The sequence below is a fragment of the Oryx dammah genome, unplaced genomic scaffold, assembly GCF_014754425.2.
Source record: "Oryx dammah isolate SB20612 unplaced genomic scaffold, SCBI_Odam_1.1 HiC_scaffold_26, whole genome shotgun sequence".
Taxonomy (NCBI): Eukaryota; Metazoa; Chordata; class Mammalia; order Artiodactyla; family Bovidae; genus Oryx; species Oryx dammah.
Window position 1 is genome coordinate 47,906,609 of NW_024070210.1, and position 288,358 is coordinate 48,194,966.

General features: G+C 38.8%; 2 protein-coding genes across 5 annotated transcripts in view; both read right to left on the reverse strand.

Annotated features, from left to right (window-relative positions):
• Nucleotides 1-655: 655 nt before the first annotated feature.
• On the reverse strand, nt 656-147,130 carry PRTG (protogenin; the record flags this gene model as incomplete). Its single annotated transcript, XM_040226582.1, has 19 exons — nt 656-8,565; nt 9,050-9,154; nt 11,278-11,443; nt 12,712-12,832; nt 13,903-14,085; nt 20,984-21,154; nt 26,200-26,327; nt 26,976-27,162; nt 27,812-27,907; nt 63,374-63,562; nt 65,701-66,006; nt 69,749-69,913; nt 72,087-72,334; nt 73,131-73,290; nt 73,876-74,034; nt 74,292-74,429; nt 75,922-76,061; nt 77,298-77,442; nt 146,815-147,130. Coding segments are annotated over 19 exons (3,528 nt in total), but the record flags the coding sequence as incomplete, so codon positions are not given.
• Nucleotides 147,131-224,242: 77,112 nt separating this feature from the next.
• Nucleotides 224,243-288,358, reverse strand: part of NEDD4 (NEDD4 E3 ubiquitin protein ligase) — a 145,948-nt gene continuing 81,832 nt past the window's right edge. For 3 of the 4 annotated variants that reach the window (XM_040226588.1, XM_040226587.1, XM_040226584.1), the window contains 24 exons: nt 275,790-275,840; nt 274,125-274,186; nt 271,284-271,386; nt 266,244-266,410; nt 263,902-264,019; nt 263,648-263,815; nt 258,948-259,013; nt 255,774-255,893; nt 254,363-254,566; nt 252,833-252,913; nt 252,552-252,606; nt 252,394-252,452; nt 251,299-251,364; nt 245,694-245,923; nt 244,864-244,985; nt 236,366-236,436; nt 234,787-234,882; nt 234,358-234,431; nt 234,020-234,080; nt 230,349-230,408; nt 230,156-230,263; nt 229,344-229,440; nt 226,457-226,529; nt 224,243-225,898 (listed from right to left, as the gene is read on the reverse strand). In XM_040226588.1, the coding sequence (XP_040082522.1) occupies nt 225,796-225,898; nt 226,457-226,529; nt 229,344-229,440; nt 230,156-230,263; nt 230,349-230,408; nt 234,020-234,080; nt 234,358-234,431; nt 234,787-234,882; nt 236,366-236,436; nt 244,864-244,985; nt 245,694-245,923; nt 251,299-251,364; nt 252,394-252,452; nt 252,552-252,606; nt 252,833-252,913; nt 254,363-254,566; nt 255,774-255,893; nt 258,948-259,013; nt 263,648-263,815; nt 263,902-264,019; nt 266,244-266,410; nt 271,284-271,386; nt 274,125-274,186; nt 275,790-275,840 (2,415 nt within the window). In that variant the 3' untranslated portion in view covers nt 224,243-225,795. Of the gene's footprint in view, nt 225,899-226,456; nt 226,530-229,343; nt 229,441-230,155; nt 230,264-230,348; nt 230,409-234,019; nt 234,081-234,357; nt 234,432-234,786; nt 234,883-236,365; nt 236,437-244,863; nt 244,986-245,369; nt 245,924-251,298; nt 251,365-252,393; nt 252,453-252,551; nt 252,607-252,832; nt 252,914-254,362; nt 254,567-255,773; nt 255,894-258,947; nt 259,014-263,647; nt 263,816-263,901; nt 264,020-266,243; nt 266,411-271,283; nt 271,387-274,124; nt 274,187-275,789; nt 275,841-288,358 lie in introns of those variants that run through there. The other variant, XM_040226586.1, reaches the window with a different exon arrangement.

The window sequence follows — 288,358 nt, forward strand, 5'->3', positions numbered from 1 at the left end:
TTATTCATTTTTGGCATGACCTGTAGGATAGTATATAAACTATCCTGAGGATGGGAAAAGTAGTAGGCAATATTTACTATGATGCTAGAAAAAGAAAACAAACCCACATTATTAAGCAAAATATGTTTTAAAAAAAGACATTAAAAAGGTACATTCAAAATCAAGGCAAACATTTGCTTTCTTCATGCAATGGAGTTCACAGAGCTGATCCCCTGAGTCAAGTATAAAATTAAAACAGCTCAGCTCTAGAGTCCATTAGCTAGTCTGCAAATGCTGCCCTTACAAGAAAATGGTATACAGAGTGAAAGGATCCAGAACACCCATGATATGAAACAATATACAACTGGCTCCCACACTTTCATTTAATTCACATCTTTGAAGAAAATAGAAAAAAAATCACACATACACAGACATAAAATATTGTCCAACAACAACAACAGACAGACAAACTTAATATATGTCCTCTAGTCTACTGATAGGCTAAGGCAATGTGTGTGAATTAAGGCTTTGCAAATTTCTTTAACAGGCTCATGTTAAATCACTGGTAATCATTTTCATTTGCAAACAGAATAAAGAATGTGGTAAAAGGGAGAAAAATGTTTCAGATAAAAATTTTTAAGTATTTTTTGCTGTTATTTTTAAAGATAGTTCTGCAGAAAAACAAACTTCTGTAACATAAATTTCAAAGATAAAATCTGTAAATTAAAACTGTGTCTATGTAACATGAACTACTTACAAGATACAAATAGTAAATCAAGAAAGGTGTTCAGAATCTCATGGATTACACGAAGAGTGATATTTGCTGGTTCAAGAAAGTTAGGGAAAATGTTTCCTTTCTCTAAAAAAAGATAATCATGTAATTCTTGTCAATAAGCCTTAAAGGTTGACCTGAATAAACTAGAATTAGATGCCAGTATGTCTTACCCTAAAATTTATTCCAAACAGTTTAAAGAAATTTGGAAATGCCCCATAATCTTGAAAAAGTAGATCTGTTAAAGAATCCTAAAAATGCACTCTGTCCTTACCCATCTACCCCTCTGGGGATATTTGACTCTCTCCCTAAATCTTTAAAAGCCAAGATATCAAAAAATAAAAGATTTAAATTAGGGTAAGATGATTTCATGTTTAGTACTTTCAAAAGCACTGTAAACCCCCTTGTTCAGCATATAGATTTACCTACATTAAAGATGAGTGTTTAAATCCCTGTCTACATCTTTTATCCCCCTTTCTTCTGGTAGTTTTTTTTTTTTTGGTGAGTATATAGAAAATGAAAGAATTTTTCATTTTAGCACAGGCAAATGTAATTGGAAAGGCTGCCAGGTAAAGAAAGAAAAAGCTATTAAGATATGTTTCACAGCTGAATAGAAATGACTTTAGAATTCTAATTATTTATACTTTTAAGTTTTCAAAGTACCACTGCTTCATTCTGCACAACAAAGTATGGAATAAAAGGAACAAAAAATGAGTTAAGGATTTTTTTCCTACCAATTTTCAAAATGGTCAAGGACTAGAATTTAGGTGTGCCAAAGACTAACGTTATGCTTGTTCTACTATGTGATTCTCCTTCAACTTTTCTCCCTCCTATATTAATTAGGTTGAATTCAAATAACACCTATGCTCTTCAGATCTAGCAAAACAGGGATGACTGGTTACAGGCCTGGCTGTTTCCAGTTAATAACTTTCTAGTTAGATTTGGGGACAACAGGAAAATTACAAAAAATAAAAATTAAATTCTGAACACCTAGTCTAATAAAGAAGTGCTTGAATAGTTAAGGGCTCCAAAAAACCATATCTCCCTTATTTAATGCAACTGTAGGCACAAGCATCAGCTTTCACACTCAGTTCTGACTAAGAGAAATTAAAGGTTTCAAGGAGAAAAGAAGGGTGGTTAGGAGATGACAAAGAGCGAGTTACAGCCCCTCTAAACTCCTCCTGTGAATAAATGGATGTAAGACAGACTTCTCTCTGCTGGTTGGCTATGACTATGTGGATAGGTTGTGTTGACAGAGTGGAAGGTACCATGAGCCTAGGTAATTAAATATCATGTCTTAGCTGAGATGATGTATCACAGTAGAGATACTGTAAATGACGCAGTTGGACCAGCTTGGGTTTGTGTCTTGGCTAAGCACCATACTAGCTGTGATCTTTGGCAAGTTAGACATTTTAAACCTACTTTCTGATCTCTAAAATGGGGATACTATTTTACTCTGTAGAATATAGCAACATGCATGGCTGAAGCATGTTTATGGCACATTACATATGCTCAGTAAATGGCACATCCTTTCTAAGGAACAGAATCAAAAGTGGCTGAAAAATGACCAGCACTCCTAACCTTACTCATAATATCATCACGGGCTCTACCTCCTAAAGGAGAAAGCTTTATCTTGTTCACTGAAGAAATGCTAAAACTTAGGGGAGAACTATAAACTATCCTTTATATCTGAAAGAAGGCTTGATTGACATGATCTAGGAATCAGAACAAACTACAGCAGTAGAATCTAAAGCTTTCTAGGAAAAGGAACAATTGACATCAAAGAAGAATTACAAGAAAGATAAAATTTCCCAGGAGTTGTACATGCTGATAAGGTTAAGTGGAGGCTCTAGCTGAGGCTCATGGAAAATCAAGAAGCTATATCAAATTGAAAACCAAACAGTGGCTTGTGAAGCTGAAGAAATAAGCCTGACTTAAAAGTCAGAAGGCGTGCATGTTGCAAAATGCTTTTAAAAGGAAATGAAGAATGAACTTGAGCATAGTTCTGTTCATCTACTCTGAATTCCTATGCTTCAGGTGTTTCCCTCCACTCTACCCTAACAATCACTCAAGAGAAAAGAACAAAGCTCAACTATAACAAGAACAGGTTTCAAAAATTTCTGATGAAATTCCGTAAAGTTAGAGCCAAATATTAGGAAACTTTCCTGTTAAACAGATGGAACTGAGATGTTAATTCACAAAGTAAGTATTCAAAAGTTTAAAGTTGAATTGTCTTTGCAAGTGATTTAGAGAGAAAGCTTAATGTGTACATTTGATAGGCAATAAGCCAAGGTTTTCATACCTTTGAAATTTTGAAGATCCCCAAGGGACACATGACTTCACACTTCCAATCTCTGTAATGCAATAGACATTTTATGGGGATCAGAGTTCTACAGAAATAATGTACCTGTTGTAAGCAAAATAATGGCCACCCACAAAAGTCCACACTTAAATCCCAGGACGTTGAGTATGTTACCATACAGGGCAAAAAAGGACACTAAGGATGTGATTAAGTTAAGAATTTTCAGATGGAGAGAGTACCCTGGTTTGTCCAAATGGGCCCCATCTTATCAAGTGAGTCCTTAACATTCGAGAGCCTTTCCTGGTTAGGGTCAGAAAAAGAGATATGTTAATGGAAGTGGGTCAAGAGAGCTGCTATGTAGCTGACTTTGAAGACAGAGGGTGGGATCTACAACTTCTAAAAGCCAGAAAAGACAAGGAAATGAACTTTGTTTTATCCCATTGAGACCTGTGTCAGACTTCAGACCTACAGAACTGTAAGATAATAAATCTGTGTTGCTGTAAGGCCTTCTTTGTCGTAATTTATTATAGCGGTAGCAAGAAAATAATACAGTATCTGTCTGGTAAAAATGCAAGACTGTCATATGAATCTTAAACATCTTCAAAAGCTTACCAGGAGAAATCGCCTGAGAAGATTAAAGCCTGCAAACATACACATTGCATTAGCCTGCAATCTTACGTCCTGAGCATAAATCAGCTTCACACAATTCTATGTATGTGTCCTTCTAAACATCAATAAAATTCACAATTAGACAACTGATTGTGTATGGTGATCTCCAGAACCCTCTATTCTGTGCTCACAGAAATTATGACCATTAAACCAAAGCAGTTTTATCAGAGACCCACGTGGCAAACTGTCAGAAACAAAATCTACAAACTACATGTTTAGTCTTAAATTATGACTCTTTCAATATTCTTGAACTATTTTTTACATTCACTTAAAATTTTACATTCAATGAAATATAAACGTATATGTGAATCATGACAGCCACTGCTGAGGTAGAACCACATCTGGATATTCTAGCATTAAAAAAAACAAACCTTTCAAATCCATCTTTTTTGTGAGACTCAATTGTCTCCAAAGGTGTCTTCATGGACCTGAACAATGACCCTGAGTCATCAACATGGGCAAGCACAACGTCCTTAACAAAGCCAAGACAAACCAATGCAAATCACTATCACTGTTCCCAAGATTGGCACCACTCTTGTTTGAAGCTAAGGCAAATAAAAAGCACTTCCCCGAGGATCTAATTTCCCTGATGTGCCAAGGCTAATTTTTTAAAGCCACTTAGTGGATAAAGTTGTGTCCTTACTTTTAAGCTAATCAAAATATAAAACTCTGTATTTCATGAACAAGATATTTGTTTTACCCATGGTTTCACTGAAGTTTGAAATAGCAAGCTCCCTTGCTGCAATTAAAATATGTCAATTTACAAACAACTTCAAAGAGCACATCTATCAAAGAACAGCCACTTGAAAATTGATATGATTCATTTCCTTGTTACATCCCATTGCTCCCCAGACATGAGAACATCCTTGTTATTAAGTGACTGCCTCAAGCCTTCAGTAAACCAGGTAATGCTTTAAGCAGGAGGAAGGCTGCAAAGGCTGATTCAGGGGTTGCCACAATGCCCCGCAATGGAAGAGCTTGCTGATATTTCTGTTGACATCCCACACTCAAGGTGCTTAGGAAAGTATCACATCATTTGGCAAAAACATCCTGTGGTTGAATCAGCAGATTCAATGGAAAGTCCCTTTGTAAGCTGTTTGTATACAGACTGAGTTCTGGAGAGACAAGTTTGGCTGACATAGAAACAAGAAACAACAGTTTAATGTACAACTAAATCTGCCTATATGTGGAGGAAACCTTAAATTTATCTTTGGTTTTTTAAAAACTTGCTGATAAAAAGCACATGAATTAAAATACTGATAAATACCAATATAACTGTATTGCTTTTAATTATGTAAACTTAGCCCTTTGATACCCTTTGCTACTAAAGCTAGAGTCTCTATCAGCCTCTAAATAAATTTATTTCAAATCTGCTCATCTTTACTTACTTACAGGCTAATCTATATACTTAAATGGTCTTTGGTATGAAAATACTGATGAGCAGTACCTTGTAATATTTGGCATAAAAATGACATGCATGTATTAGTACTTATAGCAAATAAGTCTTTGGAAAAGAAAATAGTTACTATTTGCATATTAGCCCCTTCAGAGTGAAACACCATGAAGTAACACCACTGTGAAAGATGAATGAGAACCTTCAAATTTCAGTTACAATTTCATACTTAAGACTTCAAAGAAGCTAGCTTTGGCCAAGTAAAAAGAAGTCTTTGGTGTATACTAAATATCTTATTCAATGATACTAAAATATTTGTCTTTGGTGAAAAGATTTTTTTTCCTCTCCAACAAGTAGTTTCAACAATTTCAAAATACTATAATACTGTATAGCTGAAGATTTACTTGCTGAAGAAAAAAAATTACACTTGAAATTCTTTGGAACTATCTGCTGGTGAAGAACTTTTAAATGCTCTGGTAACAATAAGGTAGTTAAAATTACTAGTCTAAGTAACTATATCAATATATCCCCTATTATTCTGGGTTAGTAACTACTTGTATAAGCTTCATACCTATAGATGTTTCTAGTTAATTCAATTTGGAGAGAAATCATAGTTGAATTTTCACTCTCTACTGAAACTTCTTTGGTAACAAGATTATTATGAAAAAATCTTATACAAGAACAAAATGAAAAGGTGAAAGAGTAAAAACATACTGGTAAATAATTAGCAAATAGTTACAGCCTAAAGATCTACAATAACTATGGGCCTATTCATCAAAAACAAAACAAAATACTTTCCTTAAGGACTTCAAATTATCAATTTTCGGCTTTAAAAATGATTCAAATGAATAGCCTCCTAGACAGGATGGATGATGTTTCAACTTTATAGATTTTGTTTGCCTTTTAATGAAAGTTTTAAAAAAATAAAATGAACTCATTGTACTCCTTCCTTTTAGATACTGATAAAAGTTGGCCCCACATACTTTCTACTTACAAGCCCACAAAGATATACCCTGTCAATTTGCCCATGCTTCCATGAGGCAGCTCAAAAGTAACAAAATGTTCCCTGAGTACAGGAAAAAAAAAATAACACTAGAACAACTTTAAAAGGAGGTAGTATAAACAGGAGCTATAAAGGCAGGAGCAGCATTTTTCCTTGCCTCAGATTGTTCACCTAAAGCTCTGCTTTTTTGTTTCACCATGAAGCCCATACTTGGATAACTAAATGGAGGACTGTGAATTTAGTTTAGAACTGCATTAACTGGCACTTAATGATGGTCTGCTTCTGAGCACATCCAGTTTGGCACAAAACTACAGATTGAAAACAACCAAAAAATGTTGTATCACCAGATACTGGAAAAGAAGATGACAGAGATGGGACTATTATCCAATAATATTTTTTTGTCTTTAGAACACCGTTTAACATGACCTCATCCCCAGTCTATAAACAAAGGTTTCAAGGGGGATAAAGATTCCTTTTAAAAAGAGGCTCAAAAGTCATTTCCAGATAATTTGAAGAAATATTTTTTAAAGGATAAGAGGATCCCCTCTCTACACCATGGGTTTAATTCTTTATCATCTCCCACTGCTGGGCACCTAATAGGTAACTGTCTTAAAATTCAGAGAAGGACTAGTCTGTGTGGCTAAGTAAACAGTTTACGGATTTCAAACCAGCAAGAGGATTAACTCACTACTGGCGTTAGCATTCCTCATTCACAGCATCAACACGGAAAGAAGATTAAACAGAGTACCAGATTCTCTTAAGAATTCAAGAATTTTCAACAAACAAGTTAGTAGAGCTCAGAATACTTATCCCTAAACAAAACCTGTATGAAAACAAACCCAAATGCTTTGATAAAACATTGTACATTAAAACAGGTATTGATGAAATCCAAGAAGCTCTTAAGGCAACTTTTGGTACTCTTATCCTGAGCAACTTCATGAATATTAAAAAAGTATAAGGCAAAGAAATTCATAATATATAACGGAAGGCACTGTTGCCATGATAACCTCAAGCTCATTTTACTGTCTACTGTTGCATTTATCCTCATTATTAATATTGAATGAAACTTTTTTTTTTCGTACCCCTTTTGGGCTTCCCTGGTGGCTCAGATGGTAAAGAATCCGCCTGCAATGCAGGAGACCTGGGTCACCAAGCTGGGATTTATAAAAAAGAAAACTGCAAACTCTAACTTATTTTCTTTAAAAATCTGTTTTCTGCAAGGCGTTTTGCAACTAATTCTGGAAAGGTTGAGGATGCTTTGCAAACTAAGACGGTGCAGACTTTGGCCAACCATCAGGCAAAGGAACAGGTTGAAAAGGCAAGGCTTCCAGGCAGGCTGGGGTGTGGGACACAGCAGATAAAGCGCTCGGACTCTGCCCACAACACAGAAGCCCTTGATACAAGAGGGTTCCCTGTATGCTACTGAACAGTTCCATTCTCAGAAGAGATAAGACTTTTTTTGTGCTGGTCATTCAATAAAGTCAACAGCCCACTTTTCTCTTCTCAGTGGTTTCAGTCCTCACAGCTAGAGGTGTTAAATGATCCAAACCATGAAGAGGTCACAGTTTGTTGTTATTGTTGTTTTAACTCAGAGCTTCAGATAAACATTCTTACTCACCTACCTATATGACTCCTTGGATCACACACGACACATACAGCAACTGAAAACAAAACGCTACTAGGAAGTATCATCGTTTATGTAGCTGAGATCAACTATCACAACGAATGAGGTAACAAAGTTGTCTTCTGAGTTTGCCCTCTGGCAAACTGAGGTAGGTAGTCAGCAAAGGGGCTTTCAAAAGTCTTCCCTTTGCTCCAGTGATATATTTTATAATCCAGTCAAACACCTTGACTGACTTTTCACATTGCTGACAATGAAACATTCAAAATACGTGAGCTTAAAGATTAAAAAAAAAAAACATTCAAAAAAGGTGAGATACCCAATAAGATACCAAGATACCAAGAGTTTCACAAAAGGCTTTGGCTCTCTGTTCATTGTCCTTCGAACAGACTTAAAGGTGAGAATACCTGGATGTGGCTGTCTAGATTGGAAAATCCTTTTTCTCAAAGCAAAGCCTGGCAGGCGCTGGCTGAGAAACCGAAGAGGAAGCTTGCTCAGCACCCGAGCGCACCGCAGTCTCTTCACACTTTCTCACCGAGGGGTCCCCACCCAAATCGCTGCCGGTGAAGGAACTGGGGGTTAGGGGTGTGGTACTTATAACTGAGGACAGGTGTATTTCATCATTGGATTCATGGGAGAACCTTCCAGAATCCCCAGTTTCGTGGCTGCCTTCACTGTTGGCTGAATGCTCAGTATCAGCTGCAACACCAAAGGGTCTTGGGAAGCTGGCTGTCTGACCTGGGGAGCTGGGGGAGTCTTCATCGCTGATTAGTATGGTAGTGCCTGGCTGGTAAAGGCAGACCGCTTGAGTAAATCTTCTTTGAGGCTAGGTAAAAATACATAAAACACCATCAGTGATAACAGAGTGCTCTGAAAAATAATAAATCTGGTTTTACATATTTCATATATTCTGAGATAGCAAATCAATGGGGTATGTGGGTGAAAAGTTCATCATCACGAAGGAACTGCCAATGGTTCTCCGAGCAGTGGGAACACATCAGAATTCCTGGGGCAAATGAAGTGTCAGAAGGCTTCTTCAGTGGTTTTGATGCAGGCTCCTGCCTCAACCCTTTCTCCATTATCCCCCAGCCCCCACTGAAAACCACAGCTCTGATTACAATTCCAACTGTCACGGCAATCATCAATCCCCAGGTCTTTCCATACAGTCATGCCCCAAATTAATAAAATCATATCCAGAAAGAATACCGAAGTTAAAAAAAAAAAAACACTCATTTACATTTTCCTCTTTTTAAAATTATCATCTCACACACCATGAGTATTGAAAGAGTTTTCCCATTTAGGGGAGTTACCTGCTCAGCTTTTATCTTCTTAGAATCTTGGAAAAAGAGCCATTTTTTCTTAGGGGTGTTTTTAACTATAGGACCATAGCTATTAATTATCAGGTCAGTTCCTCCCTGTAGATATAAAAGAAGAAAATTTCAGTGTATTACAAGTACACAAAATTTTTAAATATTGAAAGAAAAATATGATCACAGACACTATTATTTCTTCTTTTACACAGTGGCACACAACAAATATGGGGTATTTGTTAGTGATAAAAAAGATATAATAAGTTTATTCCTAAGAGACAAATGCTGAAGTATTTGGATTGAAGTGTAATAATCCTAAAATTTATTTTCAAATGACAGGCCGAACAAAAATATATAGCAAGAGATACAGAACTATGAAAAGATACTGACAATTATTTGTGCATTTATTATTTTTCAAATTTTCCACATGACTGAAAAATTTAAAAAGGATTTAGGCAGATAAAAATAAACTCACAGGGCTTCCTTAGTGGTCCAGTGGCTAAGAATCTGCCTGCCAGTGCAGGGGACACAGGTTTGATCCCTGGTCTGGGAAGATCCCACATGCTGCAGAACAACTACTGAGCCTGTGCTCTAGAGCCTGCGAGCCACAACTCCTGAAGCCTGTGAGCCTTGAGCCTATGCCCTGCAACAAGAAAAGCTACCACAATGCGAAGCCCACACATGACAACCAGAGAGCAGCCCCTGCTTGCTACAATTAGAGGAAGCCCACATGCAGCAATGCAGACCCAGAGCAGTCAAAAGCAATCCATTTTTTAAATGCTATAAAAATTTTTTAAAAATGAACCTGCATACCCTCAACAAAATGATGATAGACAGGGGATCAACTCTTGGCCTAATAATCCAAGGGAAGTCAGAGACCTGGCCTCTAAATTGCCCTCTGCTTCACTCAGGCCCCCAACTGTGCTCTGCCTCCTTCACTTTAGATTCTCTCTCTTTCCCATGTCTTCTTCCCTTTTCACTTCTCAATCCCTTCTCATGTCTAGTTACAAGTTAATAATAACAGAACAATAATGTATTTTAGTAGTTTTGTGCTTATTTAAAAGTTTTAGGTTCTGATTTTCTAGATTAGTTTGAAATAAGTTAAATGTCTTATGTATCAGAATATAAAAGCTAAATTAAGTTATAACAAAACAGAAAACAGGAATAGCAAAAATCAATTCACTATTATTTACCCATTGTATGTATCATATATAGCACCATGATAGCTAGATACATGTAAACTGCATTTGTTAAATTTAATTGTATAAAATTAAATATTGAAACTTCCCAAAATTCTGTTATATTTTTGATATTCTAGATTTGGGGGAAGGGTTGGATAAGAAGAATGTATAACAGGATTTGGCAAACATTTTCCATGAAAGGGCAGATAGTAAATGTCTTAGGTTTTGCAGAACACATACGGCCTCTGCTTCATTTTCTCTTTCTCCTTTTTTGTCATCCCCAAACTATCCTTTAAAAATGTAGAAATTATACTTAGCTCAGGATGGCCATACAAAAACAGGCCACGAACTGGCTTGAGCTGGGTTACAGTCTGCAGATACTTTATTTATAACATGCTGGTTATGAGAACTATTTAATAATGCACAATATCTAATGCTGCAATGTGACTAAAAATAATTTTCAGTTGGTGTTCATAATGCTTATCACTGTACCACTACTACCCGCAGTGGAAAGGACAGGAAATGACATCCTCCAATGACATTTCTTTACTGTATCCAACTTCCTAAGGCCATGAAGAGAAGGATCTTGAAACACCTATTCAGATACTTCATATTTTTTTAAAATGTAATTTACATCTAGAATATTCTGATGCTCCATTTAGTTCTAAAATCAAATAAACTAAATTTAGAATGGATTAATAAAAAATGTTCCATCCAGTATATCCAGAACAATCCAGATTATAGTAAATATGGACTGATAACCTTGGTGCCCTTATTTACAATATCTCAGCTCGATATGATCCAAACTAAATGAATTTAGGCTACTTGCTCATTTTTTATTTATCTTTTTCATCTTTTATTCTTTTATCTACCCTATCTTCTTCTCCCCAAATTTGAAGAATCTGAGTGAAATGGTTTCACATTTCATTATGTGGACTATGGGCATCATACATTTAATATATAATTTTGGGGTAAGATTTTACACATAAAGAGAAGATGAATGGTGGGAAAGATTATGCAGCACAACAGCCCGTCAGCTCAGAGTACCTTGGCATCAATGAAGCTATTTGGCATGATCATTGGCATCAAGGACTCTTCATTTTCTATGGCTCCTTCCAGGTTCTTCCCTACTTCATTTCCACTGGCTCGGGAGGCACTGATACGAGGTAACTGCTGAGTTCCATTCTGGCCTGTCTTGGAGACAGTTGATTTCCTGAAATATTGAATGAAAAGGAAATCTTCTAAGGCAACAAGAAGAGAAAGGCAAATGTACCAAACTTGGTGAAATCTGGGACATTCACAACTTTGCAAACAATGGACTTCCTTAATGCTTGTTTATCAAATATCCTTAGAAATGATTAGATTTTAACTCCAACTCACTGATGCAAACTTTTATGATGGAAGAAAGCTTCTTATTGTTTTTTGGCCCCAATGTCTGTTTATATAAAATTACTTTTTACAAATACTTAGTAAAAACCTTAATATTTATTTACAAAGTACTATTAAGTATTGTTGCTTATTTATCATTTATGTAGAAATTATAATTTTTAAAATCTACATGTTCTCCTTCAGGTCTGCAGATTTTCACACTAACAAAACAATTAATGATGACAAATTTATAGCAGCACTTCTGCAAGATCTGGGCATCACTAAAACAATATACAGAAAGATTTCATTAAAAAGTTCTTGGGAAACAAGAAAACTGAATAATAAAATGAAACACACTTGTGCGTAGTGTGTTTCTATGCATAAGTACCAAAAACATATAGAATAAACTCTGAAAAACCTCTAACAATAGAGAGTCTAGTGATGGAGATTACCTAAAAATGATGTGTATTTGACTTCAGTTTTTTAATTTAATAGAGAACTTTAAGAAAATAAATGAAGGCAAAAGTCAAAATATAAAAGTTTAGAAACAGACAAATTCCCTGAATGCTGAGAATTTAGCTGAAGTCAAAATCACAGATAAAACTGCCCGACAAAGAGTTTATAGAGAACTAATCCCCAGCTATTACATTTCTTTTAATCCATGTCTGGAGAATCCCAACCATGTGTTCTGTGGTGGTGAGGGTAGAGCTCTCAAGTGACTCAGACATTTCAGGCTACTTAAATATGAAAATAGTCCAGGCAGTAAGGAATTCTCCAATCAGGAGATACATCAGATTAAGCATGTCATTAAAAAAAAAAGCCAAAAGACAAAAAAGCCAAAGGATATACTTTGTGTTTCTCAAAATACCAAGAAAATGAGGACACTAGGTCTTCATTTAAGAATATTTTGTTGGCACAGCAATTTTTTTTCAAATGGTGAGAGAATAATCTTCCAGAGTAAGCACATCTCTCTAGCTGCAAGAACTCAAGTAATAAAACATTCATTTATAAGTGGGAAAATCTCAGTTCCTCTAAAAGGCACTTGATTTTGTTTCTGTGGTTACTGTAATTTAAATGTTAATCACCTCAACAGCTCTAGCAATGGAAACACACCTGGCTTTACTTCGGTATATCAAGATGAGACCACAGATGAGGATGCAGGTCAAGGCTATGCCAACACCTACAGCAATGCCGGTCATTGATTTTTGGTCCAGATGGTAATAGCCTGAATAAACTAGAAGGGGAAGTACATGTATCAGAATCAATCAAAAAATAAATGACCCCATATATCATAATTCTTAGATATTAGCTTTTCAATAATTTGTCTTCCTCTCATAGGAAAACTTTTGACAGTATCCGTGTCTAAGCAAAAAAGATGTATTACTCTTTTATCAGGGAACTTAAAATTGGCTTATCTTCTCATATTGAAGATTCTAAATATGAGTTCTAGATATTATATCAAATATGAACATCAGTTCAAAATTTATAATGCTAAAAGGCACAAAACAAAGATGTTCATTGATGGGCCAAAGATACCTTTCATGTCATATTACCTTAAAAGGAGACGTGTATATTGAAGATAAGTTTTCATTATGTATTTTCATATAACAGTGCTTCTTAAACTTTAATGTGCTTAACAGTCACTAAAGGATATGTTAAAGGCAGATTCTGATTCACGAGGTCCAGGGTAAAGCCCATATGCAATTCTGCATGTCTGACAAGTTGCTGGGAGATAGTCACACTGCTGGTCCCTGGACACTTTGACTAGCAAGGTATCTGAGAAGCACATATGAGCTTTGCCCTCGACTTTCCCTGATGATAGAGCAGCTACTATGGCTACCTCCTTCCTGAGCTTAAACCTGACTGCCCTGCCTTTCTCTGTCTCTCTCTCTCTCTTCCCCTGTGTTCCCCTTAAGACATACACAGTACTGAATGGCTATCCTCCGAAGAACTAAGTGCCCTTAATCCTGCCCAGTTCAGTTGGCATTTCCTCCATTAAAGCTGTCCCTGCCACACCCCGAATCACCACACAGGCACACCTCCTCAGGGAGGAAGAAAAGGAAGCATCTAGTCCTGCGTCCCAGAACTGGGAGATTCTGAGCTAACTGTGTCTCCACGTGGGAGTGCAGACAGAGCCATGCAGCTTCCCATCATGTGAGCCCCACAAGCAACAATTCAAGGGGCTGAGTGTGGGCTCAGGGATACGGCCAAGGTAGGAGCAGAAATAAAGCACAGGGGAGCTAGAAAAAAGCACGGGTGTTTTCTTTTCCTTAGGAAAATCAGTGATTATGGCAGCATACAGACCTTTGGCATCAGCAGAATCTAAACGCTTGGGCCTCTGATTTGACTCAGGAGTTTCCTTTGGAAGAACTGCCAGCTCCACAGAATTTGAAAAGGGTCCTTCTCCTACCTCATTGGATGCAGATATCTTGACAATATATATATTTCCTGCCACCAGGTTTTCCAGCAGAGCCATGGTTATTGCTCCTATAAATACATCAATTACAAATTAAATAAAGTTTATCTTTTATTCACTCTTTGACACATTCATGATCCTTTATTTTTAAAGTATTTTTCCGATTATAAAAGCATCACATTTATTGTGGAACACCTGTAAAATAAAAATACATATAAATAAAATAACAATCTCCCATTGTTAACATTTTGGTGTATTTGTGTGTGTGTGTGTGTGTGTATGTACCATACATGTGTAAGTACATATCCACTACACATATTTTTATATCCTAGAGTTTTCATTTAACACTGTGCCCATATATAATCCTTCTCTGTAATTTTAAGAGTAGCTTGTAAAAACAGCATATGTTTTTGTTTGTAATTTTAAAAGCAGCACTTTTTTTTACTAAAAAATATAAATAAACACATATATGTATAATGTTTTACTCTCTACACAAGTATGGATACAAATAGCATTTAAAACGTTTTAAAATGGAATATTTCAAACATGGGTAAAGAGAAAATGACACAAAAAACTCAGATTCCACAATTATAATTAGATTTTTAAAATCCAATGTGAGGGACTTCCTTGGTGGTCCAGTGGTTAAGAATCTGCCTTGCAATGGAGGGGATGTGGGTTCCATCTCTGTTGGGGAACTAAGATCCCCACATGCCACAGAGCAACTGAGCCACCACAACTACTGAAGCCTGTCCGCTCCGGAGACTGAGTTTCACAGCTAGAAGAGTCCAAGCAGTGCAGTGGAAGATGCTGCGTGATGCCACAAAGATCCCGCGTGCTGCAACTAACGCGCGGCACAGCCAAAAATATAAACATCCACTTAAAAAAAAATCCAATGTGAGGCTTTTGGGTTTTTTCTTTTTTGGCCACACCTATGGCTTGCTGGATCTTAATTCCATGACTACTGATTGATCCTGGGCCACGGCAGTGAAAGCACTGAGAACTAACCACTGGACTGCCAGGGAAATGGATGAGAGCTGTCTTTTTCTTACCTTTATGAAATGTTTAAACCACTTACAGCAACTGTGATAGATGATTTTGATCTTATTTCTTAAATTAGAAACACAATTATTTCTGAAAGTATGAATATGCTTTTCATCTTCCTCATTATTTTCTCAGATTTCTTGAATATAAACAGCTCAGAAAATGCCAAAGCTATGTAGGAACCTCAGAGGGTTGAAGATCTAGATTAACTAGATTAACCCCAGATTAACTATCAAAATTACCAGTAGCAACATGGCTAGCATCTACTTTTCTCCAGAAGTAGTTATCATTTGAATTTATATATAATATTTGGTATTGAAGGGTATCTTCTCTGACGGCATGACTGCCACGGATTCCTATCTGGGCACTCCTGTTTCTTGAGGGGTCTTTCTGCTCTTGTCCTGCCATGGCATTTAAGTATTTTCTTACAAAGGGGCTCTCACCTTAGGAACTAGCCCTAATGTTAAGAAAGCAGATATAAGAGAAATTCAGCCAGGAAGCTATTCCTGCACTGCATTGGTGGGTGGATATTCACAGGGAAACCTAACTTCCTTATGGGGCTTTCTTCTCATTTTTTGTGACACAGGGCACCCTTAAAATAGTTTCAGAGAGCTTACAACTGCTGGTAGTCCTCACTCACCACCAGCTCAGAGCTGGCTCCTCTAGTGCACTTGCTACAGTAGTATATTTCATTATGCAAGTGAAATGCGGGTGATCTTAGAGCTGAGGTCATGATTCAGAGGCTGCCTCTGCAGGTCACATGGAGGGAGGCAGCTGTACAAAGTGGAAATTCGAGGAGCTAAAGGTGGTTTGTTTTCCTGTGCTCTGGTTTCAACTTGGCCTGGAGAGAGTGTGAGCTACTTGAGCACACAACTGTTGAATAAACAAACCAACCTCTATTTAGAATCAGGAAGAGTCTTTCCACTGTTATGTATTCTTAGCCAGGTGAATTAAAAAGCAACAATGTTTGGGACATGTTACAATTAGCTAGAAGGAAAAAATTTCAATTTCTTCACAGATAGACATATAAGTAAGTTACTTCCAATTTATCATATCATACATTTAATTTTAGAGAGTGCTTGGCAAAACCAATCACTACCTAAAATTAAAATTCACTTAAACATTGCAAGCGGATGAGCTGTGTGTATATGTGTGTGTATGGATGTGTGTATGTGTGTACACATGTTCCCCTTTCTTCCACAGAAAGTCTTCATTATGAGCACAGTCAAGCCCAAGTACTGAAGTAATCTGATTGTCCCTGTATTCTTTCAGCAAACCGTCTCAATTCTAGTTGGCATGATTATTTCAATCTCTAGCCTTTTATATGCATCTGAATCTTTAACTCGACGAGGAGCTTCACAAACCAGACAGTGTAACGGGCTCAGTGTTGGATCAATGTTGATCAAATCCTGGCATGTTACCAGTAAGTAATTTGCAACTTGGGACATGTCACTGAAGTATACTTTCCTCATGGGGGCAATAATTCCCACCTCATATAATTACTATAAGGATTAAATAAACTACCATGGACCAGCATGTGACACAAGTGTATATGATCAATGAAAGTAAGTCTTTTTCCTCACCTCTGATATTCCCTCTTTCCTTTCTGGAGAACAGAAAATTTTTTCACATTTGCACAACTGAAGGTGGCTAGCATGATGCTCTGTACACGATAATTCTCAGTAAATACCAATTGAACTTATATTAGAATATGAGCCATTTGTTATTAAAGGAATGTTCATTTAAAATATAAAAGCAAAGGGTAAGATTTTGTGGATGAAGAAAAGCCTCAGAATGCAATCTCATACCTTTCTCTCTTCTGTCAACACTAAGTGATTTTTTTCAATTCCAGAGTCTTAACACCATCTCCATACTGATGACTTCTAAGTTATATCCCTAGTCCATACCTCTCCTATGCACTTAACCCTCCCTGCTTACCCAACCTCTCTTACATCTAACAGGCATCTCCAACGTACTATGCTCAAAACTAAACTGGTGATTTCCTCCATCAATTTTGTTTCTCTTTGTTTTACTTACACACCACATCAACCTGTGGCAAACTGAGGAGACCATTCTTTTAAATTACGTTCTAATAGCTTCTTACTATCTTCCTTCTTATCACTGTAAACTTGCCTGATGATGCAGGAGACATAAAAGACGTGGGTTCAATCCCTGGGTTGAGAAGATCCCCTGGAGGCAGACATGGCAACCTACTTCAGTATTCTTGCCTGGAGAATCCCATGGAGAGAGGAGCCTGGCAGGCTACAGTCCATAGCGTTGCAAAGAGTCAGACACAACTAAAGCAACTTAGCACGCAAACCCTCACTAACTCTTACATGGACACCTGAGTATTAAATGGTCTCCCAATTTCTACGCTTACCTCCCTAGAGTCAGTTTTTCAGGTGGGCTGTTAGGAGGCTGACAAAGAAATCCTTTCAAAATGTCAACGATATCAATGTCTTCCATCCCTCTTAGAAAAAGTCTATGGTCCAAAAAGCCTGCCTACAAGATCTTCTCTTGGCTACCTCCCCATCTCATTTCCCACTTCCTATGCTTCCCTTCATTCTAGCCTCCCTGGCCTCCTTGTTGTTCCTCTAAAATGTCAAGCACACTTCTATCTCAGGGTTTCTGCACTTCCCCCAGATATCCATATGGCTGTGCTCAGATGCCATTTCTTTCAAAAGAACTTACTCACCAACTCCACTGCTTTGTTCTTTCCCCTACTGTAGCTTTCTTCATAGCACTTATGACACTACCTGAACATATCTGTTTGTTATCTGACATGCATGCTCTAATAAGAAAGGGACATTGTTCTGTTCATTGTGGTACCGCCAATGCCTAGAAGAGACCCTGACACACAGCAATCCCTCAATATGTAACAATTCAATAGGTTCTTAATATAAGTAGTCCAATTTATTCAGTAAATATTAAGTTAGATGAACTCCTTTATTGAAGGAAAGGAATTCTTCTTAATAGGAAATAGTGCATAATGTTTCTCAAACTTATTTAGTTATGGAACTTTTTTTTGGGAAGCAAGGTATCTTTATCATCTTGGGAAACTAACCTATGAAGAAACTGCTGTAGTAGATAGTAGAGAATTATTTCTCACAGTGCCTTGTAGATTTTAAAATAATTGAGTACTTTGTGCTAATCTACCGCATATCAGGAAGGTAAAGGCTATCATTTTTGACCCACTTTAAATTACACACAACATATTTTCACACTGCATTTTTCTAAACCATTTTACCATGTCCCATTTTAGCCACAAATATATTGTCACCAGGAACATTTTTTAAATGTTTGACTAATGAAAAAAACTTGTTCTATTTGGTAATAAATATGTGAATTACACATAAATGTATAAAAACATAATATGTATAAGATAATTAATAGGTATATATGAAAGAGATACTGATATTCTTCCCTTCCCCCCTACCCCGTATTTTTCTACACCATTACCTTTTCCCAAAGTTGCCATAATTAGGTACTACAGACTACTTTACTTTCTTTTTCTGTAAATGCCATGTTATATTGTTTGCTTTTTGTTTAGAAGTGGGCAACTCAAACTCTTTTGTGTTTTTCTCTTTGGAAAAAAAAAAACTCAATTACATTTTACTTATATTGTTTTTTTGTTCACTACAAATTACTACCATTAGCTATGAAAAAGGTTCCCTACATGTAACAAAAAAGGTTTTCACTGATAACGTTTCTTAAAATTACAGAAGCAGCATAATGGCAGAAATGGATTCTCTCCTCTCCATGCACTATTATATAGTTAGAAGAAGTAAAAACCTCCAATTACAATCCATTGATGGTTATTGGGCCATCAGTGAGGCAAAAATAATGCTTTCTGAGCCTTGTCTGAAACTGACAAATGAATGCAATAAAAAGTATCAAAACAAAATACTGTTTCTTTTCAGGTAGGTACACACAAAAAGGTAAAGGAAGTATGTGCTCATGAGATTAAAATTCTTCTATTAGTACTTACAAATAACACTCATTACATCAAGTTAGTCACTTGGACAAATGTTGTGTCAAGAGATCATTTTGGAATTAATTTATGAAAACTGAATTATGTATTTTAAGAATATGGTAGCCAGCTGTAGGATGAAGAGTCCTGCACAAATTATGCCTCTATCTCTCCATACCTGTGGGTAGGCTCTACCCACACTAAGCTAAGTATGGGCTTGCCTGCCAGTGGGATGTTAGCAAATGTGAATCAGGCAGAGGTCTGATTCTTTGTACATGGAGCGTCCTACCCCCTCACTCCCTGATCTTGGAAATCTCTTCATGTTTTTTATGCTACCTGCACAATATTGAAACTCTGAGATGGCTAGAACCTCATGAGTGACCTCAGGAGAGACCAACACAAGAACTGCCCAGCTGATCCCAGGCTTAACTGCTGACTCCCAGAGTGTGAGAAAATCAAATGATCAAATGGCTGAATTTTAGAGTGGTGTGCTATTTAGCAATAGATAATGGATAAAATACAAAACTGTATTGCTAGCAGGTACTTATTACTTTCCAGGCTGTTCAGTAACTAGGAAATCACTACTTATTGGGGCACGTACTTAGTGAAAAATATGAATATACAACTACTAGCTACAGTTACCATTTATATGTTTTATAGTTACAAAAAGTGTTATATATTAATTAATCCACATAAGTGATCTTAAAGTATATTCTCTTAATTGGGTAAATATTCCCCTTAAAAGGTAAAATGTATGTGGAAGTACTTGGCACTGTAGTGTTAGATGGCCAACAAATTTCCTTCTCAAAATCCTTCTTAGGCTTCTAATTGCTTGGAAAACTGTTCTTTTCCTAGCATGCATATCTGAATTAAGAAAATATCAAAATCAACTATGAGTGAGTGAAAGTCCAACTCTTTGCAACTCCATGGATACACAGTCCATGGGATTCTCCCGGCCAGGATACTGGAGTGGGTAGCTGTTCCCTTCTCCAAGGGATCTTCCCAAGTCTCCCACATTACAAGCAGATTCTTTACCAGCTGAGCTATATTTTAATTTTAAAAAATTTAAGTATCAAAATAATGAAACTATAATATTTATGTGATGATCCGTCCAAAAACTTGTGGGACTTGTCCAAATGAAAAATCTAAAAAGGACATACTATAACAGCATGAAATAAGAATACTGAGTTCTAGAATTCATTTTTTTCTCAGGCAAAATACAGTTAGTATTAAAAAAATTTAAATTCAATGTTCCTAAGCCTTAATCAACTTTTCCCTGTACTTAAGACACTGTCTACTTAAGTACATATGATATTCATATGGGTCAATTCATTTGCATATGGACCATTTAAATAGTTGTTCAAAGGTCTTCTCCATTAAACAAGGTCTTCTACCATTGTTTGCTACTCTAGTGCAAGACACACAACCACAGGAAATACAGTAGTTATCTGTAACAATTCCTTCTTTCTTACCTTCTCTCTCCCTCTTTAGCTACCAAGCCCTGTTAATCTTACCTCCTCAGTGTCTTTCAACCTCTCTCTCTCTTACCTTCTCTCTCCCTCTTTAGCTACCAAGCCCTGTTAATCTTACCCCCTCAGTGTCTTCCAACCTCTCTCTCCTTTCCATCTCAATCCTCACCACCTAGTCAAGGCTTCTCTCTTTGCTGGACCACAACAGTCATCTTCTAGTCTGCCTGCATTACTCTTACCCCTACTTCTCCTCTACCGAACCTCTTCTATTCACAATATTCAGCGTGAGCTTCCTGAAGCATGAATTATGCTCATGCTTAAAGTATGTCGATGGCTTCCCAATGTCCCTGGAATAAAACCAAATCCTTAGTCATTTGTTACTTCATAAATATAAATTCAAAATGAACTCGAGATCCCTCTTTCCCTTTGTTTCCTTATCATTAATAGTCTTACTTCTCGTGCCCTTTGGTAAATTCTGGTCATACTTACCTTCTCGATGGAGGACCTGCCACTCCCCTGCAATCCAGGCCTTCCTGGATGCGTACAATATAGTATAGCGCGTCACAACTGTCTCTGGTCCATCAGGAGGTCTCCATGAAACCAGAGCAGTGTCGTCCTCTATCAACGTCACTTTCACTCCAACTGGTGGGCCTGCTGGTGCTGTGTGCACATGCAGAAAATATTGTATTATTAGGAGAAAATAGTCACTAAGTTACTCAAATACCTGGATAGGTACAAATGAGAGTTAGAAACACTAGCAGCTGCTATAGCAACTGCTATAAATGAATGGTCTGTCAGCTTGCACAGACCATTAGTGATATACCAAAATATGTTTCTCTTCTTTACCACAAGCCTAATCTTATTTTTATTATGTTTAAAGCATTAAAAAGAATATAAAGGAGATGGTAGATTCCTAGATAAAGAACTGCTGAGTCAAAAGTTGTCAGCATTTTTAGGGCTCTTCATACTGTTTTGCCACACTGACAACTAGAAAGGTTTACAGCTCCACCACTGTACCACATAACTCATCCTTTTAGGTATTGAATCTAAACTACACCTACTACTAAAATGCATATGATGTATACTTAACCTGATCTAGGAAGCCACTCAAGAAAATACTTTTGAGACTGAAATATTCAGTTATTCTCCAAACGCTGTGAATCAGTGAGTTTATAGAACAGACTTTAGACTAACACCTTATATCTACAAAAGGTAGGGAAGTCTTGGGATTTCAGCTGATCCCATGTTCACTATGAGCTAAAGGTGTTAAGAGCTGGATTTGAGCACCATGTCATATATGGAATATTGTCAAAACCATAGCAAAATAGCCCAATGCTCACCTAAATAAATATCTGTTGTTTTCTCTAAACATCGTTAAAAAAAGAGCTGTAATGGTTCTTAGAAATCATCTACACATTCACCCTCATTCTAGAGAAAAGTAAAAGCATGGAGAGAGACACTGTGTTCTTCAATTGGAAGAATCAATATTGTGAAAACGATAATAGTACCGAAAGCAATCTACAGATTCAATATAATCCAAATTAAATTACCAATGGCATTTCTCAAAGAATTAGAACAAAAATTTTTACAATTTGTATGGAAACAAAAGATTCCAAACAGCCAAAGCAATCTTGAGAAAGAATAACAGAACTGGAGGAATCAGGCTCCCTGACTTCAGACTATACCACAAAGCTACAGTAATCAAGACAGTATGGTACTAGCACAAAGACAGAAATACAGATCAGTGGAACAGGATAGAAAACCTGGAAATAAATTCATGCACCAATGGTCAATTAATTTATGACAAAAGAGGCAAGACTGCAAATTCTTGGAAAGATAGTCTCTTCAATGAATGGTGCTGGGAAAACTGGACAGCTACATGTAAAAAATGAATTAGATAATTCTTTAACACCATACACAAACATATGCTCAAAATTAATTAAAGACAGAAATGTGAGACCAGATGCTGTAAAACTCTTAGAGGAAAACATAGGCAGAACAGTCTCTGACATAAATCACAGCAGTATGTTTTTCAATCTGTCTCCCAGAATAATGGAAATAAATACAAAAATAAACAAATGGGACCTACTTAAACTCAAAAGTTTTTCCATAGCAAAGGAAACAATAAATAAACCAAAACACAGCCCACAGACTGGGAGAAAATATTTGCAAATAATGTGACTGACAAGGGTTTAGTTTCCAAAGTTTATAAACATCTCATGATGCTTAACATCATCAAAACAAACAACCCAATTAATGAATAGGCAAAAGACTTAAATAAACATCTCTCCAAAGAAGACATACAGGTGGCCAAGCAGCACATGAAAAGATGTTCAACAGTGCTAATTATTAGAGAAATGCAAATCGAAACTACAATGAGATATCATCTCACACCAGTCAGAACGGCTATTATAAAAAAATCCACAGACAATAAATGCTGGGAGAGGATATGGAGAGAAGGGAACATTCCTACACTGTTGTTGGGAATGTAAATTGGTACAGCCACTATGTAGAACAGTATGGAGGTTCCTTAAAAAACTAGAAACAGAGCTAGCATATGACCCTGCAATCCCACTACTGGGCATATGCCCAGAGGAAAACATGATCTGAAAGGATACATGCACCCCAATGGCCACTGCAGGACTGTTCACAATAGTCAAGACATGGAAGCCACCTAAATGTGCACTGACAGAGGAATGGATAAAGAAGATGTGGTACACAGAATATTACTCAGCCACTAAAAAGAATGAAATAATGCCATCTGCAGCAACATGGATGGACCTCGAGACTGTCATACAGAGTGAAGTCAGACAGAGAAAGGGAAATATCGTATGATATCCCTTACGTGTGGAATCGAAAAAGAAATGATACAAATGAACTTACTTACAGAACAGAGAGAGAGTCACAGGGTTAGAGAATGACCTTGTGGTTGCTGTGGGGGAAGGATGGGAAAATTAGGGAGTTGGGTTATTTACACTGCTATAGTTAAAATGGATAACCAACAAGGACCTACTGTATAGCACATGGAACTCTGTTCAACATTATGTGGCAGCCTAGATGGGAGGGGAGTTTAGAGGGGAATGGATATATGTATATGTGTGGTTGAACCCCTTTGCTCTTTACCTGAAACTATCACAACATTGTTTGCTAATCAGCTATACCCCAATACAAACTAAAAAGTTAAAATTTTTGAAAAAGAGTATGGTACTAGCACAAAAATAGAAATACAAATCAATGGTACAGGATAGAAAGTCGAGAGATAAACCCATGCACCTATGGTTACCTAGTCTATGACAAAGGAGGCAAATATGTACAATGGAGAAAAGGCAGTCTCTTCAATAAGTGGTGCTGGGAAAACTGAACAGGTACTACATGTAAAAGAATGAAATTAGAACACTCTCTAACACCATACACAAAAATAAATTGAAAATGGACTAAAGACCTAAATGTATGGCCAGACACTATAAAACTCTTAGGAGAAATCATAGACAGAGACTTCCCTGGTGGTTCAGTGACTAAGACTCTATGCTCCCAACGCAGGGGGCCTGGGTTCGATCCCCAGTGGGGTAAACTGGATCCCGCATGCCACAACTAAGACCCCAGCACAGCCAAATAAATAAATAAAAATAATAGTAAGAAAACATAGGCAAAACACTGACATAAATCACAGCAAGATCTCTTTTGACCCGCTTCTTAGAGTAACAAAAATAAAAACAAAAATAAACAAATGGGACCTAATTAAACTTAAAAGCTTTTCCACAGCAAAGGAAATCATAAGATGAAAAGACAACTCAGAATGAGAGAAAATACTTGCTAATGTAGGAACTGACAAGAGATTAATCTCCAAAATATATGAACAGCTCATGCAACTCAATATCAAAACAGACAACCCAATCAAAAAATGAGCAAAGACCTAAACAGACATTTCTCCAAAGAAGATATACAGATGGCCAGCAAACACATGAAAAGATGCTCCACATTACTGGTTATTAGAGAAATGCAACTCAAAACGACAACAAGGTATCACTTTACACCAGTCAGAATGGCCATGATCAAAAACCCTAACAAGCAATAAATGCTGGAGAGGGTTTGGAGAAAAGGGAACCCTCTTACACTATTGGTGGTAAATGTAAGTGATACAGCCACTGTGGAGAACAGTACGGAGGTTCCTTAAAAAAACTAAAAACATAACTACTATATAACCCAGTAATCTCACCTTTGGGCTTATACTCAGAGAAAATCATAATTCAAAAAAATACATGCACCCCAATGTTCACTGTAACACTACTTACATAGCGAGGACATGGAAGCAGTCTAAATGTCCACTGACAGAAGAATGGTACATATATACAATGTGGTTCATATATACAATGTGGTTCATATATACAATGGAATATTACTCAGAGATAAAGAGGAATGAAATTGTGCTATTTGCAGTCATACAGTGTGAAGTAAATCAGAAAAACAAATATCATGTAACACTGCTTATATGTGAAATCTAGAAAAAGAATACAGATAAACTTGTTTGCAAAGCAGAAATAAAAACAAAGATGTAGAGAACAAATATATGGATACCAAGCAGCAAGAGGAGGTAGGATGAATTGGGAGACTGGGACTGACATACATACACTAACTATGTATAAAATAGATAATTAATAAGATTCTACTGTGTAGCACAGGGAACTCTACCCAATGCTCTGTGGCGACCTAAATGGGAAGAAAATCCAAAGAAGAGGGGATATATGTATATGTAGAGCCGGTTCATTTTGCTGTACAATAGGAACTAACACAACATTGTAAAGCAACTATATCCCAATAAAAGTTAATTAAAAAAAAAAAAAAAAAGGAAATGCTGGGACTTCCTTGGTGGTCCAGTGGTTAAGAATCCACTCTGCAATGCAGGAGATGTGGTTAGATTCCTGGCCAGGGAACTAAGATCCCACATGCAGCAGAGCAACTAAGCCCATATGCCACAACTAGACAGCCTGAGAGTTCTGGAGCCCACACCACAGCTAGAGAGCCATGCACTGGAATGAAAGAGCCTGCATGCTGCAACTAAGACTCAATGCAGCCAAATAAATAAATACTAATTTAAAAAAAAATTTTTTTTCAGAAAAAGGAAATGCAGGTTTAGAGACATGAAATATTTTAGCAAGAGCTATAGATAAGTTACAGAATTGGTGCTCAATCAGGTATCAGGTATACTGTACTATGCACAGCATCAAGCTACTACTCACATTAGGTTCTAATGTGGCCTCCTAATATCATTCAATTGAAGAAGCAAATGGCAACCCACTTCAATATTCTTGCCTGGGAAATCCCATGGACAGAGGAGCCTGGCAGGCTACAGTCCATGGGTTCGCAAGAGTTGGACATGACTTAGCAACTAAACAACATCATTAAATACATTATTTACTTACTTCCATTTTAAATTGCCTGGGTGCAGCCTTATACAGTATACTTCTTCTTAGAAAATGGAGCACCCTCTAAAATGACCCTAAGTTTAAGTTCACTTGCTTGTGCAACACACTGAGAGGAAAAATGTTTTTACTATAATAAAGGAAAAGAAACTTCAAAAGTTAAGAAGCAACACAAATATATACAGGTAGACTGGTAGGTGCCAACCAGGGTAGACTCTTCTTCAAAGTGAACACACACACACATCAAATATGTAGGTAAAACCCACAAGGAGTTGCTTTCTTTACCTTCCGGAAGTGTAGAGTGGTAGACAACGGGGCTCCAGGGACTGGAAAGTTGATCCACATGCAGTCGAACAGCAAATTCATATTTGGTGTTTGGTTCTAGACCTTGAACCAACATGTGAGTTTCTGATCTATAATAAGTAGTAATAAAATTGTTAGTACGTTGTTTCTAAAAGATTGTATTTCCAATCAATATAGGTTATTGTTAATATTTATTACCTCTTTATTTTCTTTAAAACAAATTAGGAATCTAATTTGACTATTAAAATGCTATATTTGATATTATAGAAATAAGCCTAAAAGCGGCCTCTCCAAGAGGAAACTAGGAAATTAAGAGTATAAATATGTCCCAAATCAAAGGGATTTCTTCTGAAATATTTGAAGTCAAATCATCCCTTTAAAGCATTTTATGGCCTTCTAACTATAACCTAGCAAACAGAATAACTAGGTTTATTTTTTGATGTAATCTGAAAATTGTCTTGTTTCTTTCTTTAAAAATGCTAAGTTTAGCTGATTGAAGGTCATTAATATTGATAGTTTCTTGTCTCATTTTGCTGTGTGAGTCTAGGGAAACAAAAAAAATCATTTTTGAAAATTCAATTTCAAAAAATGTGGTTCTCAGAATTGAATACGTAAAGATGAAATCTCCCACCACTGTATACACAAAATAGGTCCTGGGACAAATGCTTACAGCTGAAGCTCATGCTGGCCCAAGATGATAAAGGAATTGTGAGTGGGGAGGAGAGCAAAGAAAACAACCATTAATAGAAGTTACATACGTTTGAAGGTACAGAACCAAAGAAGCATTCTGCAGGCCAACAGGGTTACAGCGGATGGTGTAGTTAATCATCTGTGCAGTGGTGAATGCAGGCCTCCTCCAATGCAGAAAGATGGAAGATGAGGTGTTAGCCTTCGCATAGAGATGGTGGGGGGGCGGTGGAGGAGGAACCATGCGATCACGAACAGCTATTGAAAAAGACAATGTTACTTTGCCACATGGTGTAATATTTAATACAGAAAGTTGTAAAATGGTAAAATCGTAACACCCCACCCTTTAGGTCTTTATTCCATCAAAGGTTCACAGTGGTCTAGAGATACATCGTTCAAACCTGAGTGACTCTTCCATGAGTTAGATAAGGAATCAAATATTATCAATACTTAAAAAGCAAAACAGAAGCACAGAGGAGTCAAGCTACCAGCCAAAAATATTCAGAAAGCCAGCAGTAGACTTAAAAACTAGACTGACATCCTCTTTAGTAGCAATAAAACCAAACAGCTTTCAGTAGCAATAAAACTGAACAGCAACTGGAAGGAAACAATTAGTCTCAAGGTTAAAGGACATAAAAGAAAATATATGTAGGGTTATTTTCCCAGTTTAATTTCTAATGATCTCTTGCATGCAAAACTAAAACAGGTTCTTATGATTAAACAAGTCTCAAATAGTTACTGAGTATGTACTTGGTTCAAAATACTATGTTGAATATCCTGGAAGATACAAAAGTAATAAAACCATCAAGGTATCCAAGTAGTGAAGAGACTTAAATTTAAAGAAAGAGGAGAAAAAAAAGAGTATGAGTCTTACATAGTGAAACAAGCTACTGTAGCTCTTACTTACAGACGCATCCCGGTGTACTAACTGTCTGATCCGCCTGGTAGCCATCTTCTATGTTGTTGTAAGCCAGCAGTCTCACATGATACTTTCTTCTCGGGTCTATGAAGAAACCAACAGGTAATAATTAGATCCAGCTTTCTAGATGGGAACAAGGGTGCTATAGATTTTCTAGATTTTGGTTTTAAAATCTTCTGAATGAGTTAAAGCTCTAAGTAAAATGAAAATTTTCTCTCTCCTTGTCCTACACAATGACTCAGCAATTCACCTTTGCTACTGTGACTAGACAATCACAATAATACCAATTAATAAAATTTTACTTTATTTAACCTTACTTCAAACGAAAACATTACCACCACTGTTTTCTCCCTTCCTCAACTGACCAGACATAGATTCTTGATTTTAAAAGCCTTGGGCTGACTGATGGATTCCTTACAAGTTGGGGTAGTTAACTTAAAAGCATGGAAATCAAACTGAGATTGTTTTCCCCCTAAGAATTACAGCTGTCATTCTTTAGTACTTTTGAAAATGTTTATATCCATGTGTTAACTTTATTTCATCCTATGCCCTTTCCTCACATTTCAGTTGAGAGCTATATTTATCAAGAAAGATGAGTTGGAGCTCCCTCTACTGGAGATCATTAATTATACAGAAACTAAAAGTCTCCTCCATACAATATTAAAACAAATTTTTTTTCAGGTTTTTGAGGAATTAAGTGGTTACAAATTTTAAAAAATATACTTTAGGAGATATTTATGAAGCTTAATGATATAAATACATTTAAATGTTAGTATTTATGATAACACCTATAGAATAATACTTGCTTAAGGCAAAAATAAATATTATTCAGAAACAATGTAATTCTTTCTTCCCATTTTCATTGAGGTATAGTTGTTTAATATACAAATAAAACTTGTATATTATATTTAAAGTATATAACCTTGATGTTTGATATGGGTATACACTGTGAAACGATCACTATAATCAAGTGAATTAACAGATAGACCCATTACTTCACTATTTAACCATTTGTGTGTATGTATATATATGGTAAAAACATTTAAGATTTATACTCTCAGTAAATTTCAAGTATACAATACATCATTGAGAACTATAATCACCATGCTGTACATCAGACCTCCAAAACTTACTCATCCTGCATAACTGAAACTCTAGCCATCTCCCCATTTTCCCCACCCATGGTAACCACCATTCCACTTTCTGCTTCTGAGAGTTTAAGTATTTTAGATTCCATATATAAATGAGATCATGTGATATTTGTCTTTCCGGCTTATTTCATTTAGCATAATGTCCTCTATTTCATTCAAGTCATGAAAATGGTAAGATCTCTTTCTTTTTAAAAGCTGAATAACATTCCAGTGTGTGTGTGTGTGTGTCTGTGTGTGTGTGTGTGTGTGTGCGCGCGCCCCATTTTCTTTTTCTATTTACCTGCTAACAGGCATTCAGGTTGTTTTCACAGCTTGTCTACTGTGACTAATGCTGCAAAGAACATGAGGATGTAGATAACTCTTTGAGGTACTGACTTCATTTCCTTTTGATATATACCCAGAAGAGGGACCGCTGGGTCACATGAGAAGTCTATTTCTAATGTATTTCTACATTGTAATTCTCTAAATAATAATAATACCTATAAATAAATCTATAGGAATTTCACAAAGGAAAATAATCATCCTTAGTAGATATATCAAATGCGAAAAAAACCTTAGAATAATGTAATAAAAATAATTCTATACTGAATTCAAACATTTAAAATCCAAAAACAAGATGTTAAGTTTACTAAATTTTCCAATGTAATTTAAGACTTTGTATAAATATTTTTGAAATGGATGCATTGTAATATTTAATATTAAATGCATTAAAAGGATATCCTAAAATATAAAATTTTTATTCCTATTCTGACAAAATTACACAAGAAAAATTTATACACCTTAGAACATTTCTGTACTTTCTAGATAGAAGGGTAAAAAGACTAACAACATTTCACCATCCTATAGAAAATATCTTTTAAACAAAACACTGTAAGACATGTTATTCCCATTTTATAAACCGTCATACAAAAGCATTAAGAAACATGTACAATGTCACACAAAGCTGAACCAAGAACTTGCAGATATTTTTATGACAAAAATACAGGGCATTTAAATGTACACAAATTCAAGTGCCTTTGTCACAGTAAGTATGTCTTCAGATAATGCATTTTAAAACAGAAATTTTCAAATCTTTTAAGATAATTATCAGAAAACATAAACACATTTGAGTTTCATCAGTGAAATGATCTCTAATATTCAGCACTGACATTCTAGGATTCAAAGGCCTCTGTTCAGATCAGTGGCTACTTATTTTGAATCTGTTTTCTTCTTTCTTTCTTCCTATTGCTGTATTCATTAGTCAACTGAATCCAGAGCTCCACATTACAAATTCTCCCTGTGAATGGGTACAAATGCAACTCAATCGACTCTCTGCAGAAGTTTTTCAAACATATTGCTTTATCCTCTCTATTCAATCAGAAGAGTACCTTTAGGACAGCCTCCTGAGTGTGATGTGCCAGGAGTTACAAGACATAGAAAAGGAAGGATGAATCAGCATTTGACGAACGCAGCTCGTGTTCTCCCGGAACCAGACACAGATACAGCTAACTCGCCTAGAAGGCTGATTTTTGTGGAGGGTTATGAGTAGAGGTAGAGAGATTAAACTTTTTCCACTGTGCAAACAGTCAACCAACACTTCATAAACACCTCTCCGGAATGGTTACTTATTTTTAGCCCTAAAATTGATTCTTCATTTTCCTCTTTTAAAAAAGTGAGCTGCTTACCCCAAGTTTTAAACCCAGAATTAACCTTTTTTGTTGTTGCTGATCAGACAGAAGCAGCTTAAATTTCCTAGCAAGATGAGAGAACACAGTTGGTTCCTCAACATGCCCCACACCTGGCTATTACCCACTCAGCACAGACACCAGCAAGCCCTACACCAGGAGAGGCAGCTCTTCTGAGGCCCCCTGGAAACCATCCACATGGCCAGAGTAACCATCTCCACCGCTGGGCTCCTTCCCCTTCAAGTCCATGTGAGGTCAGGTAAAGGTAAACCACAGACAGGCAAATAAGTATTCAATACACTGAGTACACGAAATTCCTTTCTAGCCACATAAAAAAGACAAAACATGAACCAGGATAATTTTGGAAATTATTTTTCAGATATACTGGGTGTGTTAGTCATTCAGTCGTGCCCAACTCTCTGCAATCCCATGGACTGTAGCTCACCAGACTCCTCTGTCCATGGAATTCTCCAGGCAAGAATACTGGAGTCAGTTGCCATTCCCTTTTCCAGGGGAAATTCCCAACCCAGGGACTGAACCCGGGTTTCCCTGCATTGCTGGCTGATTCTTTACTGTCTGAGCCACTAGGACATACTAGGTAGGAAAAATAATGTAAAGGAAAGGGAAAATCCATTCACATTTGTTCACATGTGATCTACTCTTCATGCTCTATAAAGAATCTTACTTTAAAAAATAAAAAGTTCCAGGCTGGGGACCAAGCTGAGCTGTGGGCCACTTGCATTTGCCATGTATTCCTCTCTCTTAGGCTGTAAAAATATGACTCCAATTTTAAAATCTAGTCACTGTATTATTTTGGTTTGTGAATCCAGAGACCCCAGGAAAAACCTGGCTCATTCTTGTTTGTCAATTTGCTAGAAATTTCATTTCATCTACTTTTGTAAATTTAAGAGGGGACCCAAGGAGCAGAAGACCTCAAATAACATTAAGATGAGCACTGTTGGTGTTTAGCCATTAAGTCATGTCCAACTCTTTGCAACTCCATGGACTATAGCCCACCAGGTTCCTCTGTTCATGGGATTTCCCAGGCAAGAATACTGGAGTGGGTTGCCATTTCCTTCTCCAAGGGATCTTCCCAACCCAGGGATCGAATCCACGTCTCCTGCTTGGCAGGCAAATTCTTTATCATTAAACACCAGGGAAGCCCATAAGATGACCATAACCAGGCAACAAGTTACCAGCTAAGAAAGAAAACAGAGAATGGTTACACTATTAACAAAATTAAAGATACAGAATAAAAAAATAAAGTTTAGGACCAACATGTTAAGTACAGTTAAGTGCACACATAATGAACCTCAGCAAAGCAGCACAAGTCATAAAACTCTGCAGTTCTGCAAAGACCCTGTGATGATACAAAAGGGACAAAGCAGAGACTCAGGATCAACGTGAAATGCCCCAGGGAGCGAGTTTCCAGGGCCTGTTAGAAGCTTCTTGAGTCAAGCACTGCCACGTATGTGGTGCTTGGTTACACAAGACTCAGCAGACTTAAACTCTGTGGTTTCAGGGCAAACCAGCAGAGTCAGGAAGAGCAGCCACAAAGAACAGCACAGGCCTCCTCAAAACCCAGTGAGGAGAGAGCTGGTCCCAGTTCCTTCAAAACTCAATACAAGGGGCATAGAAATCACTCCTCAACAGGGCTAATTTCTTAATTGATCCCAGTGGTGATAGGTAGCATATGGATTTATGGTTAAACTTGTCTAAAGCTTTAGCAATATATAAAGATGAAGGGTCAGGAAAGGAAGCCCAAATTAATTTAACACATGTCTGACTAAACATTTTGATATGTAACTCTGGAGTATCAGTTTAAGTTAATGTGCTCAAGATTTCAGCCAAATTAAACTGTCTTTATTAGGGAGTCAACCTGTGGCCAAAATTGAAGCTCTCCCTAAAACACGACTACGGTTCTACCTTTTATTTTTTCTCCACTGTTCCAAGGACCCACCTCTCTTTCTTCCCTTTGTTTCATTCTCACTATCAGTTCTTCTACATGAGTTTGTTTCACATAAAGGACAATCAGAACCAGAAGTCTAGCTGGCCAAGAAAGAGTTCACAGGTATCAAATACACATTTATCAAGTGTCTACTAAAAGTCAGGCACTTTACAGAAGACTCAAGGATTAGAAAACTCTTAATTTCAACCTGCCAACAGGAATAGACCATGAAATGAATATGTGTACTGTTTACCAAATGTATAACCTTGAATAAGTTTCTTAGTTTTCTAAGCTTTAATTTCATTTGGAAAATAGGGATACAATCACTTATAGGATTTTGACAGTATTAAATGAAATCATGCCTATTAAGGGCTTTGTACAGTTCCTATAATTAGTAAACACAACATTACTGCTGTCATTATGTGAGTAAAGTTGCTTGGGATAACAGAAAAGGCACTACCAAACGTAGGGTGCACTTTAATTTGGGAATCATCTTGCTGAAGGCAAATGAACATGAAGGCTATTCATTCATACAAGCAAGGTTCAGAATCCAGAATATCAGCACATCAGCAATTAGCAGACAATGAAGCTGAGCTCTAACTACCCTCTGTCCTCATTAACATTCCCAGGTTCACAGAGCTGGCAAAAGCTCTCAAATGTGTATCAGAGTTGTACACATATTGAAGGAGCTGTGTTTTGTATTTATGGCCACTAAGAATGCTTGCTGTTCTGGCAACCACGTCACATGGTGTATAGTCCTCTTAGTGTCAAATCCACCTTCACCTATGTCTTCCATATTAATTGAATACATTATCATCTGCTAATAAACAAACAACCTGATGAAGATAAACGCTTAGGAAAGCAACTTAATAGATTTCTTCCCTAATGGAAGAACAGTAGATTGTTTCATATAAATGAAGTATGGGAAAATCTGAGGACTAGCATTAGATACATCAAGCAGATGGACACAACAAATTGATTTATTGTTAATTATATCCAGTCTTAACAGTTAGGTGTTTATTACCTTTCAGGGACAACAACTTGGAGCAAAAGAAAAAACAAAGATCAGTACAATGAGACTCCTTGTAATGCCCAGGTCTTTTAAAGATGCACAAAGATTAAAACAGAACCTGCTTTAATTCTATGATTTAACAACCATGCATTAATAATTGTATCTTGACACAAAATCTTAAGTAACCTACTAAAAGTGTTGGTATAATATTACCCATTTTTCACTGCAACAGGTTTTCAAAGACCAGAAAACAACAACAAAAAACCCCTGCTTTCTTCCAGGGTTTTACTTAAATAACTTGCATTTCTCTTCTCTATCACTAGATGGCATCTGTGTGCCTGTAAGGAGAAGGATGACTCATCTAGCTATTAAGGTGGGAGATATTCTGATACCCACTGAGACATGAAAGAGCAACTCAAGTGCCGGAAATGCGCAACTGCTTTGACTGTGCATGCTAAGTTGCCCAATCGTGTCCGACTCTTTGCGACCCGACAGACTGTAGCCTGCCAGGCTCCTCTGTCCATGCGATTATCCCAGCAAGAATACTGGAGTGGGTTGCCATTTCCTCCTCCAGGGTGACTGCTTTAGTTTCTCCATATTATAAAGAATTGATGAAATGCAAAGCTGTAGAAAGGGGAAAGGGCTGCCCTGGATCAGTTTTTGTCATACTCAGAAGTATTTCACATGAACGTTAAAAACCCTGTGAATGAGATGCTGCTTTTGTCACGTGTCCTCTACAGGACAAACAGAAGACAACTTATCTAATGGCTCAGCACTGCGAGGAAGCTAAGAGATGGTCTGACGAAAGGGTTAAGGGCTGAGATGTCAGACCCAGACAGCCTGGATTCCAATTTACCTTGGTCATTACTGTGTAACTTGGAAAGTTTATTTTCTCTCTCTTTACCTTTGTTAAAGTAATCTATACAATGGATGTGATAATGATAAAACATCTTTCTCTTGAGGTGGTGGGAAGAGGACAGAAACTAATTCACTTGAAGTACTTAAAGTAGTGACAGTGTATAATAACATCAACAATAATAATAATAAACTACAAATAAAAATGATATACAGATAAAAATACCGATAGTAATAAACCAATTATTAGAAACAACAGCACTGACTATTCACTGGAAGGACTAACACTGAAGCTGAAGCTCCAACACTTTGGCCTGAAGCAAAGAGCTGACTCACTGTAAAAGACCCTGATGTTGGAAAAGACTGAGGGCAGGAGGAGAAGGGTGGAACAGAAAGATGAGATGGTTGGATGGCATCACCAACTCAATGGACATGAAGCTGAGCCAACTCCAGGAGATAGTAAAGGACAGGGAGGCCTGTCATGCTCCAGTCCATGGGGTTGAAAAGAGTCGGACACAACTTAGTGACTGCATGACAACAACGAGAAGCAACTTATGACACCTAATCCCTCTTCCCTCTCATGTAGAAGGGCAGAATGGTATAACGGTGAAAAGACAGACCCTGGGAGCAGATAAGACTACTTGGGTTCCGATTGAGTTTCCTCTTCTATAAATTGAGGATTAAACGAGTTTATATACACAAAATGCTTTGGAAAATGTCTGGCACTGAGTAGGTACTTTTTAGTTCTAAATAAATAAATGCAGAGGAGGGGGCTGGTTTGAGAATTGGGGGATTTGGATTTTAATCTTGGATTTAGTAGCTGTGTGGCTGCAAAGGTAGTCTCCTGGAATTCAGTTTCCTTGTCTTTAAGATTAGGAAACTGAAATAGTTCAGTTGCTCTCAAATTTGTTTAGGTAATAGTGTACTAGGGGAGCTAAGACAAAGATACAAATAAGCACCATGCAAGATAGGAGTAACTGCTGCAAAGAGATTTGTTGGAACTCTAAAGGAATTAAAAAAGAGGGAAAGCTTACTAGTAGTTTGGGGCATGGAGAGGACACCACAGAAGTGCACCTGAGCAGAATTTGACCTTTTAGTAGGCATGGGGAAAAAAGGGATGGAGGCAAAAGAAACAGTATAAACAAAGGTTTGGGGACAGGAACACAAGGATCAGGGATGAGCGATGAAGAAGTACCCAGTATACGGTGCATGAGTGAGTGTCACAAAGAAAAGTGGAGCTGGGGGTGAGATCTCAGAGGACTTTGAGAGCCAGGCTAGACGTTGCAGATTTTATTACATATACTTGGGAAATAGCTGACTAAATGAGACTGTTGAGAGAAAGGATGAATGAGAAGGAGTAAGAAAGTTCCCAGTTTCCAGTCTGGGTTGACCGACAGAAATAGAAGAGGATATGCTTGGTGGAGCCAGTGACATGCCAAATCCGAGATGCCAGAGAAGGGAGTGGAGCTGACCAGCAGGTGACTGAAAGTGTGGACTGGAGCCAACAGTTAGGATGAAGGACCACATTCAGCAGTCATTCACACAGAAGAAGGGGTGTTACAGAACAGAAAAGACAGCAAGGACTAGAAACGGAGGGTAGGAAGGGACGTGGACCTGAAGACTCATGAGGAAAGTAAAATACCATGGAAACTAAGAGAAGGTTGGTTGACAATATCCAAAGCTGCAGAGACAGCATCAAGGGTAAGAACGACATTTGGTTATCTAGGTCCTTTAACAAAATAAATTCATCAGAAAGGGGTGAGGTTAGAGGTAGCAGGAAACATGGAGTTAAGGAGCAAGGAAGTGGTGGGACATCTGAGGCAGAGTTATGAAGGGAATGAAAACGCATTTTTATTATGATGTGTAACAAAATGTTAATAGTGGTATCTGGCTCTATAGGGCAAAATTTTAGTTACTTTGCTTCCTATAACCGTTCTACAATAAATATAAACTGCTGTAATGATAATATTAAAGAATTGTTGGGAAAACGTATTACCTTTTATATGCCAACAAACTACTATATGTTTATTTGCATTTATCTTAAATAATCCTTACAACAACCCTATAAAATAAGAATTATTATCTTTATTTTATAAATATACTTCTATATAAGTAAACTGACTTCCCTCAAAAAATTAACCCAGAAGGATGGGATGGGTGGGAGGTGAGAGGGGGGGTTCAGGATGGGGAACACATGTACAGCCATGGCAGATTCATGTCAATGTATGGCAAAACCAATACGATATTGTAAAGTAAAATAAATAAATAAATAAAACTGGAAAAAAAATTAACCATTTTTTTCTATATAAAATACCCTCCAATCTGTTTCAAACCTCTTTGATTCTTTAGTATGCTAAAAATAAGCTGGGCTTACTGTAAGTTCACTTAGTATATCTACAGCAGTTGGGCTTTTTAAAACTTGCTTTTAATGTCCTTCAGCTTCAATACTGTGCTTATGGGATATGTGATAAAATCAGGGGTCCATGGTTTTATAATCACAGATGTTTAAGAAATCAGCCAGCAAAATGTGAGAACAAGTTTAAAATTAAGAGAACACATTCTACAGAATGTCATCCTCTCTACTGAGTGGCTTTATGACTTCAACCCTTTTTCTGGCTTGATTCCGGGTTTAGGTTATCTCTAAAGTAGGCTCTGAATGGCGGTCATATTAATATACATTCAAAGTAATCAAATACAAAATTAGAAAAAAAAAAAACAAATAATCATACATTTAACCAGTAAGGAATAAAATTTACTTTGAAGAGGATAAAGAGTTTCAGTTCTTCTGGATTTTGATCACTATTCCACCTTTGGGGCTTCCCAGATGGTGCCAGTGATAAAGAACCTGCCTGCCAACGCAGGGGACGTAAGAGACACAGGTTCGAAGGTAAAAACCAGAAGGCTCGCTTTGTAGGAAGCTCTTACACCAATACTTTCCCCCAAATGCTATAAAGACCAAGTGCTCTCTGACTGGTGATAAAGACAGATGGTAAAACTAATGGACACTATTTATGGATTCTTTGCGATGATACTGACACTTCTAGAAGTTTGGCTTCCTGGACAATGCATACTAGAAGACAATTATTTACACAGTATTTAGCTGTGGACAAATAATAAGAGATAACATCAGGGTCATGAAAACCAAACCTCTGTTTCTTCTGGCTGGGGCTTGCTGGTGAGGCTCCAGAAGCCTTGACAAGAGCCAGGCCTATGTGGACAGATCAGAAGTAGATAAAATTAAGAGAAAACCTGAGATCAGGACCATGAGAAAACTCATACTCCACAGCAGTGAGTCCATCTCTGACATTTCTAACATTCAAACTTCATGAAGACAATGAGTTTTATTACCCATCCTTCAGTGGAAACTTCTCAGGTGGTGGGAAAAATAATCCTCCTAGGGCCAGAGGAAGGTAAAGCAATCACATCTCCTCTGGACAGCCCCCTGCCACTTGTTCAATTTACAGACAGCTTAATAAAACGTCTTAAGAGGACAAAAAGCGTTACCTTAAAAATCACTATGTATTACTTTAAAATACTTACTTAAACCACTGCGAAAGAAAGCTTTGCTTATACTAACAACAGTGTCACAAGATATTCTCAAAGGATTAAAAACAATCAAATAAACAGAATATACATGCAAAGGTAATCTGAAAGTAGCAATCTGAAAATCTGCTGCTAGAAGGTCAATATATGAACACCTTTAAGTAGGAAATGCTCAGAATAAGTGAAAAAGGTGACATTTTCAGGGATGAAACAATTGTCTGGCCAAATGTCCATTTTTAATTTAATCTTTTGTGCTACAAGGTTTTGTGTGAGCCTTTTCAGGCCCATTGTTCCCCTGTGGTTCAACTGGAGAGCTCCTTGGTCTGGATAGCCAGGGTGACTGCACTGCCCCCAAGCCTGTCCTTCTAACACAATACCCCCATATAATTATTCAGAGAAGAGGCCAGCAGTACGGACCACTGTGACACCTGGGTCATGGCCTCTGACACAGAATCTGGGGCCAGACCAAGTCTAGTTCAACAGCAGAGGAGCAAAAAAAATGCTAAGGGGGATGGGTGGGAACGGAAAGCAGAGTGAAATAACTCTAAAATGCCATGTTTAAGCAAAGTAACAAAAACACAAATCACATTTGAATGATGTGATTTGCCTTCAAGTTATCTAAACGGTGAAAGACTAGTATTTCTCTTCTCTCTAAACCATGTTGCAAATTAGGAGAGCAAGTCTCTTCTAAGAGGGGTTTCTTTGTCTTGTATCATCAGATTTATGTTAAGCATGGAAAAAGCTAGTTCACGAAGGGTGAAATAATGCCTTACATAAACGTGCTAAAAAAAAAAAAAGAAACTAAAAAAAAATAAACGTGCTAGTGTTCTGATAAAAGCAAATGATTTTTAGCTAAAACAATGCAAATTTTAAACCCATATTAAAAGTTCATTCTTTTGTTGAATTGAATTTCTGTAAGGGATTGTTAATCACAAATATAATTCACTTCATTTGAATTTAAATTTAAAGAAAGGTTTTTTTTTTTGTATGATCACCATGGCAAAAATGTTAAAATCTGTTCTGTGATAATACAGAATATTTATTTGAGTATGAAATGGATAGAATGGCAGATGGAGTGGGCAATCCCCCACTCTCCCGACTTTCCTTAAGTGTTCTGCAGAACAGCTCTCTACGGAAGCTGATGGTTGAGTATTTGTCTAAACCTGAAATGACTCAGTTCCTTTTGTTCTGTACCTCCCCCCTCCAAGGGCCTGAAGACAAATAACTCCTCTCACTCCCAGTAAAAACATCCCCTCTCCTACTGCGTTTAGGATAATTTGGAAGAAAGTTCTTTGTATGTGACGTGTGAGAATTAGTTTCCTACCAAAGTAAGTATACCCTATTGTTCACCTCTATTTTAAAAACCTTCCCCAAAAGACTGGGATTGTTTGGCAAAATCCAGAAGTAAAAGGCTTTCCAATTATATTGTGATACTGATATTTCTTTCTTAATTATGTGATTTCATTTTTATATACCTATTAGACTTTCAAGACTTTAAAAATCTATTTTTCATTTTTGATAAATGTATTACTTGGGGCTCTATGGATAAGAAATATTTGGGGTTGAAGATTTCTACTTCAATACTGCCATGGATGAATCTGATTTACATCCAAACACTGAGAAAACAAATCTGAAAATGATACTGGAGACTCCATCAAACACAGTTTTTGATCTTTTATCTTCTTTTTGTATGACATTCCTTTCCCTTTGGGAATTTCTGTGGAAGAAAATCACCTCAACTGTCTAATTTTGACCGCCACTGAACCTCTCTTACCAAATCATCAATTCATGGAATTATGCCCATGGTTGATAATTCCTAAAGGCTGGGAGGCGAAAAAGAAAGGCTCCAAAAGAGCAGGGGCCTACCTGCTCTGTCAGTCTCAAAATTGATAACATCCTTGTAGGAGGAGTGTTAATAAGGCTGGCCCAACATATATGTTCCTGAATAATTTAAAATGAATAAGTGAATGAATAAAACAGAGCAATTGTCAATGACAAGAATTTCAAACACCAGAAAAGTGTCAGAATTGGGAGGGGGCATTTTAAGAGGTTATAAAATTTTCAAAGGAAGTTTACTTAAAGTTGTTGCAGAAAATGAAGTAAATTGCTTTATGTTGACATTTCTATCAAGAGCAATCCTTACCCTTAAAAACATCCAAAGTACTTGACTTATGCTACTATACTTGGCTTAGCATTTGTTTAAGTAGCTGCTCTGTCTGCCAACACACAGACACTGTCTGTCTGACATACATCATTGCCTTACAAACAATATTTTTATAGACTGACAGAGAGCGCCTATTCATGACAACCACATTTCCCCTGAAGCCATGAAATAAATTTCCTTCCAGGACTAACATTTCTCCCTTTCACTGTCATGGGCTCACCATGCCATTTTGACCTTTTTGTGAGGCAACATGAAAATACAATCTATCATCTCCTGAACCACGGTGACTTGGTTGGAGGTGCACAGTTTCATGACAAAAACATCTGTGGTTTGATAACCATTCCTCTAAATCTCAGCCCTCGGCAGTTAAAAGCATGTTTACAGGATGGGAGAGAAGCAGGTAGACAGCTTGAAACCAGTCTAAAATTTCTTCTCAAGTATGAAATGCAAGCTGGTGAAATATAAGCTTCATCAGTGATAGTGATAAAACATTATTGTGTTATTTATTTATACCTCCTTTAGAACTCACAAAAAGCACTGTTACAGCAATTTATTTCATCTTTGCTGAATTTATCACTTTGAAATTGATTTTGATGTTAACAGATAAGAGAATTCTGAGAGTTCTTTGATACAAGCAGGTGCAGGTCATTACCAGGTTACTTGGTTACTTGGCTCTGGGTTCAATCCCTGGGTTGGGGAAGATAGCCTGGAGAAGAGAACAGCTACCCACACCAGTATTCTGGCCTGGAGAATTCCACAGACTGTAGAGTCCATGGGGTCGCAAATTTTATATAAATTAATCTTAAGTCTTTCAGGTAGTGAAAGACACTGAAAATGTTTGAGAGTGCTTGGTAGTTATTCAATAAATCTTTAAATAGTTTTCAACACATATGATAGAGAATCAGAAACAATTTGAGCATATGGAATTAAACTAAAAATATTTTCTGGTAAATAAAATATTCAACAGAAGACCTAAGGTTTCTTACATTCAACCTGAACTATATTATTATAAGGAATTCCTTGGCAGTCCAGTGGTAGGACGCAGCGCTTTCACTGCTGTGGCTTGGGTTCAATTCCCAAGCCATGTGGTGGACCACCCCCACCACACACACACGAGATACATTATTATAAATATCATTTTATAAATATTCCATGGATAGAAGAAACATTTAGTTGTTTAAAGAAATAATTTGTTTTTAGTTCCTCAAATAAGCTTTAACTGGAGGGGCTACTCCGCAGGATGAGAAAGAATCTGATTTTCTGAACTTTATTTCTCAGTAGGTAAAATTACATTACAATGTATACCACTTGACGTAGCTTTTAAATATCCTACACATCACTAGAAAACTGTTTTATATAATCAGTTATTTCATAAGTGCTTTTGTTTTAACCATGTGCATACTCATTGTATAACCACTCTCAATTTGAAGGAACTGATCAACCACACAGCCCAGGGCATTTTTGTAAAGAATCTGCCTGCAATGCAGGAGACACGGGTTCAATCTCTGGGTCAGGAAGAGCCCCTGGAAGAGGGCATGGCAACCCACTCCAGTATTCTTGCTTAGAGAATCCCATGGACAGAGGAGCCTGGCGGGTTACAGTCCATAGGGTCACAAAGAGCTGGACACAAGTGAAGCAACTGAACACACACTGTGCTTTTTTAACCTTTTAAATGATTTTTTAAAACACTGTGATGTATTCTCCTTATTTATTCTCTTATTTGTATGTGCTTATGTACAAGTATACATATACACACACAGTTTTTCTTTTGTAATCAGTATACTTTACACCTAAATACTTGAACGTGATTCCCCTGAAAACAAGGACATCCTCTTCTATATAACCACAACACCATTATTACATCCAGTAGATGTAACAAAAACACGATTTTATCTGATATATAGTTTGTTTTTAAATTTCCTACTGATAATACCCTTTACATCCCTCATCCGCAATTCCTAAACCCAACTGAGGATCACTGATTCTTCATCTAGAACTGTTCCCTGTCCTTTTTCTATCTTTCGTGACAATGACATTCTTTGAAGAATCCTGTCCAGATGTTTTACAGACTATCTAACATTTGGATTTATCTATAATGATTGTTTCTTCATTGTCAGATTCAGACTAAACGTTTTTGGAAAGACTATTATACAGGTCAGACTATGACTTTAACATAGGGTTTTGGTTTTACTAAGGGAAATAAATCTTAAAATCCATATTTTTTGTAACTGCAAATTTGTTAGATTTCATAGTTTCACATAGGGCTTTCATAGTTTCAAATTTCATAGGGCTTTCCTCGTGGCTCAGCTGGTAAAGAATCCGCCTGCAATGCAGGAGATCTGGGTTCAATCCCTGGGTTGGGGAAGATAGCCTGGAGAAGAGAACAGCTACCCACACCAGTATTCTGGCCTGGAGAATTCCACAGACTGTAGAGTCCATGGGGTCGCAAAGAGTCAGACACAACTAAGCGACTTTCACACACTCACATAGTTTCAAAAGCTTTCCTAACTCCAGAACAGTGTAATTTTCTTAGTGGGCAATTTTATCTCTATTATCTATTTATCTACATTTATCTATATGAATGTTTGTACTGAACTCTAGCCTGTTAAGACAATGCAAAGTACCAATACAGTTTTAGGTTCTTAAAAGATTTCTAGAAATATCTGAGATTCTGTGTATAAGTAATGCAAATACAGATTCTTTCTTTAACTCTCAACGACTCACAATGCAATGCCAATTTGTAATACACACAGCTTGAGAATAGGGTAAACTAAGAAATCACGGCCATAAAGTGTGCAATTCAGTCAACATGGGAAAGAGAATTAATATGATTGAAACAATCACTGTAATTTCTCAGAGTGGATATGTGCATAGAAAAATGGGCCTTTTAAAAAGAGTGTTCCAAAAGAGTTTCTATAGTTTTGTAGGGTCAGAATTAAGGCCCATCTGCCATGATTTTTCTTCTGAGACAAAAGGCCATTTTTATGAAAAGAGTGGGAGTGTATTCAAGAAAGGGAAACCATACTAAAAATCATCAAATTAGTCATCCAGATAAAGTACTGTTTTTTCTCATTATGATAAAACATGTCTATTACAGAAAATTTATATAACTCAGATAAGCCAAAAGAAGAAATAAAAATATTCTTAAAACTAGCACCTAGAGATAAGCACTGTGAACACTAGTGTGTCATGTTTTTCCTTCCATTTCCTATCCATATGCACTCATATTCAGTATATTTTGTACTTTATAATCTTTTTCAGTTAATATACTATGGATTATTCATATTATTAAACATTATCCTAAAACATTCTTTCTAGTGTCTACGTTTATTCAAATTGTATGGATGTACCATAGCTTATTTTATTAAACCTCTATAGTGCTTTCCAGGTGGCTCAGCAGTATAGAATCTGCCTGCCAAGCAGGAGACACTTATTCGGTCCCTGAATTGGGAAGATTCCCTGGAGGAGGAAATGGCAACCTACTCCAGGATTCTTGCCAGGGAAATTCCAAGGACAGAGGAGCCAGGAGGGTTACAGTCTATGGGGTCGCAAAGAGTCACAATTTAGCAACTAAACAACAAAAAACTATTTCAGTTTTCTCTAGATTTTCAGTTATAAATGACCCCATATACTACAGCGAGCATATCTGTGGTTAAATGTTTGTGCATGTTTCAGTTCAGTTCAGTTCAGTCGCTCAGTCGTGTCCGACTCTTTGCGACCCCATGAATCGCAGCACGCCAGGCTTCTCTGTCCATCACCATCTCCCGGAGTTCACTCAGACTCATGCCCATCGAGTCCGTGATGCCATCCAGCCATCTCATCCTGGGTCGTCCCCTTCTCCTCCTGCCCCCAATCCCTTCCAGCATCAGAGTCTTTTCTAATGAGTCAACTCTTCGCATGAGGTGGCCAAAGTACTGGAGCTTCAGCTTTAGCATCATTCCTTCCAAAGAAATCCCAGGGTTGATCTCCTTCAGAATGGACTGGTTGGATCTCCTTGCAGTCCAAGGGACTCTCAAGAGTCTTCTCCAACACCACTGTTCAAAAGCATCAATTGTTTGGCACCTATTTAATTTTGTTGAATTTTGTTTCTATATTGAGTTACTTCAAATCTTCCTTGGAAGTTAGGGGGTACATAAATTTTCAATAATGTCAAGCTAGATATATTTACATATTCTACCAGGAAAGATGTATCAACTGTGATAAACAGGCAAAATGTGATGCCTACTGTCTGCACAGATTTCCTAAGTTATTGTTAACGTCTGGCATGCTGAGAAAGCTAAGATGCCATTTTCACCTTCAGCTGAAGCATCCACTCTAGTTTCTATAAATAAGGTAAGTGTCAATAGAGTTATGCTATCTTGGCCAACTTAAGAAGCCTCTGCTTATATAGGGCAGCCTACATTCTGAGATGTTGTGCAAAATCTTTCAAGAGTTCAAACATCTCAAAATGGAAAAGTACAATATCAATAAACTCTGTCAGGATTATGATATCACAGCAGCCTGTCCAAACCAAATGATAAATCAAGTTGTTTAAATAGGAAAATATACCAGTATTTAGCCTGTTTTGATTCTCAGTCTATGACAATGGTTTATGCCATGCCTCCTTTAAATCTTTCATTATCCCATCAGGGTCTTTCACCTAGTTAACTTCTGTTATCCTTCAGATCTTAATTCATTATCAATTTCTCAGGGAAACTTAACCAGATCCTTACTAGCAAACTATATAGTGTTCCCTATAACTTACAACTCTGTATACTTTTCTACCACAGCACCTACAAAAGCTTACAATTATTAATATAATTTATATGGTGATTTGATTATAATGTCTATTTCCTCTTTTCGTTGTAAAGCTTCATAATTTGGGTAGTTACTTAGAAATAACCAATTCTCTATTTTAGAATAGTGGTCTCCACATTTTTTTTCATTTTACCCATTAATAATTTTTTCTAGCAAGCATACTCATATACACTCTTTATAATATATACATATGCGACTGTCCTATTATGTACATTATGAAACATACAAAAATACTTTTAAAGCAAGATATAAAAATATTTTCCTACAGCAATGCCTGTTTTATAGCTCCCCTCTACCTCACGGTGTGTGTAACTGGTACAAAGCTTAACATTTCATTTGCACTAAGTTTTTTTAAGAACAAGCTTAAAACAAAAACAAAACAAAACCCTCAAGTATAATTACTGCTATGCAGCAAATGTTTTTTTCTATCCACTCTGAAGTTTCTTTCATGTGCTAATGTGGTATTTAAAAAACCTTCTCTCCTTCAACTTGATTTTTAAGGACCTCACACATCTAAAGACTCTTTACACTGACCAGAAACTTCCAGAGTGGTCTGAAGGTTGACAATTAATGGATAGCACTGATTTAATTTCCTACAACAAGAGTTTTCCCTTCTGTAAGGAAAACTGTTTGCAATTCACATAAAGCATTTTACCATGCTTTACAGATTTTTAAAAATAAGAAGGAAAGACTTACTGAAGTTTTTCCTTCATTCATAAAACTACCACTGGGAATGTTCTGCTCTATAAAACAGTCAAGAGCTGATCAATAACTATGAGTGTCTTCCTAATACCAAGGAAACATGGCTTTCATTTGTTACCATTTTAATGAGGTTTTATTAGCACACGTAGAAGGGAAGCAGAAAAGGTAACAGAAGATAAATTTAACAGCCTTCAAAATATAAATACAAAGGGTTATAGAGATTACTAGAATATTTTAGGAGAGAGATACACAAAGATTCAATGTAAAGGAGTTAAATAATTATTAAATAGATGTGAACATCATTAGATAGTAAAAATTTCTTCAAAGATCTTAATTTGTGTCATTCGGAATGAAGTTAAAAATTCTTTTTCTGTGGGGAGGGATAGATTGGGAATTTGGGATTAGCAGACACAAACTATTATATACAGGATGGATAAACAACAAGGTCCTAACTGTATAGCACAGGGAACTATATTCAGTACCCTGTGATAAACCATAATGAAAAAGAATATTTTAAAAAAGAATGTGTGTCCACACATATATATAAAACTGAATCACTTCGCCATTCAGCAGAAATTAACACAACACTGTAAATCAACTATACTTGAATAAATTAAAATTTTAAGAATACTTTTTTGGGAGACAAACCATGGAACTAATTTTGTTCTCATACACTTTTTATATTTGGTATCTGAAATAAAACTTGACCACTTAACATACAGAGAAAGAAACAACTGGCAATTCCCATTCTCATCTGTATTTCAATAGCACATTTTTTTAAAGCTTTCTGTTGTTTTGCTTTCCCTAAAGAAGAGATATTGCCCTAAAGAAATTTCAGGTGGAAATTTACTTTGAGGAAGGCAGCAGGAAGGGATATTTGCTGAGAATGAAGGAAACAGAGAAGGACATTTTGCTTCCTGCATCCCCAACTCTTTACCGTAACATCAGACCTCATACTTAAGTGACATAAGACTCAAAACTGGAAACACATCACAATTGGTATTTCACTTCATAAACTGGTTAAAAAAAAAACAGAGCTACTTGAAATAATGGAACTTCCTTACCCTGCTTATTTTCTCCATCTCCACAGGGGCCTTACTTTATTTAGGATTCTTTTCAGTCAGGCATGAGAAGTGAGGCTCCACAAGTAGTGTAAATCTTTACCCAGTGCCAAAGGTCAAAGGGTTATCTGTGCTATGCAGTTTTAGGGTAGATGATTTTCTTTATTCTTTTCTTTCTCTCCCCAATTTTTTTAAGAAAACAAAACATAGGCATATGAAACACAGCAAGCTAATTTAGGTACTGAAACTCTTTCTCAAGAAAACTACTAAATATCAACTTTGCAGGCATTTTACAAAGAGAAACAAGATGCAACTGAGTCCCCCCTTCCCACCACTATTGTCTGCTAGAAAACTTACCACACAGCTGCTAAAGCAGTAAAACAACTTCAAACCTACAAAAGTGATGACTATTTAGGCAAATGCACCAATTTTGTTCTTGGGAAAAAAACAACTTTGCTTTATCTTTAAAAAAAAAAAAGGAGTAAGGTTTTTGTTCACAAATTACACCTCATTTAATAACAAGACAGATGTTTTCCACAGAGTTTTTCATGTTTTAGAGTATTTCGAAAGGTAATGACTATTCGAGACTAAGCATATAAAAGTCCAGGAAAAACCATCAAAATTCTTTTCCCAATTATTTTTTTTGGTTTTGATACGGAAAGTTGAACCTTAATTTTTAAACAGGAGAAGAATATTTAAGAAAATATAGGCATTTATTGCTGCCTTCCTTTTCTCTCACCAAAATGATTTTTTCTAAAAGTGGGAAATAAAATTGAGTGTAACATCCCATAAGGTGTCACTGATACAATTTTGAGACAACACAATATACAGCACAAGAGTAAAAGGCATTTATTCTTTCATGGGGCACTGTGATTCTAACACTCTCTGCAGTCCTCTGAATTTAAGAGGCAGAAATACAAATTATAACAGTACTGCTATTGCATTCAACTGAGTTACCAAAAAAATGACAAAATGGCTTTCAAACACTGAAGAGTACGAAATATCCTCTGTGATCTGCTACAATTCGAAATACACTTTGGAATTTGCTAGCTATATTTCTCCCATAATATAACAGCAATGATTTGCCTGATCCCTTTTGCTCCCTTCTTAATCAGAATTCCTCTATCTTTTGCAGCAAGTAAAAAAACTGATAAATGTTTAGAATTACACCAAATTAAGAATATAAATATGATCTCATCTGAAATTTCAATGAGATTTGTTGAATGTGCCCCACTTTCCAGAAAATGACTTTTCGGGAAAGATATTTCCTGAAAATGTCTTTCATTTTACAATTATGCTGACAAATGGTTTCTTCCGCTCAAATCTTTGTAGCTCAGACAAAAAGATGTTGGGTTCCTTGGAGCAGGACAGCATCAGTGTGTAGGCTTAACTCCAAACTGTACAGCAGTGATTCACTATCTCAGATCTTCTGAAATCAAAACCATATATCAAGCTCCTAGATACATCTCCACCAGAATACCAAACTTTCCAACCCAATACAATCAAAATTGAACTAAATAATCTCCCACTTTTCCAAACCTGGTCTTTCTTACTCCTGAAGCTCTACTCCAGTGAAGTATCATCCATTCAAGACTCTTGAGAATCAGTCCAACTTCCTCTTCACCTAATCAGATTTATAAGCAGCTAACAGCCACTAAGCACTTACTATGTACAAGAGCACTGTGTTGAGGGTTCAGCATGTTCTAGCACACTTAATCTTCAATATCCTGGACACTGTGCAAATTGAGGTTTATGGAGGTACAGTAACTTAACCAAGATCACACCAAGTGTGAGGACAGCTAGAATTCAAACCCTGGCCATCTGATCTCAAGACTCTCATTCTTCTATTTTAAATTTGAAAACTGACCTTTTGGTGGTGTATGGTTCTATCTAACACATGCACAGGTTTATGCAACCACCACCACAATCAGAAAACAGAACAATTTTATAGTATTAAGAAATGGCCAGTGCTGTCTCTTTGTAGTTAATCCTGCTCCCACCCCTAATTTATGGCAATCACTGATCTGTTCTCCATCCCTATAGTTTTGACTTCTCAAGAATGTCACATAATTGGAATAATACAGAGCATATTTTGAGAATGGATTATTTCACTCAGCATGATGCCAGTAATATCCATCAACAAACTATTGCAAGTAGCCATATAGTTCATTGCTTTCCACTGCTGAGGAGTAACTCAATTATATGGCTATATCACAGTTTATTTACTCACCCAGTGAAGGACAACTGCTGTTTCCAGTTTGTGGAAACAGTAAATTGAACTATACATTTTGTGTACAGGTTCTTGTGTGAACATCCATATTCATTTTTCTAGGGAAAACATGTAGGATGGGACTGCCGAGTCACACGGCACAGGCATATTTAACTTCGTAAGACAGCACTGAACTGTCTTCCAGAGTGGCTGTACCACTTTGCATTCCTACAATAATGCCTAAGAGTTCCAGGTCTTCTGTATCCCTGTCAGCATTTGTTATTGGCAGTTTTGACATTTACACATGTTTTAGTCATTCTAATATGTATGCAGTGGTATTCTACTCCAGTTTAAGGTTTTTACTTTGCATTTCTGTAATGGCTAATGATGTTGCACATCTTTTCATAGATCCTTTAGGCATAATAGCTATACATGAAGGTCTCTCATCAGGCCCACATGTAATGAGTCAAGTTCTAAGCCCCAAAATTTCACACCTGCCTTGTCTCCAATGAACGGTTTTAGTTTATCTTATTATTTTAGATTATTTCAACAACCATTTCATTGATTTCCTGTCTTTGGTAGCCCTCTCCTGGGCCCATGCTCACTGATTCTCTAAATCTATCCTTTACAGTATCATTACCAGTCATCTGTCTAAACAAAGCATGTCATTTTCTCACTTCAAAATTTGATGACTCTTCATTATTTACTATACAATATAAGACAAAGACTAAATAACTTTTTATGGTATGCAGGGTCCTTAAAACACCAGCCCTAGTTAATTCTATGGTTTTAATCTAGTCTCCACAGCCCCCACCCATGCAACCCATGATCTAGCCATAACAAACCAATGAAGCTACCTCTTTTAATCTTTTTGTACATTTTGAACTCCCATGATTGGAATGATTTTCCTCCATTTTTCAACTGGGCAAGTTTTCGTCATTTATCCTTCATGCTTACAGAATACTCTGATCACATCTCAATTTTATCAGCACATTTTCCTATAAATGCTGATAGGGCCTCCAAGCTGAAGTTAAACACTTTGGAGGCAGACATGCCATCTTACATTCAGGTTCCTTATGTCCAATCCAGGGCCTGGTGAGTATGTGCATTAGATTAATATATCCTAATTTTTTAATTTTAAAAGTAATGGGGAATAACAGAGAATACACACAGAAACTTCTGAGAAAAATGTGTATTGTATTAACCTTAACATCAGAAATTTTGCATTTCTAACTGGCACCATCTTCCAGGCAATGTCTTCATGAGGAGTTATAAGAACTCACACAAGTCAAAACTGAATGTTGTGGGGCTGGTTCCAATTTTGCAACTGATTTGCTGGTAATTAATTTACACTAATTTAATGGTAACTGCAGCTCATTATCAGTAATTTCTAAATGGAGTTCAACTGATTTGCAAAGCCAAAAAGCTTCTGTGTTATAAGCCTCCTAGTAGGGCCCAAGAGACCAGCCCCAAGAAAGCACAGGAGCCTCTTTATCTGAGACCTATTAAGTTCCATAAAACCCTGTACTCACTGTACTCACACAGTGCTAAAATAAATGCTTTACATACAGTACTGCAACTCTCAGGGCCCATAATAAAGCTCAATGATAGCAGCTGAGTGAGTTAAAAAATATTCTCCATTTGAGTGACTACTAAATGCTCCTGGCTTCATGCTATGGATTCAAAGAACAGTTTGTGTTATGGGTTTATGGAATCCATGGTTGAATTTCCTTTATTTCTCTGATCATTTTAAAACACAAAATTTAATTAACTTGGCACTGTAACAGTTACTGACCAAATCAAGACTAACTAGGCTTTCTCAGGGGACAGAATATGTCATTAGATTTATGACAAGATGCCTCCTGAGAGTTTCCTCAATCAAAACGAAGGATAAATTAGAACACTTTAACACAGTTATAGAACTGACTTAAAGACAGGCATGAGCCAAAGGTTCAAATACCTTACCCTTTGTATGTTAAAATAGTTTTTCAGATATGGGATCAATATTACCTAATATTTTATAAATGATTTTTGAAGAGGGTCTGCACAGTAAAAATTTCCAAATTTGCTGATCTGGTGAATATTAGATTCTTACAATTGTTGCTTCTTGTTGTTACAGTTGTTGCTTGTTGTTTAGTCACTAAGTAGTGTCTGACTCTTTTATGATCCCATGGACTATAGCTCTCCAGGCTCCTCTGTTCATGGGATTTCCCAGCCAAGAATATTGGAGTGGGTTGTCATTTCTTTCTCCAGGGGATCTTCCTGACCCAGAGATCAAACCCGAGTCTCCTGCATTAGCAGGCGGATTCTTTACCACTGAACCTTGAGTAAAGTGATTTAAAGCAACAGAATAAGCTGTTTTCTAAAGGAATTTTAATTTACTGTTTGTGTCCATGAAAATTGCCATGTATAGTAGGGTCTAGAGCAAACTTGGGAGTACAGATGTTTATAACATTCACAAAATTTCCTCTTTAAGGGAAGAAGGAAGTTCTGGGCTGATTAGTGTCTCATTTCTCTATATTATATTCTACACACTGCAACAGAAGGTATTTCTAAATATGCATCTAATCAGGCCACGTGCTTACTTGAAATCGTTTCATGGCTTCACACTGCCCTGAGGATAAAGCCGGAATCCCCTCCCATGGCTCAACAGGCGCTTTCCTCTCCCATTTCACTCTGGTCATAGTAACACTTTAGTTCCTCCAGAATACAGTCTCCCTCACCTCCTGGCCATCCCACAGAAACTCCAGCATTCCTTGAGTACTTCCTGGTTCTGCTATCCCCTCTGTGCAGAGGTAACTTTACCCAGAAGCTATGAAGCTGGAGTTTCAGAACTCTTTGTTTGCATGGGACTTCCTTGGTGGCTCAGATGGTAAAGCGTCTGTCTACAATGTGGTAGACCTGGGTTTGATCCCTGGGTCGGGAAGATTCCCTGGAGAAGGTAATGGCAACCCACTCCAGTACTCTTGCCTAGAAAATCCCATGGACGGAGAAGCCTGGTGTCCATGGGGTTGCAAGAGGTCTATTAAAGACCCTGTATCTATAGTATATTTTTATATTGCTTTAACCTATTTTATATTATTTTATCAGACCCCCACAGCCTGTATCTGCCCCAGCACCTTTGCCTGGCTGAGATCTTCCTTTAGATCACAACACAAATGTTCTCTTATTGAAAGCCATCCCCATTTTAGCCCTCAAGTAGGTCAGAGGTTCCTGCCAAATGCCATAGCAGCAATCTGACCTCCACTATCAAGGAGTTCATCACACCTTAATTGCTTATGTAATTATTATTCTTCCTCCTAAGTTCCCCAAATGCATGCTCTGTCTGCATTAAATATGGTTGTGTTCTAAAGCAGGGACCACCACATGGTGAACTTGGTAAATATTTGAGAATCAGAAAATGAATCTGTGAAGAAGTACTCAGTGGCAAACAAAATATAGGAATATAGGGCTCAAACTATAAGATTATACCTGAGAGCCTGTGACTCTTCCACTCCTTGGATGTTTGGGAAGAAATGTACTGACTGAATGATGATAACCATGAAGGTCACATTTTCCTTATTATATAAAGGAAATCAACCCTGAATATTCATTGGGAGGACTGATGCTGAAGCTGAAGCTCCAATACTTTGGCCACTTGATGCAAAGAGCTGACTCACTGGAAAAGACCCTGATGCTGGGGAAAACTGAGGGTAGGAGAAGAAGGGGCAACAGCAGATGAGATGGTTAGATGACATTCCTGACTCAATGGACATGAGTTTGAGCAAACTCCGGGAGATAGTGAAGGACAGGGAAGCCTGGAGAGCTCAGTTCATGAGCTGCAGTTGGAGAGCTGCTGTTGTGACCCGCAAACAGTTGGAAATAACTCAGCAACTGAACAACATCAACAAGCTGAGAAGTATGGGGAAATGTGACTAGAAACAAGATAAACAATAAAAAGCACAATAAACACGGACTAAACAGAGGTTCAGCAGTAACAAAATTAAAAACTATCATTGCCCTGACAATTATAGGCATCTAGAAGGCACAAAAACAAATTTATGAAAGATTTCCAACAAGAATAACAAACTAGAACTAAGCGTTATTAAGTTATAAAAAATTAACATGGCTATTTAGGAAAAATATTACTGTACTAGGTCATCTAGACCAGTGTTTCCACTTTTATGTACATACTAGTCACCTAGTAATTGTGTTAAAATGGAGACTCTGATTCAGTAGATCTGGGGAAGGGATGGGGGAACTTGAAATTCAACATTTAAATAAAATTTCAGATTATGCTGCTGATCCTGGGATCACATTTTGAAGAGCAAAGACTATCAAGTCTACACCTGGAATTGCCAAACCATAGCAATATGGCCTACTGCCTCTGGGTAACCTGCCAGCTAAAAAGTGGTTTTCACATTTTTGAGTGGTCAAGAAAAAAATTTAAACAATACTTTATGACACATCAAAAATTACATGAAACGTGAATTTCAGTCTCCAGGGACTTCCTTGGTGGTCCAGTGGCTAAGATGCCATGCTCCCAATGCAGGGGGCCCAGGTTTGATCCTTAGTTGGGGAATTAGATTCCACGTATCCCAACTAAGAGTTCACATGCCACAATTAAGAGTTCAAATGCAGCAACTAGAAAGTCTGCATGCTGCAATGAAGACCAAAGATCCCAGGTGCCACAGCTAAGACCCACTACAGCCAGATAAATATTTTTTTAAATTTCAGTTTCCATAAATAAACCTTTACTGGACCATAACCAACACCCATACATTTATGAATTTTCTATGCTGCTTTGTGCTACAGTGCCAGAGTCAGGTATTTGCGGAAGAGACCATACAGCCCACTGTATTCATCTGCATAGGCTGCCATGACAAAATGCCATGGACTGGATAACAATAGAAATTACATTCTCAAGGTTCTGGAGACTGGGAAGTCCAAGATCAAGGTGTGGCAGGAGTCTATTTCTGATAAGAACTCTCTTCCTGGCTTGTAGACCGTTACTTTCTCACTGTCTCATGGTGGAGAGAGTCCTCTGGTATTTCTTCCTCTTCTTATAAGGGCACCAGCCCTATTAGATTAGGGCCCCACACTCATGACCTCATTCAACATTTATCACACTTTCAAAGTCTATGTCCTCAAATACAGTCACATTAGGGATTAGAGTTTCACCATATGAATTTGGCGGGAACGTAAAACATTCAGCTCATAACACCCACAAAGCCTAAAATATTTACTATCTGGCTCATTACAGACAAAATCTACCTAGTCCTGGTCTAGACCCTTGCTTCTCAAAATGGGCAGAAATACAAAAATTTCAGGCTTCACCCAGACATAGTAAATTTTAACAAGGCTCCTGGGTAAATTCATACACATATTAAAGCTCAGGAAGTAGTGGTTTCCATATCTAATGATCATGGAAAGAAACATAGGAAAAAAAATTTTTTTAATCCAGATTTCCAGACTCCATCCTGAGAGAACCATTTTTTTTTCTCTTTTTTAAAAATTTATTATTTTTTTAATTTATTTATTTTAATTGGAGGCTAATTACTTTACAATATTGTATTGGTTTTGCCATACATCAACATGAATCCTCCACGGGTGTACACACGTTCCCCATCCTGAACCCTGTTCCCACCTCCCTCCCCATACCATCCCTCTGGGTCATCCCAGTGCACCAGCCCCAAGCATCCTGTATCCTGCATTGAACCTAGACTGGCGATTCGTTTCTTATATGATATTATACATGTTTCAATGCCATTCTCACCTATCATCCCACCCTCTCCCTCTCCCTCTCCCACTGAGTCCAAAAGACTGTTCTATACATCTGTGTCTCTTTTGCTGTTTCACATACAGGGTTATCATTACCGTCTTTCTAAATTCCATATATATGCGTTAGTATACTGTATTGGTGTTTTTCTTTCTGGCTTACTTCACTCTGTATAACAGGCTCCAGTTTTATCCACCTCATTAGAACTGATTCAAATGTATTCTTTTTAATGGCTGAGTAATACTCCATTGTGTATGTGTACCACAGCTTTCTTATCCATTCATCTGCTGATGGACATCTAGGTTGCTTCCATGTCCTGGCTATTATAAACAGTGCTGTGATGAACATTGGGATACACGTGTCTCTTTCAACTTTGGTTTCCTTGGTGTGTATGTCCAGCAGTGGGATTGCTGGGTCATAAGGCAGTTCTATTTCCAGTTTTTTAAGGAATCTCCACACTGTTCTCCATAGTGGCTGTACTAGTTTGCATTTCCACCAACAGTGTAAGAGCGTTCCCTTTTCTCCACACCCTCTCCAGCATTTATTGCTTGCAGACTTTTGGATCATAGCCATTCTGACTGACATGAAATGGTACCTCATTGTGGTTTTGCTTTGCATTTCTCTGATGATGAGTGATGTTGAGCATCTTTTCATGTGTTTGTTAGCCATCTGTATGTCTTCTCTGGAGAAATGTAGATCAATGGAACAAAATAGAAAGCCCAGAGATAAACCCACGCACCTATGGGCACCTTATCTTTGACAAAGGAGGCAAGAATATACAATGGAGAAAAGACAATCTCTTTAACAAGTGGTGCTGGGAAAACTGGTCAACCACTTGTAAAAGAACGAAACTAGAACACTTTCTAACACCATACACAAAAGTAAACTCAAAATGGATTAAAGATCTAAATGTAAGACCAGAAACTATAAAACTCTTAGAGGAGAACATAGGCAAAACACTCTCCGACATACATCACTGCAGGATCCTCTATGACCCACCTCCCAGAATATTGGAAATAAAAGCAAAAATAAACAAATGGGACCTAATTAAAATTAAAAGCTTCTGCACAACAAAATCGCTCAGTCGTGTCCGACTCTTTGCAGCCCCGTGGACTGTAGCCCATCAGATTCCTCCGTCTATGGGATTCTCCAGGCAAGAATACTGGAGTGGGTTGCCATTTCCTTCTCCAGGGGAATCTTCCCGACCCAGTGATTGAACCCAGGTCTCCTGCATTGCAGGCAGACTCTTTAACCTCTGAGCCACCAGGGAAGCAAGAAACTATAAGCAAGGTGAAAAGAGAGCCTTCAGAATGGGAGAAAATAACAGCAAATGAAGCAACTGACAAACAACTAATCTCAAAAATATACAAGCAACTCCTGCAGCTCAATTAAAGAAAAAGAAATGACCCAATCAAAAAATGGGCCAAAGAACTAAATAGACATTTCTCCAAAGAAGACATACAGAGAAGAACCATTTTAAAAATAGTTACGACAGCTAACATTTGTTGAGGACTTACAATGCAATGTTAACTCTTATGTGTATTGTTATTTAATCTTCCTAACATTCTAAAATAACTATTATTATTATCTCTATTGAGGCAAACCACCAGGATTTGTTAATGAACTGTGGAAACTGTAGGTTAAATTGAGGCAGTAGCCGTGAAAGTTAGTCGGCTGATGCTTCTCCCCCATCAGTGCCGAGTGCCTCTGTCCCGGGGTATTGTACATGACGTGCTACTGGAAAGCCTCATTCCGTTTGGGGTCACAAAAATACTCCCAGGAGAGTTCAGACTTAAAGCTGGGCAAGAGTTTTTCCAAACAGAAAGTATAGGGCTCTAATTTTGTCCAGAGAGTATCAAAAATATTTTAAAATGGAAGATTACCTTTCATCCAAGAAAAAGAATTTAAGAAAAGATAAACAGATGATTAACTGTAACTTTTGTTTAGTTTTTACAGTTTCATTAACCTACAAACATTCTGTCTTTAATTAAAGGTAGTTGCAAATTGTCAAACAAAAATCATTTTTATTGTCTTATTGAAACAGTATTTTTTTAGTAATGGGATGTTTTAGACATGGAAGCTCCATTTCTTTTGAGAAACAGGTTTTTTTAAGTATTTTTTTTTAAATTTAAGTATTAAGGTTCTAAAATGTGATCTGAATATCAATCATACGTGGCATTGTTGGACAGTACAGAGAAGGAAATTTTTAAGATTTTCACTCTCAGTAAATTAGGAAAAACTATTTCACTATTCCCTAAAGTCTCTAACTGTCAACATGTTTTGTCTTGATGACAGATTAAACACAAAATTAAAAAATGACAACTTAAGAGATACTTAACAATGAAGGAAGTGAAATGCAATACTTTTTAAATGTTCTCTTTAATTTGTACTCATAATCAATTTTATGGCCTACATAGTAGGTGGTTTCCAAAGATCATTCCTTTAAGAAGTCTACTGACTTCAGTTAAATGAACTTATTTTGTAATTATTTGAAAAGAAAGAATAAAAGAATGTAACCAGATACTGTTAGAGCAACTTTTTCTACTAAGAGTAAAAACTGTCTGTGGTAAAGCACAAGAAGAACTGAAGAGAGACAAAAACTGTGAGGCTATGTTCTCAAAGATCCTGCCTGTGGTAAATGATAGCAATAATGTTAATGGAATGTTTACACCAACCCTAAAATGGTCTGTAAACAAATAAAAGCAAAATGATCTCATAGAAAAGAGTGCTGCATTACGAACTCAAAGCTAATCTGGACAGAATAGTTAATGATATTTATGTTGTTGTTGATACATTACTTCAGCAGTTAAAGTCTCCTGACATCAGTAATGGTATTTGGGCTGGTAGTCAGCATCAAAGCACCATATTATCTGAAATGAATTTATACACTAAAAGTCAGTACAGAATTATACAACTGAAATTATTCACCATTAGGAAGATTTTGTTATACAATGCCATGTCGTTTTTTACTTCATCTTAAGTGATGCACTCAGAGGCTTGCAGACCAACCACATCATACGGATTTTCACCTGCAGTATGCTTTCAAAGATTTTCTGAGTGTTATCTAAGCCTTCCTTGGCTGAGATGGGTGAGGGAATACAGTCTCTGAAAAGACTTAGGCTTGCTTTAAAAATGTGACTTCCATATTTCATAAACTGAATGATTCTAATTCTCCTGAAAACAAAATCTCTGTTATAGTAAGGTTCACAATGAACTGTCTCTAATCATCATGCCACAAAATCTTGTTCTGCCTTGACAAAAGGAAGATTACAACTTCCTCTGGTTAGATCAATTTGGCTCACTAGTGCTAGTTCTGTCTTCTTTCATGAGATATGTAGCCATACAACCAAACCCAGTTCTATCACTACTATAGGGAAAGATAACACCCAGAAATCTCACTTAATTTTATCATGCTTCTACATAAACTGGCTAATGGACTTTATTTTTTTTCTTTATTTTTTTTATACTCTATTTTACTTTATAATACTGTATTGGTTTTGCCATACACTGACATGAATCTGCCATGGGTGTACATGAGTTCCCAATCCTGAACGGCCCTCCCACATCCCACCCCGTACTTTAAAATTACATTTGTGTTGCTGTATGGTAGAAACCATCACAACACTGTACAGCAAATTTCCTCCAATTAAAAAAATTACATCATTAACCAGGGACTGTTTCTTCAGATGCCTACTCCTAGAGGTGGGAGTTGTAACTTTCAGTTCAGTTCAGTCGCTCAGTTGCGTCCGACTCTTTGTGACCCCATGAACTGCAGCACGCCAAGCCTCGCTGTCCATCACCAACTCCCAGAGTTCACTCAAACTCACATCCATCGAGTCGGTGATGCCATCCAGCCGTCTCATCTTCTGTCGTTCCCTTCTCCTCCTGCCCCCAATCCCTCCCAGCATCAGAGTCTTTTCCAATGAATCAACTCTTCACATGAGGTGGCCAAAGTATTGGGAGTTTTAGCTTTAGCATCAGCCCTTCCAAAGAACACCCAGGACCAATCTTCTTTAGAATGGACTGGTTGGATCTCCTTGCAGTCCAAGGGACTCTCAGGAGTCTTCTCCAACACCACAGTTCAAAAGCATCAATTCTTCGGCACTCAGCTTTCTTCACAGTCCAACTCTCACATCCATACATGACTACTGGAAAAACCATAGCCTTGACTAGACGCACCTTTGTTGGCAAAGTAATGTCTCTGCTTTTGAATACGCTATCTAGGTTGGTCATAACTTTCCTTCCAGTAAGCATCTTTTAATTTCATGGCTGCAGTCACCATCTGCAGTGATTTTGGAGCCCCCAAAAATAAAGTCTGACCCTGTTTCCACTGTTTCCCCATCTATTTCCCATGAAGTGATTTTCCATTGAAACATGTATAATATCATATAAGAAACAAATCGCCCGTCTAGGTTCGATGCAGGATACAGGATGCTTGGGGCTGGTGCACTGGGATGACCCAGAGAGATGGTATGGGGCGGGAGGTGGGAGGGGGGTTCAGGATTGGGAACACGTGTACACCCATGGCGGATTCATGTTGATGTATGGCAAAAAAATTCCAACAGCAAGTAGAAAAAAAAAAAAGTTCTAACTTTAGATTTCTCAAAAAGAGATCTCTAAGTTTTGAAGGTGTGATTTTAAATATTTTAGATCTTTACAATTGGTGCTAAATAGCCTACTCACTAATCATGCTTGCTGTGCAATATTTAATAGCACAAATTCTTTGACAAAATAGAAGCTAAAGATGATCTAGTATCAGTGTCCTAAATGCTAAACTAAAATAGCACTATATAAGTAATCCTCCCCTTTTCACTTTCTTCTACATAGACAAAACAATTAAGAACAGTTTCTGACAATCAGCTTATGAAAACAGTCCTCTTGTGATTAGAAACTCTAACTTCAGAATTTGAAGCCAATTTCTGAAACAGACAATAAAAGAGGAACAAATTATTCCAATCAGCCTATTATCAGGGACCACAACTGTGCTATTAATTTTGCTTTAGTTTATTGTATGATGAATGAAACAAACACTTTAAAATCCTATTTAAAACTGAACTAAACACTGAAAGTGCCAAGGGGGTAAAAAACCTAAGTGAAAATAATCACTACAGAGATACAATATCTTGAAAAAACCACAAACCACAATTTAGAACAAATCACATAAACCTTAAATCACAACCCCAGTGCTTTTTATCCAACTCCCCCAAAGTAAACCACTTCCAATAAAATCAAACTGTGTATCTTAAAACCCTTAAACCAGAACAAACTAGCAACATTAAAATACTTCCACTGCTCTGACAATATTTATATTACACTAACAAATACACAAGAATCTTTTTAGCCACTTTAAAAAACAAAACATTCTACATCTCAGGGAATGGAGCTTTGAGGGTTTAGAGTAAAATGTTCTAAAATAATTTTCAATATTCAGTACAATTAAATTTAGTTAATCAGATATGGGAGAAAGTTTGGGAGAAAATCAGACAAGTAAGTCAACTGAATCTTGGTATAATCCTTCTTGTTTTAAGCAGTGGTCACATTCATTACATATTTTTTAATCTATTGCTATAATGCCTTACATAAAAAAGAATTTTAAATGACTGTTACAGGAACTGAAATATGTGAACTCCTTCACCTATTTCTTTTTTTCAGAAACAAAGAACTATATATATTACTAAGGAGAATATGTCCCAGTAACATACTTTTTAATGAAAACTTAATTATCAGAAATTGAACAAAAAGGGCATCAGAAAGGGGATTAGTATGAAAATGAAATTTTGAGACCTCAGTTTGCTATTCAAACTGACACTGAATCAGCAAACAAAAGCATTTAAATTTCATTTCCCAGCCCACTTAGTAAATCTAGTTTCAGTTAGAGTATCTTTAATGTGCAGAAGCTCAGTAAAAGCAAGTATTTGCCATGTAAGACACAGATAGTGTTCCCTTAACCTACTGCCCTTTAGACATATCACTCTCTGTTAAACAAGCAGCTACTGCCAGATGCTCTCGCTAAAAATGATCACAGATGGTCAGCTGTCCAGTTAACAGAAGATACTGCCCACCCCCAACAGCCAAAAGTAAGAAAGAAAGGAATGAGAGCTGTTAACACTTGGTTGCTTAGTGGGATAGACCCATTTGCTTGCTATAAGCTGGGCTAGGCCCCACAGTGACTTTTAAGAAAAGGAAAATGGGATCCCAGGACTCTAAAAATTAGAAGGCATCTTAAAGGTGATTTAGTTAACAGCTGTACAATGCGTCAATCTGTACAACTGCATCCCTGCCAGTCAACCATTCCAGCTCTGTCCCTGAAACTCCAGGGATATGGAACATGCCTCTAACAAGAAAGCCCTAAAGCCATGACAAAGTCCTCTGCCACCCTGCCCTGCAATTACTCTAGCCACTCAGTCTAACTCCAGTCAGGAAACATGGGGCTATTTTAATAGATGGGGTATATAGACTATAACAGAATCATTTCCTATTTTTATACACTATAAAATGATTTTAAACTGAGTTACCCCAAATGGCATATTCAAAGGATCATACCATAAAAAAACTCAGGCAGTAAACATATGCAATTTATTTTTAAAACACAGGAAGAAATAAAGGTTTATAGAATGAAAGCTATTATATAGAGATTATAAAAGATTTTAACAAAAATCAATGAATCTTATATATATATATAAATGTATGCTATCTGCAGAAAAAAATTAAATTTTAAAGAACTGTTTTTAATTGGCAAAGTTTTAATAAAATGTTTCTCTAAACTTTTCACAAGCAGAGCATTACTTTTTTTTCCAATAAATTACTCATCTGTTTAGAATAAGCTACTAATATGTTCAAAAAGATTGCTCTAAGAATCTCCTGTTTTGTATCTTCAGTGTATTTATATTTCTAAACTATCAGTGAAGAAATTGGAGGTATTAAGCTTGATGTATGATTTTTCATCAACAATTGTCTCAAAGCCTGTTTCTTACTTGATACTGACTAAAATTTTCCAGATGAAATGACATGCCTATGGAAAGGGAAGGCACCCTGAGAAAGCATGGCTAGAGATAAATGCTGCTAAGTGCTTGACAGTAGGTTGGGCTAATGTCATCTGAGCATCAATGGCTTAAGGAAGATCACCCTGGAACATATGTAATTTCTCATCCTTTATAAAGCTGCATGACAGGGATCAACTGTGAAACTTATTTAACCTAATACAGATTCAATTAAAATCCAAAACAACAAGATTACAAGCAAAATGCCATCTGGAAAACTACTGCCAAGAACTGGAGGGTGGGGTTCTGTGTCCTTGGGTCTGAAAAGAGATTTGCACCGCTGCTTCTTACTCACAGGGACTCTGGTCTAATGCTCCAAGGCCAGGGAAATGAAGCCTTCCTGGATGGGACCACTGTGCCTCTTTCCTGCCTGCACACCAAAGGGTGGTCTGTGACAGGGAAAGCCAGAGTGCTTGTAAATGTCTAGTATGTGCAGAAGGGGCTGTAACAATCCAGTAGGAATTCAGCTGATGATCATAAACTTGCTGCTTTGTGCTTAAGGGTAAAAATCTACTCATGAGCAACAAACAGCTAAGTGTGCAGTCTATACCTTGAGTATCTGTTTATACTCATGCATTTACCGTAGTTGTAAGTGTCTTTATTACACCTTCTAGTAAACATGTTTACATAACAAAACCCTTTCACTGTGCAAAGATAGGATGAATAGCGGATAAAACAGTGTCTTTCAGGACTCTGATGAACCCAAACATAAAATTAAGTGCTTTTTTCTTGAGTGTTTCTGTGTTAGAAGTACATACAATAAATATTTACAGTTACATGGTTCATATGTAACAGCATTATTTTGTACATAATTTACATGTTTTTTACACATGCAAAATAATATACCTATACAGAACTCTCAGGCAATTTCTTTTTTTTTAAGTTTGGTTATTTATTTGTTAATACAATTTTTAATCTTACAGTCCATTTACAATTATTACAGAATATTGGCTATATTCCCCATGTTGTACCATAATTCTAGAGCCTGTCTTACACCCAATAATTTGTATACCCTTCTCTCCCCAACTCCATAGTGCCTCTCCCCTCCGCACTGGTAACCATTAATTTGCTCTTTATGTCTCTCAGGCAATTTCTAAATTAATCTGATCATCTGGTATAACAATATTGTTATTTTCACATGTCTATTCTACATCTACCATACAGTCACAATAGATCGGTATCTCACTCCACCAGAAGTGAACTTCAGAAAGAAAGTCACGGGGGGGAGAAGATAGAAAGATACATTGGCTCAGATGGTGAAGAATCTGTCTGCAATGCAGAAGACCCAGGTTTGATCCCCTGGGTTGAGAGGATCCCCTGGAGGGGGAAATGGCAACCCACTCCAGTATTCTTGCCTGGAGAACCCCGTGGACAGAGGAGCCTGACGGGCTGCAGTCCATGGGGCTGCAAAGAGTCAGACGTGAGTGAGCGACTCTGCACTTGTGACACTGTGCCCAGCCGCCAGTCTGGCGAGTCAAGGCCCACTGAATGACTCATGCCGCAGAACACACAGAGTCAGGTAATCAAGTCACTTCTTTTCCTTTTCTCACTAAGGCAGTGATTCTGCCTTATATCCAATAACTTTTTCTCCCAAATGGTCAGAGAGGAAGGAAAAAAAAGGAAAAGCACTGTACAGGTTCACTCACCTAAACCACTGAGAGTGTAGAGAAGGCCACTGGTATCTAAGAAAATAGGTCCGTGCTCCTGCTGCCCCTCCTCTTTGTAGTACAGCTTGTAGCCTTGAATGGTTGCTGTATCCTCAGCATCTTGCTGCCACTTCACAGAAATGGTGGTACAGTTCAGAGGTTCCAAATGTAACTCTGGAGATTTAGGGGCTAGAAAAATTCACCAGATGTGTATGTGTAAGAAAACTCCTAATTCACATGAAAACACAGGAAGAGTGGAGAGCTCTCCATTCTAAATCAACAACTGCATAAAAGTTCAATTCCAATAATTGTACTTGCTTTTCATATTAAAAATTATACAATGATATTAAATTTTGAGACAGAATTAAAAGTATAAGAAGAAGTGAAGAGGAAGTGAAGAAGAAGTGAAGTCACTCAGTTGTGTCCAACTCTTCGCGACCCCATGGACTGTAGCCTATCAGGCTCCTCCGTCCATGGGATTTTCCAGGCAAGAGTGCTGGAGTGGATTGCCATTTCCTTCTCCAAAAGTACAAGATACTACGAAAAAAACTAAGGTATTGGGTTGGTCAAAAAGTTTGGGTTTTTCCATAACAGTGTATGAAAACCCAAATGAACTTTTTGGCCAATCCAATATATAAATAAGAACAAAATTATATTTGTGGATTTTAAGTTTTTTCAAAGAAGCAATATGTATATTGTAATTTTATAAAATTTATTTATTTGAAGGATAATTACTTTACAGAATTTTGTTGTTTTGCCAAATATCAAAATGAATCAGTCATATGTATTTCTAAATTTTGACCATCTAATTGTGATTAATCAATTAACAACAAAAAGCCCAGTCACATTACACTCCACATTAGTAAAAGAGGAGGAGGGTCTGGGACTTCCTAGTATTATGATCTTTCTATTAAACTGATGATTTGTTTAAAAATATATGGTAGTGATACTGATTCAGTTCAGTTCAGTCACTCAGTCATGTCCGACTTTTTGAGACCCCATGAACCACAGCACGCCAGGCCTCCCTGTCCATCACCAACTCCCAGAGTCCACCCAAACCCATGTCCATCGAGTTGGTGATACCATCCAGCCATCTCATCCTCTGTCGTCCCCTTCTCCTCCTGCCCCTAATCCCTCCCAGCATTAGAGTCTTTTCCAATGAGTCAACTCTTCACATGAGGTGGCCAAAGTATTGGAATTTCAGCCTTAGCATCAGTCCTTCCAATGAACACCCAAGACTGATCTCCTTTAGAATGGACTGGTTGGATCTCCTTGCAGTCCAAGGGACTCTCAAGAGTCTTCTCCAACACCACAGTTCAAAAGCATCAATTCTTCAGCGCTCAGCTTTCTTCACAGTCCAACTCTCACATCCATACATGACCACTGGAAAAACCATAGCCTTGACTAGACAGACCTTTGTTGACAAAGTGATGTCTCTGCTTTTTAATATGCTGTCTAGGTTGATCATAACTTTCCTTCCAAGGAGTATCTTTTAATTTCATGGCTGCAGTCACCATCTGCAGTGATTCTGGAGCCCAGAAAAACTGAGTGTTCTATTTCTTTGCATTGAGTGTGGTGGCTGTGCCAGCGCAGGAGTTAATTATGTCTCTATTAATAAATAACTTGGTAATTCAATTTGGTTTAGACCCACGTATCTTTTTTTAATTAATTTATTTTTTAATTGAAGGTAATTGCTTTACAGAATTTTGCTGCTTTCTGTCAAATCTCAACATGAATCAGACATAGGTATACATATATTCCCCCTCTCTTACCTCTCTCCCATCTCACTCCCCATCCCACCCCTCTAGGCTGATACAGAGCTCCTGTTTCAAGTTACCTGAGACACATAGCAAATTGCTGGTGGTTATCTATTTTACATATGGTAATGTAAGTTTCCATGTTACTCTCTCCATACATCTCACCTCTCCTCCCCTTTCGCCACATCCATAAGTCTGTTCTCTATGTTTGTTTGTTTTTTTCTTTCTGTCTTTCTTTCTTTATTTATTTTATTTCTATGTTTGTTTCTCTACTGCCGCCCTGCAAATAAATTCTTCGGTACCATCTTTCTGGATTCCATATATATGTGTTAGTATAAGATATTTATTTATCTCTTCCTGACTTACTTCACTCTGTATAATATGGACCCATGTATCTTTGAAGGATGTGCAAATTAAACAGAGTAACCAAAAGTTTAAATTGTTTTCAATTAAACCCATGATCTATGGAATACTTTAATTTTTAAGACAAAATTTAAAAATATAAGCCTAAGTTAGATAAGACAAAAAAGAAAGATACTGTGTTATTCTTCCTTAATAGTCCACATTTACCTTTCACACTTGTAGCTTTGGGTGTCCTGTGTGAGGTCCACACTGAAGACTCTCCCAGCCCCACTCTGGTGGCAGCAGTAATCCTCACCAGGTAGACACTATCAGGTTTCAGGCCTTCCAAGAGGTGCTCATGACTGGTCCCTGGGAGCTCCAGAACTTGGATGGAGTTGTCAGTGCTCAGGCGGAAGGAGAGGCGGTAGAGGACCACCTGGCCCCGCCGGTACTTGGCTGGGATGGGCAGCCAGGAGACGAGGATATCAGTGGGACTTCGACTTGTCAAACTAATTTCAGGAGGTCTCAGGGGAACTAGTCATAAAAGAAGGCAGATTGCTTATCAATATTTAGAATCAAAATGATCAACTAGCACACTAGTATTTACTGAAGTATATTAGCAGCAGCACATCACATATACAATAAAGGAGAGGTACTTTCAACCCTGGCTGAGGCTTCCAGTCAAGCAGAGTACAAACCAGAAAAGGGAAGGAAAAAATACTGAAGGGAGGATCCAGTGAGAGAACCGAAGAAAGCAAGATTTTCATCAATGTTGCTGTGATTGTTTTGATATTGTCTGGGATGACTATGAGCTTACTTAATACTCATTAAAAACATGAGAATATTTCTCAATAATTTCACCAAGATGCCTTAAAACATAGAAAAGAGAATTACACAAGAATGGAGAAGCTGAGGACAGCAGGGTTAAAACCTGACAAATAATTTGAAGTGTTTAACAGTTGTATCTTAAAAATTAGTATGACTTTTTTTATCCCCAACTATAATATATCTCCATGCTGCTTAACATGAACACAATGATTTTCCTGTAAATAATCTGAATATAACTGGCACTCCAGGAAAATGGGTCAAGAATACTGGGAAGCAGTCTAATATTAAAAGTTAAGAAGAGTTCTGGACTTAGCCTCTGTATAACTGAGTCCTTGTTATATCAATTTCTACTGTGTGTGATCTTGGCCAAATTAATTTCTCTGCGTCTAGTTTTCTTCATTACAAAATGGGGATGAAAACAATATTTTCTTCTACAGGCTTTCCTACCTCAAGTGATGGAAACTGTCTGTCCAGCTGAAAAAGATGAAAACCCCGGTGTCATCCTGGACTCCTCCACATACTCCCCACATTCAATCCTGTGGCTCGATGACTCACACGGCCACCCCTTGGTCCCTGCACCATCACCCTCAGCCTGTACTGTCGCAATAGCCTCCTAACAGATCTCCCTGCCTCTGTCCTCATCTCTACCATTTAGTCTCAACATGTTTGCTATTAAATTCCAGGTCAGATCTTATCATTATTCTCCTCAAAATAGCACCCATTTTACTCACAGATAAAGCTAAAGTCCTCATTGAAGCTTCATGCAAAACCCTATCCATTGATACTTGTATGGCTGGCTCCTCATTCTATGCCTCATCTCCTACTACGTTCTGCTTGTTCCCTCCACTGTAGCCATGCTTGTGCTTCAGGCCCTTAGCAATTTCTGTTTCCTCTCCTAGAAGGCACGTCTTCCAGTCATTTGCTTAGCCAGTCATTTCCTTTGTGTGTGTGTTAGTCGCTCAGTCGTTTCCGACTCTTTGCAACCCCATGAACTGTAGTCCATCAGGCTCCTCTGTTCTTGGACTTCTCCAGGCAAGGATACTGGAGTGGGTAGCCACTCCCTTCTTCAGGGGACCAAACCCAGTCCTCCTGCATTGCAGGTAGATTCTTTACCATTTGAGCCACCAGGGAAGCCCCTTCATTTCCTTTAGGTCCTCAAATGTAACCATGACAAGAGGTATCTCTGTCTGAAGCCTTACTCCCCTTCCCTGCTTTTTTCCTTCTTCTCAACACTTATTACTATCTAATCTAGTACGTATCACTGGGTGTTTATCTTATTTATTGTTCCTCTCCCTCTTCTCCCACAGTAGAAAGTAAGCTCTACAAGTTATGGGCCAATTTTTCATCTCTTTCATTCACTACTAAATACTGAATAACACATAGCAGGTACTCAATAAATATGTGTTGAATTAATGAAATAATAGGTAGAAAAGGGAAAACTAAGCATTTCTGAGTCCTTTACATGAACACATGAATTCTCACAAAAACCCAGTGAAGATTGTGTCATTATTATTTCTACTTTATAGCTAAGGAAACTGAGGTAGAGAGGTGAAATTACTTACCCAAGGTCACACAGCTTGGAAGTAAGGAAGTAGATCTAGAGCCTGCATTCTCAAGCCTACACTTTACTACTCTTATGTAACAATGGTTCTTCTATCATAGGGCTAGGTCGGGATTAAACGAGCCACTGGAAGAAAGGTTTTTAGAACAGGCAGTGGTAAACATTTCACAAATATTAGCTGTGTCTGCTGTGTACCCTAGGAGACCCACACAGAGTAGAATGGCAACCCACTCCAGTATCTTGCCTGAAGCCTGACAAGCACAGGCTGAGGAAATGGGGGGAGGATACTGATGTGGAAACTGAAAAAGCAGTGTCAGAAGTCTGTATGTTATCCAGAAAACAAAATGAAATTTAATTAAACAAAAAAGTTGCAAAATAAGGAAAGTTTAGAGGAGAAAACTTTGAGATCATAACTGAACCGGAACTGGCAAGTTTAACCAGTGGCTCGCTATGCTTTAGACACATTTTCTTCTATGGGGCAATACCTCATAAACCCAAAGCAACAATAACAGCAAACACCAGCCTGTGTTTCACTATAGTTATGCATGTCAGAGGTTGTTAAACATAATGAGATAACTAGAGAGGTCATGGTTCACCCTAAAACAGAATAAACTCAAATGTGGAATTCAGCATCCAGATCAGTGATAATTTTTCCCTTTAGTAAAAGTCTGAATTTATAAATAAATAGTTACACAAGTGGCATTATAGAAATATAAGAGCTGTAGGACTAAATGGATGAAGAAAAAGATTTGAGAATTATTTATATTAAAATGCTTTGAAAACTAAAGGAGGACCATTTCTTGAGGATGGATGAGAAAACATTTGTAAAGGGGGAACAGTGTAATTAAATATATTTTAAATAATCCCCCTTTCACACTGTAGAGTACCAAAATGGGTTGTAGAGAAGACCTGGAGAGCAAGATGAAGAGTCAGAGGAAGAAATCAGTTCTATCAGGACTATTTTAACAGACAGAATTTCCCACCATTATAAGAATATATGGGCTTCCCCTGTGGTTCAGATGGTAAAGAACCACCCTGTAATTCAGGAGACCTGGGTTCGATACCTGAGTCGGGAAGATCCTCTGGAGAAGGAAATGGCAACCCACTCCAGTATTCCTGCCTGGAGAATTTCAGGGACAGAGGACCCTGGCGGGCTACATACAGTCCATAGGGTCACAAAGAGTTGGACATGACTGAACGATTAACATTTTCACTTTCATAAGAGTACATGGAGGCCCGCTCTCAAACTCACAGCAATTCAACTTCCAACTGGAGATAACTAACTGAACAAGTAATACTTTCCTCCTTAAGCAGAATAAACACAAACTTTTCTAAAAATAAGCTATCTGATTTTATAAGAATTTTTTAATTGATAGTACTAAATTTTATAAACTTTCAGTTTCAGAAATTCAATTCCTCTGGCCTCCAGTCTTTACAGACACTCAATGTAATTGTCATTACATTTATTCCTGCCTAGAGAATCTCACATTTTGTTTCACTCAGTAAAGAAAATAAAAAACTCTGCAATGCATTTACAATTTAGGAACTTGAAGAAATATGACAATTTTGTTATTAAAATTTGCATTATGTGTCTGAATTTGTTCAAATAAATATTTATAGCTCATGAAATTTAAAATTATTACTAAATCAGATGACCAATTAAAAAACTGAATTATAAACAAAAGTGCTCTTTATCCTTATCATATCCTGTTACTGTCAAAAATTGAGAGTAAGATCTAAAACAGTAAATTAGCCTGCTAGTTATCACATCTGTTTTTTTTTTTTAACCAAAACCAGGATATTTTCTCTTAAAACACATATTGCTTTAAAGTTATAATAAACATATTAATGTTCATGCTTAGATATCTTAGAATCACATTTTCTTACCATCCTCTAAAGTGTTCTGTATCACATGGTCGGACATCTGACTGGCCCCCATTGGCATATATGCCACAATGTAGAAAGTATAATTGCTGGCAGGTTCCAAGTCATCAATAATATAATGAGTGGTGTCGTTTCCAATGACTACTTGATACTCTTCATTATTTAAACCTAGATTAAATAATCGGTGTTTAAAAATTATGAATATTCAAAATTAAATTAACAAGATCATTACCATTTAACAAGACTATGAAACACTGATCCTTGGATCTCTCTGTTATTTTTGTGACTCTTTGAAAAATGTGAATAGGAAGGTTTTTATTTTCTAAAAGTAACCATGTTTTGCTATAAGTTTTTAGCTTGAATTTTTCCTGAAGAAATCAAACTGAAAACAATTAATCTTCTCTAAAGTTCATTTAACGTCTAGTCAAAACCCACAGCAGAGACAATGTACAGCAGTAACACAACAGAGTTTAACACTACAGAACACTGTAGTTCATAACAGTGTAAATCTTACTTGCTTAAACATACGGTTTCTTTTTTCTCTTAAACATAAATGGAGAGACAGTAGGGAACGTAATGGCTCGACTCTTTATAAAAATAAACCAAACCAAAAGTTGTCCTGCAAAAGGTCTCATTTTGCCCCTAGAGATTCTATTCAATGTGACTGACACAAGTTGTTCTTTTATTTATACTAAAAGCAAAAGAACTGGGAGACACAGAATGTGCTTCAAAACATTTTGTTCCACTACGAGGTACGCACCCCCCCACGCCCAAAGAGGAAAAATACTCTCAGCAATTCTTAATAAAATATGCATGGCAAGATATAGAAGAGGATTTGTCTTTGTGGGATTTAATTCCTACAGAGCAAACCTGTAAAGTGGAATAAGAGCGCTGGCAGCTACTGTGCTTTGTGAACAATTCACAGTAAATGCATGTCAACTTAAAACTCTCTAAGGATGGAGCCCCTTCTCTCCACACTGGATTTATAAACAAAACAGAAGGCAAATTCCACTATTAAGTTTTCCCACATTTCTGAATTAACTTGATAGCATTTTAATTAGACAAGATTACAGGCATTTCACAACAGACTAGCTAATGGCTCGTTAATTAGGAACTGCATAGTACGATTTCTGACCTACCAAACAAGGTCCTTGAGTTCAAATTAAAAAGCCTTGTGCTGCCTATGAATAGACCACTGAGCTGCATGTGGAGGCTCTAATGAAACAGCCACAACAGCAAACAAGAGAGGTCTCCACCAAAGCCAGCACCCCTTTTACCTTCTTAAATCACTAAGAAGGGTATTACCATGCTCTAACATGCTTAGTTATCAGATTTTCATTCTTCTTGCTACCATGACCTCTTATTTAAATTCAAAATACTACTTCAAAATACAAAAAACAAACAACAACAAACCACCTGTTTCTACAGACAATTTTATTAGAGCACTATTCTTTGAAATTTGTTTGGAATGTCTATTGCATAAAAAGCAGACTGTTTGCGTAAACAACTAAAATCTGTAAACCTCTCCTATGGTTTCCATGAAAAATCAATAGTGAAATCTCTAGGATTTATAACTAGTTTTTCCATTTCCTTTACATTTTTTGCTAAAAGAAAATATGAGGATAAAAAAGATTCCAGATATGGAACTGAATAAAAATTTTAAGACAGATTTGATTTCTACTTTTATATAATAAATGAGATATCAATAAAGAGTGTCCTGCTCAATTTTTAAAGAGTTCTATGAGATTTCAGAAAACATTCAAAATATACAAAATCATATTATGGGGAACTTGAAAATGTTTACTTTCCCCCTTGAAAATAACATGCTATAGTGACTAGAGTTCACCTTATTGTTACACCATTGTTCCTATGTGATTGCGTACTTAAATTGGTATACTAAGTCTTAAGGAACTGATACCTTGGCTGAAATGAAATTCGTAAAGTACACCACTCTAACTTTTGAGCAGGCAAAGATGGTACTTATTTCTAAACAGAAAAATCTTAAACTATACTTAAAGACATAAAGAATCCACTCCAATATTCTTGCCTGGAGAATCCCATGAACAGAGAAGCCTGGCAGGCTATACAGTCCAGAGGGTTGCCAAGAGTCAAACGGGACTAAAGAGACTGAGCGGGCATGCATACATATAAAGTATACAACAATACAAAATTTAGCAAAAAAACTGATTCACAGATCATACAGTAATTATTTTTATTAAAAGAGGTAAATGCCGCAGAACTTCAAAAATATTTTGTGGATTATGTAAAACATCATTTATATTGAAAACAAAGCCGTGACAGTAAGTAGCACTTAAAAATAAACACTTCTCAAATTGCTTACCTTCTGCTTTCATGTAGTGTACAGAATAAGCGATGACTTTGTCTGAATTGTAAAGTGGCCTCTCCCAAGCTAAAAGGATGGCTGAACTCGACATGGTTTCAGCATGCACATTATAAGGAGCACTGGGTCTGTCTTCTGACATTACTACAGTCAGTCTGGCTCTAGATAAAATTGATCCTTGGCTGTTCTCAGCCATGCACTGATAAATAGCATCATCTTCAGGAATAATCTGGTTAATTACCAATTTACTGAAGGAATAAAAAAATTATTTCAATGAAACGTCTAAGGACGACATAAAAATAAAGTTATGCTAAGTGCATTTGAAACTTTAAATAACAAGTTACCAAGAGCAACCTGTGTAACCAGCCCTACTAAGGAAAAACGTACATGAATTGTTTACAATTACTCTTATTTTTTGAGTCTATATAAATAAGTATGTGTGATATCCAAATCCTTCTGGCTTGAGGCGACAGCTTGATCTCTTTTTTTAATTTGGCTTTTATTAAGGAAGTATATTAAGTATATTAACATTAATCATTAATAGCATCTAATTTCTATAATGTTGCAATGTTACATAAAATTCAGGTCAATAAAAATGTTCAGAAGCTTTGTTCAACATATGAGAATGGTACAAGAAGATTCCTATTTACACTAATAAAAATGAATTCTTAAAATCACTAAGTTTGAACTGTGGAGGAATGCTTAGAGACTTAATTATTTCCTTCTCAATTCTTCACTTTATGAAGCAAGGAACTGAGACTCCAAAGGGTTTACATGCTGCTAAAAACTTAGCTGGTGGCTTACCAGGACCAGAAGCCAGGTCTGGAGAATCATTCCAACTTTTATTATAATCCACCATGATCCACATATAAAATACAAAAGGATTCTGGCATGCTGATATTATAGCTTTAAGTTACTTTCTTATTGTTACTTCAGTTTAAAATACCAGTTTAGGTATTTGATGTTATAATTATAACCATTTCACATAAGAATTACTAAATCATTATGTTTTATCTAAAATAGTAGCAAAGTGACTTAGCCCACCTGTTGTACATTTTAATTCTACCATTTGAATGTATCTTCCTCCCATTTTTCAACCATGACATTTTGGGTGAGGGTATTCCTTCTGCCTGACATACAAATCGAGCAGTACCAGCTCGAGGCCTCGTTAAACTTTCTGGCCATTCGACAAATGAAGGAGGAGCTATTAAAAAAAAAAGAAAGAAAATATTTTTGTGGTACAAACACAAATCAGACAGTCAAGGAAGAGAACAGCAAATGCTACAAGTCCCATCCCTGAAAATATCTGACATTCTAAGCTTCTTGCCTGCACTCTACATCTATTAAAATCTCTCTCTGGATGCCTTTCCTCTGCATTGGTCAGTTAGATGTCCACTTCCCACAGGCTTTCCCCATTGACACCAAACATACAAACACACTAAAAATATGTGTGCCATGATCCTAATGTGCACATAGACAATAGATTAAAATTGTAGACTGGTCAATGTGTATATGAATTTGTAGATGGATGAGGAGATAAAAGGGAAGCTTAACTAAGAAGGACCATGGTGTTATAAAAGCAAATATGATGAACACTTCAGAGTGATTCTAGTCATATTTTAACACAAGGCTTTGATTTCCTCCTAAAATTCATTACTGGATTATAATATTTTAATCAACTTTCACATAAATGCTACAGAATTAAAGAAAAGTGGAAGTAAGCTATGAGGTAAAACAGCAAATGTTAAAATGTAAGATTCTCCTAATTGTAGAAAGAAAGGAAACATACCCAATACAGTTAAAGTTGCCATGGCAATTGTAAAGTTGCGTGTGCCTGGGGTAGTGGCCCGACAAACATACACTCCAGCATGTTGCAGTCTGATGTCAGATATCATGAGGTTACCATTTCCAAGTACCCGAGTATTAAAGACATCAATGGACTTGTGATCTATTTCAAAGAGAATACTTGAGTTAAAACAATGTAATATATGATCTAAAATTTGACAGAAGATCACTATCCAAACAATCATTATCACAAAAGGTCTAAAATTTTCTATACTAAAACCTTTCATCTACACTCTGTAATGCCAGAAAGTTAAAAGCCATGTAACTGCCAAACATGTGTGTTGTATATAAACATGTTATCAATTTCACTAGTATGAACAAAGTTGAAGGAAAAGATTTTTTTTTCCTCAGAAGACTTACCAAGACGGCTCCAAGAAATGACTGGTTTGGGATTTCCCGTGGCCACACATTCTAAAACAACAGTCTGATGAAGGGATGTTGTTATGTTTTGTGGACCTGCTACAATGGCTGGTGTGTGGAAGGACTTAGACTCCTTACCTTTAAGAGGGAAAAGGCAGGAGAGGCGAAATATTATGAATAAGATATAACAAATGAATTAAAGTATCTATTCTGAAGTCACTTTTTTCCTTTTCTAAAACAACTTAATTGAGATGTAACTCACCCATCTGAAGTACAATTCAACTGCGTTTAGTACTTTCGGAGTTGTACAATTATTACCATAACGAATTTTAAAGTATTTTCATTATCCCAAAACCAAATTCCATTCTATCAGCAGTCACTCTCAAAGCTCCCCATAGGCTAACAATCACTGATCTACTTTCCGTCTCTGGGTTTGCCTATTCCAGATATTTAATAAAAAAGGAATCACATCTTATATGGTCTTTCAGAACTGGCTTCTTTTCATTTAAACATTAGTTTAAGGTTCATTTAAGTTGTACCATGTACCACTACTTCATTTCTTTTTATTGAATGATAATAACAGATTAAATAATTAATCAAATGGATAAGATACATCTTATTTATTCATTCATTGGTTGATGGACACTTAGGTTGTTTCCGTATTAACCACTTTTAATTGAGGTTCAAACACCAATTTAATACTTTCACTAAACTTGTTAGGAATTAATGTGACAGTGGGGAGAATAAAGAAGTGAGAGAGTGCTTTTGTCTTTATGCTTCATACCAAGAAGCTAATAGATACCACCTAAAATTAAAATATGGCATTAAAAATTTAAGTTTTGATGTTTTTTAAATATTTTTTTAATCTTAAAGGATCTTTTAGGAAGTAATACCTCTTGTGAAAAATAAACATTCATGTGAAGTTCGACAGTGTCTTTAGGACAGGTTTTTTTCCCACAACATTCAAGTAAATTTAATTATTTAAAAATAAAAATCTAGCATCTGTGTATAATTCCATTTTAATAAAACACATTTCTTCATATTCACCTCTCTAGCTAGTTTCCCTTCTAACTATATTCATGTATGGCAAAATACATGAAATTATATACACTTAGTGTTACAATGATCACCTCTGGATATGGGCTAGGGACATTTTAAAACATATCTTTGTACTTTTCACATTGTTTAATGTAAAAAAAAGTATTTTACTTTCATAGACATTACTCTTTATAATAGAGCATGCAACATTTCTACAAATGATAATTTTTCCTATAACAACAGACAGAAAAACCCAAACTGGAAACAAATACATTTTTATTGACAATGGAAAATTCTGGTAAGAACTAGATGATTATTATTCTTTTTTGAGCCTTTTTGCATTTTATATTTTAAAAACAAAAGTATTTATAAAATAAAAATTCAGTCTTTCTTAAAGATGTTGATATTAACGTATAAAACAAGTTAGAGGAAGAAGGTTGCTTAAATATAGAAAAATGATCATTTTCCAACTAGATTACAATAAAATTTAAATGAAATTAAAGTACTACTTTAGAGCATACTATTATAACTAGAGAAGGAAAATTAATACCTGGGCCAATTAAAATTTGAAAAATAAACTTCTATGTGGTACCTGGAATCACTGTGAGAGAGGCCTCCATACTTTTACGCCTGTGGGCTATAGTAGCAGCAACACAACGGTAATTTCCAGCATCCCTTTGGTCAACATCATATATCTGCAGTACTCCTGTTGGCAGGGCAGTTATCCTGTCACTAGAAGAAACATGATTAAACTCTTTGTAGTAGAGATTTTATATTCTATTTTAACATTTATCCTATGGTAAGAATTAATACACTCAATCTTTTAAAAATGCCAGATGCAATACTTTCAAGACTAAAATATCAGCTTGATTCAGTTGTTTTCATTTGGGCTATAACTCTGTAAAATGCAAGTAATTATGCTGTATTTGACTTATGAAATCTATTGGTGTAATTTTACACAGAATCTCACTTGACATGATAACTTACATTTAGAGCTTAGTATGATTAGTACTTTTAGTACTTAGTACATTTAGAACTTACAATCTAGAGCTTAGTATGATTTTTTTCCAAATTCCCGACTTTTTGTCTGTTAGTATCTAGGTATTCGTTAAGATTTATCTGAATGTAAATTTTTTTAAAGCTCTTCCTTGAGTCCATCTTAGTGCTCTTTACCATTTCAGCAAGCAATTTGAGCCTGCTAAGGAATATTGCTACTCATTAGGACAGGAACCAAACTTTTGAAGTTGCTGCCAAGTTCCTGACCCCTAAACTCTGACCACCTCAGAGCACTAGGTATGTGCATGCATGCACGTGACTTTGTGTGTGTGTGTGTGTGTGTGTGTGTGTGTGTGTGGTGTGTAGTGTAGAGGGGGATGCTAAGCAATTGGCAAAGATGGAAGTGGGCAACCATTATTGTATATATGGGAAACCCTTAAACCTTTAAAATAGCATTGCTATTCTCCGTAGTCAAAGTGTAATTTAGTTTCCTAAATTCTTGGGCTGCAATCCAGGTGCCCAGGGGGTCCCATGGTTGGAAAAGATGTTTGAGGAAAAGAACAAAGCACTAAGAGAATCTGAATTCTGATCTGAACCAAGATGCCAGGAACTATGTCCCATGTACCAGAGACTGATAATCTAATTCTTTGCCTAAGTTTGAGATGTCTTAAAGCATCTCCCTACAATGTGGGAGACCTGGGTTCGATCCCTAGGTTGGGAAGATCCCCTGGAGAAGGAAATGGCAACCCACTCCAGTACTCTTGCCTGGAGAATCCCAAGGACAGAGGAGCCTGGTAGGCTAGAGTCCATGGGGTTGCAAAGAGTCAGACACGACTGAGACTTCACTTTAAGAAATTAGTTATGGCTATCATAAACAAAAATGAGTTTCACCGTGATATTTCTCCATATACGGTTTTATGATGAAATCTTTGGTCCTTCTGTATCATCTTCAAAGACAAAGGCTGCATTTACCTGTCCATAGTTACAGATAGAGTTGTCCGATTTAATTCCCATGTTATGGCCGCAGGAGGGTTTGATGAAATCTTGCACGCAAATCTAGCAACTCCACCTTCTTGGACTTCAATAGAAATTGGCTGAACTTCAAATGCAGAAATAGCTATAAGATAAAGTTTTTCACATTCAGAATAAGTACATGCACTATTATATAATGCTTGGAAAATAAAATTATGCTAGATATTACTTATCAAACTTGAACTTCTGCTCAGACATAAGGCCAACTGAATGTAACAAGCACAAAGAGAAATTAAAAGATAATTTTAGAAAAACCACGGGGCAGTTACCCTGCTAAAGGAGTTTAGTCTTTCCCAAAATGAAATTCTCAAGAATCTTAGATTTCAGAAAAAAATGAACATAACTGAAACAAAAAACAGCAATTATTAATGGTAGATAATGATATATTAAGGTGTGCAGTACAAATCTCAAATACTCAGAGGACAGGGAAATAAGTAAAGACAGACTAGTCAGGTAAAAATCTTTCACAAGGATTTTTTAAAATTAATTATTATTATTGTTATTATTTTGGCTGTATTGGGTCTTGGTTGCTTTTGTGCAGGCTTTTCTCTAGTTGTGGCAAGTGGGGACTACTCTTAGCTGCAGTGCGTAGGCTTCTCATTGCGATGGCTTCTCTAGTTGCAGAGTACAGGCTCTAGGGTGCGTGGGCTTCAGTAATTAATTGCAGCAGATGGGCTCAGTAGTTGCAGCTTTTGGGCTCTGGAGCACAGGCTCAACAGCTGCAATGCATGGGCTTAGTTGACCTGTGGCATGTGGGATATTCCCTGACCAGGGATCAAACCTGTGTCTCCAACATGGCAGAAGGATTATTATTCACTGTTCCATCACAGAAGTTGCAACAAGGGCTGGTTTTAAACTGAGTTTTGAAGAACCCATTGGGTTTAGATGGAAGGAGAAAAACAAGACATTACAGATGAAAGGAGTAACATGAAGGCAAGAACAGAAGTAAGAAATGTACAGCCTGTGTTCACAGGATTGTGAGGCAACAGCCAGGATTAACTATTGTAGAATAAATCAGATTAAAGGTTCATGGCAGAGTGGAAGGAGAGTAGAGATAAAACAGGTTTGTACCATGGTACAAAATAAGGCATCACTGAAAAGCTTCCAGCAAAGGAGTATCATGGTAACAGTAGTGTGTGGGAAAATTAATCAGGTACTATTAGGATGGATTGAAGAAAAAGAGCCTTAAGTTAAAAGACCAACAGGCTGTTTAAATAAAAATGACAGAACCGGGTGGCGGCAGTGAGAACAGAGAGATTCTGCAGATACTGTAATGAAAACAGACTTGGTTTTTATTGGACAAAGATATGTCATTCCATGTTTGGAATAAAATGAGGTTGGTATTGATGGAGCAGAATGAGAGTGGAAAAGTGAAGACAAATGATGTGTCTGAAAAATAAACGCACACAGATTCAAGAGACTATTTTTAGACTTAAGTCTTGAAATGTTGATATTTTCTAGAGATAATTCTTCTTTACTCTTGTAGACAAGCCTCCAAGTTTTACATTTTGATGGAGCCCAGACTCCAGGTAATAGTGTAGCTTGCCTTTCCTCTACTAAGTCTTCCAGGATATAAAGAAAGGGCCACAATAGCAGTCTCACTCTCCATCCTCAAACCCCAGTTCAAAACATAAATATGCATATATACAATTTCCAAGAAAATGAGAAATTATGAAGAAATATAGAAGTAATAAGGGCTGGATGACTTATGCCTCATTGCACTGGGAAGTGTAAGAGGTTACAGAAGACTAACAAATTCTGCCTTGGACGTGACTTCATTAATCTGTAAATGGATCATGGGCCTTTACAGGTCTAGAACAAAGTCAGTGAGTAATAATGAAAATGCTCTTAGGAATATCTTCTTCGAAAAAGGATGGAGTGGGAGTAAATTAATATGTTGTATATGTAACAAAAAATTCTTACTACTTCAAAACAGCAGTTTCAAACTGCTGTTGTCAGTAGACTCAGAAGGTTAAAAGCATTTTTATGATAATCATCCTTTGCCTTTTTCACCTTCATTTCTCTTGAGTATACAGTGCTCCCAGAAGCTACATGATGGGTGATAAAAAGCAACACAGCGAATTCACTGTGAGAATCCAACTGTCTTCTACTAAGCTTATTTAAGAGACTTGGACAAATGTAAAACAGTGTCATTCATCTTACTAAAATTTTTTGGAAAACAGTTATTTTTCATTAAATGTGCTATCTTAATATGTAATTCATCAGTGTTTTCAAAATTAATATTTTTAAATTTTCTCAGTTTTAATTTCTAATAATAAAGTATTATTAAATATAACCTGGAAAAGGTCAGTTTTCATTCCAATTCCAAAAAAAAGGCAATGCCAAAGAATGCTCAAACTACCACACAATTGCACTCATCTCACATGCTAGTAAAATAATGCTCAAAATTCTCCAAGCCTGGCTTCAGCAATACATGAACTGTGAACTCCCTGATGTTCAAGCTGCTTTTAGAAAAGGCAGAGGAACCAGAGATCAAATTGCCAACATCCGCTGGATCATCGAAAAAGCAAGAGAGTTCCAGAAAAAACATCTATTTCTGCTTTATTGACTATGCCAAAGCCTTTGACTGTGTGAATCACAATAAACTGTGGAAAATTCTTCAAGAGATGGGAATACCAGACCACCTGACCTGCCTCTTGAGAAACCTATATGCAGGTCAGGAAGCAACAGTTAGAACTGGACACGGAACAACAGACTGGTTCCAAATAGGAGAAGGAGTCCATCAAGGCTGTATATTGTCACCCTGCTTATTTAACTTCTATGCAGAGTACATCATGAGAAATGCTGGACTGGAAGAAACACAAGCTAGAATCAAGATTGCCGGGAGAAATATCAATAACCTCAGATATGCAGATGACACCACCCTTATGGCAGAAAGTGAAGAGGAACTCAAAAGCCTCTTGATGAAAGTGAAAGAGGAGAGTGAAAAAGTTGGCTTAAAGCTCAACATCCAGAAAACGAAGATCATGGCATCTGGTCCCATCACTTTATGGGAAATAGATGGGGAAACAGTGGAAACAGTGTCAGACTTTATTTTGGGGGGCTCTAAAATCACTGCAGATGGTGACTGCAGCCATGAAATTAAAAGACGTCTACTCCTTGGAAGAAAAGTTATGACCAATCTAGATAGTATATTCAAAAGCAGAGATATTACTTTACCGACTAAGGTCCGTCTAGTGAAGGCTATGGTTTTTCCAGTGGTCATGTACGGATGTGAGAGTTGGACTGTGAAGGCTGAGCGCCGAAGAATTGATGCTTTTGAACTGTGGTGTTGGAGAAGACTCTTGAGAGTCCCTTGGACTGCAAGGAGATCCAACCAGTCCATTCTGAAGGAGATCAACCCTGGGATTTCTTTGGAAGGAATGATGCTAAAGCTGAAGCTCCAGTACTTTGGCCACCTCATGCGAAGAATTGACTCATTGGAAAAGACTCTGATGCTGGGAGAGATTGGGGGCAGGAGAAGAAGGGGACGACCCAGGATGAGATGGCTGGATGGCATCACGGACTCAATGGACATGAGTCTGAGTGAACTCCAGGAGATGGTGATGGACAGGGAGGCCTGGCATGCTGTGATTCATGGGGTCGCAAAGAGTCGGACACGACTGAGCGACTGAACTGAACTGAACTGAAATATAACCTACCTAAACAAAAGCTCTTTGGAGTCCTCAAGATTTAAGCATATAAAGAGTGAAACTAAAATGTTTAAGGATCACTATTCAAGAACACTGGACTCTCTCTGTAATTCAGGTCCTTATCACCAACTGCCCGGAAGTCTTGAAGGAGTGTCTTTAGGTGAGATCTGTCCTGATATCAGAGTTACCTTCGAGAGTGATGGTCATAAAAAACAAATTTGATTTGTGTTACTGATGAATTATTTACTCCCTATAAAACTCTAACACTTTGCATTCAACCACTTGAAATTATGTCTCACAGACACTGAACTATTTATGATTCTCTGAATAAACTGTATTTCACATCTCTGAACAACATATAAGCTTTCCTTCTCTTTCAAATATTGTAGATCCCTTTGTCTACATGATGAAATCCTATTATCATTTAAAACTTAGTTATCTTGTCTCACCCTTTGGGAAGCTGTTCCTGACTCTTTTCTTCTATAAAACTCCTGCAGAATGAAGACCTTTATTGCTACTTTTATCCCACAGTATTATTGTCACATATTCACAAGACTGTCTCCCATTCCACATTCTGAGCTCAATAAGGACAAGTAGTGGGTCATAACTTTGCAGGATCCCTTAAGTCAATGAATGGTACAGACTTGGCACTAAAACAATACCTGTTGGATTAAACTGAACATTTTAAAATGTTCTCTAATTCTACCCCAAGACAGATGGGTCATGGTGGAGAGTTCTGACAAAATGTGGTCCACTGGAGAAGGGAATGGCAAACCACTTCACTATTGTTGCCTTGAGAACCCCATGAACAGTATAGAAAGGCCAAAAGATATGACACTGAAAGATGAACTCCACTCAGTAAGTGCCCAATAGGCTACTGGAGAAGAGTGGAGAAATAACTCCAGAAAGAATGAAGAGATGGAGCCAAAGCAAAAACAACACCCAGCTGTGGATGTGATGGGTGATGGAAGTAAAGTCCGATGCTGTAAAGAACAGTATTGCGTAGGAACCTGGAATGTTCGGTACATGAATCAAGGTAAATTGGAAGTGGTCAAACAAGAGGTGGCAAGAGTGAACGTCGACATTCTAGGAAATCAGTGAACTAAAATGGACTGGAATGGGTGAATGTAACTCAGATGACCATTATATGTACTACTGTGGGCAAGTACCCCTTAGAAAAAATGGACTAGCCATCATAGTCAACAAAGAGTCTGAAATGCAATACTTGGGTGCAACCTCAAAAATGACATAATGATCTCGGTTTATTTCCAAGGCAAACCATTCAATATCGTAGTAATCCAAGTCTATACCAAACCACTAAGGCCAAAGAAGCTGAAGTTAAATGGTTCTATGATGACCTAGAAAATCTTCTAGAACTGACACCAAAAAAAGATGTCCTTTCCATCATAGGGGACTGGAATGCAAAAGTAGGAAGTCAAGAGATACCTGGAGTAACAGGTAAGTTTGGCCTTAAGAGTACAAAATAAAGTAGGCCAAAGGCTAACAGTTTTACAAGAGAAAGCACTGGTCATACCAAACACTCTCTTCCAGCAACACAAGCAATGACTCTACACATGGCCAATAGTGATGTCAGACTGATTATATTCTTTGCAGCTGAAGATGGAGAAGCTCTATACCATCAGCAAAAACAAGACTGGGAGCTGACTGTGGCTCAGATCATGAACTCCTTATTGCAAAATTTAGATTAAATTGAACAAAGTAGGAAAAACCACCAGACCATCCAAGCATGACCTAATCAAATCCCTTATGATTATACAGTGGAAGTGACAAATAGATTCAAGGGATTAGATCTGATGGAGAGAGTGCCTGAAGAACTATAGACAGAGGTTCATAACACTGTACAGGAGGCAGTGATCAAGATCATCCCCAAGAAAAACAAAGGCAAAATGGTTGTGTGAGGAAGCCTTACAAGTAGCTGAGAGAGAGGCTAAAGGCAAAGGAGAAAAGGAAAAATATACCCGTCTGAAGGCAGAGTTCCAAAAACCAGCAAGGAGAGAGAAAGCCTTCATCAGCGATCACTGCAAAAAAAGAAAAAAGAAAAAAAACAGAATGGGAAAGACTAAAGATCTCCTCAAGAAACTATAGATACCAAGGGAACATTCCATGCAAAGATGTGCACAATAAACAACAGAAACAGTATGGACCTAACAGAAGCAGAAGATATTAACAAAAGGTGGGAAGAATACACGGAAGAATTATACAAAAAAGCTCTTAAGACCCAGATAACCACAATGGTACGAATACTCACCTAGAGCCATATATCCTGGAATGTGAAGACAAGTAGGCCTTACGAAGCATCACTACAAACAAAGCTAGTGAACGTGATGGAATTCCAGTTGAGATATTTCAAATCCTAAAAGATGATGCTATGAAAGTGCTGCATTCAATACGCCAGCAAATCTGGAAAACTCAGCAGTGGCCACAGGCCTGGAAAAGGGCAGTTTTCATTCCAATACCAGAGAACAGTAATGCCAAAGAATGCTCAAACTACAGCACAATTGCACTCATCTCACACGCTAGCAAAGTAATGCTCAAAATTATCCAAGCCAGGCTTCAACAGTACATTAACCAAGAACTTCCAGATGTTCAAGCTGGATTAAGAAAAGGCAGGGGAACCAGAGATCAAATTGCCAACATCCGCTGGATCATCGAAACAGCAAAACAGTTCCAGGAAAAACATCTACTTCTGCTTTATTGACTATGCCAAAGCCTTTGACTGTGTGGATCACAACAAACGTTGGAAAATTCTTTAAGAGATGGGAATACCAGACGACCTTACTTGACTCCTGAGAAATTGGTATGCAGGTCAAGAAGCAACAGTTAGAACCAGACATGGAACAACAGATTGGTTCCAAATAGGAAAAGGAGTACATCATGGCTGTGTACTGTCAGCCTGCTTATTTAACTTATATGCAGAGTACATCATGAGAAACACTGGGCTGGATGAAGCACAAGCTGGAATCAAGATTGCTGGGAGAAATATCAATAACCCCAGATATGCAGAGGACACCACCCTTAGGGCAGAAAGTGAAGAGGAGCTAGAAGCCTCTTGATGAAAGTGAAAGAGGAGAGTGAAAAAGTTGGCTTAAAGCTCAACATTCAAAAAACTAAGATCATGGCATCTGGACCCATCATTTCATGGCAAATGATGGGTAAACAATGGAAACAGTAAGAGACTTTATTTTCTTTGGATCCAAAATCACTGCAGATGGTGATTGCAGCCATGAAATTAAAAGACGCTTGATCCTTGGAAGAAAAGCTATGACCAACCTAGACAGCATATTAAATAGCAGAGACAATACTTTAACAACAAAGGTCCATCTAGTCAAACCTATGGTTTTCTCAGTAGTCATGTATGGATGTGAGAGTTGGACTATAAAGAAAGCTGAGTGCCGAAGAATTGACGCTTTTGAACTGTGGTGTCGGAGAAGACTCTTGAGAGTCCCTTGGACTGCAAGGAGATCCAACCAGTCTATCCTAAAGGAAATCAGTTCTGAATAGTCATTGGACGGACTGATGGTAAAGCTGAAACTCCAATACTTTGGCCACCTCGTGCAAAGAGTTGACTCACTGGAAAAGACTCCGATACTGGGAGGGATTGGGGGCAGGAGAAGGGGACGACAAAAGATGAGATGGCTGGATGCCATCACCGACTCGAGGACATGAGTTTGAGTGAACTCCAGGAGTTGGTGATGGACAGGGAGGCCTGCCATGCTGTGATTCATGGGGTCACAAAGAATTGTACACGACTGAGCGACTGAACTGAACTCAACTGAACTCTGCTTATTATTTTGTGTGCTCTAATTCTAAACAATCGCTGATACTTTAGTGGTATCATTTTTTGGAGACAAAAATTTATACTTCCTCTATTAAAGGATTTTTATAAAAATTAAATAAGTCAATATAGTAGGGCTATCTATAAAACTTTTTATCGGTGTTGTGATTACTAAGAATAAAAATAGTCACTCTGTTGCTCTGAGTAATTTCCCTCCAGCCACTTAGGCAACTAAGTGTTTTTTATCTGAATCCCATCTAACCAATCAAACAATATGGGCCTCCAAACCACCCTTTCTTTGAACAATTCCCTTTCTTTCCCAGATATATGTCTATGAAATCCCTATGCTTTTTTTTACTATAAAAACCAAAGTAACTTTGACTTTAGGTCAAATGGGCTAGAATTTTGGAGTTTCAGAAGTGTGAGAACTAAAAGTTAAATGGATGTATCCTGTAACACAGCAAGGGTATTTGTTTATTTTTGGCAGTGTATGTCGGGGGGGGGACAGGTTTACTGAGCTATAATTCAAACCGTATGTGATTTATACCCATTTAAAGTGTAAAATTCAATTTAAATTCACCTATTTAAAGTATACAATTCAATGGGTTTTAGTGTATTCACAAAGTCCATGACCATCCCCAAAATCAATTTTAGAATATTTTCCTCACTTCAAAATTTTATATCCTTCAGTTATAAATCCCTAATCTTCCCATCCCCTAGCCCTAGGCAATCTTTAAGGTAGTTTTTTTTCCCCTCCTACCCCCAGCTTTATTGAGATACAATTGATGAATAGCATTGCATAAGTTTAAGGTATACAACACTGTGTAAGCTGGAGGTCTGATACATTGGAAATGATTACCATAATAAGGTTAGTTAATACATCCATCAAGTAACAGCATTTCTTGATCTCACTCTGGTTTGCAACAAGTTACAAAACAAGTACTGAATAAAGGCTTTATTTTTTAATCCTCAAAAACACCTTTATACTTAACATGTCTAACTTCTTGGTCTCTCTTGAACCAACTTGCTGGCAAAATAGATTTTGCCTAGAGAAAACCAAGCCAGATATTCCCTGGGACTTTCATCAGTACCTCTCAGACTGAGGAGAAAGAGGCAAATGTGACTCAACCATAAAAATAAGTTCCCCTTTTCTCTCTGCAACTCCTCCATCTGGGCACCGTACAATCAGAGATATGCTTTTCCCAGTAGTCATGTACAGATCCAAGAGTTGGACCATAAAGAAGGTTGAGTGCCAAAGAATTGATGATTTTGAACTGTCGTGTTGGAAAAGACTCTTGAGAGTCCCTTGGACTGCAAGGAAATCAAACCAGTCCATCTAAAGGAAATCAACCCTGAATGAAGCTCCAATACTTGGCCACCTATTCGAAGAGCTGACTCATTAGAAAAGACCTTGATGCCATGAAAGACTGAAGGCAGGAGGAGAAGGGGATGACAGAGGATGACATGGTTGGATGGCATCACCGACTCAACAGACGTGAGCTTGAGCAAGCTCCAGGAGATGGCGAACAGGGAAGCCCTCCATGGGGTCTCAAAGAGTTGGACACCACTGAGCGACTGAACATCATCATCACCTGCATGACAATCCCAGCCTCTGCCCTCGCCTCTGGGAATCTGATATATTTGTGGTTTTTATTTTTCTCTCCTGTATATTTAAACTCTTCTCCCAACTATTCCCTTCAGCTTGTAAAAGTGATTAAGTCCTTTCCAAACTGAAAACACAAAGAGAACAAAACTCCAGGCCTCTCTTACACCATGAATCCCTCAAGCAGCTACCCACTCTCTCTCTTCCCCATGGCATCAAATCCTCTAAAAAGTAATCAGTTCTAGCTGTCTCCCCTTCTCCTTCTCTGATTCAAGGCCTCACATATTCAATCTGCCTTCTTCCCCTATTATTTTATTGAAACAGTATCTATGACACTATGCACTCCTATTTCTCTGACTCCTCCTCCTGCCCTTCTCCCTTCTAAGAGTCTCTGTTCTCTTCTCTTTCCACATTCTTCTTGGGTGATCACACCCAATTTCAGTTTTCAACTACATCCATCTGTTGCTGCAGAGTTCCCAAAACATATCTCCAGCTTAGTTCATCATGCTCAGATCATCGTGGCTGCTACTGCCTACTGGACACCTTCACCTAGAATTTACAAAACATACTTCAAACCCACCATGCCCATAATGAAATCATCTTCTTTCCTCCCAGCCTGTATCTCTGCCTCAGTCTGTTACACTACTGTCCAGCAGTTCACCTGAGCTACCAACTTCTCCTGTACTCTGTTTCCCACTGAATTTAACCCCTAAACATCCAGCCCTGTCCCAACATCTCTCAATGGGATCACTATAACTGTCTCTTATCTGGTCTCCCTGCTCTCACTTTCCCTCTTTCCCTTTCAAAAACATCCTCCAGACATTCACCAGTGTTTGATATGGGCTGCAAGTGACTCACAAGTGGCTTCCATCTATTAAATACTCCTATAAGACCATCCATTACCGCTAAAACCACCATGAACAATACAAACTCACAAAAAATGATTCAATTTTAAATGCTGTCCAAAAGCACAGTCCTAGAAACTCTCCTTCTAAATCTTTAAACAGCTTAGCCTACTTACTAGAAAAACTGAATGTATGTGTATATCTTCGCTATTTTGAAAGGAACTGATATTTCTCTTTATATCAATTATATATTTTTAATTCTTTTTGACTGGGGACATTCTCAAAAAGAGATCTGTCAGCTAGCTTTTAATCCCCCTCCCAAAGAATTAATTTGGCAGCAACTACTCCCAAACTATTTATGAAGCATGCAACAGTATTTAAATAGTGAATATAAAATAGTTATATTAAAAAGTGAATATTTCTGCTATTAAGATACACATTACTACTAAGATACAAAAAAGTTAATCTCCATGAATCACATGTTAACATCAAGCCCATTATCTTTATAATCAAACCATTTATTTAATGTGTAGTTAACCCATGCTGACAGGCTTTGAATCATGCAATTATTCATAAAATAACACGCCACGTAAACAGTATCCCTAATCCCAAAAAGGGTTTCAATCACACTTATTTTAGAACTATTTTAGACAAAGACTAGAGATCTCTTCAAGAAAACTGAGATACCAAGGGAATATTTCATGCAAAGATGGGCTTGATAAAGGACAGAAATGGTATGGACCTAGCAGAAGCAGAAGAAATTAAGAAGTTGCAAGAATACACAGAAGAACTATACAAAAAAAATCTTCACGACCCAGATCATCACGATGGTGTGATCACTCACCTAGAGCCAGACATCCTGAAATGTGAAGTCAAGTGGGCCTTAGAAAGCATCACTACCAACAAAGCTAGTGGAGGTGATGGAATTCCAGTTGAGCTGTTTCACATCTTGAAAGATGATGCTGTGAAAGTGCTGCACTCAATATGCCAGCAAATTGGGAAAATGCAGCAGTGGCCACAGGACTGGAAAAGGTCAGTTTTCATTCCAATCCCAAAGAAAGGCAATGCCAAAGAATGCTCAAACTACCGCACAATTGCACTCATCTCACACGCTAGCAAAGTAATGCTCAAAATTCTCCAAGCCAGGCTTCAGCAATATGTGAACTGTGAACTTCCAGATGTTCAAGCTGGTTTTAGAAAAGGCAGAGGTACCAGAGATCAAATTGCCAACATCCGCTGGATCATCGAAAAAGCAAGAGAGTTCCAGAAAAACATCTATTTTTCTGCTTTATTGACTATGCCAAAGCCTTTGACTATGTGGATCACAACAAACTGTGGAAAATTCTGAAAGAGATGGGAATACCAGACCACCTGACCTGCCTCTTGAGAAACCTGTATGCAGGTCAGGAAGCAAGAGTTAGAACTGGACACGGAACAACAGACTGGTTCCAAATAGGAAAAGGAGTATGTAAAGGCTGTATATTGTCACCCTGCTTATTTAACTTCTATGCAGAGTACATCATGAAAAATGCTGGGCTGGAAGAAGCACAAGCTAGAATCAAGATTGCCGGGAGAAATATCAATAACCTCAGATATGCAGATGACACCACCCTTATGGCAGAAAGTGAAGAGGAGCTAAAAAGCCTCTTGATGAAAGTGAAAGAGGAGAGTGAAAAAGTTGGTTTAAAGCTCAACATTCAGAAAACGAAGATCATGGCATCTTGTCCCATCACTTCATGGGAAATAGATGGGGAAACAGTGGAAACAGTGTCAGACTTTATTTTGGGGGGCTCCAAAATCACTGCAGATGGTGATTGCAGCCATGAAATTAGACACTTACTGCTTGGAAGGAAAGTTATGACCAACCTAGATAGCATATTCAAAAGCAGAGACATTACTTTGCCAACAAAGGTTTGTCTAGTCAAGGCTATGGTTTTTCCAGTGGTCATGTATGGATGTGAGAGTTGGACTATGAAGAAAGCAGAGCGCTGAAGAATTGATGCTTTTGAACTGTGGTGTTGGAGAAGACTCTTGAGAGTCCCTTGGACTGCAAGGAGATCCAACCAGTCCATCCTAAAGGTTATCGGTCCTAGGTGTTCATTGGAAAGACTGATGCTAAAGCTGAAATTCCAATACTTTGGCCACCTCATGCAAAGAGTTGACTCACTGGAAAAACCCCAATGCTGGGAGGGTTTGGGGGCAGGAGAAGGGGACGACAGAGGATGAGATGGCTGGATGGCATCACCGACTCGATGGACATGAGTTTGAGTGAACTCCAGGAGTTGGTGATGGACAGGGAGGTCTGGCATCCTGCAATTCATGGGGTCGCAAAGACTCGGTCATGACTGAGCGACTGAACTCAATCTTTTCTAAATTCATTCATTCATTCATTCATCAACAGTTGTTTATTCTGTGCCTAGCATGTTCAACATGTTAAGGATTCAATGATGAACAAAACTAAGGCTCTAGCCTCAGGGATCTTTGTCTAGCAATGGAGAAAGATTTAACTAAAACTACTATGCAGTTCACTTCAGTTCAGTCTCTCATTCACGTCTGACTCTTTGCAACCCCATGGACTGCAGCATGCCAGGCTTCCCTGTCCATCACCAACTCCTGGAGCTTGCTCAGACTCCTGTCCATCAAGTCGGTGATGGCATCCAACCACTTCATTCTCTGTCATCCCCTTCTCCTGGCTTCAATTCTTTCCCAGCTTGAGGGTCTTTTCTAATTAGTCAGTTCTTTGCATCAGATGGCCAATGCATTGGAGCTTCAACTTCCAATGAATATTCATTACTGATTTCCTTTAGGATGGACTGGTTAGATCGCCTTTCAGTCCAAGGGACTCTCAAGAGTCTTCTCCAACACCACAGTTCAAAAGCATCAATTTTTCTGCATTTAGCCTTCTTTATGGTCCAGCTCTCACGTCCATATATGACTACTGGAAAAACCATAGCTTTGACTAGATGGACTTTTGTCTATATACTATTCAAGTATATAGCAGTTTCAAACTGTGATAAATATTATGAAGGAAAATTATGGAATATTATGAAAGCATAGGACAGAATACATCTTGCTATGAATACACTGGTTTTGCTTCCAGAATGATAACTTAAAGTCAAACAAAGGATGCTAGTAGCCATTATACAATAAAATAAATTTTAAAGCCCTAATAAAGATAGAGATAGTCTAAGATTTAATCTTTTCTTTTTTCCCACTAAGCCAGACTATGTAGTTTTTACATAAAGGTATATATAGAGAAATAGAAATAATTTTCTCATTTTTAATGTAAATAGACAAATTATTTAAAGAGGATAAAATCCCCTACTTCAATGATGAAATACTAAGGGCTAGATTATAAGAGGATCTCTATAAATTATGTACTTTGTACTTTTATTTTTTCTTACAAAATTATATAATTTTTAAAAAGTAATTGTATTTAAAAATAAACTTTGTATTTGTGACTCCAACAGTAAAGAAACTGCCTGCACTGCAAGAGAGCTGAGTTCAACCCTTGGGTCAGGAAGACCCCCTGGATGAGGGAATGACAACCCACTCCAGTATTCTTGCCTGGAGAACTCCGTGGACAGAGGAGCCTGGTGGGCTACAGCCCATGGAGTCACAAAGAGTCAGACATGACTAAGTTTTATGGTGCGTGGATTGAAAGAGGAATTTGCATAAATTTTCTACCACTGCTCCACTGACTGATAAAATCTTTCATCCTGGAACTTCCATTGAAGCCTAGTGGTTAAAACTCTGAGCTTCTCCTACAGGGGGGTAAACTTTCATTTCCTGGTCAGGAAACCTAAGATTCTGCATGACATGCAGTGCAGCCAAATAAAAGATCCCTCATTCTTAATTTTTATCTGCCTTTTTAGTACTTTGAGCTGATCATTCTTTGGGTAGCTATCATCTATACAGATGTTTGATTCCTTCCCTAGTCAATGCCTTCAATGTGAAAAACAATAAGAAAAAGAACATCTGAATAAAAATTACTTTTCAATAAAAAGATAAATTACATGAAAATTTGAATCAAAACTTAGAAACCTCAGAAAAGCATGCACAAATATCATACATCATGATAGTCAAACTTTCTCAGCAAATATTTTTCTATTTTAACTTTTTAACTGTGGTATTAAACTGAGTAAATGAACAGATCCTTTAAAATGAGTGTTAGTATCCCCCGCTCCCAACACACGTTTGAAAAACTGTTTAGGCATCATCAAAACATCGTGCACTTATTTATATGGCAAAGTATCTTGTGTTGTGCAAATCTCGCTTTCTCCTTAAAGTAGACTTCATTTCTGCCAGTTGGGTATGATTTTACAAGTCTGCAGCCCCCTTGTGAAACCTGACCTTTTTCTTCCCTCCATAGTCAGTGCTAACATAAACCGAGAGCCCCACAAGAAGTCATTAAAGCAGTGCTGTAAAGAGGCCAGAGCTCTATAAAACAGGCAAGAAACAAGGTCTCAAGAAACATGCACCATCCTCAAAAACAACCTTGCAAACACAATAAATGTAAGTGCCTATTTTATTTGTGATTTCCTCTTCTTCACCTGTCTACTTAAGCATTTGCTTCTATGATTTATAGTCAGAGAAAAAGGATCAGAAATGCTAAGAGGAAAAAAAATGCTAAGAGGAAAATGTTCTTCAAAGTTTTACTTGAAGAACAGAAAGCAACGTATTCATGTTTCCACCATGGAAATGTATGACTATAATATTAAACTAACATGCCATTCATGCTTCTTGAGTTGCAATGAATGAAATAACTTAACACATGTTACAAAGAATGGAAGTTGCAATGAATGAAATACTTAACACATTTTGATTTTAAAACCAACTAAAAATTGTGAATTATTGCTGTCATTCAGTCATGTCCGACTCTTTGAGACCCCATGGACTGGAGCCAGGCTCTTCCATCAGATTTCCCAGGCAAGAATATTGGAGTGGGTTGTCATTTTCTTCTCTAGGGGCTCTTCCTGACCCAGGGATCGAATCCTTGTCTTCTGCACTGCAAGCGAATTCTTTACTGCTGAACCACCAGGGAAGCCCAAAAGTTATGAATACACAATCTGAAATGACAACTCGTAAGTTCAGGAACTATTCCCTAATGTAAGAAAATATAATTTTCTTGTGTAAATTACATTTAAAATATTCTTTCACTAAAAAGGAAATACTTCAGTTGGTGAGAACCTGAACACAGGATTTACACTGGTGGTTCTGACACCGCACAGCAGCCAGAGGATCTGGAGTCTCAACTGGTCAAGGAATGTACCAGTTGCCAGTACCCCACCTCTCCTTGAGGAGTCCTAAGTACCAAGGTATGGTGGCCAGCAGTCATGTTCCAATACTTCTTGCTGTTTCCATGGTTCTAAGTCACCAAACAGTAACTTTGGAGAATTCCTTTTTATTGAAGGATAATTGCTTTACAGAATTTTGTTGTTTTCTATCAAACCTCAACATGAATCAGCCATAGGTATACACATATCCCCTCCCTTTTGAACCTCCCTCTCATTTCCCTCCCCATCACACCCCTGTAGATTGATACAGAGCTCCTGTTTTGAGTTACCTGAGCCATACAGCAAATTCCCATTGGCTATCTATTTTACATATGGCAGTGTAAGTTTCCACGTTACTCTTCATACATCTTACCCTCTCCTCCTCTCTCCCCATGTCCATAAGTCTAATCTCTAAGTCTGTTTCTCCACTGCTGCCCTATAAATAAATTCTTCAGTACCATTTTTCTATATTCTGTAATGTGTGTTAGAATACGATATTAATCTTTCTCTTTCTGACTCACTTCACTCTGTATAATAGGTTCTAGGTTCATCCACCTCATCAGAACTGACTCAAATGTGCTCCGTTTTATGGCTGAGTAATATTCCATTACTTTGGCAACAAAGGTCCGTCTAGTCAAGGCTATAGTTTTTCCAGTGGTCATGTATGGATGTGAGAGTTGGACTGTGAAGAAAGCTGAGCACAGAAGAATTGATGCTTTTGAACTGTGGTGTTGGAGAAAACTCATGAGAGTCCCTCAGACTCCAAGGAGATCCAACCAGTCCATCCTAAAAGAGATCAGTCCTGGGTGTTCATTGGAAGGACTGATGTTGAAGCTGAAGCTCCAATACTTTGGCCACCTGATGCAAAGAGCTGACTCATTTGAAAAGACCCTGATGTTGGGAGGAATTGAGGGCAGGAGGAGAAGGGGACGACAAAGGATGAGGTGGTTAGATGGCATCAACAACTCAATGGACATGGGTTTGGGTGAACTCCAAGAGTTGGTGATGGACAGGGAGGCCTGGTGTGCTGCAGTTCATGGGGTCGCCAAGAGTCAGACATGACTGAGTGACTGAACTGAACTGAACTGAATATTCCATTGTGTATATGTATCACAACTTCTTTATGCATTCATCTGTCAATGGACATTTAGGCTGCTTCCATGTTCTAGCTATTGTAAATGATGCTGCAATGAACAATGGGATACATGTGTTTCTTTCAACACTGGTTTCCTCAGGGTGTATGCCTAGAAGTGTGATTGCTGGGTCATTTGGTGGTTTTTTCTTAGTTTTTTAAGGAATCTCCATACCATCTTTCATAGTGGCTTTATTAATTTATATTCCCACCAACAGTGCAAGAGCATTCCCTCTTCTTCATACCCTCTCCAGCATTTACTGTTTGTAGACTTTTTGATGAGGGCCATTCTGACCGGTATGGGGGAATATCTCATTGTAGTTTTGATTTGCATTTCTCTAATAATGAGTGATGCTGAGCATCTTTTCATGTGTTTGTTAGCCATCTGTACGTCTTTAGAGAAATGTCTGTTTAGGTCTTTTTCCCACTTTTTGATTGGGTTGTTTGTTTTTCTAGCATTGAGTTGTATGAGCTGCTTATATATTTTGGAAATTAATCCTTTGTCAGTTGTTTCATCTGCTATTATTTTCTCCCATACTGAGGGTTGTCTTCTCATATTGCTTACAGTTTCCTTTGCTGTGCAAAAGCTTTTAAGTTTAATCAGGTCCCACTCCTTTACTTTGGTTTTTATTTCCGTTACTCTAGGAGGTGGGTCATAGAGGATCTTGCTTTGATTTATGTCATCGAGTGTTCTGCCTGTTTTCCTCTAAGAGTTTTATAGTTTCTGGTCTTACATTTAGGTCTTTAGTCCATTTTGAGTTTATCTTTGTGTGTGGTGTTAGGAAGTGTTCCAATTTCATTCTTTTACATGCAGCTGTCCCATTTTCCCAGCACCATTTACTGAAGAGGCTGTCTTTGCCCCATTGCATATTCTTGCTTCCTTTGTCAGAAAAAAGTTATCCATAGGTGCATGGGTTATTTCTGGACTTTCTATGTTGTTCCATTGGTTTGTATTTCTGTTTTTGTGCCAGTACCATACTGTCTTGATGACTGTAGCTTTGTAGTATAATCTGAAGTCAGGAAGGTTGATTCCTCCAGCTCCATTCTTCTTTCTGAAGACTGCTTTGGCTATTCAGGGTCTTTTGTGTTTCCATATGAATTGTGAAATTTTTTGTTCTGGTTCTGTGAAAAATGCCATTGGTAATTTGATAGAGGTCACACTGAATCTGTAGATTGCACTTGGTAGTATAGTCATTTTCACAATATTGATTCTTCCTACCCAGGAACATGGAATATCTCTCCATCTGTTTGTGTCATCTTTGATTTCTTTCATCAGTGTCTTGTAATTTTCTGTGTACAGTTGTTTTGTCTCCTTAGGTAAGGTTATTCCTAGATATTTAATTCTTTTTGTTGCATTGGTGAATGGGATTGACTCCTTAATTTCTCTGATTTTTCATTGTTAGTGTATAGAAATGCAAGTGATTTCTGTGTATTGATTTTGTATCCTGAAACCTTGCTAAACTTACTGATTAGCTCTAGTAATTTTCTGATACTATCTTTAGGGTTTTCTATGTACAGTATCATGTCATCTGCAAACAGTGAGAGCTTTACCTCTTCTTTTCCAATCTGGATTCCTTTCTTTTTCTTCTCTGATTGCTGTAGTTAGGACTTCCAGAACTATGTTGAATAGTAGTGATGAAAGTGGACACCCTTGTCTTCTTCCTGATCATAGGGGGACTGCTTTCAGTTTTTCACTATTGAGAATAATGTTTGCTGTAGGCTTATCATATATGGCCTTTATTATACTGAGGTAGATTCCTTCTATGCCCATTTTTTAAAGAGTTTTAATCATAAATGGCTGCTGAATTTTGTCAAAGGCTTTTTCTGCATCTATTTAGATTATCATACTGTTTTTATCTTGCAATTTGTTAATGTGATGTACCACACTGATTGGTTTGTGTATATTGAAGAATCTTTGCATTCCTGGAATAAATCCAACTTGATCATGGTGTGTGAGCTTTTTGATGTGTTGCTGAATTCTGTTTGCTAAAATTTTGTTGAGGACTTTTGCATCTATGTTCATCAATGATATTAGCCTGTAGTTTTCTTTTTTGTGTTGTCTTTGTCTAGCTTTGGTATCAGGGTGATGATGGCCTTACAGAATGAGTTTGTAAGTGTTCCTTCCTCTACAATTTTTCGAATGAGTTTTAGAAAAATAGGCATTAGCTCTTCTCTAAAAGTTTGATAGAATTCTGTGAAGCCATCTGGTCCTGGGCTTTTGTTTTTTGGGAGATTTTTTAATCACAGCTTCGGTTTCAGTGCTTGTAATTGGGTTGTTCATAATTTCTATTTCTTCCTGGTAAAGTCTTGGAAGATTGAACTTTTCTAAGAATCTGTCCATTTCATCCAGGTTATCTATTTTATTGACATATAGTTGTTCATAATAATCCTTTGTATTTCTTGTCTATTGTAACCTCTCCTTTTTCATTTCTAATTTTGTTTATTTGATTCTTTTTTCCTTGATGAGTCTGGCTAAAGGTTTGTCAATTTTGTTTATCTTCTCAAAGAACGAGCTTTTAGTTTTATTACTCTTTACTATTGTTTCTTTCATTTCTTTTTCATTTATTTCTGCTCAGATCTTTATGTTTCTTTCCTTCTACTAATTTTGGTGTGTGTTTTTTTTGTTGTTCCTTTTCCAATTGTTTTAGATGTAAAGTCAGGTTGTCTATTCGATGTTTTCCTTGTTTTTTGAGATGGGATTGTATTGCTATACACTTCCCGCTTAGGACTGCTTTTGCTGCATCTCATAGGTTTTGAATTGTCATATTTTCATTGTCATTTGTTTCTAGAAATTTTCTGATTTCCCTTTTGATCTCTCCAGTAACCTGTTGGTTATTTAGAAACATGTTGTTTAATGTCCATGTGTTTGTGTTTCTTACAGTTTTTTTTCTTGTAATTGATATCCAGTCTCACAGTGTTGTGGTCAGAGAAGATGCTTAACATGATTTCAATTTTCTTAAATTTACTGAGGCTTGATTTGTGACCCAAGATGTGGTCTATCCTGGAGAACGTTCCGTGTGCACTTGAGAAGGTGTATTCTTCTGCATTTGGACGGAATGTCCTGATGATATCAATGAGATCCACCTCATCTAATGTATCATTTAAGACTTTGTTTCCTTATTAATTTTCTGTTTTAATAATCTGTTCATTGGTGTGAGTGGGGTGTTAAAATCTCCTACTATTACTGTGCTACTGTCAGTTTCTCCTTTTATTCTGATGGTGTTTGTCTTAGGTATTGAGGTGCTCCTATGTTGGGTGCCTAAATATTTACAATTGTTATGTCCTCCTCTTGGATTGATCCCTTGATCATTATGTAGTGTCCTTCCTTATCTCTTGTAAACTTCTTTACTTTAAGGTCTGTTTTGTCTGATATGAGGACTGCTACTCCAGCTTTCTTTTGCTTTCCATTTGTGTGGAATATATTTTTCCATCTCTCACTTTAGTCTACATGTGTCTTGAGGTCTGAAGTGGGTTTCTTGTAGACAGCATATATATGTGTCTTGTTTTTGTATCCATTCAGCCAGTCTGTGTCTTTTGGTTGAGCATTTAATCCACTTAAAGTAATTATTGATACATATTTTCCTACTGCCATTTTCTTAATTGTTTGGGGTTGATTTTGTATATCTTTTTTCTTCTTTTGTATTTCTGGACTATATAAGTCTGTTTAACATTTGTTGTAAAGCTGATTTGGTGGTACTAAATTCTCTTAACTGTTGCTTGTCTGAAAAGCTTTTTATTTCTCCATCAGTTTTGAATGAAATCCTTGCTGGGTACAGTAATCTTGTTTGTAAATTCTTCTCTTTCAGTACTTTAAATATATCCTCCCATTCCTTTCTGGCCTGCAGAGTTTCTGCTGAAAGATCAGCTGTTAACTGTATGGGGCTTCCCTTGTATGTTACTTGTTGCTTCTCCCTTGCTGCTTTTAATATTCTTTTTGTGTTTAGTCTTTGTTAGTTTGATTAGTATGTGTCTTTCCATGTTTCTCCTCAGGTTTATCCTGTATGGGATTCTTTGTGCCTCTTGGACTTGATTGACTATTTTCTTTTCCATGTTGGGGAAATCTCAACTCTTAATCTCTTCAAAAATTTTCTCATACCCTTTCTCTTCTTTTTCTGGGACCCCTATAATTTGAACATTGGTACACGTGATATGATCCCAGAGGTCTCTGAGACTATCCTCAGTTCTTTTCATTCTTTTTACTTTATTCTGCTCTTCAGAAGTTATTTCCACCATTTTATCCTCTAGCTCACTGATTTGTTCTTCTGCTTCAGATATTCTGTTGAGATTCCTTCTAGAATATTTTTAATTTAGTAATTGTGCTGTTTGTCTCTGTATGTTTATCCTTTAATTCTTCCAGGTCTTTGTTAATTGATTCTTGCATTGTCTCCACTTTGCTTTCAAGGTTTTTGATCATCTTTACTATCGTAATTCTGAATTCTTTTTCAGGTAGTTTGCCTATTTTTTCTTCATTTATTTGGACTTCTGTGTTTCTAGTTTGTTCCTTCATTTGTGTAGTATTTCTCTACTTTTTCATTATTTTTTTTTTAAACTTATTGTGTTTGAGGTCTCCTTTTCCCAGTCTTCAATGTTGAATTCTTTCTTCCTTTTGGTTTCTGCCCTCCTAAGATTGGTTCAGTGCTTTGTGTAAGCTTCTTATAGGATGTGATTTGTGCTGAGTTTTTGTTTTTCCTCTGATGGACAAGGCTGAGTGAGGTGGTAATCCTGTCTGCTGATGATTGGGTTTGTATTTTTGTTTTGTTTGTTGTTTAGATGAGGTGTCCTGCACAGGGTGCTACTGGTGTTTGGGTGGTGCTGGGTCTTGTATTGATACCCCCGAGGGTTAGTTCTCTGGTAGTCTAGTGTGTTGGGGTCAGTGCTCCCACTCCAAAGGCTCAGGGCTTGATCTCTTAAGTATGTAAGACCAGAAATTACTACAGTAAATATCTCAACTCCATGGACAATTTCCTAGTGTGGTCAAAAGATGGAAGCAATTCAACAGTTCAGCAGTCCATCCAGTACAGTGACAATCATTCAGATCAACCAGGGCCCCACTGCTACCGCAAGGGCAAGAAAGTTCGGGGGAGACCCACAAGCCTCTGACTCTGTGCGGGAAATGGCTGTGGCTGTATCCAGAGTGGGATGGAGGGACAGCTCTTACCTGCAAAACCCCAGACAGTTCCCAAGACCTCAAGGAACCCCAGCTCTCGGCAGCACTCTCTTCGTACCTGCACAGGTCGGCCCAACTCTGGAGAATTTTATAACTAGCTCATCAAGGAAACAGGGAGATTCCTATCTCAGACTCTCAAATGTCCACAATTCCAGAGTCAGTTACAGAATTTTATGTATATAAAGTTTAGCTTAAAGTTTATTTCTATGATGCTGGTCATACAAATCATGCATTTGCCTACTCCAGGATTTACTAATCAAAACACAGTTGTAACTTCTTACTTCAACAGGTTCAATTCACTTCAAGTCTTCAAACCTTGAAGACTGACCTGCAACTGAATAGGAAGTAAGCAAGAAACCCTGATCCAGCATTTCATCAAACCACAGTAACTCATGCTTTAGCTACTGAGGTAAAAAAATCAACCAAGGTTCAAGTTTCAAAGAGAAGCTGAAAATTTATTATAGCCTTAGGACTAGACAAGTAGCTATTTAAACTTTTTAAAAAGTTATTTTACAGAAAAATATTCATCTGTTTAATAAAAACACTGTAACACAATCACAACATCTTGGGCATTGACTTCTTTTTGAAAATCTACACTGAGTATGCAACAGCTATTTTACAAGTGGCTTATTACCCAACTTCTAGTGAATTTAGTATCCTGCTTGAATATGTGGCAACTCTAAAATCCAGTTGCTAAGCTGTATACCTTTGCTTTTCAAAGGAAATATCTGGATCAAAATGTGTCCCTAGACGTATAAACAAAATGATGGCTAGAAACTCTGTAATGAAGTTAGGAACCAGGACCTTTCAGAAATAGATCCTATATGCAAATTTCCCACAGACTACATTATTTTTCAGTCTATTCTTACTATATCCATATAGAAAGACACCTTTAAGAACATCTGAGAATTTGCTTCTTTGATATTTTATCAACCCTATCCTGCCAAATATCAGACTTGGCAGTCCCCAAACTCAATTTCTTTGGCTGGAAAGAGTGACACAAAGCTTTTCATGTTGCTACTCAGATATTCAACAATTCTCTTCTTAACTCATACTAATAACTGGTTTCAGAAATTCTCTACCATTCCTATTTATTCAAACTCCCAGCCACTTTTAACCAAAACTATAAATGACTTGAAGTTTAGAGACATGTCTTACTTGTCTGTAGATTGCTAGAATGGTGGCCTGTGTACAACAGGCACTCAGTAATGGTTAAAGAAATCATTAGATAAACTCAGTGAACCATTCATCACCATTCACTCCTTATTTACAACAAAAAACTCTGCCTCTTATGTCCTTGAGAATATTACCATAATTTTGGCTACATCACTCCCTACTGCATAACCCTGGGCAGGGATTGAGCCTGGCCCCACAGCAGTGAAAGCACCCGAGTCCTAACCACTGGACCACCAAGAAACTGCCTACTTATTCTTCATAAGCATATTTTGTTATATAAAACAGGATTTTTAAAAGAGTTTTTATGAATTCATAAGATAATGAGTGTAAAGTACTTAGCACAGTGCTTGTAACATTAAAAAGCACCTTGATCTACACCTTATATAAAAATGGGTCATAGAACTAAATGTGAAACACAAAACAGTAAAACTTTTAGAAAAAAATACAGATAAATCTTTCTGATCTGTGTTAGGCAAAGAGTTCTTAGATATGACATAAAAACACAATCCATAAAGGAAAAACATTGATAAATTAGACTTCCATCAAAACAAAAAAGATTCTGCTCTTGAAAAAATAAACTTAAGGAAAAGGCAAGCCATCAACTGGAAGAAAACTTACAAATCACATATCTGATGGTGGATTTGTATCCACAATACATAAAAAAAATCTCAGAATTTAATAGTTAGAAAACCAACAAAAAATTTGGCAAAAGAACATATACTTGAACATATACTTTACCAAACAAGATTCAAGGATGGAAACTAAACACATATAAAGATGATCAACTTCATTAGTTACAATCATCAGTTCAGTTCAGTTGCTCAGTCGTGTCCAACTCTTTGCGACCCCATGAATTGCAGCACACCAGGCCTCCCTGTCCATCACCAACTCCCGGAGTTCACCCAAACTCACGTCCATCGAGTCGGTGATTCCATCCAGCCATCTCATCCTCTATCGTCCCCTTTTCCTCCTGCCCCCACCCCAACCCCTCCCAGCATCAGGGTCTTTTCCAATGAATCAACCTTTCGTATGAGGTGGCCAAAGTACTGAAGTTTCAGCTTTAGCATCATTTCTTCCAAAGAACACGCAGGACTGATCTCCTTCAGAATGGACTGGTTGGATCTCCTTGCAGTCCAAGTGACCCTCAAGAGTCTTCTCCAACACCACAGTTCAAAAGCATCAATTCTCTGGCGCTCGGCTTTCTTCACAGTCCAACTCTCACATCCATACATGACCACTGGAAAAACCATAACCTTGACTAGATGGACCTTTGTTGGCAAAGTAATGTCTCCGCTTTTGACTATGCTATCTAGGTTGGTCATAACTTTCCTTCCAAGCTGTAAGCGTCTTTTAATTTCATGGCTGCAACCACTATCTGCAGTGATTTTGGAGCCGCAAAAAATAAAGTCTGACACTGTTTCCACTATTTCTCCATCTATTTCCCATGAAGTGATGGGACAAGATGCCATGATCTTCGTTTTCTGAATGTTGAGCTTTAAACAAACTTTTCCACTCTCCACTTTCACTTTCATCAAGAGGTTCTTTAGTTCCTCTTCACTTTCTGCCATAAGGGTGGTGTCATCTACATATCTGAGGTTATTGATATTTCTCCCAGCAATCTTGATTCCAGCTTGTGCTTCTTCCAGCCCAGCGTTTCTCATGATGTACTCTGCATATAAGTCAAATAAGCAGAGTGGCAATATACAGCCTTGACATACTCCTTTTGGAACCAGTGTGAGCTATCACTACAGACCTATCAGTGTGGCTCAAATTTTACTGACAATACCAAGTGCTGAGGAGGATGTGGGGTACCTGGAACTTCATAACTTGCTGGTGGGAATGTAAACTGGTACAGTCACTTTGGAAAATAACTTAACAATTTCTTATAAAGTTAAATACATACTGACTTCACTGTCACCTTAAATGAACACCAGAAATAGATTTGGAAATTGGATGCTGTAAGAGAAATGGTCTGGCTTGGTAGAAACTTAAGGAAGAGATTAGGAAGAAGGAAAAATCACACACCTCAGCAAATAAACCAAGTCCACATGCTTGGTCTCAACAGAAATGAAAACTTCTGTTTAGGCAAAAACCTATACAATAAAATTTATCAAAGCTGTATTTATAATTGCCCAAATGTAAACAACTAAAATGTCCTTCAACTTTAACTGGTGAATGGATAAATGACAGTAAATTTATACTATGGAACAGTACTCAGCAATAAAAAGGAAAGAACTGCTGAAACACTCAATATAGACAAATTTCAGCATACCATGCTAAGTGGAAGCAGCAAGACCTAAAAGGCTACATAATGTATAATCTCATTTATATGATGTATTGGAGAATGCAAAATATAGTAGCTACTAGGAGTCGGGAGGAGGGAAGGCAGCATGAGAGAAGGTTTGGGTGATTATTCTGTATCCTGATTATAGTGAAGGTTACATAACTCTGCATATGTTAAAACTCATAGAACTGTGGACCCAAATCACTAAGTTTCACTGTATGTAAATTTAAAAATAAGTTTCAAAAAGACTTTTGTTAATTTCCAAATCACTCTTAACAAAGAACTATAAATCAAGTTGACAGCACACATAAATTTTAATTTATGTGTGGTCTGCTGACTCCTGCAAACCATCTTCATTTCTTCTGTGAGGATATACCTGATCTTCCCAAATAAAACTACACAACTCTTACATACTCCCAGGAGTTTGGAGTATACTGTTTGTCTCACTATTTGTTTGTTGTTTTTTTTTAATATTTTTAATTGAAGGATAGTTGCTTTACAATACTGTATTGGTTTCTGCCATATAGCAACATGAATCAGCCATAGGTATACATATGGCCCCTCCCTCCTGAACCTACCTTCTACCCCATCCCACTGTTCTCTAAGCTCTACTTTCTGCTTCTACCCACAGGAGAAAACCTGTCTTTTCATCTTTATATTCCTGGCATTAATACCATAGATATAAAAGGCCCTTGATAGATAGCTAATAAACACATGAATAAAATACGTCCTAGGGTGCATGTACATTCAGTTCAGTCACTGTATCTGGAATACACAGATGCAGTGAGTACACAGTATAGTATGCACACAATAATAATTTGCAGGAGTATAAGGTGATGAATCTAAGTCTACATTTTCTTTAGAATACTACACATGAGACATATAGATGTAACTATAAATGAATATATGTTCCTGAGGAACAGGAGGAGTAGGAAACCTATAGTCCTCCTATCCCTTCATGTAGTGAAGCACTGCAAAATCAGTAACACCTCAGCAGAGAGGCTAGAAGAGTGGGGAGTCACTGAGGCAACACACACAGAGGCAAACATCTGAACCACCAGTCTTTCCTGAGTAGCCCAGCACAGCTCCCTGCCACTTGATGCCAGCAGCACACTGCAGGGCTGCAATTTCTGCACAGACCTTTTACATAGGCTGCTGACCCAGCGTATCCTGCAGACACTGGTCAGCTCTAGGACCCCTGGCATTCTGAACCCAACTTAAGGGGTTTCATAATATTCACCTGTCTCAGGTTCCATCAGGCGAGGCTTGAAATTATTTAGAATTTGGTCCTAAAACCAAACGGTTTGATCCAAGGTATCTCATATGAGAAAACAGATTTTCTAGATTGGCTACTGGGTTTTTGGAATTCTTGTATAAAACAGATAACTAATGAGAACATACAACATTAAAGAATAGGGAATTCTACTTTATTCTCTGTGGTGACCTGAATGGGAAAGAAGTCCAAAAGGGAGGGGACAGCTGATTCATTTTGCTGCACAGTAGAAACACAACACTGTAAAACAATTATACCCTAATAAAAATTAATTTTAAAGACTGCTATATATCTGAGACCTGCACATCACATTCAGGATTAAACTGCCCCACTGCACGCTAAAATAAAGGTGCACTGTTTTACACATGCATCTGTACCACATTTGCACTTACACTCTCCTAACGTAGAGGTGAAAAGAGTGATCTGAAGGGAGATTTTCAATGCCGAAGTTACTAATGCTTTCAACATCCTCACCTACAGATAACATACAGTTAGTTCTCTTCAGTTGCACCTTGACTTATGTTCTGCTGCACTGATGCTGTTCCCTCCTATAGAGATCAGCAGCAAGTAGAGAATAGCAGGTAATTAGAGTGCCTTCTGAGGGCCAAATCATAAAGGGCACCAGAAGCAGATATGGAAATGTGATGCTATAAGAGAAACGGTCTGTCTTGGCAGGAATTTAAGGAAGAGATTAGGAAGAAGGAAAAATCACACACCTCAGCAAATAAGCAGGAGCAAACATGCTCAGCTGTTCAGTCATGTCTGACTCTTTGCGACCCCATGGAATGGGGGTCCCCACCAGGCTCCTGTGTCCATGGGATTTCCCAGGCAAGATACTGAAGTGGGTTGCCATTTCCTTCTCCAGGGGATCTGCCCAACCCAGGGATCAAACTCACGTCTCCTGTGTCACCTGCACTAGCAGGCAGATTCTTTACCACTGTGCCACCTAGGAAGACCTTCACTGCCAACAGGAAAAATCCAAGGAAAGAAAAACAGCTTTCTGTAATTGTTAAAACATCATAAAATTAATACCAACATTCCTGTCTTCCATTCTAAAGCTGATAAAATGAAAATAAACCACTGTTCACTTTGCCTTTCATCTTTCCCAACTGTTACTTAATCTTGAGTTAAAAATTATGTTTTAAATAATCAGTCTCCATATGGTACTCTCATAATCTAGACAGAATCCTGTTAGTTTGGGAGTAAAATCTGATCTCACTTTGAAAGACATCCCCAACTGGGATTTTCCTCTTCTCAAATTATCTCTCCTCACAGCAACAGTGTGTGGTCACAGAAGCATATGAGACATGCTAATGCATTTATCAAGTGATTATTCTTGGCCCCTCTGCTGGCAAAAACAAGCAGGAAATGGCACAGAAAAAACATGCATAGTAAGCCACATTAACCAGCTTCAAAGCTGTTCAACTTGTGTGGTTCTTACGAATTCAGGGGGAAGAGAAAAAGTGCTGTTGCTTTGTCTTCTCCAAGACTACTTCCCCTTCAGCGTTTGCCAAGTGATTGCCTTATATTGCCTAATCCAAGAGATGCCTTTCTTACGCCTTGTTGTCATTCCATAAAGAATTAGTTCTGCTTAATAGCTCAACTGTGCAGGAAGAACATTCCATGCAATTTTACACTTTGCAGCAGTCAGAGAAACAGAAGGATCAAGAAAGCATTAAGGGAGTGAGGTTTTGTAACAAAATTCTTGTCATTTAGCAACTTCATTCATATACAAATTTAGAATGAGAAAAATCACAAAATCCACTAAAATTAAAGCAGAAATATTCCTACTAGGATTACTTTTGCTTTTCCAAATAAATATGTAAAGGACATTCAAAACAATTCAAGAACTGCAGTATATTATTTGTTGATAAACTTTACTATATTCTTTTCCACTATTGTTTTATATGTTGCTTTCTCAGATTATAAAAAACTTGGTTTTCCTTTCTTTTTCCCATAATAACCTGACACTCAGTGGATATTTAATAAATGTCTGTTAATACAACTCATTAAAGTTTGCATAATCATAATTTATTAATTAAATGGTCTACATATGAAACAATTCATAAACTGGACATCAATCACTATGAAATGTCTGGGTATTTTATTCATCTTCTAATAACTGTTAAAGACAAGCCTATATAGCTGATAACAGGAAAAATATAGATATACACACACATCAAGTGACCTTGTTAAAGTGAATTCATATAGTGGACTCTGAATTCTAAGCTACCTGTCTATAATACAATGGAGGTTTTTAACCATACCAAAAGAAGAGCTCCCTTCTTTTCTTTTAGCTTGACCACTCAGTATTAAAAAGGAGAGAATTAAACTACTACACATTTTATATATATCAACTTATTTAATATTCATGAAATCTTAACAGATAAATACGACTACTTCTACTTATAGGCCAAAATTCTAAGAAGTTAAGCCACTTGCTCAGTTCAGTTCAGTTCAGTCGCTCAGTCATGTCCGACTGTTTGCAACCCCATGAACCACAGCATGCCAGGCCTCCCTGTCCATCACCAACTCCCGGAGTTCACCCAAACTCATGTCCATTGAGTTGGTGATACCATCCAACCATCTCATCCTTTATCGTCCTGTTCTCCTCCTGCCCTCAATCTTTCCCACCATCAGGGTCTTTTTAAATGAATCAGCTCTTCGCATTGAGTGGCCAAAATATTGGGAGTTTCAGCTTCAACATCAGTCCTTCCAATGAACACCCAGGGCTGATCTCCTTTAGGACGGACTGGTTGGATCTCTTTGCAGTCCAAGGGACTCTCAAGAGTCTTCTCCAACACCACAATTCAAAAGCATCAATTCTTCTGCGCTCAGCTTTCTTTATAGTCCAACTCTCACATCCATACATGACCACTAGAAAAACCAGAGCCTTGACTAGACAGACCTTTGTTGACAAAGTAATGTCTTTACTTTTTAATATGCGTCTAGGTTGGTCATAACTTTCCTTCCAAGGAGTAAGTGTCTTTTAATTTCATGGCTGCAATCACCATCTGCAGTGATTTTGGAGCCCAGAAAAATAAAGTCAGCCACTGTGTCCACTGTTTCCCCATCTATTTGCCATGAAGTAATGGGACCAGATGCCATGATCTTAGTTTTCAGGATGTTGAGCTTTAAGCCAACTTTTTCACTCTCCACTTTCACTTTCATCAAGAGGTTCTTTAGTTCTTCTTCACTTTCTGCCATAAGGGTGGTGTCATCTGCATATCTGAGGTGATTGATATTTCTCCCAGCACTTGCTCAGGGTCGTAGAATTAGTAAACAGCAGAGACATGAGTCAAAATAGTGCTTTTTATTTTTTTAATTATACCAACCTGCAGCCCTAGAGACATAAGGAGTCCACCCAAGAAGTCCATCATGGCACTTCAGAGAAGGAACACAAAGCTGGCCTTGTGAATCTATTCTCCTGACAGGAAACAGACATTCATGTCCAGAAGACAAGAAGTTTCCCTTCCCCCAATTTTCTCTCCTTTAAACCTTCCTAGAAGTAACAGCAAAAACATACTTCCCCAACCTTCCAGTTGACTGAATCACTCTCAAAATCATCAGTGAGAACTTTTAGGATCTTCTGTCAGCAATTCTTTCTCCCTCTTCTTATTTTTTAGCAACGTCAATTTAATTGTGCAATTCATTATCTTAATTCCACATTATTCTCCAATACAGACTTGTCTATTACAAGTGAATCACTTGCCATTCTTTACAGAACACTCAGAATCAGGCTCTGTGACAACCTACAAGGGTGGTATGGGTGGGAGGTGGGAGGAAGACTCAGGGAGCAGACATATGTATACCTATGGTTGATCCATTGTGATGTATGGCAAAAACCAACACAATATAGTAAAGCAATTATTCTTTGTTTAAAAATAAATAATTTTTTTTTAAATGAAAGAAGGAGGAAAAAAAAAGAACACTCAGAACCTAAGAACATTAAACTGATAAAGTCCTCCATAAAAGTACAACCCACAGGATGCTTTCACATCCCCAGCCATCAAATCAAGCCTGAGAATCAGGGAAGGCTTCTCAGAAGAGGTGACATGTATAGTTGTGTGTGTGTGCGTGTGTGTGTTAGTCACTCAGTCATGCCCGACTCTTTGTGACCCCATGGACTACAGTCCACCAGGTTCCTCTGTCCATGAGATTTTCCAGGCAAGGATACTGGAGTGGGTTGCCATTTCCTTCTCCAGGGGATCTTCCCAACCCAGGGACTGAAGCCGGGTCTCCTGCACTGCAGGCAGACTCTTTACCGACTGAGCAGCAGAGATTATCAAGAGTAGCCCTGGCAAAGGGCAGAGAATGGGCAGAGGCACAGAGCAGCAAGAGAGCATAATGCATTCACAGCACTGAAATTCCATGCAACAGGAATGTAAGGCATGTAGGAGAGTCAGAGGGCGAGGTAGGATGGAGACAGAGTAGTAGAGGGTGCAGCTGCCAAGTGGGCAGGGACAGGATAATGAAAAGCCTTGCCTATTAGTGCTCTAATGCTTTGCTCCTCTAAGTGTGGTCCCTGGAAAAGCCTTAGAACTTATTTGAAACACAGAATATCAAGTCAAACCTCAGACTTATCAAATGCCAATCAGAATTTTTTAAAGATACTCAGGTGACTTATATGTGCTTTAAAATTTTGAGAAGCAAGGCTCTAAGCATTTGGGTTGCATCTTGAGAAGCTACTGAAATGTCTTTTTTTTTTTAACGTTGTCAACCACTTTCTTCATATATTGGTCTGTTTTTTTAGTTGCTAAATCGTGTCTGACTCTTTTGAGACCCCACAGACTGTAGCCCACCAGGATCCTCTGTCCACAGAATTTTCCACGCAAGAATACTGCAGTGAGTTGCCATTTCCTTCTTCAGGGGATCTTCCCAACCCAGGGATCAAACCTGTGTCTCCTGAGTCTCCTGTATCGGCAGGCAGATTCTTTATCACTGAGCCATCACAGAAGCCCACCACTGAACCATTTTAAGTAAAAGACATATATGATCATATTTGAAAGCAATATGGGAAATTTACTATGAGTAGCCAAAAATGCAAATGTGTTTTTTTTTTTTATGGTGTAATTGCTTTGGATTCTGATGTTTGAGAATGATTGTTTCATAAAAATGCTTCCCACATTTCTACTCTCTTTTTCTATGTTTGTCAGGACCTGGGAAGTAAGGGAGATATGTGAGAGGTTGGCAAAAGAGTACAGACTCTCAACTATACAACAAGGTCTGAAGGTCTAATTGAGAACATGGAAGCTACAGTTAATAACACTAAATCGTATAACTGAAATTTGCTTAGGGGGGTAGAACTTAATGTTTTCACACTGCACAAACATGTGAGGTGATGGATTTGCTAAATAGCTAGATGAAGGGAATTCTTTCATAACGTATATCAAGTCACTGTGACATACACTTTAGATATCTAGATATCTTACAATTTATGTCAATTATACCCCAGTAGAGCTGACATTTTTTATGAAGAGCTTCCTTACCTATACAAAGGTTCCCAGTGATAAGACATTTAATATTATCTCAAACACCAAGAATGCACTTTCTGTAAGATAAAAGCACCATATCCATATATTAACTATATACAACCAATGATTTAAATCAAATTTATGCAACCATGCTTCCTAAACAATTTCTTTAACTCAAAATCTTATCTGGTCTGTTAACAGGTTTTGAATTACCTGGGTAGGGCAGCTTAAGGCTGGATCTGTTCTTCACAAACCAGTTTTTAAATGAAGAAGGTATACACTCTTATAGAATTTTTTTTTCTAAATTATACGCAACCTTAAGCTAAGAAGGATAAGAGCACAGAATTCTGAACCACAGTCAAAAAGAAATCTCCTATAATGTGTTCAAAGAGCCATATCAAAACAATCCATAGTTTACAGAAATGGGGTCAAAGAAACTTACAGCTCATTTATCTCATCTGTTGTCAAGTGTCACATTCATTCAAGCAAAGGAAAGTTAACTGATAAAAAAATCTGCTTTTAAATGCCTGTTACTGGCAGTGGAGAGAGCTAGACAACCTGATCTTTTTTTTTTTTTTTTTTTTTTGATGGCTTACAGTGAATGTCATAGAAAAGATTTTGTAAAGAAACATGATCCTGCTGAAGAAGAAAATAAAATGGATTTTCTTAATAACAGTAGCAAAAATGTACTAAAAGTTACATTTGACTATGTAATGCATCTTTCATAGTGACACAAAAATTAAGATGCTACCCACATTCAGTCCTCACAGTCCTCTGGTGTGGACAGATACCCAATAGAATCGTGACTCTGATATAAACATATAACTACATTCAGATGTTGTCGTTCAGTTGCTAAGCTGTGTTCGACTCTTTGAGACTCCAGACACTGAAGCATGCCAGGCTCCTCTCTCCTTCACTATTTCCTGGAGTTTGTTCAAACTCATGTCCATTAAGTCAGTGATGCTATCTAACCATCTCATCCTCTGCTGCTCCTTTCTCCTTTTGCCTTCAATCTTTCCCAGCATCAATGTCTTTTTCAATGAGTCAGCTCTTCGCATCAGGTGGCCAAAGTACTGGAGCTTCAGCATCGGTATACTAATGAAATACCGATCAGGGTTGATATCCTTTAGGATTGACTGATTTGATCTCCTTGCAGTCCAAGGGACTCTCAAAGGTCTTCTCAAGCACCACAGTTCAAAAGCATCAATTCTTCAGTGCCTTCTTTATGGCCCAATTCTCACATCCATACATGACTACTGGAAAAACTACATTCAGAGCCAGTCATAAAGATGGATTCCCCAACTTGGTGTGGAGTGCTATTCATAGCCTAATGCAAATTTTCCATATGGCTTAATAGAAACTCTGGGTTTCTTTCAAAAAAATGACCATCAGTGGCATCAGGTAATTTGAATGATTTTTGGGCATATACCAGTGCTCAGAAGTCACTAAAGCAGCAGTTTTCAACTCCTTTTCCATGACAGGCAGCCCTTTATAAGTTTCCTTTCCCACAAACACAAATTTGTTGATAGAAGTCTCTGTGTATATCTATGGAAAGGTGGAGTAAGATGGCAAAGAAAACTGAGGCAAAAGAATTAGTGAGAAAGAAAGTAAAAGAAAGAGGAAAATGGAAAAAATACAGGAGAAAATACTCCAGGACAAGTAAAAACGCAAGAAGGAACAGATCAGAAATGAATGGTGCAAATAAAGGGAAACAAAAAAAAAAATTGTAAGGGATAATGATGGCTCTACCAATCCCTGCTAAGCAATTATAACAATAGCTTCTAGAACATTTTAATTTGGTGATAGAGCACTGGAATTAACTACACTAGTAAATACATTTAGCCAGAATTATTTTCAAAGTGATCACTGCTAGGGCTATGAAATCGATTTTTTTTTTAAATTTCTAGTTATCTTAGAAAAAGAGTGGTTAACAAAACTGTAGAACTTTTTGTGCTCTAAGAGACCTCAAAGATGGTTTAATTAAATTTCATTATGGCTGTAGTTATGGATGTAAGGACACAATAATGATTCAACAGTGTTAAGGAGGCCAGTAACAAAAATAAAATGTTTGTTAAGCAAGAAAAAAAAGCTGAAGAACAATTAGTGCTCATACTATGGGATTACAACCATTGGCAGTTTCTTTAAAAACATGAACAAATACATAAAATACAACCCAGCCATTTCACCTGCAGGTATCTAACCAGGAGAAATGAACTTATCCACAAAAAGACTTGTACATGAATGTACCAGGATATCTACCACAGGTATGTTTAAATGCTTTAAGTTTGTCCTTAAAACATTCTTCTATTTTTAACAGATGCAAAGATCTTCTCTATCTATAAGCTAAAATGTTACACCTCTTTCAATGCATTCATTCAATTCCTGATCAATTTAAACACAGAGATAATCTAAGCTAATAAAAATTGTCAATCAAAAATACAGTAAGCCCTCAAATTTTATCTATGACACAGTGGGAGAAGAAAAAGTAAAACTTATACCTTCCCTCAGTAGACTTGCCTCCTCCCCTCTAAAAGCAGATATACTTTTATTAAATATGCACAAATAAAAAACAATACAAAAAGAGTGAAGTTAAGGGAAAAAAACAGTAATTTTAGAACCACTAATTGAATAACTGAGTGACTTTGTAAATTATTTAATGTTTCTATGTCTTACTTTTTTAAGATTTCTTTTTAATGTGGATCATTTTTAAAGTCTTTATTGAACTTGTTACAATACTGCTTCTGTTTCATGTTGTGGGGTTTTTGGCCGAGGGGCATGTGGGATCTCAGCTCCCCAACCAGGGATTGAACACACAACCCCTGCACTGCAAAGTGAAGTCTTAACCACTGAACCACCTGGGAAGTCCCCATGTCTTAGTTTCTTAATCTATAAAAGGGTAAGAAATTTATTTCATAGGGTCATGGTGAGGATTAAATGAAATATTCTAATAAAGGATTTAATTCTGTCCTTTCCCTCCCACTGCTCCGTAATACTGATTTGTTACAACTTCTGTCTTCCAGCTCTTCCTCATCCCTCAGGACCATTAGCTTACAAATATATTCTTGTCTTTCCTATCCTATAGGGATGGTCTCTTGGGCTTCTGTCTCAAGCCCTTTGCCTTTTTCTCACTTCTTCCTTCTACCACTACATCTCCTACTTACTTCTCAACCCCACCATGACCATCAGTGATGAACCAAATGGTTTCTCTTCAATGCTCAGCTTATTCAAACTCTGTAGCATCTACAAAAGTGGAATACACTTAGTTTCAGACTCTCCTTTTGACTCCCACATCACTATTTTCTTTCCTGCTTCCTAACCTACTTTGATGACTCTTCTTTTACTCACTCCTTAAACATTCAGGCTGACTGTGTCTGCAGCCCTCTTACTGTTATTTTTGTATACTACACTTTCCTTAGCAACCCCATCAACTTACAGCACCTAATGTGTTAATGACTGCCAAATCTATGTATTTCTAGACTTCAACTTTTCTCTTAGAAAATCTTCAGTTCTACCAACAATACGGCTAAATGTCTAAACAAGAAGTCGCAAAGACACCTAAAGCTTGGTACGATAGGACTAAATTCACTCTCTTTCTCATTCATTCATGTTCTTTCCTCTTCTTTCCCCTTTCTACCTCTACCACCTCTTAACTCTTTCTTTCCGCCTACCAATCCCTTCTTTTTTTTCCAATGTGACTTAATGATGTCACCATCTAAAATCAAAGCCATAAATCTTCAAGTTATCTTCAAGAGTAGAGATCAACAAATCTTCCTTTCCACATTTTCTCTTGTATCTTTTCCATCTGTAGTATATTGATGCTTCACTCTTCCAAATCCATGTTCTTTCCATTGTAAAGAAAGCTCCATTCCCACCTCTAGAATCTGGGCTGCCCCTGAGAATTGTTTTTGGCCAGCAGAATGGAATGGAAATAACAGCCTGCTAATTCTATGCCAGCACCCCACTCTCTTGGAACTTGACACGATAACATGAATAAATTCAGGACAACCTGGTGGGTGATGAAAACCATGTGGTCCAATCTCTCCCATCATTCCAACCAACAGGCAGCCACATCGGCTGACATAATCCTAGACCAATCAGCACCTCTCCTCCCAGCAGACCTGCCTGCTGACTGTAAACACATGTGTGAGCCCAGATAAGATCAGCCAAACGTGGCTCAAGTCAGCAGAGCCACCACCTGATCCATAGACTTGTAAGCGATATTTACAGTTTTAAGCCACCATGTTTAGGAATATTTGTTATGTGTGATAGCTAACTCATAAACTGTCTTTTTTGTTCTCATGGTTATGTATGCAACCATCTCTGAGTTGGCTATTGGAAATGTGCCATAATCAGTTTCCTTGCTTTGTCTCTTACCCTGTAATCATTTATGTATATTTACAGGTGTGCATATATTATAAAAATAATTTTAGTATTTGTATGTATATCTATAAAGTGAGTGAAGTCATTCAGTCGTGTCCAACTCTTTGTGACCCCATGGACTGCAGCGTACCAGGCTTCTCTGTCCATGGGATTTTCCATGTGAGAGTACTGGAGTGGGTTGCCATTTCCTTCTCCAGGAGATTTTCCCAACCCAGGTATTGAACCTGGGTCTCCCATATTATAGGCAGATGCTTTACTGTCTGAGCCACCAGGGAAGTCCTGTGTATATATGTGTATCTATGTCCTGTGTATCTATGTATATGTGTATATATGTATGTGTATGTCTGTGTATCTATACACAAAAACATTTACTAATGAATGCAGATATTAAGTAAAAAATAGATGACAGCTCTCAGATAAATGTTACACAGAGGTAAGTTCACAGAAGAGATAGATAACTGATGAAATGTTTAAGACAACAGTAAATGATTCTGGGTGTAAGACTTGAATTGGGTCAAATTAAAATGGAGCAATGAAGGCATTCTCAGGCCTTGGAATAACCTCCTTGATCACACAGCTCATCATAGCCTTTTAAAGCAAATGAATAACCTCACATGGAACTTTTTCCCCTATATTAATAAGTCTTTGACATAAGAATGTGAACACTAGAGAGTTAATGAATCAATCACTGGCAACCCACACCATGGTCAAGATGGTAAAATGAAATGTGTGGTCAGAGTTCACTGACCACTGGTCAAAGAAAGACAAAGAGTCCTGTCTTAAATAATAGCTTTAGTCTTCAGAGATACGGGGTTGTCTTCTGTACCTGCAAAGATTTTCTAGAATGTAGCTTTGTGTCTGTATGTTTTAACCAAATCCACAAATCTCAGGTGGATTTGCTTTCTTTGGATACTATAATAGATAACTGAAAAACAGCTGATCCAACCCATAATTGCTGATCCACTTTGATCATTAAGACAACCAAAATAATGGTTTATGGTCTGGTCATTATAATTGTGCTCTCAAACTGAATTAAATATATGGCAATACAATTGATAACTCAAAGGCCATACTGAAACAACTTAAGACAATTTGGTGCCAAGCAGTTATAGCTTTAATTTTGGAACATATACCAGGGTAGATGTTATTTTGGATTATTAATATCCTTTTATATCATAAATTTATACACAAATTCAAGTTACTTTCAAGACTTAGAAGACAGTAAAAAGACAATAAAGATAAAACTTTAAATAAGCTGTCAAATAACTTAAGCAAACAAAGTATTTACAGCAATATAAGATAATCTAATTTCAGAAAGGCATTAATAGGATACTATCTCTGACCAAACAGGAAAATGTATTTAAAACCACTCATCTAAAGAATGTTTATTCAAAATATTTCATACAGATACAAGAGGGAGTAATGTAAGTGCTTATGACAAGCACTGATGTACACTCCACCAAGTTTTATCAAATATTAACTTTATCAGATTTGTTCCAGAAGTTTCTTAATGAATATAGAATATTACTGATTTGGTTGAAGTTCTTTGCATACCTTTCTCTGACCTGATCATTTTCCTTCCCTCTCCAGAAGTAACTACTAACCTGAATTTAGCTTTTATTAGTCCCATGGGTATTTTTACTAAATATCTATGTATTTATAAACAAAAAGTATACATGGTTCTACATACTTTCAATCTATATACAAAGTTATCATGTTCTATGCTGTAATTAATTTCTATGCTCAACTTTTTTCGGTCATTTATCCATACTAAGATGTATAATAACTAATCAATCATTTTAATGGATTATTTCACTACACAGAGTATGCCACGATTTATTAACCATTTTATTATCGATGGACATGTAAGCTGTTTCCAACCTTTTATTATTACAAAGAATGCTTCAAGAAGCATTCTTATATAAGTTGTCTTATATATATGGGCAAGAGTTCTCCTATGACATTTACCTGGAAATGAAATTAGTGATTCAAAGGCATAAACATTTTCAAATTTTCTAGATATTCCCAAATTACTCTCTAAAATAGTTCTACCAATTTAGGTTACCATCGGCCTTCTTTGCCATCAGTTAGAAATACCACTTTTTTTTATTAATCTATTAGATGTAAAACAGTATCATTTAAAAACTTTTTTTCATTTCTCTGATTTCGAGTGACGCACAGTTTTATACATTTATAAGCTATCTGTGAACTGTCTCCTGTTCATATTTTTTTCCACCATGACATATCTTTTTCTATTGATTTTCAGGAGTTATTTATATATTTTGGTTATGAATCCTTTGTCATTTAGATTCACTACACATTTCTTATTTTCGGTGTGGCTTGTCATTTTATTCCTGGTTTATATTAATTGTCAAAATTCATAAGTTTAAAATTTTTCTTTATAGTTTAGGGGTTTTGTCAATTATTTTTAAATCCCTCTATATCCAGAACTAAGGCCAAGTCTACAACTTCAGACCACACAACGCTCTACATTTCTCCTCTGTATATCTTTCCTATTTTTGAGCCAGGATGTCTTTCAGTTTTCTGTTCTTATATTTAAACTACCATTTCTATGTATATGGAGCAGAGAGAATATGCCAAAGCATGAGCTCACTGCTCCATGACCACTAAAAGTGACACTTCTTTTATTTTTAACTAGAGAAGAAAGCTTTAAGTAAGGTTAAGTTTCTAAATAAAGGCTATTTCCCATGCTTATGCACCATATCGGCTTTGAAATATTGTTTCAGGTATCATGATCTAGTCCAGACTGTGACTATTTAAATCACCTAACCACTTAAAAAATAAACCTACATAAAATAGCCTTAAGAAATTATATACATTTTTCCCTACCTAAAACATGTTTTACGAATCAAAATTAAGCAGACATTTCTTAAAGAAATACATAACTATCTTTTGATGTTGCTAAAAGTTTAAATTTGGAAATAATCTTTAAAAATCTCCGTGCTTAGGGAATTTCCTGGTGGTCCAGGTTAGTAACTGGTGCTTTCACTGCAGTGGCCTGAGTTCAATCCTTGCTGGTGAAACTAACATCCTGCAAGGCATAGGAGACACAGCCAAAAAACAAACAAAAACTATTCTGTGTTTAGCAAATTCAAATGGCAACTTCACAACACAGACAACTGAGGAAAGTCCATTTAGAGAGTTCCTTAACCTTTTAGGAGTAGAGCTTTATAATAATAGATAAAACATTATAATGATAATACTGAATATAACTAACTTTTAATCTAATATTTCTATTTATTCAAATGGTAAAATATTTCTCAAATTATCTAACACCAAAACATTTGATGACATCAGCTATCTTTATATATTTATGTGTCTATTGTTTAACTGAGGCTACAATGACAGATTGTGAGCTAAAACAAAACACTTTCATCCTAAAACCTCAATGCCAAAGCTTTCACATTTGTTTCCCGTCTAGTCAATCAGTTTCTACCACATCCGTGGCAAAACCGTAGGAAAATAAATCTGAAGTTTCAGGCTAATCAGGATACTTTCCATTTGCCTTCAGGAATAAGAACACTTTCTTTAGATAATTCCAATATATTTTTAACCTGATTGATTTACGGATCCTATGCACAAATCTATTAGACTATTAGGAATTTTACCCCTTACCCATAAAAGCAAGATCATGAAGTTGGGAGCTGACCTCAGGCCTTGAGAGTATTCAAAGCATTTATAAAAGTGACCTAAGGGCAACTCCAAGCCCTGAAGGATGCTTTTAGTGTTTACAAAAGCAGCAGGAAGTTCCTAATCCCTTTTTCTTTAAAAAGGGGGATAAATGTCTTTGATTTGGAATCACAGCATCCTGGGTCCTTTGGAATTATCCAAAAAATTCTTTTGAGTATTGGGAATTCAAGCTGGAAATTTGCAGGGAAAAAAACATTTTTAACATCAAAAAGTGCTCATCTTTAAGCCAAAAAGGCAGTGAAAGAAACTCAAAAAGCTATTTAACTACTGTTGGCTTGGTCTATCAATTAACACACCAAGAGAGAGGAAAACTCAGGGAGAACTTTCTGATATAACATTTAGATAAACATTTCTATCTAAACTAGCACAAGTTGATGAAGAGGCAGGCATAGGTAAATTATTCAGCAAATGCACAGATATTAAAATGCTCAACATTTGTTCACATTAACTTGTTTTTCAGATACATCCAAAAGCTATTTACTATCATACAGTCAGAATACAGCACTCTGCTTAAAAGTAAAAATTATTTGCCACCAATGTATAAGTCAATTTGGATTATTTAGCTGATTCTCCAAATAAATTTTTATATCAATCACAACAGCCCTATTTGTTGTTAACAAAGATTGATCTTTTATTCAGAATAAATAATCAATGGGCTGAAGAATGGCAGGTCCTTTGCCAAATACCTATGCTTTGCCTACCTCTCTAATCCTTATGACAAACTAGTAGTCAGTTAACCCTTAGTTGCATGGGAGGCAAGGATTCATTGGAGAAGTTTGGGAATTTAAGAGCATTTCAATAGGGTGTATTTTTATCTTCAGAATATGAACATCATCTTAAGGTCAAGGGATGAGAAGATCTACTCTTGAAGAAAACAGTATAATTAAGTTTTAAATTTCTTTCTAAATGACCAGACTACTAGGAGGAAGAAAATAGTTTCTTTCACCTCTCTTTTTTTTTTTTTTTTGTATCTATATAGACAAAACATACAATGAAGAACTCTTAGGATTATGATTGCCAAGTTTATCACAGCAGTAAGTAGTTTTAAGTAAGTAATTTTATAGATATACATATAAGAAAAATATAGATTACATAAAACATACTATGTGTAATAGAGTATCTATGTATACACAGACACCACAGGGGCACACACAGGTATACCTCATTTTATTGTGATTTCCTTTATTGGGTTCTGCAGATGTTACTTACAAGTAGAAAGTTTGTAGCCATTCTATATCAAGCAAGTCTCTCCCTGCCATTTTTCTAACATTTGCTCACTTTGTATCTCTGTTGTCACATTTTGGTAATTCCCACATTTCAAACTTGTCATTATTCTGATATTTGTTCTTGTGATCTGTTATCAGGGTTCTTTGACTTTACTACCGCAAAAAGGTTATGACATAAAGTGTTTAATGAAGATACAGACATTTTTTAGACATTATATTATTGCACACTTAACAGACTATGGTACAGTGTAAGCTGAACTTTGCACCAGGAAACCAGAAAATTAATGTGATCCAATTTATTGTGATAGTCACTACACTGCAGTGGTCTGGAAACAAACTTGTAATACTCCCATGGTATGCCTGTATATCTTTATAAACTTGCTAATCCCTAAAACTCAAGCTGCCATTATGAAGCTGAAAGAGTTTTTTTAATTCTCCAATAGGATCCATGTCTAGTAACATCCTCATGTGCACAGTGATGTGCCAGTTACGTAAAAACTGTGGTTTTAGCTACATGATACCAAAACAACTTGATGCAAAGTGGAAAAAACAGCCACTGATGCAAGAGTTTTGGTTACATGACCCAATTAAGTGATCGAAACATCCAAATGCCTCTTTTTTTTTTTTTTGAGTATGCTGTGCAGCTTGTGGAATTTTAGTTCCCCAACCAGGTATTGGACCTGGGCCCCCAGCAGTGAAAGCACTTAATCCTAATCACCAGGCTGCCAGGGAATTCCCAAACCCCTAACTCTATACTGGTCCATTCTGATGTCATGGAGACCTGCTTTCTATAGGGAAGTAGAAAATGTAGAAATTTAACACAGACTCAATAGTCTAACATTTCATACTGAACGCTCTGCTAAAAATCAAAAGTATTTCCCATAAGCCATGTGGCTCAGTTGATAAAGAATCCATCTGTAATATAGGATACCCAGGTTCAGTCCCTGGGTTGGGAAGATCCCCTGGAGAAGGAAATGGCAACTCACTCCAGTATTCTTGCCTGGGAAATCCCACAGGCAGAGGAGTCTGGCGAGCTACAGTCCATGGGGTCACACAGTCGGACGTGAATTAGCAACAAAACCACCACCACTCATAAAATAGAGGACACAATGAGGCATGTTACGACAAAACATTTCCTACTGCAAACTATCAAAATCTGGGTAACGCACAATATTATCCTGTACTGGAATTCCACTAGTAGTCAATGATTTTAAGAAGCCTCACAGGGTAAAGGCTCTCTCCTGCTGATTTATGAGATGTCTCTTTCAAGCATGCCTCTCAAGTAATTCTATGCAAGAGAGAAAAAGCAAAAGGCCACAGTGAAGGTTTCTGGGAGTTGCCATCTGAAAGCTTTTATTCTCCCAAAGAAAGAAAATTACGACCTTTGACATAGAGCTGTGGTGCCAAAGAAACTGCTCATAAATGTATGTCAGTAATGAAGCAGAAATCAATAATTTCATTTAATCTATTGAACTATTATGCAGTGGGACAATATGCTTGAAGAGCCAAATGTCCTTCTCTTATTAATACCTATGCTGCTGTTTCATTAGGATGAAAGTTTTGTTTGCCTGTTTTGCAGTTTTAAAAATCACTGTAATTCTCACTGTATATGGAAAGTGTCCAGCATTTTAAAGTTAACATGAAATCTCTTCTTTAAAAAAAAAATGCTTTGTAAAAATTTCAAGATTTTAATCCAATATTTTCATTTGGCCTTCTCAAATGTCATGTTTATAACAATAGGTCTAAGACTCAAATTATTTTATATAAAGTACACACACACATGTAACTGGTTTTTATAAATACATACACTTTCAAACCAGTATCTCAGTTGGGTTCCTTACTAAAGCAGAATAACTCAATTACTTAGAAAAGCCATAGTACAAGCTACACGGCAGTACAGGAGTTGTGGGATTAATTGCTTTCCTTAACTGGTTTTGTAAAATATTTTAAAGATTTACAAGTTATTGAGAAATGGCTACATCTGTTATACCACATGAACGTTATCTGTAAAGCTGATATTAGAAGATAAAGAACAGGGAAGTTTGTTTATAAATCAAGCTTTTCCTTTCCAAGTCCAAGACTTGGCATGCTAAAATTTTAGAAGTGAATATTTTGAGGGAACATCAATTTAATGGATGGCACAAAGAACTTTAATAAACAAATGATGAATGGCTATTAATAGGTTTATATACTCACTAATCAGAGAAGGCAATGGCACCCCACTCCAGTACTCTTGCCTGGAAAATCCCATGGATGGAGGAGGCTGGTAGGCTGGGTCCATGGGGTTGCTAAGAGTCAGACACGACTGAGCTACTTCACTTTCACTTTTCACTTTCATGCATTGGAGAAGGAATGACAACCCACTCCAGCATTCTTGCCTGGGGAATCCCAGGGACGGGGGAGCCTGGTGGGCTGCCATCTATGGGGTCACACAGAGTCGGACACAAATGAAGCGACTTAGCATACTCACTAATCATTGCTTTTATTTTGTATTTATTTTAAAAATGTTGTTTGTGCTGGGTCTTCGTTGCAGTGCACAGGCTTTCTCTAGTTGTTGTGAGTGGTCACTTCTAATTACAGAGCGACTAGCGGCAAAGTAGGTACAGCACAGGAGCTTCTCTAGTTGTGGTGCATGGGCTTGGTTGCTCTGCTGCATGTGGGATCTTAGTTCCCCGATCAGGGATCAAACCCATGCTCCCTGCACTGGAAGTCCAGAGTATTACCTGCTGGACCATCAGGGGAGTCCCTGATCATTATTTTTAAAGAGCATGTCCCCCAAAACAGAACTATATAAGTGTAACAATTATTTCAGGTAAAATACAATAGCAATTTTACCATTTACACTATTTGAGCAAAAGGCAAAGGAGGAAAAGAAAGATATACCCACGTGAATGCAGAGTTCCAAAGAACAGCAAGGACAGATAAGAAAACCTTCTTACATGATCAATGCACAGAAATAGAGGAAAATAACAGAATGGGAACGACTATCTCTTCAAGAAAATGTGCATTTTACACAAAGATGGGCACAATAAAGGACAGAAATGGTATGGACCTAACAGAAGTAAAAGATATTAAGAAGAGGTGGCAAAAATACACAGAAGAACTGTGCAAAAAAGGTCTTCATGATCCGGATAATCACAATGGTGTGATCACTCACCTACAGCCAGACATCCTGGAGTGTGAAGTGGGCCTTAGGAAGCACTACTACGAACAATGCCAGTGGAGATAATGGAATTTCAGCTGATCTATTTCAAATCCTAAAAGATGAGGCTGTTTAAGTGCTGCACTTAATACGTCAGCAAATTTGGAAAACTCAGCAGTGGTCACAAGACTGGAAAAGGTCAGTTTTCATTCCAACTCCAGAGAAGGGCAGGGCCAAAGAATGCTCAAACTACCACACAACTGCACTCATTTCACATGCTAGCAAGGTAACATTCAAAATCCTTCAAGCTAGACTCAATAGTACTTGAACCGAGAACTTCCAGATGTACAAGCTGGGTTTAGAAAAGGCAAAGGAAGAAGAGATCAAATGGCCAACACCCACTGGATCAGAGAAAAAGCAAGGCAATTCCAGAGAAACATCTACTTCTGCTTCATTGACTATGCTAAAAGTCAATGGATCACAACATTGATTGACTGTGTGGATCACAACAAACTGTGGCAAATTCTTCAAGAGATGGGAATACCAGACCACCTTACCTGCTTCCTGGGAAACCTGTAATCAGGTCAAGAAGCAACAGTGGAACAACAGACTTACTGGTTCTAAATTGAGAAAGGAATACGTCAAGGCTGTATACTGTCACCCTGCTTATTTAACTTTTACACAAAGTATATCATGCAAAATGCCAGGCTGGATGAAATGCAAACTGGAATCAAGATTGCTGGGAGAAATATCCATAACCTCAGATACAAGGATGACACCACTAATGGCAGAAAACAAAGAGGAACTAAAGAGCCTCCTGATGAAGGTGAAAGAGGAGAGTGAAATAGTTGGCTGAAAACTCAACATTCAGAAAACTAAGATCACGGCATCTGGTCCCATCACTTCATGGCAAGCAGATGAGGAAAAAATGGAAACAGTGACAGCACTTATCTTCTCAGGCTCCAAAGTCACTGCGGACGGTGACTGCAGCCATGAAATTAAGACACTTGCTTCTTGGAGGAAAAGCTATGATGAACCTAGACAGCATATTAAAAAGCAGAGACATCATTTTGCTGACAAAGGTCTGTAGAGTCAAAGCTATGGTTTTTCCAGTAGTCCTGTACGGATGTGAAAGTTGGACCATAAAGAAGGCTGAGCACCAAAGAATTAATGCTTTCAAACTGTGGTGCTGGAGAAGACTCTTGAGAGTTCCACAGACAGCAAGGAGATGGAACCAGTCAATCCTAAAGGAAATCAATTTGGCCACCTGATGCAAAGAGCCAACTCACTGGAAAAAGATCCTGATGGTTGGAAAGATTGAGGGTAGGAGGAGAAGGGGGTGACAGAGGATGAGATGGTTGGATGGTATCATCAACTCAATGGACATGAGTCTGAGCAAACTCTGGGAGATAGTGAAGGACAGGGAATTCTGGCGTGCTGCAGTTCATGGGGTCACAAAGAGTCAGACAGGACTGGGTGACTGAACAACAAATACTATTTAAATAACTCAACTTTCTGGTATCAACCATGACATTGATACAAGTTTCAGTAAAATAAAAAATGGTATTACTTTACTAAACCATAACATAAGAGTATTATTTATAATTTGAAAATCATGTTGGACAATATTAAAACAATGAGAAATTATCCCAATTTAAGGTTTAGGGAAAATTCTGTGTTCCTAAAAACTGTGCTCATTTTCACTCTCCCAAAATGGCTCAAAGACTTTAATGACCTAGTAATAGTCTGCAGCAAAGGGTATTTTTCAAGTCTTATCTTACTGAAACTGTTTATTGCATCTAATCTTGTTTCATAAACTCTTTGAAACTTCACCCTTGGCTTCTGTGCTTGTACATCCTCCTGGTTTTCCACCTACGTTCCTGACAACTGCTTCTGTCTCTGGTGGTTGCCCATGTTTCTTGCACTGCACACCCATCCTGGTCAAAAGTACCCACAACTGGGGCTCCACCTAAGTTCTGGTGATGCTCAACTCAGCATCTTTAGGCCATGTCTCTCCTGACTCCAATCACTCTCTTGGACCACACAGGTATCTCACAGACACCAAAAATGAACTTATTGAAAGCCAAACTCATACTCTTGCTCCATTTGTTAGCTCCTCCTCCTGTGATCTATCTCAGTTGGTGACATGACCATTCACCAAGTCACCTGAAATAGAAATATCAACATCACTCTGAACTTTTCCCTCTCTTCTCCCTTATTCCCCACATCTAACAAGCACCGCTGACTTTTAACCCTAACAATAACCTAAACTCTGTCTTCCCTTTATCCCTTTACTGGTGCTCTAGTCCAGGCCCTTAGGAGCGCTCACTGCGCTACTGTCACAGCCTCCGTCCCTGTTCACCTGACGCTGTTCTCACAGACTCTGGGGTAATCAGTGTAAAACACAAACTGGCCAGTCCAGTCCCCTGCAGCTCCTCATCATTCACAGGTTAAGTTCCTTAAAATGGCATGTGGTATATAAGATGTCTTTCTTTTTTTTTTTTTTTTTTTTTTGAGTGGATCCTGTCCACATCTCCAATTCTATTTCTGAGCATCATTTCCTTGAAATCCGTCCTCTAGCAACACCAAACAGCTTATTATTGCACACATAATATGCTATTACTTACTGTTGCACCTTACTGGACTAATCCTCTTCCTCATCTAACTAAACTCTAGTTTTCCTTTAAAATTTAAGCTTTGGCATCACTTCCACAAGTTATTTCTCCCTAAGTACCTTCCACCCTTCCACCTCACACTTGGAGATGCACACGTAAGTATTCAGAGGCAAAATTTTATGATGCCTGCAACTTATATTTTTACAGAGAGTGAGGATGAAGCAACTGTGGCAAAATTTTAATAAACAGCTAAGAATCTAAGTGAAAGGTATTCAGGTATTCACTATACTACCTTGCCACTTTTCTACAGATTTAAACTTTTTCAATATAAACTTAGAAAAAATAATATTACATATGCAATTCTATCAAAAATACACTCTACTACTGTACAATCATAGTATTCTAAAAATTATTTATTTATTAATTCCTTTCCCACACTAACCTATCACTGAGGTCAGGGGTTGTTCTTGTAATTAAATTGTGGCATTCTTAGGATCTAACAACAGAGCAGGCTTTCAATGAATATTTGTTGAAGCAAAGAATGACGATGTCAAGTCAGAAATAAGTCTAAACACAGAATTCTCAAGAAGCCAGTAAGTGATTTAGTGTCTACAATATGCCAAGCATTTTCTTGAATGTTCTGGCAGTGGAAGGGAATATAAGTCAAGGTCACTGAAAGATCCCATTACCTAGGACTGGACTGAAATAATAAGGGAAGACAAATATAATTGGAAGAGGTGTTGAGAAATAAAACGAAGATAGCTAGGATTATACAGAGAAGTGAAGTTAAAAGAAGTTAGAAACTAAGTCCTCAAAGATCAGGTGTATAGTTTCTGAGCTAAGGAAAGATTCTTCAAGCCTCCATATCCTTTTCATTTCCTGCAGAACAGTAGGCTGAGTAAATATAGATGGTCTCTATTAAAAACACACTGAAATGTTGTACAAAACATATTCAAAACAACATCACCACCACTAACAAAATTTTAAGGGCAAGGACAGAATAGTAAACTTTGGCCTGATGCAATGACAGTCAGCTATAGGCATTACAGGCTTCTAGGAAGAAGTGGTTTTGTTCCATCACAGCATTACTAACTAAGAACTGAGGCTGAAATCTCTAAAACAGTGGAAGAGTCAGTAGAAATACTCAACCACCAGTAAGTTTAGCAACAAGGAGGCTTTATTCTAGATGAGAAGAAATGATTTCCATGACAAACATAAACGCCTGGACTTTACCACACACTTGTGTAGATTACAAAATTATACAAATAATGTAGAGCAGCGAAAAAGTAATCCCCAATTGCTCCATGACCAGTAAAACTGCAGAGCACCAAACAAAAGCAAACACTTCCATAATATCAGATATATTAAGCCCTAGTGAAGATGAGCTCATACTAAAAGATTACAAGTCACGTAAGGAAACAAGCTGCCCTAAGGAAAATCACCAGACAGAAAACAAGGAATTTGGCACCTCAAGCACTTTGATTAACAGTAAAGTTGAAGAAAACTGCAAGATAAGGATTTTAAATGTTTAAAGACATGAAAGAAAAGGCAAAAATAAAACACATAAAGAAAAAAACATAATGATTTGCAAAACCAAAGATGGGTAAATAGAACCTAAAGGACACATGGGATACCACTAAGCCAATCAGCATATTCATTGTGGGAGTTCTAGAAGTAAAAGAGAGAGAGAATGGGGCACAAAGACTATCTGAGGACATAATAGCTGAAAAATTTACAAATTTGATGAAAGCCCAAGAAGTTCTATGAACTCCAAGAGAATAAATTAAGAAAAATAGGCACATAAATATAATCAAAATGTTGCAAGACAAAGGCAAACAGAAAATCTTGAAAGCAACAAGAGAGAAGAGACTGGTCATATACTTATTATTCCTCAATAAAATTAATGGTTAATTTCTCACCATAGACCACAGAGGCCAGAAGACAGTGGAATGACATAGTTAAAGTGACAGAAAACACTGTAAACCAAGAATTGTATATCCAATAAAACTATCCTTCAGAAACGAGACAGAAATTAAAACATTTGTAGATCAACGAAAGCTAAGGAAGCTCACTACCATGAGACTGGCCCTGTAAGAAATACTAAAAGAAATCCTTCATGTTGAAATAAAAGGATACTGCTGCTGCTGCTGCTGCTGCTAAGTCGCTTCAGTAGTGTCCAACTCTTTGTGACCCCATAGACGGCAGCCCACCAGGCTCCCCCGCCCCTGGGATTCTCCTGGCAAGAACACTAGAGTGGGTTGCCATTTCCTCCTCCAATGCATGAAAGAGAAAAGTGAAAATGAAGTCGCTCAGTCATGTCTGACTCTTTGAGACCCCATGGACTGCAACCTACCAGGCTCCTCCACCCACGGGATTCTCCAAGCAAAGAGTACTGGAGTGGGTTGCCATTGCCATCTCCAGAAAGGATACTACTAGTCAGTAACTCAAAGCTATATGAAGAAATAAAGATCTCCAGTAAATGTAACTAAATAGGAAAACATTAAAGTCAGAATTAATGTATTTTTGGTTTGTACCGCCACTTTTTATTTCCTACATAATTTAAAGAAAAACCATAGAAGAATTATAAATCTATTTTACTGGGGACATACCATAGAAAGATGCAATTTATCACAGTTTAATATAAAAGGCTAGACTCAGGGGACAAGCGTTTGATTCCTGGTCTGGGGAAATTCCACATGCCACGGGACAGCTAAGCCCATAGGCTACATCTATTGAAGCCCGTTTGCCTAGAGCCTGTGCTCCAAACAAGAGAAGCCACTGCAAGGAGAAGCCCACACAGTGCAATAAAGAGTAGCCCCCATTTGCTGCAACTAGAGAAAGGCCATGTGCAGCAATGAAGACCCAGCATAACCAAAAATAATAATAATAATACATAAATATATACATTATTTTTTAAAGGCTAGACTGAGCTGCATAGGAGCAGAGTTATACATGCTACTGAAGTTAGGTTGGCATCAATTCAAACTAGATAGTTATAAATTTAGAATGTTAAATATAATCCCTATGGTAACCACAAAGAAATATCTAAAAAATACACACAAAAAGAAATGAGAAGAGAGTCAAATGGTTCATCATAAAAAAATACAGTAGTGGAGAAAATGAGAGACAAAAAGAAACACACAGGACATATAAAAATAATATAAAAATGGCAGAAATCCTTCTTTATCAGGAATTACATTAAATATAAGTGGGTTAAACTCTTCATCAAAAGGCAGAAGTTGGTGAAATGGATTAAAAAATGATTTATTAATTATATGCTATCTTCAAGAGAGTCATTTTATATCCAAGAAACAAACAGGTTGAAAGTGAAAGAATGGAAAAAGGTATCCCATGTTAATGGTGACTAGGGAGAGCTGAGGGGCTAGACTAGTATCAGACAAAATAGACTCAAGTCAAAAACTGTTATAAGAGACAAGAGAGGACATTAAATACAACTAAACAGGTCAATTCATCAAGAAAATAGAACAATTATAAACACATGTACACCAAACAACAGAGTCCCAAAATACATGAAGCAAACACTGACAAAATTGAAGGAAAAAATAGATAGTTCTATGATAATAGAGACTTCAATATAAGACATTCAATAATGAACAGAACATCTAGACAGAGGATCAACAGGGAAATAGTGGATTTAAAGAACACTATAAACCAATTAGATCTAATAAGACATATAAAGACACTCCAACCAAAAGAGCTGCTGCTGCTGCTAAGTCACTTCAGTCGTGTCCGACTCTGTATGACCCCAACGACGGCAGTCCACCAGGCTCCTCCATCCCTGGACTTCTGCAGGCAAAAAATGCTGGAGTGGGTTGCCATTTCCTTCTCCAATGCATGTATGCATGCTAAGTCACTTCAGTCATGTCCAACTCTGTGCGACCCTATGGACAGCAGCCCTCCAGGCTTCTCTGTCTACAGGATTCTCTAGGCAAGAATACTGCAGTGGGTTGCCATTTCCTTCTCCAATGACCAAAAGAGCAGAACATACATTTTCCTCAAATATACAAGGAACGTTCTCCAGGACAGACCATATGCTGGGCCATGAAACAAATCTCAATAGATTTTAAGTATTAAGCTTATACAAAATATTTTCTCCAATCACAATGGAATGAAACTAGAAGTAAAAGCACAGAAGGAAAACTAGAAGACACATATATGTAGAAATTAAACAATACACTCTTAACCAATGGGTCAAGGAAAAATCACCAAAATAAAAATTTGAAAATATTTTGAGACAAATAAAAATAAAACATACCAAAACTCATGGGGGTTTTGATGAAAATAGTACTCAGAGGGAGATTTTATATATATATAAATATATATATATATCAGTAAATGTGTACATTTAATAAAAAAGAAAGATCTCAAAATAATAATCTAAACTATACCTTGAGGAAATAGGAAAAAAGTAAATAGTAAATCTAAACTAGCATAAAGAGGAAACAAATATTGAAGGAGAAATATAAGAAATAGAGGGTAGGAAAATATAAACATTTTAATGTAAATATATAAGCACTTTATATATATATATTTACATTAGACTCTGAATAGCAGGTTAAGAAAATACTCTTCCATAATGCATGTGAGATAAGTTTCAAAAGAGGTTAACAAAACCAAGATTTGCAAGAGCAGAAGGAAACATTCACTAAGGTATCATTTTCCTAGCTGAATATTATTTCTACAACTCCTACCTAAGAAATCAAAACCTAAGGTCATTGGGAACCTAGCCTCTTTCAGAAAATACACTCAAGAAACTACACTAAGACCTGCTGCTGCTGCTGCTGCTGCTAAGTTGCTTCAGTCGTGTCCGACTCTGTGTGACCCCATAGACGGCAGCCCAACAGGCTCCCCCATCCCTGGGATTCTCCAGACAAGAACACCGGAGTGGGTTGTCATTTCCTTCTTCAATGCATGAAAGTGAAAAGTGAAAGTGAAGTCGCTCAGTCGTGTCCAACTCTTCACGACCCCATGGACTGCAGTCTACCAGGCTCCTCCATCCATGGGATTTTCCAGGCAAGAGTACTGGAGTGGGGTGCCATCACCTTCTCTGCTAAGACCTGCTGCTGCTGCTGCTGCTAAGTTGCTTCAGTCATGTCTGACTCTGTGCAACCCCACAGATGGCAGCCCACCAGGCTCCCCCGTCCCTGGGATCCTCCAGGAAAGAGTACTGGAGTGAGTTGCCATTTCCTTCTCTGCTAAGAGCTTCTACCACCATCAAATTCCGACACAAAACACAAATACCTGATTTACATGATAGGTGATATTCTCCACTTGGTAAGGGTTATAAGACTTCTGACAAGTTCTGCAAAATTGCTTGAAGTAAACCTTGTAAGAACCCTGTAGATACCACATATAAGCACTTTCCCATAATATGCTGCAGTCCTTGCAGTAGTAATAGCCATATTTCTGTTTTGATAATTGGAAGGAGAACTTATTCAACACAGAAGTTCTAGCCAGAGCAATTAGATAATAAAAAGATATAAAAGTCATACAATGGAGAAAAATAAGTAAAACTATATCATTCACAGATGACATGATTATATATAATTTCAAAGAATCTGTAAGCAAACTACTAAAGCTAATAAATGAATTCAGAAGAGTTTCAGGGTACAAGATGACACATATAAAGCCATTGTGTGTATATACACTCATAATAAACTATTTCATTTACAAGAGCATATAAAAGAATAAAATAGTGAGAAATAAACTTCACCAAAAGATGAAATATTTGTACACTGAAAACTGTAAAACATTGCAGGAAAAAAATAAAGACTAAAATAAATGGAAAGATACACTGCTTATGAACTAGAAGACTTAATATTAAGGTATCAATACTACCCAAAGCCATCTATAGATTTAATGTAATCCATATCAAAATTCCACATTCTTTTATTTAGAAATGGAAAAGCCAATCCTAAAATTCATATGGAATTATAAAGAGCCATGAATAGACAAAACAGTCTTAGGACAAGAACAACAAAGTTGAATGACTCACATTTCCTGACTTAAAAACTTTGCAAAGCTACAATAATCAAAATAGCATGGTTCTATAAAGGCAGAGATATAGGCCAATAAAATAGAATTGAGAGTTTAGAAACAAACCCTAAATATCTATGGCAAATTGATTTCAACAAGTATGCCAAGTTCATTCAAGAGGGAATCAACAGTATCTTCAACAAGTGGTGCCAGAACAACTGGATTTCCAAACGCAAAAGTGTGAAGCTGGACTCCTACCACTGGATTCGGTAGTGATAACATCAAAAGCACAAGCAACAAAAGAAAAAAAATCAACTGGACCTCATCAAAATTATAAACTTTTGAGCATCAAAGGATATTAACAAGAAAGTGAAATGACAAAAACACAGAACTGGAGAAAATACTGTGAATCAGACAATTTATAAGGGTTAATGTCCAAGATACATAAAGAACTCCTATAACTCAACAACAGAAAGATCAATAACCCAATTTTTTTAAATGAGCAAAGAATTTGAAAAGATATTTCTTCAAAGAAAATATACAAATAGCCAATAAGCACATAAAAGATGTTTGGTGTCTCCTCAAAAGGTTAAACGTAGAATTTTTAGATGACCTAGCAATTTCACTGTTAGGTACGTGCCCAAAAGAATTGAAAAGAGGGATGCAAAAAACAATTACTTATGTGCTAATGTCCACTGCAGAATTATTCAAGATTGCCTAAAGATATAAATAATCCAGTGACCATCAGCAGATGGCTAAATAAATAAAACGTGGTATGTCACACAACAGAATCTTAAACAGTCCCCCGAAAGGAATGAAGTACTGATGCATGCTAATACATGGAGGAACCCTGAAAATATATGCTTAGTGAAAGAAGCAAGACACAAAAGTCCACATACTGTATGATCCTATTTTTATAACATATCCAGAAGAGGCAAATCTGTAGATACAGAAACAGGATTAGTTGTTTCACTGATAGGGGAGGGGAGAATTGGGAGGTGTGGATTTTCTTTCTGGATATAATCTAGAATTTGATAGTGGTGATAGATGCTCAAACACCTACTGACTTGTACTCTTTAACAGGGTGAACTTTGTGGTATGTTAATTCTATCTCAATAAAAATCTTATTATAAAACCATTTCCATGCTAGATATAGATTATCACTATGTCTCTCTTCCTATAAGATAATAATGACACATGCTTGATCATTTATTTAAAATCCAACCTTTTGGGGAATTCCCTGGTGGCCCAGTAGCTACCACCAAGTCCAATCCTACACAGTTTAAGGAACTAAGATCCCACAAGCTGTGTGGCACTGGGGCCAATAAATGAAAGTAGTTTTCATTTAAGAAAAAAACAAAAAACCCTCAACCTTTTGATTACAAAAGTGTTTCAGTCCACTGGAGGTTATTCAAAGACACACTGAAAATCACTGCTTCAATCAAACTTCCATTTGGACAGCTGTATCAACAAACGCTGAGCCTCTATAAGGACAAGAGCTCAATATCCCTAAATAGAAGTTATCCACAAGAGAGAAGTTCCGTGAAGTGCCACAGGACTGATAAAAATATAAGCACATTTTATAAATGAAATAAAACTGATTTTATTTCAAATTAACCTATTCACTGCACCAACAAAAACAACACCTCATATAAGTACAGTAAAGGGTAAGCTGCACAATGATAAAATATTTTTAATATAAATATTAAGAAATTATCTTTAACTTCAGGCTCAGTTCCACTATCATTCACTTTTCTATATTCTGCACTTAATGAAATATATGTGAATACAGTAAGATACACTTCGACACAATACACAGGAGAAAGTATTTAAGTACTGTGAATTTAAGACTAGAATTAGCAAGCCTGAGCTCTGGTCTCAGATCTAGTAGCTGTGTCCTTGGACAAAGCAGTTACCTCCTTCCAGCTTTATATTTATTATTTGCAAAATGGAAATGTCTAAGACTACAACTTATGATCCTTACTCATGTTAGAGAAAGGCAGAATGATACTGCAAGTCAAATTAGGAAGCAAGGACTCACTACTGACTATAGGATAAGTTTCATGGGATCTTAAGGTTCTCTCTTTAAAATGTGCATAGCTAGTATCTAAACAAGTCTTTAAAAGTTTGGAGATCAGTGGAAAATAATAATGCATTTTCTATGTCTTTTATTTTATTCTCTAAAAATGTCATCCCCTTTTGAAAGTTGTCTAACAGGAAAAAAATCTTTGATCAGTCACTTTCTTTCTGTTCTGATAGAGAATGGCAGAGCAGAAACCATAAGCTCCTAGCACAGAACACAGGCAGAACACTCTGACATAAATTGCAGTGATGTTTTCTTAGATCTGTCTCCCAAAGCAAAGGAAACAAAAGCAAAAATAAACAAACGGGACCTGATTAAACCTAAAAGCTTCTGAGCAGCAAAGGAAACCACTGACGAAACGAAAAGACAACCTACTGAATGGGAGAAAATATTTGCAAATGATATGATCAATAAAGGTTAATATCCAAAATATATAAATAGCCCATACAACTTAATATAAAAAATACAAACAACCTGATTTTTAAAAGGACTAAATACCTGAATAGACATTTTTCCAAAGAAGACGTACAGATGGCCAACAGGCACATGAAAAGATGCTCGATATTGTTAATCATCAGAGAAATACAAATTAAAACCACAATGAGCTATCACCACCCACCTGTCAAAATGGCTATCATCAAAAACAACAAAAATAACAATGTTGGAGATGATGTGGAGAAAAGGGAACCTGTGCACACTGCTGGGGTAAATGTAAACTGGAAAACAGTAAGGTGGTTTCTCAAACAACTACAAACAGAACTACCATATGACCCAGCAATTCCATCCCTGGCATATATACATACATATATATATATATTTTAAAAACCCTCACAAAAACAAAGATATACAAATTCAAATAAGATACGCATACCCTAATGTTGATAGCAGCATTATTTACAAGATATGGCGGCAACCTAAGTGTCTGCCAACAGATGAATGGTCCAACTGGATATGTGGTATGCACACACACATGCAACGAAATTCTACTCATCCATAAAAAAGAATGAAATTTTGCCATTTGCAACAACAAAGATAGACTTGGAGAATATTTTGCTAAGTGAAATAAGTCAGAGAAAGACAAATATTGTATGATGTCACTTATACGTGGAATCTAAAAACTACGATAAACTAGTGACTATAATAAAAGGATATGATCTTATAGAGAATTAGTGATTACCAGTGGGTGGGTGGGGAGGGGGAAGCAGGGAGTGGTAAAATAGGGGTAAGAGATTAAGAGGTACAAACCACTAAGTGTAAAATAAACAATCTGCAAGATATATTGTAAACACAAGGAATAAAGCCAATATTTTAAAACTATAAATGGAGTATAACCTTTAAAACTTGTGAATCACTATGTTGTACACATACAACGTATATAATATTGTACATTAACTATTCATCAATTAGAAAAAAAAAAGAATGGCAGAGTCGATTCAAGTATGATAAGAAACTGATAACCTTTCTACTGACCAACTGTGAATCCACTTATATTTTCTCATTATTCCACCTGCTAAGCAGTAAAATTCTCTCCCTAAATATTAGAACTTCCGAGTTGACATTTGACAGATTCAAATTTCACAAAGTTTCTTCTGTCTGCATATTTTCTTTCAAGTATTATTAGTTCTAAAAATGTGGTAAATCATCCAGGTAAAGATACTAACAGGCTTTGAAGAAACATTACTCCATCATTAGGATAACTTTAATAATCCTTTTGGTGAAACTTTTGGTAACCTTACTGCTTTTCTGAAGCTGCCTCCTCAATTAAAACTATATTAAACTTATTACTAAGTCAGAGCATGAAAATACAGCTTTCTTAAACATATAAAAATGAATTCTTTTTAAGAAAATAGTGAACACTTTTAGCTGGTAAAATTATTCAAGAAAATTAGTGATCTCCCTTTTAAAAAGTACTACCAAAATGCAATATAACATCAAAGCATTTTTTCTTATTATCTGTCCAGTTTGAGGTCAATACTTTAATCAAAATTACTTTAAGTCCAATCATAGGGATTCAAGCTAATTCAATTTGAAAGCTGGGGGAAAAATTAAACCTTATCATTCTTAACAGGAATTGGTGGTCACAGCAGGAAGCCAGTATAATCTATTTCTATTAAAACACTAATAACACTAGCAAAACTCTTAAGATGAAATCAGTACTACTTTTTTCAAACACTGAGTCAATAAAGATTAGAATACACTATTAATTACTGGCAGAGCCAGACACATATTTGTAAAGTTATACCTCTCTTACACTATGTCAGCCTTCAAAGCAGCACAACTATTCTGAACTGTCCAATCTCAGGCAAGGTAATCTATTTTTCTAGACTCCTAAAAATAATACTAGTTCAAATGATCAATACTGGTTTAAGGCTTCCCCTCTCCAAAAGCACATCTTCCCAAGGTCTATGGCAAGAGTATGAATTCTTAAAAATAACAAATTAAACAACTGACAAGCTATTTTAATTTTTTCTCCATGACTTAAATTGTTCTCTTGCAATGTCATTGGACTCAGCCTTACAAAAACATAATCTCTTGGCCATTTACTTAGAACTATAATAACAGAATTACAAAACTAAGGGCACTGTGTTGCTCAGTATCCATCCCGCCTCCTTTTTCTCCCCAGATACCTATTTTTACAGATAAGACAAGTATCTGTCCAGGATCTGACAATGATCCAAATGATAAAGTGATTTGTCTAAAGTTGTGTAAGTCACCAACAATGGAGAAGGCATTAATGTTTGGCTCTTCTGCCTCTATCATTCTTCCTGCCTTCCCACCTCATCCCTCCCAGCAACTGAGTAAAAAACACAGCAGCACTAAGAGTATTTACCAGCTACTGGAAACTGTCAATTCCATCACCTCTTTATGAATGACTACAAGGACAGGAAAATAAGAACTCAACAAAATTAAAATTCTGCTTTGACCCAAATACTATTTTCCTCAAATATAATGAAAATGTGCATTCTTCTATTTTGAACTAATTAGTGATTTGTTCCACCCCAAGTACATTTTTGGCATAGAACACATGGTACCAAAAACATTTAACCACCCTTGCTCAGCACTAGAGCAACTTTAAAATATTCTGGTTCCTTCTTCATCTATCTCAATGTTCCCCCTTGAGTCATCAGTGGCTACTGGCCTCTACAGGTGATTAACTCCATGTAGCAATAATCATAACTTTTACTAGCATAAACAACCAAAACTGAGGCATACACAAAGAGTAATATCCTGCAGAAGATAAAAACTACGAAATCCCTGTCCACTGCTACTAAGTAATGTAAAACAAATATTTCATAATAGATGACCAACAAGTACCTACTGTACAGAAGATGGATTCTGCTCAATCTTACATGGCAGGCTGGATGAAAGGGAAGTCAGGGTGGGGGAGATGGATACATGTATATATATATGGTGGAGTGCTTTCACTGTTCACCTGAAACTATCACAACATTGTTAATCGCCTAACCCCAATACAAAATTAAAAGTTTTTTAAAAATAACATAAAACAAATATTTCAATAACAATCACTCAAAAATTTCCATGTGACTTTCTGTGTACTAGTTAAATATTGTATTGTCTAATTCTTTTCCTTTTAATAGCCCTTTGATACCCTCAGAAGATGCTACCATCTTTACATCATTATCTATAAAAGTTAAATTACTTCTGACCAAAATAAGTCTATGGTACCAGTGAATGAGCTGAAAAGACTTCTGTTAACAATTTACCCAATGAACCACCTACTACACAGCAAATGTTATTCTATGGTTGTTAATCTCATACAGTTTTATTTATCATCATGTTCAGTTCAGTTCAGTCGCTCAGTTGTGTGTGACTCTTTGCGACCCCATGGACTGCAGCACACCAGGCCTCCCTGTCCACCAACTCCCGGAGCCTACTAAAACCCATCTCCATCATGTCACTGATGCCATTCAACCATCTCATCCTCTGTTGTCCCCTTCTCCTCCTGCCTTCAATCTTTCCCAGCATCAGGGTCTTATCAAATGAGTCAGCTCTTCACATCAGGGGACCGAGTAGTGTAGTTTCAGCTTCAGCATCAGTCCTCCCAATGAATATTCAGGACTGATTTCCCATAGGATAGACTGGCTGGATCTCCTTGCAGTCCAAGGGACTCTCAAGAGTCTTCTCCAACACCACAGTTCAAAAGCATCAATTCTTTGGCGCTCAGCTTTCTTTATAGTCCAACTCTCACAACCATGCATGACTACCGGAAAAACCACTGCTTTGACTAGACGGACCTTTGCTGGTAAAGTAATGTCTCTGCTATTTAATATGCTGTCCGGGTTGGTCATAGCTTTTCTTCCAATGAGCAAGCGTCTTTTTATTTCATGGCTTGCAGTCACCATCTGCAGTGATTTTAGAGCCCAAGAAAATAAAGTCTCTCACTGTTTCCACTGTTTGTCCATCTATTTGCCATGATGTGATGGGACCAGATGCCATGATCTTAGTTTTCTGAAGGTTGAGTTTTAAGCCAACTTTTTCACTCTCCTCTTTCAAGAGGCTCTTTAGTTCTTCTTTGCTTTCTGCCATAACGGTGGTGTCATCTGTGTATCTGAGGTTATTGATATTCCTCCCAACAATCCTGATTCCACCTTGGGCTTCATCCAGCCTGGCATTTCACATGATGTACTCTGCATAGAAATAAGCAGGGTGACAATATACAGCCTTGACATACTCCTTTCCCAATTTGGAACCAGTCTGTTCCATGTTCAGTTCTAACTGTTGTTTCTTGACTTGCATACAGATTTCTCAAAAGGCAGGTCAGGTGGTCTGGTATTCCCATCTCTTTAGGAATTTTCCACAGTTTGTTGTGACCCACAGTGTTAGAGGTTTTGGCATCGACAATAAAGCAGATGTTTTTCTGGAACTCTCTTGCTTTTTTGATGATCCAGCAGACGTTGGTAATTTGATCTGGTTCCTCTGCCATTTCTAAATCCAACTTGAACATCTGGAAGTTCATGGTTTAGGTACTGTTGAAGCCTGGCTTGGAGAATTTTGCTAGCATATGAAATGAGTGCAATTGTGCAGTAGCTTGAACATTCTTTGGCACTGCCTTTTTTTGGGATTAGAATGAAAACTGACCTGTTCCAGTCCTCTGGCCACTGCTGAGTTGTCCAGATTTGCTGACATACTGAATGCAGCACTTTCACAGCATCATCTTTTAGGATTTGAAGTAGCTCACCTGGAATTCCATCACCTCCACTACCTTTGTTCATAATGATGATTCCTAAGGCCCACTTGACTTTACATTCCAGGATGTCTGGGTCTAGGTGAGTGATCATACCATTGTGCTTATCCAGGTCAAGAAGATCTGTTCTGTACAGTTCTGTGCATTCTTGCCACCTCTTCTTAGTATCTTCTGCTGCTGTTAGGTCCATACCATTTCTGTTCTTTAATGAGCCCATCTTTGCATGAAATGTTCCCTTGGTATCTCTAATTTTCTTGAAGAGATCTATAGTCTTTCCCATTCTATTGTTTTCCTCTATTTCTTTGTATTGATCACTGAGAAAGGTTTTCTTATCTCTCTTCGCTATTCTTTCAAACTCTGCATTCAGATGGGTATATCTTTCCTTTTCTCCTTTGCCTTTAGCTTCTCTTTTTTTCTCAGCTATTTGTAAGGCTTCCTCAGACAACCATTTTGCCTTTTTGCATTTCTTTTTCTTGGGGGTGGTCTTGATCCCTGCCTCCTGTACCATGTCATGGACCTCTGTCCCTAGTTCTTCAGGCACTCTGTGTATCAGATCTAGTCCCTTGAATCTATTTCTCACTTTTACTGTATAATTATAAGGGATTTGATTTAGGTCATACCTGAATGGTCTAGTGGTTTTCCCTACTTTCTTCAGTTTAAATCTGAATTTGGCAATAAGGAGTTCATGATCTGAGCCACAACTGGCTCCTGCTCTTGTTTTTGCTGACTGTATGGAGCTTTTCCATCTTTGGCTGCTAAGAATATAATCAATCTGATTTCAGTATTGACCATTTGGTCATGTACATGTGTAACATCTTCTCTTGGGTTGTTGGAAGAGGGTGCTTGCTATGACCAGTGTGTTCTCTTGGCAAAACTCTGTTAGCCTTTGACTTGCTTCACTTTGTATTCTAAGGCCAAATTACTCCATGTATCTCTTGACTTCCTACTTTTGCATTCCAATCCCCTATAAAGAAGAGGACATCTTTTTTGGATGTTAGTTCTAGAAGGTCTTGTAGGTCTTCATTTGAAAGTGAAAGTGGCTCAGTTATGTCCAACTCTGCGACCCCATGGACTGTCCATGGAATTCTCTAGGCCAGAATACTGGAGTGATAGCCTTTCCCTTCTCCAGGGGATCTTCCTGACCCAGGAATCGAACTGGGGTCTCCTGCACTGCAGGTGGATTCTTTACCAACTGAGCTATAGAACTGTTCAACTTCAGCTTCTTCAATATTACTGGTAGGGGCACAGACTTGGATCACTGTGATACTGAATGGTTTGCCTTGGAAACAAATGAGATTATTCTGTCGTTTTTGAGATTGCATCCAAGTACAGAATTTTGGACTCTTGTTGACTATGATGGCTACTCCATTTCTTCTAAGGGATTCTTGACCACAGTAGTAGATATAATGGTCATCTGAGTTAAATTCATCCATTCCAGTCCATTTTAGTTCACTGATATCTAAAATGTCAACATTCACTCTTGCCATCTCCTGTCTGACCACTTCCAATTTGCCTTGATTCATGGACCTATGCACTATTGCTCTTTACAGCACTGGACTTTACTTCCACCACCCGTTACAGCCACAACTGGGTGTTATTTTTGCTTTGGCTCTGTTTCTTCATTCTTTCTGGAGTTATTTTTCCACTCTTCTCCAGTAGCATATTGGGCACCTACCAACCTAGGGAGTTCATCTTTCAGTGTCCTATCTTTTTGCCTTTTCATATTGTTCCTGGGTTCTCAAGGCAAGAATACTGAAGTGGTTTGCCATTCCCTTCTCCAATGGACCACATTATAGTAGAACTCTCCACCATGACCCATCTGTCTTGGGTGGCCTTACAAGGCATGGCTCGTAGTTTCATTCAATTAGACAAGGCTGTGGTCCATGTGATCAGATTGGTTTTCTGTGATTGTGGTTTTCAGTCTGTCTGTCCTCTGATGGAGAAGGATAAGAGGCTTGTGGAAGCTTCCTAATGGGAGAGACTGATGGAGGGGGAAACTGGGTCTTGTTCTGATAGGCAGGGCCATGCTCAGTAAATCTTTAATCCAGTTTTCTGTTGATGGGTGGAGCTGTGTTCCCTCCCTATTATTTACCTGGGAACCAAACTATGGTGGAGGTAATGAAGAAAATGGCAACCTCCAAAAGGCCCCATGCTACACTCAGTGTCCTCAACCCTGCAGCAGGCCACCGCTGACCCACACCTCTGCCAGAGACTCCTAGACACTCATGGGCAAGTCTGGGTCAGTCTCTGTGGGGTCATTGCTCCTTTCTCCTGGGTCCTGGTGCACACAAGGTTCCATTTGTGCCCTCTAAGAGTCTATTTCCCCTGTCCTGTGTAAATTCTGGCAATTCTGTGGTGGGGTTAATGGTGACCTCCTCCAAGAGGGCTTAAGCCATACCCAAGTCTGCTGCACCCAGAGCCCCTGCCTCTGTAGCAGTCCACTGCTAATCCATACCACCACAAGTGAAGTTGCTCAGTCATGCCTGACTCTTTATGACTCCATGGACAGTATCCTGCACCAAGCTCCTCCGTCCATGGGGTTTTCCAGGCAAGAGTACTAGAGTGGGTTGCCCTTTCCTTCTCCAGGGAATCTTCCTGACCCAGGGATCGAACCCAGGTCTCCCGCACTGTAGGCAGACATTTTACCATCTGAGCCACCAGGGAAGTCCCATACTGCCACAGGAGACACTCAAACACAGCTTCTGCCTCAGTCTCTGTGTTGTCTCTGGGTCTTGGCGCACAAAAGGTTTGTTCGAGCCCTCTGAGTGTCTCTGGCAGGTATGGGGTTTGATTCTAAACGTGATTTTGCCCCTCCTACCATCTTGCTAGGGTGTCTCCTCGAAGTTGCTCCAGTGCTGCGCAGCTGCCACTCCAGTGCCTATGGTCTTGCTGGGGCTTCTCTGCCTTGGAGGTAGGGGTATCTCCTCGTCCAAACTATGGTGGAGGTAATGAAGATAACGGCGACCTCCTTCCAAAGGTCCCTTGCACTCACTGCTGCACTCACAAAAGATGTTCTCTAACATTCTCTAACACTCACCACACATGGAGATTTCTCATCTCTTCAACTACAGTGTCCATCACATTAGGAAAAAAAAAAAAGTATTACATAAACATGACTAAATGAAATTTGTATTTACTCTTAGACTAGATATTTCCAAAAAAATATCTAAAATACTGAAATCAAAATGAATGAACCTACAGGAGGGTAAACTGTTAATAGCAGTTTTCAACATACTCTTGAGTGTGAAAAGGGATGAAAAGGAGTCTTCAATCAATAAATTTAACACTAACACCAAGAAAATTTGAATATCAAGTTAAGACAGAAACGGCTGAAAAAACTAATAACCAAGTATTACTTGGATTGAAGTTTGCCACTACTTTCAGAAACATCAGTGGCTCTCCACCAGCGGTGATTTTGCCTCCCAAAACACATTCTTTCATCAACACAGCTAGAAAACGGTGCCATTGGCATCTGGTGTCTAGAAGCTACACTACACATCCTATGTTATACAAGTCAGCATCTACAATGAAGAATTACCTAGCCCCAAATTTCAGCTGAACCAAGGCTGAGAAACCCTGAGAAATGTAATCGATTAACTCTCTCTATATATATATATTTGGTATATTGGTGGAATTGAAGATCCATTCTAAGTACTACTAAATCATATTCTCAGTAGTACTAAAAAGACTACCAAAAAAGGAGGGGGGGCATTTGGAGGGATTATCCCAAAGGAATATGATTTACTTAGAGAAAGATATCTATATAAAGCAACATCATTTTTTTTAATGTCACGTTGTTCCAAACAGGGATTTACTATAGTTTCATAAAGCAAAAATTTTAAAGAAAATTTTATTTCCATCAGTCCTAAAAATTAAGTCCAGCAAGGATACAAGTTTGAAACCAGGACCCTGAACAATGATTGCACTCCCCCATAGTTACTTGATTAATCTAGTCACTACACATACTAAAGCTGTAAAATACACACACACATACACACAGAAAAGCAAACACTCTAGAAACTAAAAAAAAATTTTTAATTCATACCTTCTGTTCAGTCTATAATAATTTGGCTTTAAAGCTCATCGAAAGCAGTTTCTGAGAACCAGAGGTTTTAAAAAAGAAAAAAATAAGAAATGTAAGTCAGGAAAGTATTTGTCAGATTAGTGTCAGAGACCTTTGTGAGGATGACGCCTTTATCCTCTGTAATACGTATCCCCAAAGCAGTTCACTTGGCTTCAGAATTACAGCCACTGAAGGTAAATTGGTACAGTTTTACCTTTTTGTACATCACTACTGTCCATTGTTGACTGTGAACTTCCTCTGTGCCAATTATCATGTTAGGGCAACTGTCGATTCTGCTTCAATGATTACAACCATATCTTCTTCCTCTCTTATGTACCAAGATATTTAGAAAATGATGAGTTTTTAAAGTGTTTTAATAAAGAGTCTGAACACCATAAACTGTCAGAAGTACTAAGATAGCCCTAACTGACAGGAAAAAGCTTATATTTGTGGTATAATTTTTAGAATTTTTCTTAAAACATCAATAATCAGATGATTGTAAAATGCAAGCATAATCCTCAGCAAAATGCTTGACTTAACATTATTGATTATTTTCACATTAATAGTAATTGCCAGTTTAAAAGCTGAAAGTAAATGACCTTAATTGAGCACCTCTGCCAATCAGAGAGAAAAAATCATGTCTCAAAATTGTAGTTAAGAATATAAGTTTTCAAAAAAAGTAACCTCAAATGCATTCGTTTATTAATTGAAATACTCATTCAACCTAACACAGCTGCTTAAGAGATTTGTTTTCTGCTATTCTTTTAAACTGCTCTGGACTTCATTAATAAGCCCAGCTGTTAAATTCAGGGGAAATGACAACAAATGCCCAGACAAACAAGTGCTGAGAGTGAGCGCCTTTCTTTAGAACAATCAGAGCTAGTTGACACAGCAGGGCCATACCAAATGCCCGTCAAAATTCCATTAAGAAGCTTGACAGAAATAAACAAACACATTTATACATCTTAAACCAAATTATAATTCTATCCCTCAGTGGACTCTGCTTCATTGAAAAATAAGAACTCCAACAACTTTGAAAAATAGTGAGATAGTATTACAGGTTTCTGAAAATGAGAAATGATCCTCAATAATCAAGTGCAAAGTGGGAAAAACTGGTTTCATTACCCAGATATTACAGGTACCTGATAAACCTTTTAGGCAGACAGATTTTAAGAACCAAGTGTTATTGTAAATAAGCCTGTAGAACTACATGTGCTTTTACTTCCCTGCCTTAACTTAGACGATTTTAGGATGGTCAGTTTTTAATTTAAACATGTACTTTTCAACCATACCACCCTCTCTTCTATTTAAAGATGATTTTTCTTGGATCCCAGAAAGCACCATCTGAACCTTATCTACAATGCTGGCAGATTAGTCTCTCTAAATATCTCAGTTTGTCTTATTTTTCCAAAATCAAACAACTTTTGCTTTTGTGCTAGCACTCTAGAGTTCGGACAAATAACTGTTAACAGCTTGATTTGGAGTGAACATGCACACAGGTAAGAGATGTTATCCTTTTCACAGCATCTACAAATCTCACTAAGTGTCAATGAAGCAAATTCTTGCCCATCTGGGGTCGAGGATGATGAATAAAATTCAAAATTTAGGCTAATAGGTTCATAGTTCTTATCTTTCTCTTTTTAATATACCACCCACCTTCTTTTCTTTCTAAAAAGATTTTTAATGTCTTGAATATGTTTTACCTTCACATTTCAAAGATCAGCTTTGAGTTATAATTTATGTATTACTCTTTAAAATAGAAACCACACTCATAGAACAGTTTTTCATTAATCTCACCAAAAAATGTCATTTCATCTGAACTTAAACTGAAATGATAAACATGTTATTCACTGAAAACAACCTACAGTCTTTTAAAGGAAAACAACTACTGCTGTTAGTTTTATGGATGCTAAAACTAATCTCAAAATTTGGAGGGGGGGGTGTGAAATCCATCATAAAGTTATAATAATTCCTATGGTCTTCCAGCTACAAATGCTCACTTAAAATTTATTTCACACCCAAGTGAACAGTCGTGAAAAACCCAGCAAATATAAGTCAGCTTTATGTCAGCTCTTTCCCTCCATCCTAAGACTTCAATTTCCACCTTTTATGGAAAGGAAATAAACAACCAGCTTCCTGTTCAATCACTAGCTTACTGCCAGTCTTTTACACATCACAGAACACAACCCGCCTCCTCCTTTACTTCTCTCAAATGTCTCTTATCTTAATTTAAACTTGTTGAAATATGAGACCGTTTTACCACACTAATGCTTTTCTATGAAATTTATCTTACTTACTTCAACATTTAGAATGTAAGAAATGTCAAAATGTCATAGATTATTTCTGACTCCTAAAATATTTAAATTATTTATAAAGTGAAGACTTAGCACCTATGAAAGTGAAAATTTGATCTGCCAAAAGTTAAAAATATTGAAATTTATAGGTAAAGGTTGAATCGCCTATTCTTACTATAGTATACAACTGGAAAAAGAGCCCTCCACATCACTCCCTTTTCTAATTACATGAAAATGTAAAATGGCTAAAATAGCTATCAATAAAAAGGATTAACTTAAAAAAAAACTAAATATTACTTTAACCCTATACTTTCCTTTAAAAATGGGATGCCTTAGAAAAGCTAAGTTAGACAAATTCTTTTGTGCTTGGATGAACAGGAAAGCAAAGCCTCCAGGCCTTAGGGGAGGAACCTTGTCCCCACAGCAGGCTCTGATGTGCCTGGGAGATAAGGCTCCACAGTGACACTTAAGGAAAGGCCTGTTCACATTTGAATTTCTGCATTCCTCAAGAACAATTCATGGCAATAACTAACTTTGCAGAAGAGCTACATGAAAGCTTCAACCAATGAATGAGGGTCATCTGCTCTTTATCACAAGGGTAAACCTCATCCTGGCCAGTTTCTAACCTTTTAACCCTGTGAATTCCTAATTTACACATGAATAATGGAATTCTTGCCTAGAGTGCAACTTTCAGCTTCTAGTTCCTAAGTTTAGAAACCAAGACTTTATTGCTTGTGTTAAAAATCTAAAACTCGCACTGATTAAAGTTTTAGATTTCCAGGTGCTATATTTATTACACTTCAGAACTAAATGATATGCTTGGCAACAAAACCCTTGACCAGAAAATAAAAAGAACATACTTGCACCCCGCTGCTATCAATAACTAGGAGAGAGCCAGCCTTCAGAAAAAAAAAAAAACAGAATGTCCACTTAATGCCTATTCTCTTCCTGTTTAATATGTATTACATCTTCACCCTGAACACAGGATAAAGTCATCCAAGCCTACAATGTCATTGGACACTGCTTCTCTGATATCAGAACTGACTTCGTAAATTTTAAATCTCTAAGAAATTTCATATTTTAAGGAAAAATCTAAACCCACTAGGCATATCTTACTTTAAATCTATAATAACTGAATGCACTTTCTGAGCAGAGTACCTCCTCCAAGTTAATAAGATGTGTGCATATGAAAAGTGTGGTTCCTATAACTAACATACTATAGTTGATATTTTAATAGCAAAGCAATGTTCTACATAGTTTAGCTAAAAAGGTTTTTTTGATACTTAAAATATCAAAACTACTTCACCACCAAATCCTTCAAAATATTTACATCTAATAAAATATTTGTCATTAATAATTTTTATAAAGATACAAAACCTAAGGCTACTCAAAAGCCAATACAAACCTTTGTTTCACTGTTACTAACATTGTTAGTTACTATTGTTAATACTATTGAGACTATTTATGAAACCTGAAAGCTCTGCATGTTTTCAAAGCATTTCTAAGTGTCCTAGAATTGTCAGGCTGCTAAGGAGGTCCTGATATCAAGTGGTCATGACAAATCTTTCAGAGCCATCAGTCCCCCTCCACCTTTCCATCCTGCCCCTTCTCCTCTCTGGCAAAGTAATACAAGTTACAGTTTTTGGACATTGAAAACGTAAGATTCCACAAACCCAAAAAGGTGAAAAAATATACAACTTTATGGAACAATTAGACAAAAATTAAATGAATAAAACATAGGCATAAAAAGCACACTATCTTGAAAACAATATGGCAGTGAAAAACCATTACTCAACAACAACAACAGCAACAATTGATGATTTAAGAAGGCAAGTTTATCAAACATTCTCTCAGGCTTATTAGAATTGAAAATTTCTCTACTTTCCTGACATATTTCAAAACAAAAAGATCTTCGCTTACAATTTATTTTCTACTATTAATTATTATTGCGCAAATAAATTACTAAAATGAAGGTAGCATAAATACGGACTGCTACAATAAAGTCACCTAGGAAACCCCAACCGATAGCTTTCTAAATTTCAACTTGTGGAGACCTTGAAGAAAGTATTTTCCTGAAGATTATGACTTTATCTCAAGAGCTCCCTCCTTCTAGTGTTCATCTTGTAAATGATCAATTTGTAGGTGTAGAGCAAAATCTATCTTTTGTGGATTAACAAAAACATGTGGATATGATGCCTGTAAAACTTAAGATACAGTTTTTAAGATACAGTTGTGTATTAAGATTTAAATTTTGTCTACTGTAATCTTGAGTGCTGAGTGTGGGATCACCTGAAGAGATGGAAAGCTTCAATGAAAACAAGGAGTTCTCTAACTATCTTAGGCCCACGTTTATACTCAACGGTTATCAGGGCAACCACCAAGCAGTGGGTCACTCGGACAAATGGTTGATCTGATGGGGTTGTTAATACAAAGGAAATCATTAGACAGCAAACTTTATGACAACTGAGAAAAAGTGGGCAGATCTGGTTTAAGTCCATTAGGCATAATATGGAAATGGCCTTAATCTCTTTCTCTCCCAGCAGGAAAAGCCTACGAATACTTCAAAGGCTTGAGAGTTACTGACCAGTGCCCTCTCTTTCAATTAAAAAGCAACATGGGTGATCTTAAAGCAGTCAGAGCACTGAAAGGTTGGGTTATATGGAAGATTTAGGGTTTAAGGACCATTTACAAAGCAGAAAACACTGTTTATGATTTTCAAAATTTAATTATTAATTTAAAAAATGAGATTTTAGAACAACCGTTGTTGTGTTGACTAAATTTTCACCAACTCTTTTCAGAGTTTGAAGTGCTTATTCATATAAAGTCACCTCTACAAGTTCTGGTGTTCTAAACGTAAATGTGACTTTTGTTCTCATTCATTCAAATTTATACATGCATATATATTTTCCCCTCAGATTTTTTGCAGGCCTTAGCATCAAGTACTATCTCCAGGAAAATTCCTAATGTATGATTTTTCAGGTTAGCATACTAATGAAAATCAAAAAATCATCAAAATGTAGCAGTGAAAAAACATCAAACAATCAAGAACTTAAGCACTTACTTGATAAAGTAAGATGAGCTTTTTGACTAAGAATGGCTCCATGTCTGTTCATGGCCAAGCACTGATAAAATCCTTCATCATACTGCTCTCCTCGCTTGCCTTCCACCTCAGTGATGTATAAAGAGCCGTTGGACAGAACCTGGATCCGCTTATTTTCAGACACTTTGGCTCCATTTTTCAACCAAGTGACCTTAATAGGAACTTCTCCATGAGCCTGGCAATCTAAAACGACTGGATCCTTTCTTGTAACAGTAATATCCTGTGGTTCTTTTATAAAAACCAGTTCGCTAAAGCACCATACTCCTACAAGGAGAAGGGGGGAAAGGCATATCCAGAATTACAGGTGTAAAATCATTTCTTAGCACACAATTGTAAAACACATATTCAGAGTGTAATGGGTCACAGTTTAACAAACCAGACTAGTTAACGGACAAACACCTTAATAAACCAATCTAAGTTTGCTGAAAGGGAGCAAACCTTTTCAGCAAATCAGATAAATCTTTTTACAACATCTTACACTAAAAGCCTAGGGAAGATTTCAGTAACTTTTCATCCCTTTTAAGAATTCTGTTCTCAAGTCCCATGCTAGAGTTTCAAAATCATCAGGAAAGCTCTTGAGCAAAAGCTGTTTGCTACTTTTACAAGCTTGTCAAAAAGATCTTGAACAGAGTAAGTCGTAAAAGTCTAATTTTACAAGAAATCATTAGCAAAACTCCAACTCTGTGAACAAGCAAGTTTATTTCCTTGTCCCTTGAAGAGTTTTTGAAACCCTTGGCACCTAGTCCTCTGGCAAGTGCATTTTATCTTTTGTGACAAATTACAAGTTTGCACTTTTATACCTGCTCTTTAACAGCAAAGGTTCTGTCTCTTCTTGAAAGAGAACCATTTACTTAATTTCTGCAGAGTATGGTAAGGTATTTAAAGGACAAACAGTTGATTCTGAAATGCTGGTAACTCTTGCTGCTTGTACTCAGTGGGTGATCGGATTAGGAACCTTCTATTTCTTTTTTTTTTTTTTTTTTTAAACTACCAACTGTGGGGGGGTGGGGGGGTGGGAAGTGTGACTAATTGGTCCTTACTGTCTAACAGGGAGAGGAGATTGCTTAATCAACAATACACATTTTTATCAGAGCAGAGGAAAGGCTTTATTCTAAGTATACACATCACCGCCAGAATAAAGCATCCGATGACCAAATAACATCCTGTCACCTCCTTCATTTAGCGCAAAGGTCAACTAAAGTCTTGCATATTGACTGGGGCCGAGTAGAGTATTAGCGCCCTAGAGCAGGGTCGGGGAGGGGCGGGGGGGAGTGCATTTCATATTCCTTCTGATTGTCTTCATTTCACAGTACCAATCCACGGACTGATCTGTTTCTCATCAAGGCAGGTCCTCCAAACCTCACACACCAGTCACGCTCCCACGCCCGGGCTGCTGACTTCTCCTAATGGATGCCCAGGGCGACAAGAGCGACCCTAACAGCCCCGTGCAGCGAGGACCACTCCGGAAGGCGCCCGTTGTGTTTCCGAGTCACATCTGACTTTGATCCTTTTCTCATGCTAAAAGAAAACTAACTCCTCCTGGAGAAGAGGGGTGTGGTTAGAACACCAAAGTCTGGGGTTTGTAACCTGTAAATAAATAAAAGAACCCATTCTTCTGAACACCTCTTCTCCCCGCCCACACCCCTCCACTTTACACTTCTTAACCGTTTGGGGATAAAGCAACACGGACGCGCAAAAAAAAAAAAAGGCCAAAAATTGGTTCATCCAAGTTTGCGCAAGGCTAACTAACCTGGAGTTCGGAGGGATCTTTACATTCGTGCACACCTCAGATCCTGCCCCCAAATACCTAGCTGTGAGAAGTAAATCCTACTTTGATACCTTCCTTCTCAGCTTCAGGACACTTCTTCCTCCCCTCCGGGGCACAAATGGGCCACAAAACTTCCACTCCTCTTCTCTTTCCAATGCCACCCTTCCCGTTTCCTCCTCATTCGATCCGGTTCCGGGAAAGTGGGAGCACTTAAGGGTCTGACCTGGAGGCTGAGTTCACCTAGTTTCTCCCCCGCCCTAAAATGTGAGGCAGCCCCCACTACAAACCCGGGAGCCGCGCGGAAACGCGGCGCCCCCCTGCGCGGCGAGGCTGCCACTAAGGAAACAATATAAATAAAGCCACGTGCGGCTGCCGCGGCCCAGGCAGACAGGCGGGCGGGCGGGCGCGCGGTGCCCGGGCTCGGCGCGGAGGCGAGGACACGGCCGGAGCGCGGACAATGGCACGAAGAGACAGGGGCGACAGTGGACAGCGGGCGTCGGCCCCCAGCGCGCGGCCGGGGGAGCGCAGCGAGGAGGGACGGGCGCTGCGAGAGGCGGCCACTGTCGCCCGCGCCCCGGCAGAGCCCGCGCGCACCTCGCGTTCCAGCGGCTCCCGACTGGCTGCACGGAGGGGGCAGAGGCCGGGGGTCAGTGCTCCCGCAGAGGACCCCGCCGCCTCCCAACGCACGCACCCCTTTGCCTCCTTCCCCAGCCCGCTCGCGCCCGCTCACTCCCCACCGCCGCAGAAGAAAGCGCGCCCACCTGGAACGCGGCCGAGGAGCGGCAGGAGCAGGAGCGCGCCGAGCAGCATCCCTGGCGGCCGCGGCCGGGCGAGGGGTCGCAGGGAAGGCGCCATTCAGCGGGGCTGCGCGGGCATGCTCCCCCGGCGTCCCTCAGCCGCTGTCCGCCTGCCAGCCCCCAACTCCGAGCCCTCTTCGCGCGGCGGCTGGACACACGCAGCGTGGGTTTCCCGCTCGGTACCGGCGTGGCGTGGCGCGGCGCGGCCGGTGTCTGCTCTCTGCGGGAGCGGCGAGGCCGGCGCAAGGACACCCGCTCGCGGGAGGCGGGGGGGCCCGAGCGTCCGGCCCGGGGGCGGAGTGAGGCGACGGCTGGAGGGGGCGGGGGCGGTGGAGTGGACAGCGCCGCTGCTGCTGGCCTGGGGACTACTTTCTACATCTGGCCCCTGGTCTGAGGACCGCGAGGTCGGAGCGTCCGCGGAGGGAGACGCTCGCTAGGAGGGGGCCCCGTGGCGGCCGGGTCGTGGCCCCGGGGGGAGGGGACGGGCCCCGCCGGACAATGCACCTGGGGGTCAAGCCCCGGCTGAGGGTCTCAGGCCCGCTCCCCCGCCCCCTCTGGCTTTCCCCACCACCGTCGAGGGCAGAGCCATAAAGGCCAAGCCTCCCGGCCGGGGCCAGGCCCAACCCAGGGCCCCTCTTTCCTCCGCAGACCACCCCCCTTCACTCCTGGGCTTGTTTAGGATTCGGGGAAGGAGGAGGCGGGGTGGCGGAGGGATGGTGTTGAGAGACGTGGAAAGGCCGGAGACTTCTCCCCTGATGGCCCCTGCCCATCCCCCACCATCCCTCACACGCCGAGGCCCTGCGGAGGGAAAACTATTTCCCATTTCAGAGATTTGTCAGCTCCACTGGAGGCATCTCCGGGAGATCAGCCCCCACATTTGGGGACGGTTCCTGTTCCCCCTGTCCCTATCAGAAGCAGCGCTGGCTTAAAAACATCTCTGAAAAGTGCCCTAAAATGAACAATTGCCCTAAAATGAACAGTTGCCGTTTGGGGAGATGTTTGATTATCTCTCAACTTAGTCAAGTTCTTTACTTCGTCAGAACCGTGCACACAAAAGGCCCTGTCCTGAGAGTTGAGGCCCGATGAGATTTCTAGATTCTCCGAGCTGGGTCTGTGGGACTAGGCGTGGATAGACTACCTGGCTACAAGTTAAACTGACTTGGAAAGACACAAATATTGTGAATTTGTTCACATCTCTTAAAAGTAATTAAGGATAACAAGAGACGTCAAAAGGTACCTTAAAAATGTAATCAGATTGCTAACCATGTGTGGATCACGGAGAATATTTACATGTGGATTAGGGTTTCCTAATCCAAAACGAAATCCACGGCTATGATTAGGGCACAGGCTAAAAGCTAACCTTAATGAAAGCTGCTGACAGAAATCTAGCTTTTGTCAGTAGGACAGCAACACATTCACTGCTAAAGCATGTTCCAAAAGTCCTCCTTACGGGGGAAAAAGGCGGGGAACGGATCGAAAGTTTTAGAACATCTGCTGGGAGTAACCTTCCCCGGAAGCTTACTATATAATAGGGATCAGTCTACTTAACAATTTCAACTTAACTGCATGTAAAACAGTAATACCCTGGGCTCTATTGCCTCCCAAAATTGACTTAAAATTTAGATGAATTTCAAGTATTTCTAAGCATCAGAGTAAAGGTCCATGGAAAGGGAAAATGTTTAGAGGTAAGGAAACGTTTGCGAGGATGTTCTAAACATCTGATAAATAACAAACAAAATGATACTCTTAACTGTGTGCCAACTAGATTTTTTTATTGTATGACATCTTTCTTCTTGACTCCCTCTTCTCCCAGTTCCCTTTCAATCTATCCTAAGTGCTCATATTTCCTGGATAAGAATTGCTAACAAGATGCTTTTATGCTGTCCTTTTTGAATAAATCGGAAGAATAAAGGTTGCGGGAGGGAAGAGATAAGCTAAAAAGCAAAGGAACTTTTTTTTTAAACTGCTACTTCGCCCTTTCGTTAACATTCCAATTAATCATAGAAGCCTTTGATCCTAAGATGACTTTGGACCTTGACTTGTTCTAGGGAGGATCACAGCACTGCATCTAATATGAAATAATATAAGTGATACATATATAGATATATAATGTGATGAGGTTAAATAACCCAAATTAAACTTTTCTGATATGTTTATGGTCCCATGTTCGGCAGCAATAAACTTATCCTGATGATGTAATTATACAATATCATATAAAATTTACAGTATACCCAAAGTCATTTATTAGTAAGTGATAACTGGAAACCAAAATCCATGCGTTCTGATTTGTTTGTTGCCCTTTCTACCGTATAATCCTTTATGTCTTAAATTTAAACTGTTTTTCTTTCCCTCCTCCATTCCTTCCTTCCATCTCTCCTCTCCCTCCTCCTCCCTTCCCTTCTATTCTTGTGGACTTCAGAATTTATAGCACATGTCTTAAAATAACACAGTACATGTTTTCCTGGACAGTTACACTTTCTTTCCTGTAAAATATTTGCCTTATATCATGATGTAGTCTGCATAAGCTACCAAAAGACTTGCTCCCCAGTTCTCGAATGGCCCACAGATTCCACCACAGTGCCATGCACATAGTAGGTAACAATGCAGTGGCTAAGGGTGTTTTGAGTGTCTGACAGACTAGAGTTCAAATTTCAGTTTAATGTAGACAAGTTATTTATGCTCTCAAACTTCATCCATTTAATGGGAATATGTATATATAATACCAATGGAGTGCTGTGATAGAATGCACGGATAGAAGTGCAGAGCTCTATAAATAATTGCTATTATTATTTTGTGAGTAAATATTCCCAGTAGTGCCAAATCTGTGTCCTCTTAGAGTGGGCTTAATTTTGCAATACTCAGGTTTTGTAACAGTAAAATCTGATTCATTTGTTTGGTGATTACACTGATGGTGACACTACTGACTTATTGGAAAGGTTCCTAAGCTGGTCCTGAGAAAGATAAGAAATGTCCCAAATACCTCTTTGAAGGAAAAATCTCAAACAAATACAATTACCTAAGCCCTATTCTGCTTTCATATTCTAAAACAAGGACAGTTATTTTCAGGCCAAATAGGGTAGAGTCTATATAGTTTAAAAAGAATTGAAATCTGATGATAGGTTTTAAAAAAATCAGGCTTTTCTAAATAAAATCAAAATTCCTAGCTTTTCGAGGGGAAAATGACATAACTTCTCCCAACAAGTTATGGAGTTGTACAAAATGATCCTCCAGGCCTCTGGCCTCTAAGTGTTATCTGTTTCTGTGGACTCATAGGCCCATTTGTATATGCTTATAAAGCGTAACAAATGAGAAAACACAGTGAAAGTCTGGAGTTGTTCAATTTTTTCTCCCCTGGAATTGAGCTCCTACTATGTTGGTTAGCTGGCCAGGGCCTGGATGAGTATCACATGCTATGATCTTCCTGTGATTTAAGAACTGACTCACTGGTGAGCTGAATAGTTTGCCATCAGAAACATTCTGAAATGATTATTTTTAAAGTGGTGATAATTCTTCATGGGATTGAAAAAAGGTATGGCTGCTATGGAAAACAGTGTGGAGGTTCCTCAAAAAATTGAAATAGAACTACAATATGATCCAGCAATCCCACATCTGGGCATACATAATTGAAAATAGAATCTTGAAGAGATACTTGCACATCTATGTTCATTGTGACACTGTTCATGATAGCCAAGATGTGGAAGCAACCTAAAAGTTAATCAACGGGTGAATGGATAAAGAAAATATATATATATATCACAATACATATTATGAAATATTATTCAGCCCTAAAAGAAGAATGAAGTCCTGTCATGTTCCAGAATATAGATAAACCTGGAGGGAGTTACACTAAGCAAAGTAAGTCAACTACAAAAAGACAAGTAATGCCTGATTCCACTAATATGAGGTATTTAAGGTAATAGAAACAGAAAATAAAATGGTGGTTGCCAGGGCCTGCAGGGAGGAGAAAGTGGAGAGTTGAGGTTCCATGATGATAGTGTTTGTTACACAATGTGAAAAAATTCTAGAAATCTGTTGTACAATGATGTGCATATAGTTGATACTATATTTCACATCTAAAATTGTCAAGAGTAAATTTACATTGTGTTTTTTCTAACCACAATTTTTAAAAAGCAGGTTGTAAATGTACAGTAAAAGCAGTGATAATAACAACAAAGCAGAAGGCCATGTTTGCTAAGAATATATCAGAGTAGGTCAAGGAAAATGGAAAAGCAAAACATCTTCATTTCAACAAGACATTTGACCACCCACATCTCATGATATGAACAAAGTGGATTGGATATTAAGGGGATTATGCAAAATAACATTCAACTGAAGCATCTACTCCCACTCAAGAGCTCCACATTGTCAAGTTTCTCTCTGAAGCCTTTTAAAATCTGTTCTACACTCAGTATCCTGCCCATGTTCCTGCTCTCAGTACCTCTCATCACATTAGAATGGGCTATCAAGAGACTTTCTCTCAAATATTCCAATCTTTCCATGCTCCAACCCATTTCTATAATGACTACTAGATTAATTTGTCTGTAATCAAGTTTTTCTTCTGATCAAAAACCTTTCACTTCCTTCTCATGGCCTGTAAAATGCCAAATGTTCATTAAACAACAAACTCCTTATTCCTAATGGCCCCTGATCTGGCCCCAATCTACCATTACAAACTTGCTACTGCTGCTGCTGCTAAGTCACTTCAGTCATGTCCGACTCTGTGTGACCCCATAGATGGCAGCCCACCAGGCTCCCCCGTCCCTGGGATTCTCCAGGCAAGAACACTGGAGTGGGTTGCCATTTCCTTCTCCAATGCATGAAAGTGTAAAGTGAAAGTGAAGTCACTCAGTTGTGTCCGACCCTCAGCAACCCCATGGACTGCAGCCTACCAGGCTCCTCCGTCCATGGGATTCTCCAGGCAGGAGTACTGGAGTGGGGTGCCATTGCCTTCTCCCATTACAAACTTACTGTCCAATTTTTCCTAAATATAGTTGACACTCAGGCCCAAGTGAACCATCTGATGATTGCCCAATAGCACTTGAACCGTCCTGACTCTAAGCCTTTGTAGGATATCTCCCTGAACCTACATTACTTTCTTTCCCCTTCACTCCCACACTGTAATTGAGACTTTTCCAAATATTATTTATATTTCTAGGGGCAGCACAGATGTTATTTTGTCTGAAAATAGTATTTCTGTGACATGTAACTTACTATATCACTAGCATTTTGTACACACAAATTATATCTTATCATCTTGTGTTCCCCATAGTGAGAAGGACACTACCATGAAGAGGAAATGAACAGGTATTTCCTGACTGAAGAAATAATGAATTAGTATACTGAAATACTGATTAAATATATGGAAAGCATTAGGAGAAAGTTCTCTAGGAGAATATTGCAAAGTTGTATATTTGGAGTTGACTTTTATTTTTTTGACTGTGCATGTGGCATCTCAGTTCCCTGACCAGGGACTGAACCCATGCTCCCTGCCACGGAAGCATGGAGTCTTAAGCACTGGACCACCAGGGAAGTCCCCGGGGTTGACCTTGTCTAGTCTATATTAAATACCATTGGCTTGGATAAAAAGTACAGTGGACACATTTATCTTAATTTGCATGTAACAAATGCACAACTAATATGATAGAATGAGAATGTTTTTCCAGTCCTGGTAGTTGTCTTGGAAGGTGGAAACTCAGAAGAGGTGTCCTGGGGGACTCTTCAAGTGAGAATTTGTTACTATTTAGTAAGGGAACAGAAGAGAGTCAGGAAGGAGGAATCAGAAGTAACTCATCAACCACCACCTGGAATGAACCAGGGCCAGAAAGGGGAGATGATCAAGGGTTTGTAGAAGAGCACAGGACATTTAGAACAGGACAAGAGCACTGAGCATCCCCTTGGATACAAATTAGCCATGTGAAGATTCTTGAGAAACTGCGGAGAGCTGGCTACATTCACTCACTCAATAAAGTACTGAGCATCCAATGTGTTATAGGACTGATGTTGCAGATACAGAAAATGATGCAGATACTGAATATTCTGCAATGTTCATGATAATCTGAAAATGGAATTTAAGGAGCTATTGCAGGCCTACAGAGGGATGAAATGGGAAGGAGGGAGCATGCTACCAAGAAGTCAGAAGATCTCAGATTTTACCCTGCTTGCAAGCTAACAAATTAGCCTGCCACTGTTTCATGGATTCTGGTAGAAGACACAAAACTCCTGTGTCAGAGATGATGGGCAGTTTATTAAGCATAGTGATAGCAGTAGCTAGAATACCAGCAATTTTGCATCAGCCTCAATTTTTCCCCTAAGCCTAAAATTCCACAGAGCAGAACAAAGAGAACCAGATGTCACCTGCACATACAGTGGGTTGTATTACAGAAGAGGAGCCCTGGCCGTTAGGAACCCAAACCTTTTATAATGGTAGGCATGCCTGCCCTTTGCTTCAGGAGGAGGTGCCATTTCTGTCTTCTGTGGCCACTTGCTACACAAACATTGTTGAAGAGATAGTCCAGAACAAAGTGCAGCTGGTTCCTCTCTTGCAAGATGTGCAGAAATGCAAGAGAACCATGAAGGATTGTCTCCCAACGTGCGCTTGACTGTGGAGCTGACATCTTCAGTGAATCTGGAGGATGAGTGGAAGTTTTCTAGTTGGACTGGATTGGGGTGAGCCTTCCAGAGAATGGTATGAATATGAGACAAGTACCAAACAAAAGAGCAAGGTATATTCAGCATGCTGACCTTTAGCTGTAGGTCAGCAATCTGAAAGGCAGAGCACCTTGGAGAGTGGAGGGAAAAGAGGTAGGACCACATCTAAAGAGGCCTTTAGCATGCCATGCTAAGGAGCCTGACCTTTGTCCCCGGGGGCGATGATTTCCCAAAAAGCTGTCCTTTGGATGGGTTACCTGTGGAGCATTCTTTTCTATGATCCCCAGGTGCTACAGCAATTTATCTCACCCAATCTTTACAGGATTAGGCTAGGTATTGCTGTCCTCATTTTATAGATGAACAGAGGCTCAGAGAGGCTAAGCAGCTTAGTTGACTTCCCATAGCAGATATGTGACAAAAGCACGCTTCTCCTCCTCTAAGTCTACTTGACTCAGAGCCCCTTGTTCTTAGCTCTCTGAGTATTTTGTGCAAAGTAGAAGGGAAAGAGGAATAATAGCTAGAAGTGGACAGTTAGAACTACAGACAGATCTAAAATGGTACTTTTTTAAGAAGTACTATTTAGTCACTCAATATTTACATTTATTTTATTTTGTCTGCAGTGAGTCTTCACTGAAGCACTGGTGCTTCTCTTGTTGCAGTGCACAGGCTCCAAAGTGTGCCAGCTTCTCAAGTTGTAGCATGGGCTTAGTTGTTCCATATGGGATATTAGCTCCCCAACAGGGATTGAACCCATGTCCCCTGCTTTGGAAGGTGAATTCTTAACCATTGGACCACCAAGGTACTTTTACTAGCCAAGAGTTGTGTCTATATTACTGAAGCTCTGAAATAACACAATTCACTGGTTCTTGCTGACACATTCTCCCTTCTTTCACAGTCTACCTGAGACCACCTTTTTATGCTTTACCTGGACCGGTAAACACATACACAGTTGGTACCGTTGGGCTACGTGACAGCTGAGAAACATCTTTGTTTTTCAAATAGCATGTAATTTAACTGTGATAAACATAACCTTGTACTTTCTGGTTAATTTAATTGCACTTGATGGACAGGCATCAAGGGTGTCATGGGGAAACCGGATTTATCTGTAGATTGTGAGAAAATGACCTGAAGATATTGATCACAATTGAGGCAACTTTGTGTGTGGTTGCAGCGCCAGTGCAAATCTGTGTTGTGTTCATGGATGCACACTGACCAGAATAAGGAAGGATTAGTCTCATTATATGTCACTTTGGTCCTACTAGATTTAGCGTATTATAGTCATCTTTGAATTCCTCATTTTAAGAGTCAAGGCCTAGAATACAAGCAGAGAATAGCCAAAGAGGATAAATGTTTGGAGGCAAAAATAATATCAGCCATGGAAATAGCTAATCTATTCCACAGAGGTTAAAGAATTTGGTTTGGGGAGGTTAAAAAAACGTACTCAAGGTCTTACAACCAGTTAAATGGCAATGCAAAATTCAAAGTTGGGTTCGTCTCATCCATGCTTTATTGCTTTATGTGTATTTTTTTTTTAATTTATTTGGCTGTGTTGGGTCTTAGTTGCAGCATGTGGGCTCTTCATTGTGGTACACAGGTTCCAGAGTGTATGGGCTAAATAGTTGCAGTGTGCACGTAGTTGCCCCACAGCATGTGGGATCTTAGTTCCTTGACCAGGGATCGAACCCTTATTTCCAGCATTGGAAGGCAGATTCTTAACCACTGAACCATCAGGGAAATTCCCTGTATTTGTTTTTTTAACCACACCAAGAGTGGCTTTATTATTGGATTCATATATGTCTTTGATTATGTTCAAGACAAATGTCTACTATTTACAGTAGACAAGATTTAATTTATTTCAGGGATTTTACTTCAATGCATCTAAAAAATAATAAGCAAAATACACACATGCATGAACATGAAAGTTAATCTTTTCCCTTCTCTCTAGCAATGAGCTTTTCTTCATGTAAGAGTTCTGTGTCCAGCTCTGCTTGATACAACTCCAGGGGAAGAAAAAAAAAAACAATTAGAAAATGGGAACTTTGAGGATGCTAAAGGGAAGTGTAGTGAAGAACTGTAAAGTGAGATCAGCAAAAAGAGGTGAAAAAAGTGTTTTGAACAAAGAAGTAAAAGTTGGGGAATAAATTCACAACATAACTGTAGGATTTAGAAATTCTCCATCTTCCAGCCAGTCCTGTCACAGGTCTCCTAAACCACTGAAGAGGTGAGTGTTCTTACTCATGCTCTGTTTGGTGGATGAGAAAAAGAGAAAAGTGGTGGCGAGAGGGAATGCTGTGGACTGATATTGGTCCCAACACCTTCATGCTTCATTAGAGACACACCAGGGGTCTAAACGGACTTCAGCACTCCATTTCTAGACATACCCATGCTAAGCTTTTATTTAGTACATTCATAAATCTTTTATGACTGTCCTCAAATAGTGCACCATCCCTCAACACCTTTACATAGCACCTAGCAAAGTGCTTTGCACACAGTGGACCAATGGGTCGCCAAGTTTTCCAAGGGAGAAATAAACTGCTTTTCACTTTGTCTTCTGATGAGTGGAGTGGTGCTGATAGTCTCTGGTCAGTGGTTGGTATGTGCGTGGTGGGGCTGAAGTAGAAGTAGGGAAAGGAATGTAATTCACAATTGAAAGCCTCTGATTGTGTCCCCCCAGCTCCCCACCCTCAACTCAGCTGGCCAGTGTTTCAAACCTCAAGCTTTGAGCCTCAACCTCTTTCTACTTTCTGTTATGGAAATGTTGATGACCCACATAAAGAAAGAGTAGCAACTTCTAGCCCATAATTTACTGAGTTTATAAACCAATAATTTTCTTGATCAGCCCTTCAAAGACCTCTATAAATTGAAAAGGATTTAAATGCATTGAAAATGCATTTTGTATCAGTGAGAAATTTTATGCCTGTCACTATACAGTGGTTTGCTGTTACTCCTCCTATCTACCATAAATAAGAGCACTAGTTGTATTTAGTCATTTCTGTTTACAGTCTGCTGGGTAGCTGTATCCAAATGGTTCACCAGCTCTATCTAGGAGCTCATAAACCTGTAGATCCTTGACATTAAGCACACATTCCTTCAGCTAACAAACGTGCAGATACATTCCCTAGTTTGCAGATTGTGTGGCTATCATTGGCAAGGGATAGATGATATATGAAGGTGATTAGGAGAGAATAGTTTAATTATACTGATAGACATAGAATCTTTAAAGTAGGTATTAAGATTTTTAAAGATTTTTGAATCCTTGCAAAGTGTTTTTTAGAGCTTTTGTCTATAAGAGTTAGAGAAGAAAAGGTAAATAAATGCAAGGACATAGATAACTATACAAACAGATTATAATTTGTTTGCTTCAGCTAGCATTTTTCAGAAAATGTACATTCTGCAAGTTCAAATTTATCACTAAACTAACTAAGACTGATGACGTTAGTAGCTGCCTTCTATTTATTTTTTTTAAATAGTCTACCAATAAAGATCCATTTTGTAATAGAGAGCAACTTTCTTTTGTAGCATGTTTAGTGATAACAAAGAGTGAGTAATCTGATATGTTTTTATTTTCCAGACTGAAAATCTATGACTATATATTTTGGGAGTGGTAGATACAACTTATAACATGTGCTGACAAAAATTGATCCTCCTTAATTATGAATGTTTTAGGAATTAGGAGAAACTGTCATTTTCAAGCTTGATGCTTGAAGTTTCCCTTAGGTTTGATGTCAGCTAAGCAATCATACTCCCATCATATCCGTCCAATCCCATTTATCACCAAATGGCAGCAGCTAAGGTGGAATGGTACCCTGGATACTTGCTTTCAGTTCAAAGCTCTTATACCAGTAAAAGAGTGTTAATTTCTTCCAAGATTTCACAGTGGCTCCTTCACAACTTTTGAGGATGCAAGAAAGCCTTTTCCAAGTCCCTTAGAGGTTGTTCTGCTTTATCACCTTAAATGGGGGGAAGGAGAGGAAAGCTGCCCTCTCTTTTTCCATCTCTACTTAAAAAATCAGACTTAGCTCAGGGCAGTCCTGATTAAAACCTCACTGTGTGTTTTCTAAGACTGCCCCATTTTCTAATAGCATGGAGGGAAACAGAGGAAGAACAAGGACAAAAGAAAGGCTTCCCTGGCCACCCCATCTAAAAGAGTACTCCATTCTCCCTCACTGTCATTCTCTGTTCCCTTACCTACCACAGCATTATTGTATATATTTATTTGTACTTTATTTATTTACTCGTTCTTCCACTAGAGGATTTTACCTGACTCAGAGCAAGCTGAAGATTTTCTGGCATAAAGTGGACACAATATCTATTCAATGAATGAATTAGTGCATTTGGTAGATATAATCATTTTATCTGTTGATGGCTTAATAGTAATGTCAGGAGAATGTTAAAGGTCTGAAATAGACTTTTTCCCCTGATTTAAAATCTTATCATGTCAACATAAAAATGCTCTTTTTGAGGGATTTCTCTGAGGCAACTAGCTTAATCAGTATTTGGTTTAATTGGGCAAACACATACTCAGGCACTCTGTTAGGAGCTGAGAAAATCAAGATGAAGGGACACAGTCCCAACCTTCATAAAACTCACATCATAACTCTGGAGACAGACGTATAAACAAATGCTGATAAGGCACATGATACATGCTGTATAACAGCAGTGTGTAACAGTGCTAGGAGGACTGGACTGGGGAGGAATGTGTTTAAGTGGTGGAGAGGATAATCCAAGACAGGACATAATTCAAAAGTTATTAAAGCAGCCATGAAATTAAAAGACACTTACTCCTTGGAAGGAAAGTTATGACCAACCTAGATAGCATATTCAAAAGCAGAGACATTACTTTGCCAACAAAGGTCCGTCTAGTCAAGGCTATGGTTTTTCCAGTGGTCATGTATGGATGTGAGAGTTGGACTGTGAAGAAACCTGAGCACCAAAGAACTGATGCTTCTGAACTGTGGTGTTGAGGAAGACTCTTGAGAGTCCCTTGGACTGCAAGGAGATCCAACCAGTCCATTCTGAAGGAGATCAATCCTGGGTTTTCTTTGGAAGGAATGATGCTAAAGATGAGACTCCAGTACTTTGGCCACCTCATGCGAAGAGTTGACTCATTGGAAAAGACTCTGATGCTGGGAGGGATTGGGGGCAGGAGGAGAAGGGGACGACAGAGGATGAGATGGCTGGATGGCATCACCGACTTGATGGATGTGAGTTTGAGTAAACTCCGGGAGTTGGTGATGGACAGGGAGGCCTGGTGTGCTGTGATTCATGGGGTTGCAAAGAGTCGGACATGACTGAGTGACTGAACTGAACTTAAAGTAACACATGGACATAAAGAGTCATGATAAGAATGAGCAGTTCCGTGCACCCGCCACCACATCAGAGCCACCATCTCCCTCCTCCATCTGGGCTCAGAAATCTATCAGACACTGCATAGTTCTTGTTCCTGTCTAGTTCTTTAGAGTTGGAGTCATGTTTCCTGGGTCCCATATCTTCTTTCTTATTCCTTTATTTTGCTAATGTATATTCTGTAGCAGCAGCAGCAGCATTCTGTAGTAGATCTCCAAGAAAGGGTGCTTGGGAGGTATTAAGTCCTTGAATATCTGAAAATGCTTTTGCTTCACTCTCATGCTTGAATGGCAGTGTGGCAAGACACAGAATTCTCAATTTAAAATCACCACTCTGCAAAATTTTAAAGGCATTCACTGTCTTCTCGCATTAGTTTGTATTGAAGAGTCCTTTAAAGTAACTGATTCCTGATTCTTTGACTGTGGCTTGATTTTTCTTTCCAGATGTGCTCTGAAAGTTGCTCTGAAATTTCATGTAACTTGGTGTGGATTTTTTTTTAATTGAAATATAGTTGATTTACAATATTGTATTGAAGTGAAGTGAATTCGCTCAGTCGTGTCCGACTCTTTGCGACCCCGTGAACTGTAGCCCACCAGGCTCCTCCGTCCATGGGATTCTCCAAGCAAGAATACTGGAGTGGATTGCCATTTCCTTCTCCAGGACAATACTGCATTAGTTTCACATATACAACAAAGTGATTCAGTTATATATATATATATATGTATGTATATATAACTATATATATACATCCCCCCACCAGGGCTTCCCTGGTGGCTCAGTGGTAAAGAATCCACCAGCCAATGCAGAAGACACGAGTTCTATCCCTAGGTCAGGAAGATCCCCTGGAGAAGGAAATGGCAAACACACTCCAGTATTCTTACCTGGGAAATCCCATGGACAGAGGAGCATGGCAAGCTACAGTCCATGGGGTCACAGACTAGTCAGACATGACTTAGTAAACTAAGCAACTATCCGTTCAGTTCAGTCGCTGAGTCGTGTCCGACTCTTTGCGACACCATGAATAGCAGCACACCAGGCCTCTCGGTCCATCACCAACTCCTGGAGTTCACTCAGACTCATGTCCATTGAGTCAGTGTTGCCATCCAGCCATCTCATCCTCTGTCGTCCCCTTCTCCTCCTGCCCCCAATCCCTCCCAGCATCAGAGTCTTTTCCAATGAGTCAACTCTTCGCATGAGGTGCCCAAAGTACTGGAGTTTCAGCTTTAGCATCATTCCTTCCAAAGAAATCCCAGGGCTGATCTCCTTCAGAATGGACTGGTTGGATCTCCTTGCAGTCCAAGGGACTCTCAAGAGTCTTCTCCAACACCACAGTTCAAAAGCATCAATTCTTCGGCGCTCAGCCTTCTTCACAGTCCAACTCTCACATCCATACATGACCACAGGAAAAACTATAGCCTTGACTAGACGGACCTTAGTCGGCAAAGTAATGTCTCTGCTTTTCAATATGCTATCTAGGTTGGTCATAACTTTTCTTGCAAGGAGTAAGCGTCTTTTAATCTCATGGCTGCAGTCACCATCTGCAGTGATTTTGGAGCCCAAAAATATAAAGTCTGACACTGTTTCTGTTTCCCCATCTATTTCCCATGAAGTGATGGGACCGGATGCCATGATCTTCGTTTTCTGAATGTTGAGCTTTAAGCCAACTTTTTCACTCTCCTCTTTCACTTTCATCAAGAAGGTTTTTAGCTCCTCTTCACTTTCTGCCATAAGGGTGGTGTCATTTGCATATCTGAGTTTACTGATATTTCTCTCAGCAATCTTGATTCCAGCTTGTGCTTCTTCTAGCCCAGCGTTTCTCATGATGTACTCTGCATATAAGTTAAATAAGCAGGGTGACAATACACAGCCTTGACATACTCCTTTTCCTCTTTGGAACCAGTCTGTTGTTCCATGTCCAGTTCTAACTGTTGCTTCCTGGCCTGCATACAGATTTCTCAAGAGGCAGGTTAGGTGGTCTGGTATTCCCATCTCTTTCAGAATTTTCCACAGTTTATTGTGATCCACACAGTCAAAGGCTTTGATATAGTCAATAAAGCAGAAAGAGATGTTTTTCTGGAACTCTCTTGATTTTTCCATGATCCAGTGGATGTTGGCAATTTGATCTCTGGTTCCTCTGCCTTTTCTAAAACCAGCTTGAACATCAGGAAGTTCATGGTTCACGTATTGCTGAAGCCTGGCTTGGAGAGTTTCGAGCATTACTTTACCAGCATGTGAGATGAGTGCAATTGTGCGGTAGTTTGAGCATTCTTTGGCATTGCCTTTCTTTGGAATTGGAATGAAAACTGACCTTTTCCAGTCCTGTGGCCATTGCTGAGTTTTCCCAATTTGCTGGCATATTGAGTGCAGCACTTTGACAGCATCATCTTTCAGGATTTGATATAGCTCAACTGGAATGCCATCACCTCCACTACCTTTGTTTGTAGTGATGCTTTCTTTTTTTTTGTTTTCTGAATAGACATCACTTTAAAGATGACAGATAAACAGCCAATAAATACACAAAAAGATACTCAACATCATTAATCATCAGTTCAGTCAGTCTGTTCAGTTGCTCAGTTGTGTCCGACTCCTTGCGACACCACGAATTGCATGCCAGGCCTCCCTGTCCATCACCAACTCCGGGAGTTCACCCAAACTCATGTGCATTGAGTCGGTGATGCCATCCACCCATCTCATCCTCTGTCGTCCCCTTCTCCTCCTGCCCCCAATCCTTCCCAGCATCAAAGTCTTTTCCAATGAGTCAACTCTTCGCATGAGGTGGCCAAAGTACTGGAGTTTCAGCTTTAGCATCAGTCCTTCCAAAGAAATCCCAGGGCTGATCTCCTTCAGAATGGACCGGTTGGATCTCCTTCCAGTCCAAGGGACTCTCAAGAGTCTTCTCCAACACCACAGTTCAAAAGCATCAATTCTGAGAGATGTGACTAAAATACTGCAAAGCTGTCTCCACAGGGTTTTTGAAGTACATCTTCTCCTGAGGTTTCAGATTATCAGAAAGAGCCAGATACTTGCAGGCAGTTCCACAAACAGCACATTTTTCCAGAATCACACATTTTTTACAGAAAATATGGCCACAGTTGGTGACAAAGAAATGGGCCCCATCTTTTCGGATACATCGGTTGCAGTGAAACCAATCCATTCTGTTTGACTGCAGTGATCCCAGAAGGCCTCGGATCTCACCAAAATCAACCTGCTCTCAAGACGAGCTGGAAATGGCGGGAAAAAATAGAGCAAGTCTGGTGCCAGAGAGAGACAAGCAGCTCTGTAGTGATGCTTTCTAAGGCCCACTTGACTTCACATTCCAGGATGTCTGGCTCTAGATTAGTGATCACACCATCGTGATTATCCAGGTCGTGAAGATCTTTTTTCCTCTCTCTCTTTTTTTTTTTTTTGGTACAGTTCTTCTGTGTATTCTTGCCACCTCTTCTTAATATCTTCTGCTTCTGTTAGGTCCATACCATTTCTGTCCTTTGTCGAGCCCATCTTTGCATGAAAAGTTCCCTTGGTATCTCTAATTTTCTTGAAGAGAGCTCTAGTCTTTCCCATTCTGTTCTTTTCCTCTATTTCTTTGCATCGATCGCTGAAGAAGGCTTTCTTATCTCTTCTTGCTATTCTTTGGAATTCTGCATTCAGATGGTTATATCTTTCCTTTTCTCCTTTGCTTTTCACTTCTCTTCTTTTCACAGCTATTTGTAAGGCTTCCCCAGACAGCCATTTTGCTTTTTTGCATTTCTTTTCCATGGGGATGATCTTGATCCCTGTCTCTTGTACAATGTCATGAACCTCATTCCATAGTTCATCAGGCACTCTATCTATCAGATCTAGGCCCTTAAATCTGTTTCTCACTTCCACTGTATAATCATAAGGGATTTGATTGAGGTCATACCTGAATGGTCTAGTGGTTTTCCCTACTTTCTTCAATTTGAGTCTGAATTTGGTAATAAGGAGTTCATGATCTGAGCCACAGTCAGCTACTGGTCTTGTTTTTGTTGACTGTATAGAGCTTCTCCATCTTTGGCTGCAAAGAATATAATCAATCTGATTTTGGTGTTGACCATCTGGTGATGTCCATGTGTAGAGTCTTCTCTTGTGTTGTTGGAAGAGGGTGTTTGCTATGACCAGTGCATTTTCTTGGCAAAACTCCTGCTTCATTCTGCATTCCAAGGCCAAATTTGCCTGTTACTCCAGGTGTTTCTTGACTTCCTACTTTTGCATTCCAGTCCCCTATAATGAAAAGGACATCTTTTTTGGGTGTTAGTTCTAAAAGGGTCTTGTAGGTCTTCATAAAACCGTTCAACTTCAGTTTCTTCAGTGTTACTGGTTGGGGCATAGACTTGGATTACTGTGATATTGAATGGTTTGCCTTGGAGACGAACAGAGATCATTCTGTCATTTTTGAGATTGCATCCAAGTACTGCATTTCGGACTCTTTTGTTGACCATGATGGCTACTCCATTTCTTCTGAGGGATTCCTGCCCACAGTAGTAGATATAATGGTCATCTGAGTTAAATTCACCCATTCCAGTCCATTTCAGTTCGCTGATTCCTAGAATGTCGACATTCACCCTTGCCATCTCTTGTTTGACCACTTCCAATTTGCCTTGATTCATGGACCTAACATTCCAGGTTCCTATGCAATATTGCTCTTTACAGCATCAGACCTTGCTTCTATCACCAGTCACATCCACAGCTGAGTATTGTTTTTGCTTTGGCTCCATCCCTTCATTCTTTCTGGAGTTATTTCTCCACTGATCTCCAGTAGCATATTGGGCACCTAATGACCTGGGGAGTTCCTCTTTCAGTATCCTATCATTTTGCCTTTTCATACTGTTCATGGGGTTCTCAAGGCAAGAATACTGAAGTGGTTTGCCATTCCCTTCTCCAGTGGACCACATTCTGTCAGGCCTCTCCACCATGACCCGCCTGTCTTGGGTTGCCCCGCGGGCATGGCTTGGTTTCATTGAGTTAGACAAGGCTGTGGTCTTAGTGTGATTAGATTGACTAGTTTTCTGTGAGTATGGTTTCAGTGTGTCTGCCCTTTGATGCCCTCTTGCAACACCTACCATCTTACTTGGGTTTCTCTTACCTTGGGCATGAGGTATCTCTTCACGGCTGCTCCAGCAAAGCGGAGCTGCTGCTCTTTACCTTGGATGAGGGGTATCTCCTCACCACCGTCCTTCCTGACCTTCAACGTGGGATGGCTCCTCTAGGCCCTCCTGCGCCCGTGCAGCCACCGCTCCTTGGACGTGGGGTAGCTCCTCTCGGCCGCCGTCCCTGGCAACTATAAATAGATGTAAATAGCATAAAGATAAATATAGATGTAAATAGCAACTATATACATCTATAAACACTCTTTTTTCAGATTCTCTTCCATTATAGATTATTACAAGATATTGAATATAGTTAGTTCCCTGTGCTATACAATAAATCCCTGTTTATTTTGTATGTAGTAGTGTATATCTGTTAATCCCATAGTAATTTATCCCTCCCTCACTCCTTTCCTCTTTGATAACCATGTTTGTTTTCTATGTCTGTAAGTCTGTTTCTATTTTATAAATAAGTTTATTTGTATTATTTTTCAGATTCCACAAATAAGTGATATATTTGTCTTTCTCTGATTTCACTTAATATGGTTATCTCTAGACCCATTCATGTTACTACAAATGGCAACATTTCATGCTTTTTTATGGCTGAGTAACAGTCCATTGTTTATACATACCACATCTTCTTTACCCATTCATCTGTCAATGGACATTTAGGTTGCTTTCATGTCTTAGCTATTGTAAATAGTACTGCTACGAACATTGGGGTGCAAGCATCATTTTGAGTTACAGTTTTTGTCTTTTTCAGATCTATACCCAGAAGTAGAATTGCTAGATCATAATTCTATTTTTAGTTTTTTATAGAAACGCCATAAGATTTTCCATAGTGGCTATACCAATTTACATTTGGTGTGGGTTATTTTTCATTTGTTATTCCAAAACCTTGTGGGATCTTTCTGACCTACAAATTTCTCAAGAGAAAAAGTAATTTTACTGGCTTTTATCCACTTGTAAGATGTTCTGATCTTGACTTCAAAACTTTATTTAGAAAGAAATTTATATTATGAATAGTTACTTTCAGTTGTTTGCCTGAAACACCTGATTTGGAACTATATAAGTGAAGTTTTCTTTCCTAATTTCCATTTTTATTTTCATAATCATTGTTGTTGTCAAGAATGAATTCTCTAATCTTGAATCTGACCACTTGATTTCAAATTGTTTTCCTTCATGATATTGAGCAAATTATTTAATCCCCTGAACTATAGTTTCCCTACTTGTGGTAAATAGATAATTAGTACCTATATCACAAAGCTGTTATAAATGCTAAATGAGATGGTACATATAAAATAGTTTGACAGAGTGCCTGGCATACAGCAAATAAGTGCTCAAAAAATGTAAACCATATTATATTTGCATATATAATCTGAGTCCATGTTCAGTTAAGCATGTCACACTTTTGTTCATTTGAGATTTTTGTTCTAGATGAATATAATGAGAATTCTTATCTTACAAGGGTCAAAACAATATCTGGTGCAAGCTTTCCTGTGAACTATTGGAATCAGTGCACAAGTATCCAATTCCATGACCAAGAAGCTTCAAATCCACCTGCTCTAACAACAAGGGTTACTTATTGATTTGTAGAGTATACTTAGATGAATCTCTTTAGATATCCACGTTGTGTATGACAGTCACCTTAGGTTATAGGAATTTGACTCTAAAGTAATTTATTAATACTTGCAGCAACTGTTAGCAGATAGAATGGTGCTTCATATAAGGAAGATGCTGAGCAATTTATGATATGAATAGATCAAGGTTCATTTCTGCATGCTCTTCTGGTAGGCCCATGTTTTATGTGTAATAAAGAACAATAACTGCTGTAAAACTCCACAGTTTAACATAATAAAAGTTTATTTCGTGCTATTCTATGTCCAGTGTAAATCCTGGTTAGTGGATGAAGATCTGCACGGTCATGCAGGGACCCAGGATCTGCCATCAGATAGGGCTTCACAGTCCTCTGCTGAGGATTCCACATCTGGCCAACAGACTGAGAGCCAGAGTAGAGGACCTTGCAGAAGGTATTTATGGGTCAGTTTTGGAAACAGGGTACATCATTGTAGCCCATCTTTCCAGTGGCCAGAATTCAACCCCTGACCCAAACTTTCTACGTGGGAATGGGGAGATGTAGTCTAGATAGGTTCCCATGAGTAAAAGAAATAGGTTTTAATGAACACATGTCTCTGCCAGAGGCTAGTTCAGAAAGAAAGCCAACAGATACCCTGGGAAGCTATCACAGAGTAAGAAGTCAACAACAGGGCTTCCCTGGTGGTCCAGTGGTTAAGAATCTGCCTGCTGATACAGGGGACATGGGTTTGATCCCTGGTCCAGGAAGATTCCACATGCCTCGGAGCAACTAAGCCCATGTGCCACAGCTATTGAGCCTGTGCTCTAGAACCCAGGAGCCACAACTGCTGAGCCCACATGCCACAACTACTGAACCCAGTGTGCCTGGAGCCTGTGCTCTACAACAACAGAAACCACTGCAGTGAGAAGCCCGAGCACCACAACTAGAGAAAAGCCTGTGCAGCCACGAATATCCAGCAGAGCCAAAAATAAATAAGTAAAATTATTTTTTAAAAAAAACACAAAAAAACACATTTTCCAACATCCAAAGCCCCCTCAGTGTCTCCCCCATTGGTAAGGGACAGCACCCAAACCTTCTAAGTTTCTTAGAAGCCCAATTGTTTAAAACTGAAAAGTTCTCTGAAGCATTGTCTTGAATTTTTATGAGATTTTCAACAAAGAACTGTACAGCTAACTTCATCTTTGCATATACCATGTTTTCCTGCAAATGCCTTTGATTTTATTTTCCTTCAGAAATCCCTTTTCTTCATTTTAGTACACATCACAGTACAGGTGTCATCTGGAAAGGCCTGGCATCCTCAAACCTAATAAGTCCTGGGATCTTTCTGTTGAACAGTCCTTTCTTTGCTTTCTCTCACTCCTCTCACATTTTACCTAAAGTAGCAAAGGGAAACCAGTGGTGCCTGAAATACTGGGCCTGGAAATCTCTTTAGCTGGAACACTTAGTTCTTTTGGATACATTTATTACTTTCCTGTTACTACAAGCAACAGTATTGCTGAAGTTTCTGCCATTGCATAATGAGTATCACCTTTCCTTCAGTTTCTAACAAAAATTTCCTAACTTTCCTCTAAGACCTTAGTGTCAGCTTTCTCAAAGGCCACCAGGCTTCAGTGGACAGTCTCTTCAGAGCCCTTTAGGTTTTTACTAATGCTCTCCTGAAAGTCCTTCCAGTTTCTTCCCATGGTCTGGCTCCAAATTTCACATTCTAAGTTTTTTATTTTGGCAGCAGCCTACTTTGAGGCATCAACATCTGTACTGGTTATCTATTGATGCATAACAAATTATCAACCCCCTCCCGCTTTAGTGTCTGAAAATAACATCAAACGGTTTTTTTATCCTTATATTCAAGTTAATGTATTATTTTTGTGTGGTTGTTGTAACAAATTCCCATAAACACAGTGGCTTAAAACAACAGGTTTATTATCTTCCCACTCTAGAGGTCAGAAGTCTGACATAGGTTTCCCTGGGCTAACATCAGGGTGTCGGATGGGCTGTCTTCCTTTCTGGAAGCTTTAGTGAGAATCTTCCTTTCTTGCACTTTCCAGCTTCTAGAGACCACAGCATTCCTTTTTTCATGCCCGTTTCTCCATCTTCAAAGCCAGCAATGGTGGCTGAGTTCTCACATTGCTCTGACCTCTTCTCCTTTCTTCCTCTTCCACATTTAATGAGACTTGTGATGACACAGGGTCCACATGGATAACCCAGGATAAACTCTGCATTTCAAGATCAGATGATTAAAAATCTTAATTCCAACTGCTACTTTTTCCTCCAGTGCCATGTAATATTCCATATTCATAGGTTCTGGGGATTACGACATGGAAATCTTTTAAGAAGAGGTTGTTATTCTGCCTACAACAATGGATTAGAAATTCAGGAGCATCTTAACTCTGGGTCACTCACAAGGTTGCCATCAGATATCAGCTGGGCTTGGAGGATGCTCTTCCCAGGTGACTCATCAAGTTGATGCTGGCTCTTGGTGACAGTTCCTACCCATGGAGGCTCTCTTCTGCTGCCTGGGAGTCCTCCAGTCATGACCAGTAATATCCCACAGGATGATCGGTCCAAGAGAGCAAGGTAGAAGCAGCCATGTCTTTTATGATCTAGCCTCAGAGTCACACACCAACACTCCTATCATATTTACAGTCATAGAGATTAATTGATATGATGTGGGAGAGACCACACAGGGCAGGAATTACCTGTATAGTGGGTGAGAACCCTGTACTAGGAGGCCATATAGGAGGCAAGCTTACCACACTAACCTTTGCCCTGCCCTCACCATACTCACCATACGAGTCAGGTGCCCTGTCCCTCGTTTTGAGCTCACCGAGGTCAGGAGTTTTACTTTATTTAGTTCTAAATCCCTAACATCCAGCACACTGTGGTTGAATGAAATTTAGTTAAGGAAAAAAGGTCTAAAAACCAGAACTTGGAAGCCAACTCCACTCTAGCAAGGAAGTCTTATTGAATTTGGAACGTACTTTAAATGAATTGGAAAATCAGCCAGAGAGAATCCTGTGATGGAAAATCCGTTGAGTAATAAGATATATCTTTACAATAAATGTATGGGATTCCCTGGTGGCTCAGTTGGTAAGGCGTCTGTCCACAATGCAGGAGACCCAGGTTCGATCCCTGCTTCAGGAAGATTCCCCTGGAGAAGGAAATGGCAACCCAATCCAGTATTCTTGCCTGGAAAATCCCATGGACAGAGAAGCCTGGCAGGCTTCAGTCCATGGGGTTGCAAAGAGTTGGACATGACTCAGTGACTGTAAGTTGCTTATACACGGAGTAAATGTAAGGAATTTGAAGGCTGGGGACTAAGTATAATTTATTTTAAGAGAGGAATTTCTTTTTTTTGGTCACACTGTGCAGCATGTGGGATCTTTGTTCTCCAACCAGGGATTGAACCCACACCTCCTGCATTGGAAATGTGGAGGCTTAACCACTGGGCCGTCAGAGAGGTCCCTTAGGTATAACTTTTTATTGTTCTTCTGCCTCGAAAAAATTGAAACTTGATTAAAACTGAAGCTGTGTTAAATAGCTGTAATCATTTAAATTGTCTATTTGCACATGGAAACCCCTCACTCTAAACAGGTGGTTGTTGATCTTTCAATATTTGACAGTGTCATGAGAATAGTTGATGACTGTTTATTTAGGCCCCTGTTCTTTTTTTCTAAGCATCTCTATGAACCAGAGAGACTACTGACAATTCATCCAAAGACAAGATTTATTTGGACCGCTAAAATGCAAGTTTCTTGCCAGCCTGTGCTCTCTTGTCTTGAACAGCAACATGAAAGTTTACAGGGACATACACTATGGTTGTTCTCTGAGTGTTGCTGTGAAATGTACTCACTTTACCAAAGTGTGTATTGGTATGTTGGCTCTAGAGAATTTTGAGTTAGTGACAGTTACTACAGCATGCTGTGTTAGTGAAAAAGGTTTCAAATTAGCTTGAATTTCCTAATAGAAACCAAAGAGACTTTGGGATAATATGTGAATTGAAAGGAAAGTATCTGCAAGGTGACCTCTGTAAAGACATATTTGTTAGTTGTGAGTGACAGAGGTTACAGAGCCAGCCAGGACCATTTCTAAAGTGTTAAGCTGACCTTAGGTGACAAGGTCACGAGGTTGGTTGGGGTCAGGATTGGTCGAGGAGAACTCTTGGCCTTTTGTGAAGAGCTTTTAAAAGGTCTTAACTTTTGGTTCTTCCCTGCTTGGCCATTTTCTAAAAGCCAGCACTACTTGGAAACTGACTTACTGGCTGACCTCCCCAGGCTAAGGGCACATGGACCACCAGATGCTGGCACTCAAATCTCTTCCCATTTGGCGGGGTAGCCAAGACCAAGGAGAGGACATGGGGAGTCTCCCATCTCGCATTCTATAAGAATCATTTAATATTTTGGCATTATTTCCCTTTGGAAAGCCCTTTGGCTTCTCTGAGATTGAGTTTAAATCAGTGTCTTTGATGATCTTGAGCAAGTCATTCAACCATTTAGGGACTCATTTTTTTCTCATCAACAAGATGAGACAGTGAGAATGCATGACACAGTCTTGCTTTTTGTTATTCTTACTTTTGTTAGTCTGGGTAGTTAAAACGCCAGGGCTGTTTTTGTCCCTGATAAAGAATTAAGGACAGGCCCCATTTTGTTTTTCATAGTCTCTCTCTAGGAATGAAGACGTTGGATGACTCTTGTTCTTGCAAACTATTCTTTATGTATAATTTTTTGTATTCTAGAAGGTGGAATGAGACATTTTGAGCACCCTTTCCAAGGGCTAACCCTCTGCCTTCATCCCCAAACTACTTAAGGACGTCAAGCTTCTAAGACTATGCACGTGAGATATGCTCAGGATATGGTTGGATTTGGTTTCTCTGGCATCTGACTTGACCATTGCTTATGCTGTACTTCAGACAAGGACTTCTTAAAAGAACTTTGCCTTTCCCCCTTGTGAACATTTTAAAGCACATTTGGACAGACATCTTTTGAAGAGGAATTCAGTGATTTGCTCATGTGTAACTTAACTGACACAGGGACATTTCCTCCTTGTTAACCCCTCTCCATCAATCTGAAAAGGAAATCAGCAAGACCTCACCATGAGTCCTCTCTACCTCTGCACTTCGTTTTTTGCTTTCTTTTGAAAATCTGCTGGAATCTGAGTCTGACTTTTGAGTATTTTCCAGGCTTCCTGTCACAGGGATCTCAGCTCCCTGAAACCACAGTTGCCCCCAGCATCAGGGTCCCCCCAGAGGAGCCTACTCCAATGGCTAGAAGTCCAGAGCCTCTCCCTTACTCCACACCCCCCACACCATGGTGTCTGCCTGTTGAGGACTCGGGCATGCTTAGGGCACTTCTGGCTGCCAGATGCTCATCTAGTTTCTTCCGCCTCTACTTTAGGACAAAATGACCAAGGGAAGAAGAGGAAATGATTGTGTTAATGATCATGGCCTCACAAAAGTCTAGTGTATATGCTGGGAGGACAGAATATGGGAAGGCCCAGAACACCTGATGGAGGAATCTGGATTTGTCTCTGATTCAATTCAACAAATATTTATATGAGTAAAAATCAGTAAAATATGAACAATGGGGATCCATAAGACAAACAAGAAATAAGATGTGGGTCCACAGTCTAGTGGAAGAGGAAGAAAAATATACACATATAGGACCAAACTTGTGCCTCTTGCCTTGGCAGGTGGGCTTTTTACCACTAGCACCACCACAGAAGCCCTACAATTTAAATACAACCATGTAAAGACAGACACAATGCTCACAGGGAGAGAGAGGAAGAAAGAAGTTATTCTTTTTTAACTTAAAAAAAATATGTAGGTATTTATTGCAGATCTCCTGAGGAGGTGGCAAAAAGGAAGTTACACTGTGTCATACACAGCAAAACTTTTAACTTTTTATTTTATATTGGAGTATAGCCAATTAACAATGTTGTGATAGCTTCAGGTGTATAGCAGAGTGACTCAGCCATACATATATATGTGTCCATTCTCCCCCCAAAAAGGGAATTATTTTGATGGGAAGACTTCCTGAAGCCTGCCTGTAGGAGGCAGCATGTTAGCCTGTTTTTGAAGAATAGGAATGATTTAATGAATGGGTTTTGTTAGGAGGACAGAGGTCAGGGAGGATTTCCAGGAAAAGGGAAAAGAAAACAGCTTGAATGAAATCCTAGCAGAGGAAGCAAATGGTGAGAAGCACACAGGTAGGAATGAATGAGTAGGTTTTTGAAAAATTAAATATTAGTATGAAATTGCATTGAGGAAGAGAAATATGAAATTATAGTAGCTGGATGAAGAACAGGAAGAAAATTAAAAGACAAGATCATTTCAGAGAATTAGTCTAAAATTATTTTTGTTAAGAAAACAATATGGACATGAGAAAAAACACCTTGGATGATACAGAACATCTTGGAAAAATCCTAGTTATTTAGACCCTATTAAGATTAGGGTAGAGCTTAGAAAGGGAAAGATAATATTCCCATATAGGATAATTTTTATGTTTAGGATTACTGTAAGGTAAAGAAGATAATTTAGGTTAAGAGTTTAATATTATGACAAATCCCTAAATGACAGTTGATACTGTTTTAAATTTATGTTTATTGCTATTATTATAGTTATATGAAACTCAAGTTCAAAAAACCAAGACTTGAAAGTGCTTGGCCCCAAGAAGAGAGGGAAGGAAAGTATCAAAAAACAACTCTGAGGAGGGAACTTCCCTGGTGGTCCAGTGGTTAGGAGTCCACCTTCCAATGCAGGGGACACAGTTCCATTCCTGGGAGGGGAACTAGGGTCCCACATGCCTCCAAGCAGCTAAGCCCAGGCACCACAACTACTGAGCCTGCGTGCTCTAGAGCCATGCTCCGGAACCAGAGAAGTCTGTGTGCTGCAACAAGGAACCACCTCAGGGCCCCCCTCCCACCCCCCAAAAATGGATTACAGATTTAGAGAACAGAAGTGCCCGTGCATCAGGAGTGAGGACAGGATCTGGGACACTCAGTGCTCTGTGGTTTCCTCCAGCCTTGTGCGCTAAACATAAATGCGGCCAGCTTCTTCACAGTAGAAACCACTGCTGCTTCCCTATCAATTTCCTACCCCTGACTCTAGTCCCCCAGCCAATGCCAGCCCCTTCCTCAAGGCTCTGCCCTCCTGCCAGCCAGAAAGCAGGAGTGTTTCCTCTGTGCGCTCACAATGTGTTGCTTGTCCTTTGAGTCTGAGCACATTTGGGTGTCTGTCCCCTCCACTGGACTCCTTCAAGTGCCCTGCAATTAGTGGATGCCCAAGAAGTATTTATTGAAATAAAAGGACACATGGTGAGTTTAAAATTTACCATAGTTAAATTTTTTTAGGTGGGTGTTGGAGATAGTCCCCAAACCCTAGACGTGGGGGGAAAAAAGTAAATGTACTTTTCTGTAAGTCCTATTCCCTCAGGGTGACAGAAACTTAGGGGCACTCTCCCACTCCCTTAGCACTGCGTGTAGGACGTGGAGGGCTCACAGCCATCTTGGGCTCAGTCTCCCATCTACACAGCTCACAGCTGAGTTGTCTCTCCTTCCTTGACTCTTCTCTGCCTCTGAGGCACAAGGGAGCTCATCCTACCACCCTGGTGCCTTGGGGGCCAGCTGTTCAGATACTCACAGAGACACACCTGCTCTGTGCTGGGCTATCTCTGGGGTCATCCAAAGGACAGAGGACGACTGTCCTCTGCTCTCAGCTTCCCCAAACCCATCTGGGGTTTTCCTGTTTCCCAACACCACATCCCAGCCAAGTTAGAAGAGGCCAGCGGGCGCAAGTATCCTTTCTCAGGGAACTCCCTGCTAGTGATTTTTATCACTGTCTCCCAACCCAGCCCGGACACTCCCCCTCCTTCCAAAGCAGAAGACTGTCCTCTTGGCTCAAGAATGGGGAAACTTGCTCTGATACATGCATCAGAATTTTTGATGTTATTGTTGTTGTTTTCTGTGCTCTGAGGGTCCCTCCAAGGCCTGAATGTTTTTTCTCCCTAAGCAACTTAAGAAAGTTTGTTTTCAAAGGAATAAATGAAAATTTCTCATGATTAAGATGAGCAACTCCAATGCTTCTTTTCCTGTGACTTCTAAGTTTTTTGATGCCTGTGTATAACTGCTTTATTATTTCTATACCTAGCAAATCTACATCTTGGTATTACCCCAGAGAAATACTCACACTTGTCTGAAAGAGCAGAATCCAAGGATTTACAAAAGACAAAACACTGGTGACAAGTTGAATTTCTGTCAATATGAGGACTAGTTAAATAGTTTATGAATAGCTACAATGGAATAACATGCTGCTGTTAAAAGATTTGTTGGAACTTTGTGTGCTGACATGGAAAAATATTCATCACATAGTTTTAAGCAAAATTTTGCTTTGTTTGATATTGTAAAAATAAAACTTTATGTATGAAGATGTATCAATATCACAGCAAAAGACTAATGGTAATTACCTTTTTGGTTCTAGGAGATTAAGTATAGATTTAATTTTCTGATGTGGATTTTTCTATTTTTCCATATTTTTCTATAATAAACACATATTACTTTGAAATAAGAAAAAACTTTAAGTTGGTACAGGTAAATACAAATAACAAAGAATAAATAAAGGATCTCTAAATATTATTTTAATATTTTAATAATATTAATAGACAAAAATTATAATTTCAATTCAAAATCAAACAGGAGTACTTGTTATATCTTGTGAAAAATATATAACACTTGGAGAAGCCTATGTATTTTATTTTAGAAACTGAAATTATCATTAATTAAATAACAGGCCAAAAATGGCTTGAACTTTGAAGTGTCAAAAGTTTTTCCTCTACTAATTGAGGCATCGAATGTCCTCTGGTCTCAGTTCAGTTGCTCAGTTGTGTCCGACCCTTTGTGACCCCATGGACTGCAGCACAGGCTTCCCTGTCTGTCACCAACTCCCAGATCTTGCTCAAACTCATGTCCATTGAGTCAGTGATGCCATCCAGCCATCTCATCCTCTGTCATCCCCTTCTCCTCTTGCCTTCAATCTTTTCCAGCATCAGGGTCTTTTCCAATGAGTCAGTCCTTCGTGTCAGGTGGCCAAAGTATTGGAGCTTCAGCATCACTCCTGCCAATGAATATTCAGGATTGATTTCCTTTAGGATGGACTGGTTGGACCTCCTTGCAGTCCAAAGGACTCTCAAGAGTCTTCTTCACCACCACAGTTCAAAAACATCAATTCTTCAGTGCTCAGCTTTCTTTACGGTATAACTCTCACATCCATACATGACTACTGGAAAAACCATAGCTTTGACTAGACAGACCTTTGTCGGCAAAGTAACATCTCTGCTTTTTAATATGCTGTCTAGGTTTGTCACAGCCTTCCTTCGAAGGAGCAAGCATCTTTTTATTTCATGGCTGCAGTCATTCTGGTGCCCAAGAAAATAAAGTCTGTTACTCTTTCCACTGTTTCCCATCTATTTGCCATGAAATAGCTATCTATTCATCCTCTGGTCTAGTTGCCTGATTAAGGGAAGAGTGGGGGATGGTAATGGGAAATAGTGGGGTAGAGGAATCTTAAATATTTCAGCTACAAAGGTTATCTGGCCATATGGTCGAGAAAAAAGGAAATGCAGACTGGGGAATCAAAAACAGCGTGGTGATAACGGAAGCTAAGAATGAATCCATTCTCTCCATGTGTGTCTAAGGGGAAAAAAGAAATCAGTCAAGTCATTTTTTGAATTAAGAACTGTGCTAATTACCCCTAAGGGACAGACAGGAAGCTTGCAATTTACTTATAAGAACCTTTCCGCTTTGTTGTCTCTTTTCTTACCAATGCCTCCCTTGCTTTTCAGCTCTTAGTCTCTGCCAGGATATTCCCTGAGGCTGGAACGCCTGTGAGGCCGTCTCCCTCCTCATCCCCAGCCTGCCAACTGATCCTTTAAGAAGATCAAATGTCTTCTCTTGAAAGCTTTCCTGCAGCCAGCCAGCAGCACTGTTCTCCCGGAGCTCTCTCCTGGTCGGCATTGTCCCAGCAATCAGTGACCTGTGAAATAGTTGAGGGCAGGGTCTAACTCTACCCTTAGCACCTAGCATAGTGTTTGGCACATGGTGGATACTCACGAAGGATGCATGGACTGAATGGGGAAAATACTCATACATTCAAAACCATGATACAACAACAATGATGTCTGAGCAGTTAATAATAGTAATAGCTGACATTTGTTCTCTGCTTCAGATACTATTCTCAGTGCTCTATCATCACAGTCTTATTTAATCTAAGCTACAGCTCTGTGAAAAAAGCATGATTTGTATTTCCATCTTCAGATGAAAACACTGAGAACCACAGAGGTCAAGTTATCTGCTTGGGCTTTTTTGTTAACATGGCAAAAATTAATGTGTTTTTATAACATGGAAAAATGTGCTCACTTTACTTTTTGATTTTTTTTTATTGGAGTATAGCCAATTAACAATATTGTGATAGTTTCAGGTGCATAACAAAGGAACTCAGCCAGACATATACATGTATCCATTCTCCCCCAGGTGGCGTAATGGTAAAGAATCCACCTACCAATGCAGGAGACACAAAAAATGAGGGTTTGATTCTGGGGTTGGGAAGATCCCCTTGAGTAGGAAATGGCAACGTTCTCCAGTATTCTTAGCTAGAAAATTCCATGGACAGAGGAACCTGGCGGGCTACAGTCCATGGGGTCACAAAGAGTCAGACATAACTGAGTGACATGGCACACATTCTCCCCCAAACTCCCCTTCCATTCAGGCTGCCATTCAACATTAGGCAGAGTTCCCTGTGTTATACAATAGGTAAAGGCAGGCTTCTTAATTCCTCTGGATTCCAGTCTCCTCAGATGTGAATGAGGGCACTTGATGCTGTGATCTATAAGATCACCTTCAGTTTGGAAAATCTGTGACTTAATAGTCAGGGATGTGATTAAAATGCAAGGCATGTAAATGGTGGAATAGTGACAGATGGCTTAATCTTTGTTTCCCTTTTTTAAGGCTGTATGACGTGATGCTGACTTGTACCTGCGAGATTCTGCTAAGGATACACACTCTGAGATAGTCTGAGGCCCCATATCTTCCTGGATACAGGCCAGGCCAGCCCTGGTGGCTCAGAGGAGAGGTGGAGCTCTCTGAGATTACAAAGCGCAGCAGATCACCAGGGCTAGAAAGGGTGTGGGGTGAAGAAAGGGATGGGTAGACGTAGACCCATCGCTGCCTCCTTTTGTCCCCTTGGTGTGCACACGTTCAGTTAGTGAGTCTCACCTGCCACACAGCTTGTGTCTGTCTCTCCTTCCCATAGTTTCCATCTAGTTTGGGTTTCAAGAACTTCTCTGATGTACTTCAGTGACCTCCCTCAGCATCTCTCCTCTTTTTAGTTCACCTTACAGCAACATGTCAAATTTATTACGTTCATCACAGTCTGGTCCCACAATTCCAGGCCTGCATGCCGCTTTCAGTCCCTTCCCATTCTTCTTCTTTTTTTTTTAATTGGCAGATAATTGCTTTACAATATTGTATTGGTTTCTGCCATATATCAACATGAATCATCCATAGGTATACATATGTCCCCTCCCTCTTAAACCTCCCTCCCACTCCTCTAGGCTGTCACAGAGCACTGAGTTGAGCTCCCTGCATCCTACAGCAAATTCCCACTGGCTCTTCATTTTACACATGGTAACGTATATGCTTTCATGCTACTCTTTCAATTCATCCCACCCTCTCCTCTCCCCCTTTTGTAACAAGTCTGTTCTCTATGTCTGCATGCCCATTCTTTATCCTTCATGTTCTGGTTCTAAACTCTGCATTTTCATTTCCATCCACTTGCAAGAAAACCACCACACCACTATCTGTGTCTGTTGAAACTAGACCCAGTTCAACGTCATTTGCTTTTCGAAAGCTTTCACGAATATTCACAAGCTTAAATCCCCATAGCACTTCCTGGTGCCTCTGCTTTAGCAGATCACAACCAAACTTGTACTTAACATTAATTTTGTAAATTTGCTTCTGATTGGTTGTGAGTTCCAGGAGAGGAGGAATCCCATGTTTTCACATTTCTCATCAGGGCTGGTACCAATCTTTTACCCAGTGGGCACTTGTTAGCTTTGACTATGTGAAAGAATGTAGATATGTCTAGGCCATGTTCATCAGAGTTGAACAACAGGAGCCAACACTGTCTATCTTAAACTAAGGACAAGAACGCACAGGGTCTGTCTTTCGGAAAGCCAGATGTCAGTGCCAAGTAAAAGGAAGCTGGCAGTGGTTGCTACAGAGTTTTCTGCTTTGGGGCATCTACTCTGATTACTAGTGTTTCTCTGTATCCTACTGTGTATCTCTGCAATTTTGGGGGCAGGAGTTTGCCCTGTGACCTCAGTTCTCTGATGGATTTAAGAAGACATTCATTTTCCATTTGTTCAGGATTTTTTTGTGTGTGGATGGAAGAGACAATTCCTTACACATGGGTCAGGAGACTGGAAGTGTCTGTAGGGTCTATTTTGGAATAAGAAAGAATCAGATGATAGGTTCATTTGTGTCATAATTTAGATTCCACACACAAATGATATGACACAGTATTTGTCTTTCTTTTCCTGACTTCACTTAGCACGATGATCTCTAGTTGCATTCATATTGCTGCAAATGGCATTATTTTGTTCTTTTTTATGGCTGAGTATTATCCCACTGAATATATGTACCACACAAAGGAAGGCATCTATGAAACAAAAACAGACTCACAGACATAGAACAAACTTGTGGTTGCCAAGGGAGAGACAGTTGGGGAAGGGATGGAGTGGAAGGTTAGCAGATGTGAGCTATTATACAGAGAGACAATAGAATGGATAAACAACAAGGTCTTACTATATAACACAGGGAACTATATTCAATACCCTGTGATAAACCATAATGTGAAAGAATTAAAAAAAAAAGAATGTATATATACATATATGTGTAACTGAATCACTTTTCTGTATAGCAGAAATTAACATAACATTGTAAATCAACTATACTTCGATTTTTAAAAATTAAAAAAGAAAGGAAAAATCAGATGAAAGAAAGGAAAGGACCCAGGACATCTCTGGGTGCTTGTGCAGTAGACATTGATCTTTTAGGTGTCCTTCCATTGACATGATTTAGCCTCAACCAGGCCCAGGATCCCTCATCTCTCCCTTCCATACTTCATGTCCCAAGGAGGAATTAGCACACCTATGGCCAAGGTCACTGGGTCACATAGTAAGGATGTGGCCTCTGGGGCCCAGGCCTGTGGGGTAGGGCTGCCTCTCAAAGGAGAGTCTGTGAACTGTGCAGAATCACAAGCAGCATCTACCTCACAGTCAGAAGTCCATTTGGAAAGTCTGGCAGAAAGAGGAAGGATAAATTCATCTCTGCTGCTAAGTCACTTCAGTCATGTCCGACTCTGTGCAACCCCATAGACGGCAGCCCACCAGGCTCCCCTGTCCCTGGGACTCTCCAGGCAAGAACACCGGAGTGGGTTGCCATTTCCTTCTCCAATGAGTGAAAGTGAAAAGTAAAAGGGAAGTCACTCAGTCGTGTCCGACTCTTCGCAACCCCATGGACTGCAGCCCACCAGGCTCCTCTGTCCACGGGATTTTCCAGGCAAGAGTACTGGAGTGGGGTGCCATTGCCTTCTCCGAAATTCATCTCTAGGAAAGGCAAATATTGGGTAAGAAAAGAGTTATCATTGACCAACCCCTATAAGTTGGAGAATGAAAACATGTCTTTATTTTAAAAATAAAAATGTTGCTCTCATTCTTAGTAGACTGTTGTATCTTGTAGACAGTAGAGGTAGAGGCTGGCGGGGGAAAAAGCACACACAGCAAAGAAACCAATCTTAAACCCACTGCTGATTTGAATCATATAATTGAAGAGTCAGTTGCAATGGGAAGAGAACATTTCTGTAAATTTCAGGAACTGTTCTCTTTTCATGTTGGTGGAAACTTAAAGACCCTGATGCTGGGAAAGATTGAAGGCAGGAGGAGAAGGGGACGACAGAGAATGAGATGGTTGGATGGCATCACCAACTCAATAGACATGAGTTTGAGCAAGCTCCAGGAGTTGGTGATGGACAGGGAAGCCTGGCCTGCTGCAGTCCATGGGGTTGCAAAGAGTCGGACACAACTAAGTGACTGGACTGAACTGAGGATGTGATTGAAGATAAGTTGATCAGTAGGATGAATGAGTGGGAAGAGAGGGTCAAGTAAGAAGGTGTGTGGGATAGGGTGGAAGGGCACATCCTTGGGGACTGGGGCATGGTTCTAGCTATCATGGCAGCTTTTGAAAGCAGACCCACTGCCAGCAGGATTTTGTGGCGTAAAGAAGGGGTCAGGACTAGAGTTGGGGTAGGTGGTTATTATGTGTTCAAGCAGACGAAGGACATCGCCCTCTCTTTGGGACCATGGCGAAGATAACAGTTTGGCTACAAAGGCAGACAACATGGACCCCAGAAGAGTGGGGCAGGGATGATCCCATACCAACAGCCTAATACTTAGCCTATGGTCTCTTCTCTGATGAGCATTGTTCCTTTATTCATTTCCCAGGATTGGGAAGGTGTCATAAACTATGAGGTTTAAACAACAGAAATTCATTGCCTCCCAGTCTGGAGGCTGAAACTCTGAAACTAGGGAGTTGGCAGGGTCGGTTCCTCCTAAGGGCTCTAGGGAAGAAGCTGCCCCACACCTCTCTCCTAGCTTCTGCTGGTTTGCTGAGTCTTTGGTGTTCCTAGCTTGTAGGTTCATCACTCCAATTTCTGCCTTCACCTTCGTATGGTGTTTTCCCCGTGACTTCATGCAGCCCTCTTCTTATAAGGACACTTAATGCAGGAAACATGAGCTCAATCCCTGGGGAAGATCCACCAGAGGAGGAAATGACAACCCACTCCAGTATTCTTGCCTGGGAAATCCCATGGACAAAGAAGCCTGGCATGTTACAGTCCATATGGTCAAAAAAGAGTCAGCCACAATTTAGTGACTAAACAATGACAACAATAATAATGGACTGGGGTCCTTCCTACTATAGTATGACACCATCCTAATTTTTTTAAAAATTATTTTTGGTCATGCCATGTGGCATGTGGAACTTCTCTGACCAGGGATCAAACTTGTGCGCCACACATTGTAAGCACAAAGTCTTAACTACTGGACCACCAGGAAAGTCCTGACACCATCCTAATTAATTACATCTGGAACCACACTATTTCCATATGAGATCATACCCTGAGTTACTGGATTACATTCTGAGTCACATATTTGTTTTCAGTTCAGTTCAGTTGCTCAGTTGTGTCTGACTCTTTGTGACCCCATGAACCACAGCACGCCAGGCCTCCCTGTCCATCACCAACTCCCGGAGTCCACCCAAACCCATGTCCATCAAGTCAGTGATGCCATCCAACCATCTCATCCTCTGTCGTCCCCTTCTCCTCCTGCCCTCAATCTTTCCAAGCATCAGGGTCTTTTCAAATGAGTCAGCTCTTCGCATCAGGTGGCCAAAGTACTGGAGTTTCAGCTTCAACATCAGTCCTTCCAATAAACACCCAGGACTGATCTCCTTTAGGATGGACTGGTTGGACCTCCTTGCAGTCCAAGGGACTCTCAAGAGTCTTCTCCAACACCACAGTACAAAAGCATCAATTCTTTGGCACTCAGCTTTCTTTATAGTCCAACTCTCACATCCATACATGGCCACTGGAAAAACCATAGCCTTGACTAGACAGACCTTTGTTGGCAAAGTAACATCTCTGCTTTTTAATATGCTGTCTAGGTTAGGGGGACACTATTCAACCATTTACAATTTCCTTCTTATAAATCAGCAGATTGGGGTTCAGAGAAGCGAAATGCATTGCCATGGTCATCAAGCTTATGAGAGTCAGAGTCAGAATTTAAACCAAAGACTGAAATGCTCTCACCTTCTCTGTTGATGAAGAGAATGTGGAAAGTTTTAGTTGAGAGAAAGTTAGCAGCAGTCAGTGTGGACACTGAACTTATGAAGTAGTAGTAGGGTTATTGCCAAGTGGCCAAGGGCTTAGTTGAGCTGGCAACATAAAATTTTCCTGATAGATTTGCACCATTAAATGTCAGTTGATGTATTTTAACAACTCACAATATTTATGCACCTTGGGATGGGAATGGCAGTTTGGGGAGTTGAAAAGTCCTGCTCCAATTTTGGGGGAAAAGCCAGTGAGTGCTATTTTTAGAGCAGAAGGTGAAAAAAGAAAGATTATGACAATAACAATAGCTAGTATCTCCACAGTGCTTTACAGTTTGTACAGGATGCTCCTGGGCAGTGCCTAGGGCCATCCTTAACTTACTAATGAGGAAAAGTGAGGCACAGAAAAACACTTATGTGACCTTCCCAAGATTTCGCAGAATCCCCTTAGATGTCTTCTTCACAGACAACAGCTGAAGCAGTGACAACTACAAGACATCACTAAAAGAGCACAGGATAGAGAAAAGAGAGAAGAGGGAGAAAGCTAGTCCACCACGACCATGTTTTGACCACATGGAAGAGACAAGGTGTGAGTGGATTCACACAGGACAGAACCACAGAATTGAGGGAGAAAAAAATGATGATAAACAGCATCAGATGCTGGGGGAAGGTTGAGAAAATGAAGATGGAAAAAATGTCACAGGATTTGGAAATGAGCAGTCAGTTCACCGGTGACCCCCTCCAGGTTTCAGGAGAGCAGTGGGAGGAAGCCAGAGTACAGGGGGTGGGGTTGAGGAAATGGGATGATGAGTGGCTCCATTTTTCATTCAGAAAGTTTGGCAGGGCAAGGGAAGAGAGAACAGGCTCATAGCTGGAGGGCACAGCAGGGCCCAGCAAAGGTTTTTCCAAGGGGGATGCAGGGGGACCTGTGCATGTCTGGAATACATCTGATTTCAAGGCTGGCCTCTATTTCCAGACGTGCCACACTCTGACGACTACAATAGTGTCTCCATCCGTCAGCCGAGCCGTGGTCCTCCTGCTCCCACAAAGGCTTCGATGTTTACTGACGTGTGTTGTTCATTTCGTTGCACTGTCATGGACAGTGTGTTGCCTGACTCTTCTCAGAGCAGTCCCTGCACTGGGTCTACATCTACATTACCATTCAGCACCATTCACTGCAGAGTGACCAAGACCTGGGGGTTTGAAGTGGGACAGAGCTGGGCGTGAACACTGGCTCCACCAGCCAGGCAGTCTTGGCTCAGTTCATGTCCCTTAACCTCAGTTTCCCCATCTGGAAATCAGGGGTTGGCTCTATCACAGACTGTGGTCAGTAGCAATAAATGAGCTAATTTGTGGACAGCGCTGAACACATTGCCTGGAACATACTCAACACAGTGCCTGGGATGTAAACACTCAGTCCATGGCAGCTGTCAGGGGTCTTGGGTGAAGCAATAAAAACGTAACCCTACTACTGAATTGTCTGGGGCATTTGTTTTTACCTTTTGCACCTCCACACCGTCCGGCAATCATACACAGTCTCCTTTCACCAGGCTCTTCTTTAGCTCAGAGACTGGGGTTGCTGAGTCGGCTCCTCTCCACACCAGCACAGACCCCTCCCCCCTCATTCCTCCACTATCAGGTCAGCCTGTGTGTGTGTGGGAAAAGAGATCTGAGTCCTTTTCAAACTGGTCTGAGATGAAGGGGGGAGGGGAAGGAAAGAGGAGAGAAAGGACACCAAATGAAACTCTTTGATCTAAAAAAAAAATGCCCCTGCAACACACACACACACACACACACACACAATTTGGCTTCTCTCTGACTAGCCTATGTCCACAAGCCTTCCTTTCTGAGGCCCTGGAGACAAAGATAAGAACATTCCTGAGAGTTTCTACTTTTTTACATAATAAAAATTGTAAAATCAGAGAGAACCCTCACAACTCCTCCTTAGCCTCTAAAATCATGAATGGATTAGGTACTTGGAAAAATGACAGAATTGTAAGAAATGCTGTACCTTTCAGAAAAGCTGTTTAGGGGAATAAATGGGGTGAGCGGTGGAGAGATGAAGCGAGGGCAGAGCCGCTGAATAGCTGCAGGCCAGACTGCCCCAGAAACCCAGACAAATATAAACAAATATCCATGCCCACTGTGATTTTCTTTCAAGTTTTCTCAGCTCTTCACAAATACCACTTCTCCTTTGATCAAAGTTTCTTCTGAAGAGCTGGGGGGAAAGATGGAAGAGGCTTCCTGCTGCTCTCACCACATTTTATCTCATGGAGACCTACTGATGATGAGGAGAGGGCCACTTGGCCGGGGAGCCCACACGTCTCTGCTCCTGGAATGTGCTCCCTACAGTACTCTCCGCTGTCAGGGGAAGAGTGATTGCCTCTGCAGAGTGTGAAGATAAACAGATTTCTCTGTCTGTGAAGCTTGTTCCCAGCACCACCTACGCCCCCCTGCTCTGGAAGGACCCTTCAGGCCATCCCCCTGCTTTAAAAACACCCCAAATATGACTGCTCTGCACCCAGTCACATGTTCTTGCCATCTCAGTGCTGGGGCAGGTAGCACAACTTGGGCTTTTAGGAGGCAGCAATGCCAAGACAAACTGGTTCAAAAATAGGTGAGCAGGGACTTCCCTGGTGGTCCAGTGCTTGAGACTTTGCCTTCCAAGGCAGAGGGTTTGAGTTCAATCCCTGGTCAGGGAACTAAGATCCCACATGCCTGGCAGCCAAAAACCAAAGCATAAAACAGAAGCAGTAATGTAACAAATTTAATAAAGACTTTTAAAATGGTCCACATTAAAAAAGTCTTTAAAACAAAATCACTGCCCCCCTCCAAATAGGTGAGCAAACAGAAAAATGGGGAAGAGAAGGATATTAACACACAGTGGTTCTCTGATGCTACACCTGCCACCAGAGAATAGCTGCTTGAATTTCTTTCTGGGGCCGCCTATCCATCTTGCCAATATGTCTGCAGCAACTCCTGTTTCTGTTATCATTAAGCTGGCTGTGGACCCAGGTCTTCATGGCAGCCACCTCCCCCTCCACCAGAGGAGATTCTCTGCAGCCCCAGTGCATCTTATTTGTTTGCTGTCTGATTCAGTAGTACGGGGTGGAAGTGGAGCATGGTTACTTCTGGAAGGGATGCAAGTAGTCATGCAACTAAATACTTAAAATAGTTCAGTAAAAAGCCTGACAGGTGAGTATTTCCACCAGTGAATAATTGTGGGAGGTGGGAGGGTAGGGAGCAGTTTGGTCACCAGAAGCCATGGAAAGACCTACTCTCAAAATTCTTCCTTTTCAGGGCAAAAGCAATAGACTTTGTTGTCAGGACACTGACAGTTACCTACTGGCATGATTTGCAAGCCTGGATTTAGCTTTTCAAAGAGAAGGCCCCACATAAATGGAAGAAGTAAACACTGTCCCCTAATGGACTCACACATGCAAATCTCACGTCTGGTGGTAGGAAAGAAACACAGAAAAACACAGTCCCCGGGCCAGGTAGGAATGTTAAACCGATAACCTTTCAGAATTGACAACTGGGTCAATAATCCCCCAGCAGCAGGTAACAAAAGGCTGCTTGATGAGTTGCAGACAGAGCTCCTTGCCAGAGGCCCCTAGTGGTCAGAAGTCCATTCTCTGGTATCTTCCTGCTTTTGTCCCAGAGAAATCTTTCCAGGCTCTGAGTTCCCTTCTGGCGCCAGCTCTTGGGGCATGTGAGGGAGGGAGGGAGGAAAGGCTTCTCTCTCCCATGGCAGCAAGGAGAGAAATTGGGTCTGACTCTGTCCCTGGAGCTGCATCCCTGGGCTGTGGGTGAAGGGCTGTCCCGAGAAGACAGAGAAGATTTAGTACCCTCAGCTCGGTCCAATGTCAGACAGGATCATGGGCTTTGGGGGCCTGGGACCCGTTCTCCTTGGACGCCTAAGAAAGGAGCAGCTGTCTGTCTGATCTCAGCATAAGGGGAGAGCACCCACTCCCCAGCCAAAGTTGCAGGCATGAAAGCTCAGTACTGGCACCCACAGTGTGTCTCCTTTCTTTCCCACCACTTCTTCCACACACCCCCACCCCACTCCAGCATCCATCCTTAAATTCTCAGCTTGAATTCACCTTTCTGAGGTATCTATGTGATGTTGCTCCCCTCCCGCCTCCCCTTTTCTGCTTTAATCTCAATCCCTTCCTGGACTTGGTCCTATTTGTGATGTTTGTATACTTGTCTCCTCTAGACCTGAGGGCCCCTAGGGTTAGGAGGATGTCTATCTCGCTGGCCTGGTTGCTATATATTCAGTGTGAGTGAGTGGAGAAATGAACAGGTTACACTCAGGACATCTCTCCCAAGTGTCCCTTCAATTGTTCCAAAATGCTTTTCCCCTTTTCAACTAACATTCGCACAGGGTCTTTAGGTATCTGGTGCCCTAGTGGAGGACACAGGGAATAAATGCTAACAAGCAACAATGCTCATGTGCATGCTGAGTCATGTCTGACTTTCTGTGACCCCATGGACTGTAGCCGCCAGGCTTCTCTGCCCATGGGATTTCCCAGGCAAGAATAATGGAGTGGGCAGAGGATCTTCCCAACCCAGGGACTGAACCTGAGTCTCTGCATCTCCTGCATTGGCAGGTGGATTCTTTTTAACTGCACCACCTGGGAAGCTCGCCACGGGCTAGCCTCTCTGCTGAGCACTTTTTATTTATTTGTCTAGACCTCACAACTTTGTAAGTGAGCATAATAACTGTAAGTCCCATTCGATGGATAAAGAAATTGAGTTTCTGTGGCTTGCCTGAAATCGCAGCTAGTAAATGGCAGGGCAGGGCTAGGATGCTGAGAGGCCATCTGCAGAGCCCACACCCAGGTTATTCTGTCAGTCGTTCTATAGCATCCAGCAGGGGCTGCTCCATAAAAGGAGTGTTCAAAAGCTTGAGGGCCTCCAGTGGATATACTACTAGACTAAGAAAGAAATGTTAGCCTTCCCATTAGCTTGGAAAGGCTGGTTCCCACTTCTGTTTAGTAAGCTGTCATAGTCAGAATGGCAAATAGCTTGAGTAGCCCCCTTTAGAAATCCCCTCCCCTCAGACTTTAATAGAAAGGCAAAGTTTATGACAATTCACATTAAGATGTAAAAGGCAAGTGGCTTAATTTTCTTTCCTAACTTCTAGAAAGGAGATTGTTAACACAAAAGAGCCCCTGAATAACTTCAGCAGGTTTGGGGATGAGGGACAGCAGCCTGGGGCTACCCAGACAGGCATCTGCAGACTCTGGCTACAGTTACAGGAGAATTGGAGGGCGTGGGTGGGTGGTGGAAGGCTGCTGTCCCAACCACGCTGCAATCTGTCACAAAGGAAAGCCAGTCCACAGATGTCCCCTTCCCAACGGGGCTCCCTTCCAGGGTCTGACCTTTTATATTTTCTGTAAAACATTCACTTTTCTTCTTCTGTAGGATCCCCACCAACAATCCTGTGATTGAATAAATATTTAAAAAAAAAAAAAAAAAAAAGACAGGAGCACCTTTTCCTTTCAGAAAATTGTGCTAACAAATGGATGGCTGGAGGAAGGATCAGGTAATAGCCTTGAAGCGAGGGTGGGAGCGGGCCCTGCAGGCTGGCAGCAGAGAGAAGGAAGTCTAGATGGGTAGGTAGGCTATTTTATGGAGGATCTTAACAGTCAGGGAAGTTTAAATGCTCTGTTGAGTCTTTGAAAAACTTTGGAAGTTTTTAACTAAGGAATGTCTATTCATTTTTTTGTTCATTCAATTGAGCAAAACTGTAGTCGAGTATCACCATGATGAATAAGCCAATTCCTGCCCTATGTGATCTGCAACCCAGCTGGACAGGTGTGCTAGCAGAGGAATGTCTATGAGCTGCACAAGCACAGGATGGAAGGCTTGCTCTGGGGGAGGGGCTGGGCTGGGTCCTCCAAGAAGGCTTCCTGGAGAAAGAGACATATGAACTAGGTCTTAAGAGATGAACAGGTGTCCACATGTAGAGACTGAGCTGTTAGTGTAGAAGTAGCTGATGATGGAGAGCTGGGAAAGGGCAATCAAGGCAAAAGGAAAAGCATTAAAGTCTAGATGTGTGAAATAGCCAAATAACAATAAGGAAAGCCAGTCGGTTGAGGCTATGATATGAGGTATTTTGAGGAGAGAGAGTAGAAAAGAGATGATGGTGAGAAACAGAAAGAGGTTAGAAAGGCTACTGAGAGCCTGACAGTGAAGTGCTTTGCATCTGCACTACTGCTCTGGCCTGGAGAATTCCATGGACTATATAGTCCATAGGGTCCCAAAGAGTCGGACACGACTGAGTGACTTTAACTTTCACTTAACACTTTCAGCAGGTTTGGGGATGAGGGACAGCAGCCTGGGGCTGTTTGAAGCTAATCCCAGAATTTCTCCCATGGCTTTCAATGGATAACAATGCCCCTTGGACTGGGAGAACATCTAACAGGTTGAAGGAGTCCGATGGTCTAATATGCCTAAAGAATCCTTGGGTTAGAAAAAGTTAGGGTTTTTTTTAATCACTTCCTGAAATTTCAGAGTCTAATATATTCTGAGAGCATTTTTCTTCGCATGAAGCAGTGTGTATTGTATAGGTTAAAGCATTTGTAAGATATGATAAATCTTTACTGAGTAGTTTCTTAGCCAAAGTGCTCCAGAGAAACAGAACCAGTAGTTGTTGTGTGCATATATATGAATAGATAGATAATAGATGGGGACTGACTTAAAGAACTGGGGCTGCCAAGTATGAAACTTGCAGAGCTGGTCAGCAGGCTAGAAATTCCCACAGCCTTGAGGTTGAAGCCTTGAGTCTGGAGGCACTCTGGAGGCAGAATGCTTTTCTCATCAGGGGCGCTCAGTCTTTTTTCTTAAGACCTTAAACTGATGGGTCAGGTCCACCTGTATTATGAAGGGTAATTTGCTTTACTCAAAGTCTACTGATGTAAACAATAATATCATCTTCAAAAAGAAAACTTCACAGCTATATCTAGTTTAGTAAGCTGTCATAGTCAGAACACATAACATAGTCATAGTACATAGTACATTGTACAGGAGACGGTGATCAAAACCATCCCCAAGAAGAAGAAATGCAAAAAGGCAAAATGGTTGTCTGTCTGAGGAGACCTTACAAATAACTGAGAAAAGAAGAGAAGTGAAAGACAAAGGAGAAAAGGAAAGATATACCCATCTGAATGCAGAGTTCCAAAGAATAGCAAGGAGAGATAAGAAAGCCTTCCTCAGTGATCAACGCAAAGAAATAGAGGAAAATAATACAATGGGAAAGACTAGAGATCTCTTCAAGAAAATCAGAGATACCAAGGGAACATTTCATGCAAAGATGGACACAATAAAGGACAGAAATGGGGCGGATCTAACAGAAGCAGAAGATGCTAAGAAGAAGTGGTAAGAATACACAGAAGCAGCATACAAAAAAGATCTTCATGACCGAGATAACCATGATGGTGTGATCATTCACCTAGAGCCAGACATCCTAGAGTGTGAAGTCAAGTGGTTGTAGGAAGCATCACTATGAACAAAGCCAGTGGAGGTGATGGAATTTCAGTTGAGCTATTTCAAATACTAAAAGCTGATGCTGTGAAAGTGCTGCACTCAATATGCCAGCAAAATTGGAAAACTCAGTCCTGTGGCCACAAGACTGGAAAAAGTCAGTTTTCATTCCAATCCCAAAGAAAGGCAATGTCAAAGAATGTTCAAACTACCACACAACTGTGGTCATCTCACTCACTAGCAAAGTAATGCTCAAAATTCTCAAGCAAGCCTTCAACAATATGTGAACTAAGAATTTCAGGATGTTCAAGCTGGATTTAGAAAAGGTAGAGGAACTAGAGGTCAAACTGCCAACATGTGTTGGATCATAGAAAAAGCAAGCACGTTCCAGAAAAACATCTACTTCTGCTTCATTGACTACATAGAGCCTTTGACTATGTGGATCACAACAAACTGTGGAAAATTCTTAAAGAGATAGGAATACTAGACCACCTTACTTGCCTCCTGAGAAATCTGTACTCAGGTCAAGAAGCAACAGTTAGAGCTGAAAAGGGAACTTTGGACTGGTTCCAAATTGGGAAATGAGTACATCAAGGTTGTATATTGTCACCCTGCTTATTTAACTTCTATGCAGAGTACATCATGTGAAATGCCTGGCTGGCTGAAGCACAAGGTGAAATCAAGATTGCCAGGAGAAATACCAATAACCTCAGATATGCAGATGACACCACCCTTAAGGCAGAAAGTGAAGAGGAACTAAAGAGCCTCTTGATGAAAGGGAAAGAGAATAGTGAAAAAGCTGTCTTAAAACTCAGCATTCAAAAAAAGAAGTTCATGATATTTGGTCCCATCACTTCATGGCAAACAGATGGGGAAACAATGGAAACAGTGAGAGACTTTATTTTCTTTGGCTCCAAAATCACTTTGGATGGTGACTGCAGCCATGAAATTTTTTAAAAGACACTTTCTCCTTGCAAGAAAAGCTATGACCAACCTAGATAGCATATTAAATAGAGACATTACTTTACCAACAAAGATCCATATAGTCAAATCTATGGTTTTCCCAGTAGTCATGTATGGATGTGAGAGTTGGACCATAAAGAAAGCTGAGCACTGACGAATTGATGCTTTTGAACTGTGGTGTTGGAGAAGACTCTTGAGAGTCCCTTGGACTGCAAGGTGATCCAAGCAGTCAATCCGAAAGGAAATCAATCCTGGATATTCATTGGCAGGACTGATGCTGAAGCTCCAATACTTTGGCCACCTGATAGGAAGAACTGACTCATTGGAAAAGACCCTGATGCTGAGAAAGATTGAAGACAGGAGAAGGGGACAACAGAGGATGAGATGGTTGGATGGCATCACCAACCTGATGGATGTGAGTTTGAGCAAGCTCCAGGAGTGATGGGTAGGGAAGCCTGGCATGCTGTAGTCCATGAGGTCATAAAGAGTCAGACATGACTGAACGACCAAACTGAACTGATAGATGTATACATAAAACTGAGGATGCCCTACATGGATGTAATTGAACACAACATATTGCTGGTAAAATGATGGAGTGTAGAATAAAGAACCTTTAACTTAAAAATGGTGAGATTAAAGGTCAAGTTACCTAGTAACTGGAGAACTTTGCCTCAAGCAAGTATGGAGTAGACCCCAAACAAATCAGATAATAAGTGAGTACAGTCATCCAGTTTGTGTTTCTGATTACCCAGCACCATTGCAGGAGCAGGGGAGTAGAGACTCTGGAGAAGAGCAAGGGGAACAGCAGCAAAGTCCGCCCTCAATGGGCACTGAGCTTCTCATGTCAGCCAACAGCAGCCCAGAAAGGTCACCCTTGCATCCTCTTGAGCCCAGCTGTAGCTCCAACTTAATGACAATTAGCATTTATTCTGTTTACATTTTGGAAATATTTCTGGGGGAAGACAGTACCATGACATTTAGACATTTAAAAAAATACTACAGACTGGACTGAACTCCTCTTACTGCAGCAAGCTACCAGATCAGAGAGACCATGTGTTCCTGGGCCACCAGCCAGGCAGATGCAGATCCTGCTGACCCAAAGCTCTTGTTCTTGACCATCCTACTGAAGTGGAACCACCTGACCTTTAAAGGGCACAGTACCCAAGACCCATAGCTTGTAGAGTGGGATTAATGCTGCTGCTGCTAAGTCACTTCAGTCGTGTCCGACTCTATGCGACCCCATAGACGGCAGCCCACCAGGCTCCCCTGTCCCTGCCCCGTCCCTGGGATTCTCCAAGCAAGAACACTGGAGTGGGTTGCCAGGACATATCTATCTCAGTTCAGTTCAGTCGCTCAGTCGTGTCCGACTCTTTGCAACCCCTTGAACCACAGCACACCAGGCCTCCCTGTCCATCACCACCTCCCGGAGTCCACCGAAACCCATGTCCATCGAGTCGGTGATGCCATCCAACCATTTCATCTTTGGTCGTCCCCTTCTCCTCCTGCCCTCAATCTTTCCAAGCATCGGGGTCTTTTCAAATGAGTCAGCTCTTCACATCAGGTGGCCAAAGTATTGGAGTCTCAGCTTCAACATCAGTCCTTCCAATGAACACCCAGAACTGATCTCCTTTAGGATGGACTGGCTGGATCTCCTTGCAGTCCAACGGACTCTCAAGAGTCTTCTCCAACACCACATATCTAAGACTGTGGAAAACTGAAAGGAGTCATCCAAAGAGTTCCGCATAATCCCAATGTCTTCTAGAAACTGCCCTTCATCACTGCAACTTCAGAGATTCTCCTCCCAGCCCCCACTAGTTCTATAACACATAGCTAGCATGTAGTCACTACTTATTATTTCAATATGTTCTTTACCTATTGTTCTCATATTTTTTCTTGCACTTTTTAATTGCTATTTAACATTTCTCATGTATAGCTTGTTGTTCTTAGACTGTAAGCTAGGTCTCTGCTCTCAGTGTTATTCTCTATCTTATTCTTCCCATTGTTCCCAACATAGGGCTAAGACAAAACAGGGCTTTACTCAGTTTAACATGAGTAAAAGGCTAGTAAAAGGCTTATTATAAAACCCTCCATGGGCAGGATCTCTGTAGTCATTCAAGGTCACCTCCTCTTCTTTCCACCATTAGTTCTTTTTTCTTTTTTTTTTTTAAGAAAAAAATTTTTAATTAGGCAAAGTCATTCTTTTTTTTTTTTTTTGTCCATGCCATACAGAATGCAGGATCTTAGTTCCCCAACTAGGACTCAAACTTGTGCCCCCTGCACTGAAAGTGTGGAATTCTAACCACTGGACCACCAGGGAAGTCTCTAGTTCTTTCAAATGGCCTATGTGCATTACCTGATTGTATAGGCTGAGTAGGATAGGAAGATGAGGAAAAAGCCCAGTTCCTGCCATCAGACAGTATAAATGTAGCAGGTGACACAGATATGGTTATAATGAACCATAACTCAAAACTGAAAGAGTTCCATTAGAGAAGCACAGATAAAGCTCAGTTCAGCATGTCAGAGGAGAGGAGGAGATTGTTTCCAGCTGTTGAGATCAGGGAAGATGGCTTCCGGGATGTTCACTGTCTTATGCCACTCACCCTCATCAAAGAGACATGACCTCAGAAGACTTCAAAGGATACTGCTAACCAAGTAGATAAGTTAGAAACTGGAGAGCCTAGCCTTGTCTGTGTCCTCTGGAGTACTTTTGGATTTGCTTCACTATACTCCAAAGTAGATTAAAGACTTGCAGTCATTAGGGAGAGCTCAGAGACAAGAGGATGAAGAGACAAGCCCTGATTTTGGGAATTAAGTTAGAGGTAATTTTGGAAAGAGAAGTTTTAGGAGAGTGGTGAGACAAGCAGCTACATTGCAAGGATACAAGTTGGGAATGAAGAAATGGAGGCGGTCAGTCATTCATTCAGTAAACATTTGAGTGCCAGCTACGTGCCAGGCACTTCGCTAGACAAAGGGATTCAGACATATGCAGCAGTCATGTCTCTACTTTTTGGAACCAGCAGCCCATAAGTCCTCTTTTAAGAAGACTGGAAAAAAGCTGTATGTCAATTATACCTCTATAATTAAAAAAAAAAAAAAGAGGAAGATTAAAGGAACAACCAGGAGAACTAGGAGGGTAGCACCACCAAGCAGTGGAGAGAAAATCTGTTTGGTTTGTTGTTGTTTTGGTATTAAGATGAAGATCTGCATATGGTCTCAGACTGAGGGGAGATAGAGATGGAGTTTGGAAATGCCAGGCAAGGGGGATAGACAGGAAAGTGAAAGCCCAGAGGCGCTATGTATAACATGCAGAACTCAGGCCAGCACTGAACCAAGAGCATCTTGTAAATGATATCACTGGATCCTTACCATAACCCTAAAAGACAGCTATTATTGGAGATGAGGAAACTGAGGTGCAAGGTCACATATCAAATAGGAAAACATAGAAATGTGAAGCCAGCTCTTAACTGCGAAAGCCAGACTCTCAAGAACTTCACTGCTTCAAGGGAATGTGGCCAAGATAACATGCAGCTGGGCCTAAAACTCATTTCAGCTGGTCTACACATCTATGTTTTACATTTCTCTGGGCCAATGTTTTCTTGAACTTTTTGCAAAGCTTAGAGCTTGAGGAAGGGGGATCATCTTCCTCAACCTCAGGGTACTCTGAGTTCATCTGCAATAATGTTCTGGCACAGATCCAACCCTGGCACCAAGACTGACTGCTCCCTCCTTACCTCAGACCCACAGTGAGTCATCCTTGGGTGCTACTGATGCTTCCTTTGACAACTCCCCTGAACCCATTTCCCCAGTCCGTTCCTCCAAGTTCTGGCAGTTACTCTCTCCCCAACCACCCCAGTTCAGGCTCTAACTCAAAACAGTGCTTAGTATAAAATAAGTGCTATAGAAATGATTGACAAATTACATTTTGCATTTCTATAGCAATAAACTTACATGGAGTATCAAAACAGCACCAGGGTTGGTCAGACAAACCTAGATTTCAACTCCCCTTTTGGAGCCTACATGCAAGGTGACTCAGAACAAATTACTCCTTCTCTCTGAACCTGTTTCCTTACCTAAGAAAAGAGATGACAAAACCTTCTTTATACACTGAAGTGAGGACTAAATGAGAGAATTCATATCATGTGTTAAATGTCTTCTTTTACAGTGTGTTTCCAGGAAATGCTGGTTTCTTCTCACTTCAAATGAATTTTAATAGAGCACCACCCCTCAGGACAGCCGGTAGAATTGGCCCCCTACTCATTATTTGACACTCTGAGAAAGTCTCCCAAAAGGAAATAGGACCTAAAGCATCTTCCAATTTGTCAGAAATCTGACTGGATATGCTTCTCAAAATAGAAAAATCTCTGCTTTTTATATGCTGTCAATATAAGGCAGTTGCACACTAGAAGTGTAACTTTAAAGCAAGAGAAAGGAAATGCATTTTGCAAGGACGCAGCATGGTACTGATGATATTTTTAAAAGTTTCTGCAAAATCCTCTAACAGAGTTCATTTGTTGGTGGCACCATGAGAGGCTGATCTTAGAGCAGGACTCATTCATTAGACAGGAGAAAGCCAAAACCTCAACAGGAAGGTTCTCCTCCCGTAAGGAACAACAGATGAAACCATGTTAGTGTTCTCAACCACATACCACCTGCTCCACTCTGCAGATGGTATGGGGGAAAGAGCAGGAAGAGGGACTGTTCCAGGATGTAGCAACCCCTTCTGTCCCAGCCCAGTGAAAAAAACAAGCCTCCACTGAAGTCCACATTGATACAGGACACTGCAGAACCATCATTCTCACATCCCCGGTCCCATTCCACCTCTCCAACCTCAACAGACTTTCAGTCTTTCAAGACATGGGTTCTTTAATGTAAATTTCAAACACACACACAAAGCACTTGGTAGTAATGAAGAAAAATGATTGCTTCACAAGATTTACACCCCCCACCATGAGACTTGACAGTGTGTGATGTGATTTCTCTAGCAACCTAATGTAATCAGTTTAGCTCTAACAGAAGAGGATTAATCTCCAAAATATACAAACACCTTATGTAGCTCCAAAAAAAAAAAAAAAAATTCAACCCAATCGAAAAAATGGGCAGAAGACCTAAATAGACATTTCTCCAAAGAGGACATACAGACGGCCAAAAAGCTCATGAAGAGATGCTCAACATCACTAATTATTAGAGAAATGCAAGTCAAAAATACAATGAGGTATCACCTCACACTGGTCAGAATGGCCATCATCAAAAAATCTACAAATAATATATACTGGTAAGGGTGTGGAGAAAAGGAACCCTTTGACACTGTTTTTGGGAATGTAAATTGGTGCAGCCACTGTGAAGAGCAGTACAGAAGTTCCTTAAAAAATTAAGAATAGAACTACCATATGATCCAGCAATCCCACTCCTGGATATATATCCAGAGAAAACCATAATTCAAAAATATACATGCATCCCAATGTTCACTGCAGCACTATTTACAATAGCCAGGGCATGGAAGCAATCAAAATATTAATCAACAGGTGAATGGATAAAGATGTGGTATATATCCACAATGGAATACTGTTGTGGTTGTTGTTTAGTCACTAAGCCATGTCCAGCTCTTTGTGACCCTATGGAATATATAGCCTGTTAGGCTCCCCTGTCCATGGGATTTCCCAGACAAGAATACTGAAGTGGGTTGCCATTTCCTTCTCCAGGGGACCTTTCCAACCCAGGGTTTGAACCCGTGTCTCCTGTATTAGCAGGCAGATTCTTTACCACTGAGCTGTGAGGGAAGCCCACAATGGAATATTACTCAGCCATAAAAAGAATGAAATAATGCCATTTTCAGTAACATGAATGTATACCATACTAAGTGAAGTAAGAGAAAGACAAATATAATATCACTTATATATGGAATATAAAAAACGATACAAGTGAACTTATATACAAAACAGACACAGACTCATTCTTTGAAAACAAACTTATGGTTTCCAAAGGTGGCAAGTATGGGTGGGGAGAGAGAAATCAGGAGTTTGGGATTAACATATACACACTGCTGCTGCTGCTGCTGCTGCTAAGTTGCTTCAGTTGTGTCCAACTCTGTGCGACCCCATGGATGGCAGCCTACCAGGCTCCTCCGTCCGTGGGATCTTCCAGGCAAGAGTACTGGAGTAGGGTGCCATTGCCTTCTCCAATACACACTACTATATATAAAATAATAATCAACAAGGACCTCCTGTATAGTACAGGGAACTCTACTCAATATTCTGTAATGGTCTATATGGCAAAAGAATCTGGGAAAGAAAGGACATATGTATAACTGACACTTGAACTTAACACAACATTATAAATCAACTGTACCCTAATATAAAATAAAACCTAAATTTAAAAAATGTTTAAAAAGAGAGAACAGAGACACCTGTTCTGTTTGCACCATTTCCTTTGCCATAAATGAGGAATCATCATATCTTTTTTAAATGATAAAAGAATCTTGTATGGGGTCTGAAAGTAATTTTTTCCTTTTCAAGATGAATGCATCCTAAGTGTTCAGTTGAGGCTAGTACCCCAGAGAAGAAAGTTTGACAACCTAACATTCAAAAGATCAAAACCAGTCCACATGATAATTTGATTTAGCCCGTTAATTTTCAAGCCTGCCAACCAAATACATGTTTAATGCTCACACATGTACAAGAGACAGGAAGAGCTCAAAGCAAAGACCAAATAATACATTTATATATCTTCTACTTTCTAAAGCTTAAAGTTACGCACTTCTTAAGAGGGAAAAGGTAGGATAATCTAATTAAACATTAACTGTTTCACATAATTAATCTTTCTTTTCACTCCACCTCCCATGCCGTCTTTTTTCTTCCTTCCTCTTTCTTCTCTTAAGAAAAGTCACAGAGTGGAAGAGAGTTGGGGAATTTCTCTCTTCAATTCACTTAACAAACCCAGGACAAATTTAAGATTCTAGCCCTGGGTGACTCTATGCAACCCTATGAACGGTAGCCCATCAGGCTCCCCTGACCAGGACCCTGGGATTCTCCAGGCAAGAATACTGGAGCGGGTTGCTATTTCCTTCTCCAGGGGATCTTCCCCACTTAGGGATCCAATCTGGCCTCTTACATCTCCTGCATTGGCAAGCAGGTTCTTTACCACTAGCCTCACCTGGGAAGCCCAGACTTTGGCCCTATTTGCCTTTAGTTCAAGTCCTCCTCAGTCTTCACAACACTGACCCTGCTCACAGAAACCCAAGAAGACCCCCTTAACCACTTTTTCTGGAGCTCTCCAGCCTAGCCACTGCCAGAGTTGTGAGGCTTCAAAATCCTATCTGTGATCTTCTAGGGTGACAGTGAGGCAACTGCCAGCATCAGTGGCCATTTGTGCTCCTGAATAGCATGCAAATGGCTTATTATAGGTGTAATTCCACAGTACATGCTCCCTGGAGTCTGCAGTTGTGCTTCTGAGCAGAGGGAAAGACCACAGTGGGGAAGCTGGCCTTCCCACATTCTCTCTTTACCCCTTTCGTAAATACTGAGGACAGTCCGAAGGAAGATGATTTTGATCTCCTGGAAGCAAGCAGAAAAGTGGAAAATCCAATCACACTACCAGCACCGTGATTAAAAGTCTATGTAGAGGCAGCTATAAAATAGGCGAGTTTTCAGGCTCCTTGCAATGCTGAGGGGCGATTACCAAATGGTCAGACACGTCTCTGCCGGAAACATGAGCTCGTGGTGCCACCTTCTGGCAGAGATGCCCTCCCGGCCGAGGAGGGGAAAGCGCGGCGGCCATTTTGTTTGAGGACCAGCCGGTTCAGCCCTGGGGGGTATCCCGGGGCTTTTTCCAGCCCAACCTGGCTGCGATGAAAAGGACAGGATACCCACGTCTGCAAAAGTGACCGGACAAAATCAGTGACAGAGCTGAGGAACGACATGAACCACCCCTGTTGAATCCTTACCAAGGACTGAGCACTATGCAAAGCCCAGAACTTCCTCACAGCAAATCTGGGAGGAAGATACTCTTCTCTCCCATGTTCCAGGTAAGAAGAGCGAGGGCAAGAAAGCCTCAAGAGATGGCAGATGAATGACTGAGCGCCCCACTACCTTTCGGATACTTCCCAGCTGTCTTGCAGACACGTGGGCATCTCGTGCGACACAGAGTAAACCCAGGCTCCAGCGTATCTGGAAAAAAAGCTGCTACTGCACTACGCATCTGGCCCTGTTCCCCCGCCCTGAGAGTCTGGATGGAAACAGCCGGTTCCTTGGAGAGGGAGGGGGTCCTGGGAGCCCTGGCATCTGGAGGAACCAAGTGGTTCCGGAGAAGACAGTACGTAACACTCATCAGACACCCTGTTCTCTCTGTTAGCTTTTTCATAAATGTCAGACCAGCTTCTTATTTGGAAAATATGGTTCCTCTGTGGAACCCAGTAGAAACTCAACAGATCCTTGCTAAATGGATTGCTCCAAAAGGAAATTTGGAGACCATCTGCCCATTCAGTGCTGTTAACTCTCCTCTCCCTCCTAAGCTCTCCTTCATTCCCCCCATCCAACATGCAGCATCTAACACTCCCACCCCCTCCAATTCCATGAATGTCTCTAAGAAACTGTTTTCAGAGGCAGATAATTTTCAGTAAGTGCTTATCATTAAAACTATGCCTGGCACTTCACTGGTGGTCCAGTGGTTAAGAATCCCTTCCAATGCAGGAACTTAGGTTCCATCCCTGGTGCAGCAACAAAGCCCCCATGCTGCAACTACTGAGCTTGAGTACAACTACAGAGAAGCCCATGTGCCACAGTGAGGGTCCCACATGCCACACCTAAGACCCAACGCAGTCAAATAAAAAATATTTAAAAAATTATTCCCGTTGTCCAATCCTGTTGGTCATCTAACAGTTGCACTACTGGTCTTAATTCTGACCTCTTGGGCAATACAGGGCCTGTTCTCTCAAGCTTCCACGGTTCCCCCTCTTCAAGTTAAAAATCCTTGGTTACTCTCATCATTTAACAAGGCCACCCTTCTCTGGTCACATTGCAACCTAGAACTCCACCCAGCCTCTGGGCAGATCGGCTGCTGAAGTGCAAGGCTCAATTTTCTTGTTTAGGACCCGGAACAGCCAGGCCAGGCACTCCTACCTCTGGACTCATGCTGAGAAAAACCAACTTGTAAAGCCAATTCTCTACTCTTTGCAACTGAACACTTTTCCAAATGGATATAAGTACTTGCTTTGTATCCAGCCCTGTGTTGGCTACTGTACTAATGGTATCTCCAGTCATTGGGAAAATTCACTAACCATCTCTGCCTCAGTGTTCTCATCTGTAAAATGAGGGATCTGGACTGGATTATCTCTGTGATCCTACCCTATCTGATGTCAGCTCCATTGGCCTCACAACCACTAGTCCTCAGTGTTTACACTGGAGTCTTAAAACAGTGCTGGCATTTTTATTCAGTAATTTACAGTCACAACTGTATTTAATTTGCATTTTAATATTTTCCTCTCTGGAAATATTTTTCATAATTGCTCTTTGGGGTCAGGGTAGAGAGAGAAAAAAAGGGAAAAAAAAGTTTTGCAGAATCTGTTCCTGCTGAGTTGGAGAATTCTTAACATTCTAAATCCTCTCTCTCCTTCTCTTTTTTGTCATCTATACCTCAGGCCAGTACAGGAACAAGCACCCTCAACACCAGCCTTCATCACTTGGTGCAGAGAGCACTGGGAGGTGTGTAATGTGGGCTCTTGTCCACTGGCCACCAAGCCCGAGGGAGACAGACTACACAGAGCATTTGACATCTAATAAGCCTAATAAAGAACTGATTACTAAGTATTGCTAGAACTTTTGTAGGTCTCTGAGTATTCAGCTGTATGGGGCAGGGGTGGTGATAACGACACCTGTCTAGCCTGCCCTGTGTGGATGCTCTGAGGAGTTAATCACGATTTTGAACACTGAAGAGGCTGCTTGTGTCAGGGTCATTTTTAAGATTATGACAGCTACTCTTTCCACATGATGATAATTTTTATGACCAGGATTATCAGCATTATTTGCTATTCAGAGCTATCAGATGTGGCACATTGTATTTACCTGAATATTTCCATGAGCTCTGAACATACATTTATTTGTACAAAGACTACTTTTATCAGGCTTCCCTGGCAGCTCAGCGGTAAAGAATCCGTCTGCGATGCAGGAGACGCAGAAGACTCAGGTTCGATCCTTGGATTGGGAAAATCCTCTGGAGAAGGAAATGGCAACTCACTCCAGTATTATTTACAGGAAAATCCCACAGACAGAGGAGCCTTTTAGGCTACAGACCATCAGGTTGCAAAGAGTCGGACACAACTGAGCGATTGAGCACATAGGCACATACTACATTTATCAGACTGAAGAACAGACAGAGTTTTGAGCTTCTAATCACTCTAGCACAAGAAGTATTTACTCTGTTCCTTGGGGATCTAATCCTGTTCCTACAGGAGAAAAACACATCTTTAAAATAAGTGGCAGTTGCCTGGCTATTGCAATTAGACACATCACTAGTTTCTTTATTATTTTTTAAAAAATATGGATCATTTTTTAAAGTTTTTATTGAATTTGTTACAATATTACTTCTGTTTTATGTTTTGGTTTTTTTGGCCATGATGCATGTAGGATCTTAACTCCTCAACCAGGGATCAAACCTACACCCCCTGCATTGGGAGGCCAAGTCTTAACCACTGGACCACCAGGGAAGTCCCAGAGACATCACTATTTCTGACTTTTACTTCAAAATCTCTGAAAACCAAGGGAAAGTTTCAGGCTAAGACTCTTAATTCTAGCCCAGCTTGTTGCTGCTGCATTGTCGAGTTCCTCATGGGTAACGTAGGCAGGAATACTCTAGTGGCTGCCACCACATGGGGATAATCATCACAGGACAGAAGAGCCAAAAATATTTTAATTGCCTTGTAACCTCTCTTTAGCTGTGAAATAAGGTGGCCTTTATAGCTACCCCCTGGGGAGACTTAACACAAGCATTTAAAAGGAGTGTTACTCTGTAATCACCGTGGCTATTTATAGAGCTGGCCTCCAGGCTTACTGCTACACAGAGAAGCTTCTCTGCCACTGCCCTTACCATCTGACCTTGCTGAGGTTGAAGGTAATGTCCTAGACGGACCTGCAGTAGGAAGCAGGCTGGGCCCTGGGATGTTGCAGTCACTCACCAAGGCTGCCCAGGAAGGGGACCAGGACTTGAACCGAGGTTGGAGACACGGCTCCTTAAGCCCTGTGAGGAGGAAGGTGAGTCCTACCATCTCTCCTCTCTCTATATACACAACTCTTGGAAGCTGCAATCTGTTCCCTAGGGGAAAAAAATTTTAAAAAGTTTAAATGAGAAGTTCTCTTCTAATGAAGTTGAGCACCTCTAGATTTAGCATTCAGGGACTGCCCAGTGGACAGCTAGTTTCCTGCTCACTCACTTGCTAGTTGACAAGCCTCTCCCATTCACACAATGTCTTAAGTCTCTTTCTTAAACAAGAACAGAAATCCAAGGATTGCCAGACAGTTGCCTCAAATTACAACATGAACAAAAGAGCCAAACAAATAGAGAAACTGGTTCCAGAGGAAACAAAAGTAATTCAGGGAACAGAAGAGAACTTGGGGGGAAAAATCTATAAATAATATCCTCAGAAAAATGTGAGAAGAAACCATGCCTTTAAAGCAAGGATAGGATGCTATTTTAAAAGGAATAAAACAAGAAAGAGATCTTGGAAATTAAAATATGATTGTGGAAATAGATATTCAATAGAGATTATAGAAATAAAAAGAACTCTCCCAGAAAGTAAGATGAAGTAAACAACATGAAGACACAAAAATAAGACAAAAGGACATTAAGATGCAAAAAACCCCAGAAAGACACTAAAAATGAGGGGAAAAGACAACCAATTAAGGTCCAAATTGTCTTCTGAGTCTCTGAAAGAACAAACTGAGAACACGGAAGGGGGCAAATTATGAAAGGAAGAATATAAAAAAAATGTTTAGGCCTGAAGGATGTTACAGTGTAAATGTACATTGTAATTAAAATGGTCCACTGAGGGATGATACAATAAGCTTAAAAAATAGATTCAAATTTAGATATAACATTAAAGTACACCATACTGAGAATGAAGAAGATGCTGAATGCTTCAGGGGCAAATAAAATAGAACATCAACAAAAGCACAAAAATCAGAATGACAATATTAACAATAAATACAAGAAGACAGTGGAACAAAGATCTTAAAATCCTGAGGGAAAAAAATGATCAACTTTTATATACTCAACAAAACTATCATTTGAATACAAGGGTAAAACCAAAGTATTTTCAGACATGCAAGGACCCAAGAAATTTATTTCACACAATCTCTTTCTAAGGCATTTACTAAGACAGGCTCTCAAAAAAGGAGGTAGTAAACTGAGGTAAAAGTAAGACCTAGGAGGTACTGGAGCCAGTCTAGGAGAGGAGTCAAGGGATCCCAGAGATTTCTAGAAGAAGCATTTCCAACCTGAGCAGGAAGTCAGAAATCCCTGAAAAGAGGTCTCCAGGGAGAATGGAGACTTAATACTTAAGCTAGGAAGAGCTTGGAAATAATTGGGAATATGATAAAGACAACTAATGGACAGAAAAGAAAGCTACTGAGAAATTCCAGGAAAAACAGAAAGCTGCACGAAAAGAAGTTCAATTATGATGCATACACTGTGTGACTCAGCAGTGAATAGTATTTACCTGGTCATAATAATATAATTGTTGCTTACTGGTTTTCAGTTACTAGACTTAACAGGCAATTCAAAGAAGACTAAATTATGGCTAACTGTTAGGAAATGACAAAATACAAAACTAAAAGTTAGGTGAACTGAGTTAGGAGAAAGGAAAAGAGGAGGCCAAGCTGGAGAAAAAAGCAGGGATGTTGATGGGAAGCCAAGATGGGAGAGATAAAGATATTATTGTATTTAAAGTTTTAAGTATGGCTGCCCTAGTCTGTCTGGCTCCTATAACAAAATACCGTAGACTGAGTGGCTTATGTACAGCAGAAATTTACAGCTCACGGTTCTGGAGGATACATGTCTCAGATCAGGGTGCCATCCTAGTCTGATGAGAGCCCTCTTCCAGGTTTGGACTTCTCCTTGTATCCTCATGTGGTATAAAGGGCAAGGGAGCTCTGTGCGATAGTTTTTAATAAGAGCAAATTCTATTCATGAGGTCTCCACTCTCATGACCTAATCACCTCCCAAAGAACCCACCTATTAACACCATCATCTTTGGTTAGGATTTCAACATGTGAATTTGGGGGGGGGCACAGACATTCGGGCCATAGTGATGGGTCAACAGAGAAACTGAAAATTGGAATATAACTATTCCTAGGATTTTATAGTGGTAGGAACTATATCACTTATTAAATGAGCTATATCATTTATTTAAAAATGAGCTATATCATTTATTATAGCAGGAACCAGGTAAAGTGTAAAACTGGTAAATCAAGGAATACAAGCAGAATTTATACATATCATGGGAAATAACTAAAACTTTGGGGGTAAGATTGAGGATAAACATTTCAAACTGCATCATTTTCCTTAAATATTTTGAAATAATTTTAAACTTAGTTGTAAAAAATAGTATAAACATTTTGCATATACTTTTAATCTGGCCATTTTATATCACCATGGCACATGATCAAAACCAGCAAGTTAACACTGATATGATGCTATTAACTAAAATAGAGACTTTATCTGAATTTCATCAGTTTTTCCACTTTTGTCCTTTTTCTGTCCTAGGAACCCATCCAGGATCCCATAATTCATTTATTAGTCATGCACCCTTGGTTTCTGCCAATCTGTGACAGTTCTGAGTCAGGTTATTTTGTAGTGTTTTGCAGGAGTTTGTGTGATGTTTTCTCATTATATTAGGTTGAAGCTATGCATTTGAAGATCATGAGTGATACTGTGCCCTTCTCACTACCTTGAATCAGAGGTACCTGATATCAAAATGACTTATCAATTGGTGATGTTAACCCTGATCATCCGGTTAAGGTGGTGTATGCAGGGATTCTCCAAAAGTTACTATTTTCATCTTGGTAACTACTCTCTCTAAGGAAATACTTTTAAGAATATGCAAACATCCATTTCTCTTTAAACTCCAGAATCGATTAGTGTGAGCCTTGCCTGCAACAATTATCACTATGATGTTTACCTAACCAAGTTTTTATTTTCTAAGTCCTCTCACATTAATTCATTGGAATTCTTTTGTGAGGAAGAACTGTCCCGTGCTACCATTGCTTTACTTACTCAATTATTTTTATCAGTACAGACTCATGGATATTTTTTCTATAGATTGTAATACAATACTATCAGTTTCTTACTCAATTTGTTCCACTCTTACTGTTGAGAGACCCATGAGGTCAGCTCCTTGGTTCTTCTGAGGTTTTGAGAACTTATTTTCTGTAACTGCAGGATGGTCCAGGCTCATTTTTTAATTTTCCCTGCCCCAACCCTGGATTCAACTTTTTCTCTAAGGAACTTAGAGAAAAAGTTCTTTTTAGTAGAGAAGGATGGCTCTATCTATATTTATATATATTACAAACCATGATTCATTAGAATTCCTCTAAATTTAACCCAATCACTCCTTTAGAGCCTCTTCTAGCCTTGAAAGATGTGGCTTTCAATATTTACAATTTATTTACTTATTTGTTCAATCCTGAATATATACCTACAGTAGTTTCAGAATTGCTAGCTCATACCACTGTGAAAAAGACTTAAAAACCAGAGTACAAAGTTTGTATGTAGTTTGTCTTTAACCTTATGGTATCCAACCACAATATTGTTCTACAAAGTTATTTAAGTTATTCCTTTTCTCCTTTACTCTCCTCAGTGGGGTTGTGTTATTTTTACCTCAGTCAGGTTCAGTTTTTACTGTCTGAATGCCACATTGTGTTCCCCCACATCTTGATTGATTTTTAAATGTTTATTTTGGAGTGGTATGTGAAACATTACAACTGTTCTGAGTTAGAGCTCCAAGAAAAGATCCATTCAGGAACTTCCCTGAACGTGGCTAAGACTCTACACTCCAAATGCAGGAGCCCAGGTTTGATCCCTGGTCATGGAACTAGATCCTACATGCCACAACTAAGAGTTCACATGCTGCCAACTACAACTAAAGATCCCCATGCTACAGTTAAGACCTGACAGAGCCAAATAAATTATATATATATATATATATAAGGTCTATTCAGAGAAGTATGCTGTCTCCTTATTCCCATGACCCCAATCCAGTTCGTCCCTTCTTTCAAACTCTTTTCCCACCTACAGCCTGTAGGGAACTGTAATTCCTAACGCTGCCATGCAAAGTGCCATGAACTGACTGGTTTAATACAATAAAAAGTTATCTTTTCAGTTCTGGAGGCTCTGAGTCCAAAATGGAGATTATGGCAGGGGCAAACTCCCTCTGAATACCTTCTGTTGTTTCCTAGCCTCTGATGGTCTGCTGGTGATCTCTCGTGCTCCTTAGCTCATAGATACATGGCCCTTATCAATGCTCCAGATGCTTATCATCTCCACATGCTGCTTTCCCTTTGTTTCTCTCTTCACATGGTCATCATCCTAGAAGGACACCAGTCACACTGGATTAGGGGCCCACCTTGCTCCAGCATGACCCCATCTTAACTAATTACATCTGGGAGGACCTTGTTTCCAAATTATCACATTCTGAGGTCCTAGGAGTTAGGACTTTGACATCTTTTCAGGAGTGGGAGTCCAGGGAATCACAACTGAACTTGTAATAGTAATCTCTCTCTTCAATGTTTGGTTTCTCCTCAGATTTTGTATGAAAGAACAAATATTTATGTATTTTCCCTATATCCCTTCTTTCTCACATGCAGGATAACATACTAAAAATGCTCTTGAGCATGTTATTTTTTTCACTTAACAGTATATCCTGGAAATCATGTCAGTTTCATAGAGGTCTTCCTCATTCTTTTCTAGAGTGCTTAGTATTTTCATTTTCTAGATGAATCATAGCTGATTCAATTAATCTTTCAAATGAGCATTTAGATTTGTAATTACCAGCAGTGTTGCAATGAGTAACCTTGTGCATATACATTCTCATATTGTTAGAAGTGTATCTGCAGGATGTATTTCTAAAAGTGGTGTTGCTGGGTCAAACTCCTTGTGTAGTTTTGTTAGATTATTGCCTAATTCTCTTTGCAGTTTGGATTTCCACCACTAATGTGTGAGAATGCCTGTTTCCCACAGCCCACAGAACAGATCATCATACTTTTTGATATTTTGCCAATATGATGGATGAAAATTGTATCTCTTTGTTGCTTAATTTGCATTTCTGAGTGAATCTGAACATTTTTTCATATATTTGAAAAATATCTTCATTTTTTCTATTGGATTGTTGGATCTTTTGTCCCTTGTAAAAGCACCCTTTCTGAGATAAATTCATATACAATAGAATTTACCATCTAAGTGTACAATTCAATGGTTTTAGTATATTAAGGGACTTTTGTAACCATTAACATAGTCTAAGTTTGGAATGTTTTTATCACCCCCAAAAGAAACCTTGCATCCACTCTTATTCTTCCCCATCCCCAGCCCTCAGTTCAGTTCAGTTGCTCAGTCATGTCTCTTTGCGACCCCATGAATTGCAGCACACTAGGCCTCCCTGTCCATCACCAACTCCCGGAGTTCACTCAGACTCACATCCATCGAGTCCGTGAGCCATCCATCCAGCCATCTCATCCTGGGTCGTCCCCTTCTCCTCCTGCCCCCAATCCCTCCCAGCATCAGAGTCTTTTCCAATGAGTCAACTCTTCGCATGAGGTGGCCAAAGTACTGGAGCTTCAGCTTTAGCATCATTCCTTCCAAAGAAATCCCAGGGCTGATCTCCTTCAGAATGGACTGGCTGGATCTCCTTGCAGTCCAAGGGACTCTCAAGAGTCTTCTCCAACACCACAGTTCAAACGCATCAATTCTTTGGCGCTCAGCCTTCTTCACAGTCCAACTCTCACATCCATACGTGACCACAGGAAAAACCATAGCCTTGACTAGACAGACCTTAGTCGGCAAAGTAATGTCTCTGCTTTTCAATATGCTTTCTAGGTTGCTCATAACTTTTCTTGCAAGGAGTAAGCGTCTTTTAATTTCATGGCTGCAGTCACCATCTGCAGTGATTTGGGAGCACAAAAAGATAAAGTCTGACACTGTTTCTACTGTTTCCCCATCTATTTGCCATGAAGTGATGGGACCAGATGCCATAATCTTTGTTTTCTGAATGTTGAGCTTTCAGCCAACTTTTTCACTCTCCTCTTTCACTTTCATCAAGAGGCTTTTTAGCTCCTCTTCACTTTCTGCCATAAGGGTGGTGTCATCTGCATATCTGAGGTTATTGATATTTCTCCTGGCAATCTTGATTCCAGCTTGTGTTTCTTCCAGTCTAGCGTTTCTCATGATGTACTCTGCATAGAAGTTAAATAAGCAGGGTGACAATACACAGCCTTGACGTACTCCTTTTCCTATTTGGAACCAGTCTGTTGTTCCATGTCCAGTTTGAACTGTTGCTTCCTGACCTGCATACAGGTTTCTCAAGAGGCAGGTTAGGTGGTCTGGTATTCCCATCTCTTTCAGAATTTTCCACAGTTTATTGTGATCCACACAGTCAAAGGCTTTGGCATAGTCAATAAAGCAGAAATAGATGTTTTTCTGGAACTCTCTTGCTTTTTCCATGATCCAGTGGATGTTGGCAATTTTATCTCTGGTTCCTCTGCCTTTTCTAAAACCAGCTTGAACATCAGGAAGTTCACGGTTCACGTATTGCTGAAGTCTGGCTTGGAGAATTTTGAGCATTACTTTACCAGCACGTGAGATGAGTGCAAGTGTGCGGTAGTTTGAGCATTCTTTTGCATTGCCTTTCTTTGGAATTGGAATGAAAACTGACCTTTTCCAGTCCTGTGGCCACTGCTGAGTTTTCCCAATTTGCTGGCATATTGAGTGCAGCACTTTCACAGCATCATCTTTCAGGATTTGAAACAGCTCAACTGGAATTTCATCACCTCCACTAGCTTTGTTTGTAGTGATGCTTTCTAAGGCCCACTTGACTTCACATTCCAAGATGTCTGGCTCTAGGTTAGTGATCACATCATCATGATTATCTGGGTCGTGAAGATCTTTTTTGTACAGTTCTTCTGTGTATTCTTGCCACCTCTTCTTAATATCTTCTGCTTCTGTTAGGTCCATACCATTTCTGTCCTTTATCGAGCCCATTTTTGCATGAAATGTTCCCTTGGTATGTCTAATTTTCTTGAAGAGATCTCTAGTCTTTCCCAATCTGTTGTTTTCCTCTATTTCTTTGCATTGATTGCTGAAGAAGGCTTTCTTATCTCTCCTTGCTATTCTTTGGAACTCTGCATTCAGATGCTTGTATCTTTCCTTTTCTACTTTGCTTTTCGCCTCTCTTCTTTTCACAGCTATTTGTAAGGCCTCCCCAGACAGTCATTTTGCTTTTTTGCATTTCTTTTCCATGGCGATGGTCTTGATCCCTGTCTCCTGTACAATGTCACGAACCTCATTCCATAGTTCATCAGGCACTCTATCTATCAGATCTAGACCCTTAAATCTATTTCTCACTTCCACTGTATAATCATAAGGGATTTGATTGAGGTCATACCTGAATGGTCTAGTGGTTTTCCCTACTTTCTTCAATTTGAGTCTGAATTTGGCAATAAGGTGTTCATGATCTGAGCCACAGTCAGCTCCCGGTCTTGTTTTTGCTGACTGTATAGAGCTTCTCCATCTTTGGCTGCAAAGAATATAATCAATCTAATTTTGGTGTTGACCATCTGGTGATGTCCATGTGTAGACTCTTCTCTTGTGTTGTTGGAAGAGGGTGCTTGCTATTACCAGTGCATTTTCTTGGCAAAACTCCTGCTTCATTCTGCATTCCAAGGCCAAATTTGCCTGTTATTCCAGGTGTTTCTTGACTTCCTACTTTTGCATTCCAGTCCCCTATAATGAAAAGGACATCTCTTTTGGGTGTTAGTTCTAAAAGATCTTGTAGGTCTTCATAAAACTGTTCAAATTCAGTTTCTTCAGTGTTACTGGCTGGGGCATAGACTTGGATAACTGTGATACTGAATGGTTTGCCTTGGAGACCAACAGAGATCATTCTGTCGTTTTTGAGATTGCATCCAAGTACTGCATTTCAGACTCTTTTGTTGACCATGATGGCTACTCCATTTCTTCTGAGGGATTCCTGCCCACAGTAGTAGATATAATGGTCATCTGAGTTAAATTCACCCATGCCAGTCCATTTTAGTTCACTGATTCCTAGAATGTCGACATTCACCCTTGCCATCTCTTGTTTGACCACTTCCAATTTGCCTTGATTCATGGACCTAACATTCCAGGTTCCTATGCAATATTGCTCTTTACAGCATCGGATCTTGCTTCTATCACTAGTCACATCCACAACTCGGTACTGTTTTTGCTTTGGCTCCATCCCTTCATTCTTTCTGGAGTTATTTCTCCACTGATCTCCAGTAGCATATTGGGCACCTAATGACCTGGGGAGTTCCTCTTTTGGTACCCTATCATTTTGCCTTTTCATACTGTTCATGGGGTTCTCAAGGCAAGAATACTGAAGTGGTTTGCCATTCCCTTCTCCAGTGGACCACATTCTGTCAGGCCTCTCCACCATGACCCGCCCGCCTTGGGTTGCCCCGTGGGCATGGCTTGGTTTCACTGAGTTAGACAAGGCTGTGGTCCTAGTGTGATTAGATTGACTAGTTTTCTGTGAGTATGGTTTCAGTGTGTCTGCCCTCTGATGCCCTCTTGCAACACTTACCATCTTACTTGGGGCATCCACTAACCAACTTCAGTCTCTATGGATTTGCCTATAGCAGACATTTCATATAAATGGAATCATACAATAATGGTCTTTTGTGACTTGCTTCTTTCACTTAGCATAATGTTTTCAAGGTTTATCGGTTATAGAAGATATCAATATCTCACTTTTAGTGAATGATAGTCCATTGTATGAGTCCACAGCATTTTGTTTGTCCATCCATTACATGGACATTTGGGCTTTTTTGGCTTTTGTAAATAGTGTCATTTATTAAAATGTCCATCTTCACCCCATGATTTGAAATGCCATCTTTAACATCTAACTTTCCATATGTTTTTGGATCTATTTCTGGGCATTCTATTTTACTGGTCAATGTATCTTTTCATGTGGTACTACTACACTTTTAATTACACAGGATTTAGAGTATACTTTAATATCCGGTAGGGTAAGTCATCTCTAGTAGCTGGTATTTTTCAAGTGTTTTCCTGGCTACTGATGCCTTTTTTTTTCATGTGAACTTCATTATCAACTTGCCTAAAAAAGCTTGTCAGTATGCATTAGCTTTTTGAATTAACCTAGGAGAAAATCACATCTTTATAATGTTGTATCATCCTATGCAAAAACAGGGAGGTGTCTGTTTAAGAATACTCTTGTGTCTGCCAGGACTGTCAAATTCTATTTAAAAAATCACTTTTCAATCATGGTAGGGGCCATATTGAGTTTTTAGCAATCTGATAACATGCAAAATAGAGATATGTCATATTCTCTGCAGAAAAAAGACCAGTATCTTAAATGCTAATACGACGTTATAAAAGCCAGTAGCCTGATCGACTAATGTCCTTGGTGAAATTTTATCAATGTCAGCTGTAGAGGAAAGCTCTGGGCAGCCAGGAAATGCCAGAAATACAAGGTTATTTTCTTTCTTGGATCTTCCTCTCAGAGCTCTGCAGGGAGCAAGATCTTTCCCACCTAAACCATAAAATTTCTTGGGAAAGATAAACAGCGTCTATCTCTTGAAGAGAGGGAGAGGGAGGCTGGTATAACCAATGGAGTCAATGATCTGAAGCAAAAATTTGCTGAACAGAGTGGAGGAGAGAAACGAAGTGTGTAGGGATATGCAGGCAGGACAGCAAAGCCCTCATAATAGATCAGGTACTGCACATTTATACATATCCATCTACCCTTTGTATCCTCATGCACAAACATACCCACAGAGGACAGAGAATGACAGAAGAATTGATCAAGACACACAACAAAGGTCTGAGACAGACAGAACAGAGACCCTGACTCTGCCACCATGGCCACAGGATGATTAGCAAAGCCCCTGTGAGTGAAGTGTCATGTTTTAAGTCTGAAGCACCTTGACACATTAATTTCTAATTAGCAGTAATGTTTTACTATTTAGAAAATTTTGTCTATCACTGACATGTTATTTGGAGAATACTGTTCACTACAAGTTCCACTTTAAGAACCTTACCTGAACAAATGCAGAGCTCCTCCTGCCCTAATCCCTGGCTCAGGGTTGATGCCTCCATCCTATCTGGAGAGAGGAGGGTGCTGGCTGGATGACTGACAACCTAGTAGAGGGGGTACCTCCACAGCTCACCTGACTCAGGCCTAGTGAGATTCAGGTGAGCTCATGAGTCCTGGATACAAGGGTCTGAAGTTGTGTGAAGCTGGGGTCAGGAGACCACCCAACGTGGCTAACCTCACTTCTAGATCCGGGTCTGCTCCTAATTTACTCTGGGAGGAAAGCAAACCCTTGCCCTGTCGTGTTTTATCTTTCTGGTCTGTCAAGTGAGCAGAATAACACTTGCCCTGCCTACTTTACTAGCGTTGAATCAAAGCAGACAATGAACATGGAAATACATTAAAGAGAAAAAGTGCTGTCTGAATGAAAGGGCCTCCCTAGACTGCTCCAGTGAACTGTTCCAGAACTTTTCAGTGTCCTAATTAGGAAGTGAGGAAACAGATAATTTTCAGACGTGTTTGTCATGGATGAAAAGATATCCACTCACTTAGTGGCTGAGACACTATTTTAACCACGTCGGTATGTACCTTAAATCATTTTTAAAGGGCTGAGGAATCTGTGTCCCACTGCTAAAAAGCCTTCCAAGCCCCATACCCCGACAGACAGTTCTGGGAATGAGGCCAGCCCCGCACTGCTGGCAGGGGACATGGAGGAGACGCAGAAAGAGGTTAAGTCAAATGGGAAAAGTTATTGTCACTCTGGAAAAGATTCTCTAGACACTCGGAGCAGCAGTGTCTGTTATATTTAACTAAGAACCAATAGAATTAAAGAAAACCCAACATTTATGTCTGTCCCTTCTGGAGTGAGCATATTTGTTCTCTGAGTTCATGCCCATGAATAGTAAGCATCTTTTGAGTAACTCAATACTTGGAAGCATTCTGCAGCGCAGCGATTTGTGAAATGTTTTCTCTAACGCAGCAGTTCTGAGCTCGATCTCATGCAGATAAAATGACTCAAGTAGCTAGCGACCCTATTACAGTTGACAACACGGGCACCCACCCCGGGGGATCCACACCGCTACACCTGCCCCGCCCCGTTTCTCCTGGACTCGATCGATTTCAGGTTAACAGCCCAAGGGAACAGGCGAGACTGTGAATACCGGTCTTTTCCAACCCCAGCCTCCCATTTCAGAGCTTTTCCATTCAGGGGAGGCGTGCCATTTCCCAACCTCCATCATGACTGAACAGGCCTCACTCCCCTATACCTCACTACGAACTCATTTGGGTGAGGAAATATTTGTCCTTTGTATTGTAATTCAATTCTTTTAAGTACAGAAGTGAAAGGTCTTATTTGCTGTTAAAATAATTTCAGGCATCAGCAAACAGGTGTGTGCGGGGGGCGGGGAGGTGTTGGAGGGCTCATCCAATTGCCTTGACTCTCACCCTGAGGAAGGCCAGTCCCAAGGGAAATAAATTTACTCACTTGGGGTGCTGCGGGCTCACTAGAGTCATGAGGTAAAAAGGGAGAAGAGGGGCTTTCTTCCTCCAGGACTGCTATCTTATCTGCTCTCCGTCCAGATCACCTGGTGACCACAGCGCCTGCTCTTGGGCCCCTCGTCCTTTGCCAGGCCCTCCTTCCTCTCCGGCGTCTTCCCTTGGTTGGAGAGCGCATGCTCACTATTCCTCCCTCCTCTAGCCCACCTGGCTCAAGTCGTTAGGAGCCACCAGAAATCTCACCCTCGCGAGATTTCAGGTGGCTCCCATCAGCGACGTTACCCACAGGTGCCAGGGCTCCAGGGAAGAGGGCCATAAAGGGTCTCAGAGGGAAGCGAGCAAAGAGTAATGTGGCCTGACTGAGGGACAAATGGGAGTCCAGGTCACCAGTATGCATTAGGTTCTTGCCTGCCGGGAACAGGAAGATCACACCAAGTAGAAAAAACTGTTGGCAATAATTACAGGTCTTGAAATACCTAACAAAGAGTGAAGAAAAACCTAAAAATTTGGTTTTGGCTAGATTTACACTACCGATTGGGGCTTCTCGTGTGGCTCAGCTGGTAAAGAATCTGCATTCAATGCGGCAGACCTGGGTTCGATCCCTGGGTTGGGAAGATCCTGGGAGAAGGGAAAGACTACCCACTCCAGTATTCTGGCCTAGAGAATTCCATGGACTGTGTAGTCCATGGGGTCGCAAAGAGTCGGACAGGATGGAGCAACTTTCACACTACGGATTGTATTGTTTATAATCTTCCAATCACCACTTATTCCATTAAACACAAAGTATAATGAAAATTAATTTATCAGAAGTGATGTTTGAAAAAGAAACTTACTCAGGGAAAAATTATAATCGGATATTAAACATCTGTGTGGTTAATTTTGCTTGGATGACACCAGTGGCCAGTGTTTTTTCTTAGTATAACCTAAAATATAATAAACTGATGTTTTAAATACAACATGTATAGTACTAGCTGTAGACTTTTCCTCTGCTTTGTTAGCTTATGTTAGCCCAATAAAATCTGACAATGGAATTTTTTTAAAGTAATGTTTGAGTTCCCTGAGTCATAGAACAAATTTCCACCGGCTAGCTATTTTACATATGTTAGCATATATACTTTGATGCTACTCTTGCCCTTCATCACCCCCTCTTCTTCCTCTCCCCAGCACTTGTCCACAAATGTTCTCCTAGAGGGGTGGGGTGGGAGGGAGGTTCAAGAAGGAGGTGACATATGTACACCTATGGCTAATTCATGTTGATGGATGACGAAAATCAAACCAATATTGTCAAGCAATCATCAATTAAAAATGAATGTAATTTTTTAAAAACTGATGTTTGATCATTTGTACCAGCTTTCTTAGTTTGCTGCACATGTAATATGATCCCCTCACAGGCTCCCAACTATTTGCTGATAACCTCCAAATCTTTACCCATCTTTAGATCCACAAGTGCCTATCAGCAGCCTCCCCTCTGATGTTACCACATGGAAAGTCAATGTGGTAGACCAGTGGGGGCACCAGCACCCATTCAAGCATACTGACAGGATCCTCCCTGCCCAACAACAGCACCACCTCACTCCATACACCCGAACCCTTGGCCACTATCTCTCATCTGCATCTGTGAACTGCTAGCCACATTAGCACTGGACCCCAAGCTTTGCTACCCTTAAAAAGGCAGAGCTAGCTTTCTAAAGTTCATAAATCATTTATGTGTAACTTCTGAATAGCTTCCTCAGTGTTGAATCAACTTCTTTAGCATCAAACAAAAGCCCTTTCACAATCAAACCCCTACTTTTTCTCCAGCCCAGTATGGTCTCTGTTGTTTCATCCGCTAGGAGTAACTAATTATCTCTGGCGAGTCTCTTTATTTCACTCTTTCTTTTTCACAGGCCACACGCACTGCTGAAAATGAGAGAGCTGGTTCCAGTTCAAAGCCTTTCACCGACCTGAGCGCTCAGCCAGAAGTTCTGCATCTGCAGCCTATTAGCTCTCCTGATAGCATTTTGTTATTCTCCTTGCAGCAGGAAAAACAAACAGCTGTCCCTCCCACAGTCTCTGCCTTCCTCCCAAGGTCGAAGAGGCTCTCCCCCAGGTGACCCCCTGCAACCCCATGGAGTTCCTTCCTCTGCAGTGGCCTTGTCCTCCCAGTTGTCTAGTCTAGTCACTACCCTCCCGTTTCTGGCATTTTCTGATAAATTACCTCATTCCCCATCCCCCTCTCCCTGTTCTGTCACGCTCTTCCCAGGTCCTAGACCCAGTGCTTCACAATGGATGCCGGTTGCCAGTGATTTCCACGTTTGCTTTCTCCCACAGCATGCAGGACGTTCATTGTGGGCCACTTTCAGCATCACTGTCAGGGGGCAACTTAAGCTTTAGGGAGGAGATTGCAGGTGTGATTTGGGGCTTTGGCTTCTCTCCCTATAATCTGCATTGGATCTCTGCCAAGCCATCCCTAGCAGACAGAATCGATATGGAGACTGTGTTCACAGTGCAGATACAGCTCCCCTTTCAACCAGACTGCTATCCTTAAGCTCCTAAATGTAAAATTTGGAACTGGCACAGACTGGTGATCTGGAATGCTGCTTAGTTTCTGGCATTGGGCTCTCTTAGAGGAATTTCTTCAAAGACTGGAGTTGCCTGTAGGAAGTAAGCTAATTTAGCACCTCCCTGGGTGAGCCACTCTTAGCTGCTTCTTTATTCCTTTTTGTGATGTTGAAGCATGACCCAGGCCCATTGATTCCAGTGGTGTCCAATACATAGCACCAGCCCCTTGTGGCTATGTGAAATATGGTTGTTGTTAATTGAGATGTGCCGGAAGCATAAAATATACACTGTATATTGAAGACTTAGTATCAGATGATAAAAAGAAATTGTTAATTACATGTTGAAATGTTAATATTTTAGATAGACTTCATTAAAATATCTTACTACTGTCAAATTCACTTACCTCTTTTTACTTTTTAAAATGTGCTACTAGAAAATTTAAAATTATGTGTCACCTGCATTATATTTTTTTATTTCTTAAAAAAAATTTTTAATTGAAGTATAATTGCTTTACCCTGTTAAGTTTCTGCTGTATAATAACGTGAACTGTATTATATTTCTATTGGACAATGCTGGACTAGATCATGGCTCAGTCTTAAATGTCTTAATATACCTTCCAAAGGCTTGCAGTGTATGCTGTGTGTTCCCTTTTTTTCCATCCCTGGCAATGCTTAAATGAGTAATTAGATGTCTTGCTGATATACCCCAAATTTCTATCCACACTGTCCCCAGATGGCAATGGGGAAAGTATGTAAACTGACTCACAGGGCAACCACAGATATTCAGAGCTCTAGTAGTGACTGAGTTAACAGAGCTTTCCTTTTTCCCTTCTCACACTTATTTTGAAGAATAAAACACTGAATTCCTCATAGCTTAAAATCACACAACATCAACACTTACTCATAAGCACTACAGCATTACAAAACAGAAATGCTGAAAAAGCAAACGTACTTGGCTGCTCAGTTTTCATCACTGAGATTCTGGTCATCCCACTGGAGCTATTTCATTGTTTTCAAGTCTAGAAGTTTATGCTACACTTCGGCCTAATGCCCAGTGATGTAGTATTAACCACATCATTCATTGATCTGGATTCTGTTTTTAAATCTAGCATTCATGAAAATCCTGTTTGTTTAAACAGATTATCCTTAGCTCACTGTGCTCATTACCTCTTACTAACTGGAGAGAGTATACCTGAGTTTCTGATTTATAAACTATATATATATTAAAGAAAAAACAACTCTCAGGCAGGTATGGGGTGTGCCTTGATAGTCATTATTCTTCATAAGAGAACTTAAATCAGAATCTGAACAATGAATTCAGATCAGTCTACAGCTGATCCTCAACAGCTTACAGTTATGGCTTTAACAACTGGTTAGCTTCCCAAGGAGAACACTCTGCTCCAGAGTTTTGTGCCTCCTCTTGGCCTTTCAGTCCCCGGGGCATCTGAAGGTTCTCCCACCCCTCTCCTCTCTGGAGACTGAGAGCCAGCAAATGATCAACAGCTCTGGGCTGCAAACAGCTTTCTCTGCTTTTGGCTAGGGCTTCTCTGGTGACTCAGATGTTAAAGAATCCACCTGCAATGTGGGAGACTTGTGTTTGATCCCTGCATTGGGAAGATTCCCTGGAGAAGGAAATGGGAACCCACTCCAGTATTCTGGCCTGGAGAATTTCATGGACAGAGGATCCTGGCAGGCTACAGTCCATGGGGCTGCAAAGAGTTGGACAGGGCTGAGCAACTTTCACTTTCACTTGATTTGCACCTGCTTGGCGCTAGTGGTCAAGAACCCACCTGCAGGAGACTTAAAGAGATGCAGGTTCTATCCCTGAATCAGGAATATCCCCTGGAGGAGGGCATGGCAACGCACTCCAGTATTCTTGCCTGGAGAATTCCATGGAGAGGAGCCTGGTGGGCTACAGTCCATGGGGTTGCAAAAGTTGGACATGGCTAAAGAGACTTAGCATGCACACACACATTATCCTGAACATAACTTCACTGGAAGGAACACCAATCCTTCAAACAAACAAAAAGATCAGTGATGGTCTGTTTATCTTTATACAATAAGGAAGCTTCTAAGGATGAATATGTATGTGCTCAGCCTGTGTTTGTTATGTATTATTTGTGTAAAAAGCACTATAAACCTATTACAATACAGTATATATAGCTCATTGTGTTAGCTGGGTACTTAGGCTAACTTGACTAATGAACAAATCGTGAACTTAACGAATGTGCTCTCAGAACAGAACTCGTTTGCGTGTAGGGAACTTACTGTAGTCATGTTTATCAAGTATTTATGTGTTGGGAAGTGAACATATTAAAAATGTATACAAAGTCCCTGTTCTCAAACTGCCTAAGTGTGTAGGAGAGAATTATGTAAACATAGCAGAGCAAAAGAATGCAATTCATGCTGCTGCTGCTGCTAAGTCACTTCAGTTGTGTCTGACTGTGCAACCCCATAGACGGCAGCCTAGCAGGCTCCTCCATCCCTGGGATTCTCCAGGCAAGAATGCTGGAGTGGGTTGCCATTTCCTTCTCCAATGCATGAAAGTGAAAAGTGAAAATGAAGTTGCTCAGTCATGCCTGACTCTTCGAGACCCCATGCACTGCAGCCTACCAGGCTCCTCCATCCAGGGGAGTTTCCAGGCAAGAGTACTGGAGTGGGTTGCCATTGCCTTCTCTGGCAATTCATGCTACTATGTACCAAATGCCAAGGCCACAGAACCCTTGCACTGGTCCAAAAGGAGGAGTGATTTTGCAACTGGACTTAACAGTTGCAGAGAAACTTTCAGTGATTAGGGACTAGAGGGTGTCCTGGTTTGGGGGGAGAGGAGGGTGCCTGAATGGGGTACGATGGAAGGTGGAACTCATGCATTAAGCTGGGGACCGACTGCATTTCCTGCCAATAGGTTTGGGCTCCTTGCTTCTGCCTCTGGGGAGCTTTCAAAGAATTTTTGGCAGAGTAACCTGATCAGATTAGTCTACTAGAAAGGAAGCACAGGTGTGGGAGGGATGGACTGCATAGGATGGATAGCAAATGAAGAGACTGGGAGAACCCAAACAGGTGGCTGATTTAGTGGTGAGTTTTAATGCTCAAGAAAAATACACAGGAATCTACTGAAGCCCACTATTCAGAATGAGGTCCTGATATTCTAACATTTAGTTTGTGTGTGTTAGTTGCTCAGTTGTGTCTGCTCTTTGCGATCCCATTGACTGTAGCCCACCAGGCTCTGTCCATGGGATTCCCCAGGCACAAATACTGGAGTGGGTTGTCATTTCATTCTCCAGGGAATCCTCCGGACCCAGGGATCAAACCCGGATCTCCTGAACTGCAGGCAGATTCTTTACCACTACACCACCTGGGAAGCCCACAACACAGTTCAATATCCTTTATAAAAGGAATGTGTCTGCCATATTGGACAGCAAAGCAAGGACTTCCTGTACAGGGAGACATGGTGAGGGCTAGCTACTGCCTGAGCTGGTAAGCACTGGAAGGGTGGGAGCAGGGAGGAAAGGGGTCTGCACCCCATAGATTAAAACTACAGTCTTGATTTTAACAGAAACAGGGCTAGAACAATACATTCCCAGCACTGATAGGGGTTGGGGTGTTGGATTCCTTTCTAACTGGGAAACTTCCAGGTATCCAGAGGAAGGATGAAAAGACACTTAGTTCTGAATTTAAACCTGGAACTCCTTTTATCATAGAAACAATGTTATAAGTACATTATATGGCAGACCTCTTGAATGAATTGTTCTTCAGTTGCTCAGTCAGGTCTCTTTGCAACCCCATGTACTACAGCACACTAGGCTTCCCTGTCCTTCACTATCTCCCAGAATTTGATCAAACTCATGTCCATTGAGTCACTGAAGCCATCCAACCATCTCATCCTCTGTTTCCGCCTTCTCCTCCTGCCCTCAATTTTTCCTAGCATCACAGTCTTTTCCAATGAGTTGACTCTTTGCATCAGGTGGCCAAAGTGTTGGACCTTCAGCATCAGTCCTTCCAATGAATATTCAAGGTTGATTTCCTTTAGGATTGACTGGTTTGATCTCCTTGCTGTCCAAGGGATTCTCGAGAGTCTTCTCCAGCATCACAGTCAGAAAGCATCAGTTCTTCGGTGCTCATCTTTCCTTATAGTCCAACTCTCACATCCATACATGACTATTGGAAAAACCATAGCCTTGACTAGATGGAACTTTGTTGGCAAAGTAATGTTTCTGCTTTTCAATATGCTATCTAAGTTGGTCATAACTTTCCTTCCAAGCTGTAAGCGTCTTTTAATTTCATGGCTGCAGTCACCATCTGCAGTGATTTGGGAGCCCAAACAAATAGTCTGACACTGTTTCCCCATCTATTTCCCATGAAGTGATGGGACCAGAAGCCATGATCTTCGTTTTCTGAATGTTGAGCTTTAAGCCAACTTTATCACTCTCCTCTTTCACTTTCATCAAGAGGCTTTTTAGCTCCTCTTCACTTTCTGCCATAAGGGTGGTGTCATCTGCATATCTGAGGTTATTGATATTTCTCCTGGCAATCTTGATTCCAGCTTGTGCTTCTTCCAGCCCAGCGTTTCTCATGATGTACTCTGCATAGAAGTTAAATAAGCAGGGTGACAATATACAGCCTTGACGTACTCCATTTCCTATTTGGAACCAGTCTGTTGTTCCATGTCCAGTTCTAACTGTTGCTTCCTGACCTGCATATAGGTTTCTCAAGAGGCAGGTCAGGTGGTCTGGTATTCCCATCTCTTTCAGAATTTTCCATAGTGTATTGTGATCCACACAGTCAAAGGCTTTGGCATAGTCAATAAAGCAGAAATAGATTTTTGTCCTTTATTGTGCCCATCTTGAATGAATAGCAAGTCTGAAATCTAGTCCATTTATATACTATTACATTGTCTTCTGGATAGTTTACTAACAACCAGATTTTGGGAACATGACTTGTCTGTAAAGTAGAGATTCTCTGCAGTTGAGTTTATAATCATGCTACGTCATCTGCTATAAATTCAAGGTCATCTTGAGAATTCTTTGTGTTGCTGCAAAGAACTGTATCAGGAGCTATCACCAAAGATAATGGCTTGGAAACTGTTCTATTTGAAAAATAAGTCACAGTTTTTGGTTTTGCTAGAATAGAACTTTATTTATGGTATCAAGATTTTTAAAAATGGTTTTATATTTTAAAGTATGCGATAAAATTTGATACATTAATCTTGGTAATATTTTCCCATATCAGAAGATTTTAGAAAACAATATCAAGTGGCTTATAATTCAAAAGAGTTGTTTGACTTGATAATTCTCTGGAATTTCAGATTATAAATAAAAAACGAAAACAATTAAAAGCTTTAAATTAGGATGAAATGCATTTGTTATACAATTTTATGTCCATTAAAATTTGATTACAGAGAAAATATAGGCTAAAATTATGTGCTTATAAGTTCTAAAAAAATATGACATCCTTGCTTTAAGAAAATGACCCTATTTACTTCCAGCTGTAGAATGTGTTTTGAGATAGTTTGCTGTTTGGGATGAGGGGCTGTGTTGCTTGATACAGGGTCCTTTTAGACCATCACTGCATACCTGGAAAATGAAGCAGATGCTGGTCTGTGGCTGGGTGCTGGTGGGAGTGTCTTGTCTTATTAACACGCTGTTTTATCTGAGTCACAGAATCATCCAAGTGAATGAGTCAGATGAAAAGCAAGCTATATATTTTCTCAAGCTCTGAAATCTGCCATATTTGACAGAAGTGATATTTAAACAATCACGTGGTAAAATCCATTTTTAACAAAAGCAGTTTTCACGTTCAGTTCTACATAATGAGAACATTCCAAAATGCATTGGCCCATCTTAACATTACTTTGCTCATGTGGAGAAAATGAATTCTGATGGTAAGATCCATATACAGATAAAAATATATGTATACATATATTTGTATATATTCAATACCAGAGATGATCCTTCCCTGTCTGTTAGCAGTCAATTCATGTTTAAATGAAGAGATTTCTCTTTGGGAGTGCGGTTCATGTTCACACCTGATTTGACAAAATCTGATGGCTGGCACAAAATACCTTCTGATTGTATGAGACTTTACAGAGCATCTCTCTGGAACTGACAACAATCTTACAATGAGAGCATGCATACATGGTTATTTTCCTTTGACAGATGAAGAACCAGGAACCCAGAGAGGTGAAGTATGTTGCTTCAGTTTAAACATTTGGTAAGTGGTAAAAGCAGGGTGTTTCCCCTGAATGCTGGTTAACACAGAAGAAGATAAGACAGAGGGTGAATGGATCTGTGAATTACTTTCTCTAAGCTGGGCTGCTGATGTGATGTTTGGAAAGTGGCTTTGCTTCTGTCACTTATGAGATCCCTACCAGGTGCTGAAAAGTACACATGGTATTAGACCCCAGCAAACTGTAACCAACAGCCAGATATACTTTTTACACCTCCTGGAGTGTGTGTGTGTGTGTATTTAAGAAGACATAACATATATTTACAATTATCCCTAAATCACCAAAATACCATATTGAGAAATAGCTTTAACTTTTTTCAAGAGCATTTTTCTATACAATCATTCCAATATAGGTATAAAATATATAAATACAGCCTTGGCACACTTTACCTTTGCAGGTGCACTGGAATACTTTCCCTTTTGCCTTATTCTGCTCAACCCTGACTTTTGATTGTTTCAAAATTCCTTTACGCATCTCTAAGTTCCTTGAGGATGGGGATGGATTTCTTTGAAGCTGACAACTCTCACCGTTTGGCCTAGACAGAACTATGCCTATCACAGGCATTCAGTAAACCTTTGTTGAATGCATGCACAGGATTTTTACGTACTTCTATTTAGCTAAAGTAGAAGTCTATCTCTAGCATTTTGCCTAGAGTTTTGGATTTATAGCAAAATATTTTCATAGTAAACAGTTTTTTAAAAAGCATAAGAAACATGGTAATAAATTTAATACAAATGATGCACTGTAACTATTCTTTGGTAATTTTTAACAGATTATTTGGTTTGACTAAAGTGTAATACTAAAGATATAAAAATGCAACTACAGAAACTAGCTTAATCTGTAAACATCATAAACCCTGTAAACATGTAAGTGCTACACAACTGTGCAAGTGTAAGGAACGACTAGTAAAGGCAAGTATTAGACATTTAACTTAGTTCTTCAAGGCATATTTAGGAATACTGCTTTGTCGAGCTTTAGTTTGAAGAAGGAATTCTTTTAACTAGATGAAAACAGTAAAGAGTAATGGCTCTATCAATGAGCCATAGGATATACAGGCAAGAGGGAGGCACTGATACCTTTCAACCTTCGCAAATCTGAATTTGCTTCACATGTCCTATGAACTACCTTGTTTAGTAAAACCGCATACTAACAAAAGCCAAATACTTTTAAAATGAAGAAGTAAACAGCTTTTTGTAAGTGAATCAGTTGACTGAAAATATAGGTAACACACTTTGCAAGATTTTTCCAAAAACCTGCCACTGCCCGTGCAGTAGGCAGGTCTAAAAAATAATAACTAGCTGCAGGCAGCACTGAATATATTGTCGTGTACTCAGTATTGAACTTTTTTACCCCAAATTTCAGTTCTCCTTCTCAAAAAAAATCACACTTTTCACACATGTCACTTATCACAGGTATTCACAGTAATCATTTCAGTAGTTTAAGAAAGAACTGCCTGGCAAATACTGTAAAAGAGGTAAATCCAAGGACAAAACTCATGTTTTCAGGCACACAGGACTTAAATCCTTGGGTGTGAACTCAAAATAGAACGAAACAACTATGTAAAGGCAACACATTACTAAAATGAATGAAATAATGGAAGAGTTGTCACACTAGCTCTTCTAATTCGTTGACACGATTTTCTCCAATATCTGAGAAGCATCAATAGCCAAGGATTAGTAGTTCCCTGGAAAATTTTAAGTCAAGATTTTGCTTTAAAAAAAAGTGGCAGTAAAACACCATAAATGGTTACTTAAAATCTAATCAACGCCATCAAAACCCTGAGTGTTCTCAATGGCCATCTGAAGTTTATCCCATAATTCTTCAAATGATTCATAGGGTGGCAAGTCCAGGCGATTAAAGCTGAAAGAACAGAGAGAGGCTGGTTATGACGGACAGTGACAAAGGGACAAAGCAAGTTCCCAGGGCGAACTATTCACAGTGCAGCTATTTGTGACAGAATGTTCCAACAGCAGGAAAAGACCTTTTCTCCTCAGGGAGAAGGAAGGTCTAGGCTTGGACTCAAGGTGTGGACTCTCTTCATGACTTCTTGGTGGTGATCTCTCACCTCCACCCTGACTTCCAAATGTTTGGGTTCCTGTCATTTGAACCTTCAAGAGGAAATGTTCTAGCCCTTTGTGGAATGGCTTATCATTCATGTGATGGAGGCAACATATCATCAGCAGTTCAGATGTGTCTCTCCAGTGTTCAGCTACCCGGACTTAAAGCCCAAGCCTGCCTGGTAAACAAACACCTGTTCCTGAGTTAGTCTTACTGTCTCTCCATCCTCTCCCTCCCATCCCCCACCTCCTTATCTGCCACCAACACAGCACAGAGGGAACTAGACCTTCTGTGCCTAGACTGAGAGAGGACCTTCTCTCTCTGAGGACTTGGTTCTCTAGGGTCAAAGAAACTGCTTACCAGGTATGAGCTCTTGGCAGCTTCTCAGGTGTGCCCCACTGCTCAACTGTAAATGACTGTGGTCCGTTTGAGCCTACAAGGAAAAGAAGTTACTTTGGTTTCATTTAGCCTTTATAGGAGCTCCTGAACATTTCACAACTCACTTTTGCTAATGCAGAAGTTAAAACACACAGATCATTCATCTAGTTTCTTTAAATTCAAAAGAAATAATGCTATCTTGGGCTGATGACTTTACTATCCAGCCACGAAATGAGGACTCCTATCAGTTTATCTGTGATCAAGGTATCACTCTGACCTAGGGGGCATGTCTAATGGGACTTTCGCTGTTCCCCAGCCCTGCATTTTCATATACCACCTCTATCATCAGTCAGTTCAGTCGCTCAGTCGTGTCCAGCTTTTTGCGACCCCATGAATCGCAGCACGCCGGGCCTCCCTGTCCATCACCAACTCCCGGAGTTCACTCAGGCTCACGTCCATCGAGTCAGTGATGCCATCCAGCCATCTCATCCTCTGTCGTCCCCTTCTCCTCCCGGTACACAGAAAATGGGCATTTTTTTGAGTCCCACTGAAAACAGCTTTAATTTTTTTCTAATTATTTTTCTCTATTGCTTTTTTTGCAGTAAGATTATATAATGAAAGATGTAAAGATCACCTGAAATTCCACTGTTAAATCTAAGTAAACATCCTGTCATTAATCTTTTTCTGCATATGCATAGAATTTTATGTGCATGGGATCATTTATACATGCTACATTTTTTCTCTTATTATGAACATTCTTAGAAACTTTTTCTTCCTTTGGAGTTTTATTCAATTATTTCTTTTGCAATTCCCAACGTCCTCCAACCTCCCAGGTCATCAATGCTAACAACCTGATGAGTCACCTTCCTTACTTTTCTCTATGTCTCAGACTCATATCCAAATATGTGTGTGAGAGCGTAACTGTCAGAAGCAGTACTAAAAATACTATTTTCCATACTACTGTTTTCTCAAAAAGCACTGCTGTTCACACATCACCCATCATAATTATATCTACAGTTCAGTACTTTTGTCATTGTATTTTCCACAACATGGAATCATATATATTTTCCGAGCCTCTTGATTCTCTCACCTGAACACTCCATTTGAAAAACTCCCTATTAAGTCAACCAATATAAATGTAACACAATTCTTCTTTCTTAGGGGGCTAAGCCACACTTCATATGGGATGCCAGTTCCACAAACAGGGCTCAAACCCGAGTGGAAAGGATCAAACCCCTGCTGTGGAAGTGTGAACTGCCAGGGAAGTCCCCGTAACATACTATTTATTGGCTTGATAATACTGTATTGTAATATTAACATTCTGAAGCAACTTCTACTTCTTTTGTAAATCCATAAGAATTTGAATTTATAGTCTAACACTAATAACTCTGGACCTGTGTATGAGATAGTGTGTTAGTCGCTTAGTCGTGTCTGACTCTTTGCGACCCCATGGACTGTAGCCAGCCAGGTCCCTCTGTCCATGGAATTTCCCAGGCAAGTATACTGGAGTGGATAGCCATTCCCTTCTCCGGAGGATCTTCCTGAACCAGAGGTCAAAGCTGGATCTCCTACATCACAGGCAGATTCTTTACCATCTGAGCCACCAGGGAAGCCAGTATGTGAAATATCTCCTCCAAATTCCAAAAAATGCATGCCATCAGTGGGTGACTGTAGGTCTGGGCTACATATAAAAGGACAGTGGAGCTAGAGATGGAGGGGGTGCTTGCCCTGCTTTGATTTTCTCTACTGACTGGATAAAGAGCAGGAAGAGAGAATGGAATGTGAGTCAGGGGAAACCACTGGAAAGACAAATCCAGTCAGGTGGGGAATGAGCATGTTGTTGAGTGGCCACTCTATAGTCTCATCCTTCTCCTTGGGAGAGAAGAGGCAGCTGCCTGACAGGTTCTGCAAACAGATGTTCAGTTAAGCTTAACAAGGAATCCACATAGGCCAAAGAGGGGATAGAAGGGTTCTGTTCTTGGCTATACTTCCTCTGAAAGAGTTGTTTTTCTTGATATCTTTTAAAGCAAGTACATGCCATTCCAATAAACAGAATATTTAACTATGTTTATTCCATTCTTTCCCCCAAATGTATTCTACTATGATACACTCTGTATTTTGTTGTACACTTATTAACACCCTGTGGAACTTTATATGCTATCTATCTTAAACCATCACACCACGGCAATGTTTTTTTCTGTAACAGAATGCAGAGTGGGAATCAAATTTAAAATTCAAGAATGGAAAGTAACTTGAATCATTTCCTGCGTTCAGTTTTCTCTTTTGCTATCTTACTGAGAGTCCCTTGGACTGTAGATATAATTGTGATGGGTGATGTGTGAAGGGGATCAAACCAGTAAATCCTAAAGGAAATAAACCCTGCATATTCATTGGAAGGACTTCTGCTAAAGCTGAAGTACTTTGATGCTAAAGCTCCAGTACTTTGGCCATCTAATGTGAAGAGCTGATTGACTGGAAAAGATCCTGATGCTGGGAAAGACTGAAGGCAAAAGGAGAAGAGGGCAGCAGAGGATGAGAAGGTTAAATAGCATCACTGACTCAATGGACATGAATTTGAGCAAACTCTGGGAGACAGTGAAGGACAGGCAAGCCTGGCATGCTACAGTTCATGGGCTTGCAAAGAGTTGGACATGATTTAGCAACTGAACAACAAACAACAACAACTAAATAGAAGGTGTACATATATTTTGATCTTCTGCAGTGTATCTAACTGTAATCATTTAAAACTATGAATTCTTTTAAATTAATTAAACATTTGCACACATGAAAGAAGACTGAAGACTAGTCAGTCATGAAAAAGACAACTGGCATCAGCTCCATTTTTAAATGATCTATGGAAAATCCATACCATACAGTTCAGCAAATCCATTCATAGGCACACGTGACGTGCCAGTGACAAACTGAAGTAATCGTATTCTTTTTTCTGAGTCCATCATTAAAACAGCCTGCATAAAATAAAAGCAGCATTTAGGAACATCACTGGAAAAAATGTTAACAAAACTACCCTGAAAAATGTTACCAGAGTTTAGTTAGAGCCTGAATCATCACTTATGAAATTTGCATGTTTCCTTTACTTCAAGTTGTGTTTATGGTGGTTTACAAAGTTCTTGAGACTCCATTTCCAAGGCTTCATGGTAACTGTTTAGAATGGGGTTATAGCCTAACAAAGTGACAAAGTTTCCTCTTGGATGTGACTATGTGGCTTTTTAAAAACTGTATTTACTGGCATACCCATTTCTCTATCACATTCCAAGGAGCCAAGTAGGAGTCCCAGAGAATACACTGCAGGTTACAAGTTCCCTTGAAGAACCCCTTCTTTAGTAAGGGACCAAGAGCCTATCTCTCTCAGCTAACACTGCCACTTACTACATTTTGCTTATCTACAAATAAGTATGTATGGAGGTAAATGTATATAGTACAAAATAAAAAATAATTTTTATGGGGCTATATACTGGGTTGGCCAAGAAGTTCATCTGGTTTAAAAGTAAAATATTTTTCATTTTCACCAAGAACTTAACTGAATAACATATTCCTTAACTGAGCAAACTTTCTGGCCCACCCAATATATTTTTTGTCTTATCTATATGTGATCCACTAGTATAGGTAAATATGATTCAATCTATCAAAAAGTAACGTAAGAAAATAGAAGCCACCTATTACCTTCCAAAACCACTGGATGACTTGATGATTTATGCTGTAGCCATTTTTGTACTTTGTGTGTTCTCTCCAGTCATTCACATCCACATCTCCCAAGCCACACATCAGAAGCTACATAAGAAGAAATGTCAAACTGTAGACAAGAAAAATCAGGGATACAAAAGTCCTGTTTTAAGATAAAAGCAATATTTCTTACCTCTAGTTCATTTTCATCAAAAATTTTGATGAGATCCTGTGGTATCAGTTCAAAAAATCCCTAGAAGAAAGAATGTATTTAAAACCCTTGTTAGTGGGGTCAATGGACAATTCCATACTTCAGTTTCTGGGTGGGACTGGAGAAATCCCATACCCACACAGATTCCTACCCCTACATGGTTCATGGGCTATTTAACTGACATTTCAATGTCAGCAAGAAAGTACACATGTCTGTTCTCCCATTAATTCCTCAAAGTGGCTATTTTCAAACCACCTCACACCTTTCAAGCTTCCTTCTTCACCGTGTCACCCTTTACAGCAGATAATTTCTATTTGAGAGAGAAAATAAAAGCAGTTCTGCCGGATGGAATTCCCTTCAACATTCTGCACCCCCACTTAGCACCAACATCCATGAGGGTCTTGTTCCCATTGCAGTGGAGAGAGGGACCACTTCCTCTCTGAGCTTCATTTGTTTCCCCAAGGACGTCTTCACCAAATCTTTACTAGCTCATGGTTTTTTTTTTTTTTTAGATTTTTTGGGGGATGTGGATTATTTTTCAAGTCTTTATTGAATTTGTTACAATACTGCTTTTATGTTTTGGTATTTTGGACACGAGGCTTGTGGGATCTTAGTTCCCCAACCAGGGATGGAACCTGCACCTCCTCCATTGGAAGGCAAAGTTTTAACCACTAGACCATCAGGGAAGTCCCTATTAACTCACTCTTGATGCATCTGAATTTCTTCAAGCCATATCTACTTTCAAACAAAATAAGAAAACAAACCCCCCTTTCTTCTCTTCATACCCGTGTTCTGGACAGTGTTACTACACATTACCAAATCCATTTGCTCCCCCTTATCTATCCCTCAACCACTGCAATCTGACCTCTTCACCAATGCTTCCCTGAAACTGTCCTGGAGAAAGTCAAAGACAACTTTGTGGCTACATCCAATGAATACTTTCTAGTTCCCTATCTTATCTGACTTCTCTATACTAGGATATTGTTGACAATACCTTTGTTCTTGAAACTCTGTCTGCTGTTGATGGTTTCCCTCTTATGTCTCTGCCTTTGCTGATTTTCTCTGATGTCTCCTTTCCTCCTGTCCACTCCTTAAATGTTGGTGTTCCCACATCCCCATGTGTGGCTATCCACTTTCACCATTCTTACCATTCTTTTGAATTTTCCGTCTTGTTTAGTCCACAGCTCCACAGAAAGCAGACAGTCCCCAGATCTCCATCCTTTAAATCACCCTGAGCTATAAATCTCCCTTCCTGAGTATCATTCATGTACATGTATAGCTCTGTTCCCGCTGTCCTGATCATTTCCCCTGGGGTGAGTCCAGCACTTGCTCGACTAGCCTCCGCTGCTTGTCTTGCCCTCCTCTAGCTTACTATTCATTCATACCACTTTCAGAAAGATCTGAGCAAAATATACACTGAATCTTGGTATTTTATTGTTAGCAGCCTTTAATGCCACCTTTCTTCCTCAATGGACTTCAGAGAAAACACCAAACAAATAGGCCCTTCATCATCTGGTTCCTCCCATCTCTCCAGACTTAGTTTGCTTCTTACATCCCCATTGGCTCAGATGGTAAAGAATCTGCCTGCAAAGTAGGTGACCCGGGTTGGATCCCTTGGTTGGGAAGATGCCCCAGAGAAGGGAATGGCTACCACTCCAGTATTCTTGCCTGATGAATTCCATGGTCAGAGGAGCTTGGTGGGCTACAGTCCATGGGGTTACAAAGAGTCAAACACGACTGGGCAGTTAACACTTGCATCCTCTCATCCAGTACAACTGCTTGTATTTTCTCTAATGTGTGCCCAGTTTGTCTTATTACTAGACTTTACATGTGTTGCTCCCTCTGCTTGGAACTGTATTTCCTTCTTCTCTGTGGCTGGCCAATCCCTCTACCCTTCCCATGCCCCTGCCCCCACCTCTCCCTGCTCTGGTTTCTACCTCTCTTCTCTACTCACCTAGTACTGTGGGCTTCCCTGGTCCATTTCACCCTTAGATTCTCTGCTCCTCAACAACAGGACCTACTTCCTTTTGCCTTGCATAGCACCAGACACACGGTCAGTGCTCAGTATTGAATAAATAAAAAAGTGTGTGATATTTAACAGAAGACTTTTAATTAGCTTAGGAAATGAGTGCTCTGGCAACAGCCTAAATGTTCATCAATTTGGAATTTTTAGTGACTCATAAATTTACATTATGAATAAAATACAGCTACGAAGAAAGGTCACTCTATATCTTGATATGTAAAATGCCTCTAGTAAGTATTTGACAAGAGAAGAAAGGGAGTCACAAACCAACATGTGTGGCACGATCCCATTTAGGAAAAGACACAAATGGCATGTTCCAGGGGTTCCCAGGGTCTTCCCTAGTGGCCCAGATAGCAAAGAATCTGCCAGCAATGCAGGAGGAGAGCTGGGTTCAGTCCTTGGGTTGGGAAGATCCCCTGGAGAAGGGAATGGTTACCCACTCCAGTATTTCTGCAAGGAGAATTCCACAGACAGAGAAGCCTGGCGGGCTACAGTTCATGGAGTTGAGAAGAGTTGGACATGATGAGTGACTAACACTTTCACTTTTCAGGGGTTCACAACCCTTGGGGCATGAATAAGTGCTGGTCTGGGGAACTGGGCCACACAGCAGGTGGTGGAGGTGGGTGAGCCAGTGAAGCTTCATCTGCTATTCCCCATGACTTACATTCCTGCTGAACTATCCCTCCACCTGACCTGAAAATCCACAGAAAAATTGTGTTCCATGAAATCGGTCCCTGGGGCCAAAAGATTGGGGTCTGCTGATATATTCCACATCCCTCTAGGACTCTTGTACCTTTGTTCACCTATGTTTACTTAAGGTGAGGGGAGGGGACTATAAAAGGTGAGGGGGGATCCATGCTACAGAGGACTGTTTATTGCATGGAGTTCTTGAATGATTGCTTTTTAACTCAACATCTATTCATTTACTCTGTTAGTATGAAAACAAGGGCTTCCCTGGTAGCTCAGCTGGTAAAGAATCCACCTGCAATGCAGGAGACCCCAGTTCAATTTCTAGGTCAGGAAGATCCCCTGGAGAAGGGAAAGATTACCCACTCCAGTGTTCCTGGGCTTCCCTGGTGGCTCAGCTGGTAAAGAGTCCACCTGCAATGTGGGAGACCTGGGTTTGATCACTGGGTTGGGAAAATCTCCTAGAGAAGGGAATGGCTACCCACTCCAGTATTCGGGCATGGAGAATTCCATGGAGTGTATAGTACATGGGGTTGCAAAGAGTCAGACATGACTGAGTGACTTCACTTTACTTCAGTATGAAAACACAGGCTTCCTTGGTGGCTCAGAGAGTAAAGAATCTGCCTGCAATGCAGGAGACCTGGGTTTGATCCCTGGGTGGGGAAGATCCCCTGGAGAAGGAAATGGCAACCCACTCCAGTATTCTTGCCTGGAGAATTCCATGAACAGAGGAGCCTGGTGGGCTACAGTTCATGGAATTGCAGAGTTGGACACAACTGAGTGAGTAACACTTTACTTCAGCATGAAAACATAATTCAAAATGGCTTTAAAAAGCAAATCACATACTACTTTTTTCTCTGATACAATAAGGCCCCTTTTTTCTCTGATATGATATGGACCATGCTTTGAAACTATAGGATAGGAAACAAAAGAAAATGAATACCTCTTTAAAAGCAGCCATTTGCTTCTGGATTCGGTTTACAAATCGCCATTGTATTACAAGACTAGAAGAAATAAAACATTTTATCTTTTCCACAGGGAATAAGAAAAGATGTTCAGGTACACGTATTCTGGTTAGAAACAAAGATTACATACTAGTTAAGTCCAAGGTAAGAACTGAATGAGTAAGTAAAAGTACAGAATTGTTATAGAAAAGAATATTGAGACTCTGACTCTAGAGAAAGAAAAAGAAGATAACAAAGAATCTTCACAGAAAGAAGTACAAAAATTATTTCTAATGAAGTATTTACTAAAAATAGTAAAGTATAACAAAATACTTACTAAATATATTCCTTTTTGTTCTTATTGGTGACAACTATTTCTGATCCACCACTTTTCAACTCATGTTGATGTGTCTGAAATTAAGAATGATACCTTGTATGTTATTTTAGTGAAAAAAATAAAGTATACATATTACAGTTATATAAGAAGCCTGGTGTTTTAAATTAAATCCACTCAAAAGCTAAGGAAACTTGAAATATTGGTTTTACTAAAATACATATGGAATGAGTCAAAAGTCAAAGAAGCAGAAATTCTTTCTGAGAGACAGCTTTTGTTATGGGGAAATAAATTTTAAAATAGAATGCAGAAATGTGTTGAGTATATGCATTATTTAATGTCTAAATTTATAAAATTTTGCTTAAGTTATTAAACTTAAGTTCTAAAACTTCACAATTTATGTACAATTTAAATAAATCAAAATTTACAAACCTGTCCAAAAAGTTCTTCATCTATGACAAACCTGAGGTCCAATTCTGTTGGATCATTTTCAAGAATCCATCTTAATGAATTGTAATACTCACTATCCTAGATGGGATAAATTGCATATTTAAAATTTCTGTACAGAAAGAAGATATCTGAATCTGCAAAGAAAGTAGCCGAAGGTCTGAATAACTGGACAAAAGATGAAAAGGTCAGATGGATCTCTTTTACACACACACACACACACACACACACACGTTACAAAAAGAGATGAATAGTAAGTACATGAGTATAAATACAGATATTGGGACTTCCCTGGCAGTCCAGTGGTTAGGATGCCATACCTCCACTGCAGGGGGGATGTGAATTCCATTCCTGGTTGGGAAAGTAAGATCCAGCATGCCACAGGGTGTGGCCAAAAAAAAAAGGCATTTATCAATAGCACGGTGCTGCTTAAAAGTTTAGAAGTCTATTTCTGTTTGGAAGCAGTGGAGGTACAGATTTTTATTATCCAGTTAAAAGATCAGTTCTGAGATAGATATATCCTAACTTCCATGATATTCAGGGGCTCTCAGCACCAGTCCATATGGCCAATGAGACTGTGTTTGAAATGCTTAAGTAACTGAGGAGACTGCTATTTATATTTGGCCCTAAATTGAAGAAAAATCTCAAATTAAATACAGAACCTTAATTTTCTAACTCCAATAACTATGCAGTGTTATGATTTATAAAGAACTATACTGTTCATGGGCTTCCCACGTTGCACTAATGGTAAAGAACACACCTGCCAGTGCAGGAGACATAAGAGACGCAGGTTCAATCCTGGGTTGGGAAGATTCCCTGGAGGAGGGCATAGCAGCCCACTCCAGTGTTCTTGACTGAAGAACCCCATGGACAGAGAAGCCTGGAGGGCTATAGTTCATAGGGTCGCAAAGAGTCAGACACGACTGAAGCGACTAAGCATGCATGCACATAGTGTTCATACTGATAATATGTCACAAGAAAGGGACTTGGTACCATGGAAGAGGCCTTGGAATCCACGTGTTCTACACGTTGTATGATGCTATTCAGCATGGGTTATAAGGGTATAGCCAAGGATTTAATTCTTGGGTTTCTGTTTCTCTGTAGTAGCCTAATTTCTAAAGTTTGCTTTGGACTGCCAGTTTGAAAACATGTCATTCATCACAAATGATCACAATTCAAATACTGATACAAGAGACACATAAAATTATTATATATAGCATACTGAAGTATTTAGGGAGAAATTTACTCATACCTGAAACTTTCTTTGAAATGCATCAAAGAAATAAGATGGATTGATGGATAGGGAGCAGACATGTGGATAAGTATGTCATGAAGTAAGTATGGATAAAAAGCCAATTGTGGAATCTGGGTGGTAGATATACACATATCCATTGTAAAACTTTTTCAACTCTATTCTATATTAGTAAATTCTCAAAATAAAATGTTGGGGGAAATGTTCATTTATATTCGGAACATCTGTTGATTTCATCATTAAAAAGTAAGTCTTTAAAATATTCAGTTGCCTGTTAAATTATACTTTATATAATAAGTGAAAAAGACATACCACTGACTCCATATCATGAAGTGTTATTGGCTTGTGCAGCATCATCTTATAAAACGGGCGGATGAAAAAACCTTGCAAAAAATCAAATATATTTAAAATGATTACCAAGCAAAAGAAATCAGATAATTACATACCAAAAAGTTTTATGCTTAATGTTAACGATCTGAGTAAAGTAAATCAGAAAGAGAAAAATAAATATTGTATATTAATGCATATAAACGGAATCTATAAAAATGGTACTGATGAACCTATTTGCAAGGCAGGAATAGAGACACAGACATAGAGAACAGACTTGCAGACACAGCGGGGGAAGGAGAGGGTGGGATGAATTGAAAGAGTAGCATTAAAACACATACACTACCAGGGGGCAGTACTAAGATGGGAGAGGAACAGGACAGGGAGACCACTTTCTCGCCCACAAATTCATCCAAAGATCATTTGAACACTGAGCAAATACCACAAAACAACTTCTGGATGCTGGCGGAGGACACCAGGCACCCAGAAAGGCAGCCCATTGTCTTTGAAAGGAGGTAGGACAAAATATAAAAAGATAAAAAGAGTGACAAAACAGTTAGGGATGGAGACCCATCCTGGTGAGGGAGTCACAAAAGAGGAGAAGTTTCCAAACACCAGGAAACCCTTTCACTGGTGGGTCTGTGGGGAGTTTTGGGATCTCAGAGGGCAACATAACCGGGAGGAAAAAATAAATAAAACCCACAGATTACACGCCTAACTGCAACTCCCAGCAGAGAAGTAGCCCAGACGCTGGCGTCCGCCACCAGCAAGCGGGGGCAGAACAGGGAGGCGCAGGCGGCATTGCTTAGGGTAAGGACTGGGCCTGAATGCCCTGAGGGCAATCTGAGGGAGCTAACATGAGATAGCAACCCAAACTGTGGGATAGCCAGAGAGAGGGGAAAAAAAAAAAAGAGGAAAGAGAGAGAGAACTTTCCCGCAAAAAGCTCTAACCTAAGGCACTGCAGGGTCTGCTCACAGAACAAAGAGCAAATATCACAGGAGAGCTAGCCAACAGCAGACTGGCTCATCCTCCACTGGAGGCAGAGAGGCAGCCGGGCGACAGCCAGAGCCAGAAGGCAAGGGGCAAACTCAGCCCCAGGGATGGCATCCTCTACCAAACTGCAAGTAGGCTTCCAGTTGCTAACCAAGTCTTCCTGGGATCCTGGACAGTTGACATCCACCAGGAGGATCGCAGCCAGAGATCAGCTCCCCAGAGGAGACACACGGCACACCTGAGACAGCACTCCCACTGCGCACCCAGGAAACTGAGCATCTGGGATGGGGGAGGTGATAAGATGCACTGCCCCACCTGGGGAGTGTGCACTCACCAAGTACCTGGTTACCTGAGCTGCTCGGACCTGGGAAGGGCACAAAACGCAGGCCCAACTGAGTCTGTGCCTTTGCGGAGTACCCGAGAACCTGAACCTGAGTGGCTTAGACCTGGAAAGTGCACGCAACCTAGGGCCACCTTAGACAGTTCCCCTGCGGAGCAACCTGGAGCCTGAGCAGTGTAGACCAGGAAAGCACACATGCTATGAGTGGGGGCAAACCCAGAGTGGCCCAGACACTGCGAGCACTCCCCACACACGCCAGTGATATTTGTTTGCAGTGTTCCTCCCTCCCCGCAACACAGTTGAACAAGTGAGCCTAAATAAATGACCACTTTCACCCCCTTGTATCAGGGCAGAAGTTACATACTGAAGAGACTTGCAGAGGAAGCCAAAATAAACAAAGAAGAGGGAACCACTTTGGAAGTGACAGGTGCAACAGATTAAAATCCTGTAGTTAGCACTGGCTACATTGGAAGGGACCTATAGACCCTGGGGAAGAAGGCAATGGCAACCCACTCCAGTACTCTTGCCTGGAAAATCCCATGGACAGAGAGCCTGGTAGGCTGCAGTCCATGGGGTCACAAAGAGTTGGACATGACTGAGCGACTTCACTTTCATTTTTCACTTTCATGCATTGGAGAAGGAAATGGCAACCCACTCCAGTGTTCTTGCCTGGAGAATCCCGGAGACAGGGGAGCCTGGTGGGCTGCCATCTATGGGGTCACACAGAGTTAGACACGACTGAAGTGACTTAGCAGCAGCAGCAGCATAGACCCTGGGAAGAAGTATAAGCTGGAACAAGGAACTATCTGAAACTGAACTGACCCCACACTGCCCTCAACAGCTCCAGAGAAATTCCTAGATATATTTTACTATTATCATTTTGTAATTTTTAGGTTCCTTATTATTCCTTTAATTTTCATTTTTAAAACCTACTATCATCTTGCAAAAAAACCCTATTTTTAAAGCACATTTCATATATATGTATATTTTTTATAACTTTTGCAATTTTGGGTTTTTTTTAATACTGTATTTTTGAGAGTCTAACTGCTACTCTAGATTTTTAATCTTTGCTTTTCGGTATTTGTTATCAATTCTGTACCTTTAAGAATCCAATCGTCAGTACCCATTTTTACTCAGGAGTGTGATTACTGGCTTGATTGCTCTCTCCCCTTTTGACACTCCTTTTTCTCCCCCAGGTCACCTCTATCTCCTCCCTCCCGCTTCTCTTCTCTACTTAATTCTGTGAATCTCTTTGGATATTCTGGGCTGTGGAGAACACTTAGGGAACTCATCACAGGCTAGATAGGTCTCTCTCCTTTTGACTCCCTGCCTCTCCTTCTGGTCACCTCTATCTCCTTCCTCCCTTTTCTCTTCTCTACGGAACTCTGTGAAACTCTCTTGAGTGTTCCAGACTGTGGAGAGCAAATAGGGAATTGATTACCTGCTAGACTGCTCTCTCCCCTTTTGATACCCCCTCTTCTCCTCCTGGTCACCTCCATCTCCTTCCTCCCTCTTCACTTCTCTATGTAACTTTGTGAAACTCTATGGGTTTCCCCCACTATGGAGAATCTTTTCACCATTAACCTACATGTTTTATCGTCGGTGCTATATGGATGGAGAAGTCTTGAGGCTACTGTAAGAATAAGACTGAAAGCCAGAGGCAGGAGGCTTAAATCCAAAACTTGAGAACACCAGAAAACTCCTGACTCCAGGGAACATTAATCGACAAGAGTTCATCCAAAAGCCTCCATACCTACACTGAAACCAAGCTCCACCCAAGAACCAACAAGTTTCAGAGCAAGACATACCAAGCTAATTCTCCACACAAAAATACAGGTGGCCAAAAGTCACACCAAACCTATAGACACCTCAAAACTCACTACTGGACATTTCATTGAACTCCAGAGAGAAGAGATCCAGCTCCACCCACCAGAACACTGATGCAAGGTTCCTTAGCCAGGAAACCTTGACAACCCACTCATCCAAACGCACCCACAGGGAGGAACCTCCACAATAAAGAGGAACCACAAAACTCCAACATACAGAAAGGCCACCCCAAACACAACAAACTCAACAAGATGAAAAGGCAGAGAACTATTCAGCAGGTAAAGGAACATGATAAAAGCCCACCAAACCAAACAAAAGAGGGGATAGGGAGTCTACCTGAAAAAGAATTCAGAATAATAATAGTAAAAATGACCCAAAATCTTGAAAACAAAATGGAGCTACAGATAAATAGTCTGGAGACAAGGATTGAGAAGATGCTAGAAAAGTTTAACAAGGATCTAGAAGAAATAAAGACGAGTCAATCAATAAGGAATAATGCAATAACTGAGATCAAAAGCACTCTGGAGGGAACCAACAGTAGAATAACTGAGGCAGAAAATAGGATAAGTGAGGTGGAAGATAGAATGGTGGAAATAAATGAAGCAGAGAGGAAAAAAGAAGTAAAAGAAATGAGGACAACCTCAGAGACCTCTGGGACAATATTAAATGCCCCAACATTCGAATCATAGGAGTCTCAGAAGAAAAAGACAAAAAGAAAGGCCATAAGACAATACTTGAGGAGATAATAGTTGAAACCTTCCCGAAAATGGGGAAGGAAATAGCCACCCAAGTCCAAAAAACCCAGAGAGTCCAAAATAGGATAAATCCAAGGTGAAACACCCCAAGACACATATCAATCAAATTAATGAAGATCAAACACAAAGAACAAATATTTAAAGCAGCAAGGGAAAAACAACAAATAACTCACAAGGGGATCCCCAAAAGGATAACAACTGATCTTCAATAGAAACTCTTCAAGCCAGAAGGGAATGGCAGGACATACTTAAAGTGATGAAAGAGAAAAACCTACAGCCCAGATTATTGTACCCAGCAAGGATCTCATTCAAGTATGAAGGAGAAATCAAAAGCTCTACAGACAAGAAAAAGCTGAGAGAATTCAGGACCATCAAACCAGCTCTTCAACAAATGCTAAAGGATTTCTCTAGACAGGAAACACAGAAAAGGTTTATAAATTCAAACCCCAAACAACAAAGTAAATGGCAACAGGACCATACTTATCAATAATTACCTTAAATGTAAATGGGTTGAATGCCCCAATCAAAGGACAAAGACTGGCTGAATGGATACAAAAACAAGACCCCTCTATATGCTGTCTACATGAGACCCACCTCAAACCTAGGGACACATATAAACTGAAAGCGAAGGGCTGGAAAAAGATATTTCATGAAAACAGAGACCAAAAGAAAGCAGGAGTAGCAATACTCATATGAGATAAAATAGACTTTGAAATAAAGGGCGTGAAAAGAGACAAAGAAGAACGCTAAATAAATGATCAAAAGATCAATCCAGGAAGAAGATATAACAATTATAAATACATATGCACCCAACATAGGAGCACAACAATATGTAAGGCACATGCTAACAAGTATGAAAGGGGAAATTAACAGTAACACCATAATAAAACATATGGAGGCTAAACAACACACTTCTGAATAACCAACAAATCACAGAAGAAAAAAAAATCAAAATATGCATAGAAACAAATGAAAATGAAATCACAACCCCAAACCTATGGGATTCAGTAAAAGCAGTGCTAAGGTGAAGGTTCATAGCAATAAAAGCCTACCTCAAGAAACAGGAGCGAAATCAAATAAATAATCTAACTCTACACCTAAAGCAACTAGAAAAAGAAGAAATTAAGCACCCCAGGGTTAGTAGAAGGAAAGAAATCATAAAAATTAGGACAGAAATGAATGAAAAAGAAACAAAAGTGACCATAGCCAAAATCAACCAAGCTAGAAGCTGGTTCTATGAGAAGATAAATAAGATAGACAAACCATTAGCCAGACTCATCAAGAAAAAAAGGAAGAAGAATCAAATCAACAAAATTAGAAATGGAATCAGAGAAATCACAACAGACAATGCAGAAATACAAAGGATCATAAGAGACTACTATCAGCAACTATAAGCCAATAAATAGGACAATTTGGAAGAAATGGACAAATTCTTAGGAAAGTATAACTTTTCAAAACTGAACCAGGAAGAAATAGAAAATCTTAACAGACCCATCACAAGCACAGAAATCAAAACTGTAATCAGAAATCTTCCAACAGACAAAAGCCCAGGACCAGACAGCTTCACAGCTAAATTCTGCCAAAAATTTAGAGAAGAGCTAACACCTATCCTACTTAAACTCTTCCAGAAAATTGCAGAGGAAGGTAAACTTCCAAACTCATTCTATGAGGCCACCATCACCCTAATACCAAAACGAGACAAAGATGCCACAAAAAAAGAAAACTACAGGCCCATATCACTGATGAACAAAGATGCAAAAATCCTTAACAAAATTCTAGCAAACAGAATTCAACAACATATTAAAAAAATCATACATCATGACCAAGTGGGCTTTATCCCTGGGATGCAAGGATTCTTTAGTATTTGCAAATCAATCAATGTGATACATCACATTAACAAATTGAAAGATAAAAACCATATGATTGTCTCAAGAGATGCAGAGAAAGCCTTTGACAAAATTCGACATCCATTTATGATTAAAACCCTCCAGAAAGCAGGCATAGAAGGAACATACCTCAACATAATAAAAGCCATATATGATAAACCCACAGCAAACATTATCCTCAATGGTGAAAAATTGAAAGCATTTCCCCTAAAGTCAGGAACAAGACAAGGATGCCCACTCTCACCATTACTATTCAACATAGTTTTGGAAGTTTTACCCATAGCAGTCAGGGAAGAAAAAGAAACAAAAGGAATCCAGATTGGAAAACAAGAAGTAAAACTCTCACTGTTTGCAGATGACATGATCCTCTACATAGAAAACCCTAAAGACTCCACCAGAAAATTACTAGAGCCAATCAATGAATATAGTAAAGTTGCAGGATATAAAATTATATCACAGAAATCCCTTGCATTCCTATACACTAACAATGAGAAAACAGAAATTAAGGAAACAATTCCATTCACCATTGCAATGAAGAAAATAAAATACTTAGGAATAAATCTACCTAAAGAAACAAAAGACCTATATATAGAAAACTATAAAACACCGATGAAAAAAATCAAAGATGACACAAATAGATGGAGAAATATACCATGTTCATGGATCGGAAGACTCAATATAGTGAAAATGAGTATACTACCCAAAGCAATCTGTAGATTCAATGCAATCCCTCTCAAGCTACCAACAGTATTTTTCAGAGAACTAGAACAAATAATTTCACAATTTGTATGGAAATACAAAAAACCTCGAATAGGCAAAGCAATCTTGAGAAAGAAGAATGGAACTGGAGGAATCAACCTGCCTGACTTCAGGCTCTACTAAAATGCAACAGTCATCAAGACAGTATGGCACTGGCACAAAGACAGAAACATAGATCAATGGAACAAAATAGCAAGCCCAGAGATAAATCCACGTACCTATGGACACCTTATCTTTGACAAAGGAAGCAAGAATATACAATGAAGAAAAGACAATCTCTTTAACAAGTGGTGCTGGGAAAATTGGTCAACCACTAGTAAAAGAATGAAACTAGAACACTTTCTAACAGCATACACAAAAATAAACTCAAAATGGATTAAAGATCTAAATGTAAGACCAGAAACTATAAAACTCCTAGAGGAAAACATTGGCAAAACACTCTCTGATGTAAATCATAGCAGGATCCTCTATGACCCACCTCCCAGAGCAATGGAAATAAAAGCAAAAATAAACAAATGGGACCTAGTTAAACTTAAAAGCTTTTGCACAACAAAGGAAACTATAAGCAAAGTGAAAAGACAGTCTTCAGAATGGGAGAAAATAATAGCAAACGAAGCACCTGACAAACAACTAATCTCAAAAATATACAAGCAACTCCTGAAGTTCAATTCCAGAAAAATAGGCGATCCAATCAAATAATGGACCAAAAAACTAAACAGACATTTCTCCAGAGAAGACATACAGATGGCTAACAAACACATGAAAAGATGCTCAACATCACTCATTATCAGAGAAATGCACATCAAAACTACAATGGGGTATCATCTCACGCCAGTCAGAATGGCTGCTATCCAAAAGTCTACAAACAATATATGCTGAAAAGGGTGCAGAGAAAAAAGGAACCCTCTTACACTATTGGTGGGAATGCAAACTAGTACAGCCACTATGGAGAACAGTGTGGAGAGTCCTTAAAAAACTGGAAATAGAACTGCCGTAAGACCCAGCAATCCCACTGCTGGGCATACACACTGAGGAAATCAGAATTGAAAGAGACACGTGTACCCCAATGTTCATCACAGCACTATTTACAATAGCCAGGACATGGAAGCAACCTAGATGTCCATCGGCAGACAAATGAATAAGAAAGCTGTGGTACATATATACAATGGAATATTACTCAGCTATTAAAAAGAATGCATTTGAATCAGTTCTAATGAGGTGGATGAAACTGGAGCCTATTATACAGAGTGAAGTAAGTCAAAAAGAAGAACACCAATACAGTATATTAATGCATATATATGGAATTTAGAAAGATGGTAATGATGACCCTATATGCAAGACAGCAAAAGAGACAGAGATGTAAAGAACAAACATTAAACTCTGTGGGAGAAGGTGAGGGTGGGATGATTTGAGAGAATAGCATCGAAACATGTATATTATCCTATGTGAAACAGATTGGCAGTCCAGGTTCTATGCATGAAACAGGGTGCTCAGGGCTGATGCACTGGGATGACCCTGAGGGATGGGATGGGGAGGGAGGTGGGAGAGAGGGTCAGGATGGGGAACACATGTACACCCATGGCTGATTCATATGAATGTAATGCAAAAACTATGATAATATTGTAAAGTAATTAGCCTCCAATTAAAATGAATAAAAATAAAAAGAAAAAAAACATATACACTACCATGTGTAAAATAAGATAGCTAGTGGGAAGCTGCTGTATAACACAGGGAGCTCAGCTCAGCTCTGTGGCAAGTGAGGGGGGTGGGGTGGGGGGTTGGGTGGAAGGGAGACTCACGAGGGAGGAGAGATATATACACACACACACACACACACACACACGGCTGATTCACGTTGATGTATTGTGGAAACCAACACAACATGTAAAGCAATTAACCTCCAATTAAAAAAAAACACTAACCATCCAACAGTTTGCCATGATACACTGCCATCCCAGCTACCCGACCAATAAACTTGAAGTAAGAGAGGTGATCTTCATTACACAGTCCAGAATTGGGATTTATCTGTAGGGTATAATTATCCCTGTAAAGACAACCACATTTAAATGCTCTCTTCTATATTTCATATAAAAAATTTAATATGACAATTAACTGTAAATTGTCTCCCTCTTTCTACAGTTGTTCAACTCTATTACAACCATATTAGACCACTGGATTTAATGGTTTTTAAAATAGTCATTTTGTTCAAAAGGTGGAAACAATCCAAATGTTTTTGAAAGTTAAATGGATAAATAAATGTGGTATAGACACATAATGGGATATTAGCCTTCAAAAGGAAGGAAATTCTACCACATACTGCTACATGGATAAACTTTGAGAACACTACGCTAATGAAGTTAAGTCAGTTAAGTCAAATACTGTATGATTCTACTTATACAAGGTACTGAGACTAGTCCAGTTCATAGAAACAGAAAGTGGAATGATTAATGCTGGGGCATGGGGGAGATCACATTTAAAGGATACAGTTTCAGTGTGGGATGATGAAAAAGTTCTGGAGGTAGATGGTGGTGATGGTTGCACAGCAACGAATGCACTTAACATGATAAGAATGGTAAATTTCATGTTATGTATATTTCACTGTAACTTTTAAAAGTTATTTCTGAAACAACATTAGTTACCCTCTCCCCTTCTCTGGCACATTGTGACTTACATTTCCCTCCCATCACATTACTCTGTTATTTTCAAAACAGCGATTTTTTTTTTTCTGTACAGTCATTGTAAAGGTACTTACGTAGCAGAATATTCAAACAACCCATAATAAGGGTTAAACATTTCCTTTGAAATCAGAAAGAACCATTCTCTGGCAACTCCTCCATAATCTAGTCCCTTTTCACCATCAAACTCAATCCACAGTCTAGCCTTGAGGAAGTCTGCTCTCTTGACCCCCATAATCCTCCTGTAAGAGTCCTCAAGAACAGTTGCACGGCGAAGTTTCATTTCAAATTTGTTTGGAATGTCATTCTGAAAATCCAGAGAAGAGAGACTGTTTAAATCAGTTCAACACACATTTCTCTCATGAACGTTATAAAATTCACTGTATTCTATTCCTGTGCCCAAGATTCTTTTTCAGGGATAACAGACCTAGGTATATTGTCTTGTATTCCCTCAACAATATTAAAGAACTCATGCATTTTCTCTAGTCACGTAATAACAAAGACTTCTCATTTTCACTGAAGAAGCAGCTATTGATGGTGACAGTAACACTCACATGAAGGCATTTCATGAGAAGTCATTTCCACCTTAAGATCCAAGAAAGATATTCTGTGACCGACAGTCAGTCAAGTCACTGCCTGCTATCAATACTTGTCTGCCTGTCAGCTTAGGGTTCTCCCCTGCCCTCCGTATTTCCTCTCTGGAGCCTGTCTACTTCACTCATTAACAGGTGCTAACTTTTACAGACTGTGCCAACACTGTTCCCAGAATTTTAATGGGTTAACTTAGTTACTCCTCATAACAACACTATGAAGAACCTACTATTACTGTCTTCATTTTATGGATGAAGAAACTAAAGATACAAGTTAAGAAAGTCTTAGCTTCTGAGCCTCTGTTCTTAATGAATGAGCTACACTGCTTCATTTATCTTTTGTACATAATTTGCTTATATGACAAATGTAGATAACTATGCTTTTAGGCAGACCTTACTGTAAATTATATAGAAATATATCTGAATGTTTTATTTTTGAGTACTCTGTGTGCAATGTTCCAGTGGAAACCATGAAAAGAAAACATGCCATCAACATTCTGTAGAATCAAGAAAAGGAAAGAGGATTAGCTCTAAATCAATTTCACTCACAAAACACTTAGGAAAAGTGGGAAAGCCCTTAGAAACATAATGATATAAGCAGTTTATATAAGCAATATAAGTATAACATAAGTTTTGTGGAGCAGTTAAGCCCATGTGCCACAACTACTGAGGCTGAGGGCTGCAACTGAAGTATGGTATACTTCCTCCCTGTGTAAACAGCAGAGGAAGTAAACCATAAACAATTTCCTCTGCTGCTTATGCAATTTAAAAAACTGGTAAGACTGGAAAAAAAGCAATTTTATGATTTTAGACAGTGGGCAAACCACTAGTTCAGGTAAGTGACTCAACAAGCACTTACTCAAGGCCCACTCTGGGCCAGGTCCATGCTATAGGTAGGTACTGCAAAAGGGCCAGAGATGGGAGGAAAAGGGGATGAAAACACGGCATAAAATGTGGTCACTTCTTCAGGGACTTTACAATGTGGTGTGTGTGTGAGAAACAAATGTAAATGTTACTAATTCTGAGATTTAAAAGAGTAGGAAAATTGCTAACAACAGAAACAGAAGCAAAGTTTTGTAGGCAAAAAAAAAAAAAAAGAGCTATTAATTACAAGTGAGACAACCAAGGAGGCTTCGAGAGAAAGTCCTGTCTGGGGTGGGAAGGGAGAGAAGGGCTGAGGAACAGCAGGCAGGGAGAAGGGTCCCAGCCATCTGAGAGCTGGATGGTACAGAAGGGGGAGGGGAAAAAGAGAGGGATTCGAGCAGAAGGAGATGCAGAAGCACTCTGAGGCTGCAGTGAAGACAGTGTGAAGGCTGCCTAGGAAGAGCTGCTGAGCAGGGAGTCGCAGGATCAGACTGCTAGCTATGTTCTCAGAGGCTGACACCATCAGATCCAAAAGGTATATCAGTGGAACTTTCCCAGTGGCTCAGTGGGTAAAGACTCTGCCTGCAACGCAGGAGACACAGGACCCTGGGGTTCAATCCCTGGGTTGGGAAGATCCCCTGGAGGAGGAAATGGCAACCAACTCCAGTATTCTTGCCTGGAAAATCCCATGGACAGAGGAGCCTGGAAGGCTACAGTCCATGGGTTCTCAAAGAGTCGGAAATGACTAAGCAACTAAGCACACATGAGGGGAGACAAAAGACACACCGGTCAGTGAAAGACCCCTGAAACAGCCTGAGTGACAGAAAATGAATGGGCCCTCTGAGTGAGCGACAGCAACAGAAGGGAGGCCACAGGAGCAATTTCCACACCTGAGCTGAGTGGTGGATCATGCCTGGATTCTGGAGTCAGGTGACCCTGTGTTCAAGTCCGGGCTTCAGCTTGCACATCTTTTCTAACACTTAATTACCTCATCTATAAAATAGGGACGATAAAAGTATTTACCCTTAGGGAGCTGATTCAGGAATAACTGGGACAACGCATTGCATGTGCTGACACAGTGCCTGGCACACAGTGATCTCAATAATGATTAGCCACCCTTAATCCAAACTAATGACATGTTAAGGATGAGGTGGAGGGAAAGCATAAAGGCACCTCAAGGCTCTGGAGCACTGCTTCACACATTTTTATCTCTTCCTTGATGTTCTGCTCTTTTGCTATGACGTGATGTGTCCAGACAGGAGTCTTATTTCTTAAATCCTGCTTGGGACGTTTTGTTAAACTAAGGATTCAGATTCTTGGCCTCTTCCTCAGGCTCTTCTTCTGGAACAGCTTAATGTCTCTTATCTTTTCTTTCATAATTTCATCTTCTTATATACCTTTCTTGCATTCTGGGTAATTTCTTCTCTTAATCCCCAATCTGGTATGTCATGTGAGTTAGGAGGATGGACTCTGGCATTGCACCACTTGGTTTGTACCTGGCTTTGCTGCTAATAACCATGGAACTGGATCACATTGCCTATTTTTTCTGAGCCTCAGCTTCCTCAACTCTAAGATGTGATAATAATAGTCCTTCATTATAGTAGTAATGGATAATAATAGTCCCTTCATTATAGAGTTATTACAGAGATTACACAAGGATCATACATGTAACTTAAGGAAAATGCCTAGTATGTGGTCAGAACTCAATAAAAATTATTACTTTCATTATGGTTTTGTGTTCTGTGACCTGCTGCTTAGAGAATATCAACCATTAGACACTGTAACGTGTTTATAAGTGTTCAGACTGGCAAATGGAGAAGCTAATACTTCTATTCCACCAGTGTCTTGTCATTAAGAGTGAAGATACTTACCATATAAATAATTCAAAACAGACTTAGAACCCAAAGAATGTTAAGAAGTAGAAAACAAATTTCCAGAGCAATTTTAAAACAAGGTTATTATTGAAGATGCGTTTAAAACACTGAAGATATTTTAAGATTTTATTAAGGCATATTTGCACTAAATAAGTACTGTAGTTCATTTTTGTCCTGTTTTGGATGAGAAAAATTTGTGGCAGCAGAAACCATCTTGAATCTTTGGAAAACCAGGCTTCCAGTTTGGAAGGCAAGGAAGTGTAACCCAACGTAGCCACCTAGTGGCAGTACTCCTAAACTGCAGGCAAGGGGAGAAGCCTAAGCAAATCAGAAAGGTGTTAAAAAACGGTCATCCCTCTCACAGATACAGAGAACAGGGCATCCTTGGGGGCTCAGTAATAAAGATTCCACTTGCCAATGGAGAAGACATGGGTTTGATCCCTGGTTCTGGAAGATCCCACATGCCACGGGCAACTGACCCTGTGCGCAGCAACTACTGAACGTGTGCCCTAGAGCCCAGGAACTGCAACTACTGAGACCATGTGCCCTAAGAGCCCGAGTGCCACCACAAGAGAAGCCACCAAAATGAGGAGCCCACGCACTGCCATGAAGAGAAAGAAGCCCTTGCTCGCCACAACCAGAGAAAAGCCCCCGCAACGAAGACCCAGTGCAGCGAAAGAGGGAGAGAGAGAGAGAGGGAACAACTAGTGGTTATGGGTGGGGGGAGGGGCAATACAGAGGTGGGGGAAAAAGGAGTTATTATGGAATTATATAAAACCATGTGTATATTGTCACCCTGCTTATTTAACTTCTATGCAGAGTACATCATGAGAAACGCTGGGCTGGAAGAAGCACAAGCTGGAATCAAGATTGCCGGGAGAAATATCAATAACCTCAGATATGCAGATGACACCACTCTTATGGCAGAAAGTGAAGAAGAACTAAAAAGCCTCTTGATGAAAGTGAAAGAGGAGAGTGAAAAAGTTGGCTTAAAGCTCAACATTCAGAAAACAAAGATCATGGCATCTGGTCCCATCACTCCGTGGGAAATAGATGGGGAAACAGTAGAAACAGTTTCAGACTTTATTTTGGGGGGCTCCCAAATCACTGCAGATGGTGACTGCAGCCATGAAATTAAAAGACGCTTACTCCTTGGAAGAAAAGTTATGACCAACCTAGATAGCATATTCAAAAGCAGAGACATTACTTTGCCGACTAAGGTCCGTCTAGTCAAGGCTATGGTTTTTCCAGTGGTCATGTACGGATGTGAGAGTTGGACTGTGAAGAAGGCTGAGTGCCGAAGAATTGATGCTTTTGAATTGTGGTGCTGGAGAAGACTCTTGAGAGTCCCTTGGACTGCAAGGAGATCCAACCAGTCCATTCTGAAGGAGATCAGCCCTGGGATTTCTTTGGAAGGAATGATGCTAAAGCTGAAACTCCAGTACTTTGGCCACGTCACACGAAGAGTTGACTCATTGGAAAACACTTTGATGCTGGGAGGGATTGGGGGCAGGAGGAGAAGGGGACGATAGAGGATGAGGTGGCCGGATGGCATCACTGACTCTACAGATGTGAATCTGAGTGAACTCTGGGAGTTGGTGATAGACAGGGAGGCCTGGCGCGCTGCGATACATGGGGTCGCAGAGTCAGACACGACTGAGCAACTGAAGTGAAGTGATGTGTATGAAACCTCTGAAAACTGTAAAGCATTATGGAACTTAAAGGCTCTTTCAATTTTAAAAAAGTAATTACTTAAAAAACTGTCATAACCAATAGAAATGAAATAGATGGGCAGATTTAGTTCTAAACATACTGAATTTGTGGTGATGGAAAAAGTGTTGTGAATATATCTGATAAGCAAAAGGAGATAAACAACAAGAGGAGTGCTCCAATCACAGCTGTACATTCAAATTATGCAGAGATATATTATAATGAAGCTGTAAAGAATGAATGACTAACACTGGAAAACAAGAGTCCAAGCAGAAGCAGAATCCAGAGAGTCCTCCTACACAAGCAAAGTCTAGGCCACAGGATAATCTCCTGAGTTACTCTTGCTCAGTTTCTACAAAACCCAAACCCCACAAACCCAGGAGGAACTCAAGTTAGAGCTCTTCAAAAGCAAATTTTTAAAACTATTTTCTCTATTGCAAGGTATATTGAAAAATACAGACATAAAACAACTAGACTCTAATCATATATTACAGCTACTCAAAAAATAAGCATCCTTTCCCTAAAAGAAGCTATCCAAAATTGTTCATATATAATAAATTCTCTATTACTTTTTCAAATGTACTTCCCATGCTTTCAGTCCATATGACAAACATTCCTAAGAACTCATTATAAGTATCACTAACCTGCTTCTTCAACTTTCTTCGGAAGAACTCATACTTTCTTTTGTAATCCCTGGAGTAGGGCACTGCCTTGAGTTAAAAATTTTGGAAAAATAAAGGTTTAAGTTGTTTTATTCTGAAACAATTTAAAAAACTCCCCTCTGGGTATTTTATGAACATAAGTTAAAGGCATTAAAAGAGAATATTTGGAAAGAAAAGTTTAATTCAAAGAAAAAGAAATATAAAACTTAAAAAATTTTAATTTCTCTGTTTAAGATAAAATTGTATCCAGCAATTCTTATGGCTGTAATTTTCATCATTCAGTATTCTTGAAATGCAATAGGCCAGAAACAGGAAATGTCTTCCAAGTAAAGAAATATTAGAAATGAAAATTTCCATTTCTAAAGAGACTTTCAAAGTGATTTCTCCATTAAAGGAACAATTTGAAAAATGTACTTTTTCCTTGAACTCTGAGGAGTTGCCTTTTTTATCCATTACTTTAAAAGACTAAACATGGAGTCACAAGAGTAATCTAAAAGAACTGTATCTTCAATTTTACTTATTTTTGTGAATTAGAAAACAATTATAATCTGAAAAAGAAGCTATATAAAAGAGGAAAATTATTTTCCTGTCATTAATCTGATTCAAGAGTAGTATAAACATTCATACACAGTAATACTTGTACTTTAAATATGAATGTCTTATATAGCAGTATTTACAATGATTTCAACCAAAAAGTTCAAGACATGACCCTGATTTGAAAAGGCACTGTTGGCTTTCTCATCAGATACACTCTTGGTTCCTATCTGATTTGCTGAGGATTCCAGCATTCTTTTTTCAGATTATTTCAAGTACTAGTCTGAGCACAGCAGCAGCCTCACTGAGTTAACTTTCTTGCTCACTGGCATCCCAAGGTGGTTGTGTAGAGCAAAGGTAACTACTTTAAATGCCCTTTTCAAATAACTGAGACCGAGTGTATGGGTGGTGGGGAGAGGAGAGATTTGCAAATGTGCTTTCCTCTCAACACCTTTATTTAGAGCTATACCCTTCATCATCTGTCCTTGAAGAGACAAGTAAGAGGACAACCCCATCAGAGGATGCTGATACAAAGAGACTTACTGGTCCAGTTATTGCTACATGCTGCAAACGAGGGTCTTCCCATTGTGTTTTTTTACTATCTGAAGAAAGAGAGAAAAAAAGAGGTTCTTTATTCTCATGCAAAAAATTCGATATTACAAAAGATAATGTAATGGGGAAAAAAATCACACTGCACATACTGTGATTTATGTAAAAGATTCTTCCATCAGTGTGAGTTCTTTCTTCCCATCCTGGCTATAATGAAGAACATATTTCAATTATATTAGGAACAGGTTTTCAGTGTATGGGCAGAAAAATGGTTTTGGTTATATGGTTGATTTAATTTGTATATTCCATTCTTAGTAGAAGACATCAACACTTCAACAATAATATTAATTATAGTTGTGAAAGAACTATTTCATTCCGAAATACAAATGTTTGAGACAGTCAAGTTAGATGGGTAACAGTTCTATAAACTTACAGGCAAAGGCCCCAGGTCACTGGAAGAATCAAGTGATGTCTTTCCTCTCAGATGAGCTGGAATTTTCAGTCTTGGATCTTCCTTTTTTGGTAGAGTAAATAAAGAAAATAATATATACACACAAACTTTAAAATCATGAAAGTCAATGTTACTATGTTTTCTAATATCAATGGATTCACTTTCATTTGCTTACTCAATGAAATAATAGGTTCTCATCTAAAATCTCTCCTTCATGGGCTACAATATTCAGTTCTAAGGGACCCTGACAATACAGTGGTTAAGACTCCACGCTTCCACTGCAGGGGGCATGGGTTCAATTCCTGACTGGGAAATTAGAATTCTACATACCTTGCGGCATGGCCAAAAAAAAATTTTTTCTTTTTTAATTAAAAAAAATTCAATTAGATCTTGAGAAGGATCCGTATTAACTTACTTGCTCTTTCACAAAAACCATTTAGAGTATTTTGCCCACTCTTTAAGGATTATGTCACTACACAGGGCTCTTCTCTAAATAAAAACTGGTGTAAGAGTGGATATAAAGCTGGAGCACGTGTTATTTCTGAGGCCTTGAACATGCTTTTTGGTACCCAGACAGATGCTAAGGTGTTAATCTATTATATACTGATTAATTTACTAATTTTAAGAGATAAGAAGGTAAGCTCAAAAAGGTTATTAAAGGCAACTCAAATTATTGAAAGAAAGAACAAAATTTAATTTATTTGGATTTATTTAAATATTATCATTTCAATATTGTTTTATTAAGTAATGTATTATATAATTTTAATTTAGGCATATTGGTAACTTTTAAATAATTTATTAATCAAAATCTCTGCATTTACTGATAATTTTCAGTAGTTTTTCTATTAGTGGTGAACCAACTACTCAACAACTTTAAGCCTTATCTTAAAATAAAATACTTATTCTACCTAGCTCATATGGCTTTCTGAATATTATGAGGTATGGATTCAAAAGTACTTTGGAACTAGAGGCCTCATATAAAGGGAAATGATTATGACTAAATATCTTCCTGGGCATTTATGGCTAGGGAGCTAAAAACTGCAAACATAAGAAACACAAGACTTCCCTGGTAGTTAGGACTCCATACCTCCACTGAAGAGTGGAATGGGTTCAATCTCTGCTTGGGGAGCTAAGATCCCACAAGCCATGTGGCATGGCCAAAAAAACAAAACAAAAGCCCACTGCAAACAGGAAATAAATGTATAGCCTTAACAATACCCCCGATATTAAAAATAGGTATAAATATACTGAATATAAATAATACTATTAAGAATTCAACATATTTTTAAATAAGGACTAGGAATGGATTGGGTAGCCAGCCATTCCCTTCTCCAGGAGATCTTTCGGACCCAGGGATCAAACCCGGGTCTCTACTGCACTCCAAGCAGGTTCTTTACCATCCAAACCACCAGGGAAGCCCGTATTAACGTATACTTATAAAGATTATCAAGAACTACACGTAAGTGATTGTTAATGTTATTACAAATTTCAACTGGAAACCACTGAAGTTACCCAGGTGGTGGTTTTGGTGTTGTGGTCAATGAAGAAAGGCCTCCCATTTGGTGCGTGCCGGACCTCCCAGCCTTTGGGGAGGAATCCTTGCTCCATTTCAGATGGTTGGGTCACCTGTTGTGCTGCGTCACTCGTGGGGGCCTGTGGCTGAGGGCCTGCAGAAGAACCCTGGCTTGATGGCAGCTGACTGGTCTCCACTGTGGCCTAGCACATTAATTCAATTATGTAGTAGTGTTTACAGAGAACATACAAATAGCTGTGGTTAAAAGGGTAACTGAATCTGCAAACAGCATACACACTTATAAACAGGCCTAAAGACTGGAGGCTCATTTCTCCAATAAAGTGCTTTGTCAAAGTTTGTTTTTAAAACAATTTAAAATTTCTCAGCTAATTCTTGAGCTGGTTAACAGTCTGTTAACCCTAGTTGCAGGGAAGCTGCACTGACAACTAGAGAAGGTTGTTTTTTGCTCACCCCAAAGACTCACATAGAGTGGGAATTTCCCACACACAAAAATGGGTTGAAATGGTGGTAGACAAAATAAATGGCAAACAGCCACTACAGAAATGGATAACTGAAATGTAATACATTCCTGTGATAAAATATAAGGCAGCTAAAAAAAAACCCCACTAGATCTATACATAAACCAACATGATAGGATTTTAAAACAATAGTGAGCAAAAAATATTTGGAATTACACAATATATTTGTTAAATTTGACACATGGATATAAATAATATTTTGCATTATTTAGCTCTCTACTAAGTACATAAAATAGGCAGGAAGAATTCCCAACAAGCTCACAGTGATATTTCCCTCTGGGTAGCAGGGTCAAGTGCTTGATTAAAAGATAAAATCTTTTCCTCTGTATTGTATTTTGAAAAACAAAAAATCTAGAACCAAATACGGTGAGCTGTTAATGGTGGTAAATTCAGGGTTTTAAGAAAATGGATACTTACTATATTATTCTCTGTACTTTTCAGTTTTAAAAAATTTCTCAAGAGAAATGGTGATATTTTCCTAAATGCTTACTTACAAAGACATATTATTAATACAAAAGGCAAACTGTTGCCAAGGACACAGTGTCATTATGACAAAGTTCTTTGATAGATGCTAATCACCAAGATTATTTTTAGCAAAATAATGATCTTAACCATTCAAATTACAAAATTACACAGTAGACCAGATCATTTACTTTGTCCTCCTAGTCCCAAATGGACTTGTTTTACCTAATAACCAGTAATGACTCACGTATATTAGAGATCTGCAGGAAATGACAGACAGCACCAATATCAGAAAATAATTAGAAGTATCCAGCATCTACTACTAAGTGGTATATTATAACAGTGCCCATAGAAATATGATGGTTTAAATTACCTAAGAAAACACCATAATGAACAGACTGCGGGGTACCTGTACAGTGGGCTTTATCCAGGTTGTAGTTCTGCAGTTGTGATCCACATAATATGATCTTCCTCTTTCATCTTGTTTTTCTTCCCAACCTGGTGGTAATCCAGATGAAGTAGGCAAAAGCTACAGTGAAGAGTAACAGAATTAAATATTAATAAGAAAGAATCCTTATTTATTATGTTTTATCATTACTATTTTTAAAAATATTTATTTTATTTATTTGACTGTGTTGGGCCTTAGCTGTATCACATGGGATCTTGGTTGCTGCATGCAGGATCTTTTAGCTGCAGCATGTGGGCTCCAGTTGCCTAATCAAGGATTGAACCCAGTTCCCCTGCATTGCAAGCATGGAATCTTAGCCACTGGACCACCAGGAAAGCTCCCAGAAAGACTCGTTTTTAAAGGACCATATCTCCTTTTTCACTGAAAACCCTCTTTAAAATGAATCATGTTTTAAACCATACTTTAAAGTGCACAGCATTTCACTTAAAAAAAAACCAACAGAGCACACAATAATGATGAGTGTGATAACACACTAGTGGTAACAACCACTTACTGCTCTCACACAGACCATGCCATTTCACCGCCACACAAATCTTGATGAGATAATTAAGATTACTGGCCCATTTTACTTATGAGAAAAGTATAGTTTTAGAAAATGGAAATAATTTCCTAACAGATAACATTGCTATTATGGAGCTGAGATTTGAACACAGGTAGTCAAACCATAGAAATTATCACCCATATGTGCCAAGTCAAAAGTTACCCCAGCTTTCTTTCTGTGAAGGTTAGAGAAGTGCTGATTATTGTAAGTTTATTGCTAATGAACAAAAGAAGTCTAGTTTTCCAGGTTTACTGAAAACAGTCCAGGTCTGACCTTCCTTTTGTCTTTTGAGTTAGATTAGACTCTTCAACGTTTGGCCTGGTTCCCTAATGTGTCTTACATATTAATATAAAATCTATGACCACTAGTCTGTTCACTAGATACACTGTTCTGTAGATACACAGAGGTAGATGTACATTGCTGACAGCTGTAATGAGCTCTGAGTCTATAAAATAATGGAATTCAAAGTCGCCCGGCGTTACAAATGTCTAACAGCTAGTGAGTAAATAAATGGGATGTAGTAGACACATCTACAATGACGGACTATCATGAGCTCCTGAAACATGTAGCAACATGGATAAATCTCAAAAACATCATAGTAAGTGAAAGAGGCCAGATGCATAAGATGGCATACTGTATGATTCCACTTAAACGAAATTCCTAGAAAAGGCAAAACTAGCAACAGAAAGCAGACGAGTAGTCACCTGGGGCTAAGAGAGTAGGTATTAGGATTAAGAACACTTTTTGTGGTGATGGAAGTGTTCTCAAACTTGACCGTGGTAGTGTCTGCACAACTGTATAAATTTACTAAAATTCATTTGTGTACTTAAAAATGGATGGATATTATGGTATGTAAATTATACCTTAAGAAAGCTTTGTGAAAGCAAAGAAATCTCTAATCAATGTATTAAGGAAAAGGCATGGAAACAGGTTTTCCAGTATATAAAATGTAAATCATCTCTAGATTCTGCAGCTCATTTGGTGCACTTAAAAGTGTTTCTTGGATGAGTACCTGTCAGTGAATCAGAAATTCACCAGTTTCACTGCATAAAGGACAATGCAAAATGCAGTGGGAGAGACGCCTAGGGATCTCAGTTTAAGTGGCTCCAGGTGAGTGGACAGAGGATGACATATCATGGCATTGTGGGATGGCATCATCAACTCAACAGACGTGAGTCTGAGCAAACTCTGGGAGATGGTGAAGGACAGGGAAGTCTGACATGCTGCAGTCCATGGGGTTGCAAAGAGTTGGACACGATTGAGCAATTGAACAACAAGGTGAGTGGAGATGGCTAGACACGGGGCACTAAGTGAGAGGAAGGCTAGGGAGGGCAGTCTTTCTGTGACATCCACCTTCATGTTGAAGGTTGATACCGACTGGGCCAAATGCACAGGTGGGTGCCCCTTCCTCCCTCCTCCACACAGTGCCCATGTTCCTCTCTTGGTGCAGGGCCACCTTTTTAGATGGATCAGCCAATTCAAGGCCTTTTGAGCCGGTGAATTCCTTTGCTGGAACCCCCATAAAAGTGAAAAAAACCCCACTTTTCAAAATTAACATATAGGCTGCCATTCAAAATCACAAACTGTTGGTAGGAAAAAAGTGAGGTGGCCGTGCCAAGTGGGGAAGTGGAACACGCACACACCCAAAAAGGGAGAGAATTCATAGGAACACAATTTGGAAGAAAGAGCCCAGGCAGGAGTGAAGGTGGTGGTGGTGGGGTAGTCCATAGGTGGCTAAGGGATAGAGGAAGCTCAAGGGGCCAGGAGCCTGGACATTTACATTTGGTTTAAAAAATAAGTGGGGACCATATAAGGAAGAGACAAACTCAAAGCAGCGAAAGTCGCTCAGTAGTATCCGACTCTTTGTGACCCCATGGACTGCAGCCCACCAGGCTCCTCTGTCCATGGGATCCTCCAGGCAAGAATACTGGAATGGGTAGCTGTTCCCTTCTCTAGGGGATCTTCCCAACCCAGGGTTCAAACCCAGGTGAGAGCTGAGTCAGAAAGAGGATGGAGGCTGGGAGACTAAAACTCCTGAAGCTATGAAGTCTAAGCTCTAGTCAAGGTCATGGCTAGAGATGCTACTGAAGAGGCAGTGGATGGTTTGGCAGCCTGGAAAACAACAAGAGTGAGGCTTACAAACTCCATCCTGGCTGCTGAGCCTGCCAACACGTGTGCACACCCGCCCATATGACCAGCTGTTGATGTAGCTTCATGTCTGGGGCCGAAACAGCTGCAAGACACATAGGCTGGGCACAGAGCAGAGGCCCCTGGATACCACAGTCCTGATCAGTATGCAATACATCCAGCCTGCAAAGCACTTCACCTGCCAAGCCTGAATGCCACCCACAGCCACCAGCACGTGGGGACTTGGCTTTCTCACTATGAGAGAGACAGTTCTCTGCATTTTGTCCTTAAAGGGCCTACCTATCCCAATCCCCTCCCCTAACCTCATCCCCCAGAGCCCAGATACTATGCTGGAGCAAACGTTCATATTCAGTGTTCCAAAAAGAAAAAAACGTTGCTCAGTCTTATATTTTTATTGAGACTTGAGGAGATGGGCTAAAACTTACCACAGGAAGTGTAGGCTGTTCCTCAAAAGTATAGGCTTGCAAGCTGCCTCTTCTGCTGGAATGATTCTTATATATAAAAAAAAAAACAATGATAACTTTAGGTCTCTGCTTTGTCTCTGAATGGCAGATAAGGTAGTGGGGTGGGTGTGATGGGGAAGAAAAATGAACACTCACTCCACCCACATGGAGATTCTCTCAGCCTTGCTCAACACCAAACACCTTCCAAATTCCAGCTCACAATTCTCCCCCCAAGTCCTAGACCGTCTCTTGGACACCTTTTCTTGAATGTCTAACAGACAGCCCTTTAATGTGTTCAAAACTGGACTCAGTTTTTCCCTGTCCACACCCACTCAAATCCATTCCCTCTCAGGTATTCCTTGTCTTCAGTGGGCAGCCTAGGAGGCCAGCAGCTGCCCCCCGAGGCAGATAGCAGTCAGTCCCCTGAGTTCTCCCCTCCTGTCCCTTACGGCCAGGTCAGTCACCAGATCCTACTCATTCTATTTCTTTGCAAGCTCTCAAATGCATTTCCCTTGCACTTTAAAAAAAAATGTTCAAGTTTTCATCACTTGTCACTTTGACTATTACTGTGGCAATATCCTAACAGATTTGACTGCTGCAAGTCTTTTTTGCTTAAATCTGCTCTCCATACCATGAGTTGCAGCCAGAGAGCGTTCTGCAGCACAGATTTCATCACCATTCTCTCACTCAGAGCCCTTCAACGACTTCCTCTGTCAGTAGGGTAAAATCTACAGTAAGAACACAATGTGAGTGAGCTTCCAGAAGAGCTCCAGTGAGCTTCCAGGGCTGACTCCAGCTCTCTTACCTCATAAGCCACCCTCTGGACATTCAAGATTACTTGTTTCCTAGAAATCCAGTATTTTTTCTTTCCTGTGCTTATTTATGCATACTGTTGTCACTTTCTGAACTATTTTAGTTTTGTTACTTAATGACATTAACATTTATAATATATGTAGGACTTAATTCAGAGGAGCCACCATAGGATTGTTTACAAGAACAAAGAACTACAAACAATCTGAGGTCCATCAGAGAAAACTGGAGAAACAGCTTAAAGTTACTTGCACAAGGGAATGATGTTTGATTATTTTGTTAGTAGTGGTTATAAAAAGAGCACTTCTATATTAGCTGAAGTGGTCCAATGTCCATGATACAGTACATAAAAAAGTTACCAAAAAGTGTGTGCAAGATGATCTCAGGCTAAAAAACTGATATACAAATATGTGTGCATGCATCTTTATGCACACAAAAATGTTTACGACTATATATGTCAAACCACTTATACCCTGAGAAAACTATTAACTGAAAAAGACACATGTACCCCACTGTTCATTGCAGGACCACTGACAATGGTAGGACCTGAAAGCAACCTAGATGTCTGACAGATGAATAGATAAAGAAGCTGTGGCACATATATGTAATGAAGTATTATTCAGCCATAAAAGGAATGCATTTGAGTCAGTTCTAATGAGGTGGATGAACCTAGAGCCTACTATACAGAGTGAAGGAAGTCAGAAAGAGAAAGACAAGTATTGAATATTAACATGTATACCTGGAATCTAGAAAAATGGTACTGATGAACCTATTTGCAAGGCAGCAACAGAGATGCACACACAGAGAACAGACTTGTGGACATGGGGAGCAGGGGGAAGGAGAGGGTGGGACGAATGGAGAGAGTGGCATGGAAACATACACTATCATATATCTAACAGACAGCCAGTGGGATTTTGCGGTATGATTCAGGGAGCTCAAGCTGGTGTTCTGTGACAACTGGGGAGGGGATGAAATGGGAGGTGGGAGGGAAGTTCAAGAGGAAGGGGACATATGTATACCTATGATTGATTCATGTTGATGTATGACAGAAATCAACACAATATTGTAAAGCAATTACCCTTCAATTAGAAATAAAAACAAAAAAAAAAGATATGGTGCGTGTGTGTGTGTGTGTGTGTGTGTGTGTGTGTGTGTGTATGTGTCTATGTGTACACACACATGATGAAATATTACTCAACCATAAAAAAGAATGAAATAATGCCATTTGCAGCAACATGGACAGACCTAGAGATTATAAAAGAGAAAAAGACCATATGATATCGCTTACACATGGAATTTAAAATACAACACAAATGAACTTATCGACAAAACAGAAACAGAGTCATAAACATAGAGAACGGACTTGTGGTTGCCAAGGGTGAGGAAAATGGGGGAGGGATGGACCGGGAGTTTGGGATTAGCAGATGCAAACTATTAAACGTAGAATGGATAAACAAGAAGGTACTACTGTATAGTACAGCAAACTATATCCAATATCCTGTGATAAACCATAATGGAAAAGAATATGAAAAAGAATGTGTGTATATATATAACTGAATCACTGTACTGTACACCAGAAATTAATACAGCATTGTGAATCAACTATATCTCAATAAAATAAATTTAAAAAACAATATATGCCAAACCATTAATGGCAACTGATGGAGCATATGTCAGAGGTAAGACGGAAAACTTGATTTTTATTTTATACACCTCAGTACTGTTTCATTTTTAACCATGACCATACAATAATTTAAAAATAATAAATTAACTTTTTTGAATTAATATGCACATGGTAAGAAATTTGAAAGGTACAAAAGATATATGCTCTGCTCACCCTGTTTCTCTCTTCAGAGCTGAGCAAGGTTACCTAGTTTAGTTTTCAAGAAATATGATACACATATTTATTCTGTCATGTAAATAATTTTATAAATGGTAACACATCAAACATACTGCTCAGTACTGCAGTTTTCCACTGAGCAATATTTCTTTGTTCCATAAAACATATGTATTCAAAGACACTTCATTCTTTTCAGTGACTGCATAGTATGCCATTGTATAGATGCCACCTATTACTTTAGTAATTAAAAAAATAAAAATAACAGGAGGAAAGAGAATAGGATGTCACCAGAAAATCAATATAGCTTATCCTTTAAGTCTTTGACTGATCTTTCCCACTCCTCAAACAAAAACATGAAATGACATGAATGGAAGATAGATGGATGGAAGAAAGGAGGGGAAGGGAGCAGGCAGGCCTATCTGCTCTTGGATATTCACATAGGCATTTACATAAAACTGTCTACACTGAAGCATCATGAGAAAGGTGCTAAAACAGAAGTCAGCAAATTTTTCTGTTAAGGTCCAGATAGTAAGTAGTTTTTGTTGACTTTCTTGTCTCTGTTAATTTACTGTGATAGCAGCCATGGGCAATACTTAAACAGACGAGTGAACTGTATTCTAGAGATATTTTAACCAGTGTATAATCAGTATATAGTCAGCCCTCCATATTTACTAATGGAAGGAAAGTGCAGAATTCCAAAAGGAAATGACCGCAATATCCTTGGACACCTCCTTGTCTTCCACTGAAATGTCTTCTTTGATACAGACGGGAGAGTTAGCCTCAAGGGTCCCATCAGGAGAGTGTATGTTGGAATACTGGCTTCTGGACCCCAGAGATAGCAAGTTTATAGTGGCTTCTGGAGTGAGAAGGTCATCTATCTCCTTGTTTAGTCAAAGTATATCAGCTCTTTTTCACATATGTGTTAGTGACATGTGTGGTATCCCTGAAAAGGAGAAGAGTAACCCCAGCACCCAGGACTTGGCCTGGCACTCATCAGCACAATTCAAGACAAAATCAAGACTACTTTGTAATCATGCCTAAACACAGCAAAACGTGAACACTGTCCAAGCCACAAGATACCAAATATCTCCCTATCCTGGCAGATACAAGTGACTGCTGCTTTTGCTAATAATAGCTTTAGCCTTGCTACAGATAAGATTTAAGACACCACATCACAGAATTATCCCTGCTTCCTGATAGCATCCAATGTGAGGTCCTGCTTCCTTAAACCCTCCTGAAAATCGCCTAACACAAGTTGAAATCCTTTAAGTCTTTCATAACATACTATTACCAAGATGTTCATGGTTTGTATTCCCCTTGCTGAAATGAATAATAAACTCAACTTGTTCAATTACAAGTGTGTTCCTGATAGTCTGTGGCTGAGGGCATTGATTTATGTAATGAATATTTAGACACCAATGACCATTTGGATTTTCCACAACTCTGCTCCATACTGTTAGTGAGGAAATTTGAAAATGGCCATACTGTAAAGTACAAAAGTCCCTTACACATTATTATGTGCAGTTTAAGACAATCTTTTCTCATCACAAGAAAAAAACTGTGAGGTGTTATATATTAACTAAACTTACAGTTTTGCAATACATAGATTAAATCATTATGTGGTGCACCTTAAACTAACACAATGTATTATGTCAATTACATCCCAACAAAAATGGAGAAAAAAGACAACCTTTTATGTAAAGGTTAGATATTGAATGGAATAATGTATGTGTGTATGTGTGTGTACGTACTCAGTTGCTATGTCATGTCTGGTTCTTGCAACCCCATGAACTGTAGCCCACCAGGCTCCTCTGTCCATAGGATTTCCCAGGCAAGAATATTCCCAGGTTGCCATTTCCTTCTCCAGGGAATCTTCCTGACCCAGGGATCAAATCTACATTTCCTGCATTGGCAGGCGGATTCCTGACCACTGAGCCACCAGGAAAGTCCACATATATTTATATATAAAATACATGTATAATATCTATATATAAAATCCTGAAGCACCACCAAAATCTAAGAAGCATCTTACTGAGTTGGATACTGGCTGGCCAGTGGCTGAATTTCCACCAACAGTGAGTCTGGCATTCAATTCTTCTGCAAGATGAGTCTGGACATCCAAGTTATTTGATGGTGGAGATGAAGGGAAGGCTTGATGGCCGTACATGGTGGCTTCATCTTCTCTTATAATTTCCCAGTTCTAAAATGAACAGAAGCTTAAGCTACATACTTAAATCAATTGCTATGACATATGTCTACCAACAAGAACGAGAAAATGATTTCTACCTCAGAAGATTCTCGGTTGTCAACACTTTCTGTTTCCTCAGATATCTGCCTCCTGGTGGTAAATGCACGCTGGGCTTGCAGTTGAATGTTACCATTCTCAGCATCTGTTAGGTTGTCCCTGCATTAGAAATGTAAAAGCCATCACCCGTGCCTGAAGAGAGTTAAAATGATAGCTAAAAATTCTGTGTTCATTTAGAAAGTATCCATATTAGATCAGAATTTATAGTTTGGGCCCAAAGGCTAGTTCAACACGCTCAAGTTAAGTTGTAGGCACAACAGTACCTTGAGAGTACCTTATGGAGTTAAAAGTTTTTGTGAAAATGTGTAACGTGCACAATACTTTCATTCATCACTGTACCTAGGAAAATGTCTCATGTGTATGGGCACTCAAAAATATTTGCTTAATGAATGAACACCTGAGTGTTGCATAAGTAATTTTATTACATTATTATTTCACCATGTTATTACAAGAGTAAAATCTGAAGTAGCTCTAGAAAGTTCATAAAACAGAAGCTTTTTAAGAGTTGCATATACATCTTCTTGAATTAGAAAGTAACATTTTCCAAAACTGATCTTAAGCCAAGGGTCTACCCTCTAGTTTCCCGTGAATGAATGCAGAAGGCAGAAGGAAAGATAGTATAAGGATACTATAATTAAAAACTTGTTAGATTGTAGATTAAATGGTATCTGTTTTTGATCATATACAGTAATGGGCCTGTCCTGAGAAAGGACAGTAGTAAAGGAGTGTCTGAATTTAGGAAAGCCATGGTATATCAGACTGCATATCCTTTCCACAGTCATTCATTAGTTATACTACTCTAGCTAGTCATGTTTAATATAGCCAGACCATAAGATCAAGAATTTTGTATAAGTATTTAATAACAAGATTACTGTTAATTTATCTAATACCATATAAGCCCAGGATATTCATAAGACCAATTCTTGCTGTACAGTTGCTGGAGAAAACAGAGTGGTCCTAAGGGAATGCCTCATACATTTTTCCCCCTAAATAAATGATTTTTGCTGGCTGAAAGCAACCTCAACCACAGTGAAAGAAATGTGATTCTGCTCAAGTTAGGCTTGCCACAATACAGAGATATACAACAAGATGTTTCAGAATTTTATCATGCATTCAGTATTGTAATCTATATGCTATTCTACAGAGATCAATGCCTCTGTGACACAAAGCAGCTGGATCATTAACTTGCTTTGGAAGTATTTGAGAACAGAAGACATCTACAAAAGTGCTTGGGGATTTCCCTGGTTGTCCAGTGGTTAAGAATTCGCCTTCCAATTGCAGGGAACGTAGGTTCAATCCTTGGTCAGGGAATTAAGATTCCACAAGCCGTGGGCAACTAAGCTGGTGTGTCACAAATAGAGAGGCCACATGCTGCAACTAGAGAAGCCTGAGCGCCACAACTACTGAGCCCATGTGTTCTACAGCCCTCACACTGGAAAAAGAGAAGTCTGTGTGTGCAGCAATGAAGACCCAATGCAGCCAAAATTAAGAAAAACAGTGCTTGAACCATGTGTGTGTGTTCAGTTGCTCAGTGTGTCTGACTCCTTGTGACCCCATGGACCATAGCCCACCAGGGTCTTCTGTCCATGGTATTTTCCATAGCAAAAATAATGGAGCAGGTTGCCATTTCCTAGTCCAGGGGATCTTCCGGACCCAGGGACAACCCACATCTCTTGCATTTCCTTCACTGGCAGGCAGATTCTTTACCACTAATGCCACATGGAAAGCCCCATTTATAAATACCAGTCTGATGATAATAAAACAAAAATATCACTGAGGAGACATAAGTCAGAATACCTGAAAGGCCATTCTGTCCTTGATTTGGATACATCAGAAATTATGTACACATTGACCAGACTGGCAAATGGGTGTTTAACAAAAGAACTTATTATTGAGTCCTTTATATTTTATAAATAATTTCTATTTTAAAAACACTGTGCTGTAGAAATCAATTTCTCATTATATTTTAGTAACAAACTACAAAATCTCCAAGATTTTCTAAATCAGTCTAGAAAGAAAAATATTCCTTTTGTGGCTATATAATGATTTAAAACAGAAATAACTGACAATTCATTAAAATTAAAGAAGCAATCAGAAGGGTGATATTTGCAATTCAAATACTTTTTAATACTATCAAATCATTTTAAGAAACAAACACCTAAGATAGCACTTTTTATGCCCTGCACCATAAAAAAAAATCCTAGTATTCTTACAGTCTTTGGATTCCCATATTATTATGAATCCATTTGAGTCATGACTTCAAAATGGAAATCAGTGGTCAAAATGTATTTAGATTGCAAACACAAAAGTCACCAGCACGTACTGAAGGGTTGGTCTTTTCCACTGTGTTCTTCTAGATTCATGGTTTACATAGTAGGTCCTTCCAAGGATATCCTGTCTCTCTTCCCATCCTGGAGGTAGAGGAGAAGGTTCCTGTTGCTGCTGCAAATGGCAAGCAGCATCTGGTTGGTCCAAAACTACCCAGCCAGGCTGAAAAACAGAATGGTGACAACTGAGTTTATGCTTAATTTTTTTAAACCTTATAAATTAATGCCACTAGCACCACCTGGAAAGCCCATAAATTATGCTAGAGGAAATTTTAAAAGATTGAGCATACCCAGTTTCAGAAACTATGCAGACAGAATAAGCACACTGTCAACTTTTAATACCTACCAGGAATATCTGATGATAATGAAGTTTTTTTTTTTTTTCAAAATGATAACACTTAGATTTTGCTTGAAAAAATTTAATTTTTTTTTTGAAAAAATTTAAAACATGTCTAATAGGAGAAAAAGGACTTGGAAAACTTTAAAATAAACAGCATTGGAAGACACTAAGAAATGGAGAAACATAGTTCAACCTCACACTATTCTCTAAATTATAAACAGGGATCGTGTCTTATTGGGCATCGTCTCTCTCAGAGAGAAAGCACCTTGTTAATGGTGGAAGTAAATAACTCTCTGAAACCTGAAAAAAATTGCCATATGAACGTCAAACATGTAGAGGCGTGATAGGGAAAGGCAAATGATTTAGAAATGGTGATTGAAAAGACATTATGATTCTCTGGTCTGACTTTTCTCTTTCTCCTCTGGACCATGGAATGGCATTTTGGTCAAGTCATAAAACAGCCAAAGAAAGAAAGTTTTGTTTTGTTTATATGCTAGGAAGGCACTGGAAATTTCCTCTGAGACTGGCAAGCGGCAAACATACAAAAAACCTTAGCTAGGGTAGTTAGAGTAAGGAATTATTTGAAAAAAGTAGTAAGGGTTAATGACATGATTTTATACAAGAAATCTCAAAACAGAGAAGGCAGTCAGTAAAAGGTTCTGCTAAACACCGATATGGTTAGGAAGCATAAATAAACTAGCAATGAAAACTTTAAAATTCTCCTAAAAGGTACACAAGACCTGAGTGAATGAAAAGACAATGTGATCTTGGCTAGGGAGATTTAATCTCACAAAGACATCAATTCTCCTCAAGTTAATTTATAAAGTTGTCAAGATTTAAATAAGACTACATCATGGATTTTTAAAAATAATATGACAAAGCCATTTTCAAGTTTAAATAAAAACAAAAACAAGCAAAAATAATCAGCACAATTCCAAAAAAGAGTGAAGATAAACTTTATCAGATAAAACATACCATAAACCACAATTAATTAATAGAATTGGAAAGCTAAGAAAGAGAATCCAATTTATAGAATTCAGTATATGATACAGGCATTTCAAATCTGTAGGAAGATAAGCAAATTACTTAGAAAAAAAAAGGAAAAATTATTTGCACTGCTAGCTCATACCTTATAACCAGAATGTTACAGATTGAGCAATATTTAAAATGTTACAAAGTAAAACCAAAACGTATTAGAACAAATCTAGGATATAAAAAAGTATATTCTAAGAGTAAAAAAATCTGTTAAGTATGACATCAAACCCAAATGGCCTAAAAGAGGCTAGTGATTTGATTAGAATCCCCCAAATTTGTACATGGCAAAAACTACTAAATAAAAGTAAAGAGAGACAAACTGGGGAACATATTTGGTACATTTAGTACCATAATAATAGGTAAAAAATAATTTCCTTAATATAGAGAGAGTCTTTTTTTTCTACCTAGGCATTGTGGATCTAGCACTGGAGGACTGCTGTGCCAGCCAGTTGATGGTTTAGAAGATATAAGAGAATTCTTCTCTCTTGGAAGATGGGGTCTGAACAGGAAGGGTCAGGGAGACCTCGGGAAGAAAACGATCATTTTCTGGCAGCAGACAGAACAGGATAAGGCTGCAGTAGGGTTGATCTTTGGCTAGTTCCAAGGAGAGGGTTATAGACTGAGGTGGAATGGAAGGTGAGGCATAGGAGAGAGGAATACAGACAAAATTATTCCAGGAAAAGAGATATGGATGGGAAGCAAAACAGATTCCTTCTCTTTCTCCTTCTTTATGTTTTTTCCTTTTTATCTGTTCTATAGGAACTGACACCTTGCTAATTTTGTTTCTTTTTATTGCCAGGAACTCCATTCTCTCTCCCTTCCCTCTACTTTTTCTCTCTATTGATGTTTACCTTCTTTCTCTCTCTCGCTTCCTTTCCTTTAAAAGATTATAATAGAAGATCTATGTATCTAAAAATCAGTCTGTACATATCAAATCACATTTTATTTCTCTGGTCTCAATTTTAAAAGCATGTGAGTTGAATTTTTACATTTCACTCTCTTGGAAAAAAAGGACCAATTTTTAAAAATATGGTCACTGATTATTTTTCTGCAGATTAATAAAATTTATTAATAAAAAGGTCTTCACTACTGTTGTAGAGGATTATAAAAATATTCAGAGCTTGGAAAATGGTACCAAAAATATTTCTTTAGAATCTTCTTAAAAGATTTCTCTATTAAAGTTCTTTTTATTGAATTTATGTTCCTCAAGTAAACTTCTGGAGGGGAAAAAAAACTAATTTAATTAAGGGCCTATTTTTTAAAAACCTGTTTCAGTTCAGGGGAGAAGTATAGTTACCCATTTGTTTACCCATTTCTAAATATGAACATTGTTTAGAAAGAATGGGTTTTCATTTTCAGTACAGAATGCCTCCTTATTAAACATGTATCAGCTAATATTCTTCACAAAATAATTTTCTAAGGATCAATGTAGGTTACTTAATTACTAATCTCAAAGATAACGTGCAACTGCCCACAATTTAACAGTCAAAGGTGGTCAAAAAGAAAGCATTCAGAGGCACAGCAAACATAGTAGTAGTAACCACATAAAATACATAGAGCTCACCCTAAAGTTACAGGGGCACAAAAAACATTACATAATTATGTACTACAGTCACACTTTACCAAACTTTATCCCACTAGGGCATATACTGGCTAAGAGTGAGCCTCTTGAAAATTACAACTGTTTTCTTTAAATGGTAGGATTTTATATATTCAGTCACAAACCAGATGTCAAAGACAAGACTTCTCTGGTCATTGGCTACACAGAAGATAAATAAGCACAGATTCATGTGTTTGAATTCCTAGGGCCTTTCATAAATAAACTCCTACATGCTTACATCTACTGAAATTATAAGGTGGATTCTGAGGGAATTCAAACTTGAGACATGAGACCACAAAATGAAGTGAAGCAGCTCTACCCACAGAAACTGAACTGTGAATAAGGTACCTGTGATACACGCGTGTGGGCAAAACTTGGAGCAGGTTACCAAATAATGAAATGCTGTTAAAATTTTTTTAAGTTACTAAATAAAGAATTTTCTTTCTTTATAGCAGACATCCTTCATTTCAAACAGAATTCCATTATTCAGGTTTCCCTGTGCACTAAAATGCCAGTTAGAGAGAAAATTCTACTCAATAAATTCCTAAATTAAGAAGAAAAAAAAAAGATTATTATATGACACATCACAGAAAAACTACAAAGGAAAAAAAAAGGTATCAAATAAGGGCATTAGACGTGAGAGAGGATGTTAAGTTTCTTTGGTCACCAGAGTAATAAGGCTACCTATTTAAAGAAAAAAGTTCTTTCTTTCTGCTGTTACAGATTCCCCTACAAAGTAAAATCTCATTAGTGCATATAATAAATATTCCAAGGAATCTTTGTCGCAAAAGCACTGCTTGTGGGGTGGGAGGTGGGAGGGGGATTCAGGATTGGGAGCTCATATACACCCGTGGCAGATTCATGTCAATGTATGGCAAAACCAATACAGTACTGTGAAGTAAAATAAAGTAAAAATAAAATTAAAAAAAAAAAAAAAAGCACTGCTTGTTATCAAACTTTCTCAAGATGTTTGGGTGTGTGATGCAGGGCCCAGCCCTGGGGAAGGGTCCCTCATCCTGACAGTCCTTCTGGAAACTTTAGCAGACCCTTAATCAAAAAAGCATGACGACTGAGGAAGAAGCACACACACAACCCCTCCAAAGCAAACTGATGCCACAACAAAGGGTGCTTTCAGTCAATGCAGTTAGAATAAGCTGCTACCTTCTGATGATAATGTTTGTTAAGTGGGAACCTCAGGAGGCAAATGTTTTTGTTCCCTTTTCAGATCACGAATTTTTTGTGCTTGAAGAAACCCTAGATGGTAGCAGTCCACCCTGTCACTCTGCAAAGGAAGAACCTGAACTCCAGAGAGAGTTGAGACTCACATAGTCACTCAGCTCACAAGTGGCAGAGCTTGCAACTAGGACTGCAGGCTCCAAGTCCCTGTCCAATTCTATTCCAAATACATGTTCTCTGCCTCTTCTTCACTTACCCCAAATGCAGGTGGCTCTGCCCAGATCCTTGACTGGACTTCCTCTTATCCTGTCACCCATGAAGATGGTTAACTTCTTTTGGCCCCCAATAATGTGGCTTTTTATTAGATCACTTGAATTCTCTCTCTCTCTCTCTCTCTCTCTTAGTCTCGTTTGCTATGAGCCCTCCCACACCCACCCTAACCATGACAGGAAAAGTAACAGGAATTACATTTCATAAAGGAGTTCCTAATTAGCATCTTCAAATTTTCCATATATTTAACTTTCAAACAATAAATTGTGTTCTTACTTTAATAGAGGGGGCACATGACATGGTTTTAGAAAACTCTGAAAAACTAGAAACAGTTAATGACTTAATTACAACAAATGCTTTCATTTATAAACATTGTAATCTCTATTCCTTAAGCTTTAAGAATGTCATCAGTAATGGCCATTCATTTCACAGAAATATCCTTAGAGGAAAGAAATGTTTAACAAATTCTTCGGTAAAATAAACAAATGTCTAGGGAAGTAATTTTTATTGCACACATTTAACTTTATTAAGTAGTTATTTTTTCTTTAGAGTATAGTAAAATAAGAAATTGGATATTTTTCTTCTTAGTTTAACCAAATATTTATAAAATCTCACCTCTAATTCCTCAGCCTGTTCTGTGTTATCGTCTTCTGAGCCACTGGTTTTTGGTAAGTAAGTCATTTTTAATCTCAGATAACCTTTAACTCTTGATTTGTGACTGTAGAAAGAAAATAATAATTCAACTTTAACACTAGGAAGAAAACCATTCATTCAATAAGAGTTCATTGAACATCTACTAGCCTACTAGGAGAGATTCAAGACAAGCTTCAATGCAGAAGCAAAAGGAATAGATGGTGGAGAAAAAGAAACATCCATAAATAAATAATTGTTATGAAATAAATAAGGAACTATGGAAGTTTAAGTGAAAGATCAGAGAGATCTTGAAAGAGAAGCTGGTATGTGAGCTGCGCTAGAAGACGGGAGGATTTTGATCTATGGCAGTCAGGGAAAGGCATAAGAGTAGAGAAGAGGGCAAAAATAAGGACATAGATGGGAAACTGGGGGTACAGTTAAGGAATGGAAGTAGTTGAGATTGGCTGAATTACAGGGTATATAAAGGAGGTGGGAATGGTCTAGCTGATGAGGTCTAAGTGAAGTAGAACTTTTAGATTTTATTTTGCATAGAATTTGGAGGATAAGGAAAGGCATCCTCACAGATGTGCTTTAGGGATAACAATCTAGCCATGTTGTATAAGATAACAGAAAAGTAGAGAGCAAGGTCAGATAACTATCTGAAACCTAATGTCTTTGACAGCTGTTTGAATCTGTCATATATTAATTTATCTAATCTACTTTCATACTGTATCTCATATCACCTCTTAGAAAAATGAGTTGTCTAAGTTAAGGGTTGCTGCCCAGAGTAGTAATATTTAATTTAAATTTATTTTTAATTTATTTTTGCCACACCCACAGCATGTGGGATCTTAGTTCCCTGACCAGGGATCAAACCCATGCCCTCTGCATTGGGAGCATGGAGTCTTAACCACTGGACCACCAGAGAAGTCCCCTCATTCAATTTTTTTTTTTAAACCTGTCTTTCTTAAGATTCTAACTTAAGACCTAACTCTGTCTATTGCCCCCACCAATTCTATAACAGCATCCTGTTTACTCAGGAAATCCTTGCTTGTCATAGTTTCCTATATTGGTTTTTTGGATAATTTTTTATCCAAAAAGACATTTATATAATAAGACATAAGGGTCCTAATCTTTCCTCCTGTCTTCAAGAGGCACTCCCCTATGCCTCTCTTAATCTTTTTAGTTGTTCTTCTCTACACAGTTCTCATGGATTTGGAAAGTGTCCTTCCCTGACTGGTCAGTAAGCCCCCGATGCTTATTTCCAGACCACTAATGTGACTTGTGTCTCCATAGTTCAGGCAGTATGAACACTCTATGACCTCTTATAAAAGATAAATACAGAAAACTTACTCAGGTAATATTTTATAGGAGAGTTTCTCTACAATGATAGGTTTTATTATGTTTTTCCAACTAGATAATAAGCCTGTGGGTTTAAATTTATTGATGTTCAAAAATAAGCTAAGAATGTAGTTGGATAAAACTCTTTCTGCACTTGCAGCAATACCTAGTGCAGACAGAAGATGTAAACTGTTATAGTGTTTTAAAGATAAAGACACCAGAAAGCATTCAACAAATTGAAAAGCAGGTTACTAGGACAACCAAATAAGAGAAGAACTATTTAGTTATTCTTGGTATACAGATGTCACAATCAGTTCAAAATTAAAGAAAAGAGACTCACATTGCGCGACTTCTATAGAAATTAAATGTGACTTCTCTTATAGACAGTAAATATGAACACAGTCAAAGACCACTGTTCCCTTTATTTACATTTATATTACAATGAATATTCAAAATTTTTTAATCAAAAATTTTACTAAGTTCAATTGCATTTTCTAGTTTTAAAGAGAAAACAAATAGTTTTGCACAGATGTCCTTCCTCGGCTTTACTTTGACCTTTTTGTCAGTAAATTCCCATACATGTCTTAACTAGATTTTACTATGTGGTACAGAAGATCAAAAGGGGTTTTATTTAAAGCTTAAACTTAAAAGTTTTTGACAAAAATCAAGTAATTCAGTTTAGGAAAATGGAATTATGAACATGCTATTTGGGTTTTAAATTACAGTCTTTGCTCATGTTATTTTCTCTAAATATTTGAGTTTTCTGAAATTTTTTTAAAATGAAAGTATGCAAAATGTAGTTACATTTCCTTGAAAATGTTTTTGTATCAAGTTGGATTCTGTTTTTTGGCTGTGCCATGCAGCTTAGGGGATCTTAGTTCCCCTACAGGGACTGAACCGAGGCTATGACAGTGAAAGTATGGAGTTCTAACCACTGGACCACCAGAGAACTCCCTAGGTTTTTTTTTTTAGATAAATTGATGTTTGCAATTTTTCAAAACACAGTATGACAAAATTACACACAGTATAAGATATAAAATACATATAAAGTAATGACATATTTCATTCTTCTAGTCTGATAAATATTAGGGAGAAGGGGTATGATCCCTTTTCTATCTTTTTAGAATTTTTGTACTGTGCATATATAACTGTTTATGATTTTTTGATGTGGACCATTTTTAAAGCCCTTATTGAATTTGTTATAATATTACTTCTGTTTTATGTTTTGGTTTTTAGGCTGTGAGGCATGTGAGATCTTAGCTCCCTGATCAGGGGTCAAACCTGCATTCCCTGCATTGATAAGCGAAGTCCTAACCACTAGATCACCAGAAATTACTTTTTAATCAGAAACAGCAATAAAGCTTTAAAAAACTAATATTCAAAAGTAGCTTATTTACAAAGGTTTAAACTGATTTTCAAAGGGGCTACTGTAAAGTATAATGATTTTTTTAAAAACCTTCATAAGCTATTATATTTACTGACCTTCTTGGATGAAGAACAAAATCCTTAAAGGTATATGGTCTCTCCATTCTTGGATTTTCTGTCTAGAATAAAACAGTGGGTTTTCAAAATATATCTATAACAACAAAAATTTATACTTTTCAAGAATATTCATAAACTATGACTTAAGGCATAATTGAAGTTAGAAGTCAGAAAAAAGTAGATTTAGCTTATTAAATAGTTACACTTTCCTGCACTGTAGGAATTGCTCCTTGCAGCACAAGTCAGTATAAAACTATCTGAGCAGGTGTTTGTGAAACCAAAAGGAGGGTAAAAGCAGAAAAACACTAGAGAATGGTTAGTGTTTGCACCCCAAAAGAATATGGAGTATGTATTCAATAAAATGTTGGTGTAGTTAGACCACAGAGGCAATTCTAGGAGAACAAAAAAAGTAAGCAGCTTGGAAAATAAGACTGGATTAAATTCATTATTAAAAGTTTGCAATGTCTAAAGACTGTAGAGAGACATCTGAAAAGATTGATCAAGAATTAGTACTTCTCTTTCTTACCAAGTTCAACAGCCCTTTGTTTTTATTATTCTTTACTTCTCTGGTGCATTTGACATTGTTAAAACTACCCATTACATCTAGAAACTCTTAAATTCTCATGACATCATTTCACTTGGTTCTTTTCTGTATTTTCTTGGCCTGTCTTCTTTCTCCTCTGACAGAAGTACACTGATGAACTTTCAGTGTTTGGCCTTCAGCGCTTTCATCCCTCTCATTTGGACAGCTCATCCTTCTCAGAGTGCAGTTACCTCAGCAGTGATAACTCTCAATCCTTCCAGACCCTTTTCCCTACACAATTTATTTTTATACCTCTTTGGTTGCCTGCTTTAAGTTTCATTTTTCTTGTTTTCTACTGATATGCAATATGGCCAAAAATAAACTTACCATATCTTAAAATTAAAAAAAAGGCTTTCCTCCTACTCTTTTTGCTTGAGATACCACCCTTATCTCCCAAGTTCAACATGTATTATCTTTACTTTCTGCTTCTTTTGTTTTTTTCAACTTGAGCTCCTGATCCAATAATATCATGTAATGTAATATCTCCTGAGTCTGTTTTCTTCTGTTGCTATATGGTTGGTCCAGATTCAGTTTCATGCCCACGTTGTTGTAATTGATCAGTTTCTTTCTGTGAAACTAAGCTTTTCCCAGTCTAGTTTTTCAGTAAAATATTTTCAAACTGATCTTCCTCAAACAATGCTTTCATGATGTCAACCAATTTCAGGGGCTCTCTATTTCTTTCTTTTTTAAAAAAAAATTCAGGCTCTTGTTATACCTTCTAAGTTCACTTAGGCCTTTTTTAAAAAAAATTAAAATTTTTATTTTATATTGGAATATATCCAATTAACAATGTTGTGATACTTTCAGGTGCACAGCAAGGTGACCCAGCCGTACATATAGTATTTCCAATCTCCCCCAAATTCCCCTCCCATCTCTATTTCTTACTGGGTTTCATATAAGGGAATCGTAAAATTAAAACGGAAAATTGAGATGTTTTCAGAAAATAAGAGGCTCAAGAATTAACAGCAGTATACACTTTACAAATAAAATATTTACATTTACTATATTGTGTATATGTTAAGGGTTTATTAAAATAAAAAGAATAAACATTAGAAAGTAAAATCATGGACATCTATACCAACCGGTAATGGATAAAGAGGAACATCCACTTGACCTAGGAAATCATCTCTTGTCTACCAAAGAAAAAAGAAAAAAATAACATTAGTAATATGCTTGATTTTTCTGGAAAACTTTGATAGCTATTGTCATCATTCATAAAAATATATAAAAGTTTTTTTTTTGTTTAACCCCATGAAATATTTACAAAAAAATCAATGGAAAATAAAAGGTGATATGGTATAACTTCTGGCAATGGCAGAATAGACTAAATTACATTGAGCCTTCTGAAGATAATAACTATATACTCTGAAAATATATTAAACAACTATTTGAAAGCAACACAGAATGACCAAAAGCAAGCCAAAACTAGAAAGGAGTCAGTCCTTGAAAGAATGAACTGTACTAGGTAGGATTCCTGTTTATATGGCTTTTCACCTGGCACTACTCCACAATTCATCTGAATGACTGGAACTCAAAGAGAAATCCAAAATCTTACTCATTTGAGGAGTCTGAAAACTTACTTTAAAGTCAACAGTCTAACTGGAAAGTGAGGGGGACAACTCCCAAAAGGAAGAAGCCATAAGAGTCCCTCCAGATCTATATATAAACTACCCAAATTCCTAAAGGCTGAAAGGACTCAGCATAGATTTCATAGTTGATGTTTTCCTATGGAAGCTAGCATTTAGAATTCAGTTACCAACCTGCTACAACAAAAATCAACTTTTCAGGTTATGACGATCAAACTCAATGTCTTCATCATGTGCCACGTACACAGTCTTATATACAATAAAAGTCACTAAGCATACTAAGAAATAGGAAAATAGGACTCAGAGCAAAAGGTAATTAATAGAAATGGACAACAATGTTGTGATCCGGATCTTGGAACTCACAGAAAGGAAAATTAAAGTAACTATTACAGAGATGTTCAAGGACATAAAATGGAAAATAAGGTCATGATAAACAAATATATGGGGAATCTATAAAATAAATGAAAAATATAAAATGAAATGGAAATTATAAAAGTGAGTTAAATGTATAGCTTGAAATACATATATAACTAACAAATAGAATATAGGCATTGAAGATCACTGGATTGGCTTAACATATGATTGAAAACGACTAGAGAAAAGTTGTTAACCTGAAGATACATCAATAGAATTTATATAATATAAAAAAAGAGGACTTGTGGTAAAATACCAAGCAGTGTAATGTATATGGCAGTGAAGTTCTAGAAAGGAGAAGGGGGGAAGGAAAAGAGAAGAGAAAAACAGAGAGACAGAGAAAGAAGATAAGGCAGAAAAATATTTTTAGAATAAAGTCACCAGCTTCCCCAAACATTAACATCTCACATAACCCTAGCACAATGATCAAAACTAGGCAAACCCTTTTTAGAGGAAATATTAACACTTCTGTTTATTCAATCTTTTATTCTTAAGCTTTTTTAATTGTAAAAAAAAAAAAAAACCTATATATATAACAGACTATAAATATCTGTCACTCATAATCTTAATCAATTCATGAATGGCACTGGTGGTAAAGAACCAGTCTGGCAATGCAGGAGACAGAAGAAATGCAGATTCGATCCCTGGGCCGGGAAGAGCTCTTGGAGGAGGGCATGGCAACCCACTCAGTACTCTTGCCTGGAGAATTCCCTTGGACAGAGGAGATGGGTCAGGTTACAGTCCACAGGGTTGCCAAGAGTCGGACACAACTGAAGGGACTTAGCACACACACAGGCTTATGGAAACCTTGACCCTCTGACCCTAGTTCCTCCCCTTCCAATCTTAGTTCCCCAGGAGAACTAGGAATAACTATTAAGTAATTTCTCTGAGACTTTCTTGCATGTATCCATCCACATACTTAATTTTTTTAAATTGAGGAATAATTGACATGCAACATTACATGAGTTTCAGATGTACAACATAATGATTCAATATTTGTACATATTGAAAAATAATCAACATTACAAAATTAGTTAACATTGGTCACCAAGCATAGTTACAGACTTTGTTTCTTATGATGAGAACTTTTAAGATTTACTCTCAGCAACTTTAAAATATGCGATACAGTATTATTAGCTATAGTTACCATGCTGTACAGTAAGTCCTCAAGACTTATTTAAAAACTGTGAGTCTATATCTTTTGACTTCCTTCACCAATTTACCCCACTCCTCATCCCCTGCCTCTGACAACCATCAATCTGTTCTGCATAAGCTTGGTTTCTGCTTGTTTTGTTTTTAGATTCCACATATAGGTGAGAGCATACATTATCTGTCTTTCTCTGAGTTATTTCACTTTGCATAATGCCCTTGAGGTCCATCCATGGTGTTGCAAATGGCAAGATTTAATTCTGTTTTTATGGCTGAATAATATTCCATGGTGTGTGTGTGTGTATTTTTGAATATGAGAGTGCATATATCTTTTCAAGTTATTACTTTTTTCTCCTTTGGATAATACCCCAAAATGGAATGGCTAAATCATATGGCAGTTCTAGTTGCAATTTTTTTAGAAACCTCCATACTGTTTTTCATAGTAGCTGTACCAGTTTACATTCCTACCAACAGTGCATAAGGGTTCCTTATCTCTGCATCGTTGGTAGCACTTGTTACTGTCTTTTTGAAAATAGGCACTATGACGTGTATGAGATTATATATCTCATTATACGTTTGATTTGCATTTTCCTTATCAGTTATAATGAACATCTTTTCAGGTGTCTGTTGGCCACCTGTATGTCTTCTTTGGAAAAACATCTATTTATATCCTTTGTCCATTTTTAAATTGGATTGTTTGCTTTTTGCTATTGAGTTTCATTAAAAAAAAAAAAAAACAGGAATAACATTAACTAATCTACAGATCTTACTCAAATTTCACAAACTATCTTGGTCCAGGGTTCAATCTAGGATCATACATTACATTTAATTGCCATGTCTCCTTAGTTTCTTAATCTGGAAAGTACCTCAGTCTCTTTGTTTTTCATAATCTTGACATTTTAAAAGAGTACTGGCTAATTATACGATATCCATCAATTTGGGTTTGTGTATTGTTTCTTCATGGCTGAATTTAGGTTATGCATTTTTTGGTAAGAACACTATAAAAATGCTGTTGGTGCACTTCTCAATGCATCATATCAGCAGGAAAAAACCCTGCATCTTACACATTCAGTTCAGTTCAGTTAAGCTCAGTTGCTCAGTCGTGTCCGACTCTTTGCGACCCCATGAACTGCAGCACACCAGGCCTCCCTGTCCATCACCATCTCCCGGAGTTCACTCAGACTCACATCCACCGAGTCCATGATGCCATCCAGCCATCTCATCCTCAGTCGTCCCCTTCTCCTCCTGCCCCCAATCCCTCCAAGCATCAGAGTCATTTCCAATGAGTCAACTCTTCACATGAAGTGGCCAAAGTACTGGAGTTTCAGCTTTAGCATCATTCCTTCCAAAGAAATCCCAGGGCTGATCTCCTTCAGAATGGACTGGTTGGATCTACTTGCAGTCCAAGGGACTCTCAACAGTCTTCTCCAACACCACAGTTCAAATGCATCAATTCTTCGGCGCTCAGCCTTCTTCACAGTCCAACTCTCACATCCATACATGACCACAGGAAAAACCATAGCCTTGACTAGATGGACCTTAGTCAGCAAAGTAATGTCTCTGCTTTTGAATATACTATCTAGGTTGGTCATAACTTTTCTTCCAAGGAGTAAGTGTCTTTTAATTTCCTGGCTGCAATCACCATCTGCAGTGATTTTGGAGCCCTTCAAAATAAAGTCTGACACTGTTTCCACTGTTTCCCCATCTATTTCCCATGAAGTGATGGGACCGGATGCCCACGATCTTCGTTTCCTGAATGTTGAGCTTTCAGCCAACTTTTTCACTCTCCTCTTTCACTTTCATCAAGAGGCTTTTTAGCTCCCCTTCACTTTCTGCCATAAGGGTGGTGTCATCTGCATATCTGAGGTTATTGATATTTCTCCCAGCAATCTTGATTCCAGCTTGTGTTTCTTCCAGTCCAGTGTTTCTCATGATGTACTCTGCATAGAAGTTAAATATGCAGGGTGACAATATAGAGCCTTGACGTACTCCTTTTCCTATTTGGAACCAGTCTGTTGTTCCATGTTCAGTTCTAACTGTTGCTTCCTGACCTGCATATAGGTTTCTCAAGAGGCAGGTCAGGTGGTCTGGTATTCCCATCTCTTTCAGAATTTTCCACAGTTTTTATTGTGATCCACACAGTCAAAGGCTTTGGCATAGTCAATAAAGCAGAAATAGATGTTTTTCTGGAACTCTCTTGCTTTTTCCATGATCCAGCAGATGTTGGCAATTTGATCTCTGGTTCCTCTGCCTTTTCTAAAACCAGCTTGAACATCAGGGAGTTCACGGTTCAAGTATTGCTGAAGCCTGGCTTGGAGAATTTGGAGCATTATTTTACTAGCATGTGAGATGAGTACAATTGTACAGTAGTTTGAACATTCTTTGGCATTGCCTTTCTTTGGGATTGGAATGAAAACTGACCTTTTCCAGTCCTGTGGCCACTGCTGAGTTTTCCAGATTTGCTGGCATATTGAGTGCAGCACTTTCACAGCATCATCTTTCAAGATTTGAAATAGCTCAACTGGAATTCCATCACCTCCACTAGCTTTGTTCGTAGTGATGCTTTCTAAGGCCCACTTGACTTCACATTCCAAGATTTCTGGCTCTAGATTAGTGATCACACCATCGTGATTATCTGGGTCATGAAGATCTTTTTTGTACAGTTCTTCTGTGTATTCTTGCCACCTCTTCTTAATATCTTCTGCTTCTGTTAGGTCCATACCATTTCTGTCCTTTATTGAGCCCATCTTTGCACATAATGGACAGTTAAAGATGATTAACTATTTGAGGAAAGTTTATTGCAAGAAAAAAAAAGAGAGAGACCTAATCCAAAAAACAAGGAGCAAGAAGGAAGTCAAATGAATAACAATTACATCAAACTGCAGGAGAAATACTTGAGAAAAACTAATTCATATTCTTGGAGATAAGAGACAAACATCTAGCAAATAGGATACAAAGTTATAAAAAAAAGAAGCAATTAAAAAAATCAAGAAAGAACTCTTGGGAATTAAACATTATCTGAAATTAAATGTTTAAGATAGTTAAAGAAATTTCTCAGAAAGCAGAACTAAAACACCAAAGAAAAAAACTGCAGAATTCCCCAAGTAAGGAAATTACAGGATAAATTCTAAAAGTCAACTTCTAAGTAGCAGGCATTCCAGAAAGAAAAAAAAATACAGGAAAGGAATAATCAAAGAGGCATTTTAAGAAATTTTCTTTATAAGCAAGAAAATAAAATTTGACAGTGGAAGGCCTCACTGAGTATTAAGGAAAACGGTTGAAGAAAAGACCCACAGCCAGGCACATCACTGTGACATTTCAAAGCACCAGAGATAAAGAAATTTCAAGAGCTTTGAGAGATACAAAACAGATCATACTCCAAACTGAAAGACAAGAAATAATGCTTTCAAAATTCTGAGAGAAAAAAAGTATCCTGCATAGAATTCTATACCTAGCCAAAATATCTTTTCCAATAATGAAAGCAGAATAAAGACACTGGTGTTCTAAGATAATGGAAGATATATTTTGCCAAAATGAGGGAGTACAACATGGTAAGGAAAGATGCAAGACAGGATTCAAGACAGGAGAGAAGAAAAAAGAATCTCTAACAGGGTTTTGTGAGAATTAAATTATTTAACATACACAAAGTACTTTGCATAATACATAGTATGCAGTAAGAGTTGGACTGTGAAGAAAGCTGAGTGCCGAAGAATTGATGCTTTTGAACTGTGGTGCTGGAGAAGACTCTTGAGAGTCCCTTGGACTGCAAGGAGATCCAGCCAGTCCATTCTAAAGGAGATCAGTCCTGGGTGTTCTTTGGAAGGAATGATGCTAAAGCTGAAACTCCAGAACTTTGGCCACCTCATGCGAAAAGCTGACTCATTGAAAAAGACTCTGATGCTGGGAGGGGTTGGGGGCAGGAGGAGAAGGGGACGACAGAGCATGAGATGGCTGGATGGCATCACCAACTCGATGGACGTGAGTTTGAATGAACTCCAGGAGTTGGTGATGGACAGGGAGGCCTGGCGTGCTGCAGTTCATGCGGTTGTAAAGAGTCGGACACGACTGAGCGACTGAACTGAACTGAACTGAAAAATTCAATAAATGTTAGCCATTATATTTGAAATGCTAGATATTATAATGAAACCTCTGCTCCCTTTACCATGGACCCGTCTTTGAACATTTTAAATAGATACCTGCCATTAAAGGAGCGTGACTGGAGAAGAAAGCCTAGCAAATTATCTTAGTTTAGGGGCATATTTCTATTCTTGAACATGAACTGATGATAATTTTTGAAATGGACAAGTTGCCTTTAATGATACCCTCAAGGCTATGCTGTGGTATATTTCTTTTTTTGTTTTTATGGCAAGTAGATGTTGTATCCCATAAATTTGATCTTTAAGAAGCTATGAATAACAAAGTGAAAGTGAAAGTGAAGTCGCTCAGTCGTGTCCAACTCTTCGAGACCCTGTGGACTGTAGCCCACCAGGTTCCTCCATCCATGGGATTCTCCAGGCAAGGATACTGCAGTTGGTTGCCATTTAAAACACAACAAAATACAGTTAAATCTCAATCAGGATAACTGAGGGATGAAATATTTTGGTTAAATATTTTGGTTAACCTAATTAACTTAGGTTTAGGCTTAACCAGGTAAAGAAACAAAACATTTTTGGTGGATTTAGTCTTACTGAATAGCCCTGTCCACAGTAAACTGAATTCAGTGAGCATCTATCTGTTTGATGATTCATGATCTTTTAGTGCTTCAGAAACATTGATGTGGTCCCTTATCACTAGAGTAACACACACAGAGAACAGGGTTTCTTAACTTGGGCACAATTGACCATATAAGCCAGATAAACTTTTTGTTGCTCTGAGGTCTGTTCCATGCACTGAAGGATGTTTAGCAGCATCCTGAAATGGCAACCCACTCCAGTACTCTTGCCTAGAAAATTCCATGGATGGAGGAGCCTGGTGGCTACAGTCCATGGGGTCACAAAGAGTCAGACACAACTGAGTGACTTCACGACATCACGAGGTCTCTACCAATTAGATGCCAGCAGCACTCCTCTATCAGTTGTGATGACCAAAAATATCACCTGGCATTGCCAAATATCCTTTGGGTAGCAAAACTGTCCCTGGTTGAGAACCACTGCTATAAAACAGAATGTCTCAACCAATAAGCAAAAGACACTCCACTTTAAAAAACAATGGCTTTACTGAGATATAATTCACATCCTATACAATTCAACCACTTAAAGTTTGCAATCAATTTTAGAACATTTTCATCACCCCCAAAGGAAAATCCATATCTATCAGCAGTCACTCCCCATTTCCCTCCTCTTTCTTTAGCCCCAGCAACCACCAATCTACTTTATATAACTATGGCTTTACCTATTCTGGACATTTCACATAAATGAAGTCCTATATATGAGGTTCTTTATGACTGGCTTCTTTCACTTACAAGAAATGTTTTCAAGGTTCATTCATGTTGCAGCAAGTATCAGCACTTATTCCTTTTTTACTGTAAATATTACATTATATGGATATATCATATTGTTTATCTGTTGATTAAATTTGGACTATTCCCATTTTTTAGCAATTATAAATCAGACTGCTATGAATATTCTAGTACAAGTTTTAGTACTGACACATGATCTCATTTTTCTTGGGTATATTCTTAGGAGTAGAGTTTCTGAGTAATATGGTAACTCTTTAATCCTCTGAGGGACTGACTGCCAGACTTTCCAAAGTGGTGGCACCTTTTACATTCCCATCAGTACTGTCGGAGGGTTTTAATTTCTCTATATCCTTGCCAATACTTATTATTATCTATCTTTTTGATACAGACCTCCTAGTAGGTGTGAAGTGATATCTCATTAAGGTTTGTCTGCATTTCCTTGATGATCAATGATGCTGAGCACAGTTTCATGCGTTTATTGTGCTCCTTAGTTCTTAAAACCTCTTTCTTATTATAAATCTTTCCTAGAGATTCAGTCTCCATTACAGAGGCAGTGCCTGGTCACTGTGGGACAGAAAGAAAACATCTTATCCCATATTCCTTTTTTCATTGATTGCACTGTGTGAATAAGAGCATAGAGCAAAAAATTCCACATCCTGAACCATTCCCTGTCTCAAATATTTCTCATATATAAAAATGCATTTTAGAAAGTTCTTGCAACAAGTCTTCCTTCTTTAAAAGAGGTGATCTAAAATGAGCTTCTTAACATCTACTTAAAATGAAATGATCCCAAAGAACCATATTTCTAACACTGGAAGAATGAACACATTTTCCAAACTAAAAATCAATGTGCATGGTCTGAGGCGATGGAGAATACAAAACTTGGAACTATCCTGGAAAGTCTGGGACATATGGTTACTATAAATATAGGACAATTAGAGGTTCTTTTTCCATTTACAAATAAAAAGCAATAGTTTAAAATTCATTCCTATGAAGGCAAGTCAGTCTGTGATGTTCATTAATGTTTCCCTAGCCAACCAATTGTTCCAAACTGAATATTGAAGCACTTCTTTGTAAGAATTATTTCTTATATTGAACTGCATACAGCTCACTTCATAAAGCAAATTTGCATTTGGTAAAACAGAAGTCATTGAAGAATACCTGAAAATCTGAGAAAGAATTTAGAACAGCGGGTGATTTTAAACAACCATCTAGGGTACAGTTTAGTCAGCAAAAAACACTTTTTCCAATATCTAAAGATAAAAATTTTAATCTCTTAAAACAATTTTTGTAACATAAAAGATAAAAATCCAAATTGCTATTTTTGCAAAATTTCAATTAGAACTATATACATGGCTCTAAGTTTATCAAGACAAACTTATTAACTTTGATAAACCTGCATAGCGGCTGAGCGCTCTGCTTTACAAGAACCCAACGTTATAAAAAAAAAGTCAGAATTTTAAGAATAGGTATGTTAAAGTGTCATAGCTTTGAAGAATACTTGGCTTTAAAAAGTGTTTCTACTAAATCTGAGTTACAGATAACTTCCCAGGGTAAATCTACTGTACAGAGCAAAATATTAAAGGAAGAATCACTTCCTTATAACCAGAGCCAAGCAACAGAGCCAAAGTTTTCTGCTGTAATATCCAACTTTTCATTTTAATCACTAAAAATGAACTTTACACCTGGTCATTAAATATAACATAGTTTCAATTTTCAGACTTAGCTATCAGCAAGTCTATTATCAGCAATTTATAATCAAGATGATTTTTCAAGTTCATTCTAAAACACACACACACACACAGGGTACAAAATTAAAAGAAAAAAATTCCTAGCCTCCACCCATCTAACTCTACACTCTGTCCACCCAGAGAAAATAGCTGTTATTTTTTGTGTTTGGTGTGTCTGAAACCATTCAGAGTGATCTCTGATACACTCTTATGTATCTTGATTTTTTGCTCTTCAATACCTCTAATGCCTTGTCCAATCTTGGTCCACAAAGAGATATTTTACCTATTTGATGGGGATATAGTATATGCCAATGTATGGAATACTGAAATTTATTTAGCTAGTTCAGATATTTAGGTTGTTTCTGTCTTTCGCCCAGGGCTTCCCAGGTGGCACAGTGGTAAAGAATCCAAATGCCATTGCAAGAGATACAAGAGATGTGGGTTCGATCCCTGGGGCAGGAAGATCCCCTGATCAGGAAGATCCCCTAGAATAGGAAATGGCAACCCACTCCAGGATTCTTGGCTGGAAAATTCCATGAACAGCGGAGCCTGGTGGAGTCCCAAAGAGTTGAACACAACTGAGCATACACACACAAGCAATGTTTCAACAAATAAAGTTGTATTTATAATTTTTCAGATATACCCAAGATAATTTTTATTTTGTGTAATAATAAATACTACACTAAACTAACTTGAACTAATCTGAAATGGAAGCAGATCTCAATGACTGACTGGATGTTACAGAAGGAAGTAGTGTCCTGAGTAAGCTGAAAAGCACGTGTAAGTTTTCAAAGATAAGATCAAGATAAAAGATTTAAGATAGTTTGCATTTAAATGAATATCTTGCTCAATAACTACTGTTTTCACACAACAGCATTCAAATTCTCTATGTGAAAATGTCATGATTCTTCTGCAGAGATCACTAATAGCCTAAAAAAAATTTACTGGGGCAGGCAGTGAAAACGAAACAAATTCCTATCTATAAAAATGCTTAAGCCATGATTAATTATATTATTTAAATTAAGTCAACAGATCAAGAATTATTTCAGAGATCACAAAAGAGAAGAGTAGAATTTAAAACTCTGACCTGAGACACTAAAAGTGAAATTATCTAAAAACTTCTTTGTATAAGATAAAATTTAAACTCTCATTCTACTATTTATCTTAAGAGGATAAATGTTTTCTTGATTTGAAAACATGAAAAGTCAATATTTTGACTTAGAGGATATTAGCACATGTGAATCTCTGAGAAAAATAAGCAGAACTTTTATGAATGGATTCATTTACAGTATTTAAAAAAAAAACCAAGAAACCATATATTTCCTGCTTTCAAAATTTTATAAAACTAGTATTTTTAATGAATATCCTTACTCTCAAAATTCATACGTCATGAATGTATACCACATCCTAAATATTATAATTAAACAAGGATTATGAAAATCATGCTAAATTCAACTTAACTATTTTCTAATACATACAAATCTTAGTAAGTAAAACTGCTGCTTCCTTCACTTTTTACAGTTTTTCTACCTTCCCTCTTACATACTGACTCACTCTATATTATGATCTGCTTATTTTACACATCTTTCTGGAAGTTCAAGATTTATTGATTTAATCGTTTTTAGTATGTTGAGGGGAAAATGGTGTTAGCTAAACAAACAGTATAATCTGATCTATGCTATAAAATCACAGTGCTGTGGAGACTGGATGTCTTTGCTTAAAGCAAACACTCACCACACCAAACTCGTGACTTGCTCTGGCTAGCCAGCCTGTCTGGCAGATTTAACTGTAAGACACAAACTGTACTTGTTCTTTGATAATAGCTTCATACTACTTGAAAATTTCAGTACTTGCATCCTACAGCCTTTAGCAACTCTCACATTTTTAAAGGAATTTTAACCTAATAGATGGAGGTAGGAAGGGAGTCCAGGGAAGCCACTGTCTATATCAGTTTCACTTTGAATTTTCGTGCTCTGAATTTCAGTTTCTTTGGAGGACTCTAGAATCATCACAGACTTGTGAAAGCTGAAGATTTACCTTGACCTGTTCCTCTATTTTTACATCCTTTGAAATGTAGTTTATAATTTACTGTGAGGCTTTTCAAACAAAAACCATTAAAAAAATACAGTATTGTATAGCTCACAGAACTCTACTTGGTGCTCTGTGGTGACCTAAATGGGAAGAAAATTAAAATTAAAAAACAGGAGGATATGTGCATATGTGTAGCTGATTCACTTTTCTATGCAGCAGAAATGAATACAACATTGAAGAGCAACTATATAAAAAAATTAATTATAAAATAAAAATTAAATAAACAACATATGGTATAGAAGAGAAGGAATCTAAAGCAAGAGTAAACAGTTATTAGGTTGTACTACATATCAAGCATTAACAGGATTTTATAATAATTTTCATAATTAAATTTCAGTATATCTAACCTACTTTTATAGCAATTTACATTGTAGTATGTCCCTAAACCAGAGAACTACTAAAGGAGTGAAGAAGGTTTTGCATTTATTACAACTTCCCCTCCTTCAAAAAAGATGAACGGCTCATTGATTTTTTCCCATTGTTTCCAATCTGCATTTCTAAACAAAGGAAAATAAGAGGACAAAATATATAAAGTTATAATTCAATGAGGAAATACCCACAGCTAGACAACTCATAAAAGGGGTAAGGATCTTCCTTTCAGAGAGAAAAATATTCATTCTTGATTAAAAATAGACACAGAGATTCATTCTTTTGAGCTTCAATAAATTATGATACTACTTCTTTTCTTTCTAGGAATGTCTGCCAAGCTACCAGGGAAAGAAAAAAGGCAAACATTTGAGACGATAGAAGCTAATATCCTAGAGAACTGTACCTGTAGTTTAAATGAGAAACTAGCAAACTGCTGTCAATGTTGAGAAAGATATATTGACTATAAATCTAAGAAACCAAAGAGCTGCGTAAAATCTAAGATATTTAATTTAAAACTGAGTTAAGTTCTAGAAGATGAACTAACATCATCCTTTAAAATGGGTCAATGACAATGGACCAAAATAGAAAGCCCAGAGATAAATCCACACACATATGGACACCTTATCTTTGACAAAGGAGGCAAGAATATACAATGGAGCAAAGACAATCTCTTTAACAAGTGGTGCTGGGAAAACTGGTCAACCACTTGTAAAAGAATGAAACTAGATCACTTTCTAACACCGCACACAAAGCTAAACTCAAAATGGATTAAAGATCTAAATGTAAGACCAGAAACTATAAAACTCCTAGAGGAGAACATAGGCAAAACACTCTCCAACATAAATCACAGCAGG